This window comes from Eleutherodactylus coqui, chromosome 1, assembly GCF_035609145.1.
Source record: "Eleutherodactylus coqui strain aEleCoq1 chromosome 1, aEleCoq1.hap1, whole genome shotgun sequence".
Classification (NCBI taxonomy): Eukaryota; Metazoa; Chordata; class Amphibia; order Anura; family Eleutherodactylidae; genus Eleutherodactylus; species Eleutherodactylus coqui.
Genome location: NC_089837.1, coordinates 379,591,884 through 379,832,753, shown reverse-complemented (window position 1 = coordinate 379,832,753; position 240,870 = coordinate 379,591,884). Strand labels below are relative to the sequence as shown.

Below are 240,870 nucleotides of genomic sequence, written 5' to 3'. Positions count from 1 at the left end.
CAGGTAAACTGGAGGTCACTGCAAGGGCACAGGGTCGCATCCCGCTGCAAAGATCTCGCAGTTGGAATCTGACCTGTCCGTCTGCATTCAGCCTAAAGTGTGCAATTATATACAGTATATACAGAGAGATGTATAACTTATATGATAGAAATGAGCAATAGATATGAGCGATAGAGAGAGATATGAGATAGATAGGTGAGAGATAGATGAGAGAGCTAGATAGATAGATAGATAGATAGATATAAGAGATAGATCATAATCCTGGTTCCCTCCATAAATGTCATACATGTATGTCTTTTGTTTATGCACTGTGCAAAATCTGTCTTGTCATATCTGGTATGTGTGTTGCACAGCTGCAGTGCTTGAGAGGTTAATGTCTGCAAAAATCCAAAGCCTGCATGTAAATGTATCAAGTCTGTCATATCATGTGGTATGAGAGAAGGTTATAAAAGTAAGTGCTTGAGAGCAGGAAAGGGTTAATGTCTTCAGGAGTATTGCCGTTCAGGAGGTCCAGGTATATGGAGACACCTTTAGTCCTCATGTACTAAAGCATGGAAGAGGAGGAGAGATTTCCTGAGGAGTGAGAGAGTGCATTAGTAAGTAACAACTTTCTTTCAAGGCCAGTGCAGAGGTACTATCTAACCTTCTAATTTTCCTACGCAGCCATCTGAAGTCTGGATCACCACATAGAGATACTCCCTTTAATTGTCACACCCACGCATCTCCCAAGTCTGGGTGGAGGTACTGCAAGATAAGAATCTCTGTTCACACACATGCATCTTTGAGCTTATGAGAGCCGTGTGGAGGTACTACGTTCTGAAGTCTAGCTATCTGCCTGCACTGTGAAGTTTACAGTTGAACTGCCTTGTATTATCTGTTTCAAGTTTTCAAGTAAAATTTATGCCGGGCTCTAACCGTGTGATAGACATGATAATTAGTTAGTGTAAAATGTCTATCGATTTGTACTAAACTAGATGTATTACGCAGCTGTAGTGACTTTAACTCTTAGAGGCTAATGACTGCATAATTTCATTATAGTAATTGCTGGACAATGGCATGGGGAAAGAGGTGTGTGGTATAATGTTGATTTGGCACAGAGTTCCACAAGCAGCCTCTTAAAGAGTTAAGTCACATTCCAATACTGAAGAAGAGTATCCAGCCCCTCCTCCATTCTAAGTTTTGTAACAAAGAGATACTTTCAGTTCTGACCGCATGCTGATAGAACAAAGGACTGGCTTACACTGGACTTTGGAGAGGGGTGGGGGATTCTATATGATCCGACAAATGAGAATCCTATATGTTACTGATGTAATCTGTTGCACGCCCATAAAAGGGCAGGTATAATGTGTTTCAATAAATGAGGCTATCTGGGCGTTTCTGTTCAGAGAGCCATCTTGGACATGAGACTGGTATCTTGCGTCCAACTTGGGGCAGTGTGCGCATACTGTTTTCCTATACAATTTGGAAGCTACAGAATACCCCGAAACCTGCTGGAGGAAAATATGATCCAGCTCAACCGTTCCTAGTGACCCGTGGTACTCAAAAAATGTCTGTAGCTGAATTTCTTATCCGCTGAGGTTCATACCGGTGTGTTTAGGAATGGTGGTGTCAACTGTGACAAGTAACTCCTTGTTATCCTGTTTAATGGGTATTCCCTATCCTAGATGTGTCCCAGGTGGACTGTGGTGCTACTCTGGTCTTGGCTGCGTGTATCCCTATGGGAAGGATCCTGGTAAGTGCCACCATGACACATCAGCACTTTACCTTCCCAGCTCCCCACGTATGTCTGGTGTCCGAGGTCTCCCTATGGGACGCTGCAGAATTCTGGCATTAGTACGAACAGGATCAATACCTCTGTGCCACATTATAAGGGACTATGCATGGTTGTAATGCACATTTTTGTTGGGGCTACCCAAGATGGCGCCCAATTCACAATGCTCCTCTCTGGCTCACTCCCGCCAAAAAGACTCCCACCAATGTTTTGACAGCAAATGGACTACGCCTTGGCCAGGCGCAAAGTAGGGGGGAGGAACAACCCTACTGGACTGACTTGCAGAAACCCAAAGGGGGAGGAGTTATATGCGGCTGCAGACTTCTTAGGCCAGAAAACTATCAATTGTCCTAAAGCTAGGATGTTCCCTCCAACTAGCTTCAATGGCCCAATGGTTCAGGGAGTAGTTGCTGGCTATCTGCCAACTCGCTCGTAGTTCTACTGGGGTGACCTGGAGGATTTACGAGATCTGGGTTCAGCAAATACTGTCTATCTATCTATCTATCTATCTATCTATCTATCTATCTATCTATCTATCTATCGTTCTATCTATCTATTTAATAGCTATCCATTTGTCTCAGATCTATCTCATATCAATTTCATATCCTTCTATCTATCTATCTATCTATCTATCTATCTCATATCTGTATTTTAGGTTACCACGGGAAGTGGTGAATTCTCCTTCAATCGAAGTGTTCAAACAAAGGCTGGACAAATATCTGTCTGGGATGATTTAGTAAGTCCTGCACTGAGCAGGGGGTTGGACCCAATGACCCTGGAGGTCCCTTTCAACTCTATCTATCTATCTATCTATCTATCTATCTATCTCATATCTATCTATCTATCTCATATCTATCTATCTATCTCATATCTATCTATCTCATATCTATCTATCTATCTCATATCTATCTATCTATCTCATATCTATCTATCTATCTATCTATCTATCTATCTATCTATCTATCTATCTATCTATCTATCTATCTATCTATCTATCTATCTATCTATCTCATATCTATCTATCTATCTCATATCTATCTATCTATCTCATATCTATCTATCTATCTCATATCTATCTATCTATCTCATATCTATCTATCTATCTATCTCATATCTATCTATCTATCTATCTCATATCTATCTATCTATCTATCTCATATCTATCTATCTATCTCATATCTATCTATCCATCTTATATCTATCTCATATCTATCTATCTATCTCATATCTATCTATCTATCTCATATCTATCTATCTATCTCATATCTATCTATCTCATATCTATCTATCTCATATCTATCTATCTATCTCATATCTATCTATCCATCTTATATCTATCTCATATCTATCTATCTATCTCATATCTATCTATCTATCTCATATCTATCTATCTATCTCATATCTATCTATCTATCTCATATCTATCTATCTCATATCTATCTATCTCATATCTATCTATCTCATATCTATCTATCTCATATCTATCTATCTCATATCTATCTATCTCATATCTATCTATCTCATATCTATCTATCTATCTATCTATCTATCTATCTATCTATCTCATATCTATCTATCTATCTATCTATCTATCTATCTATCTCATATCTATCTATCTATCTATCTTATATCTATCTCATATCTATCTATCTATCTCATATCTATCTATCTATCTCATATCTATCTATCTATCTCATATCTATCTATCTATCTCATATCTATCTATCTATCTCATATCTATCTATCTATCTCATATCTATCTATCTCATATCTATCTATCTCATATCTATCTATCTCATATCTATCTATCTCATATCTATCTATCTCATATCTATCTATCTCATATCTATCTATCTATCTATCTATCTCATATCTATCTATCTATCTATCTATCTATCTATCTATCTATCTATCTATCTATCTATCTATCTATCTATCTATCTATCTCATATCTATCTATCTATCTTATATCTATCTCATATCTATCTATCTATCTCATATCTATCTATCTATCTCATATCTATCTATCTATCTCATATCTATCTATCTATCTCATATCTATCTATCTATCTCATATCTATCTATCTATCTCATATCTATCTATCTATCTCATATCTATCTATCTATCTCATATCTATCTATCTCATATCTATCTATCTCAGGTATAAGTTATATCTCCTTGGATATAACTTATACCAGCCATAGATAGATGGTTATATATAAGGTATATCTCCTTGGATTTACTGTATATAATTACACACTTAACACACAAAAACGCATCAAAAACTCATGCGGCTTTTATTAGTGTATGCAGTTTCTTTAAAACGTTTGTGGTCTTTGAATACCGCATGCAGTTTTTTAAATGTGTTTTTCTTATTTGTCGTTCAAAAGTGCGACAAAAAACATGCACACCCTATGGCCACTCCCATACATACGCTCTGCCTCTCTTCTCCCCTCCAGCTGTTTGCAATGGGAGGGGCTGGGACGGGGCGGAGCTGAGCTCCATCCCACTTCTCCGGATGCTGGCTGTGGAAAGGGATGGGAGCTTAGATCCGCCCCGCCCCCTCTCATTGCAAACAGCCGAAGCGAAGGAGAGAAGCGGAGAGCCAGTGAGGGGGAAGGAAGGGGGTAGACAGCTTAGATGTTAGCGTATGTCGGCGGGCCATGAAAACGGTGGCCAATATACACTCCTGTGAATAAACCCCAAGGGCGACAACCACTGGCGATGTTTTCTATCTTGCACTGCGAGAGCAAGTGAAAACACTTGCAGCGCAAGAAAGACGCCGTAATGAGACCGGGATATCACCAGTCTTTACAATGGGGCCAGCGGCAGCAGCACTAGCCCCATTGAAAAGATATGGAGAATACCGCGGACTTCTGCCACAGCTGTGACAGCTGTGGCAGAACTGCAGCATGTTATTCCATTGCTTTCAATGGGATCGGCACTGCTGCCGGTCCCATCGAAAGCAGTGGTTTTTGGCAAACCCTGCAGTATGATTTGTCGGGGAAGGGCTTGAAATATAAGCCCTTTCCTGAAAATCATCAATAAGTGGTTAAAAAAGTTTTAAAAAAGTACTCACCTATCCGCCGCTCACACGCATCCACCGGCTGGCTCCGACACTGCTATCCAGCACTTTCAGCAGTGCTGAAAAATCCCTGCCTCCTGAAAGGGCTGTGCTGATTGGCTGATTACAGATAGTGCTTAGCTATTCATTCATGAATAAATTCACAAATATCTCCCTATCACAAAAGAGTTAATACATAGGAATGCACTGGTTTGCTTTGTGTCAGTACAAACAGGTGAAGGCTGCATGCCGCTGTGTGTTCTGATTGATATTAATTAGCACCTCTCAGTGGAGATAGAACAGAGAACATGGATTTTCCATTCACCTTTGTGCAAAGGTATTCCAATGTTCCTTTCTTAGGGTTGCTTCCCACTGGAGTTTTCTTTTCCCTGCGAAATTCGCATTTTTTTTCTGAAGAGGTCTATGGGACTTGTAATGTTAAAATCGCGATCGCGCAAAATCGCAATTTACCTCTTCAGAAAAAAATGCTGCGAATTTCGTAGGGAAAAGAAAACTCCAGTGGGTAGGCACCCTAACGTGTGTCTCAATGTGGATACTAAGCTTTTGAACAAGTATTATAGTACGTTTAGATCTGCTTCTTGAGTAACAATACTCAATGATATAAGCTCAATAATGATGCAGTACTAAGCATGGAGTACCACTGAGTGTCCATAACGGTCAGGGTACATAATATAACAGTTTATAAATGACATCTCTCATATAGCATAATACTGAACTCTACAACAAATGTATTTTTTGTCATTACTATGAAAGAGTTAACACAATGGAATGCATTATTTTGTGTGAGTGTGTGCAGATGAAGGCACATTATGCTCAGTGGAGTAGGGAATTTAGCATTGATTTATACCTTACATGAGAAACAAATCATCATATTCTCTTAAAAAGTCAGTGGGAATGTTAGGTTCCAGTTGAGAAGGTGGAGAGCAAAGTGTTTAAATTAATTGAAAGTGATAAGCATCACCTGAGACTCCACCTTGTAGGAGGAGCTGTAGAATTTTAAAAGTGAGCCATTGTCATGTGTAATCAACTTTGAGAAAGTCGGCAAACCGGTGGAAACGCATTAGTTGCCATGGCTCAACGCTACACACAGATTTTAATTTGTCTCAAGCTTTTATGTGAAAACTTCAAATAAAGGAATAAGAATTGTTGCACGTTGAGCTGGCTACATCTACTTTATTGAAAATAATATGTTTAGACATGCGGATTTTACTCCCCCATATCCACACATTATGCTGATTGATATATCCTGAAAGATGACATGGCCTTTTCTGAGAACAAGATATTTCCAAGAAAGTGACTGTCAGTGTTGATATGATCAAGCATATTGGTAGCAAATTCCTGACTACGCACCTCGTCGTATGGCTTCAATTGTTGGACAATTGGCACTTTATAAGGACTACAAATGTGCTTATGCAGCACTCGATGCTCTGTCATCGGCAGTGCATTGAATTGTCTTCCACTTTCTCATTGGAAACACTTTGATGAGCTCCCCAGACTATTTTAGAACACTTCCAGTCATGAGAAACATTTTGGAACCACACCTTAGGCCTTAGTCAGACGGGCGTTTTTTCGTGCGATTTGCGGATCGCATGACGGATGCGCATCCGCAAATCGCGTAACCGGTGCGCGCAAGTCGCCCGCAAATCGCCCGAAAATTTGCTCCTAGCCGCGTTTCATTAGAAACGGGCCGGAGCTGTCCAGCGCATTGCATTCAATGGAGACGGCAATAGAGCCGGCTCCATTTAAAGCAATGCGCTGCGGGCGAGCCCGGGATGAATTGTCGGGAAGGGCTTAAATATATAAGCCCTTCCCTGCAATTCATCCTAAAATGTGTAAAAATAAAAAATATATATGTACTCACCTTCTCCCGGCAGCCGGAGCTCCGCGCGGCCGTCCTGCAGTGGGTGTGAAGGGGGTGTGAGTCAGACCTGCCCCCTGATTGGCTCAGCGCTGAGCCAATCAGAGGCATGTCTCACTCACACCCATTCATGAATTCATGAATGGATGTGAGTCAGACCTGCCCCTGATTGGCTCAGCGCTGAGAGGCAGCAGTCACTCACCCATTCATGAATTCATGAATGGGTGTGTGAGTGAAACCTGCCTCTGATTGGTCAGGGCTGTGACCAATCAGAGGCAGATCATTCAGCAGGCGGGGATTTTAAAGCCCCGCCGGCTGAATAGTGCCGAGAAGCAGTTCAGGAGAACTGACAGCGGCCGCGGCTGGACTACGGCTGCAGCGGAAAGGTGAGTATACAATTTTTTTTTATTTTAACACATTTTAGGATGAATTGCAGGGAAGGGCTTATATATTTAAGCCCTTCCCGACAATTCACCCTGCGCACGCCGGCAGCCCATTGCTTTCAATGGAGCAGCTGTATTGCCGGCTCCATTGAATTCAATGGGCAAACATCGTTCTTCTGTCACAGCTGTTACAGCTGTGGCAGAGAAGAATGATTTGTATTCTATATGTTCTCAAGGGGGTCGGCGCTGCTGCCGCCGGCCCCATTGAGCGCATATAGAGAAGAGAACAGGAATCGCAGATAGGTGCGATCTGCGATTTTTTTGTTCTATAATTTATCGGACGAGCGCATAAAAAGCGCTCATGTGTCCGATACCATTGCAAAGCAATGGTTTTATAAAATCGCCGGACGCATGCGCATGCGCAAATCGCGGCTAAAAACGCCCGTCTGACTAAGGCCTAAGAGGGAACCTATCACAAGGTTCATGCTGCCCAAACAATGGGCAGCATGAACCTAGGACAGGTATGTACAGGGCGCCTATGTATATGTTTCAGAATAAGGCCGGCTGTCCACAGGCGATATACTGCCGCGGATTTCTGCCGCTGGGGAGCAATAATGTCGCCCCGATTTTCCATGATGAACCTATCATTATGATAGGAAAATTGCGGCATGCCGCGATTTTTATATACGCGATTGAAAAACCATCGCAATTCTTCACTCGTGTACATCGGGCTACATTTTCCATAGTTATCCTATGAAAAGCGCTCACTGTGTTACTCGCGTGCGGATTACGCAGTGTAACGCAGTAATCCTTGGGTAACGCAGGGAAATATCGCCCATGGACAGGCGGCCTAAATTGACCTTTTCCTGATCATATCATCTAAAGCAGTGTTTCCCAACCTTTTCAGCCTTTGGACATCTCTGGGAAAAAATGTTTACTTTGGGGGCCCCCCTAACCAAAAAGGGTGTGTGGCAAAGTGCATAGCTTATCACGATGTATGAGTTTACCTCTGTTATTCTAGTGGCCCTGATAGTAATAGCGCTCCCTCTGTCAGTGGCTCCAGTAATAATAGTATACCCCTTAGTGGCCTCTGTAGTATTAGTGTTTCATATATGCCCCTGACAGACCTTGGCCTCTGATGCCTCATAGTGCCTGCCACAGACATACACATTTCCTTTCACATGCTCCAATAGCGCTTGGCTGCCTTAGATAACCCTAAAAAGCTCAACCTCAGATCTTCTCATAGTGCCAATGTCAGATGCCCCCATAATGTTCAGGGTCACTGCCCCTCCCTAAAAAGCAATGTGTGGCCTCACTGACCTCCCTAATAAGTAAAACGTGGTGTGAGGGTATATGTATATTGAGGGTATATGTATATATTGCCATATGTTTTTTATGCTTTTATACCTGTATGCAAGTTCTATGCAATGCTAAAATGAGAAAAACTTAATATGTAGCCTTAAAAATCATATCAGATGTGCCAAGGCTTTGCAAGGCTTAGAGAGATGTGTCCAGAAATTCAGAGATGATACAGAACCGGATACGAAGGCCGTGTGCTTGGCTGTTTTCCCAGAAGCACCGTATCAAGATAACGACTGTTTAACTACGTATATAACTATCACTGCCTCAGGTGGAACTGCGGACATCATATATATGGTTATGCGGTGGATTTGAGCCAATGAGACCATTACAAATTCCTAGTGATGTGACCAAAGGGTATAAGACCCCATGTAATCTGTAATAAAGTGCGCAGTTATTGGCACCTGATTGGTGCTGTACGCAGAATTTCCCTGACAGTGGGCGTCACTGAAACCCTCTCTGCAGAAACAGCAATGTGTGAGAATAACTCCCCCCCCCTTACCACCCTTTCTCCACCCAAACAGCAGTGCGTGGGTGAAAATCAGGGCAGGGATTATTATCGGGGTGGGTCTTATTTTTGGGGAAACACGGTACTATCGGGGGGGAAAAAATGTCTGTGGCAGCTGATTTTTCCCTCCCCCAACCTGAGTGTTGCGGCAACCCACGTGGGGATCACTGATCTAGAGTGACAACTCACTCCCTGTTTGTGTATGTAATATGACCAGGGAGTAGGAATATACAGTATTCACACATTCTGGTCTTGGAGACTGAATTATTACAGGTAAAATATCAGTGTAAACTCATATATACAAATAAGTATGTATAACCCCGCGCCAAAAGTATATGTCAAGTAGCTGCAACTGTGAGTAGGCCACTACCCCAGCCTACCAGGATATATGAAATACTCAAACAATAACGTAGAAACGGTGCACTAAACTTGAAAAATATGCCAAAAAGAACAACAATATGCCAATGTAAAAAGCACTCACAAGGCAATGGCAGGTGGAGGATGGGAGCAGAAGGCAGTGACCAGCAGTTAAGAAAAAAAGCACAGAGTACATGTGTGAGACACAGCCACTCCAGCCGGTAGTGGCTGCAGGTATTAGTGTAGTAAGTATGGGTTCACTGAGCTGACCAATAAGTAATGCCCAGGTCACGCCCAAAACTGACAAAATCGCTCCAGAGTGGAGACATACTACACTAATACCCCCCTTGTATATTACGGGTTTGTCATCTTTTTTTCTCCTTCTCAAGGCACAAACACGGCCAGCAGGGGGTGTTTGCCTGACATTCATCCAGTGTAAATGGGCCTTTACATGAAATGAACCAGGTATTAGTCTAGTACGTCTCCACTTAGGAGCAATTTTATCAGTTTTGGGCATGACCTGGGCGTTACTTGTAGGTCAGGCTGGCTAACCCATACTTCTGGTGGAGACATAGTACATTAATACCGTGGCTGCATACACAGATACTGCGGGCTGGTGGTGATGTCAGCTAGCCTCACTAAGGAAGCTGAAAAAGCCCCAAAAAACTGACGCATATCGAGACCTAAACACTGGTCTCTTCGTCAGGACATCCCAGGTGGGATTCACTGATCAAGAGTGACAACTTACTCCCTGTTTGTGTATGCAATATGACCAGGGAGAAGTAATATACAGTATTCACACATTCTGGTCTTGAGAACTGAATTATTACAGGTAAAATATCAGTGTAAACTTGTTTATATTAGTGAACCAATTTATCTATCTGGAGGAGATGAGTATCTTAATTACAAAAATATACAATAATATTAATACAAAATGTTTTGTTACGCAGAGGTACGGCCAGTAGGTGGCACTACTGTCATAGTTTTTTTTGTTGGTAACTATTGTCTACTTTTAAATCCTTAAATAAGCAACGTTTTTCAAAAAAATTTATAAATCATTTCTATAAGCGAATATAAGAAACTTTGTATTATATCTTATTACAGAAAAATGTGTCTTTCTCTACTTTTGAGCCACTTCTCCACCCTCTTCTTTCTGCACTGATCATTCACTTTGAAATAATGCTAAAATCTGTCTGGAGGCAGATCAGCTCATTGAACCATCAGGTTACATGCTGCCCATAGAAATCCATGAAGAAAGGTGGAAGAAGTAGCTGTAGAGACAGATCGCGTGTCAGAGATATGGTGCAGCTGAAGGCTCAAGTAAGTGTTTTTCACTGCTGTATAGCATCCTTCATGCTGCTGCTGCTTCTCAGGAAAAAGTGCAGCTGTCCCCCAGGAAGTCTTAGGCCTCATGTCCACGGGTGGATCAGATTCCGCATGCGGATTTCTGCAGCGGGAGACCTGCGGAAACCATTTGCAGGTGACTGCGGATGTAATGGTTTTTTTGTGCGGATGTATGCAGATGTACTGTGGATCATTTGCACAGAAAAAAATCTGCAACCCCACCTCCCAGCCTTTTCCCCACCTCCCTAATTGATTTTAACCTTCAAATCCGCAGTGCATTCGCAATTGTATTTGTGGATGTACTGCGGATCGTCCGCACCCATTGACTTCTATTCAGCCTTGAAATAGACATGGAGCATGCTGCTATTTTTGTTTTCTGCATCAAACAGTCTGCAAATCAAATTTGCATGCTTAAATTTAGTTGTGGAAGCCAATGCTTCCCTACGGGGAACTTTGAATTGCGGATCTTCTGTGCGGGAGACCTGTGTGGATTCCGCAAATGAAATCCACCCTAACTCATGTCAAAGCCATTACAGTGTCCTTTTTGTGAGCATCTTCCACTTACGATGGCGGTGTAAGTGAGAGAGCCGGAGAGAGACTGTAACTGGTGTGAATTTGATACAGTGGAGGGGCCAAATTATTGGGACTTTGACTAGGGCTGCAGGCAATGAATCTTAGACAAAGGGAAAAAAAAGTAGGTCACTGATCAGAAATGAGGAACTGCGTATATTGAAATAGAAAAGTATTTCTGGAGTACTGCAGTGTACAACCGCTACAGAAAGTAAAGAGCCTCTTCTGCTGGAAAATAACCTCATTTGATTACATTGAACTTTGTTCGTACTAAGTGACTGTTCCCGATGACTAGGTACTGGCATTTAGAAACTGTCCCCAAGTGGCCTGAAACTGGCCTTGGACTCTTGCCAGTGTTGTACTGTTTATGTTGTTCTTCTGAGTTCAATGAGTAAAGTTACACTGTATCACATGTGTCATCCTATCTGCAACTATGTCAGCGAGTGCGTGCCCTGTCCTCATTACACTTCCACTACCCCAGGGAAAACTGACAAACTGGTCAGAAATGTCAGATACATGCCCTATAATGGGCAGAAATAGTGCTGCTCCATACACTAAATCACCTATTTTAAAAGGCCACCTAAAGCAACAGATACGCTTTAAGATGAATGCTTTTAGCGTGATGCATTAGAGCTCACAGAAGCCCTGTCAGCTGTGCCGTGTTTGTAAAGTAGTATTATATATAGACTGGCACATACTGGGAGCGACGAAACATGTTCTGTGCTGGAAGCGATGGGGGATTTTACTACTGGAGCTGTCCGAGTTAGTGTTACTACTGGTGTGACCGCAGTATATTTGTCCCGACAGAAGCACAGAGCACTACTAGTCAGCTTGTTGTGCTTTTAGGGGGTGTATTGGTTTGCTCTATTTTCACAGGCTCAGGTGGGTCATATCTGATGATCAGTAATGATTGTAAACTCAGTGATTTTGTGGATATAATCCCCTGATTCATACTAATCATTACTGATTAATAATAATCTTTGTGTAACTATACGAGTGGGTGTGTAGTAATCATGGCCAATGTTGGCATAAAGTTCACTCTCCCTTCAGGCTGCTTTACTAGAAACTTTTTGCAAAGTCATGACTTGACACAGCAGCTTAATACACTCCCTGAGGGTGCGCTTCTTTGGATATTATGTCTGTGACATTGTTTTCTCACTCCTCACCCACAGGTTCAGTACCAGGTGTCATGATTATACTACTCTACAAGTAACATGGACAGACCAGCAAAGAAGAAATTCACTATCCGGTACCGGCAGAGTTTGCAAGCATTAAAGCCATTTCGCACCACACACAGGTAAAAGTGCTTTCTAAGTTTTAGGCTGAATTATGTGGACTACACGCTGTCTCATTGGTTTATAGTTTGTAGCAGCAGCTGAATGTTGCACAATATAGAAAGGGTACACAAAAAAGGAGGAAACCCCTTTATGACATACTTTAAAAGTAAAACAATCTCTGCAGAATTAACGCATAAGAAAAAGTTGGTTTTACAATCATTCCAGTCTTGTGATTATCTAAAATTAATACTAATTAATTAGTTCTTTGGGAACCAGAAAAACGGGCTGAATTACTTTCTGTATTTTATTCATGAAGCATTGGGGCAGAGTAATGTCTGTAGTGTCTATTGGGAAATATGGTACATACTAGTATACAAGCTTGTACCTGCAATGTTTACCAGCACTAGTTATAGTTAACTGAACTTATGGTTTACACCAGAAAAACATGGTATCATAACATGTACTGTAGTTACAGCTTCAAAAAAGTAAGTGAACCATTTGGAATTACCTATATTTCTGCATTGATTACTAATACAATGTGGTCTGATTGTTGGTTTAAGTCACAAGTGTAGACAAACACAATCTATGTAAACTAATAGTCCACAGCTGTACTGTTCATTCCTTTTATCAGAGGGGCAGTGTATATTGGCCAGGTGTGAAAACGTGGCCGATATACACTTGTGTGAATCCAGCCTAAGATTGACAGAGATATGCCTTCTTGTTATTCTATTTCAGTCCATCAATATTTCTGGAGTGCCTTGCGGGCACAGCCCTCTTCTAATCATGCTACAGCATCTCTCTCTCTCTCTCTCTCTCTCTCTCTCTCTCTCTATCTATCTATCTATCTATCTATCTATCTATCTATCTATAATTGATTTTTCATCTATATAACAAAATTGCATGAAAAAATTTAATTGAAACATAAGTATCCAGTACATCACATACAGTTAAGTCTTGGAGCAAGAAGGTAGTAATGATAAGCCAGGAAAATGATCATAAAGAACAATCTAAATACGGATAAAGTGTTTAAAAGGGAAGCGTTTTGGATATTAAACTTAAACACAAGATTCCCGAAAGGAATGAATTATAAAACAGACCTTTTATACATTTATTAGTTACAGTGGATACTGTTCATTAAAAAATAGTTATTAATCCCAACATAATCCTACTTGGCCAATAATATATAATGTACTGTTGTTAATTACAATATGTGGCTACTTGCATTACCTCATATTAACAATTTGTGTCTAATTTCTGTGTTGCTGCTGGAAAGTCCTTTTCATTTTTTCATCATTTCATTTTTTCATTTTTTTTTTTATTTTTTATTTTTATTCATTATTTTTTCTTGCTTCTGTAACGATGTCATATTGATTTCATATCTTATGTTATTAAGTGGAGCATATTATAGATAAATGTTCGTGTTTATGTATTGTTGGATATACTATGCATATATGTAGAAACCAAGACAAGTTCCTGCAGGAGGGACAGGTTTTGGTAATTGAAATAGTAGATTGCCATGGGTTAAGTGCACATGTGTTTTTAATTCACTTATTTTCACTAAACCTTTTTAAGGTTTGCATAATGGCTTTGTAAGTCAGAGGTGAACAAGGTTTCATAACCGAAACGCGTTCTCTGTATTATTCAAGCACCATAAAGAAAATAAAAAGCAAGTTTTTTCCACAATAAGCTGTATTCCTGCAATTGGATTGTTTTATGTTAAAAACATCCTTCAAGAGCCCCTGTAGTGGGATAAATAACCTCGCTGATGCAAATAAGTTTCTGTGCTGGGACACTTGTAAGGCAAAAGAGTGGAAACTGTGAAAGTAGGGCAATTTCTGGTAACAGGGGAGAGCAGCACCACAAACAAATGTTTGCACTTATGAAAGATTTCAGACCACCAAGGTTTGATTTTAACACCGAACCAACAGATGTGGTAGAAGGTACCTCTCGCCTTATCATACCTCCAACACATAACAGAATTGCAGAAGTAATATCTGGCGAGAGAACTTTGTAACTGTTCTGTATTCTCACACATTTGGAGATCGGGTGGTGGAGCTTTAGGAGAATCAGTAATTCTTTTAAAAAGGAGGTTTTCCTCATGTTCCTTTTCACATAATCTGAGATAGGGTGAAGTGCGTTAGGAAAGGGAGTAGGTACTTGTTTGTAGATTTATGAAATAGGCTTGACCAAATAAGTGTTTGCGAGATAGAGAGCAGGAGAAGGATGTTAACTTATCTATACCAGATAAAGTAGTTTGAATGCAAGATAGTAATGGGATATGTGTAGTTGGTACAGTACGTTTCTGGGCAATGTCAGATGTTGGAAGTAAACACTCTAGATTGCCAAAGAGTTTAAAACTTGAAGCCGTGAAGGACTTAGTGTCCTGGGTGTGCTGATTCGGAGATCTAAGGGTGCTCTACCAATAATGTCTCTGATCTGTGTTAAGGGAAAGGGAATCCTATGAAGTCATTTTTGCTGTGAACCAGCTCCAGGCTGCAAAGGTAGCTTTCATCAAGAGACTAGTGAAGTGCAGCCCTTGATGTAGTTTGGGTCTATTGAACAATAAGTCTTGCAAGGAGATGGAAGACAGCTCTTCTCCTCTGTCTACCCATATTTTGTCCCCATTAGATTTGTACTGATCTATATTTCTAGAGAAGTGAATGGCTGTAGCATATAATTTCTTATCAGATAATGTGATGCCACCAGCTGCTCTAGATCTGTTCAAGATATGTTTTACAGTTCTTGTTTTTTTTCCAAGGCAAATTCATTTATTTCTAGTTTCAGATATGGGAGCAAACAAGGACCTGGGGAAAGGGATAGGTAGGACCTGTAGCATGTAGGTATAGTGGGGAGTAATTTAGTATATGACTATGTTTTTTTTCTCCTGAATCAAAAGAGAAAGGAGATAATTTAGGTTATAAAGATCTTTCAACTTTTGTCCAGTTTTACTGCTTAAGTAGGTAATAGAGGTGTTGGATTAATCTAAAAAGCAGAATTTAGTTAGTAAAAATTTAGACTTGCTAGAATTGATTTTAAAGTTAGATAGGGAACCAAAAAGATTAAAAAATGTTAACATTTTTGGTAATGCTATTTCAGGGTTAGACGTCAGAATAAGTAAGTCATCTGCATATGCTGCATATTCAATGACATCATTGAATGGCTGTGATTAGTTAATGCATTCAAGCCCCACAACCAGAAAGCAATGCTCTGTCGGCGTGGAGGAGGGAGCAACAGCCTGCAGCAGCGCCGCAGGGGGTGAGTATTAATTTTTTTTCTACAGCGTATTATTGGTGTATAAGTCGACAGTTGGGGGTCATCTTATACGCCCAGTCATCTTATACGCCGGAAAATACGGTGTATATATATATATATATATATATATATATATATATATATACATTAATCTATCCATGAAGTAATGCACACACAGGTATATGGCAATGCTTTTGTAGCCTTATCCAGCTTCGTGCATTTTTATAACACATCTTCTGAATTTTTTGGAAAGTTGTTTGCATCAAGGCTTGATTCACACTATCTAATATTTCTTGAGAAGAAGAGATTATTCAATAACCATGCTTTTTGCTTATTTACTTAATAGAACACGTACGAAACAGACATTTCCTGTCTCATCTGAAACACCTTTTACCAATTTGTGGAGAAGTTATTAGCTGAGAGTATAACTTAACTTTTTCCCCTCACACTGTGGATGTTTACTCAATGTACTCAATAAAAGACACAAACAGTACAAGTGTTAGAGTGGTATTAATTTAATTAGATTGTGTTTAATTGTGATTTAGATAACAATCACACCACTTTTTATTAATCAGTGAAGATATTCGGGTAATTCCAAAGGTTCACTTACTTATTCTTGCAACTGTATTTTTTTTTTGGATGGCAAAGAAATTATTTCAAAATATTTTGCAGTCACCAACATCCGATTGATAATGCCGGCCTATTTTCCCTCATAACCTTGAATTGGATCACTCCACTTGCAAGAAAGGTCCACCGTCTCTCTAAACTTCATATGAATGATCTTTGGGGTCTGCCATCACAAGACTCATCAGAAGTAAACAGCTGGAGGTAAAACTTACCTGATGGACAGTTGGTTGTAAAGACATGTGTGAGACCTGTCAGACGTAGGGGTGTACTTAGATGGACAAAGATGCCTCCCTTCCTCCATTATAGTGCCATATTTTGTCACCAAGGACAGGAGGTGTTTGTTTCCTCTTCCATGTCCTTTTCATGACTCTTGGACCAAACCCCTCCCCATAGTTTACCAACAATGCAGTTTTATTGGAGAAGAGAAAGCTGTGCCGGTTGTTAAACCCAGCAGCAAAGGGAGTGGGACCAACCAGGATTTGCAGTCATAGTGCAGGCACAAAAATGTGCCCATATTACACTTGGGACTTGTTATTTTGTATAGCGCCAACTTATTTCGCAGCACTTTCAGGTAATTTATTTATTACCTTCCACTCATTTTACCGACCTCGGAAGGATGGAAGGCTGAGTCAACCTTGAGCCGGCTACCTGAATCACGCGGGATTGAACTCACAACCTTCAGGTCGTGAGCGACATTTCACTTATGTGAAATTGGCCGTACTGAATTTAAAGGATATTCTTTTTTTTAGTATTTTGCTTATGTAGCATGAAAACTGCATTACACCTACTGTGCTTCTCAGGGGATAAATATGTCCCATATATTGTTGCTGTATTCACTGTTCCTTATAATTGGAGACCAGATGGATTCCATTTGGCTTTGATCCTCCATTCTCTTCTCTCCTTTTAAATCAACACTTCTAAAACAGTTGTCTTTGTACTTGTCCTACAAAAACATTTAAAACAGTTTTAACTGAAAAACATGGAGGGAGCTCGCCCCTAGGGTCGCTGAGGGCCATGAACGACTAAACGGCCAACAGTAATAACTCTGATATGAAAGAAAGGCAACTTACTATGCTTGGTTGCATGAACTTCAATTCAAAACCAGTACATCTACCCTCTGATTTTAGACATAACCCCTTAGTGATGACCAATACGCCTTTTTACTAACCTCACTAATAAGCTTTAAACCTGTACCTGTAATGAGCTTTAAACCCAGAGTAGTGCCATTAAAAATATGACTCGTTCCCCACAAATAAAGCAAGCCCTCATATGGCTATGTCAACGAGTAGTTTTGGCTCTTGCAATTCGACAATGAAAATCACTTGGTCCTTGAAGCACAAAATAAGCTTTTCACTAAGAGGCTAACCTTAATTAACAGTACCACATTGTATAACCAAGCCAGCTTCATAAGTAAGTAAGTAAGTGGCAGGTGGTCAGCACTTGTAAGTGAACAAGATTGTCTTCCAAAAGCTTGGAAAAACTCCTGTTTGTGAGACTAAATCTGCCATGGATCAATGAGGATTTTTTAAAACCCCTGTGCCCAATGCCACTGATTACCCATGCCACCCTTGCTGTCGACTCACTATTATCACCAGTCCACCACAATAACCAAAAGGGTTGTTAATCCGGTTACCTTCCAACTGCCGGTTTTGGTGTCAGGTAGGAACGTTTCATTACTGTTGGTCCAGAGATTATTCTGACTGCCATTATAGAGCTAGGAAGGAATTTTTCCCCCCAAAAATGGGGTAAATTGGCCTCTGCCTCATTGAGGTTTTTTTGCCTTCCTCTGGATCAACGAAGAGGGTGGGGGGTGCGGGGGAGGGGGCTGAACTAGATAGACATTTGTCTTTTTTCAGCCTAACATACCATGTTACTTCATGTTCACTGGCTAATTCTATTTACAAAATACGCGCGGGTGTCCCGCATGCGTTTTACACGGCCATAGGGATGCATTGGACACACGCAGGTAAGTAAATACCTACGGATGTCATTTTTCCCTGCCACATGGATCGCACGTGCGGGAAATCACCCGCAGCATGCTCCATTTTCTGCGAGTTTTCCGCACGGACGGCTCCCACAGGCTTCCATTGAAGCCTATGGAAGCCATCCGGATCTGCGGCACACCTGCAGCTGAATTTCTACTCTGCCGCGGGAGAGCAGGGGTTCAGAAAAAAAGAGTGCACAGCGCATGCGCATGCTGAGCACATCCACCGGGCTGAAGAAAGAAGATCTGGCTGCGACGGAGAGAAGATCCGCAGCGTCCGGAGAGGTAAGTAAAATCTTATTTTCAGGCCTCATGTCTGCAGGAAAGGAGGGACCCGCTGCGGGATTCTGCATGGAGAATCCGTGCTGGTCCGAATTTCCTAGTGGACATGAGGCCTTTTACACGGGCCGATAATTCCTCAGATTACTGTGATCCAGCGAGCATCTGAATAATTATTGTTCAGTGTAAATGCATGCACCAACTGAACGACAAACGAGAAGTCGTTCATTTCTCTTTTGTCGCTCAGTTTGTGCATGCCGAAAACCAAAAGAAGAATCGGCCCATGTAAACAGGCACTTATGTACGACTACCTGCTTGCGGGCCGGAATGATCCCTGAAACGCTCTGCCTCCATTCACTGATAATAATCATTCCTGTGTAAAAGGAGGGGAATGATTATTGCTGGGACAACCTGTTGGTTATCTTGCGCTCGACAGGTCATCCCGTGTAAAAGCACTTTATACAACCACAGATCTTCTGTCCTGTCCATTGTTTAATACTGTGCTGCTGCTGATGGAGCTACTTCTACCACCACCTCTGTTACCGAAAGAGCGATATTTTTTTTCAGCTTTTCATTTGCAAAAAGCAGTTTCTGTTGCACTTTCCAGTATGCCAATTCTGTTGCTACTCCTGAAAATGGGATTATTTGTTGACAGCTTGGAAAAAGCCATCTCTTCATTTTCACTTTCCAGGCCCAAAACATGTTGCTGCCCTCAAAAATTGATAATTTTTGGGCTGCTTAGAATAAACAATTGCTGCTTCTGCTACCACCGTGTATGTACAGTTAGGGCCAGAAATATTTGGACAGTAACACAATTTTCGCGAGTTGGGCTCTGCATGCCACCGCATTGGATTTGAAATGAAGCCTCTACAACAGAATTCAAGTGCAGATTGTAACGTTTATTTTAAAGGGTTGAACAAAAATATCTGATAGAAAATGTAGGAATTGTACACATTTCTTTACAAACACTCCACATTTTAGGAGCTCAAAAGTAATTGGACAAATAAACATAACCCAAACAAAATATTTTTTTTTCAATATTTTGTTGCGAATCCTTTGGAGGCAATCACTGCCTTAAGTCTGGAACCCATGGACATCACCAAACGCTGGGTTTCCTCCTTCTTAATGCTTTGCCAGGCCTTTACAGCCGCAGCCTTCAGGTCTTGCTTGTTTGTGGGTCTTTCCGTCTGAAGTCTGGATTTGAGCAAGTGAAATGCATGCTCAATTGGGTTAAGATCTGGTGATTGACTTGGCCATTGCAGAATGTTCCACTTTTTTGCACTCATGAACTCCTGGGTAGCTTTGGTTTTTGCTTGGGGTCATTGTCCATCTGTACTGTGAAGCGCCGTCCGATCAACTTTGCAGCATTTGGCTGAATCTGGGCTGAAAGTATATCCCGGTACACTTCAGAATTCATCCGGCTACTCTTGTCTGCTGTTATGTCATCAATAAACACAAGTGACCCAGTGCCATTGAAAGCCATGCATGCCCATGCCATCACGTTGCCTCCACCATGTTTTACAGAGGATGTGGTGTGCCTTGGATCATGTGCTGTTCCCTTTCTTCTCCAAACTTTTTTCTTCCCATCATTCTGGTACAGGTTGATCTTTGTCTCATCTGTCCATAGAATACTTTTGCAGAACTGGACTGGCTTCTTGAGGTGTTTTTCGGCAAATTTAACTCTGGCCTGTCTATTTTTGGAATTGATGAATGGTTTTCATCTAGATGTGAACCCTTTGTATTTACTTTCATGGAGTCTTCTCTTTACTGTTGACTTAGAGACAGATACACCTACTTCCCTGAGAGTGTTCTGGACTTCAGTTGATGTTGTGAACGGGTTCTTCTTCACCAAAGAAAGTATGCGGCGATCATCCACCACCGTTGTCTTCCGTGGACGCCCAGGCCTTTTTGAGTTCCCAAGCTCACCAGTGAATTCCTTTTTTCTCAGAATGTACCCGACTGTTGATTTTGCTACTCCAAGCATGTCTGCTATCTCTCTGATGGATTTTTTCTTTTTTTTCAGCCTCAGGATGTTCTGCTTCACCTCAATTGAGAGTTCCTTTGACCGCATGTTGTCTGGTCACAGCAACAGCTTCCAAATCCAAAACCACACACCTGGAATCAACCCCAGACCTTTTAACTACTTAATTGATTACAGGTTAACGAGGGAGACGCCTTCGGAGTTAATTGCAGCCCTTAGAGTCCATTGTCCAATTACTTTTGGTCCCTTGAAAAAGAGGAGGCTATGCATTACAGAGCTATGATTCCTAAACCCTTTCTCCGATTTGGATGTGGAAACTCTCATATTGCAGCTGGGAGTGTGCACTTTCAGCCCATATTATATATATAATTGTATTTCTGAACATGTTTTTGTAAACAGCTAAAATAACAAAACTTGTGTCACTGTCCAAATATTTCTGGCCCTAACTGTATACACATTGGCATTTGCCAACAAAAAGGGTTACATTTTGGACTTTTTTTTTTCTTTTAAAAAGCATGAATCCGCTAGAGCAGTGTGTTTTTAAACAAGTTGTTAGTTACCACTGGGCACCATTCGTTTACCCATATATGTTGCCCTAACTTTGACATTAACTTCGCCTTAAGTACTTAGATACACTCCTAGGTCACCTAAGAGTGTAATACAGGGTTTTTATGGCTCCTAGGCAGTCCTATACAACAGTTTTAGGGGTCTTGGTGAAGTTCAGGTTCAGTTAGAACTTATTAAGACAGAACCAAACCTTTTGTACAAACTCGGTGTATGGGCTGAACCAAACTTTTGAAAAGTTCAATCTTCACAGTTTATGAGAAGACAATGTACCATCACAGAGGTACTATAGTTGTGTTCTTTTAACTCATTCAAAGTAAAATATAATTAAAATGCTATTTTAGCGTTCAACAAATCTAACACCATTGGGTTTAAATTGTACCTACAATATACTTTCCACCCAAAATTTTGTAAACACAGTTCACATTGCAAGTATGGAAAAATGGCATTTTCTTGTGCCCTTATTGTGCATCCTCAGTGTTTTTTGCTTCCCGTTCAAATATCCTTCAGGGGCATGACTCCATAGACATAACACATGCCTGTAAATGTAAACACGCTACTTTTAACAGCTTGTATTCCATCTGTTTGTCAAGAGCAGACATAACATGTGCAATTTTTTTCAGCCAGTTTTGCTAGAGGCAAAATTGCCTTTATTTGCAACAAATTTATCCAAAGGCACACAATGTATAATAAACTATCATCAGTTTGGGTTGTTCAAGAGGTTGCCTCACTTCTAACAGTTTTGCTGCAGGAAGCAGACAGCCCCGTACACTGCACAGTGATCCTGGTTGGTACTGCAGGCTGACTCCCATTCATTTCAATAGGACACAGCCTGCAGTACCAACACAGGCCACTAAGCAATGTACAATCTGGTTCCTGTAGCAAAACAGCTAGATGTGGGACAACCCCTTTAAGTAAAGTTGAGTAATTATCTTAAGCCACCCCTTCCCTGGAGTAAAATTGCAACAAATTTTGCAACTGTCTTTTTAAATGTCACAGCTGATAAATCTATCTGAACACCTCACTCTATTCAAGCCATGCCTCCTTTTTCTCAAAACTGTTGAAACATTGGGTGTCAGAAGCACAAAGCACCAAAAATGTGCACATTTTTGCAAAAAACACGATTATGTAAAATATATAACTTTTTGACACTAGAAAGTTATTGCATGATCCTTGACACATTCCTCTTTTGTGCTTGCTGCTGATTGTATGACCTGGAAGTCAGCAAGACTTCCCTGAAGAGTTAACAAATATACTTTTAGGAACTGTTAGATATGCAGTTCCTCAAATGGGTTTTCAGAGTTATTGATTTTATATAGTTTTGGGCTCCCTATGCCCAAAACTGTAAAAATCCATAAACTCACCGTGGCGTCGGACCCCCAGTTTGGAGAAGTGTCACCACAGCATCTAACAGGTGATGTTGCCTGGCCAGAAGGCCTGTTGACATCTCGAAAACCTGTCACTTGGGCTTCTAATGTAAAAGCCCAATAGGAGGCTGGACAGCAACATCGTCACTGAAGATGTCGCTGTCCAGCCTCCTCTTGGCTGCTGCAGTCAAGTGGTTAAACAACCCACATGACTGCAGCAGCATTTGTAAACAAAAGACCAGGGTGGAGCAGCAGTGTGTTGCGGGAGGTGAATATGTTGTTTTATTTCTTTATATACAATGTGTTCCCCCACTGACACCAATGTAGAGGACATCCCAAAAACACCTTTAAAATATATATAATGGCCCATTTTTATTAATAATGTCAGATTTGACATTAAGGAAATTTGAGAGAATAGTTATCGAGAATTGCATCTTATGCACTAAAAGGCACATGCCTCTTAACACATTTACAGCATCAGGGATTGTCTGCTTGAATTTCTTTGCACTACTGCTGAAGGCAGATGCTCATTTGCACCACCAATTTGAACTTTTTAACTCTTTGACTTTTGATAAATGGGGTTACATGCAAATTAACCATGCCAACTTAATTTGCCTCTCTCGTTGCTGCATGGTTTTAGCACAATTTAGCACAGCTTTTGATGCAACCTTTTAACTTATGCAATTTCTTCCCAAATCAGAAATAGATTAAATAACAATTGCCAACATTTTTAATAAAATTACATGTACAGATAATGGCTTTTAATCATCTGCAGGAGTTGTTTGCTGAGCTGGGCGTGTGGTTATGCGATGGTTACCTAGCCAGCAGGATTCCACTGTCTCCGCCCAGCAGAGTACATAATGAGTAAACAGTGTAGTGATTATGTATGCAAGGCGAACAAAACCCATTGTGCAGCCCCTCAAAAGCCTCTTAAAATTCCATTTAAATGGAACAAATTTTGAGCAATCAAACAATGGTTTTTATGCTGGCTAAAAACCAGCGCTAAACGGCAATTGAAGGAATAGTGCACGACTGCCTGCGTTTACACGTAACTATTATTGCTCACTTTCAGCCGTTTGAACGAATTTTGAGTGATAATCGTAGCGTTTAAAAGGGCGTTTAGGGTACTATTACACAGCACCACTACCACTAGTGATTTACAGCTAATTGTCGGGTTGCACTTAAATAATTAGCTTCGCAGTTATCGGTAAAATGTGAGCCCTAGTGACTTTGTCAAATAGCAGCCTTATTCTTTGGAACCAGTTGGAGATGTGGCTTAATGACAGTAATTATGGATTCGTAAGATAACTGTGGCTTAGTAACATTACGAGCAGGACATGTGTCCAGTATGTGAGTAACATGTAAATGGCGCATGTCTCCAATTTATAAGAAGGTGTACATTGTTCTTATTGATATTATTTGTTTTTTCTATATTGAGGTAAATTATTCCTTTGGCTTTGAAGGGAAGAGAGCCCATTCTATCACAGGGCCATGGAGTTTTTAGAAAACCTGCAACAGAAATCCACAGCTGAAACTCTGATTTCTGCCAGTGATTACATACGGAAACTGCATGTAATTGCAGTCAAGTTAAACTGTGGTTTTCCATGCAGAATTCGTGGCAATGATGAACAGTTGGAACCCATGTCTAAAAAGAAAAGAAATTTGGTACCATGTTATCCAGTAGAACAAAATGTTATTGTTCCCAATAAAAGTAATCTTGTAGATATATTACCTTTTAATGACTAATGAAAAGAAATTTTTAAAACTATGTTTCGAGGTTTCTTAGCCTCTTCGTCAGGCTTATAATAGGAGATATATTTGTCTGTGTGTATGTGTTTATACATTGACACCTCCAAGAGTCTGCATCTTATGGAGCATGGTTTAGGATGTTTTACAAGCTAATAAGACACAATCCATTCTACTGATAGGGGTGCCCAAATAATTTTCATAGAGCAGTGTATCTGAAGAAGTATATTTCCTGAGTCTTGTGCCAACAGTTAAATACGACGGAGGTACCATCATGGTCTTGGTCTATTTTACATGGCATTGTCTTGGGCTGTTGCTTGTAGTGGCAAGAACCATGAACATGAAGGGGTATCTTGACATTCTAGATAGTAATATGCTGCCAGCAATGTGGCAATATTCTGGGAATAATTTGCAATACTTCCAACAAGACAACCAGCCTTGCCCTAAATCCAACGCGGTTTCAGGTTGGTTTGAAGATATGGATGTGCATTCTGGACCCGAATGCCGCCAGATGGAACCCATTGACTATAATATGTTCTGTCTGCTGATGTTATGTAGTCTGATATATTCCCAGACACAATTGTGTTGCATGCAGCCGCTGATATGAACAATGCCTCATCAGATGCTACAGCAGTGCTGCTGTTATTAGAAGTGGAGTGCAATATGCTGATGCTTCTATACACTGTTGTAAAGGCATCACCACTCCTGCATGTAATCATAAGAACAATTGCTAATAAGGACATTCTCACATTTATTTAACAGTTATTATAGTCTTTATAAACAGAACTTTGATATCTCAGAAATGCTATAAAATAATAAATCACTAGCAATACAGTAGGGTGTAGCATATTTGGTTACCGTACTATGCAGGTGTAAATAATATTTTTTTCCATATGAACAGACTACAGAAGCTGTGGGAAGCAGAGCTCCAAAAGCGTGGGAAGAGGAAAGCATCTCTCACACTGGTGCTATGGCGTTTCTGTCGAACCAGATCTTTACTGGCTTTATTGTCACTGCTTATCACTATGGTGGCTAACTTCATTGGCCCTGTAAGTACAGATTGTGTTTGCCTAAAATGTAGTTATGGTATGCAATGCTTGCTGCATGACCTAGATTAAGGTAGACCTATTCTTCACCTCTAAATTAGAAATATGAGTGCACTCACATCTAGCCTTATACCCCGAAGCAAAAAAAGGACATGAAGCTTGTAAACAAAAAAACTGCTCAAACTAGAAAAAATATTCTTAAAGGGCCAAAATGAAAATACTCCTCTGTACTTACTGGAGTAGTTGGGAGTATGGCAACAGCTAAGAAGGCAGCCCCCTGCTGGTTCAGTAACTCCCCATTGATGAGAATGGGAGTTATGGAAACAGAGTTGCACAGTCAGCTACGCTATTTTCACAACTTGGGTGCTGTAGAAATGGCATGCTGCTTTCCTAACTCCCATTCACATCCAGTAGTAGGGATAGTGTCGGAGGAGAGAGCTGCAGGTCCGATATGTGGGGCCAATATTTATCAGACTTTTATGGCATATCCTGTGGAAACCGCTTAAGTGCAGTAAAAAACTCATGTGTAACCGACAAAGCAAGCCTATAAGAAATTCTTTACCAGAATTGATATGGCGTAATAGGGAGTAGCTTGAATTAGGAAGACATATTATTGTATGCTGATAATTTTTTCTCTCTCTGCCTATAGGCCATCTTCATCCGTGCCCTGCTAGAGTACTCAGAATCGACAGAATCTAATCTTCTGTATGGGCTATGTGTAGCATTTGGTATTTTTACAGCAGAGCTTGTAAGATCTTGGTCTTTTGCACTTAATTGGGCAATGAACTATAGAACAGGAATTCGACTGAAAGGAGCTGTTTTAGCCCTGGCTTTCAGAAAGATCATGAAACTTAAAGCATCTAAGGATATTACAACGGGAGAGGTAAGTTATGTTCTGAACAGAGAACATTCAGTGCACCATTATTGGTCAAGTGTTTTTGTTGGACAGATGTAAATTCAAATTTATTAGATTACAATAACAATATATTCAGATGTAAAGAGGTTGTCTAGTTTCGGGAAACCCATTTTAAATGCTCTGAGAGAATTCTCAGTTGATAGTGAGGGAGTTTCCCATTTGAAATCCCCTTTTTAGCTAAAATGAAGACAGGCTATAAAGCCCAACTCCCTCTCTCTATGTAGGACCTGGGCTGTCTGTTGATTGCATAGCTAGCCAATTGATTTTAACGGGCATTGTATAATGCTTCATTTCTACCATGGTGGTGCTGCAGTGATTACAGCTGATCTTTGAAGCTTCCAGCAAGAAGACACCCTATGATCAGATTTTCATTGAGGAACTGTGTGCTGCTGGGATCTGTTGTTCTCTATGGGTTTCCAGCAGCACAGCACCACAGGTGGGAGTTAATTGAGCTGGCTGGGTGTGGATTTCTCCAGGCAGCTAATCCCCCCTGGTGTTTATATATATGAGCCCCTCTGGCTAGAGGAGACTGGGTTTCCCCTCACCCTAGGGTTTTGCTTGCTTGCATGTTTGTTCTGTGTTGTGTGTGAACAGTCATGTGTTCATTGGGTCTGTGCAGGTGGGCAGACTAGGTGTATGAATAGTCCTGTTCTCTCTTCAGGGGCGTACCATCAGGGGTCACAGAGGTCACAATGACGACCAGGCTCCTGCACTGAGGGGGCCCAGAGGCCGCCCTCCGCCATATGCAAATGCACATACAGTGCATTACCAGCTGGTAGCACTGCCAGCTGCGTGATTGCAGCAGTGCTGCCAACATTGCAAGATGGAGAGGAAGCCTGCCGAAGCACAGGAGGAGGGTGGAGGAGGAGTAGGAGTGAGCCAGGCAGGCAGACACACTAGAGCAAGATGATGATGTCATCACTCTGCTGTTCCTGCTGACACAGTGTACAGTGTGTGCGTGCCCTGCTGCTCTCCTCACACAGAAAAGTGGTCCGGGGTATATGGTTATCTATCTATCTATCTATGGCTGGTATCAGTTATACATCTCCCTTTATATATTGTATATAATTGCACACTTTACACACAATTAAAAAATGCATCAAAAACACATTCAGTTTTTAATAGTGTATGCAGTTTCTTAAAAACATATGTGGTCTTTGAATAATGCATGCAGTTTAATTTATGCGTTTTTCTTAATTGTGGTTCAAAAGTGCAACAAAAAACGTGATCAGAAAACGCATCTCAAAAGCATGGCATTTTTACTGCAATTTCAAGCAGCGTCTTTGAACGCATGATACAGCGTTTAACAGTGCTTTTTTAATGATTTTTAATGCAGGCAACTCTCGAAAATTGCGGCGTTAAAAACACCACGTTTCAGCGCCGGGCTGAGTAACCCCAATAAAATCAATGGGATCATTGTACTGTGGTTAGCACGGCTCTCAGGATGCCGCAATAATAGCGGTAAAAAGCGGTGTGTGTGTGAGAGTGGCCTAAGAGGCTACAAACAAATTTTCATGTAGAGCAGGAAATGAGTCATGTTTGGAAAAATTATGCTGAAGGGCTAGTTCATGTATGTAAATTCATTTTGCAGTTGTATGCAGCATGATTTAGTTATGGGGATGGGGGGTGCCCGAGCTGAACTTTTGCAAATGAGTCCCTGAGCCCTTAGTTACACCCTGTCTTTGTTGTGTTGAGTTTGAACAGGGATATGATCGTTGGGTCTGTACAGGTGGCAAGACAAGGTGTATGAACCCTCCTGTTCTGTTTTGCATGCAAATTCCTGTCGTGTTGGTGTGAGCTGTATCCTGTCCTGCTGTGGATCGCTTGCCATCTAGGGTGAGACAGGTCCCTAGGTTCCAGCTTGGGGCCGATCCCGTTGAGATGATTGCCCCGCATGCAGGCAGGTTTCATGTGGTAGTTGTCTGGTGAGTGTAGGCACCCACGAAATAATGAGGACCCTTGTCGGTGGGCTCGTGGGCTTAAGTATCTTGGCAAAAATACAAACTAATACCTCGTACAGTATCTATTCCATCAGTTTATGCATGCAGGTATGCATGGTGCATGTATTAGTCATCAGTGCTTATGTTATGTCTGCTCGTGAGTCCAGTGTGCAGTTTTTCCCTTTGGTGTCATTTGTGTAGTATCTTAAGTCTCCAACCTGCTCCAGCACGTCCTGTTTGGTCGCAATACCATCATTGCCTCCGTGCTGAGGCGAGGTGTGCCCAGTGGATGTGACAGGAACCTTCTATCAAAGAGGCATTATCCAAGGCATTAAAGGGCCACTTCAGCAAAAACACATTTTTCCATCCCTGCCCCCCTCATCCGATTGCTTGTCACACTCTGGAGGTTTCCTCTGTGTATTGAAGCCACTTCCATGCTGTGCAGCTGCATGTCTGATGCTTATCAGCCACCATCTTGAGTGAGAAAGTTTTTATTTTCAGTTTCACATCACTCCCATGATGCATTAGCTGAAGCTATACTATTCTGCCTGCTGGGAGGACAGTTTAATTTTTATTACCTTCTATATTTACCTAGAAAAGGAGGGGGCTGAGGAACAAGCACTGGGGTACCCCAACAGCAAGGGGAAGAGGAGGGGAGGTAGAGCTATAAAAGGAGACACTGAATGAGCAGTCAGATAGGTAGAAGGAGAACCAGCAGAGAGCAGTGTCCTTTAGACCAATGGAGCGAAGCATATTGAGGAGGAGTTTGTGGTCAACAGTGTCAAATGCTGCGGAGAGGTCGAGGAGAATCAGTAGGGAGTAATCACCCCTCAATTTGGCTGTCAGTAGGTTATTTGACAGCTTTGTAAGGGCAGTTTCTGTCAAGTGTAGGGAGCGGAAGCCAGACTGTAGGGGGTCAAGAAGAGAGTTTTCTGATAGATAGCTTATAAGGCAGGAGTAAACCAGGCGTTCTAATAGTTTGGAGATAAAGGGGAGATGTGAGATTAATGTATTGCTGATGTGGCTGAATCCACTTGTTCCATCTTACAAGAGTATCATGGGAAACTTGTTAGATAACATTCCATTTCTATTCATAATGGGTTTATATCCATATAGGTTAGTGCAGGTCACAGTATGTTTTATTCTTCAGTATACTGTTCTTAGCTAACCTCATTAGCTGATACACTGTAATTGAGTATATGACTACAGTATATAATGGTGTGTTTTGTTTTCCAGCTAGTTAACATGTGTAGCAGCGATGGTCATCGGTTATATGATGCCGCCTCAGTAGGCTGTATGCTGGCTGCCGGCCCTTTCATCGCCCTCTTAGGATTGTTATATACTGTGCTCTTTCTGGGACCTACAGCACTAATAGGTTCTGCTGCATTTATCTTATTTTATCCATTAATGGTAAGATTACCTGTGTCCCTGTTTAGTTATTGCATGCCTGCCTATACACTTCCAATTCTTGAGAAAATACACTTTCCTACCAAAATTCATTGGACACCTGAGCAAGAATCAAAAGTAGTATTTATTTTCATATGTTAACACTTAGTGAGGCTCCTTTGGCCTTAATGACATTGGATTCTCTCCATGGCATGCTTTCTACTAACATCTAATATACCTAAAGCTGGTGGTTACTTCCATTCATCCTGCAAATGTTTGTTGAGTTCCTTCAAAGAGGATGAACACTGTTCATATTTCCTGACCCGATGTGCCAGTTCATCCCAAAGATGCTCAGCAGGGTTCAGGCTGGGACTCCACAGGTCAGTCTAATTGTGGAACATCCATATCATCAAACAAACATAAAACAGCATTGTCTTCTTGGAAGTATTGCTGACCATTTACAGAATAGTGCCATATTGTTGGCAATACAGTATTGTCTAGGACTAGAATGCCAAGGTACACCCCCATGTTCATGGTTCTTGCCATTACAACCAACACATTGACACCACCCCACATAAAACATCCCCAGATAATCTGAAGATGGTGTGACGTGATTCATTGCATTTTACTGCCAGACATTCTTCTTCCATAATAGAGTAATTCTTTTGATAACGGTAATCTTTCAGCTCAAATAGATTACAGGGTTTTCTTCCGCATTCGCATCCTAAACCTAAAGTCTACACCTAAAGCATCAGTCTGAACGATGAACTCCCTAGAGAAATCAGAGGCTACCAACATTGGCTGTCTACACAATACAACTTTAAGTTCTGAATCGGCCATCATAAAGTGTGAATAGACAAGCACTGAACTCGTTGATCAGGGTTTGTCTCTGGGAGCTAATGACTCCAAGTAAAAGTAAATTTATATGCATTGCAGCTATAACCTGACCTGTATATGTACATGTGTATGGATTTTATCAGTACATGTAGAGTGGGTGATTACTGCAGGGGAGGAGGGAAAGTGGCTTCTAAGTGGCAAAACAGGCATTCTTCTCTACTAAGATATCTTGCACAGTTTTTATATGCACTTATACTATTGATTTTTGAAAATGTTTAGTTACTCTTTAGATGTTAGTTTACCTGCTGGAGACTCATATTCATGACTAATTCTGTACTTTTTGTGAGCTCCATTAAAGGGGCTGCTCTCATGGTAAAATTAGGTACCAATTATTTTTAATAGCCCACTATCCCTAGGAAAGCTTCTAGTTGTTGTTTTTTTTTTGTAAGTAGTCATTACCAGTTTTGTATTGCCTCAATTTTGTGAATTTGGAGATTGCTTAAGCCTCTTCCTACTCCATAGCCCAGATTTTTACTATGTTCCATTCTAATGAAAACCTTTCTAGGTTTGATAGTGAAACCAGCCTTTCTAAGAGTCTAACCATATAAAATGTATCCAAATGATTCTCCCAATCACTGCCTAATAGCATACATTAATTGAAGCATATACCTGCATACTTCTTGTGAGTAATTAAAATTTAATCCATTGCCCTTTGATAAGAAGCAGAAACGCCTTGTTAAACAAAGAACATTCTCACATAACTGGTAACACCCATCATAGTTTCATAGTTATATAAGTTGAGAAAAATACATAGGTCCATCAAGTTCAACCTTTTTTCTTGATCAATTATGTACAATTATTTTATATGTGCCATTTATTATGAAATAGTGGAAGGAATCACAGCACTTCCTGAAGACCGATAGTTTAATGCGGGGTTCATTTACATACTTTAGTACAAGCTTTTATATATATATATATATATATATCCAAAACTTTGGCAGATTAAATAACTGCAACACTACAGTCAATCAAGATGTTTCTGTCTTCCTGGACCTTAAGGCCCATTTACACAGGACAAGTGCCAGACAAACTATGCCAGACACTTGTCCCTGTGTCCCCCGCTCCCGTGCACGGGAGCTAGCACAGCTGGCTCGCACATGGAGCGGCCAGCAGGGGGGCGGGGCAGTGCAGGAGATTTCTCTACTCTTGCTACCCACCCCCCTCCATTGAGATACACAGCGGATGTTCGCTATTGAATGGCGGCTGTTTGAACTGCACGATGATGCTGCATAAAAGATGAGTGATGAAGCTCATCGCTCATCGTGCAGTTTAAACAGCCGCCGTTCAGTAGCGAACGGCTGCTGTGTATCTCAATGGAGAGGGGCGGGTGAGTGAGAGGAGAGAAATCTCCTGCACTGTCCCGCCCCTCTGCTGGCCGCTCCGTGACCCAGCTAGCTGTTCGAGCTCCCGTGCAGGAGCGTGGAGACACAGGGACGAGTGTCGGGCATCGTTTGCCCAACACTCGTCCTGTGTAAATGGGCTTTTACTCTAGTTGTCACATTTGGTAATAGAGGGATCCATGTAACAGCACATATACTGAAGCACTCAGTGGGGGAAACAACTACCAACCAGCCTCAATATTTCTTGGATGCCTTTATGCACAGCCCTCTTTAGGTCATGCCACAGCATCTTGATATAGTTAAGGTCAGCCATTCCAAAACACAAATCTTCTTTTTTTCAACCATTCTTTAGTTATTTTACTTATGTTCTTTGGGTCATTGTCTTGTTGCATCAGCCAATGTCTCTTCATCTTGAAGCCATGGACTGCTGCCCTTATATTCTCCTGTTAAATGTTTTGATACAACTCGGAATCCATTGTTCCCTCAAAGATTACAAGGCATCTAGACTCTGAAGCATCAAAGCAACCACTAATCATGAAGCCCCTTCTACCATACTTCACAATCGAATTCATTAGTCTGATGTGCAATGTTCTTTTTCCTGCAAACATAGCAGTTCCACTTTTGTCACATCAGTTCCCAGAAGCATTGTAGGATATTTAGGTGGTCTTGAGCAAACTTGGGATGGAGATTTTTCAGATGAGCACTCGGCCTTTCTTATTTTATCCCATTTCCCTCCCTAAAACCCTTTAAGTTGGCAAAGATTCTTCAACCTGCTGTATATAAATGCATTTATAAATAAAATATATATATATATTTATATAAATTCGTCTTTCATCTGCTTTCAGATGCTGGCATCAAAACTAACTGCATATTTTAGGAAAAAGTGCATAGTGATTACAGATCAACGAGTACGAGTTATGAATGAAATCTTGACCAGTATCCGATTTATTAAGATGTATGCATGGGAGAGAACATTCATGCAGCATATCCAAGGTGGGCTGTGTTTCTCATGAATTCCAGAAATTGTACAAACCTTTATGTTATTGTTTAGAATATGTTATACGTTCTTCATCAGACTAAATGCTTTTGATCTGTCTTGGATGAGCCAGGAGTTCAGTATAAATTCTTTAGTTTGCTATTTAGAAGATCAAACAGATGCTTGATTATCAAATATTCCTATTTTACATGCAGACATATATTTCTACATTACGATATGCAAAGTATGTACTTGAAAATACAAATGCAAAGATGCAATAAAACTAGACATCAATGTCAAAACTACAAATGACCTGACCTAATCGAAGACCACATGTACTTATCACCATGTAACCCAAGTTTTGTCCCCACATAGCATTAATAATATTAATGATTTCCAGGCAAAAAAAAAATCACTTATGACATATTATTCAGATATTTGAGAATAGTGTGCTCTTTGAGGGTTTGGTAGCTCCCACCGATTGGAAGAAAGTGATCCCATTCCCCATTCTTAATTAGGAGCATAGCTATAGGGGCAGGAGGAGCATGTGCCCCGGGTGCAAAGAGGAAGGTAACGCCAGCCTAGCCTACAGTCAGAGGAGACAATCAGCTGCGAATGCTCTATGGAGAGCAGAGTAAGGCTGAAGGGCCTTCGATGTGTTAATCATGTGAGCAGTCACATGTATAGAAGGACTGCTGGAGAAGCAGAGGGAACTTTGATGAAGTGATGAGCATGTGATCAGTCACATAAGTAGGAAGAGTCAGATTCCAGGCTATGCTGTCTGGGGGGATTCTTGCAGTCTTTTCTACAGTACAGGTAATGATCCTCATGAGCAGATAAGAGAGATGTAATACTGTGTGGGGACACAGAGGAGGAGACTATCACTAAGGAGGGCACAGAAGAGGACACTATCACTATGGAGGGATGTTATTACTGTATGGGAGAAGGAGAGAAAATAGACAGTTTTATCTACACCAAGTCAGGGCTTATGATTTTTGAATGGTTAATATACAACCCTGAAATGGGCGATAATAATCCACGGCCCTGTGCAGGAAACCTAGGGTGATGTTAACATGAGCAAAATGTCATCTGCTTAAATAGCATCTATGCTCCACTTCACCCACTTTAATTACCAGCACATTAATATTATTACGTATTGGCTTTTGGGTTAAAATTTTGGTTAACTTATACAAATGTGCTGTCGAGTTTACATTTGATTGCATCCATTCAGTAAACAAGGGCTTTATAGACTGTTTTTAGTTTTCTGGTAATTTAAAGTGCCACTTTGTCTAGTTTTCGTTGTAGAAGGTCAGAAAAGGAGGCTATTAAAGTTTTATCATCTAAATACATCAGGGTTCAGGCTGGCCGAAGGCAATGCAGAACTTAGTGGAGCCTATGACATAGGGTTATGTGAGCCATAAAGTCATCTAGTTGGGACACTGGCTGTCTTTCCCAAACATGTCCAGTGATGGGCTTTCGTCCTGTTGAGGTGGAAAGATAGTATATGAGGTAGCCTGAATGGGAGTCATGTCCTCAAGGCTGAGGTAAGGGCTTCTCACATGGTGCCTGATGCCTTCTCCATATAGGTTTCACTATCTTGCTTTTGCCTTGCATCTTGTCCTCTTCAGTGTTTCTCTGATCCTCCCACCATTTATCTGTTGTTGGCAGGAAGGTTCACCCAAGGTAGCGCAGTGCTGGATGAAAATAAACAAACTTATGTTTGCTGTGTGGGACATTGAATAGAAGCAGAGCTCAAGATTTAAAGCGACTGTCATTGAGCTTGTGTGCTTATTCCTCTAAGGAAAAGTCATAATTTTAAATAGGAGAAGCTGCAGTAATATACAGCATATAATGCTTGTCACAGGTTATAATAGTGTAGCAGTTGTGTATGATTATTTTCAGGGCCGTAACTATAGGGGATGCAGGGGGCGCAGTTGCACCCTGGTCCAGGACCCTTAGGGGGCCAATAAGGCCTTTCTTCTTCATACAGGGAGCCCAATACTATGAATAAAGCATCATAGTTGGGAACCCTGTTACAGGTTTTGTATTGGGGCCTCAAATCTTAGTTACGCCTCTGATTTAAATGGAACCAATTTACCAAAGCATTGCAACTAGAGATGAGCGAGCACCAAAATGCTCGGGTGCTCGTTACTCTAGACGAATTTTTCGCGATGCTCGAGGGTTCGTTTCGAGTAACGAACCCCATTGAAGTCAATGGACAACTCGAGCATTTTTGTATATCGCCGATGCTCGCTAAGGTTTTCATTTGTGAAAATCGGGGCAATTCAAGAAAGTGATGGGAACGACACAGAAACGGATAGGGCAGGCGAGGGGCTACATGTTGGGCTGCATCTCAAGTTCACAGGTCCCACTATTAAGCCACAATAGCGGCAAGAGTGGGCCCCCCCCCCTCCCAACAGTTTTTACTTCTGAAAAGCCCTCATTAGCAATGCATACCTTAGCTAAGCACCACACTACCTCCAACAAAGCACAATCACTGCCTGCATGACACTCCGCTGCCACTTCTCCTGGGTTACATGCTGCCAATTCCCCCCCCCCCCCCACGACCCAGTGTCCACAGCGCACACCAAACTGTCCCTGCCCAGCCTTCAGCTGCCCTCATGCCACGCCACCCTCATGTCCATTTATAAGGGCGTCTGCCATAGGAAAAGCAGGCACACACTGCAGAGGGTTGGCATGGCTAGGCAGCGACTCTCTTTAAAAGGGGCGGGACGATAGCCCACAATGCTGTACAGAAGCAATGAGAAATCCAATCCTGTGCCACCTCCATCTGGAGCTGCACACGTGGGCATAGCAATGGGGAACCTATGTGCCACACACTATTCATTCTGTCAAGGTGTCTGCACGCCCCAGTCAGACCGCGGTTTTTTATAAATAGTCACAGGCAGGTACAACTCCGCAATGGGAATTCCGTGTGCACCCACAGCATGGGTGGCTCCCTGGAACCCACCCACTGTACATAAATGTATCCCATTGCAGTGCCCATCACAGCTGAGGTAGTAATGTCGTGTTTAATGCAGGTGGGCTTCGGCCCACACTGCATGCCCCAGTCAGACTGGGGTTCTTTAGAAGTGGAAACAGATGCATTTACAACTCCCTGTGGACCCACAGCATGGGTGGGTGCCAGGAAGCCACCGGCGGTACATAAAAAAATCCCATTGCATTGCCCAACACAGCTGATGTAACGTCAGCTGTAATGCAGGTGGGCTAAAAATTCATTTGATTACACTGTAGGCGAGGGCCCACAAAAATTGCTGTATCAACAGTACTAATGTACATCAGAAAAATTGGCCATGGCCAACCAAGAGGGCAGGTGAAACCCATTAATCGCTTTGGTTAATGTGGCTTAATTGGTAACTAGGCCTGGAGGCAGCCAAGTTAAAATAAAAATTGGTTCAGGTGCAAGTTTCAACGCTTTAATGAGCATTGAAACGTATAAAAATTGTTTACAAAAATTATATGACTGAGCCTTGTGGGCCTAAGAAAAATTGCCCGTTCGGCGTGATTATGTGAGGTTTCAGGAGGAGGAGCAGGAGGAGGAGGAGGAATATTATACACAGATTGATGAAGCGAAAAGGTCCCCGTTTTTGATGGGGATACAGAACGATGCTTCCATCCGCGGGTGCAGCCTACGTATTGTTTAGGTATCGCTGCTGTCCGCTGGTGGAGAAGAGAAGTCTGGGGAAATCCAGGCTTTGTTCATCTTGATGAGTGTAAGCCTGTCGGCACTGTCGGTTGACAGGCGGGTACGCTTATCTGTGATGATTCCCCCAGCCGCACTAAACACCCTCTCTGACAAGACGCTAGCCGCAGGACAAGCAAGCACCTCCAGGGCATACAGCGCGAGTTCAGGCCACGTGTCCAGCTTCGACACCCAGTAGTTGTAGGGGGCAGAGGCGTCATGGAGGACGGTCGTGCGATCGGCTACGTACTCCCTCACCATCCTTTTACAGTGCTCCCGCCGACTCAGCCGTGATTGGGGAGCGGTGACACAGTCTTGCTGGGGAGCCATAAAGCTGTCAAGGGCCTTAAAGAGTGTTGGCCTGCCTGTGCTGTACATCCTGCCTGATCTCCGCGGCTCCCCTGCTACCTGGCCCTCGGAACTGCGCCTTCGGCCACTAGCGCTGTCGTATGGGAATTTTACCATCAGTTTGTCCGCCAGGGTCCTGTGGTATAGCAACACTCTCGAACCCCTTTCCTCTTTGGGTATGAGAGTGGAAAGGTTCTCCTTATACCGTGGGTCGAGCAGTGTGTACACCCAGTAATCCGTAGTGGCCAGAATGCGTGTAACGCGAGGGTCATGAGAAAGGCATTCTAACATGAAGTCAGCCATGTGTGCCAGGGTACCTGTACGCAACACATGGCTGTCCTCACTAGGAAGATCACTTTCAGGATCCTCCTCCTCCTCCTCAGGCCATACACGCTGAAAGGATGACAGCCCAGCAGCATGTCTACCCTCACCAGTGGGCCAAGCTGTGTCTTCCCCCTCCTCCTCATCTTCCTCCTCCTCCTCACCGCGCTGAGATATAGACAGGAGGGTGCTCTGACTATCCAGCAACATACTGTCTTCCCCCGGCTCTGTTTCCGAGTGCAAAGCGTCTGCCTTTATGCTTTGCAGGGAACTTCTCAAGAGGCATAGCAGAGAAATGGTGACGCTAATGATTGCAGCATCGCCACTCACCATCTGGGTAGACTCCTCAAAGTTTCCAAGGACCTGGCAGATGTCTGCCAACCAGGCCCACTCTTCTGAAAATAATTGAGGAGGCTGACTCCCACTGCGCCGCCCATGTTGGAGTTGGTATTCCACTATAGCTCTACGCTGCTCATAGAGCCTGGCCAACATGTGGAGCGTAGAGTTCCACCGTGTGGGCACGTCGCACAGCAGTCGGTGCACTGGCAGATTAAACTGATGTTGCAGGGTACGCAGGGTGGCAGCGTCCGTGTGGGACTTGTGGAAATGTGCGCAGAGCCGGCGCACCTTTCCGAGCAGGTCTGACAAGCAAGGGTAGCTTTTCAGAAAGCGCTGAACCACCAAATTAAAGACGTGGGCCAGGCATGCCACGTGCGTGAGGCTGCCGAGCTGCAGAGCCGCCACCAGGTTACAGCCGTTGTCACACACGACCATGCCCGGTTGGAGGCTCAGCGGCGCAAGCCAGCGGTCGGTCTGCTCTGTCAGACCCTGCAGCAGTTCGTGGGCCGTGTGCCTCTTATCTCCTAAGCTGAGTAGTTTCAGCACGGCCTGCTGACGCTTGCCCACCGCTGTGCTGCCACGCCGCGCGACACCGACTGCTGGCAACGTGCTGCTGCTGACACATCTTGATTGCGAGACAGAGGTTGCGGAGGAGGAGGAGGAGGGTGGTTTAGTGGAGGAAGCATACACCGCCGCAGATACCACCACCGAGCTGTGGCCCGCAATTCTGGGGGTGGGTAGGACGTGAGCGGTCCCAGGCTCTGACTCTGTCCCAGCCTCCACTAAATTCACCCAATGTGCCGTCAGGGAGATATAGTGACCCTGCCCACCTGTGCTTGTCCACGTGTCCGTTGTTAAGTGGACCTTGGCAGTAACCGCGTTGGTGAGGGCGCGTACAATGTTGCGGGAGACGTGGTCGTGCAGGGCTGGGACGGCACATCAGGAAAAGTAGTGGCAACTGGGAACTGAGTAGCGCGGGGCCGCCGCCGCCATCATACTTTTGAAGGACTCCGTTTCCACAACCCTATACGGCAGCATCTCAAGGCTGATAAATTTTGCTATGTGCACGTTTAACGCTTGAGCGTGCAGGTGCGTGGCGGCGTACTTGCGCTTGCGCTCAAACACTTGCGCTAGCGACGGCTGGACGGTGCGCTGAGAGACATTGGTGGATGGGGCCGAGGACAGCGGAGGTGAGGGTGTGGGTGCAGGCCAGGAGACGGTAGTGCCTGTGTCCTCAGAGCGGGGTTGGATCTCAGTGGCAGGTTGGGGCACAGGGGGAGAGGCAGCGGTGCAAACCGGAGGCGGTGAACGGCCTTCGTCCCACCTTGTGGGGTGCTTGGCCATCATATGTCTGCGCATGCTGGTGGTGGTGAGGCTGCTGGTGGTGGCTCCCCGGCTGATCTTGGCGCGACAAAGGTTGCACACCACTGTTCGTCGGTCATCTGCACTCTCAGTGAAAAACTGCCAGACCTTTGAGCACCTCGGCCTCTGCAGGGTGGCATGGCGCGAGGGGGCGCTTTGGGAAACAGTTGGTGGATTATTCGGTCTGGCCCTGCCTCTACCCCTGGCCACCGCACTGCCTCTTGCAACCTGCCCTGCTGCTGCCCTTGCCTCCCCCTCTGAAGACCTGTCCTCAGTAGGCGTAGCAAACCAGGTGGGGTCAGTCACCTCATCGTCCTGCTGCTCTTCCTCAGAATCCTCGGTGCGCTCCTCCCTCGGACTTAATGCCCTTACTACTACCTCACTGATAGACAACTGTGTCTCATCGTCATCGGCCTCCTCACCCACTGAAAGGTCTTGAGACAGTTGCCGGAAGTCCCCAGCCTCATCCCCCGGACCCCGGGAACTTTGCAATGGTTGGGCATCAGTCACGATAAACTCCTCTGGTGGGAGAGGAACCATTGCTGCCCAATCTGAGCAGGGGCCCGAGAACAGTTCCTGGGAGTCTGCCCGCTCCTCAGAATGTCTCATTTTCTTGGAGTGAGGAGGCTGGGAGGAAGGAGGAGCAGCAGCCAGAGGATTCTGAGTTGCAGCAGTGGACGGCGCAGAACTCTGGGTGGACGATAGGTTGCTGGAAGCACTTTCTGCCATCCACGACAGGACCTGCTCACACTGCTCATTTTCTAATAAGGGTCTACCGCGTGGACCCATTAAATGTGCTATGAATGTGGGGACGCCAGAAACGTGCCTCTCTCCTAATCCCGCAGCAGTCGGCTGCGATACACCTGGATCAGGAGCTCGGCCTGTGCCCACACCCGGACTAGGGCCTCCGTGTCCTCGGCCGCGCCCACGTCCTCTAGGCCTACCCCTACCCCTCAGCATGCTGTATTACCAGGAATGCAGAAACACAACACTGTAATTTAATGTGCCGCTTATTGCCCTGTGGTTGTAGGCTGAGTTCGCTTACGGAACGCCAGGAAATAATTTTGCGCAAGCCTGCTGTAACACTTAGCTGGCTGCGTATTTATTTTGAGAACTACAACCCGCAGCAGACACAGACCCAGAACACTGAGCAGAGTGACAGGCAGGCCAAATAGTTTTTTTCAAATATTTTTTTCTAAAGGACCACTGCGTATATTCAATCTATATATGTCTTCTGGCCCTGCCTACACAATTCTGTCCCTGGACTGTGTGTGTCACGGAACTGCAGTGTTGCACTGTTATTAAGTGCAACAGAGCGGTGATTTCAGAGGCAGGAAATAATTTTGCGCAAGCCTGCTGTAACACTTAGCTGGCTGCGTATTTATTTGGAGAAATACTACCCCCAGCAGACACGGACCCAGAACACTGAGCAGAGTGACAGGCAGGCCAAATAGTTTTTTTTCAAATATTTTTTTCTAAAGGACCACTGCGTATATTCAATCGATAATATATGTCTTCTGGCCCTGCCTACACAATTCTATCCCTGTAGTATTACTGCAGGGCGCAATGCTCTGCACGGCCGATATAGCAAAAAAAAAAAGTGCAACCCTGCTAAAAGCAGCCTCCACACTACTGCACACTGTTAGATGTGGCCCTAAGAAGGACCGTTGGGGTTCTTGAAGCCTACACTAACTCCTAACACTCTCCCTGCCTAACCACCACTTCTGTCCCTGTAGTATTACTGCAGGGCGCAATGCTCTGCATGGCACTAACTCCTAACGCTCTCCCTACAGCAGCTCCAACACTATAGCACTGTCCCTCAGCTATCTCACAACGCATCTGAGGCGAGCCGCGGGAGGGGCCGACTTTTATACTCGGTTGACATCAGATCTCCCCAGCCACTCACAGCAGGGGGGTGGTATAGGGCTTGAACGTTGCAGGGGGAAGTTGTAATGCCTTCCCTGTCTTTCAATTGGCCAGAAAAGCGCGCTAACGTCTCAGAGATGAAACTGAAAGCAACTCGAACATCGCGTGGTACTCGTTACGAGTAACGAGCATCTCGAACACGCTAATACTCGAACGAGTATCAAGCTCGGACGAGTACGTTCGCTCATCTCTAATTGCAACATAAGTGTCATTTTCACGTACTTTTATATAGTATTGTTCATTATAGGATAATAATTGTTAATATTTTATCATTCTTTTGCAGCCATTAGAAAAGCCGAGAAAGCTTTCTTGGAAAAAGCAGGATATGTGCAGAGCGTCACATCAGGGGTAGCCCCTGTAGTGGTGGTGGTTGCTAGTGTATGCACGTTTACATTGCACATGGCTCTTGGATATGACCTGACCGCTCCACAGGTAGGTTCTGTTTTAACATTACATCAGTGAAGCCTTTTAAACCTGATCAGTAAAAATCAAGACTTGTATCTAACAAAAGTTAGTACATGTTGGAAGTTTATGTTACCCCTTTGGATTTTTGCATATTTATTAATAAGCCAAATGTAAAAACTAATAGGATTTTGATATGCAGGTGCATTGATTATATTGGCATTAAGTCTTAAGTCTAGTGGAATCAATAGTAGTTCAGAAATGAGAGGATTCCTAAGCTAAAATTCAAAGATACAATGCCTCATATGGTTTTAAGCGTTCTTAGGGCTAATCAATGGGGTCACATAATATCCACCGGCTGAAAGGCCCTACAGATTTCTCTACAGACTACTTTTTAGGCATTGCTCACTTCTACGCCATTGACTTCTGTTGTCCTGCTCCATTATAGAAGAACAAGAAAAATCATACTGTGCTTCAGTCTGGCATTTATGACTATTTAACTCAATTCCCACTGTATCTGAAAGCAGAATTCGGTTAGGAGGCGTTTTCTGCATGGTTTTCAAGGACATGAAAAAAATCTAGGGGCTTAAAATTGTGTAAAATGAACCAAAAAAATAAAACTCACCTTTCCCCATCCAGCGCTGCAGCCCTGGTGCCCACCACATGGAACTCAGAAGGAGCGGTTGGTGGTCATGTGCCGTTCATTGTGCACATGACAGCTGAGCCAGTTACAGGCCTCAGTGGCCGTGAGAGAATGCCTGCTGAAGCCTGTGACTGGCTGAGTGGTCACATGCACAATTAATGGCACGTGATTGCCTGCCATTTCTTCTGGGTTCCGTGCAGTAGGCACAGGGCTTCAGCCATGGATGAGGAGCCATCGGAAAAAGTGATTATTCATTTTTCTTCATTATACACGATGTTAAACCCCTAGAATTTTTTAAGTCCCAGAAAACCTCCTTAAGCACAGGTCATGAGTATAATATATAGTTGTTTTATTTTTTTTCCCAAATAATCTTAATTATATAAATATGAGTGTCTCACCGTATAATAGGTTATCGAATCAGCATTCCTTCTAATGATCTCAAATGTCTAGGATGTTGTTTCCAATCAAATGCTGTTGTAAAGCATTTTAATGGCATCGGACTAGAGATTGTTTATTCATGCCACTGGTTAAATGCATGCAGCTCTGTGACAAATATATTTTCCCTTTATAACACTTTATATGATTATTGCAGGCATTCACAGTTGTTACTGTGTTCAATTCAATGACATCGGCTCTCAAGATGATACCGCTTGCTGTTAGAGCAGCCTCAGAAGCTTCTGTGTCCATCTCTAGATTTCAGGTTGAATAATGCATTTCACTCTTTTGATGTTCTATTGTAATAGTTCTTATTGAAGAATTGCAATTTTAGAATATAATAAAAACATATGCTAAAACATGCATTTTAAAATAGGCATAATGATAAAAAAAGCAAACAGGTGAAGTGCAAAATGACACGTCATAATTGAATAGAGAGGAGACTAGAATTAGATATTAGAAAAAACTTTCTGACAGTGAGGGTGATCAATGAGTGGAACAGGTTAGCACAGGAGGTGGTGAGTTCTCCTTCAATGGAAGTGTTCAAACAAAGGCTGGACAGACATCTGTCTGGGATGATTTAGTGAATCCTGCACTGAGCAGGGGGTTGGACCCAATAACCCTGGAGGTCCCTTCCAACTCTACCATTCTATGATTCTATGAATATATTTCTGCTGCAATGCCCCCTGTAATAGGCTCATAAGTTCCTGATCTATACAAACTGTATGTATTAAGTTGGTTGCTATCAACAAAAACAATATCTTCTGTTTGTGTTGTAAAAGGGGGTACGGCATTCCAGCTGCCTGGTAGGATTGACCACATTTTTAGATAGAAAAGTGGCATTGACCAATGGTAGGTTCAACATGATTGCACTATAATTCCCAACAAAAGGTATTAGCCTGCATAACACTGGGCATGCTACGCTGCAGTGGCACCTCTTACCTCGTATGTGCTTTATGTAATTCATCTGTCCAGATTGTTTGGAGGGTACTAAAAAATTATGATAAATTTCTGTATTTCAATGGGAGTTTTGCTCCAACCCTTCATTACAGCAGAATAGATATAACAGCAGCATGTCCATCTCAAACTATTTTTGATGCTCTTGTACTCTTTCCCAGTTTACTAGGAGATTAATTGAGCCAGAAAAGACAAAATTAAGTGGATATTAGCTGGTAAAAGGCTAGCATTTTTTGTCAGTCATATGCTGTAATTTAGTTGCTTTTCATGTAGATACAAAATGCAACATTCACTTCTACATTAGAGCTTCAGTCATCATTTCGGCCCCCTGTTTTCTAAGCAGAGAAAAGGAAGTAAAACTTACATCAATGGTTTTTCAAACTATAGATAACAAATAACGCAGTCAGCAGTGCTGTTTGTTCAGTTTAAAAAATGGAAACCAAAGGGTATGCGTCAAATGGAAAGCTTTCTGTATTTTTTTTAAAACCCGTTAAATTCATTAGTAAAAAAAAATGGATCTATTTATTTTAGTATTAATTCTGTTTCTCTGCTCAAAAAATGGAACAGGGATATGGAATTATGACTGAAAGGCAAAATGCAGGTGTGAATGTAGCTTAAACAGTAAAGCTGAGTTTCCATAAAGCGATTTTCAATATTGAAAAGAACTGATAATTATATTAACCCTTTCCAATCCTCTGTCTGACGTCTAAAGACATTCTGATTGAAGGCTGTACAGCTCCGATGTTGGAAGACGTCCGGCAGGGTACTCTTACTGTAGATTACTGGCCGCTCTATGGTCAGAGGCCTCTCCAGCATGTCACATATCGCAGTACTGGCTCTAGCCAGCAGATGGCGCTATTGTATAATGGCAGAAAGAGAAAGCACCCTAGGAAACCCTGAATCCGAAATTGGATTGAAAAGGGTTAAGATATTGAAGCGCTGCATAATCCACATATAAAAAGTGTAGCTAAAAAGCTAAATTTTCTCAGAAGAGAGAAATATTGCAAAAAATGACTAATCTTATGATCACTTCACCTGTAATGTTCTGAGTGATCGTGAAAGTTTTAGTAATGTCCAGATTTTCAAGCAATATGCTATAGAAATGCTCTCCATTGCACACATAGGACCTTTTGTTGTAAATAAAGTTTATATCATTCTTCTTATATAATACATGATATATTATGTCATTATGCTGCTTCTGCTTGTTATGTTCTGCTTTATATTATTGTAACATTTTAATATATTTTAAATGGCAGAGATTGCTCTTGATGGAAGAAATTGATACCAAGACTAATGACAAAATAAAACCAGACTCTCTTGTTGAATTTCAAGCAGCATATTTGACATGGAAGCCAGGAACACTGATCAAATGTGAGGATAAGGAATACCATACATCAGAAGAGCCAACAGCTAAAAGGCAACCTACACAGCTTACTTCATCGCATCTGCAAGAGCAGCAATGTTTAACAAATGGAAATGCAGTTTTCCATACCTCTGATGCAAAGCAAACATCCCTCTCTACTAATGATTTGAATGTTCCTGTATTACTGGATTCTCCTGTGCTTCATAATATTACCTTTTCTCTGCGAAAGGTAGTTTATATTAAGTATATTGCTATATTTTCCCTGGAAAACTCCTTTAACATAAAAAATGGAGAGATATACGGAATCATGAAATCTCAGTTTGAAACTTGACAGCTTATACAACCAAATTTGCAATGTTTGGGGTTTAGGATATGTCGGTATTATTGTTAATGTGAATGGCATTGTAGCTGCTGGATATTTAAAGGGAACCTGTCATCAATTCTAAGCACCATAAACTAAGTTTTGGTGCTTATAGGTTAGGTCATGTGGAGTCTGGGGAATCTCTTTTCATACTCACTCAGGGGCTGGTTACTGCAGAGTTCCCTGGCAAAGTGAGCATGCAACAGCTAGTGTGTCTCTTTTCAGAAAGGAGTGTGTGTGCTTCTCCCATGCATCTCTATAGGAGTGCATGCATACAGCCTTCTGAAAAGGGTCACGCTGTCTGTGCGTGCGCCGACTTGGCCAAAGGAGACCATAAAATGAAGTCCCGATTGAGTATAAGACACAGCTCCCCGTACTGCACGTCACCTAAACTATAAGCACCATAACTTAGTCTATGGTGTGTACAGTTGATGACAGGTTCCCTTGAAGTGATTAAAAATTCCAGCACTTCAATGGGATTAACCCTTTCCAATCCAATTTGTATTCTGGTTTTCCTAGGGGGCTTACTCTTTTTCTGCTGCTATACAATGGCACTATATGCTGGCTAAAGCCAGTACTGCATGAGGTGACACGCTGGATAGGCTCCGACAGCAAAGAGGCTGGCAATATGCAGTAAGAGAACCCCTGACGGACATCTCCCAACATCCGAGCTGTACAGCCTTAAATCATAATGTCTTTAGATGTCAGACAGTGGATTGGAAAGGGTTAATTTATAAGGCAGTTGTTTAAAATGAGTTTAAAAGGCATCTGTACAGAGCTCCTATGCGTTTCGGAACAAAATCTATATTCGTACACATTTGTTCTTAAATGTGCAAGCAGCTTTGGTACAGTTTTTCCGGCTGCAGATTCACTCCAAATTTTCCACTGTGTAAGATCACAGCAGTATCGCCTCAAGTGGCCAAATCCTAATGCAAGGTTCACAGTCCATGCCTGCATGATGCATGCTGTTTGATGCATATGGCATATGGCTTGTTTTTAGTACAGTTTTATGTACTGAGGTTAATTCTGGAGCTGTATCTATGTACCAAGCTTTTTCTTCTGGGGCTGAATGTATGTAATGATCTTGGTTCTGGCACTGTAATTATGTTATGTGCTTGGTTCTGCTGCTATATTTATGTAATGAGTTTGTTTCTGGTGATCTACTAATACTTATGAGCTTGGTTCGGTTGCTGTTTTTAAATTACAAGCTTGTTTGTAATATTAATGATTAGAATTTCATTTGATTTTCTTAAAGAGGTTTTGTCATAAAAAAAAATCAATACTTACCTATTCCTCCGCAGGCAGTCTACTGACCACATCTTCTCCTCGACGATCTTCTCCTGGCTCCTCCAGTCTCCCGGGTCACGTCACCTTTAATCGTCCGGATCCTCTTTCCCCTGTGACGAAGCGTACATTGCCGGCAATCTCCTTCCTGCACAGCAACGTACGCTACGTCACCAGTGACTAGCAGGGAGTGCCGCATGCTATGCTAGGGTAATGCGGAGACTGCGCATGCACACTTGCTCGCTGCAAGTGTTTTTATACTAACGCCGCAAGATAGTGTTCATGCACAGTCTCGGCAATAGCCCGGTATAGGATTCAGCACTCCCTGCTAGGCAGTGAACGCTACATCACTAGTGACGTAGCCTACATTGACCTGCAGGAAGAAGAAAGCTGCTGCATAACAGGAAGAAGAGGATTCAGCCAGCTGAAGGTGACGTGACCCGGGGCACTGGAGGAGCGAAGTGAAGATCAGGCAGGAGGAGATTCGGTAAGTAGACTGTGTTAAGTGCACTGTTCAGACACAATCTTCTGCTTCTATGTCTGGAAGATATGGGTGTTGGCCCATTCTCTCTGTTCCCTGAGTTTATATTCACTCTCTTCCAGCACTGCTAGGGTTAATAGCCTCTGGTCTCCTGTTCAGCTGATGCTCCTTTTCTAATTACCGTCCCATATAGCTGCCATAGGCTTTCAGACCTTGCTGCAGTGTTGATGAGAGTTTGTTCCCTTCACTTTATGTCCAGCCGCTGCTTCGGCAGTTACCTTGCTACCTTGCGTTCTGCTTGTGCTCTGTGTTCTTTGTTCGTGTACTCTGTAGTCTGTTTTTCCCATTGTCCACTTCTCTGTTTATCCTTGTCTGCTTCTTCATCCTTTGTTTCCTTACTCTTGGGTGTTGTTCTATCTTTGTCTTATAGGTGTTCTGGCCCACCAGTGTAAGTCAGCTGTAGAGGAAGATCGTGGGGTTGTCCTTATCAGGACGAGTGCTCTGCTGGTAGGCAAGGGTCTCCCTCTCCTGGTTATCAGTTCAGGGCAAGATACCTTCCCTAGTTTCCATTTATACAGGGCTGTTCATCTGGTATCTTCCCTCCCATGCTGGGGTTGGCTCTCAGCTGTGCTGGATCAGATCTTCACCTACCTGGTAGGTTGAAACAGTGGTTCCACATCCACAGTCCTTACAGACTGCCTGGGGAGGAATAGGTAAGTATTGATTTTTTTAATGACAAAACCCCTTTAAGCATTCTATGTCTAAGTCCTCTTCTTCACCTCTGGCCGCCATAGCTGGTGATGTGCTCCTATGATACATTCGCAGCAGTTAGAACCATACCTTTCTTTAGTTTCCAACTGTATGCATCCCAGATAAACTGAGGAAGGGGTTTTCTGCCCCAAAACACATCTTTAATGCTGGTTGTTATATCATAAATAAAGGATAAGTTGGATATTAAATGTTTTAGTCATTGACTACCTTTTGGAGAGCTGCACCGTACTACCAGTTTTGTTGACTACTATTCCTATGGCTGTTCACGCCCACCTCTATGCAGTGGTTATTTGGTTGGGTGCACCTTCTATGTAACTCCCATTTAAATGGCCCTTATAATCCTTCTTTCTCCATTCTTCCCTTCTGTATCTAAATGGTTGAAGTAGGGGGCAAAATGCAAATATGTAAAGGAGGTGATAATGTTAATGGAGCTATGGTTGTGTTAGATCAGTAAAAGGTAGTTTTTTTAGGAATTCTGTTTAAATAGCTTGGGCCTAGACCTTGGTTTGTTTGAGTAGATTATACTTATGCTTGCTCTGACCATTATATATTGTGATGCAAGCTATATGAATTCATGTTTAATTCAGCATTTTCTTATTTATGGCTTTCATCCTCATATATAATGAAACCGTTTTGACTACAGTGCTGTTCGGACTCTTGTCTGTTAGATATGCCAACAGTAAAGACCGGCTCCATCATGGTTCCTTGAATAAATTGTATATGTTTTAATCAAATGATTGCAATTTTCAAAATTATCGCTTCACAGATTTACTTATCTCTGCATATCCTATTAAAAAAACTTAATGAACTTAATGTTTTTTCCACAGGGAAGGCTTGTAGGAATATGTGGAAGCGTTGGGTGTGGTAAAAGTTCTCTGATATTATCTATTCTAGGTCAGGTATGTTTAAGTTACTTATTTTTCATCTGAATATATGGTGGTTTAATGAATGATCTATTTCTTATTTTGTCATTTCAATAAAAATCATCAGCTATATACTTCTGCAGCAGGGAAAATGGCACATTGAACTTGCTGTCCTATCAGCTATAAAGCAGGAGGATCTGACCAGATAGATATATGGCTTTGTGGGGAAAGACTCAGAATAACTTGTTTTTACTAATTAAAATCACTGCAGTTCGGGTCTGCTCAGTGATTGCACACACATACAGGGACGACTGCTGATCCCTCAATACTGAATCTTTACAAAAATAAACTATACTATCCTTCTGCTCAGCTCCTCCTAGTTAGAGAGGGCCAGTCATATGCTTGTGGTAGCAGAGCCCGTTACATAGTTTTACAGCCACAGCCCCACCGACTCTATTGCAGCTTTTCCTGTGTTCATACTCCCCCATCCACTCCCATCCTAGTTCTCCCATACTCCTGGTGCTTGGAATGTGTCAAGTTGTCGGTACCGACCACACTGACGTCACCTATTAACAGTGAGCGGCGGGCGCATTTCAAGCATCAGCTGTGATAGAGTTAGTGGGGCCGTGGCGACGAAGCTATGCAGCCTGCCTGGCTAACATGAGGACATGATGGTCCTCCTTAAAGAAGTTGCCTCATAAAGACAATCTCTGCCCAAAGTATATGGATATAAAAGGTGGAGCTTTCCTTCTTGGCACCTGCCCCTGTGTGGCAGTTTAGAAAGTTGCTCTGTAAAAGTCACTTTAGCACTGACTGACCTTGCTCATTATTTGTTACATGGACAACTATTAATTTAATTGGCTGCCACATAATGCTAAATTTACCCCACAGTGTTTTTTTGGGGGAAAATGTCTGGCCAGCTGCAGTTTCCCCCACTAGTCGCTTAGAGTAGTTAGCTTCCAGGTAAAGACGGGTCCATGAGGAACCTCTTTAACTTAAAAGTTCCCATTAAGTTAGTAGATATATTGCATCCACTCATGCCGGGCACAATCGAGCCAGATATTGCACATTGCTGACCAGGGTCATCCGTAATCACATGCAATAATTAGATTTGACTGGGTGTATTTATCACATTCAATTATATCTGGAGTATTAGACTTATGTTTAAAAAAAACACATTTTGATTAAACGCCCACATAACATTTAGTAGGAAAAGACATACAAAAATTATAATTTTTAAATGATATATATGTAATATGGTAGCGACAAAATAATGTAAAATAACAGGCGATCCTTAGTGACCTTTAGTTTTGTTCAATATATTTTTATTGGTTTCACAAAATAAGCAAGACAGAGAAAAAATTGTTTATGATATCTCAGTTTGCTATTAGATCCATTTAACAATATGACTTAATAAATCTTAACTGGAAAAGTGCACTACTTGCTTGTGAAATTTTGTGCAATAAACAAACAGGGGAGGGGGTAAGTTGGGAGTGAGTAAAGGGGGGTTGGTGAGGAAGGGGGGGGGGGGTCGGTTGGGGACTCCAGGATGGTTGTTTCTGGCTATGGGTATAGTTTGGTCGGGCTACACACAAACCCCTGACTGTAGCCAATCAGCGAATAAGGGTGTGTTCCGGATGTCTATCCATGCTGCCCATGTATGGTAGAATTTATCGTGACCCGACGGGTCGTCCGAGAGCCTCAGTCTCTCCATGCGTTCTATTTCGTCCATCGCCCCCACCCAGGCGCTTCTAGGTATTTCTATTCCTTGCTTCCAAAATCTGGGAATCGATTGTCTCGTGGCCATAATGAAGAACTTCAGTAGACCTTTTTTGAGGGAAGGGGCGCCTTCCGGCGTGATGGACAACAGTGCCAACTCGGGTGTCAGGGACAGAGATTCCCTGCTCACCTTCTCGTATAGGCGCTTCACATCCTGCCATATGGGAGTGACCATGGGACATCCCCACCATATGTGGAGCATTGAGCCCACGTCCGCCCTGCAGCGCCAACAGGTGTTCGGGGTCGCTGGAAAGAGGGTGTGCAGCCTCTCCGGGGTCATATACCACCGTGAAAGAATTTTAAAGTTCAGTTCCTGTAGTTTGCTGGCTATGGACATCTTATGTGTGAATTGGAACGCCTTGTTCCAGAGCTCCCCGGGAAATGACCCACCCAAGGCTTCCTCCCATGCGCCCAGCCACCTGGGGAGATGACTGTCAAGCTTTTCCTTTAGTAGTTGGTCGTATAGCAGTGAGACCGTATGTCTGGGTATTTCCGAGGCACAGCATAGTCTCTCGAAGGGGGTAAGGCTCTCGCTCCAGCCCCCCTCTGGTTTAATTTTCTCCAGGTAGCTGCGTACCTGAAGGTATTGCATCCATGAGCCCGGGGGAAGCTCCCGTGTCCCCCCCAGATCCACCAGCCCCCGTATACCCCCCGAGTCCACCACGTTCCCCGCCCTGGGCTCTGTCCCCGGCGGCAGGAACCCCAAGTTATGGGAAGATATTGTTGCTATGAGCTGTGGGTTACCCACCAGTGGAGTCAGGGGTCCCGGGACCGACATCTTGCACCCCCCCCGCCACGCCCCCATGAGTGTGTTCATCAAGGCTGATGTCTCTATGTTCCCCCGGCTGACCTTACCCGGAATCCAAAACACTCCCCTCGTCTCAAAGGTGTTGTTTTCGTTTTCAATTTGTACCCAACATTTGTCTGATCTATGATGAAATAGGTCTAGTATGAGGGTTCCTATTGCGGCTTTGTGGTATAGGCGAAAGTCTGGAAGTCCCCCACCCCCCTTCTCCTTTCGTTTAGTTAGGCTCTTATAGCTGAGTCTCTTGGATCCTCCTTTCCATATAAACTGAAGTATTTGACTGCGTACTTTATTGAAGAAGTCTTTTGGGGGGTTGCATGGTGCAGTTTGGAAAACATACAGTAACCTGGGGAGGATGTCCATCTTAATCGCACCCATTCTGCCGAACCATGACAACGGTGCTCCTACCCAGCTTTCTAGGTCCCTTTTAAGGGTCAACAATAGTGGTTTGTAGTTTAATTCGTATAGTCTGGATGGATCAGCTGGAATCAGGATCCCCAGGTATTTAAAGGAGTCCTGTTTCCAGGAAAATGGGAAGGCTGAGGTCAGGTCCTCCACGTCTCGTTGCGGAATAGAGACGTTAAGGATAACAGACTTTTGGGCATTGACCTTGTAGTTGCTAAGTTTACCGAATGTCGTAAATTCTTGTATAATGTTGGGGAGGCCAATGCGAGGGTCAGTAATGTAGACCAGAAGGTCATCCGCGAATAGTGAGATCTTGTGTTCTACCCTTCCCACCTGCACGCCCCGTATGGAGGGGTTGTTTCTTATAGCGTTGGCTAAGGTTTCCATCACTAGGATGTACAAGGTGGGGGACAGGGGGCACCCCTGCCGTGTACCATTTTTAATCACGAAAGGGGGGGACAGCCCACCATTGACCCTGACTTGTGCCAAAGGATTATGATATAGGGCCATGATCCAGGAGAGCGCCCTAGGCCCCACTCCCAACTTTGCGAGGGTCGCCTCCATGAATCTCCAGCTTATCCTGTCAAACGCTTTTTCAGCGTCGACCGATAATAGACAGAGTGGGTGTCTTTTCCTCCTTGCCCGATCAATTAGAGACAGGGTCTTGGTGGAGTTGTCCCTTGCCTCCCTCCCCGGGACGAAGCCCACCTGGTCCCCGTGTATAAGTCGAGGTACTGAGGGGTTCAGTCTGTTCGCTATGATTTTGGCAAAGATTTTTAGGTCACAATTGATAAGGGAGATCGGACGGTAGCTACCGCATGCCAGGGGGTCCTTATCTGGCTTAGGTATTAAAACGATGTGTGCCCGAAGGGCCTGGGGGGGGAACGGGCACCCCCCGGCTACCGCATTGAAGGCCTGAAGTAGTATGTCCGAGAACAGGGCTCCGCAGGTTTTAAAAAACCTTGGGGAGAACCCGTCAGGGCCTGGGCTCTTCCCATTCTTGATTCCCTTCAGGACCTGTGTAAGTTCCTCTGTCTCAAAGTCTCTTTCTAGGTCTGTGGACTCTTCCGAGGAGAGGCGTCTCGGGGTGTAGCGGTCGAGGTATTCCGTAAGTGCGGCTGCGTGTTGGGACTCCGATGTGTCCCTAGCTACGGGGATGTTGTAAAGTTTAGAGTAGTATAGGCGGAATTCCTCTGTTATTTCCCTAGGGGAATGTACTCGCCTACCCTCGGAAGAGTTGACAGCATGGATATGAGGGTGGGACGCCCTGGGGTGCAGTGCTCTGGCTAGCCATCGCCCACTTTTATCTCCATATTCATAATAGCCTGCTTTGAGTTTATCTCTCCTACACAGGGCTTTTTGATCTAAGATGTCCAGAATTTTGTGCCGGAGGTCCGATATCTCGGTTTGGAGAATGGCTGTCGGTTGGGCCTTGTTTGAGGTTTCTTTTGTATTGAGCTCCTTTATTAGTTGGGTGAGACGGGCTGCTTGTTCTCTTTTGATTCTTGCACCGTGCGATATGAATACGCCTCTTACGACGCATTTCAACGCTTCCCATTTTATCGGCGCGGCCGTGGGGTCTGAATTGTGATCTCGTTTAAAGTTTTCTATTGTTCTTTTAATGTCGTTCATACATGCAGTATCTTTAAGTAAATTGTCATTGAGACGCCATGTGGGGGCCCCCCTCCTCTCTTCCCCCGGGCCCAGGGACGCAAAAATTGGGGAGTGGTCAGACCATAGGAATACGTCTAGAGAGCATTGGGGTGCCCCATCTAGCAACCCATGTGAAATGAAGATATAGTCTATCCTGCTATACGAGTTGTGTACCATGGAATGAAAGCTGTAATCTCGCTTACCCGGGTGGAGGATGCGCCACAGGTCGATCAGGTTCAAACTCACGAGCAAGCGCTGGACTCTACGGATGGCCGCCCTCGTGAGAGCCGAACGTCCCGATGAGGAGTCCAGACGGGGGTCCATACACATATTAAAGTCTCCGCCTAAGACGATCGGGGTCCCACCCGCGAAGTCCGAGAGTTCCCGGAGAGCTCTGGAAGCAAACCCCACCTGGCCTTGGTTAGGAAAGTACATGTTAGCCAATGTGAGTATCTTATTAGAGATGGATATTTTTAGAAAGATGTATCTCCCATCCTCATCTACTTCTTGCGCCAAGATCACTGGGGCCAGTGATTTATGGAAGGCTATAGAGACTCCACAGGATTTACTCTCCGGGTGAGTGGAGTGATACCAAACGTGGTAGAATTTGTTTTTGCCGCAGTCCGGGGGACTGTTGCGGGGAAAATGTGTCTCTTGGAGCATTGCTACCATGACCTTTTTCCTGTGGAGCCTGTACAGCACCTGGTTGCGCTTGTTAGGGCCGTTAAGCCCTTTAGCGTTAAAGGAGCAAAACGTCAGACGGGTCATCGGGTCACGTAGGAAGGAGGTAGTGACAGCCAGCAAGTCTCCTGGGGTGATCCCCTTCTCTGGGGGGTGTTCTGGGTCGGGAGGGCACACAAGAGGGTAAACGGGGGAGGGGAAATGGGGATAACATATATTTGCATATACATCTTAAACTATTCAACGACTAATCAACGACTAACGTCTCTGCGGCAGTAACCTGCTGCGGTCCCTAGTGGGGAGGCGGCCGAGTCGGGTCGAGTCCTCTAGGCGCAGCTCCTCCTCCCCACGGCGACCAAAATTGGTAAACAACTATATGATGGGCATCCAAACCTTGGCACTGTATTCAGTAAGAGGAAAAGGAAGGCGGAAGGGGGCGAGAGCAGATGGGGAGAGGACAACAAAGGGGGAGAGAAGAGGAAAAGGAAGGAAAGAGAGAGAGAGAGAGAGAAAGAGAGAGAGAGGAGAGAGAAAAAAAAAAAAAAAAAAAAGGGGGGGGGGGATCTGATGTCCCCCTTGGGTACACCGGGAGGATCAGCAGTTTAAAGTCCCACTAGGAGGAGAGGGTCCGATATCTCGGGTTCAGAGTAAAGTGTTCACTTGGATAGAGTTCCGTTCTTGTAATTGTGGCGTGCCGGCTCCCAGGGGTTTAGCGTTCTGGTATGGGGTCTTAAGGTCGGGGTCTCCATGGGTGTTTCCTGTTTGTCTTACGTGAGGGGTGGCAAAGAATTGTGTTTTCTTTTGTGGTTTAAGTGGTTTCCAGGATAGGAAAGGACTCACTCATATCCGTCAGTCCTTCCGATTTTCAGGGGGCGGAGTCTCGTGGTGGTGGAGCTCTGCCGTTGTTATTTTGCCTCCTCCGTCCCGGTTGCACTGTTTGCCATTGGCTTCTGGGTGGGTTCAGTGTCGGGGCACTTGTTTTCTGCCATTCCGGAAGCGAGACCATTGGAAGTCTAAGAGTTGTGAGAAAACTGGAGAGGTCTCCTAGGGATCTGAAGATGGCTGTCCCGTTGCCCGCCCCGGCCACAAGTTGGAACGGATAGCCCCAGCGATACGGGATTCCCTTTTCCTTCAAGACTGCTAAGAGGGGCCGGAGTGCACGGCGTTGTTGTAGTGTTCTCCTTGAAAGGTCGGGCAGGACCAGCAGGTCTTTGTCTCTGACTCTTATCGGGCCTTTGGTTCTTATCTGGCGCAGGATCTCCTCCTTCTCCTTGTAGAAGTGGATCCTGCAAACCACATCTCGCGGCCTTTCCGGGTCTGTTGATCTGGGACCCAGGGCTCTGTGTATTCTGTCTATCTCGATTAGGGTGCCTGGGGGTCTGTTTAGTAGGTCTCCGAAGCACTTTTGTGCCCAGGTCTCGAGGTGTCTATTGTCTATCTCTTCACTTAAGCCTCTAATCCTCAGATTGTTACGTCTGTGGCGATTCTCGATGTCGTCCAGGTGGGTTGCGAGCTCTGAGATCTGGCTAGCATGTTCGCTCAAGATAGCATGGTGTTCATTCACGTGTTGAAGTAGCTGTTCTTGTGTTTCCTCTGTTTCTCTGACTCGGTTTCCCATCTGTTGGATTTCTCTTTGTATTGACTCGAGCGCCGATTTTTGTGACGAAGCAAATTGGGTGAAGAGACGGTCAAGGTCTCCCTTGGTTGGGATCGATCTAAGGTGTTCCTTCCAGTCCCAGTTATCAGAGGAAGGTTCTGAAAGATGTATCAGAGGCTCGCTTTCTGGCTGCCCGCTGGTCATTATGTTAGATCTCCTGTCTGCCTTGTGCGCACCCTTCAAGGGGTTTGTTATGTCGGCATATGTTGGGTGCTTTTCTCTATGGTCCCCGTTATGAGGTGTCCCTTCCTGTGGCGCTTCCCTGCGCTGTGGGGGTGTTCTGGAGGGCAGGGGGGTGAGGTGGGCAATATGGGCAGTGTGTGGCTGTTCCCTTCCGTTGCTGGGTCGAGTGCCTGTGTTTACTACATTGCTATTGCCTCCCCGGGTTACAGGTGCAGGCCCGGGGGAAGCTGCCCATTCTTCGTCTCCCTCTGGGGGGAGCTCATGAGCTGTATACTGGGCCTGGGTCTGAGACTGTTTCTGTCTCTCCCCCCCTCCCCCTAGGTGCCACTCCGAGGTCCCGGGGCCCGGGCTGGACTCCGTGGGAGAGGAAGGGTCCTTCCGGCCTCCCCCCCTTGCGCCTGGTGACTCACCGGGTGTTTCCTGGCTGCCGGTGTCACTCGCTGCAGCTCTCCGCAGTGTCACGCCCCCTCCGCCCTCCACTTCCGGTTCGGCGTGTTCACAAGATGGCCGCCGGGCCCGCACTTCCGGCAAGATCCTCCGGCGTCGCGGCATAGGCGATGGCGTCCTGCTGGTCCCTGTGAGTGGTAAGTCGGGTGTCTGCCGTGACGGAGAGCCGGTATGTCCCGTTGCGCTGTCGGGAGGGTTCTCGGCTGCTGCGGGTGTCTGTGGTCGCGGCGCCGCTCCGTCCGGCGCCCTCTTGTCGCTGCTCGGGTCTTCCATTCTGCCAGGCTGGGGCTTTACGGGCGTGGGGAGCTTCGGTCCGCTGGCTCTGTCTGGGGGTCCGTCCTCGCGGTCCGGCTCTGCATCTTCTGCTCGGCGTCGGCTCTCACCCCTCTCCACCGTCCGTTCTGCAGGGGGCCGTTTCCCGCCTTCACCTTCCCGCTCGCGGCGGTCACCGCTGGCGGACATGTACCGGTCCAGGGGCCCGGAATCCTCTTCTTTACTTCTCCCGAAGCTCGCACCCCTCCTTCTCCTCGCCATGGTGTGCTTCTGGGTGCTTTTTAGGTGGGTTGGATGCCTTTTTTAGGGTATTTTCAGCCGTGGGGAAGACGGAGCTAAGGTGCAGCACGACTTAACTCTCCATCGGCTAGGCCACGCCCCCGTGACCTTTAGTTTTCTTATCTGTCAAAAACGTAACAGTGTGAAACACACGAGTACAGGCAAATACATTAGTGCAAAGTCATTCTGTCCATGAGCGCTAATCTGCTCAACCAAACATGAGACTTTTAAGCATTTAACAGATAACAGAATATAGGCAGACCATTTCAAGTAAATTTATATACAAAAGTATGTCGCTTCTTAGGATAGATGCCCTGGAGTACCTGTTGCATGGGTAATATAAGTGTTAAAGGGGTTGTCTGAAATATTGCAACATTTCTGAGGGCAGGAAATGTGTTAAAATAATAAAAGAAGTTATAGTCACTGTTTCAATCTCTCGCCATTCCACTGCCACCCTCTAGTCCTCCCCGCCAGGCTTTGCTGCAGCGGTGACATGCCTGTATACATGCGTGACCACTGCAGCCTATCACTGGCCTTAGGTGTCTTGTGCTCTACACTACTGTGGCTGATGATTGGCTGCAGCGGTCACATTCGTATATGCCTGATGGGGAGGAACGGAGCTTCGGCACTGGAGCAGCAGGAGTACGGGTGAGTATACCGTCTTTTATTTTAACTCATTTCTTGTCCTCGTAATAATTTAGCAATATCTTGGAAATCCCTTTTAAGCTAAACATGTCAGAAGAGATAATTGATCTACTTTAAAAGCCAAATGATCATAAATGAATTGTTGCACAATAGACCCACAACAAAGTGCTTTTGTTACATCTAGCTGACCTTACTGGAAGGTACCATGTCAGTAACTGGCAGTATTGCCTATGCAGCCCAGCAGGCTTGGATTTTCAATGCATCCATGAGAGAAAACATCTTGTTTGAGGAAGAATATGATGAAGAAAAGTAAGTTATACTGTTTTATAATGTATTTCCTATATTCTTATTTCTTAAATTAAATTTATTTTTTGATTTAATGGTCAAGGCAAACATTGGCAATAATTATCAAAGGTCAATAAATAGTTTTCGTATTTGGATCAGCAGCACTTTTTGGACATTACATATGGCCAAGCATCATATTTTGTGCAAATTAGACAAAGTTAAGGGACAGCGCTATGGTATAAAAGCAAAAAAAGTAAGGATAGTTGTATTTAAGGCTGGCTGCAACACTTAAAAACGTCCCAGTAGCCCAAATGACATACTCAATCCTTGTGTACAGCATACACCCACATGGAGAGCAGCAGGCATAACACCAGATATCATGTGTGGAGATCCAGGAAAAAAATGGAGAGAGAGAACAAATTTTGTCCTGCACTCATAAGGAAAGGTATCAAAGGAGACAAGGAAAAAGGAGCTGGCCTGGTTTGCAGAAAAACTAGACGTGACTGGAGGAAATCAATGTGATTTTTTGATTCTGCACAATTCATAGCAATATAAGAGAAGTATTGAACGGTGGAGATATGGATGCTGAGACACCCTCTGATCAGTTAACGAAGGGGCAGAAGTGCTGAGCCGAAGTCTGTGCTTCTTCAACTCTGATTGGCTCTCCACAGTAGATGAGGACGGCCCCATAAAAGTCTTCACATGCAACAATGATGGGGCATAACGTTCAGCTGAGTACTATTAAATTGCCCCTTTGTTTTAGCAATTGGTGATGGTCTCAGCACCTGAACTCCCCCTGAAAAAGACAACTGATAAGGAAATCTGATAAGGACTTCTAACAATGTCTGTTGTCTCACATTGAAGAATTAAAACAGTAAAGTTTATTTAGAATAAGGTCAGTTTCAGATCTACATCAGAACCTCCGGCTGGAGATTTTGTCACAGATGCAGTTGAAAATACTGGTATAAAAAGTGCTGCATGTAAAATGCCGGCCAGCTGGCCAGAAAGCTGGTGGACCCCATTATAGTCAACGGGATCCACCCAGCGCTGTCCGGTTCCATCTACAGGCAGAACTGTTCAGTCGCAAGGATTCCCCATTCCTGCACTCTGAATAGAGCAGGAAAGCAGAATCCAAGCGCAGATGGGAAAGCACCCTAAGTGTTATAAGTAAAAAGTATTAAGGGAAAAGGATAAGAAATAACAAATATGGGGCTGGTAACTTCTTGCCAAGAGGTAGCAAAATAATCTGCCTCTTACCCCACAAAGGGGTTATAAAGCAAAATTATGGCTGGGACAAAACAAGAAGACAGCTGACTGGGTGAATTTCTCAAATTCCTTTTCATGTGTCTGGTAAATTTCTGTGACAATCTGATTTACATGGGATAAATTGCATGGGACTGTCACTCAAAAGAAATGCTGCTTATTTTGAGGGGCAAATTTATAATGGAGGTGTCTGTATTCTTGCAAGTAAAACTACCTTGCCGTCCAAGCCCACCACATGCACATGTGTGTCTGTTCTAAACTACAGTGGTCAGATATCACATAGGCAGTCTGCAGCGTATCACCACACTGCAGGCTGTACAAATTAATGGAACCCTAATCAGACCCATCCAGACTATTCTACCAAGCTAGCCCTGCTCCCTTCCTCTTGATGGAGAAGGCATTCTATATAATATGGGAAACGTCGGGCTGTCTCAGATGACTGTTCTCTAGATAACTTTGGAGTCTACTTGTGAAGGTGCATGGGCTCATAAGATAAAGATAGGGAATTAGAAGTGATTCATTTTTTATCCCTTGCTGGCCAGTAAAATATGTTTGCGGGACGAGATGGTGATGATAGGTTCCATTTAAAATACAGGGCTGCAGCCTTCAGCTGGCTTACATGATCTCTGAATATCGGACAATGATCAGTATGCATGAACCAGAGCACATACTGTAGGTGCTGTGTAATCTAGTAGCCATGTTTGTTATATGATTAGACAAGTTTATTACAATTCCATTAAAAGTCTATTCAGAAATTCATAACCCTTCCCAATCCAGTGTCAGATCTCATCCGACATTGAGATTTCCTTGTATAGCTCTCATGTCAGGCGAGGTCCAACACATTTTTCTAACACTATGCAGAAAAGAGGTCCATCATTGGGAGCTCCTTTTGGTACTGGTGTATCTTATCTCCACCGGAACTAGGGGTGGAGACATGGGTTGGCCTGAATCACTGACAGGGAAGGTTCTGTTGACGCCCCCATAAATGGATTGGCTGCTTCCCTCAGCATGTCTTGTGCTGGCTCCGGCTGTGTAACCCGTTAGTGGGGAATATCATTCCCCCAGCTATCAGCAGATCATTTCCCTGGTAGTTTTGCGTTGTCGCTTGTCTTGCTTCCCACCCCAACAGTGTGTTAGCACAGTTTGCCTTCTGTTCCCCCCGCAGGCAGCGGATGACTGGTCTTGCGGGGTGTTAGTCACCTCATGTTGTAGTTGATGCGCTCCACGACAACGTAGTTTGTAGCAGACATTGAGAAAGCGTGAGGGTGAGACCACCACTGTGTTAAGTGGCGCTGCAGGAGGAGCAGAGCAGCAGCAGCGGGGAGCCTGAACACACAGGAGCTGCAACGGCACAACAGACAGGGGTAAGTGACAGGAACTGGGAGGGGAAATGATGGGTGTCCATCTGGGAAAGTTAATGCAGGCGCCAGGAGGAAACTTACAGGAGAGTAGCAGGAGAGATAACATTACACTGTGGGGAAGATTGCCAGCGGGATCGGCATTGCAGAATGACGGGTAGCCTGTCAATGCAGTGCTGGGGGCCATTCCAGCATCAGCAAATCCACTGCTGGGGGCGTCACCAGCACCTTACCTGTGACTGAATCAGGCCAACCCATGTCTCCACCCCTAGTTCTGGTGGAGACAAGATACACCAGTACCCCTATCTCCTGCATAGTGTAATATATATATATATATATATATATATATATATATATATATATATATATATATATATGCATATTCACTGGGAGCAATTTTTTTTTTAAATTACCAATAAAATCATCACGATTGTTCATTTTTATGTGTTTCTGTTGAGTAATTCCAAGGAATCCAGAACACGCTTCACCACCCAAAATAAATAAGAGCTGGGGAATGTGCAGGTGGCAGGAAAATTGGATTGGAAAGGGTTATTGCACTTGCTGGTTGAGTTGAAACCTACCAAGCATGAGAACAACAAAATGATGTACAGAAGATTTATACTGATCATAAATAGATTTTTTTTAGAGCATTACAAAACAGCTAAGTTTTTGTGGACTCATTCACTAGACTTCACTATTTACTGTATTGCATTGCATTGTATGGTATTGTAGCTTCTTCATCTCTTTCACACAGATACAGGAGCACATTGGAAGCTTGCTGCTTATATCCCGATATTCAGTCTCTGCCTGATGGAGACTTAACTGAGGTAAATGGACTTAGATGTTTTGAATACTCATATACATACAAATGAAATAGTTGCATAGGTAGAAATAAAACCTTTTTTTATCCATAATACATCATTATTTACAAGATGAATCATAACCACTAGCTATTAAATGCTGTCATTGACCCTGCCATTACCACCTCTTGGGTAGGACACTCCATAGTTTGACTACCCTAAGGGCCTCTTTACATGGGATGAATGTCAGGTGCTGAAGTGTCTGACAGCTGTGCTTTCACACAGGAGTGATGGCCGCTCACTGAATGGAGGCCGGCAGGTCGGAACGATCTCTGGTTTAGCCACCTCCATTAACAGTAAACAGGCTGATTGTTGTTTGATTTTTAGGCCTGTACAAACTGAACGACAAATGAATTATTATTTGCTGTTCAGTCGCTGTGGACATTTAATGGCTGATCATCATTCAGCGAGAATCTGAACAATGATTGGGCCGTGTAAAAGGGCCCTAACTGTAAAGAACCCTTTACTATATGAATGCCTAAATTGCCTTTCCTTTACACATATAGAATGTCCCCTAACCCTTTGTACAGTCCTTGAGAAGAATAAATCCTGTGCCAGTTCTTTGTGGTGCCCAGACATATATTTATACATGTATATGAGATCACCAAGATGTCTCTCTTCCAAGCTGAGCATACACAAGGTGTAGTCTTACAAGGGACCTTGATGCTGCTTGACACTGAGTACTACTGCTTAGTTTATTTGTAACCAGAATACCCAAGTCCTTCTCTTGTTCGGTTGCCTCTGCCCCCATTATATGTAGTATTACGATTACTCATGTCAAAGTTCATCAATATACAACCATCAACATTAAAATTCATCTACCATGTTCTTGTCCATGCTGACAGCTTATCCAGGTCCTTCAAATGTATAACTTGGTCATGGAGCTAAATGTTGTCAAAGAATCTGCGGCTTCGATAGTTCTTTGCACAGCTGGGCTTTAACATACAGTATCATGCTTCAATAAATACTGTCACTATAGTTGGTACATGAGCTGAACTGGACTATTGGGGATTATAAATAGACAGTTATAACTCATTGCATCACCATGGTTCATTATTTGTATTACAAGAGACTGCAGATACCATGATGCTTAGGAAGAGGGAAGGGGTAGGCGATTCTAAAGACAAAATGTATTCAATCTATTACTAGTAAAAGGGGTTGTATCACTTCTAGCTGTTTTGCTACAGGAAGAAGAGAGCTCTGTACATTGCTCAGTGCCCTAGGTTGGTACTGCAGGCTGGATCCCATTCACTTCTATAGCACTCAGCCTGCAGTACCAACCTGGGCCACTGCACAATGTAGGAAACTGTCTGCTTCCTGCTGTGAAAGAGCCAGAAGTGGGACAACCCCTTTAAGTGTACTTAATAAATGGCCAGCTAAGTGCATAAGCAAAATTTATTTTAAATTGAGCCTAATACTGTCATGCATAGCTGGGTCTCTTAAGTGCCCCATTTATGCAGCACTAGCATCCAGAGACATTGCTGGATTCTTAAAACAGTAGGGGCACGATATCGATAACACATGCATTATCTCCCCCCCCCCCCCAAAAAAAAATAAAAATAATAAATAATTTCATAGACAGCACATTTATAAAAATAACTTCTATAACATGGCAGGTGTATAAATACAGCAGTTCAGTTCTAGTATACCTCCATACAATGCTGTCACCAAATAATAGATAACATTTCCACAAAGTGATAGTGATTACAGTGCAGTTACCTCCAGTGATCACAGGTGATAACTTCTCTAATTTGAGTCAATGGAATCCATGAAAACTTCTTTTAACTACAACGCATCTTTTTACACTCTCCCAATTCTTCTGCTATCCCCTTCTCTCAGTGTTCCCTACACAAAGTAGTAATATCCATATGTGATCTCCACAAGGTAACTGTAGGCCCTCTGCAGCCTCACACACTCATAGTTGCCCATCTGTGTCCCCAGACACAGTAATTCCTCTGCATAATCATAGTGGCCCCTCTGTGCCCCTACACACTAATAGTGACCACTCTGTGCCCTCACATACTAATAGTGGTCTCTCTGGGCCCCCACACACTTAGAATGGACTCTCTGTGTTGTATCTGGACCTCCCTGGCTCAGGGGTCCAGTCACAACTGCCACCTCACTGTGACCCCCATAGTAATGCCACTAGCTTCAGATGTTGGGGTTTCCTGTTCTGGTTTAGACACATGCTGCTTGAACAAAGTGAGTTAACTACTGGTGAAATAAATATAACACGTTCATTTTCCATGCACCTTCCATGCAGAGGTATTTTATTTTCAATTTTTACAACCACTTTAAGACACAAAATCAACCTCGCACGACCTTTAAGATCTCCAAATAGAGATGAGCGATCCTACTCGGACACACCCCTTTTTCGCCTGAGTGCCGCGATTTTCGAGTACTTCCGTACTTGGGTGAAAAGATTCGGGGGGCGCCGTGGGTGAGTGGGGGGTTGCAGCGGGGAGTGGGGGGGAGAGAGGGCTCCCCCCTGTTCCCCGCTGCTACCCCCGCTCCGCCACGCCTCCCCCCCGCCCCCTGAATCTTTTCAGCCGAGTACGGAAGTACTCGAAAATCGCGGTGCTCGATCGAGTAAATACTCGAAACGAGTACGTTCGCTCATCTCTATCTCCAAACTGTATTAAAAAGATGGTCTTATTTTTATCTAACTTTTTCCATAGATAGGAGAAAGAGGTATCAATCTAAGTGGGGGCCAAAGACAACGGATCAGCTTGGCTCGTGCACTCTATAGTTCAAGTAGCATGGTTCTTTTGGATGATCCACTCAGTGCTGTAGATGTTTATGTGGGAGCGGAGTTGTTCAGCAAGGCAATTAAAACTGGAATGCAGAACAGGAGTGTCTTATTTGTCACGCATCAATTGCAGGTACTGTACAGACAATGTGCTTTCATTACAGTGTGGTGCTTTCATTTTTCAACATTTTCAGGGTGGAGTCTAACACAGAGTCTGTCCCATGGCTGCGACGCGTCTGAGAGATAGTTGTAAGCCCCAGCTTGGTGTTGCACACTAATGATTTTACTAACTGTTCTGACTTATCTTTAACGACTGTGCAGTTTTATGGTACGCTCCCACATAGAGGTTGCCAAACAGCAGGGTTGCAGTTGGGTTGTGGGAGAGACTCTGTCAAAAGCCCCGCCACGATTCAAATCCACGCAGCTTAATAATAAATTAATTTTCCACTGACTATAGGATGTTGATGGCTGTGCAGCTTACCAGCTCAATTATCCTTTCTGTGTGGCTTGGCAGTGCCCTTCGGGTTACAAGATCAGGACTCCCCGTGTGACATCATTTCCTATTCCTGTCCCTGGGATTTAATCGCACCTGTAGCATGCATATAATACACATCTAAATTGCATGATTTTTCAGATTCATATAACAGATGCCATTATTTTTGGTCTTCTTTGACTATTTTTGGCGATTCTCTGCTGCAAATTGTCATCTGCTGATGCATAATGTCAATTTATTTTTAACGATGCCCATCTTCGTATAGAAAATCATTCAAGTGCATGAAATCATTGATTATTATATAAACAAGGAAAAAGTGTGAAAATAACTATTTCAGGTGCTGCAACGTATTTCTTTATGGTGTTTAAACAGCAGCTTTCTGTGTCCATGCACTCAGTGGGAGAAGATCAATGAGGCTGAGTGAGCTGGCGTTCTTTCCTAGTTCTTGCATATTATATAGTTAGTATTCAGTCTGTATTGGGTACTGGTGTATCTTGTCGACACCGGAAGCTAGGTGCCGAGTGCGCATGTGTGTGGGAGAATAGTTGGCTGAATGAGTCTTCAACTGATAGCTATCTGATGTGTATGGGCAGTTAGTTTGCATGTACAGGACTGAACTATACAAATTGATGGGTACAAATTACTGGTGAATTGAAGTTATTTGTTTAAATCTTTTGTTTTTATTGTGAAACTTCATTATTGCGCCGGATCAGTGTGGATTTTCACCAGGAATCAGCTGCATATCCACACCTGATTTTAGCAGCTACAGCGATCCCTCTTACCTCGCAATACATAACACCCCGTCACATGTCTCCCAGCAGCCTCTATTGAGCACCAAGCAGCTGGTCAAGTGATTTGGAAGTGTCAGCGACTTCGTGCTCACTAGAGACTGCCAGGTGATGTGTGATGGAGAGCGCTGTATACACAGCTGATTTCCGGTCAAAATCTGTACCAATAGTACTGATCTTTACGTGTTTTTTTATTGCGGAAATGCTTCAGAATTTGCACCGGAAGTAGGTTGATGGTTGAACAACTAGTGAATGATCATTACACCGGAGGATGAACGTTCTTTCTGGGGATGTTCTGGAATGTTCATTAAAAAAAAGAATGTTCATAGACTAGTAACTATCCCACAAAAATTCTAAACATGACCAATTTTATTTGCAGATGATGATTATCTGTTATTGGTCAGCTAAAACAATGGATAATTGTCAAAAGTCACCCAGCGAACAATCATTTTGGTTAAAATTATCAGTTTGGATAAACTTTTGACTAATATATATGGCCACCTTACTGGGGTATTCGGAGCTTTTGAACTGATGACCTATCCTCCTAGATAGGTCATCAGTAGAGTTGAGCGAACATACTCTGCCGAGCTTGATGCTCGTTCAAGTATTAGCATACTCGATGGTGCTTGTTTGACCCTGCCCCAGATTTTGGCTCCTCCCCGCTGTGACGTGCCTGTTTTGGCCCCTCCCTGCCGTGACGCAGCGCGCGTCATTGGCAAATTTTGTTCTCTGGCAGGCAGGAGAGAGGGGGAGAGGGAGAGAGGGGGAGAGGGAGAGGGGGAGAGAGAGACGAACCTGGGGAAAAAAAAAAAGCTCGGCACCTGGCATCCACATAAAAAAATGCTCAAGTCTCCCATTGTAGTCAATGGGGTTCGTTACTCAAGTAGAGCTCTCGAATTTTACAAAACGCTTGACTCGAATAACGTGGACTCGAGCATTTGGGTGCTCGCTCATCTCTAGTCATCAGTAGTTGATAGACGGGGGCCTGCTGTTCAGGACTCCCATCCTTCAGCTGATTGTTCAGCCTGCTGTCAGTTCAGTGGGCCAGCGTCATCATCAATCGTTACTATAGGAAGTGGGATTGCCTCACTACTTTTACACTACTGCCTTCCCTATGGTTAGGACAAGATGTGACGTCCTGATGGATCGGCGTCCCGAGTGGTTTACCCCTGTCAATCAATTACTGATGACCTATTTAGAGGATAGTCGATCCAAATAGTAGCACAACCAGATTACCATAAATGGGAAAGCCCAACGTGTGCACAATCCAAGTAATAGGTCCTGACTTAAAGACCCTCCAATCATCAGTAGAAATGAGATGCAGATCAGCACTCAGGAACTCAGTTTATATTTATGGATATAAAATCATATTCTTTATTGTCTTTAGAAGTAAAAACATGCTGCGACATTTCGACCTGCTATAGGTCATACTTGATAAGGACTAGAGATGAGCGAACGTGCTCGTTTAGAGCAATTACTCAAGCGAGTATCGCTATTTTCGAGTAACTGCCTATTTGGGCGAAAAGATTTGGGGGGCACCAGGGGTTAGTGGGGTGTTGTGGGGGGGAGCGGAGGGGAGAGAGCTCCTCCCTGTTCCCCCCTGCTACCCCCAACTCCACCCCGCCACCCCCCAAATCTTTTCGCCCGATTAGGCAGTTACCCGAAAATAGCGATACTCGCTTGAGAAATAGCTCTAAACGAGCACGTTCGCTCATCTCTAATAAGGACTTATATCAGGTCGAAACGTTCCAGCGTGTTTTTACTTCTTGAGTTCCTGAGTGCTGATCTACATCTCATTTCTACTATTCAGACGATAGATCATCATTTCAAAAAGCCTGGAACACCTGTTTAAGTTGACCTTATACTCTATTTGTACAGAGACCCTGGATTTTCTATGTCTGCCGCTGCTCATGACCTATTCATAGGGATATACTATACAGAAACAGAGTTTCCATATATTTCTACATTTTCTTTCCTGATTACTTGTTTTGTGGAGTTACTGTTTATGTGTAATATATAGGTTGGCTAATATATAATGTTTAGAGATGAGCGAGCACCAAAATGCTCGGGTGCTCGTTACTCGGGACGAAATTTTTGCGATGCTCGAGGGTTCGTTTCGAGTAACAAACCCTATTGAAGTCAATGGGGTTCGTTTCGAGTAACGAACCCTATTGAAGTCAATGGGCGACCCGAGCATTTTTGTATATCGCCGATGCTCGCTAAGGTTTCCATTTGTGAAAATCTGGGCAATTCAAGAAAGTGATGGGAACGACACAGAAACGGATAGGGCAGGCGAGGGGCTACATGTTGGGCTGCATCTCAAGTTCCCAGGTCCCACTATTAAGCCACAATAGCGCAAAGAGTGGCCCCCCCCCTCCCAAAAACTTTTACTTCTGAAAAGCCCTCATTAGCAATGCATACCTTAGCTAAGCACCACACTACCTCCAACAAAGCACAATCACTGCCTGCATGACACTCCGCTGCCACTTCTCCTGGGTTACATGCTGCCCAACCCCCCCCCCCTGCACGACCCAGTGTCCACAGCGCACACCAAACTGTCCCTACGCAGCCTTCAGCTGCCCTCATGCCACACCACCCTCATGTCTATTTATAAATGCGTCTGCCATGAGGAGGAACCACAGGCACACACTGCAGAGGGTTGGCACGGCTAGGCAACGACCCTCTTTAAAAGGGGCGGGGCGATAGCCCACAATGCTGTACAGAAGCAATGAGAAATCCAATCCTGTGCGACCTCCATCTGGAGCTGCACATGTGGGCATAGCAATGGGGAACCTATGTGCCACACACTATTCATTCTGTCAAGGTGTTTTCATGCCCCAGTCAGACCGCGGTTTCTTATAAATAGTCACAGGCAGGTACAACTCCGCAATGGGAATTCCGTGTGCACCCACAGCATGGGTGGCTCCCTGGAACCCACCGGCTGTACATAAATGTATCCCATTGCATTGCCCTGGACAGCAGAGCTAACGTCAGATTAAATGCAGGTGGGCTTCGGCCCACACTGCATGCCCCAGTCAGACTGGGGTTCTTTATAAGTAGACACATGCAGTTACAACTCCGTGTGGACCGACAGCATGGGTGGGTGCCAGGAAGCCACCGGCGGCACATAAATATATCCCATTTAGAGATGAGCGAGCGTACTCGGAAAAGCACTACTCGCTCGAGTAATTTGCTTTATCCAAGTATCGCTGTGCTCGTTCCTGAAGATTCGGGTGCCGGCACGGAGCGGGGAGCTGCAAGGGAGAGCGGGGAGGAACGGAGGGGAGATCTTTCTCTCCCTCTCTCCCGCCCGCTCTCCCCTGCTCCCCGCTGCGACTCACCTGTCAGCCGCAGCGGCACCCGAATCTTCAGGGACGAGCACAGCGATACTCGGATAAAGCAAATTACTCGAGCGAGTAGTGCTTTTCCGAGTACGCTCGCTCATCTCTAATCCCATTGCATTGCCCATCACAGCTGAGGTAATGTCATGTTAAATGCAGGTGGGCTTCGGCCCACACTGCATGCCCCAGTCAGACTGGGGTTCTTTAGAAGTGGACACATGCAGTTACAACTCCGTGTGGACCGACAGCATGCGTGGGTGCCAGGAAGCCACCGGCGGTACATAAATGTATCCCATTGCAGTGCCCAGCACAGCTGAGGTAATGTCATGATTAATGCAGGTGGGCTTTGGCCCACACTGCATGCCCCAGTCAGACTGGGGTTCTTTAGAAGTGGACACATGCAGTTACAACTCCGTGTTGACCGACAGCATGAGTGGCTCCCTGGAACCCACCGGTGGTACATAAATATATCCCATTCCAGTGCCCAGCACAGCTGATGTAACGTCAGCTTTAATGCAGGTTGGCAAAAAATTAATTGGATTAGGCCTTAGTCAGACGGGCGTTTTCTTGCGCGATTTGCGCATGCGCATGCGTCCGGCGATTTTTTAAAACCATTGCTTTGCAATGGTATCGGACACATGAGCGCTTTTTATGCGCTCGTCCGATAAATTATAGAACAGAAATCGCAGATCGCACCTATCTGCGATCTGCAATTCCTGTTCTCTTCACTATATGCGCTCAATGGGGCCGGCGGCAGCAGCGCCGACCCCATTGAGAACATATAGAAGACAAATCATTCTTCTCTGCCACAGCTGTAACAGCTGTGGCAGAGAAGAACGATGTTTGCCCATTGAATTCAATGGAGCCGGCAATACAGCCGACTCCATTGAAAGCAATGGGCTGCCGGCGTGCGCGGGATGAATTGTCGGGAAGGGCTGAGCCAATCAGGGGGCAGGTCTGACTCACACCCCCTTCACACCCACTGCAGGCCGGCTGCGCGGAACTCCGGCTGCCGGGAGCAGGTGAGTGTGTATATATTTTTTATTTTAACACTTTTCTGGATGAATTGCAGGGAAGGGCTTATATATTTAAGCCCTTCCCGACAATTCATCCCACACTCGCCCGCAGCGCATTGCTTTCAATGGAGTCGGCTGTATTGCCGGCTCCATTGAATGCAATGCGCTGGACAGCTCCAGCCCGTTTCTAATGAAACGCGGCTAGGAGCAGATTTTCGGGGCGATTTTCGGGCATCGGTCACGCGATTTGCGGATGCGCATCCGTCATGCGATCCGCAAATCGCGCGAAAAAACGCCCGTCTGACTAAGGCCTTACACTGTAGGCGAGGGCCCCAAAAAATTGGTGTACCAACAGTACTAATGTACCTCAGAAAAATTGCCCATGCCCAACCAAGAGGGCAGGTGAAACCCATTAATCGCTTTGGTTAATGGGGCTTAATTTCTAACTAGGCCTGGAGGCAGCCCAGTTAAAATAAAAGTTGGTTCAGGCGCAAGTTTCAACGCTTTAATGAGCATTGAAACGTATAAAAATTGTTTACAAAAATTATATGACTGAGCCTTGTGGGCCTAAGAAAAATTGCCCGTTCGGCGTGATTACGTGAGGTTTCAGGAGGAGGAGCAGGAGGAGGATGAATATAATACACAGATTGATGAAGCTAAAAGGTCCTCGTTTTTGATGGTGATAGAGAACGATGCTTCCATCCGCGGGTGCAGCCTACGTATTGTTTAGGTATCGCTGCTGTCTGCTGGTGGAGAAGAAAAGTCTGGGGAAATCCAGGCTTTGTTCATCTTTATGAGTGTAAGCCTGTCGGCACTGTCGGTTGACAGGTCGGTACACTTATCCGTGATGATTCCCCCAGCCGCACTAAACACCCTCTCTGACAAGACGCTAGCCGCAGGACAAGCAAGCACCTCCAGGGCATAGAGTGCGAGTTCAGGCCACGTGTCCAGCTTCGACACCCAGTAGTTGTAGGGGGCAGAGGCGTCACGGAGGACGGTCGTGCGATCGGCTACGTACTCCCTCACCATCCTTTTACAGTGCTCCCGCCGACTCAGCCTTGACTGGGGAGCGGTGACACAGTCTTGCTGGGGAGCCAGAAAGCTGTCAAAGGCCTTAGAGAGTGTTCCCCTGCCTGTGCTGTACATGCTGCCTGATCTCCGCGCCTCCCCTGCTACCTGGCCCTCGGAACTGCGCCTTCTGCCACTAGCGCTGTCGGATGGAAATTTTACCATCAGCTTGTCCGCAAGGGTCCTGTGGTATAGCATCACTCTCGAACCCCTTTCCTCTTCGGGTAAGAGAGTGGAAAGGTTCTCCTTATACCGTGGGTCGAGCAGTGTGTACACCCAGTAATCCGTAGTGTCCAGAATGCGTGTAACGCGAGGGTCATGAGAAAGGCATCCTAACATGAAGTCAGCCATGTGTGCCAGGGTACCTGTACGCAACACATGGCTGTCCTCACTAGGAAGATCACTTTCAGGATCCTCCTCCTCCTCCTCCTCCTCAGGCCATACACGCTGAAAGGATGACAGGCAAGCAGCATGGGTACCCTCAGCAGTGGGCTAAGCTGTCTCTTCCCCCTCCTCCTCATGCTCCTCCACCTCCTCCTCCTCCTCTTCAACACACTGAGATATAGATAGGAGGGTGTTCTGACTATCCAGCGACATACTGTCTTCCCCCGCCTCCGTTTCCGAGCGCAAAGCGTCTGCCTTTATGCTTTGCAGGGAACTTCTCAAGAGGCATAGCAGAGGAATGGTGACGCTAATGATTGCAGCATCGCCGCTCACCATCTGGGTAGACTCCTGAAAGTTTCCAAGGACATGGCAGATGTCTGCCAACCAGGCCCACTCTTCTGTAAAGAATTGAGGAGGCTGACTCCCACTGCGCCGCCCATGTTGGAGTTGGTATTCCACTATAGCTCTACGCTGCTCATAGAGCCTGGCCAACATGTGGAGCGTAGAGTTCCACCGTGTGGGCACGTCGCACAGCAGTCGGTGCACTGGCAGATTAAACCGATGTTGCAGGGTGCGCAGGGTGGCAGCGTCCGTGTGGGACTTGCGGAAATGTGCGCAGAGCTGGTGCACCTTTCCGAGCAGGTCTGACAAGCGTGGGTAGCTTTTCAGAAAGCGCTGAACCACCAAATTAAAGACGTGGGCCAGGCATGGCACGTGCGTGAGGCTGCCGAGCTGCAGAGCCGCCACCAGGGTACGGCCGTTGTCACACACAACCATGCCCGGTTGGAGGCTCAGCGGCGCAAGCCAGCGGTCGGTCTGCTCTGTCAGACCCTACAGCAGTTCGTGGGCCGTGTGCGTCTTCTCTTCTAAACTGAGTAGTTTCAGCACGGCCTGCTGACGCTTGTCCACCGCTGTGCTGCCACGCCGCGTGACACCGACTGCTGGTGACGTGCTGCTGCTGACACATCTTGATTGCGAGACAGAGGTTGCGTAGGAGGAGGAGGGTGGTTTAGTGGAGGAAGCATACACCGCCGCAGATACCACCACCGAGCTGGGGCCCGCAATTCTGGGGGTGGGTAGGACGTGAGCGGTCCCAGGCTCTGACTCTGTCCCAGCCTCCACTAAATTCACCCCATGTGCCGTCAGGGAGATATAGTGGCCCTGCCCGCCTGTGCTTGTCCACGTGTCCGTTGTTAAGTGGACCTTGGCAGTAACCACGTTGGTGAGGGCGTGTACAATTTTGCGGGAGACGTGGTCGTGCAGGGCTGGCACGGCACATCGGGAAAAGTAGTGGCGACTGGGAACCGAGTAGCGCGGGGCCGCCGCCGCCATCATGCTTTTGAAAGCCTCCGTTTCCACAAGCCTATACGGCAGCATCTCCAGGCTGATCAATTTGGCTATGTGCACGTTTAACGCTTCAGCGTGCGGGTGCGTGGCGGCGTACTTGCGCTTGCGCTCAAACACTTGCGCTAGCGACGGCTGGATGCTGTGCTGAGAGACATTGGTGGATGGGGCCGAGGACAGCGGAGGTGAGGGTGTGGGTGCAGGCCAGGAGACGGTAGTGCCTGTGTCCTGAGAGGGGGGTTGGATCTCAGTGGCAGGTTGGGGCACAGGGGGAGAGGCAGTGGTGCAAACCGGAGGCGGTGAACGGCCTTCGTCCCACCTTGTGGGGTGCTTGGCCATCATATGTCTGCTCATGCTGGTGGTGGTGAGGCTGGTGGTGGTGGCTCCCCGGCTGATCTTGGTGCGACAAAGGTTGCACATCACTGTTCGTCGGTCGTCTGCACACTCAGTGAAAAACTGCCAGACCTTTGAGCACCTCGGCCTCTGCAGGGTGGCATGGAGCGAGCAGGCGCTTTGGGAAACAGTTGGTGGATTATTCGGTCTGGCCCTGCCTCTACCCCTGGCCACCGCACTGCCTCTTCCAACCTGCCCTGCTGCTGCACTTGCCTCCCCCTCTGAAGACCTGTCCTCAGTAGGCTTAGCAAACCAGGTGGGGTCAGTCACCTCATCGTCCTGCTGCTCTTCCTCCGAATTCTCTGTGCGCTCCTCCCTCAGACTTACTCCAATTACTACTACCTGAGTGATAGACAACTGTGTCTCATCGTCATCGTCCTCCTCACCCACTGAAAGCTCTTGAGACAGTTGCCGGAAGTCCCCAGCCTCATCCCCCGGACCCCGGGAACTTTCCAAAGGTTGGGCATCGGTCACGACAAACTCCTCCAGTGGGAGAGGATTCGAAACCATTGCTGCCCATTCTGGGCAGGGGCCCGAGAACAGTTCCTGGGAGTCTGCCTGCTCCTCAGAATGTGTCATTGTAATGGAGTGAGGAGGCTGGGAGGAAGGAGGAGCAGCAGCCAGAGGATTCAGAGTTGCAGCAGTGGACGGCGCAGAACTCTGGGTGGTCGATAGATTGCTGGATGCACTTTCTGCCATCCACGACAGGACCTGCTCACACTGCTCATTTTCTAATAAAGGTCTACCGCGTAGATCCATTAATTGTGAGATTAATCTGGGGACGCCAGAAACGTGCCTCTCTCCTAATCCCGCAGCAGTCGGCTGCGATACACCTGGATCCGGAGCTCGGCCTGTTCCCACACCCTGACTTGGGCCTCCGCGTCCTCGCCCGCGTCCACGTCCACGTCCTCTAGGCCTACCCCTACCCCTCAGCATGGTGTATTACCAGTAGTGCAGAAACAGAACGCTGTAATTAAATGTGCCGCTTATTGGCCTGTGGTTGGAGGCTGACTTCGCTTACGGAACGCACAGCAGAGCCAGGAAAGAATTTTGCGCAAGCCTGCTGTAACACTTAGCTGGCTGCATATTAATTAGGACTACTACCCCCAGCAGAGATGCAGTACAGTCAGGACGGTCACAGGCAGCCCAAATAGAATGTTTTTTCCCAAATTTTTTGGGAAAAGCCCACTGCCTATATAGACAGTATACGTCTTTCACCTTTTTCACTGTCCCTGCCTCAGCACTACTGGCCCTATACTATGTAAAATTACTACAGACTGTTTCCCTCTGGACAGGATGACAGCGGTGATGTAACGGCCAACGCAGAGCCAGGAAAGAATTTTGCGCAAGCCTGCTGTAACAGTTAGCTGGCTGCGTATTAATTAGGACTACTACCCCCAGCAGAGACGCAGTACAGTCAGGACGGTCACAGGCAGCCCAAATATATTTTTTTGTCCCAAATTTGTTTGGAAAAGCCCACTGCCTATATAGACAATATATGTCTTTCACCTTTTTCACTGTCCCTGCCTCAGCACTACTGGCCCTGGACTATGTAAAATTACTGCAGACTGTTTCCCTCTGGACAGGATGACAGCGGTGATGTAACGGCCAACGCAGAGCCAGGAAAGAATTTTGCGCAAGCCTGCTGTAACAGTTAGCTGGCTGCGTATTAATTAGGACTACTACCCCCAGCAGAGACGCAGTACACTCAGGACGGTCACAGGCAGCCCAAATAGAATGTTTTTTCCCAAAGTTTTTTTGGAAAAGCCCACTGCCTATATAGACAGTATACGTCTTTCACCTTTTTCACTGTCCCTGCCTCAGCACTACTGGCCCTGGACTATGTAAAATTACTGCAGACTGTTTCCCTCTGGACAGGATGACAGCGGTGATGTAACGGCCAACGCAGAGCCAGGAAAGAATTTTGCGCAAGCCTGCTGTAACACTTAGCTGGCTGCGTATTAATTAGGACTACTACCCCCAGCAGAGACGCAGTACACTCAGGACGGTCACTGGCAGCCCAAATAGAATGTTTTTTCCCAAATTTTTTTGGAAAAGCCCACTGCCCATATAGACAATATACGTCTTTCACCTTTTTCACTGTCCCTGCCTCAGCACTACTGGCCCTATACTATGTAAAATTACTGCAGACTGAGGAAGCAATGCTCTGCACGGCCGATATACAAAAAAAAAAAAAAAAAAGTGCAACACTGCAAAAAGCAGCCTCAACAGTACTGCACATGGTCAGATGTGGCCCTAAGAAGGACCGTTGGGGTTCTTGAAGCCAAAAATAACTCCTAACACCCTCCCTATAGCAACTCCAGCAAGGCAGCACTTTCCCTGAACTGTGTCAGAATGCATCTGTGGCGAGCCGCGGGAGGGGCCGATTTATATACTCGGGTGACACCTGATCTGGCCAGCCACTCACTGCAGGGGGGTGGTATAGGGCTTGAACGTCGCAGGGGGAAGTTGTAATGCCTTCCCTGTCTTTCTATTGGCCAGAAAAGCGCGCTAACGTCTCAGAGATGAAAGTGAAAGTAACTCGAACATCGCGTGGTACTCGTCTCGAGTAACGAGCATTTCGAACACGCTAATACTCGAACGAGTATCAAGCTCGGACGAGTACGTTCGCTCATCTCTAATAATGTTCTCTATCACAATTTTACTAAAACCAAACTGAAGTTTATTTGTCAGTAGTTTTCCAAAACTAAAAATTTACAGATTTTTCATGTACATAACATTATTTGTTCTAGTACCTTGTGGAGTGTGATGAAATTTTATATATGAAAGATGGCTACATTTCTGAACAAGGAACACACGAAGACCTAATCAATTTAAAGGGTGATTATGCTCTTTTATTTGAGAGTATGCTGCAAACAGTGAGTATTTTTCACCAAAGTGACTCATTCTTATTTCTACAACCAAGTTTACTCAGTAGCTTGCATGCATACTGTCTGAAGCCACATTTACACATAACAATTGGTAAAACCATCTGACAGCCAATCAGTACAATCATAGCCATATGCCACCTTTTCACTAATGCAAGTTTAATTAAAGCTGTATATGTAATTATTGAATACTGATGACAATGGTGATGATTTTATGTACATACAAGTTATTCTGATAAATGTTATGTTTTACCCCATTGTTGACCTTTTCATGCTTTTAGACTAAGTAATAATCGTTATGTTTGCTAAGAAACGCCTATAATAATTATTGCTACGTGTAATCCAGCCTTTAAACATTGAGAAATATGTACTTTTATTTTAATATAAAGCAACTAACTATGTGTTACATACTCACTATGTGAAAATATATATTCTAATATGTTCCCCTGCATATAATAGAGTTTTGTTGTTTTTGTATAGAGATTTTTACTTTACTGTCTTTATAAAATATAATTACATCTTGTTTTCAAATTTGTGTAGTTAGAGATGAGCGAGCATGCTTGGTCAAGGCAGATACTCGAGCGAGCATCGCTTTTCTCGAGTAACTGCATACTCATCCGAGCAAATGCAGGAGAGGGAGTGGGGGGGAGAGTGAGAGATCTCTTCCTCTCACCCCCGCCGCCCCCCCGCATTTGCTCGGACGAGTATGCAGTTACTCGAGAAGAGCGATGCTTGCTCAAGTATCTGCCTTAACCGAGCGTGCTCGCTCATCTCTAAGTGGTTATATTGCAATTAAAAAAAAACATGCCATTGTGTACACTGGCTGTAAGTAGCCCCTTGAACAACTCAAGGAAGCGAGAATATATCTATGCTGTGCTATTGAATTCAATGGGAGCTGTACCAGCACTGCTAGGCTGGGCCGCTGCAAACTGCTGCCTGCGCTGTCCGTACTGCCAGCAGTGTCTGGATTCAGTTGTTCTGCAGGGATTCCGAGCAGCGGACCCCTGCCGATCCTCAGGATAGCTCAATAGAAAAAAATTCCCCAAAGTCCTAGACAACTCCTTTTTAAAGATGATTTGTTAAAAATCCGCAATCAAATACCCTACTAGAGAATTCTAAGTTATTAAAGAAAGTGGCTACAATGAGTATTTCTTGCTCTGGAGGACTCCACTCTTTCATGCATTACATGGACGACCCATTGATTTCAATGAGCACGGCACCATATAATGTTTTTTCTCCTGTGATGACACTATAAGAGAATTGAAGGCTTGCCAGATCCTCTTGAAGGTTACAGCTGATCATTGGGGTCTAAGTAGCAGGACATCCAGTGGTCCTTATTTTTTGGAGATAGGTATTTTTTTGAAAAAGGTATTGTCTGAAGCAGCCAACTCCTTTAAGTGTCACATATCGCACTGCATTTTCTAGAACATATCTAATGCAGTAGACATCAATAAACCATCATATATATTGACTTTGCTCTTTCACCTCTAAACAGTTTGAAATTGAATTTTGCTTTACCAATGTAATGTTTTTTTTACAGAATGTCATTAAAGGAAATATACAATGTTCTACAGCAGGGATTAATGACACTCAGCAAAATAAAAATCAAGGTAACACGAAAACAAGTAATTTAAGTAGATTGTAGTAAAACTGGTAATTTGATGGGTTCACTACTGTAGCAGCTCAATGCTATTTTACAGTAAGTATATGGATAGTTTTAAGACTGTCTGCACTTAAAACATTTTTATTTTCCAAAGCATCTAAGAAAAAAATTAAAGGGGATGTGACCTATTTATTAAATCACATTTTTGTAATAAACACATTTTTAAAATATTTTTGGTGATTTTTAAAAAAAATCTTCCGTTGCAACCTATATTTAAAACAAAAATCCTAACATTCTGCATTTTTCACACTGACCACAGAGCATAATAATAAGCTGATACTTACTGGTCTGTAGAGGAAACTTTGCAGTAGTCATGTCACTTAAGGTACCTTTACAGAGGACCATTATTGCCCAAATTAACACTGAAAACAGCAAATTTGGGCTATAATTATCCCATGTACATGGAGCTTACTACAGGGCACTGAGTGAGAAATCACTCACTTGTCTGAGTTGCTTGGGTTTCAGCAGAACTAAAAGGCAAGTGACTTTTGGGCCGTTTAAACAGGAGCCACTCAATGTTTGAGTGACTCCTGTTTACTGTGAGTGGAGGTGGGCCGCCAGAACAATCCTGGCCCACGGCGTCTCCATTCACTTAAACAAATATTGCTCCTGTGTAAAGCACAGGAGCGATACTCAGGCAGCAGCCCATGGGATGGTTGTTGGATGCTTATGCACCCAACAGTCATCCTGTGGAAAGGTATCTTAACATCACAGGCAGGATTACACTGAAGGTAGCACCTATATGTAGATTACACAGAATTCACAATATTTATCAGCTGTGACCCCTCCCTGTTAAATAACCTCTGCACGGGTCATAGAACATACCTATAACAGTCTCTCATAAAAGTCAATGGGTCCTCTTTGTCCTTTTTTAAAAATGGCCCATGAGGCTGCTATAAGGCATATCTTCTAAATGGTCTAATTCATGTTAAATGTAGCTCAGGAAAGATGGCAGCCCCCATAGTCATGTACAGACAACATAATAAAAAATTCTACAATCAGAAAATAAAAACATTATTAAAATGTTTCTCTTTCTGGTTTTAATTAATAAATTTTTTTTGTGTGATATAGTCCCTTTAAGAGGTTGTCTTTTCTTATCCTATTAGAGTATATGGTGTCGGGACCTGCTGTGTGAATCACAAAGGGGAGCTGCTGACATAGAGCTGCAATCGATCTGGCAGACCCAGCCAGTTATTTGTAAGGCTAGCTTTTAATGTTACATTCACCCTGGCTGACCCTTTCTGTTCTGTAGAGATCACTTTTCAGTAGTCCTCTTATTGTCACATCATAGGCTTCAACTAAAATCTAACACCTATATATAGATACCACAGAATCCACCATTCACAAGCAATGGTGGTCACAGTTCACCTCTTCTTCCTCCCTGCACAATGACCTCTGCACATGTCACATAGCATGTCTAGAACACTCTCCCATAGAAGGCCATAAATAACTACTGTTTATTGTCTCCTTTGGCCCATAATGGTGCTGTAAATCATATCTCTGAATGATGTTAACATCCTTAATGCCCCATTTACATGAAACAACTGTCATTAAACGGTTGAGTAGCGTTACCCGAATGTTTAGAAAGTCAGATCATCGCTGACAATTGCTAACTCCTTGCTTCCTTTTATGTTAAACACTGAGCGGGAAGCGTTTGGACGTAGTGAGAAGGGAGCGAACCAGCATTTTATGCAGGCTGAAACTGAGAGGCAAATGAATAATGCATGATGGCTTCGTATTTAGATGTAACGATTATCACACATATTCATTTGTTTGAAGGAGTTTTTGTGACAATCGTTACGTGTAAATGAGCCATTAAGTGGTTAAACATTTAAAAGGTTAAAAATAGGAGTAAATTGTTTTGATGAGCTTTTTTAAACTATTGTATGACTACTGTATTCCATTTAGGGATTTTATAATTTCAGTAATTAAAGGTTATTGTAAAAGAATGCAATTTTCCAGTTTATTGTTTATATTCACTTTTAGGCCTCGGTCACACGGGCGGTTTTCCCCGCGATTTGCGGATCGCATGACAGATGCGCATCCGCAATTCGCGTGACCGGGGCCGAAAAATCGCCCAAAAAATCTGCTCCTAGCCGCGTTTCATTAGAAACGGGCCGGAGCAGTGCAGAGCTGTCCAGCGCATTGAATTCAATGGAGCCGGCAATACAGCCGGCTCCATTGAAAGCAATGGGCTGCGGGCGATCTTAGGATGAATTTTGGGGAAGGGCTTAAAAATATAAGCCCTTCCCTGAAAATCATCCAGAAATGTGTAAAAAGTAAAAAAAAAAAAATATACTCACCTTGTCCCGGCAGACGGAGTTCAGCCGCGGCCAGCCGGCAGTTCTCGTGAACTGCTGTGAGTAGTATTCAGCAGCCGGGGATTTAAAATCCCCGCCTGCTGAATGAGCTGCCTCTGATTGGTCACAGCCCTCACCAATCAGAGGCAGCTCTCACTCACCCATTCATGAATTCATGAATGGGTGAGTGAGTGCTGCTCTGACTGGCTCAGCGCAGGGACCAATCAGGGGCAGCTCTCAGCTGTCAACAGGAATTTCTGTTCTATAATAAATCGGACGAGCGCATAAAAAGCGCTCATGTGTCCAATACCATTGCAAAGCAATGGTTCTATAAAAACGGCGATCTCATGCACATGCGCAGATCGCACCAAAAATCGCCCGTCTGACTGAGGCCTTAGGGGATAAAAGTCTGTCGTGGTCATGTGATAGACACGTGCTCAACCACAGTGCAATTATCAGTGCTTTATCTTATCACGAACCAAGCACCTCTGTGCCCAACACATGCCCAAGACAGATTGAATAATCGTAAGAGGAGATCTTGAAAAACTGTGAGGAAATGATACAAGAAGTAAAGTATAGAGGAAAAATGTATCACTTTCATTACACTCAATAAAAAATAGCTTTATTTGCTGAAACTGTAGTACCCCTTTTAATCTTACTGAATGTATCCTTTAAAATGACTAAAGTGTTTTTTCTGAACATAATAAAAGATAAGCATTTAATTTTTCTTAAAATAAAGAACATTGAATGCTCACCTATCCTGGTAGCTCTCCATCCAGCGCTGCAGCCCTGGTGACCGTCGCACGGAACCTGGAAGAAGCGGTGGGCGGACACGTGCCCACTCAGCCACTCACAGGCTTCAGCACTGATTCTTCCATGGCTGCTGAAGCCTTAACAGCCTGAGCTGTCATTTGTACAATGAACAGCATGTGACCGCCTACTGATTCTCCCGGCGGTTACCAGGGCTGCAGCACTAGTTGGGCAGGCCCCGGGACAGGTAACTATTAATTTTTTTCTTTATTTTAAGCCCGTATAACTTTTTTTTTCATGTCCCGGAAAACCCCTTAAAATCAACAATTTATCTAAGAAGACTATGGGAAGGTTCATGGTGGTATATAAGATGAGAAAACCATTGATTTATCTGAGAAATCTCTTTAAGGATGTTATTTCTTTCAGTATATATTAATATTGCAAACTTTATTATTGATGTTATTAAAAAAAAAAAATTAATATTTCAGACATCACCATAAACAGCATGAATCCTAAAGAAACGAATCTAATCAATGCAATAAGCATGGATATCTCCAATGAGATTGTTGGATTAAAAGTAAGAAAAAATGATTAAGTGAAAAATACAGATTTTACAGTTGATAGGTTTCACGTACAAATTTCATCTCTTATACAGGCAAATCAGGCAGATGGAGATAGCAATATGAATGGACATGTAAAAGAATCAGTAACAGATGTAATAGCCCACAGTTATGGTGAAGAGGAGGCCAGGGGTACGTATGGATTGAGCTTGATATCCAGTTACATTTCATATGCACAAAAAGTTATATCATTAATGGTACGTTTACACGTAGTGGAAATGGGGCGGATTTTCCAGGGACCCCGAGTGGCAAACCATGTTGATCTGCTATTGATGACCTGTTTGAGATGGCTGGAAGCAAATATGTAACTGATATAACAGCACACTAAGGTCTCTCCCACACGAGAGTATTTTACCAATCTTTACATTGACTTTCAATTGTGCCTCTCACAAACAGTGCGAAATGCATGTACGAAAAAGAACATGGCATGCACTATCTTGGCGCCTATTACACGTGCATACATGCCAAAATAATGTATGCGGATTGTCGGCACGCAAGAAGTACGCAATTCATTGCATACTTACTGCATGCTCCTGTGAGGGAGATGCGCTGCAAAAAATGCTCATTAGGCTTCATGTCCGCAGGCACGCACAGATTCTAAGTGTGGAATCCCGCAGCGGATTTCGCCCGTGCCCGCAGACATGAGGCAAAAAATTACATTTTACTCACCTGTCTGGACGCTGCAGGCTCTCCTCCGTCATGTGCTGTGCTTCCCTTTTTTCTTTTGGATCTCCTGCTTTTCCGCGGATCCGCGGCACAGTTACAGTGACAGCTATGGGTGTGCCGCGGCATAGATGGCTTCCATTGATCCCTGTGGGATCCGCAGAAAAATGGAGCATGATGCGATTTCTTCCTGCGCGTGTGCTCCCCACTCTGTGAAAAAAATCACATCCACATGCTCTAAATTGCCCTGTGGATGCTAATGCATCCCTATGGGCTTCAAGATCTGTGGATCTCCCACGCGGGAGACACTCACGTATTTTATAATTAAAATCCGCCCATGGACATTAGGCCTTAAAGTGTCAAGAAATATGGCAACACTAAATACAGGAGGATAGATCATCAATAGCTAGAAGTGGGAGAACTCTTTGATTTTTACACATTTATATTATATTACGTTCCTTCTCAATGGGGGCTCACAACGTAAATTCACCTTTTAGTATGTTTTTGGAGTGTAGGAGGAAAGCTATGTAAACAGTGAGAAAATACAAACTTCATACAAATGTTACCTGTATTTGGATTTGAACCTAGAGCTGCAAGGCAACAATGCTAACCACTGAGCTATCATGCTGCTAATTTAGCAAAAGTGATCAAATATTTCTCTACTTGGAAATACTGTGTGTGTATGTATGTATATATATATATATATATATATATATATATATATATATATATATAAATATATAATCCCAGTGGTTTTAATCAATCATTGTAGAAAGAACTTATGATTTTTTTTGTAGAATCATTTCCTGTCCTTTTTTGTTGGCATCTGTTGGGAAGTACTTTGTGTTGAGCCATGGTGGCCTTGACACAGGCCAAGACCTGTCACCTTGCTATGCAGGACAAGGGTTAATGCACCATGTGCAGAGACTGCTGCATGCTGTTTCTCTCTGCTGCATGGGTTAATGCTGGATTAGTCATGCCTGGGAGAAGGTTGGAGGTGTTGTTCTCTAATTGCTCTGCCAGTCCTCAGGTGTGGAGTAGCTTTATATTCTCACCCCTCTCTTTGCTCAGTGCTGCTTATTCAGTTCCCCAGAGGAAAGGCTGGAGTCTGGTGTTCCTCTAGGCTGGGTGAATTGCTAGGTATTCAGACAAGTGCTATTGTTTGCTATCAGTTGTATTTTGGTTTCCCCCTATTGTTGTTGCTTGGTGGTGTCAGTTCATCTCTCCAGGGGCTCCTATAGGGACAATCAGGGCCCAGGAAGAATACAGTGGGGCTGCCTCTATCAAGGCAATGACTCCGCTTTAGGTAGGGACCTGTCACCTCCCTACTTAGTTAAGGCCAGGCTTCCTTACCCCTGGTGTGGTGTTACTGATCTGCTTAGTGTGGTGTTTTCTTATTTTCCCACAGTGTGTACATTATCCTGCGTGGAGCTTTTGTGCCGCACGGGCTTTACACACTGACTTTCAAATTTCTGGTGCGGCACGCACTGTTTTACAGTGCATAGTGTTACAACTGCAGTAGTGTGAACGTCACCCTGTGTCCGTGCTGAGCGTGGTGGTGCACGGACCTGACTTTTTTTTGTGTGTAGGACAAATATTGAAGGCAAAACAGGAAGCAGGCTGATAGGTGATGGGGAAGATATTGGTTGGAAGGAGGAGATGGCTACATGGAAGCAGAAATACAGAATTGCCTACATTATTACACAATAAAACTATGTTTGTGTCACATTATCTGTTCTTTTAATGAACAAAACTGTTTTAATAATGGATATCATACTTGTTGCTTAAGGAGGTTGTCTCTAGAATAAATAATACACAAAAAACACATTTTTCTATTGGAATAATATTTTAAAAAATGCTTCTCTGTCTAGATCAGGGTTGTACAACCTGTTCTAGTCGAAAGACCACATTGTTTCATTATACCAAGCCCAAGGGTAACGTAAGGGTGTAGTCTCATCTGAGACATGGAATAGAGACATACAGTTGCCAGTAAAAATAACTGAACCCTTTGGAATTACGGTACCTGGATTTCCGCATCGATTACTAATAAATTTGGTCTGATCGTTATCTAGGTCATAAGAATGACTGCCTGTTTACTGTGAATGGAGGCGGACAGACCAGAACGGAAAAAAGCTCCGTAAAAACAGGAGCGATTATTGTGTGGACATCTTGTCATCCTGTGTAAAAGGGCCCTACCATACTTTAACTTAACTACTAATACTTAATTATACAAAAACAGGGAGATGAGCTGTCAGTCAACATGCTGCAGGTGGGAAGGGGACGCCACAGCCTGCCTCTTTGACTCGATAGCACTGTTTCCAATTCAGTCAAACTTTAAACCGTGTTTATTCTGATACATAGCTGCACATATCTGACAGGTTCATGCTGTTCATGCTTCGGGCAGTATGAATCCAGGGAAAGCTTCCCTTTAACTATAATCAGTGTCACCCATTTTTTGTAACATTCTTAACAGGTCTCATGCAAGCAGAAGAGAAGGGTGATGGTATTGTGCCATGGAGGATTTATGGAGCATATATTAAAGCGGCTGGAGGTGTGCTAATAATCACCATAAATGCCGTTCTGTTTGTGCTAACCACAGGAAGTGCAGCCTTCAGTACTTGGTGGCTAAGTTACTGGATTACCCAAGGCAGCGGGGTAAGAAAAATGTTGCTGGTTGACATTTAAGTGTACACCCTTATTTCATCTTGGGAAATAAACAAATTGTTATTGAGGTCATTCTAATTGAATGAAGATTTGGTTTTGGTGCTAGTTTTTTTCCCCAGTATATTTACTAATTACTATGTCTTTTTCCATATTATATTAGAGAAATGCAAATAGAGTGCTTTAAGTTCCTGACTCACAGCTATAGCACTTCCTTTTTTATTGTCTGTGTAGTTTAGTGATTTTACAAGGGTAGTAAGCGCATCTAAATTAACACTCATCTGGGACTGGTGTATCTTGTCTCCACCACAAGTATGGGTGAAGACATAGGGAAGGCTGTATCCGCCCAGTGTACGCCCACAAGATGCTGAATGGCTGGCTGGAGCAAGGTCCTAGCAGCGTGGGGATTTACTTATGGCTGGGATGGAAGGTTAGGGTTAGTTTCTGTGTTAGGCTTACATTATTAACTGTAAATCCTTCCATGTGAGAGTGGTGGGGCTGCATTAACATGGAAGCATTTACAGCTAATAATGTAAGCCTAACACTGAAACTAACCCTTCCCTTTAATCCCAGTCATAACTAAATCCCCACGCTGTTAGAACATTGCCGGCCGTGTAACAACTCCCCTCCAGACTCCCCCTCACTCTGCCCCTGGGCAAGGCATGTGTTCCCCGGAGTAGCGCTCCCAGCGTCTCCTCCTACCTGGCATCTGGCTGCATCCTTGGTACCCCTTCTGCCCCCTGTCACAGAATGTGACCCAGCGCTGTAGCGGTTTACCGCTCCCGCTCCTCTCACTCACCCCATCCCGCCTCTTGTCACAGACCATGCTGGTGCTGTAGTGGTTAACCGCTGCCGGCTCCTCTCACTCACCCTGGGCAGGCGCTCTTCTTTGTTCCATAGTGGCTCTGGCGGTGTCACTGTGGGGACACTGGAGTGGCGAGTGGCAGCCCGAGGACGGGAGTGAGTGAGCTGTGCAACCAAGGGAGACTGGAGTGGTGAGTTGCAAAACCTGAGGGAATGAGCCTTGCAGCCAATCAGGGACCAGGGGGCGTCACCTGGCTGTCAAACTGCCTTACCTTTGTGGACACCCATCACGTCCGGTGTTGACAAGGTACAATAGTATCAACTCATCTTATATGTAGTTAATTTTCTTGGGAAGGGGAGATCTATTATGTGTCACCTTCCTCTATGGCTGTACCACCATGCATCTGCTAGTTTCTGGTGCCCCTCTGTGGTGTTCCAAGATGTCCATGCCATTCCTGTCACTACCTGTAGTCAGATGTTATATGCTGCTTTCGGAGGATGACATGAGCAGTTCTGGCCAATCAGAGCAGTGTGTAATGCTCAAGGTTACCGATTCACTACCAGCACTCAATGTGTATTGGGTAGTCTAAGAAGTGGAACTGCCATCTTGGAACAACACAGATGGGCCCAAGGAATCAGCAGAGCAGTGGCTGTATGGCCATAGATGAAAGCAATCAGTAATATTAACCCCTTTGGTTCCTCAACAAATTTAGGACCAGTAATGTACAATACAGCAAAGGGGTTGCTTCAACTTTTTGAAATCGGTAGTGTTGACAAATACTGCAGGGGTATAGTATTGTGCTACAGTTACATCTTTTAACATAAGAGAATATCCTTGTATTTGTTCAGTTGAGCCTTTTTCCTTCCTCTACGGTTTACTTTTCTTTTTCTATTGGATGATTTAGAATGATTATATATAACAAATACTATTGGGTTCATGCTGTGTTATCTTTAGAACATGTCTGTTGCTACAGCTAACTGGACTCGATCAAGCGGAAGTATGAAGGACAACCCTGACCTGCACTTCTATATTACTATCTATACCATGTCTATGGTGGCTGTTCTTTTGCTAAGATTTGCACGAGGCTATGTCTTTGTTAAGGTAAAGTTCCAGTATATTAAAGGTTTTATTTCATATTAAAATATTAGTTCTCTGATTCAGAAGATTGTTGATTTATGTGAAGCCACAAAAAAATTGTTATTGGCAACAAATTTTATGTGGCTCCCGACATAAACAATTCGGTACATCACCTTTCATGTAAATAGTGGTTGATCAATTTTCTCTAATAGCTAACATTAAAATTTTAAGGTCTAGCTACAAATATGAAAACACACAAAAACATGGAGGGTTTACTAATAAAGTGTCCAGGCATATTCAGCATAGTAACTAAATGCCCCACATAGTAGTGATAATCAATATAAGGCTAATCTAGCACTCAATGCTAACACAAGAAAAAAGGAGCATGAAACCAAACTATTAATTTATTAGAAAACATATAACATACATATAACAGACAATACAAGAAGACTAAAATAAAATCAAGGTATGTGGTACAAATGAAAAACAGCTGGAGGATCAATTTTCACTTGACTGTCTATAAGAAAAGAGCATGTTAGAGAGGCAGAATCTCTCAAAGCAAAGATGGTCAGAGGTTCACCAATCTGTTAAAAACGGCATCTAAAAATTGTGGAACAATTTCAGAAAAAATGTTCCTCAATGTAAAATTGTGAAGAATTTGAATATCCAACAATCTACAGTACATAATATCATCAAAAGATTCAGAGAATCTGAGAGAATTCATGTACACGAGGGATAAGGTCGACAGTCAATATTGGATGCTTTAGCTCTACGGGCCTTCAGGCTGCACTGCATTAAAGACAGGCATGATTCTGTAATGGAAATCACTGCATGAGCTCAGGAATACTTCTAGAAATCACTGTCTGTGAACAGAATTCACCTTGCAATCCACAAGTTAAAGCTGTATCATGCAAAGAACAAGCCATATATCAACACAATCCAGAAATGCTCGCGTCTTCTCTGGGCCAAAGCGCATTTAGAATTGACTGAGGCAAAATCGAAAACTGTTCTGTGGTCAGATGAATCAAAATGTGAAAATCTTTTTGGATTCAAACTCTAGAGGAGAGGGATCATCCAAATTGTTAGCACACAGTTCAAAAACCTGCATCTCTGATGGTATTGGGTTACATTAGTGCCTATGGCATGGGCAGCTTACACATCCTGAAAGGCAATATCAATGCTGAGCATTAAAAGGAAGTTTTAGAACTACACATGCTCCCATCCAGACAACGTCTCTTTCAGGGAAGGTCTTATATATTTCAGCAAGATAATGCTAAACCATATTCTGAATCCATCACAATGTCATAGCTTCACAGAAGAACCTGGGTGCTGAACTGGCCACCTGCAGTCCAGACTTTTCACCATTAGAAAACATTTGGCGTATTATGAAATGAAAAATTTGGCAATAAAGACCAAGGACTGTTGAGTAGCAAAAATCCTGCATCAGACATGAATGGGATAACATTGCTTTCCCAAAACTCCAGAAATTTAGAAACATTTACAGAACATTGTAAATAAAGAAGAGGGTATGCTACGTAATACTAGACATGGCGCTATCCGAACTTTTGTGAGATGTGTTGCTGCCATCAATTTCTAAATGAGTTCATTTTTTTAATGAAATGGAAAAATGTCTCACTTTCACCTTTGATGTGTGTTTTATGTTCTATTGTGAATAACATATGGTTATATGAGATTTCCAAATCATTGCATTCTTTGTTTGCTTTACATCTGTTTACATTTTACACAGCATCCCAACTTTTTTGGAATTGAAGTTGTAATAATTAATAATTAATGCTGCTTTTAGAATAATGAACGTATACAGGATATTGATCTAAGGGTAATCTATTGTTTATTTTCTTTAATATAGAGTACTCTGAGAGCCTCAACAAAACTACATGATCTTCTGTTCCAAAAAGTCCTTTGTAGTCCTATAAAATTGTTTGACACAACTCCTCTTGGCCGTATTCTGAACCGTTTCACCAAGGATGTTGATGAAGGTTTGTGGGATATGTGTAATGCACTTCTAGATTTCATTTTTGTCTATACACAATAAACTTCATTCAGTCAGAAAACAAGCATCTGTTTCTGACAAAGAGCTGCAAAATAATCTGTAATCTCATTCTTATAAATAGAGGACTATGCACTTGTATATATGTAAAATAATGAGAGTATCATGATTAAATAATAAACTGGTAGGACTATACCTAACTACTGTGTTTATTTCGTGATGCTTATAGATGTATCCTCATTTGACTTTTCCCATAATGCGACATATCCTTAGATGTGTGGCACGAGATGCAAAAAAGAAAACCTGTCCAAAGGAGGCCCCCGATAATGCAATCTATTGGCCATCCTATAGTCATAATTTCACGTGTCAAAAACTATATACACTACCGTTCAAAAGTTTGGGGTCACATTGAAATGTCCTTATTTTTGAAGGAAAAGCACTGTACTTTTCAATGAAGATAACTTTAAACTAGTCCTAACTTTAAACAAATGCACTCTATACATTGCTAATGTGGTAAATGACTATTCTAGCTGCAAATGCCTGTTTTTTTGTGCAAAATCCACAAAGGTGAATAGAGGCCCATTTCCAGCAACTATCACTCCAGTGTTCTAATGGTACAATGTGTTTGCTCATTGGCTCAGAAGGCAAATTGATGATTAGAAAACCCTTGTGCAATCATGTTCACACATCTGAAAACAGTCTAGCTCGTTACAGAAGCTACAAAACTGACCTTCCTGTGAGCAGATTGAGTTTCTGGAGCCTCACATTTGTGGGGTCAATTAAACGCTCAAAATGGCCAGAAAAAGAGAACTTTCATCTGAAACTCGACAGTCTATTCTTGTTCTTAGAAATGAAGGCTATTCCATGCGAGAAATTGCTAAGAAATTGAAGATTTCCTACAACGGTGTGTACTACTCCCTTCAGAGGACAGCACAAACAGGCTCTAACCAGAGTAGAAAAAGAAGTGGGAGGCCGCGTTGCACAACTAAGCAAGAAGATAAGCACATTAGAGTCTCTAGTTTGAGAAACAGACGCCTCACAGGTACCCAACTGGCATCTTCATTAAATAGTACCCGCAAAACACCAGTGTCAACATCTACAGTGAAGAGGCGGCTGCGGGATTTTGGGCTTCAGGGCAGAGTGGCAAAGAAAAAGCCATATCTGAGACTGGCCAATAAAAGAAAAAGATTAAGATGGGCAAAAGAACACAGACATTGGACAGAGGAAGACTGGAAAAAAGTGTTGTGGACGGATGAATCCAAGTTTGAGGTGTTTGGATCACAAAGAAGAACGTTTGTGAGACGCAGAACAAATGAAAAGATGCTGGAAGAATGCCTGACGCCATCTGTTAAGCATGGTGGAGGTAATGTGATGGTCTGGGGTTGCTTTGGTGCTGGTAAGGTGGGAGATTTGTACAGGGTAAAAGGGATTCTGAATAAGGAAGGCTATCACTCCATTTTGCAACGCCATGCCATACCCAGTGGACAGCGCTTGATTGGAACCAATTTCATCCTACAACAGGACAATGACCCTAAACACACCTCCAAATTGTGCAAGAACTATTTACAGCAGAAGCAGGCAGCTGGTATTCTATCGGTAATGGAGTGGCCAGCGCAGTCACCAGATCTGAACCCCATTGAGCTGTTGTGGGAGCAGCTTGACCATATGGTACACCAGAAGTGCCCATCCAACCAATCCAACTTGTGGGAGATGCTTCTAGAAGCGTGGGGTGCAATTTCACAAGCTTACCTCAAAAAATTAACAGCTAGAATGTCAAAGGTGTGCAATGCTGTAATTGCTGCAAAAGGAGGATTCTTTGACGAAAGCAAAGTTTGATGTAAAAACAATGTTATTTCAAATACAAATCATTATTTCTAACCTTGTCAATGTCTTGACTCTATTTTCTATTCATTTCACAACGCATGGTGGTGAATAAGTGTGACTTTTCATGGAAAACACAAAATTGTTTGGGTGACCCCAAACTTTTGAACGGTAGTGTACGTTTAACCTATACATTTTTTACTGGATTACTGTAATAAATGTCATCTGTTGAGCATCCATTGCCCATATGTTTCTACATTTAAAATTTTTTTTTTTAGCCTAAATTCTCAATGAAATTCAAGAAAAGTTAAGGATGTACACATTTGTCAGTACTGAAGCGCTGACATATTCCACATTGCTGTACACATATTGCATAGATATCTCACCATCTTTGTTTGATGGGACACAACAAACTTTTTATTCATACGCCATAATATACAAATGTATAGTCTGAAAATACACTGAAGTAAATCTTAATCAGTTGGAACAACATTTCATATTGTAAGCAACACTGAAAGGTTCTCTTTAGGTATCTAGTTGAGCCGCATCAAAATTTATCAAATTAAATGTATTTATACTAACATAGTTTGTAAGGCTGCAAAAAACACCATGAGGAAGAAGTCAGTTTTCCTCATTTTAGGCTAAAGAATTCCTTCCTGATTCCAATCCTGCAATCAGAATAATCCCCGGATTAACAACCTTGCTGTAGTAATTAGTGATTATAACAAAAAAGCACTTTTAGTGTTCAGTGATGCTATAGCATTACGTCATACTTCAGGAGTGATCAAAGCATCGCTGGTTGTGATCCTTTAGGAGGACTAAAAGAAAGTGTAAAAATAAGATCAATAAAGTTTTAGTAATTATTAAAAAAAAAGTAATAAAAAAAAACCTTTTGCCATATTTGCAATAAAAAAATCAAAATAATAAACCAAAAATAGGTGTTTGGTATCGCTGCGCATGTAAAAGTCCAAACTATTAAAGTAATTATTATTTACCCTGCACGGTGAACATGGTCCAAAAATAAAGAACCACCGAAATGCACTTTTTTGGTCACCCTATCTCAGAGCAAAAATGTAATAATAAGCGATCAAAAAGTCAATGGTATGCAAAAATGGTACCATCAGAAACGACAGGACATCCCACACAAAATGAGCCCTCACATAACTATGTCGACAAAAAAATAAAAAAGTTATTGTGCGCAGAAAATAGATACAGAAAATAATTTTAAAAAATTAAATATCTTAAAAAAAAAATACAAGTAGTGCAACAAAAAAAACTATATAAGTTTGGTATCGTAGTAATCGTACTGACCCATAGAATAAAGTTATCGGGTCATTTTTGTTGCAGTTTGTGCGCAGTAGAAACAGAATGCACCGAAAGATGGTGGAATGTCGTTTTTTTTTTCCATTTCTCTCCGCTTAGAATTTTTAAAAAGTTTTTTAGTACATTATATGGTACAATAAATGGCACCATTGAAAAATAAAACTCATCCCACAAAAAACAAGCCCTCATACAGCGACGTCGATGGATAAATAAAGGAGCTACGATATTTTTAAAAGGGAGAAGTAAAAAAAAAAATGGAAAAGACAAAAAAGCTCCGTCATGCCATGAATAAGGTTATGTTTGTCTGACACACGTAAGCACCTCAGTTTTTATGGTGGAATTTCTTGAACTTCAATAAAACTGCAAGATTTTGGGAAACATTTTGTGTGCTGGACACTTCCTCTTTGCATCATTTAATGGGTTTTCCATGATTTCCTAAAACTGGCTGTAGAACAGATAAGAGGAAAAAACAATTATCTTTTAAGTGTTCCACTTCTGCAGTCCTGAAGCGGTCACGCATGATTCATAATTTACTTGACCACTGCAGCCATTTGTTTGCCTCAGCAGTCATGCATGAACAGAACATGACCACTGAGGACAGTTATTACCTGCAGCAGATAGGTGAATTATCAATAATAATAATCTTTATTTGTATAGCGCCAACTTATTCCACAGCGCTTTCAGGCATGGATAAATGCAAAACAATACAACAATTGCAACAATTACAATGTGAGATACATTGGGTTAGACACAAATGGGTTGGGGGTGGTACAGGAGGTGCAGGGGTTGGGGAACACAGGCAATAGGAAATTTCATGTACAGATCATTTATTAGAAGGCAAACAGGGTGGAGCACCATAGGGAGGGGCGAGGGACTAGGTCAATGGCACATGACCGCTACAGGGGCTTCTGGCACTTGAGCAGTGGTGCTGGAGCAGCGGGACACTTAAAAGGGGAGTTACGCCTCTTTTTCTTTCTTTTATATACTTGTCTGCTCTCTAGATAATCTTGATAAATCTTGGAAAACCCATTTTAATCTATTTTGTAATGTAAACTAATGACTTGTTATCTATTTCAGTTGATATACGTCTTCCAAACCAAATGGAGCAACTCATGCAGAATGTGATCCTTGTCCTCTTATGTCTCAGCATCATTAGCTCAGTGTTTCCTTGGTTTCTTCTATGTGTGCTCCCTCTGAGCGTGCTCTTTTACATAGTGAATAGAGCTTCCAGGTAGGTAACAAAGTTCTGTTTTGTTCCAGAAATTGAACCTGCTTATGATAATGCTACTCACATACCGTATATTCAGTATTAAATGATACTTTATGGAGCCTTGTTAAAGCTAAATTACAATTTATTACCAGCTCATCATGGGGAGTCTTGCAATTTGTCACTGGTGGTTGAATTGCAGTATAAATGCAAAACAATAAAACTGCATTTTCTAGACTTTAGGCCATTTTCACACAACAGCATTTTGGCCAGTATTTGTATCATTATTTGTAAGCCAAAGTTAGGAGTGGAACACACAGAAAAAAATATAAAGGAAACATTTGTACCTCCTGAGTTTGGCTTACAACCACTGATGCAAAATATTGACCAAAATGCCATGTGAAAGAGTCCTCCGGGCTCAGTTGCAGTTACGTTGAATGCTCCATCGCAGATTTAGGCCCAATGTCCACATGCGGATTGGATTTGCGGAATCCGCAAATCAAGCCGCTCATAGGGAATAATGAATTAAAGTATGCAGATTTCTTTTGCGGACCTTTTAGCCTGGAAAACAAATTGCAGCATGCTCCATTTCAGTGCGGATCCTGCAGGCACGGCTTCCTTTGAAGTCAATGGAAGCCGTCCGATTTGCAGCCTGTCCGCAATCGAAAGTAAGAGTTAAAAAAGAAATCTCTACTGCACATGTGCAGAGGCGTGCCGGCCTGCGCTTCCGCACACATCAGCAATGAAGAAAGTAGAAGACCTGGACAGGCATGCAGAAGACCCAGTCGGGTAAGCAGTGTCCTCAGCCGCGGGCAGGGTCGAATTCCGCTGCAGGCTCCCGCATGCAGGATCCGATAAGCCGGTGGACTTGGGCCTTAGTTAGAATCTCTGATAAAATAGTGAAGTGTTCTATGCTGTTTTGTCTCAGAAAATGCCAGACAGCACAAAGGAAGCTAGAAGGACCCCTTTATAAATGAGTGTAGCAATCAGAGAGTGAGCTGATCAACACAATGCTTTATATGGTATACCCAGCTGTGTAGTTTCCAACTGTTGGTGGCAACCCTAGTACAGGTAGAAAACGGAGAGCTCCAGCACATTCCTAAATAAAATATAATCTTTTTTATTCAATAATTAAAATGCTACACAATAATGTCCCAGATACAGAGACCTATTCCTACACGTTTCAAGCCAGTTTCACTCTTTTTTACTACATGCTGTTAACAAGTGACAGACAGACTTCAAATGTGTAAGTGTATGTTACTGTATCTGGGACCTCACTATGTAATATTTAAATTATTAAATAAAGAAGACTATATTTTACTTTTGTATGAGCTGGACTTTTCTGTTTTATACAGAACTAGAGATGAGCGAACACCAAAATGTTCGGGTGTTCGTTATTCGTAACGAACTTCCCGTGATGCTCGAGGGTTCGTTTCGAACAACGAACCCCATTGAAGTCAATGGGCGACCAGAACATTTTTGTATTTCGCCGATGCTCGCTAAGGTTTTCATGTGTGAAAATCTGGGCAATTCAGGAAAGTGATGGGAATGACACAGTGACGGATAGGGCAGGCGAGGGGCTACATGTTGGGCTGCATCTCAAGTTCACAGGTCCCACTATTAAGCCACAATACCGGCAAGAGTGGGCCCCCCCCCCTCCCAACAACTTTTACTTCTGAAAAGCCCTCATTAGCATGGCATACCTTTGCTAAGCACCACACTACCTCCAACAAAGCACAATCACTGCCTGCATGACACTCCACTGACACTTCTCCTGGGTTACATGCTGACCAACCGCCCCCCCTCCCCCCCACAGCGCACACCAAAGTGTCCCTGGGCAGCCTTCAGCTGCCCTCATGCCACACCACGCTCATGTCTATTTAGAAGTGCGTCTGCCATGACGAGGGACCGCAGGCACACACTGCAGAGGTTGGCACGGCTAGGCAGCGACCCTCTTTAAAAGTGGCGGAGCGATAGCCCACAATGCTGTACAGAAGCAATGAGAAATAGAATCCTGTGCCACCGCCATCAGGAGCTGCACACGTGGGCATAGCAATGGGGAACCTATGTGCCACACACTATTCATTCTGTCAAGGTGTCTGCATGCCCCAGTCAGACCGGGCTTTTTAATTCATAGACACAGGCAGGTACAACTCCCTATTGTGAAGTCCCTGTCGACCCACAGCATGGGTGGCTCCCTGGAACCCACCGGCGGTACACAGAAATATCCCATTGCATTGCCCAACACAGCTGAGGTAGTAATGTCGTGCTTAATGCAGGTGGGCTTCGGCCCACACTGCATGCCCCAGTCAGACTGGGGTTCTTTAGAAGTGTACAGATGTAGTAAAAACTCCGTGTGCACCTACAGCATGGGTGGGTGCCAGGAAGCCACCGGCGGTACATAGAAATATCCCATTGCATTGCCCAACACAGCTGAGGTAGTAATGTTGTGCTTAACCCTTTCCAATCCAATTTGTATATGGTTTTCCTAGGGGGCTTACTCTTTTTCTGCCGTTATACAACGGCGCTATATGCTGGCTAAAGCCAGTACTGCATGAGCTGACACGTAGGATAGGCTCCGACAGCAGAGAGGCTGGCAATATACAGTAAGAGAACCCCGACGGACGTCTACCAACAACGGAGCTGTACAGCCTTAAAACCCTAATGTCTTCACAGGTCACACAGTGGACTGGAAAGGGTTAATGCAGGTGGGTTTCGGCCCACACTGCATGCCCCAGTCAGACTGGGTTTCTTTATAAGTGGAAACAGATGCATTTATAATTCCCTGTGGACCCACTGCCTGGGTGGGTGCCAGGAAGCCAGCGGCGGTACACAGAAATATCCCATTGCATTGCCCAACACAGCTGAGGTAGTAATGTCGTGCGTAATACAGGTGGGCTTCGGCCCACACTGCATGCCCCAGTCAGACTGGGGTTCTTTAGAAGTGTACAGATGTATTAAAAACTCCGTGTGCACCTACAGCATGGGTGGCTCCCTGGAACCCACCGGCGGTACATAAAAATATCCCATTGCATTGCCCAACACAGCTGAGGTAGTAATGTCGTGCTTAATGCAGGTGGGCTTCGGCCCACACTGCATGCCCCAGTCAGAGTGGGGTTCTTTACAAGTGGACACATGTAGGTTAAACTCCCTGTGGACCCACTGCCTGGGTGGGTGCCAGGAAGCCAGCGGCGGTACACAGAAATATCCCATTGCATTGCCCAACACAGCTGAGGTAGTAATGTCGTGCGTAATACAGGTGGGCTTCGGCCCACACTGCATGCCCCAGTCAGACTGGGGTTCTTTAGAAGTGTACAGATGTATTAAAAACTCCGTGTGCACCTACAGCATGGGTGGCTCCCTGGAACCCACCGGCGGTACATAAAAATATCCCATTGCATTGCCCAACACAGCTGAGGTAACGTCAGCTGTAATGCAGGTGGGCTAAAAATTAATTTGATTACACTGTAGGCGAGGGCCCACAAAAATTGCTGTATCAACAGTACTAATGTACATCCAAAAAATTGGCCATGGCCAGCCAAGAGGGCAGGTGAAACCCATTAATCGCTTTGGTTAATGTGGCTTAAGTGGTAACTAGGCCTGGAGGCAGCCCAGTGTAACGAAAAATTGGTTCAAGTTAAAGTTCCAATGCTTTTAAGCGCATTGAAACTTATAAAAATTGTTCAGAAAAATTATTTGACTGAGCCTTGTGGCCCTAAGAAAAATTGCCCGTTCAGCGTGATTACGTGAGGTTTCAGGAGGAGGAGCAGGAGGAGGAGGAGGAATATTAGACACAGATTGATGAAGCAGAAATGTCCCCGTTTTGGATGGTGAGAGAGAACGTAGCTTCCATCCGCGGGTGCAGCCTACGTATTGCTTACGTATCGCTGCTGTCCGCTGGTGGAGAACAGAAGTCTGGGGAAATCCAGCCTTTGTTCATCTTGATGAGTGTTAGCCTGTCGGCACTGTCGGTTGACAAGCGGCTACGCTTATCTGTGATGATTCCCCCAGCCGCACTAAACACCCTTTCCGACAAGACGCTAGCCGCAGGACAAGCAAGCACCTCCAGGGCATACAGGGCTAGTTCAGGCCACGTGTCCAGCTTCGACACCCAGTAGTTGTAGGGGGCAGAGGCGTCACCAAGGATGGTCGTGCGATCCGCTACGTACTCCCTCACCATCCTTTTACAGTGCTCCCGCCGACTCAGCCGTGACTGGGGAGCGGTGACAGTCTTGGTGGGGAGCCATAAAGCTGGCCAGGCCCTTAAAGACTGTTGCACTGCCTGGGATGTACATGCTGCTCGATCTACGCACATCCCCTGCTACCTTGCCCTCGGTACTGCGCCTTCTGCCACTAGCGCTGTCGGCTGGGAATTTTACCATCAGCTTGTCCGCAAGGGTCCTGTGGTATAGCAACACTCTCGAACCCCTTTCCTCTTCGGGAATCAGAGTGGGCAGGTTCTCCTTATACCGTGGATCGAGCAGTGTGTACACCCAGTAATCCGTCGTGGCCAGAATGCGTGCAACGCGAGGGTCACGAGAAAGGCATCCTAACATGAAGTCAGCCATGTGTGCCAGGGTACCTGTACGCAACACATGGCTGTCCTCACTAGGAAGATCACTTTCAGGATCCTCCTCCTCCTCCTCCTCCTCCTCCTCCTCAGGCCATACACGCTGAAAGGATGACAGGCAATCAGCCGGTGTACCGTCAGCAGCGGCCCAAGCTGTCTCTTCCCCCTCCTCCTCATCCTCCTCATGCTCCTCCTCCTCCTCCTGTACGCGCTGAGAAATAGACAGGAGGGTGCCCTGACTATCCAGCGGCATACTGTCTTCCCCCGCCCCCGTTTCCGAGCGCAAAGCAGCTGCCTTTATGGTTTGCAGGGAATTTCTCAAGATGCATAGCAGAGGAATGGTGACGCTAATGATTGTAGCATCGCCGCTCACCACCTGGGTAGACTCCTCAAAATTACCAAGGACATGGCAGATGTCTGCCAACCAGGCCCACTCTTCTGAAAGGAATTGAGGAGGCTGACTCCCACTGCGCCGCCCATGTTGGAGTTGGTATTCGACTATAGCTCTCCGTTGTTCATAGAGCCTGGCCAACATGTGGAGCGTAGAGTTCCACCGTGTGGGCACGTCGCACAGCAGTCGGTGCACTGGCAGCTTAAAGTGATGTTGCAGGGTGCGCAGGGTGGCAGCGTCCGTGTGGGACTTGCGGAAATGTGCGCAGAGCCGGCGCGCCTTTACGAGCAGGTCTGACAAGCGTGGGTAGCTTTTCAGAAAGCGCTGAACCACCAAATTAAAGACGTGGGCCAGGCATGGCACGTGCGTGAGGCTGCCGAGCTGCAGAGCCGCCACCAGGTTACGGCCGTTGTCACACACGACCATGCCCGGTTGGAGGCTCAGCGGCGCAAGCCAGCGGTCGGTCTGCTCTGTCAGACCCTGCAGCAGTTCGTGGGCCGTGTGCCTCTTATCGCCTAAGCTGAGTAGTTTCAGCACGGCCTGCTGACGCTTGCCCACCGCTGTGCTGCCACACCGCGCGACACCGACTGCTGGCGACATGCTGCTGCTAACACATCTTGATTGCGAGACAGAGGAGGAGGAGGAGGAGGAGGGTGCTTTAGTGGAGGAAGCATACACCTCCGCAGATACCAGCACCGAGCTGGGGCCCGCAATTCTGGGGGTGGGTAGGACGTGAGCGGTCCCAGGCTCTGACTCTGTCCCAGCCTCCACTAAATTCACCCAATGTGCCGTCAGGGAGATGTAGTGGCCCTGCCCGCCTGTGCTTGTCCACGTGTCCGTAGTTAAGTGGACCGTGGCAGTAACCGCGTTGGTGAGGGCGCGTACAATGTTGCGGGAGACGTGGTCGTGCAGGGCTGGGACGGCACATCGGGAAAAGTAGTGGCGACTGGGAACTGAGTAGCGCGGGGCCGCCGCCTCCATGATACTTTTGAAGGACTCCGTTTCCACAACCCTATACGGCAGCATCTCAAGGCTGATGAATTTTGCGATGCGGACGGTTAACGTTTGAGCGTGCGGGTGCGTGGCGGCGTACTTGCGCTTGCGCTCCAACAGTTGCGCTAGCGACGGCTGGACTGTGCGGTGCGAGACATTGGTGGATGGGGCCGAGGACAGCGGAGGTGAGGGTGTGGGTGCAGGCCATGAGACGGTCGTGCCTGTGTCCTGAGAGGGGGGTTGCATCTCAGTGGCAGGTTGGGGCACAGGGGGAGAGGCAGGGGTGCAAACCGGAGGCGGTGAACGGCCTTCGTCCCACCTTGTGGGGTGCTTGGCCATCATATGCCTGCGCATGGTGGTGGTGGTGAGGCTGTTGGTGTTGGCTCCCCGGCTGAGCTTTGCGCAACAAAGGTTGCACACCACTGTTCGTCGGTCGTCAGGCGTCTCTGTGAAAAACTGCCAGACCTTAGAGCACCTTGGCCTCTGCAGGGTGGCATGGCGCGAGGGGGCGCTTTGGGAAACACTTGGTGGATTATTCGGTCTGGCCCTGCCTCTACCCCTGGCCCTGGCCACCGCACTGCCTCTTGCAACCTGCCCTGCTGATGCCCTTGACTCCCCCTCTGAAGACCTGTCCTCCTGAGTAAGCGTTGCACACCAGGTGGGGTCAGAAACCTCATCGTCCTGCTGCTCTTCCTCCGAATCCTCTGTGCGCTGCTCCCTCGGACTTACTGCCCTTACTACTACCTCACTGCAAGACAACTGTGTATGATCGTCATCGTCCTCCTCACCCACAGAAAGTTGTTGAGACAGTTGGCGGAAGTCCCCAGCCTCATCCCCCGGACCCCGGGAACTTTCGAATGGTTGGGCATCAGTGACTATAAACTCCTCTGGTGGGAGAGGAACCGCTGCTGCCCAATCTGAGCAGGGGCCCGAGAACAGTTCCTGGGAGTGTTCCCGCTCCTGAGCAGGTGTCATTGTAGTGGAGTGAGGAGGCTGGGAGGAAGGAGGAGCAGCAGACAGAGGATTCGGATTTGCAGCAGTGGACGGCGCAGAACTGCGTGTTGACGATAGGTTGCTCGAAGCACTTTCTGCCATCCAGGACAGGACCTGCTCACACTGCTCATTTTCTAATAACCGTCTCCCGCGTGGACCCATTAATTGGGCGATGAATGTGGGGACGCCAGAAACGTGCCTCTCTCCTAATCGCGCAGCAGTCGGCTGCGACACACCGGGATCAGGAGCTCGGCCTGTGCCCACACCCTGACTTGGCCCTCCGCGTCCTCGGCCGCGTCCACGTCCTCTAGGCCTACCCCTACCCCTCAGCATGCTGTATTACCAGTGATTTGATTTCACAGGCAGGAAATAAATTGGCGCAAGACTGCAGGCCAAATATAATTTTTTCCCTTTTTGGAAAACGAAAGGCCCCACTGCCTCTAGTGAATGAATAATCTAAGTTTAATAACTGTGCTGTGTCCCTGCTAATGTGTCACAGAACGTGAGGGTAGCAGAGTTATTATAACTCTGGCAGAGCAGGTATTTTTTTTCCCAATTAAGGAAAGCAAATGGCGAAGCCAGCAGTAAAGCGTAGCTGGGTGCGTCTGATTTAGCAATGTTTTTCACGCAGCTCACACGTGTCCACAGGCGTTAGGATGGACAGAGGCTGGACAAATAGATTTGTTTTCAGTTTTTTTCCACCAAAAGGCAGCACTGCGTATATTCAATGAACATGAGAAGTTTAATAACTGTGCTGTGTCCCTGCTTATGTGTCACAGAACGTGAGGGTAGCAGAGTTATTATAACTCTGGCAGAGCAGGTATTTTTTTCCCAATTAAGGAAAGCAAATGGCGAAGCCAGCAGTAAAGCGTAGCTGGGTGCGTATGATTTAGCAATGTTTTTCCCGCAGCTCACACGTGTCCACAGGCGTTAGGACGGACAGAGGCTGGACAAATAGATTTGTTTTCAGTTTTTTTCCACCAAAAGGCAGCACTGCGTATATTCAATGAACATGAGAAGTTTAATAACTGTGCTGTGTCCCTGCTTATGTGTCACAGAACGTGAGGGTAGCAGAGTTATTATAACTCTGGCAGAGCAGGTATTTTTTTCCCAATTAAGGAAAGCAAATGGCGAAGCCAGCAGTAAAGCGTAGCTGGGTGCGTATGATTTAGCAATGTTTTTCACGCAGCTCACACGTGTCCACAGGCGTTAGGACGGACAGAGGCTGGACAAATAGATTTGTTTTCAGTTTTTTTCCACCAAAAGGCAGCACTGCGCATATTCAATGAACATGAGAAGTTTAATAACTGTGCTGTGTCCCTGCTTATGTGTCACAGAACGTGAGGGTAGCAGAGTTATTATAACTCTGGCAGAGCAGGTATTTTTTTCCCAATTAAGGAAAGCAAATGGCGAAGCCAGCAGTAAAGCGTAGCTGGGTGCGTATGATTTAGCAATGTTTTTCACGCAGCTCACACGTGTCCACCGCCCGTAAGGACGGACAGAGGCTGGACAAATAGATTTGTTTCCACTTGTTTTTCCACCAAAAGGCAGCACTGCGTATATTCTATGAATAATAACTGTGTTGTGGCCCTGCCTATACAATTCTTTCCCTGCAGTATCAATGGAGGGTGGAATGCTCTGCAGAGGCGATTTTGAGAAGCCCAAAAAAAATGCAGCACAGCTAACAGCAGCCTGAACAGTACTGCACACGGATAAATATGGCCCTAGAAAGGACCGTTGAGGTTCTTGAAGGCTACACTCACTCCTAACACTCTCCCTGCCTATGCAGCACTTCTGTCCCTAATGCCAGGTGCAACGCTCTGCAGAGCCGATTTTGAGAAAAAAAAATGCCACTGCTAACAGCAGCCAACACACAGCTATCAGTGGCCCTAATAAGGACCTTTGGGGGGTCTTGAAGCCTACACTAACTACCAATTCTTTCCCTACAGCAGCTCCGGTATAAACAGCACTGTCCCTCATCTAACTCACACCGCATCTGAGGCGAGCCGCGGGAGGGGCCGACTTTTATATTAGGCGAACACCTGATCTCGCCAGCCACTCACAGCAGGGGGGTGGTATAGGGCTTAAACGTTGCAGGGGGAAGTTGTAATGCCTTCCCTGTCTTTCAATTGGCCAGAAAAGCGCGCTAACGTCTCAGGGAAGGAAGTGAAAGTAACCAGAACACCGCATGGTGTTCGTTACGAATAACGAACATCCCGAACACCCTAATATTCGCACGAATATCAAGCTCGGACGAACGCGTTCGCTCATCTCTATACAGAACCCATTATGGTCAATGGACCCCATTCAGCACTGTTCATTTCTGTCATAAGATGGATCCATTCTGGCCGGAGAGTCCCATTTTCCTGATCTCATGCCTGAACAGGAAAATGGAATGCCTTCTTAGGTTTCTTTTATACTGAGCGATTTATCATGCACACAAATGAACAAGCGAAAAAAGACAGAGTTCACTTGTTTGCTTGTGCAGCCTGTTTATATGGGCAGATAAATTGTTTGCTCGTTCGCCTGCAAATCGTTTAGTCATTCACATTAACTATACCAGTGAATGTGAATGAATAAACAATCGCTACTTACACGCAACAATGTGGAAATGGGCGAACAATGATTTTTATGCCTGCATAAAATGAACAATGACTGAAAAGTGAACAAATTCTCGTTCGGCATTGAATCCTTCGCTGCGTTTACACGTAACGATTATCATTCAAATTTGCACGATCAAAAGATTTTTTAAATGATATTGTTTCATGTGAGAAGGCCCTTAGTTCACTCACATTGTAATCTTGTGTGTCAATTGTGCTTTTTTTTTTTCATTTACAGAGTTCTAATTCGTGAATTAAAGCGCTTGGATAACATTAGTCAGTCGCCATTCATATCTCATATCACATCGACTTTACAAGGAATAACAACAATACAAGCCTATAATAAGACCAAAGAGTGTCTTAATAAGTAAGTTCTTTATGTTTCTAAATTATAGTACAGATTTCTTTACCCTGCTCTTTAAGCTGGTCTAGTTTGAAATAATAATACTCAAAAAAATCACAGCGTTATTAAGTACCGAACGCTATAACTTTTTTATTTTTCAGTTGACCTAGCCATATAAGGACTTGGTTTTTTGGGAAGAGTTGTATGTTTCAATGCCCAAATGGAGTGAAAAAACACAGCAATGCAGCCATTGGTTTTTGAGTTTTCTTTTTACGGTGTTCACTGTACACTGTTCAATAGCTGTGAATGTGCGACTGCCACTCCATTCATTTCAATGAAGCTGATGGAAGGAGTCAAGTACAAGCATTCAGCAGGGTTGTAGTGGGAGGAGACTATTGGGGCAGGTGCCCTGAGGACAGCTAGAGAAGGGGCACCATCAGACCTGACATAATTATAGCTATGCTAATTTGTACACTACACAGGAGCCACGGATACTAAGCAGTATATTCACTGCCAATGAGCCAGCCAATGAGCAACTGCAGATATATTAGGAATCCCCCAAGCAGGCTGCTTATTGGCTGAGCCAGCTAAAGCTGCCGAGTGGCTGTGGTACCTGTGTGGCGTACAGAGCTGCACAGCGGGGAAGGTGCAGAGAAGCAGCCAGACAGCATAAACCCAGTGGTGGAAGCAGGTGGACAACTGGATGGGAGGTCTGCAGAAGAGTAAGATAAACCTCCCTACCAGTGCTGTTCAGGCTGATGGCAGTCGGGGCAATGGTCAGTAGTTAGAAAATTTTATTTTATTTTTTTGCATTTACATAACTCTTAGCAATAATGGACGTCTCCAGTAACAGTGTCCTTAGAGCAGGGTCATATCTCATATACAGGGCCCTTATCGATGGGATCTGACTCTGCACTAAAAGGTTAGCTTGATCTTTCTTAAGGCCTCATGTCCACTGTGTAATTATATTTAACAAGTCCGCGTGTGAAAAAAAACACAAATCCGCATCCCATAGGAAAGCATTGACCACCTGCAGGTGATTTAATAGCCGTGGATGGTATTTTAAGTGATTTGCGGATTTCACGCGCGTGAAAAAAACAAGACATGCTCCATTTTAGTGCAGATCACACGTGCGGGAGCTCATAGAGCGCATATCTCAATTGATCTCCCGCATGAAAAAAAAGACAATTACAGTGCATCCGCAGCACAAATTTGCAGCAGAAATCCGCGCGAGCCTGATTTTCCCTGTGGATACGAGGTCTAACTCAGTGTGTGCATGTTAACGCCTCCCTGCCTGCCATAAACTGGACCAGCACTGCAACAAGTCCACAGTGAGGAGGATGGAAAATGGGGGTCTCCTTCTCAAGACTGGAAAGGGTCTCAGCAGTGAGCACCCACCCATCAAACTTTTATCAACTATCCTATGGATAAGGTTCATTCTGGTACAGCCCCTTTAATTGTATTTTACAGTGTGGGATAAATAATATTTTTATTGTGCGTGTTATAGATATGGTGATAGCATGTGTCTTTTTCCCCTATTTTTTTCTACAAAAAAGGAATGTCTGCATAAAAGTTTTGTTTTTCACTTAGATCATTTTTATTTCCATGCTTTTCAGTTTTTTTTGTCTGTGTCTCAGTAGGGGAGTTGAACATACGATCTTATGGTCATATAATACACTGCAACGCTACTGTATTGCAGTGTATTATCCCCATTCTATTACACTGACATCCATGGCTGGCCTAGAGGCTGCTTTTAGGCCTCTGACTTCCCTGGCAACCCATCAGTCCTCTGTGATAGCATAGTGGTGGTGGGCAGATTCAGTGACAAAAGGAGCCTCCTCTATCTTAACCACTTAAATTCTGCAGTCAGAATTGACCACAGCACCCAAGAAGTTATACAGGCTGTATCAGAGTCATCTCTGACATTGGCTGATAGTGCTGGTGCCAGCTGTATCATACAACTGGCACCCACAAATCATGGTGCAGGCAGGGCTCCTGAGCCCCCCCACCATAATAATATGACTACTTACATTTAGTATATATAAGTGGGATTAAGGAGGATGTGTCATCAGAAAATGACCAAATGTTATAAATTAAGTTTTTATGTTAAACATGTTATTTTATAATTTTTTTAAAGTAATTTCCCATGCCACTATGTTTATTTAAAAAATGCTTAAGTCTTTCAGTTTTCAATCTGACCACTAAACTTATTAGGCTGAAACTTCATGTTATGTAGAGAAAAAAAATCAAGTCATCTCACTATCAACACAGGCAGGATTACAATGAAAGGTAACACATATATAACACTGGAACCATAATTCACAACAGGAAATGGTCACAGCTCACTTCCTACTCCCTTCCCTAAAGAATAACCTCTGCACAGGTCACAGAGCATCTCTAGAAAATTCACCCATAGAAGTCAATGAATATACTTTATTGTTTCCTATGGTCTATGTGAGTGCTGTACAGCACAAAAAGTCTCAGGCTATTATTAGGCTTAGTGTCAAGAGTGAAAACTGCAAGGTATTAGAATTTTTGTTTCTTAATATACATAATGACATGGAAAATTAAAACAAACATAAAAATATGTTTACTATAAAAACTTTATGTAATCAATTGGAAATTTTTCTGATTGCACACTCCCTTTAAATGGTTTTCCCCACTTCTGGCTGATTTGCTACAGGCTTATAGGATCAAACTGCAGTACCAACATGGGCCACGGCGCAATGTACAGAGCTGTCTGCTTTCTGCAGTAAAATTAGAGCCCTTTAGAGCTTATCAACAAAATCTTGCTTGTTTGTTTGTTTTTTTTGTTTGTTTCTTAACAAGATTGAACAAATTATAAACTGTTTTGTTTAGATCCCAATTTAACTTATCGGAGTCCCTTTGATGTCCATTGTGAGTTCAACCAAACTTTCTCAAATGTGATAAAACATTTCGGAGTAAAAGAGCGGTAACATGTTCACCTCTCCTCTGCCCTGGTGATCCAGTTCTTGCTCTACCACGGTGCCCCACTGGTTTCTTGCTTGCATGTGGTCAGCAGTGACATTTCGTACTGTTGGCAACTGCTGTAGTTACGTGTATACTCCTGGTATCAGCGCTACCATTGCTGAGCCTTGATGCCTTTATGGGCACGTGACCACTATGGCCACTGGTTGATTGCAGATGTCACATGGTGACAGCTTGTATACAAAGACTGGATGATCATGGGAAGTGCAGTGCTGGATCGCTAGGGCAGAGAACAGCTGAATGTTGCTTTATTATATTTTATCACATTTGCAGCTCTTTTAAATTTTTTTTAAACTGGATATCCCCTTTAAGATGTCTTTCAACCTGAGTGGCTAAAATGGTGCCAGTACTGGTGCATCTTGTCTCCACTGGAACTATTGGCAGAGTCATGGGTTTGTCCTGGTGAAGTTAAACGGAACGCCCCTGGCTGCCGATTGGCTACCTTCACTGTGGCTGTGCCGGCCTCCCATCTCTGCTCCTGGCCCTGCTGTCATTCTCCCCCATCAATCATTCTTCTCCGCATCAGAGCCCGATGTCACTTTCCATACCGCTCTACCGTGATCTCCCCTCCCGACTCCTGTCACTCTCCCCGGTGCTCTCCCTTCAACCCTTCCGGGGTCAAGTGCTGTCATTCCCCCCTCCCCACCCCTTCTCCACTGGAATCAGTGCTCCAGTACTCCTCCGCTGCTGAAGCCAGCACCCCTGTCACATGGGTGGATGGATGGAAGCTCCGGCACTGAAGCCCGCACCAAAATAACCTGCATGTAGGTAAGCAGCAGATCACCTCCGCTCCAGTCCCCCGCTGGACTTCTATCAGCGCTGCAATCTCTCCTCCTGTCCCCCTGCCGCCATCTCTGCTGAAGCCAGACCACTCTCTGTATCCCCATCCCCTGCTGGTGTCAGCTGCTGTCTTCAGCTGGCGTCAAGGTAGCCAATCGCCACTGAAGCTGGCCTCGCTCTGTGTGTCCCCATTCCCCGCCAGGTGTCAGGCACTGTTTTCAGCCGCCATGAAGGTAGCCAATCGACAGCTGTGGGCGTTTCGTATAATTCCACCAAGACAAACCCATTACTCCACCCATACTTACGGTGGAGACAAGATGCACCAGAACCATTGCTGCCATCTGGCTGAGTACATGGCACTTTCATTTGGTGCACTGTTCATTGGTTAAAATAACTTTTAAAAGCACGTCTAAAAAATGACCTGTTAGTTTACTGTCACTTTTCTGTATCATTTTGAAACTTTCAATCTTGTGGCATTCTATATGTTCAAGACTTACAGTATCAACCATTTCGTCATTGTTACTTTCAGAAAACCACACAATTCACTCACAGCTGTTTTCTTTCTTTAAATAGCATTGCAGACACATATGACTCTGGGGTTAAATGAGCCATGGAGTGGGCGTACTACTTACAGCTTTTTATTGAGGATCTTTATATAGTGTATCTGTTTCAGTAAATACTGTTACATTTTTTATTCAGACCACGCATAAACAGAATTTGCCTTTGTATCTTCCAAGATATCAGAAACTTCTAGATGTCAACCAAGAGCCATGTTTCCTCTTCAGCTGTGCAACACGTTGGTTGGCAGTACGTCTGGATCTGATTAGTCTTGCCATCATCACGTTGACTGCCATGTGTGTGGTGTTCATGCATGGATATATACACCCGGCCTATGCAGGCCTTGCCATGTCTTATGCAGTCCAGGTACAACACATACTATAATGTTCTACTTAAGAGATCATGTTTATAAAAGAATTACAGTAATGAAAACAAAAAATTTACTCAATTATTGCAGCTTACAGGTCTGTTTCAATTCACCATGCGCTTGGCCACTGAGACGGAAGCCAGATTTACTTCAGTGGAAAGAATTGATTACTATATTGAGGTAAGTTTGTTCTTTTTATTTTGAGGTTTTTGCCTAATCTTTTTATCTGGATTCTTAACAAATAATACACAAAAGATATATAATCCAAAATTTGGTTACAGTCATACAGTAAATAGTAGACAGGAAGGAGGAGAAAAGCTACATGCAACGAGAGGAGAGCAGGAGGAAAGGTGGTATCATGTCTGACTCATAATGATGTACATAGCACTGTGGAATGTGTGGTTATAATGGATCTCCACCCCTTATATTGACACCAGACTATTGCTCCTCTGCTCTACACGAGCCATTAGTCATTCTGTGAATGGAGCTGGAGTGGGACAAGTTTTTTCCAGCCCACCTCCATTCACAGTAAATAGGAATCGCTCAGACGTTGAGCGGTTGTTGCTTAGATGGGCCAACAGTTGCTTAGTTCTTAATTTTGCTACAAATCAACAGGCCAGCAACTTTTCGCTCAGTGCTTTGTTGGTGGCCCCATGTACACGGAATGATTATAGTCCAAATTCACTCTTTCCTACAAATCCGTGTAAAGGTACCTTAAAGGCAAACATCACACCAAGAGGAATGTGCCCACTTAGAAATCATGCAAGTGAAGTTATAAATTTACAAGAGCCATGATGAGGATGTAAAAAGACCTACTGTAAAATATACAGGTTAGATACCAGATACAGTAATTCGGTATTATTGTATCTTGTAACCACCAGGAAGCTAGAGGTTTGACAGGGCTTGGAAGCAGGAACGGCCCTGTCATACCCCTAGCTCCTGATTGGTGACTTCTTAAAAGTCCTAGCAGCACAGTATGTAGTGATGTTTGCCTTGGCTGGACGGTTAGGGATTAGTGTAGGTGTTAGGCTTACATTATTACCTGAAAAGGCTTCCATGTAGGAGACTAATTAATGTAAGCCTAACCCTAAAACACCCCTAACCCTCCTGGCAAGGCTAAAATCAAGGTACTGCTTGCGCGGAGAACAGGCTGCTTCTACATGTGGGTGGACTTACAGTGCTGCTCACAAAGGTAGATGAGTCATCCCCACTGGGGCTCTGAACCGCTTGGATGTGCGGACCAACGCCTCTCCGCTGCCTTCTTACCGGCCACTAGAAGGGAGAGGACCCGCGGACGTTCACACTGCTGGCAGGCGGTTACACTTCAGGTGAGAATACTGACAGTGGCCCCGGAAAGGGGAGGGCGCACTGAGCGCAGCACTGCGGCCGGCAGGCCACTGCCGCCGCTGGTGAGAGTGCCGCCGGGGACAGTGACAGCGGCCACGGTAAGGGGAGGCCACAGGCACAGCAGCGCTGATGGGAGGAGGCCGCCGCAGGGGACACTGCAAGCGCCGACAATGACAGTGGCTCCAGTAAGGGCAGCCCACAGCCAGTGTAGCACTGCCTTGGGGAGGGTGCCGCCGCCTGCAGTCACAGTAAGTCCAGCAGCACACACGCGGTATACTCACATGAGGATACCGCTGTGCTGAGTGGCAGGACCTGCTGTAAAGCAGAGAAATTACAGCCTATCAGGAACAGGGGGCGTCACCCCCCTGTCATTCACCAACTATCTTGTCACCACCCACACTTCTGGTGGTGACAAGATACAAGAATACCCAGTAATTCTTGCCTAAGAAGTAATTTTCTTTTGTAAAATATGTATACTTCAACTTCACGATAATATAGAATACTAACAATTTAGTCCTTCCTGACATATATGCATACACAGTGCTGTTGGGAAGGGCTTCTCAGCCTGCACCATCTACTTTGGAAGCTGACTCTAATGTATGTTTATCCTACCTCCCAAAAAATTGAACAAAAAGTGATCCAAATGTCTTATGTGTATGAAGATAGTACCAACAAAAACTACTGCACTTTATCCAAAAAAACAAGCCCTCACACGGCTCCATTGACTTAAAAAATGTTAAGGGTCTTTGAATGCAATGACACAAAAACTTAAATAAAAGTAGTAAAACATAAAAAAACCTATATACATTTGGTATCTCCAAAAATTGTACTGACCTGCAGAATAAAGTTAACAGACTTGATTTTTTTTACTCTCTTAGGGCGCCCACCCACTGGCGATTTTTTTCCCTGCGAAATTCGCTGCATTTTTTTTCTCTGCAGGGGTCTATGGGACTTGTAATGTTAAAATCGCGATCGCGCAAAATCGCAATTTACCGCGAAATCGCGATTTTGCGCGATCGCGATTTTAACATTACAAGTCCCATAGACCCCTGCAGAGAAAAAAATGCTGCGAATTTCGCAGGGAAAAAAATCGCCAGTGGGTGGGCGCCCTAAAAAGGTAAAACAATGTATCCCACAATTGTGGCTGTAGAAAAATATATTATCTCGCAAAAAACAAGCCCTTATATGTCAGTGCCAAAAGCTATGGCTCTCAGAAGGTAAGGCTGAAACCACAAAAGAAATTGCTGTGTTGTAAAAGCCAAATCTGCTGTGGAAGTAAGGGTTTAGACTTTGGCATCATTAGCAGCAAATACAAACACTTCTTCTTTGGAAGGGCTTCTATTTTCTGAAAGGGTGTTGGCTCTAAATCAAACTGTCATAAAGTTCCATCATGGATTATAGCAGAGTTAAAATTCCATTAACCTGGTGACGAAGCGCATAACTATGTTATTGGTGTTTTGTGTCCTAGGGAATAATCAGAAACATACCGTAGAACTCTTAGTAACCTCCCTGGTGATACTATAATGTGACAATAGTTCAATTACTTCTGCATTCTACATTTGGTCTTCTGGGAATTTTTTTTCTCTTGTGAAATTTTTTATTTTATTTTAAAAGATTATGCATCATTTTAGAATTGTATGGTGTAAAAAGCTGTTATTTTTGTAGATGACACCACCTGCAGGTTCTATGGTGATAAGACAGTTGTGGTTAGGGGAAGATCTAATTGATGAGACCCAGGGGCGTAACTATAGGGGATGCAGAAGATGCGGTTGCACCCGGGCCCAGGATCCTTAGGGGGCCCATAAGGCCTCTCTTCTCCATATAGAGAGCCAGTACTATGAATAAACCATTATAGTTGGGGGCCCTGTTACAGGTTTTGCATTGGGGCCCAGAAGCTTCAAGTTATGCCTCTGATAAGACCCACCAAGCTGTCCAACACAGGGATCACTGCTTGTTGAGTATATGCTCACAGTCTTGGGCATCATAGAAATATTTTGTTGTGCAAAAGTCATAGTAAAATTAGGGAATTCACAGTTTTCCTATGGAAAAGAGGGCAAGGGCAATTTTCAACCTGACATGTCAGATATTTTGCAAAGGTCACAAGACTGTGTAGTTGAGGCTGTAATTTTAAGGTGAATTAAATCCGACTACATGTCATGTAGCCTCATCTTTAAACTTATCTTACAAAAGCAGCCAGAGACCTGGATAGAATATATTAATATTATAATTAGGGATGAGCGAGTATACTCGTTAAGGCACTACTCGCTCGAGTAATGTGCCTTAGCCAAGTATCTCCCCGCTCGTCCCGAAAGATTCGGGGGCCGGCGCGGGGCGGGGAGCTGCAGGGGAGAGCAGGGAGGAACGGAGGGGAGATCTCTCTCTCCCTCTCTCCCGCTCGCTCTCCCCTGCTCCCCGCCGCAACTCACTTGTCAGCTGCGGCGGCCCCCGAATCTTTAGGGACGAGCAGAGAGATACTCGGCTAAGGCACATTACTCGAGCGAGTAGTGCCTTAGCGAGTATACTCGCTCATCCCTAATTATAATCATTAGACATAAGACATTAAAAAAATCATACTCCCCTTGTTTTATCTACTTTTTTGTAGTAATTGTGTTGCATATCTTCACCTCCATACAAAGTTTCTGTAGCCAAAGTGGTTTGATTGGAGAATTGCCAGTACTTTTCAGTGCATGTTTCTTAGGGTGCTTTCACATGGGCGGTTTCCACACGAGATTTCTGTGCATTGCAAGATGCACGGACATTGCACATGAAAAGAACCCAGTATTTTACATTCAGTATTTACATTTAAATGCGAGTTTCATGTGAGCGCAATGCAACTTTCTATTTTTTTTTACTATTGTAACAACATGTGATTTTTATGGGAAAATTGCAAGTGCACTGATCCGATACGTTTTTTTCGTAAAATCTATTGCACTTACATAGAAATTTGTGAGTCAACACTCAAGATATCACACTGCCAGTGTGAATGCACCCTAAGATGTTTAAAGCAACCCTGTGATTTTGGATCAAAATTTGGTCTAGAGACTGGAGAGTGGAAGAGGCATATTACCTGGACTTGATCTTTTTAGCTGCATTTTCTTTCTGCCAGTTTCAGTTCCCATTTTCAGGCAGCCAGAATGGCCGCAGTCATCTTTAGATTACCTGAGTAGGGATTATTAGGACATTATAGTACCAGTGTTTCTAGTGGCACATCACACACACAGTAGCTTGATTACCACACAAGACAAACACAGCTTGGCTCCTCCCACAGCAATGACATCATCACAGGTCCTTCAGCCCACCGGATCTCTGTGGTGATGGTGGTAGGTCAGTGTGTTCTGTCAGGACTGCTGAGTTGTGTAGGAAATTATAGTACCAGTGTTTCTGGTGGCGCAATGCGCCACACAACTTTGCTACATGGTCTATGCATTATGATCCCCACACATCACACACACAGCTTTGCTCCTCCCACAGCAGTGACATCACCACAAGTCCTTCAGCCCACCAGATCTCTGCGGTGGAGGTAGGTCAGTGTGTTCTGTCAGGACTGCTGAGTTGTGTCTGACATAATAGCGGCTTAGTTGTATTTACATTTTGTTATTTTTGTCATCCCCTTTTCAAGAGCCCTAACTGTAGTGTTCTTCTGTCGGTCAGACTCTGTGTTTTATATATGTTGCAGGACCTTCAATGATGTCACCAGGGGGCGGAGCGATGACATCAACAGGGGTGGAGCATAAGAATCACACACACATACATACATACATACTCACAGACAAGTGGTCGTTAGTAGTTTGATCACCTGTACTGCATTAGTAGTGTTAGGACTACCATTGCACGATACTTGCTTTGAGAATGTCCAGAGCTGTTCATGGGATCAACATTGGTCAATCCCAGTGCAATGCATAGTATGGCCATTTGGGTCACCCAAAAAAAGGGACCTGGAAAACGAAAGGATGGCTGAGAAGATCAATTAGAGGTAATATACCTCCTCTACCCTCTGGACCTGGGACAGAATTTTGTGCCAAAACTGGAGGGTCGCTTAAAACTAAGCAATGACAAAAATACTTTACCAGAAATCGATTTGCCTTCAATAAGTTAATAACATTAGCTGCAATATTCTGAGCCATATGGAGCTCACTGGTGCAGAGCAAAGTAAAATTATGAAATCATTTTTCTACTGGCTGTGAATCTACCCACATGCTGTGTTCACACTATGGAGTTAAACATTTCCGTTTTTTCCCCATTGGTTTCAATGGGTTTTCCAGCAAACAGAAAGCTTTCAGTTTGCTTCTATTCTATTAAGTTTCCATTTTTTATTAAACAAATAGCACACTCCAAAGTGATGTTTGTTTTTGTTAAATAATGAAAACCTAGGGGAATGAAAACAAACTGAATGCTTTCCATTTACTTTCCATTTTTTGGGAAACCTATTGAAATCAATTGGGGAAAAAAGGGAAACAGTTAATTCAATTTTATTTCTGTTTCTCTGCTTCAAAGTGGAGACAGAAAGCCCTAATGCCAGTATGAACACAGCCTTTGTTTTTTTTGTTAGCTGAGAATTTGATACATTGTGTCCAGTCCAGGCAGCACTCCATGTGCCAAATTCAGTAGCAGTAAGTGCATAAATGTGTCTGCTAGTCTGTAACAAAATACGAGCCTAGAACAACTAGACTGGATACAGGCAGACTAGCTATGTATAGATCTGCATTCTATGTAAACAAGAACGTTCTCAATCCCTCACAGCAAAGTCATATCTTGACTGGCATAGAATTGAAAAATAAAGTATATTACAGAGTTTTTGAACTTTTCATTTATACAAGGATTATACTCTAGTAATATAAAGCTTTATATCTGTGTCTCCATGTCCTTTTATACAAAATGAAGAACTCTGCATTCCACAAAGCGATTCAAGCAGCGTCGGTTTTATTGAGTTGACAATCCAAACAATGTGACATTTTGGCCCGTATGGATTTTTACCAAACATGATTGTTGCTGATGGAAAAAGCTTTCAGCAACAATTATGTTTGATAAAAGTCCATACGGACCAAAATGTCACATTGTTTGGATCGCTAATTCAATAAAACCAACGCTGCTTGAATCGCATTGTGAAGTACAGAGTTCTTCATTTTGTATAAATTTGGATTGGGACTCCTATTTTAGCACGCAGTATTGTTATACAAGTGCAGTCAAGTATTTGATTCCATTTTCTATTATATCATAGGAATTTTATTTAACCAGGTTACATTTAAATGTAAAGGAAATCTGTCACCATATTTTTGCAGCTCTCATTGGGAGCATCATAGGGTAGTGCCTGTCGCACTGATTACAGTGATATGTCTCCTTAATATATCTGTGCAATAGTTTTGGAGAAACTTAAACTTTACTAGTAGCACCCAGACACAGGACTATACCTGCATATTCATGAGTTGCAGGTTAGCCACATCCACACCATCCGCCAACTAATGATTGGCTACTCTCTTTCTATGCACAACAATAGGCAGACAGAGGACAATCAGTGGCTGGAGAGCAAGGTGGGTGTCGCTAGCCTGCAATTCATGAATGTCCAGGACGGTATTATTGTATCTTGTCACCACTTGAAGTAGTGGTGGAAACAAGATTGAAAGGGGGGGGGGGTGATACTCCCTGTACCTTATTGGCTGAAGAGCTGCCTGCCCTGCAGATCCTGGCAGGCCACTAAGTTTCTCCGCCGCGGTGGCACGAGATGCAGAGGATCCACAGCCAGCATTGGCAGGGGACGACAGCGGCAAGTGTGCGAGCGGTGGCATCCCCAGATGCTGAGGATTCAGAGGCAGGGGACAACAGAAACTTTCAGACAGCAGCAAGCGTGCCAGCGGCGCCGGCAGCGGCGGCAGGAGAGGCACAGCCCTGTTGAATCCCGCAATGGCAAGGGACAGAGCGCCAGCGGCAGGACACACAGAGCAATGAGGGACCGAAGGCACAGACTGACAGCGGACAGATGCCTCCAGCCTGGCAGGATCACACATTCAGCGGAGGTGCCAACTAACGCTTGGACCAGGGACTGCTGCTCCAGGGAAAGTAAGCTCCTAGCAGCAGTGTCTGTATGGGCTTTTGCGCTGCTCTGGACGGTTGGGGATTAATTTTTCTGTTAGGCTTAGATTTTTAACTGTAAATGCTTCCATGTTACACCTGTTACCTGTTCCTCCATCCAAGCCCTGTGAAATCCCTAGCTTCCGGTGGTGACAAGATAAAATATTACCGTCCAGGAGTACTTTAAGTAGTCCTCTATGCATGTGATGTTATTGATGAAAGGTAAGTTTCTCCAAAACTACTGCACAGATCCACCCAGCAGACATATCACTGTAATCAGTGTGAATGTCACTACCTTGTGCTGGCCTCAGAGAAGGGTGGAAAAAGATAGTGATAGAGTCTTAACTTTATAACTGCAAGACAAAATGCTTTTCATATAGTCTAATAGCCATATTAGAAGCTCTTGGCAAAAGTTTCTATTTGTGCATACCATTACTATGTAATATACTATGAGATTTCTGCTTAAAGTTCTATTTTTTAATCCCTCAGAATCTGGAATCAGAAACACCTCTTCATTTTCCAACAAATTCTCCACCAAAAGAATGGCCCCAAAATGGAGGGATTACGTTTGAAAATGTTGAAATGCGTTACCGTGACAGCCTACCTTTGGTTCTGAAGAAAATTTCATTTACCATTGAACCACGAGAAAAGATTGGGATAGTGGGAAGAACTGGGTCAGGTGTGTGTTCATTATGCTTAGAAGTATTTGTCACCATGTGTATTTCTGCTCTTTCTACTATTTTGTACTGGAAATTTGGTGACTAGGGTAACACTCAAATGGTAGCAGCACAGGCAGGTGTAAAAAAGGGTGATTATACCTACCCGATAATCGGGTTTCCAGGAGTCTCCACGACAGCACCACCTGAGACCGCCTCCTCCTGATAGGACAGGAACACACCGAGAGGTTAAAATCTCCCCCCCCTCCTCCCCTCCTCAGTGTATTATAACGAAACTGCCGGGGTAGGAGCTAACTAAAAATTTTTTTACCTATCTGGTATTTATTTATTCCTTTTTTTTTTCATACACCTATAACCTTTTTCTTCGGGAGGTAATGTACGGGTGCTGTCGTGGAGACTCCTGGAAACCCGATTATCGGGTAGGTATAATCACCCTTTTCCCAGGTCGTCTCCATAATAGCACCACCTGAGACGTATCAACTACAGTTATTTTAGGGTGGGATTGCCGCCGAGAGGACCTTACGACTGAAGGTCATGTCCTCGTCCGTCTAGCTGCACTTTTACACTGTAATGTTTGACAAAGGTATGTGGTTTTTTTCCACACTGCTGCCTTGCATATCTGCTCTACGGATGCCAAGCTATGCTCGGCCCATGAAGTTGCTACTGCCCTCGTGGAATGGGCTTTAAGAGCCGAGGGGGGCTCTCTCCCCAAGGTCCTATATGATTAGCTAATGGCCAGTCGGATCCACCTGGCTATAGAGCTTTTAGTCGCTTTTTTCCCTTTGTTAGGGCCTGAGAATTGGACCAACAGGTTGTCGTCCTGCCTCCATGGCCCTGTGCATCGATGTACCTCAGGACCGCTCTCCTGACATCTAAGCAGTTTAGGGCTCTCTCATCTTTTGGGTGATTATAGAATGAGGGGATTACTATGTTCTGGGCCCTGTGGAATGGAGACACTACTTTAGGTAAGAAGGTCGGGTCCGTCTTAAAGACTAATTTGGTGTCTGTTATCTTGAGGAGCGGGTGGCGGATGGATAGGGCTTGTAGCTCGCTGACCCGTCTGGCTGAGGAAATGGCCACTAGAAAGATTGTTTTAATTGTGAGCATTTTTATTGGGAGACCCTCAATTGGTTCGAAGGATTCCGCTGACATAGCCCCCAAGACCAGATTTAGATTCCAGTCTGGGCATATGTTGGTAGATCTAGGTCGCAACCTATCTGCCGCTGTCAGGAATCTACTGATCCACTTGTCTCCTGCTAGCTTAGTGTCGAACAGGGAGCTAAGGGCTGCCGTCTGGACCCTTAGGGTGCTCGGGGAGAGGCCCATATCCAGGCCCTCCTGCAGGAACTCCAGGATTAATGGGATGTCAGCGCCGCTGCTCGAGGAGTCCTTCCCCTGTCTCCAAGAGGTAAACCTCTTCCAGATTTTTTGGTAGATGCGGTTGGTTGTCTCTTTTCTACTTGCCATTAGTGTCCTGACTACCTTGTCCGAGAACCCCCTGCCCCTCAGTATGGATTCTTCAGTAACCAGGCTGTTAAATGGAGTCTGCTTATATCGGGGTAGTTCAAAGGCCCCTGTGTTAGTAGATTCGCTTGCGCCGGAAGGGTGATTGGATCCTGGATGCTTAGGTTTTTTAGGAGGCTGAACCAGCTCCTCCTTGGCCAAAAGGGAGCCACTAGGATCAGGGTGCATGCCTGTGACCTGAAGTGCTGCACCACCCTTGGGATTAACGGAATTGAGGGAAAGGTGTACACCAGTTCTCCTCCCCAATCTTGGCTCAGGGCGTCCACCGCTGTTGGCCGGTCCTCTGGTCTGAGAGAGAAGAAGTTCTCCATCTTGGCGTTTTGTCTGGATGCGAACAGGTCCAGCTGTGGGAGACCCCACCTGTCCGTTACGATCCGGAATGCCTCCTGGGAAAGAGACCATTCCCCTGGGTCTATACACCTTCGGCTGAGGAAGTCTGCCCTCTGATTCAGGGATCCCTTCAAGTGTACTGCTGATAATGAAAGGATGCGGCCCTCTGCCTAGGGAAAGATTCTTTGCGTAATGCCCTGTAGAGCTGGCGACCTCGTGCCCCCCTGGTGCCGAATGTGGGCTACTGCCGTGGTATTGTCCGATAGCACTTTTATGTGCTGGTTTTTTACTGCGTCCCCCAGGTGCTGGAGGGCCTTCCAGATTGCCTGTAGTTCTCTGTAGTTTGAGGACTGGTGTTTCATCCCCAGCAGCCATGGGCCCTGTAGGAGCTTGTCTCCGACGTGCGCTCCCCACCCCCAGGAGCTTGCATCTGTCGTGACCTGCACGGCCGGACTCAGTATCCAGTGGACCCCCCTTCGCAGATTTCCTGGGGACGTCCACCAGCGCAAGGATATTTTCACTGAATTCCTTATCTGCATTCTTCTTTCTAGTAAGGTTTGCTTGCCATCCCATGCTGAGAGAACCGCTGCTTGCAGAGGTCTGGTATTCGCCTGAGCCCGTGCTACCCCCGGGATGCATGATGTCAGGCTTCCCAGGAGGGACATAGCCTCCCGGATTGAGCATGACCGTCTCCAAAGGAAGGATTCTACTATCCTTTGGATCTTCTGCGCTTTTGACTCGGGGAGGAAGGAGCATTGAGCTTCTGAATCGAGTGTTATGCCTAAAAACACCTTCTCCCTGCTGGGGTCTAGGCTGGACTTCTCCAAATTTACTATCCATCCTAAAAACTGTAGCAAGTTGAGCCCCGTTGCCAGGTTTTCTGTTAGGAGCTCTCTGGACTCGGCTATAATTAAGATGTCGTCCAGATAGGGAACTATCAGAATCGATCTCTGCCTCAGATAGGCTGCGACCTCCCCCATGATCTTCGTGAAGATGCGGGGTGCCGAGGAGATTCCAAAGGGCAGGCATCTGAATTGGAGATGTCTTGTCCTCTTGCCCATCTCTAGCACGAACCTTAGGTACTTTTGTGAGTCCCTGTGGATTGGTACATGAAAGTAGGCGTCCTTCAGGTCGATTGATGCCATGTAGGCTCCCTTGGGGATCAACCTTACTGCTGAAGCGATCGATTCCATCCTGAACTTCCGATATTTGATGAAGGCGTTCAGGGGTTTTAGATTTATTATCATGCGTGAGCCTCCGCCCGGTTTCTTTATTAGGAAGAGTCTGGAGTAATGCTCCCAGATCTCTTCTCTTTGTGGCACGAAGGACACTGCCTTTAGACGTTGTAGGTCCCGAACTGCCTGCTGGAGCAGGTGCAGTTGTTGTGCTGGACCTCTGGTAGTAATGTATCTTCTCCTGGGGAGGGACACCAGTTCGATTCGGTATCCCTGCTGCAGGATCTCCAGGATCCACGGGCTCCTGCAAACCGAGGCCCATCGATCCGCAAAGCTCTGCAGCCTCGCCCCCACTGGGATGGCGTCAGGGCTTCTGTTTGGTTGGATCCCCCTTATGAGGATTGAAGAGGAAGTTCCTCCCTCTGCCCCCCTTGGGGTAACTCCAGCGGCCTGTCTTGCCCTTGCCCTTATACGGTTCCGGCTGTTGTACTGGGGCCCGGAAGAAGGTCTTCCCTTTACGCTGTTTCTCTTCTGGGAATCCTCTCTTTTTATCTGATGCCTTCTCTAGGATCTTGTCCAGATCCGGACCAAAGAGGAACTGGCCATGAAAAGGGAGCGAACATAATTTATTTTTTGATGCCAGGTCGCCTGACCATGACTTTAGCCACAGGACTCTTCTGGCAGAGTTGGTTAGAGCCGTTGCTTTGGCGGAGAGCTTCACCGACTCCGCCACTGCATCCGCCAAAACATTGGTGGCCATCTTTAGTATCGGGAGGGAATCTATAATTTGTTCCCTCAGTGTTTTATTTGAGATATGCAGCTCCAGCTGCTCTAGCCATACCCCCAGGGTTCTAGCGACACACATGGCTGTGACCCCTGGTCTGAGTGTACTGGCGGATGCCTCCCAGGATCTCCTTAATAGGCCCTCCGCCTTCCGATCCATTGGATCTCTCAGCTGCGTGGCGTCTTCAAAGGTCAAGGTTGTCCTCTTCGCCACCTTAGCCACTGGGACGTCCACTCTAGGTATTTCTTCCCAATTCGCGCATACCTCCTCCTCGAACGGATAGCGTCTCTTAACCCCCTTGGAGGAGAAGGATCCCGCGTCGGGTTTTTTCCACTCTTTGTGTATCATCTTGCAAATATTGTTGTGGCCCGGGAAGGTATGCTTCTATCTCTCCCCTAATCCCCCAAAGACCTCGTCTTGTATGTGCGGGGCTCTTTGGGTTCTTCCATCTTTAGCGTGGCTCTAACGGATTTGATGAGTTCCGCTAGGTCTTCTCTATGGAAGAGGTACTTTTTGTAGTCCTCTTCTTCTGAGGACTCCTTGAGCACCAGCTCTTCTGGTTCTGATCTCGAACTCTCTTCAAAGTCTGAGTGCTCCTCTGGGCTATACGCCATTTTCCAGTGTTTTGCCCCTGATGCCTCCGTTGGTGGTGTTTTTGGGGTCGTCAGGGCTGACCGTACTTCTTCTCAGATTAGCTTCCTGACGTCCTCGAGGAATCCCCCCCGGTTCCTCCTTGACTAGCTTGGCTATGCATGTTTTGCATAAAGACTTCACATGCGAAGCCGGTAGTCTTGCGCTGCATTCTGCGCATTTTTTCACTTTGGTTCTGGGAGGGGCATCCCTTTTATCCCCCGGCAGATAAACAAAATTTTTGCGTATAAGGATGCAACATTTACAATAACGTTTACGAATATGCATGACCTTGTTTGCCCCACTGGCTACTTACGGTTCCCGCTGCGGCTGAACATTCCGCAGCCTCTGGTGCTGGAGCACTCATATTTTGTTACTGGTGCTGCAGACACTCCTGGGGCAGTAAGCCAAACAGTCACTGAATTGTCCTTACCTGATCTGCGCCATCTTCTCTCAGGTTCCTGTTTTTTATTTTGAATTTGGCGCCTTTAAATTTAAGCCCTGCCCCCTCCGAGCGCCGGCCGAGCCTGTCGCGATGACGTCATTGCACTAGTCACATGGCACGGCACCCCGCCCCCCTCCACACTCGTTAAGGGGATCCAGAAAGCGCCGCGCTCGGTTCTATGCTGGCGTCTGAGGAGAGCTGGAGCCTTGCTTTGAACCCCCCATGGGCCGCCGCGGGAGGAACCTGGTCCGGGGGAACTACCCCATGTGGCGTCCCGGGAGTCGCTCTGCAGGAAGGGAGGACAGGCTGACCCATTGCCCTCCGATCTGCTGGTAAGCTCTTCAGGCTGGCGTCTCCACCAGCCCCTCTCGGTGATCCTGCCTCCTGGCAGGACAGGAAAAACACTGAGAAGGGGAGGACGGGGGGGGGGGGAGATTTTAACCTCTCCGTGTGTTCCTGTCTTATCAGGAGGAGGCGGTCTCAGGTGGTGCTGTTGTGGAGACGACCTGGGAAAAATTGCTTTTTTGTTTTGCCTAAATGTAAGACCATCAGCCCCAACACACAAGGATCTGTAGTGTGTGGCAAGGCACACATTGTCCAAATGTTGGCCAATGTCAGGATGTGTGTGTGGCGACACACAGAATGTCCTGATGCTGGCTAGCTTTTCCCTTCACTGCCTTCTGTGCTGTACCAGTCTGGGCAATGCCAGCAGTGAGATGACCTAGACCTTCAGCCATGCCAAGATAAACCAGCAGCACCCGCCTGCAGGGCAAAGGGAGTATATAGTATATAGGAGGGTAAACACAGGGGGCTCATAATATATAAAGGAGGGGGACACAAAGGTTATAATATATCAGAGTCGGGGAATGGAGGTCCATAGTATACAGTTGTGGGGGCACATAGGGTGTCATAGGAAAAAAAGAGGGAGGACAAAGGAGGTCTTAGCATATAGGAGATCCCTCTGTGTCACAGAGTGGGGTATACTGAAGGTTCATAGTATATGGGTGAGGGGCACAGGAGGGATTCATATTATATAGGGAGAGACACATTGGGGGTGTTATATAAGGGGGCAGGATTATAGTTTCAGTATATGGGTACTAGTCACGTATAGTATGATGGTAAATTCAGAATTCCGCATCGTTTTTATGTAGGAACAGTATGGCGGTACTATTTAGGTATAATATGATTATAGTATCCAGTGATGGCAGGGGGATGTTATCCAGTCACATTATATTAATTGGGAGTACAGTCCTCACCACTGAATACTGGAACCTCGCAGTGTGCTAGGCAGCAATGCTCTGTGTAAATGTCACTATTGGCAGCATTTACATTTATCAATCATGTCACTAATAATTATGTTTAATACATTGCAATTTACGAAAGATTAGATTTATCATTGATTTTCTCCTCAATTACTAACTAACTGTCATTACAGTTGCTCAGAAACAAGCAAATTGTGATGAGAATAAGTGGACCTTTAATGGGGGTGTAAATTTTCAGACTCAGTGCCCAGGGTAGTATGAGCTCTAAATACAACCCTTGTACAAGCTTCTATAGCAAAAATCTTTACTGAGCACTAAATTTCTATGTAATGTATATAATAGTATTATGATATTCTTTATTAGTGACGTTATTATTGCTTTATGCCCATTACCAGCCACTGTGCATTCCTTTTTGTGATGTAATGAAAACAAAGATCTGGTACGGTTTTAGCCAGCAGAGTCAAATGTGATTATTCTCAGCAAGAGAAACCACGTAATATTGTAGATATGATACCTTTTAGCGGACTCTCCGCTTCTGAGTTGCAGGCAACCTCCTAATTTGAGGAACCCTATAATCAGGAGTGCATTACCCTCTGACACACAAAAAGGAACTTATCCCTGTAATGTAAGGTGCTGTAAGACCTGCTCACATGTACTGACCACAGACTGGATACAAATCCCCAACACACAGCAGGACTACAAGATCCAGGGGACATTCACATGTTCCACGTCTGATGTCGTGTACCTGATCATGTGTAGTAAATGTCCTGTTGGGCGTCTTCATGTTGGAGAAACAGGGCAAAAACTGAAAGCGAGGATGAGATCTCATCGCCATACAATTAAACAGAGGAAGACAGAATTACCTGTGGTTGAGCACTTTTCTAACCATGGACATGACATAGGAGAAATAAGAGTTTTGATACTAAAGGGTGGTTTCAAGTCACAAAGCCATGGAAGAATTTGGGAATATAAATTTCTAACAACTTTTGACATGTTCAATGAAGGATTGAATTATTGCCAAGGTTTTATGGGTGAATGGCACGTATAAGACATCTATAACACAGATAAGACTGCTGGCCTGGTGAACTCCCTCTAACAGTAATTCAGGGACCATAAACTTTCACTCCCTTATCAGTGTCTAGTTAAAAATGTTTGTGTACCCATTGCAGCATTCCTGGCCTGACGACCCCCCCAACAGCAATTCAGGGACCATAAAACTTTCACTCCCTTATCAGTGTCTAGTTAAAAATCTTTATGTCTGTTTCTGTATTCCTTTTAAGTGCAAACCAATCACATCCATGTCTGTGCCTTGTCATAAGTGTGTATAAATATTCATGCCTCTTCGGATCTATTCCATTTTAGCCTGAAGAAGAACCCGAAAGGTTCGCAAGCTCGCTATAACATCATGTATTCTTGTTAGCCATTAAAAGGTATCATATCTACAAGATTACATGGTTTGTCTTGCTGGGAACAATCTTTTTGTGATGTTTTATTGTTCAGCGTTATTATTCATCTGTCAGTATTACATGTATCCAGTTTGATCTCACCCAACATATCATGATACAGATATATTAACCAATGCTGTATCATGTCTTTTGTGAACAGGTAAATCGTCCTTGGCAATGACGCTTTTTAGACTGGTCGAACTATCTGGAGGTACAATCAGCATTGATAATGTCCAAATTGACAAAATTGGACTTCTGGATCTAAGGAAAAAACTTTCCATCATCCCTCAAGAACCAGTTCTTTTTGTTGGAAGTGTCAGGTAGGCCATAGTAAATATATATTTTCTAGTTTACTGTGCATTCAAATTATCACATTGAGTGTTTATATGTGCTATTGAAAGAATAGTTCTAGTGGGCATAGCCTTATATATAGAAAAAGAAAAAGTTTGCTATGTTTGAGCTCAAACAACACTCATGCACACAAAAAAGCAGTACATGAAAAAATTGCTCCCCCAAACAAGGTAAAACATAATAACTGAATGTATTTTATTATGTCCAAAAAAAGAACAACATAAAAGAGCAAGAAAATTAAAAACAGTATGAGTAGTATATATATCACAAAATTGAATTGTGACACCTTAAGCCTCCAAAAATCAAAATATGACAGTGTATATATGCAGATGTGATAAACTTTTCACTGAAGTAATAAAGTGCAATAAATTCATGCAAATGGCAAGATGGAACAAGACCTCTGCAGCGCCACCTATTGGAAGGCAGCATTCCTGCAAATCAATGCCAAGCCTTTTAACACACCTTGTAACAATGACAGGATATATGAGCCAAAGCCATAGTGCTCTCCTGAAAGAAAAGATAAACTATGAACAGACAGACTGTTTTGGGGGTTTTGCCCCTCATCAGTGAGCAGTAGGTTGCTGGTCTGGCTAGGCAAGAGGCCTATGATGTAGGTCGGAAGGGGTATGGTTTCTCCTTAGGGAGAGCACCTAGTGAGACAAATTATAAGGCTAATGTATGCAAATGGGAAGGTGGAAAAATTCCTCTAACATGCCACTTATTGGAACATAATAGTTTTGCAAGTCAATGTCAAACACTTGAACAATCCTTATCAACTCACAAAAGGAAGCAGAGTCATATACTACTTTGACAAATATATATTCCAGTCTTTATTTAAAAAAAAAAAAACACTCATAAAAGCCTCACATATTGTCAAATTTTGGAGATGGAAAAAGATTCTTATGTCCAAAAAATACAAACATTAGGAACACTGGAAAGAGACATTAATGAGGGATATTACTGCTCATCATTCCAAAATGGATAACCACATATAATACATCAAATATAGGTAAGAAAAGGGGGAAAGAAAAGGAGAATGAATATTGCACCATGCTCTGTCATCCCCCCCACATCATACGCAAAGTGTCAGTGCACACTACAAAGGGAGAACCTGCAGTACTGTATCCCACAGTAAACTATCCAACTATGGTAAAGTCAACAAAGGATTAAACAGGCAGTACACAGGGTGATAATCACTACCTACTATACAAACCCCACCTCAATATTTGCCACATATAGAATAATAGTAGCTAAAAAATTAAATAATCATAAATATACAGCACATCTCACCCATGTGGTGTCACTCCAGTATGTCCCGCTCCCATAGGTGAGGGCCTTATGATGTAGGTCAGGAAGGGTATGGTTTCTCTATAGTAGAAACACCTAGTGAGCAGACCTATAAGGCCACCTTTGGGAAATTAATACAAACGGATGAGGGGCAAAATCTTCACAAAATTTGTTGCAACCTCACAACAGGGGCTGGGTGGCATATAAAGTTACTGCACATGTTTAGACGTATTTATAGATGCAACAAATTTACTGATAGTGTGACTTTTGGTAAATTTGTAACATTTTACACTGGAGAAGGGGGGAAAAAGCATGCCGGAAAACAGACATCAAAAGTTCACCTGATGATTAATCCCCACCAGAATGCTTGACTGTACAACTGCTATGCAGACTTTGGCCATGAATGTGTAGGGCTGCGTTGATTTCTTATATCAGCGCAGTGAGATACAGATTAAGGGTACGTTCACACGTAGCGGAATTGGTGTGGATTTTATGCAGCAGAAAATCCGCACCAAAATCCATGTCATATTCTACATCCAAAACTGCTTCAGAATCCACAGCATTGGTGCATATTTTGCTGTGGATACACAGTAGACTTCACTCCTTCAATTGAAAGGGTGGAATCTCTTACGGGTCTGTTTCAAAATCCACACCAAATAGTACAGATTTTGATGCACATTTTAGTGAGGATCTGGACCAAAAGCCACAGCTTAAAATATGTTGCAAATTTTTTTGGACATCCACACAAAAATCCACTATGTGTGAACACACATACCCTAACGATGCAACCATATATACTATACCAGTGCATATAGAAAAGGGGGACAAGGCCACTCTCATATGAGCGTTTCTAAAAACACTGCGTTTTTTTGTGCAGCAAGAACAGAGGCAAGCAAGCTGATGATGTCACACCTTTTTTGCACGTGTTCAATACACTGCATAAAAACGCTAGAGTGAGAGGCCCCATTGAAATGCATGGAGCGTTAGTGCAAAAATCACAGAGATCATACAACAGAGTACAATTTTGGACATCATAAAATATATTTTGTTATTATACATAAACTTTTCGGGAGTGCGCATTTTTTCATGTTCTGCCTTTTTGTGTGCATAAGAGTGTTGATAGATATTACCAAAAGCTGGTCAGTGAGGATATAACTATGCAAAGAATAGCTAATGATGTTGGTGTGATTATAACATAAGTTAATTACTAAGGACAGGTTCAGTCTGTTAAGCTCTATGTTGAGCTTTCCATTCTAGGATTCCATTTAAATACTTGAAAATTGCATTTAAATGGAACTCCTAGCAGAACCATTGACTTTATTGAAGCAAACAGAGACCAAAGCTGCAAACCTTGGCCTCCATTTGACCTAGTTTCCGTTCTTTCCCCCTTTTTTGGAGGACACAATAGCACAGTCAACTATTGACTATTGTGACCTCTAAAAAAAGATACAAACTAACAGAAACCAAGGCACACAGACACCAAAGTTTGTTCCTTTGGTCTCCGTTTTTCTCATTAAAGTCCATGGTTCTACGTTTGGTACCCTATGAATACTGTTGTTTGTGTAAGTAAATAGATTCCCGGGATGGAAAGCTCAATGTAGAACTTAAATACAGACTGAACCTACCCTAACACTATGTGGTATGTTGAATATATACCAAAATAAGTAATACTTTTTAGGTGGAATTTGGACCCATTGAATCAATACACAGATGAAGAAGTGTGGAATGCATTAGAGAAGACACATATGAAACAACGCGTATGTATAAATTACACACTGCCACCTTGAGGAAGCTTTCACCATCACAAGCGTCTTCCTAACACATGACCATTCTTCAACCAAGTTTGCAATTGTATCATTCTATATTTATCATTTCGTAATGAGCTATAACCACGTCCTTCACAATATAGAAGATGTTAAGAATGTTGTAGTATGTAATATGTAATTTCGTTTATCAAGAACTTACAACATGGCCAGTAAGTAATGTGTACATTAATATACTTGTAGGAACAAGTAATATTCATATATTCTTTTTATTTCTACATTATCGGAAGCTGTATAATTATATAAGGGAATTATACTGCCTTTATTTCTGATGTCTTACATATCACACTGTCATTATATGGCATGCATATATGCAGCAATGTACTTTCCATATCATGCAGGTAGATACCCCAAAACAGCCCAGGCAACAAGCAATGGAGTAAAAGTTAAATTATGGTAGTTTAAGCCTCTTGGGTTTGGTGTACCAAATCAGCCATAGCATTAAAATACTTACCCTATAATGTGTCCCCTACATGTTCTGACCCATTGAGACAAGTCAACATCTTGAACTCTTTGTCATATTCCTTACACCATTCCTAAAACAACTTTTGCAGTGTGGCAGGTTGCTTATTATTCTGCTAAGAGAACATTAGTGAATATTGTTGCCGGCAAGGAGTGTACTTGGTATGTAACCATATTTAGGTAGGTTTTGCAAAGATATAACAGCACTGGATAAGAAATAGGATGGTGCAGGCCCAATAACACTTTATACAAGGCGCTTGTAATAATTATAGAAGACGACGCATGGGTAACACTCCAAATCAAAGATCCTTTTATTGACACTAGTGCAATATTTCAGTTCATACTGAGCTCTTCTTCAATAGAAAATTTTAGGTAGGTGGCACATGTTAAAGTAACACTCACATAAATTCCAGAACAAAAGGTTTTCCTGCAGAACATTGTCCAGAGTATCACATTGCTTCCACTGGCTGTCTCCATGATGTAAAAGAAAATGTGATTAATCAAGCTAGGTTACTTTGTCTATTGTAGTAGGTGCTTTTGGTGATGTAGGATCATCAACACAAGTACTCTGCCTGATCTGCATCTACAAAGCGTCACACACAGTAAGCTGTGACACACTAGGTGTTGTCATAACTGTCTATTATTACCAACGTTAAAGGTGTTTTCCAAGATTAAAATATAAAAAAAAATTACAGGGCAGATAACAGTGTAGACCAAAGAAAAAGCCATACTCTTCCAAAGCTTCCCCATTCCAGCACTGCCTCTCCGATCCCAGAAGTGGCTGCTAAATGAATGGCATGTTGACCGCATGTGCGCAAAGTGCTTGTGACCGCAGAGGCCAGTGATTGATGAGTGATGGAAATGAATGCAGCAGTCATGTGCTGTTCAAGATTAGTCCAATGGAGACTGGAGAGCCAACGTGAGAGCAGGAAGGTCACTGGAAAGGTGTGTACGGCTTTTTAAAAATTTTCCCCAGTTATCTTCCCCATCATTTTTTTAATTGTGAAAAAACCCTTTAACTTGCTCAGCAATGTTTGCTGCTGTAGGTCTTCCTTGGGATTGGACCGAATGGGCTAGCATTTGTTCCCTACGTGCATCAGTGAGCTTTGGTTGTCCTTCCTTAAACCACTTTTGGTAGCTACTAATTGTTCCATACTGGGAACAGCCCACAAGACCTGCTGTTTTTGAGATGCCATCACAATTTGGCCCTTGTTAGAATTGCTCAGATCCTTACACTTGCCCTTTTTTCTGCTTCCAACTCATCAACTTCAAGAAGTGACCCCTAACTTGCTGTTTAATATATCCCACCCCTTGACAGAGGTACCATTGTCTCAAGGTAATCCGGGTAATTCATGTCATCTGTCAGTTGTCTTAACGTTACAGCCGATCAGTGTTTACAATGTAGCCCAGAATCAGCATAACATTTCTTTGGTCCTATATGTATTATATATATATATATATACATACATACATACATACATACATACATACATACATACATACATACATACATACATACACACACACGCACAAAATGGTAAAAATAACAAATATCTATTTAAAATACTAACAAATATACCTTTTCTACATTTTAGGTTGAACAGCTTCATGGAAAGCTATATGCTGTTGTGACTGAAAATGGTGGCAATTTCTCAGTTGGAGAACGTCAACTTCTGTGCATGGCACGGGCTTTACTTAGAAATAGTCAGGTATGTGGACAAAGTACAGGAGTACAGTGGGTGTGCTGTTTATTATTCATGGCAGACCTGGAAACATTGGAATTGATTAACAATAGAGAAGTTGTATCGTTTCACCATGATTTTTGAAGTGTGTTTTAGGATCTGCTGGAATATCTGAAATATATTTAAAATAGAATCTAATATTAAATAACGCACAAGCAAACTCTGCATTTGTACACTTCTTCAAGGCCTATTCACATCACTTTTGGCTATCCAGTTATAACACCCATATCATTCTTGCTGTCTTTTTTAAACAGATCTGATAATGGATCTATAGGTTTTAAATGGGCTTCATAAAATGTAAACGTCTTTGGCTCCAGTAGTTTCTGTCCGTATTACATGCATATTTTTTACAGACGTAGTACAGACAGCATACAACACTATTGATTTGTATTAGTTATTCAGATATGTGTTTTTATGTGCGTAAAAAAAATTGCAGCTTGTCCTATCTTGCTCTGTATCATGGACCGAAATCGCCCATTAAAGTCTATGGGATCATATATCAAGTTTTGTTTTCTCTATGTTCCCAGGAGACAGTGGAGGAAGAGGGAAGGGGGGGGGGGGGGATAAAGTGGAATCAATTGGGACATTGTGAGTTGTTTGTTTTGGGGTTTTTTTGCACCAAAAACGCACATACAGAAGTAGTGAAAACAGTGCATTTTTCACAGCCCAAATGGCATATGCTCACGTGAATGAGGCCAAAGTGAAATGGAGCTCCCACTTTCATTAGAGATTTATGGCGTAATATGTGTATATGCCATAAATGTCTAAGATGGGGACACCCTTCCATATGTTTTTACATTTTACGTGATTGTCTGATAACTTTTTCTAAGACAATTCTTTTTTTAATCAGATATTACTGCTGGATGAAGCAACTGCAGCAATTGACAATGACACCGATGTACTCATTCAAGAAACTATTAAAGATGCATTCAGTGAATGCACTGTGCTCATTATAGCTCATCGTCTTAATACTGTGTTCCATTGCGACAGAATAATGGTTATGGACCATGGAAAAGTAAGTAGCAATATTTATGTCGGATTATTAGTTATATTTGTTATAAGTAAAAAAAAAAACAATGGCAGAATTTGTGTTTTTTCACAAAGTCCCTACCCCCCACCTAATAAAAAAAAAATAAAAGTTATACAATATACCTTAGTATAGTTATATACCTCAAAATAGTACCAATAAAAACAACAGCTCATCATGGAACGAACAAGTCCTCATATGGCTATGTCAATGTAAAACCATGGTTTTTGAAAAGTGGAGATGATAAAATAAATAAATAATCACTGTCCTTAAAGGCCTTTTCTGGGACTAAATTATTGATGACCTATCCTCAGGATAGGTCATCAATAGTTGATTGATGGGGGGCTACCACTTGGATCGTAGTAGACCCCGATCCAAGGCTGCAGACTCTTCTCAGGTCACGTTCATTGCTCACATGGCCTAAGAGTAGATCAGTCTTATTCACGTGAATATGACTGAGCTGCTATACCAGGCATGACCACTATACAGTGTACAGTGCTGTGCTTTGTACAGACTGAAGAAGCCTTGGCGCTCACCCGAGCTGCAGTATTCACTGATTAACTATTGATGATCTAGCAGTATCCCGAGGATATGTCATCAATAGTTTAGTCTCAGAAAACCTCCTTAAGTATCAAACTAGGCCATGTTCTTAAGGTGTTGAAGTACAATTACCAGCAAAATCACTTGCTGTATAGAAAGTTCCTTTGTCCCTTTTTATCATATAACTCTACCTGTAGTAAATTGATAAGTCATTGCCAAAAAATTGTGAGAAATCCTGACTAGGCAGAACTTCAACTGAAGCGGTGATTATATACAGAGATTACAAACTCTTTTTTCTTTATACATACCACAGCTGCAGGTAATTAATTAGCGTCCTTGTACTTAAGATGGACTAAGGTTTTGGGAGCTCACTCTACTCTTCCCCAGTTAGGGGCCTTTTACATGGGCCAAAAGCAGCCATTTGAGGAGCGTCAATCAACGAGATTGGGTCTCGTTAAAATGGCCTTTACACAGACTGATGCAATCTGCATTGCGACGGTGACTGTTCATTCCCAATATAGTATCGGCTTTGTTGGCAGCACATACCCTGTTTACATACCTTTGTTCATTCATCGGCTGATCAGGTGGAACACTGCATGGCCCGATAATTGCTCAAATGAACATTCATACCAATGCTCATGCCTGATCGGGCCATGTAAAAGGGCCTTTGGACTCCAGGCCCTTTTCGGACTTGTAAAAAAAAACAAAAAACTTTTTAGCCAAACACTTCCCATAGCCTAAGACACATATGATAGAATTTTGAGGGGAAATCTTCCTTCAATGGCTTCCCCATCATTGTCACACAACACATAAAGTACTTAGACATATTATGTAATATTCATTTTCTGAAAACCAAGTGACAATTTTGTTATAGTGATGTATAGAACAATCTATTCTTAGTTATTTTTTTTCATTTATCTCTTTTTAAAGATCACGGAGTTTGACCGGCCGTCAGTACTGTTGTCGAAGGAAAACTCTACATTCCATGCCATGGCTGCTGCAGCTGAAAGAAGATCGTTTTTGACCAACAGTAAACAGAACCTAATTTAAGGAATCATATCTGTGGCATCATAGGACAAATGAAAGGAATTAAACTCACAATACACAGACATTACATGGCCAATTAATTTACAGGTCTAGATATAGAAAAACACTAAAGGTGTCCATATACCTTCAATACCGGTCAGCCGAGACACCTGTTTCTGTCAGATCCCCCATACACATGAATACTCAGTTCATGTATTTTTAATAGGCGGAGAGGAGTAAGCCTCAACTAAACTGCTCTTGTGAGGCTTATCTCCTGGGAGAGCGAAAGTATTAGGTGTTGAAATTCAGCATGCCCGATTCTTCTTTCGCCTGACATCTCTCAGGTGAGCGTACAGAAACCCCATACACATATGATAGTCCTATGAAAATCGTTGGGTTCGGACATCTTTTCTATAATGGGTGGGGGCCTTTAGACTTGAAAAAACAAAGCAAGTGTTACCAGGCTTATATCTGTTTGAACATTTTGTTTGAACCCTACATATACTCAGGGGTGGTAAGACTGTACTGTCTTCCAGTTGTTGTTGTCATTTCTGTCTATACACATGATTATGTAAGTTACTACAGGCACAGATACATGGGTTTGTCCTAGAAACACACCGGTATGGCTCATTACACCCACATTAAATAATGTGCAACAAGGGAGCCTTTTGGTGGGTTTCATATCTGCACCCGGGGTTCCACTTTCCTGCTCTGTTCAGGGAGTAGGAAATAGGAATCCCCGAAGTTCAACGGCTCCATCTCTGGACAAAACCAAACAGTGCCGAACAGACCCCATTGACTATAATGGGGTCCATCTGCTTTCCATCCAGCTACCTGGCTTTTGGATGGAAGAAAATGCTGCACATAGCCCTTTTAGGCTATAAGTGTATTTAATGTGTGCAAGATATGAAATGGTACTGCACACTAGACTATAGACAGTGAAACATTTATTATAGTTAATGCATTGAATAAAGTGTCATATTTTGGACATAAATGACGTTGGAAATACAGTATATTTGAAGGTAGATTCTTTGTAAAAGCTGAATCTGTATGTACAAAAAAATGTACATCACTACTACATTACAATGGAATGACAATTGCTATTTTCTTGACTTCAGTTAAAAAAAAACAAAAAAAACCCTTGTTCATTGATCACATTGATGAAACTACCAGCATAAATCAAAAATAATTTGCTGGCCAATAAGTTGATATTTGATTCAGCATAAAACTAAAGTGCGAACATGATAATGCTGCCAGAAGTGAGCGCTAAATTCTATTTCTCTTTTAAGCAATCATGCATTAGCCATGTGCCATCAGACAGGGATCACTACCTGCAGACACTTTGTATTATAAGCGAGAAATTGTATTTTGTATTTCATGATACTGCATAGATTTGCTGTTCGTATTGTTTGGAGACCTTGTTAAATTTTGTATTTTAGGTTGACAGATATTTATTAAATGTAATTTATTTCATGAAAAGCTTGTTTCATTTGTTAATATGGTTTATAGGGGGTCTAGACAAAATACAGCACTAGCAATGTATCCATGTAAGATCTGCTGGAGAAAGTAGGCAACGTTTCTTCTAGCCGGTCTACAGTATACCAACCAGTCCTACTAACCATAGGTAACTAGCACACGGGACGACTGTTAGACAATCGCTGGGATGGCTGTCGGGCTATCGATCCTGTGCTTCTACACCGGGAGCAATGATCACTTACTGAATGGAGGCAGAGCATGCCAGAGATCTCTTCCAGCTACCCGCCTGGAACAGAACCTGTTCGGAAGTAGGGGACTATCTGTATAAACTAAATGCTGTTTCAAGTCAGGATGTAGCTTTTGGCCGAAAAAAAATAAATCAACCGTTGTTACCGTTCTAGTCCTCCTGGTAGTGCTGTTGTTGATGGGGTTAGGAAAAGCGGATTACACTTACAGTAATCCAGTTTTCCGTTAACCTTTACAAGAACATGGTATTATTTCCTGACTAGAGATGAGCGAGTATACTCGCTAAGGCACATTACTCGAGCGAGTAGTGCCTTAGCCGAGTATCTCCCCACTCGTCTCTAAAGATTCGGGGGCCGGCGCCGGTGACAGGTGAGTTGCGGCGGGGAGCAGGGGGGGGGGGGGGGGGGCAGAAGGAGATCTCCCCTCCGTTCCTTCCCGCTCTCCCCGCCCCCCGAATCTTTAGAGACGAGCGGGGAGATACTCGGCTAAGGCACTACTCGCTCGAGTAATGTGCTTTAGCGAGTATACTCGCTCATCTCTATTCCTGACCCAAAGATAGGATTTTGTCTTTTTTTCTTGTGGTTTCAATATCTTTTCAGGTTCTTTTAGTACTAAGAGAATTACTGGAGAGGATACCTGAGGAGGCCAATTTAAAAGGCTTCCACGTGGTTTATTTATCCTCCTGGTAAGTGCTGTTGTGGAGGTTAACGGAAAATCTGATTTACCAGTATGAATAATCTGCCTGTGTAAAGGGTACTTTTAGTTTGCAGAGGAAGGAGTACATCTAACAGGCTCTATATGTGTTGTCCCCCCACCCTTCCTGATATTGATAGGCGTGAGTGCCCCTGGTCTAGCACACATACCTATCAATATCAGCAGACTAGTCCCCAATGACGCATAGTGTCTCTTCAGAATCTCTTCACCTCCTACTGGTGGTTCTTGTGCCCTGTGTGTATATATGTATTTTAATTCATTTTCAATAACGATTTGAGTCTTTTATTCTAAATCTATTCTTTGTAGGATGGATTGCACTTTTCATTGGCAACATTTTGCTGCTCATACAACGTTTTGATTACTTATTAATTCTATTTTGAAGGTCAGAAAAAAATGCTATTCTGGCATGTTTTTTTTGTTTTTGTTTCATGACTCTCACCATGTGCGTGATGCTTTTATATCAAACATAATCACTGAAAATATTCAAAATACAGACACTATACAAAAATGCTTTATTTCCAAATAATAATAATGGCATACACTAGGATTCAATTGATTTTGTGTCAACTGGCTTTAGCTTTTTACGAATCACCAGCTTGCCTAAGCTGTTCAGGTACGTGTCTGACATGTCCTCCTCTGTTGGAAGCCCATAAGGTAGTTTCAGCGGCTGGACTCTGAAGAAAAGTATTTAGCATTAATTTTGTATATTCTTAAATATCATATAAAAGAGCATCAGTTACCAAACTGCAGTTTTTCTATGTCTCTGGAACAATTATTCTAGAATCATATGATACATACACGGATCGGCAGGAGATTACAACCAGCTATTAAGTAGAGATTTCATGATGCTGTAACCCCTTTGTTTTAACAGGATACAAGTCATCCTGCAAACTTCTTTTAAAGGGAATGTGTCATCGGAAAATAACCTATTGTTTTAATCAACGTTCAACTAGACGGCTGGGACTAAATTAAGTACAGAAAATTTTAAAAAAAAGAATCAGTAATCTAGAAAATTTCCATAATAAATTTCATTTAAAATGAATCTGTCACCATGCTCAAGCTGCCAGAACAGATATGCCCATTCGGCTCATGTCTATTTTATTCTGAAACATGTTTAGAAGTTTAACTCTAAGTTCAGCTGGAATGGATCTCAGAGTCGAAGAGGTGGGCCGCCCCAGGATCTCCTCACCCACAGCATCAAGAGTGCCAGCTGTCTCCCTGTACACAAGCAAGGAGAGGAGCAGTCACTCTTGAGGCTGCGGATGGCAAGACCCCAGTGTGCCCTGCCCCTTTGACTCGAGAGCTCAGCTTCTAAGTATGTTTTTTCTGAAGCGCAGAAGTATTTCAAAATAAAGCATACATAGCCCGAATGGGAATTTCTATCCCTAGTTCATGCTGCCTAAGGCCGTATTCACACTAGCGTGGCTAATTTAATTTAAAAAAAGTAAAAATCGCAACCAACTAAATCATTGGATTCCAATGTATTCATTCAGATGACCAATTTTTAGCCACGTAAAAAAGGCACGCCGGGAAAGATAGGACACCGGCGACCGAATTTATACGCAGCCGGAAAAGATAGGTCTTGCCCTATCTTTCGGCCAATATACACTGGCGGCTCCCATAGACTCCTATGGGAGCTGCTAAAAAAGGGAGGAGGGAGCTTAGCAGCATCCAACGCTCTATTGAGCCATTGGGAGTCATCTCGAGGATTTATGCCGACTGAGGGAGTTCCAGGTTGCAGAGTATTTTTGTGCTAATACGGTGCAGCCGCGCGTGTGAATGGGTAAGAAAATTTGGTGTAAAAGCGCATCTCCCGTGTGAAAGAGGCCTAAGCTTCAGGCAGCAAGAACCTGGTGACAGGTTCCCTTTAGGGGGTACCTGTTATTTTGAAGTGGTTAACAGAAAATAGATCATTCTATAGTGGTAAAATCTGGGAAGATTTAGGGAGAGGGAAATAAGATTACAAGTCAGTGCTGTAGAAATGCAGATTATCATACGGACTACATTTGTTAAAATAATGGACTGGGATTAAAAGTAATCCTGCTACATGGTTTACAAAAGTAGTATCAAAAAGGCACCAAAACAATCCTATAAAAGCAGTCCAATGCTACTAATAATGATGTACAAACCTTACTAAGTGCTTAACGACCTTAAGCTGATTGTTGACTCCTGGGATGTTCTTATGCACAACTGGCTTGTGAGCCTGAAATTCAAAGTTTAGGAGGAAAAAACAAAACAAAATTAGACAAGACATACAATACATGACAGCTGGATATGTAGCTGTGAAGGAAAATACTAATTTGTCAGACATGTGTTAGGAGTAACAACCAACCGAGAGATTGAAAGGGCTTCGTATTCAGAATTGTTCCCAAATGCCTTTCACACTTTTCACAGACCATGATAATAACTTATTGTTGTACTTATTCTATGGAAACAGTCACTTTTGCAGTGAAATGCAGTTCTTGTGGTTTGCGTTAGGCCGGCTGCACACAGGTGGATTTTTGTTGTGGAATCCGGAGTGGGCGTCCGCCTTCGGATTCCGCAGCAAATGCTGCCCATAGCATGCAATGGCAAAACGCGATTTCCTGCCCAAAAGTGTAAATCACATACATAATCCAGAGAAATATACAACTAGCATTTTATAGTAAATCCTATCAGTACACAAGCAATTCTTTAATGTTGGACACTCTAGAATCCTAACAGCACCGGAGAGCTAAACAGGGCTTGCCAAATTAGAGGTCTTATGAGATATATCTTTTCACTCTTTTGGACGGCGCATCATGAAGTTTTGCCATTTTAACTTTCCTACCATATAAACGGTATACCTTTTGAAGTCCTAGTCTGTCAATCACTTCCTTCTCCCAGTATGGCCTTCCAACACAAGATCGCACTCTGGTAATAAGATGTAATTTATGTGGTTGCTGTGGGTCTCCTCCATATTTTTCATGATCTTCTGGTTTTGGTTGAAAAGTCTGCACATTAAATAAATACAAATACAACACTTGTATTAATATAATACTGCTTATGTAGAGAAGAGAAACACACAAGGAGTAGTCCAAGGGCAATTTTCCATTCCCACGTCTATAGGACAGTTAGCTTTACACTGGGCCCCCATCAGTCATGCTGACCATGGAGGCGCTTTCTAGTCGCTTGTAGGATTCTAACTCCAAGTAAAGATAAACGGCTCAGTTTAAGACATCTGCTTAAACAAGTCTTCAGAGTTTTTTCACATTTTTTGTTCATGATCAATTTTGTTAAAAGATATGTTTAGCCCCTTAAAAACCAGAGATTTTTCTTTTTTATACTTGCATTTCTAAAGTTTTAATTTTTCCATTGATATGGCTGTATGAGCGCTTGCTTTTTTGCAGGACGAGTTGTATTTTTTTTTTTTTTTTAAAGGGTGTCATTGAATGTACGGAAAAAAACTTTTAAAAATTGCTCACCAGCCTTGATTGTTAGCTGAAATGAAATCCCATCCTCATTTCGCCTTTTACGTTTGCTGTATTAACCCCTTAACGACTGCCCCATCGGGAAACTACGTCCTCAGAAAATGGGCTTTAATCCTAGAGGACGTAGTTTTATGCATCCTCTTTGGATTGATGCCCACTTGCCTGTGGACGTGACAGCTCCATGCTGTCCGTGCCCGCAGTTAGCCGACAGCATGGAGCTGTCATCCCAGGATGCGGGCAGTCACCCCCGGCATTGCGATCGGCGCTAGCCAATGAATAGCGCCGATCGCAAAAAAAGTAAAGAAAACTGTCAAAAAAGTTAGTTATTCAGCTGCCCTGCTGGATCGGCTCCACCAGCGCAGCTGAAATTACTTACCCGGCTTGTCGGCGGTGTCCCACGGAGATCTCGTCCTCCCGGACCGGCCGGCGGCCTTCTGCGCATGCGCGCCACACGATGACGTCACGCGCATGCGCAGAAGCCCGGGAGCCCCCGGCAAATTTAAAATCTCCTGGCTCCCGGCTCCTGAAGGTAGCCGGGAGCCAGGAGGTGTTACCGGGGAAGCGGTCCCCGGGCCCGCGATCGCTGCTATCCATTAGATAGCTGCGATCGCGAAAAAGTTGAAAAAGTAAAAAAAAAGTAAAGTTTCACCTCCCCTCATGGATCGGATCCATGAGGGGAGGTGAAAATACTCACACCCGGTCCTCTGCGATGTCCCGGGACCCGAAATCCCCGTCTGCGCATGCGCGCCCGATGATTGACATCGGGCGCGTGCACAGAGGGGCTTGAGCCCCGGGAAATTCAAAATCCCTCTGCTCTTGGCTGCCAAGAGCAGAGGGATGTCACCAGGGACATGATCACTGTCATCCAATGGATGACAGTGATCATGTAAAGTAAAAAAAAAAGTGCAAAAAGTAAAAAAATTAAAAAAGGGGTAAAAAGTTTTTTAAAAAAGTGCAAAAAGTAAAAGAAAAGTTTAAAAAAAGTTTAAAAATCTTGCGTTTCATCTCCCCCCACGGATCATATCCGTGAGGGAGGATGAAATGATGTACCTAAGGCCCGCGGACCTTACCCCAGCTTCTGCGCACGCGCCCGTCGCCAATATGGCAGGTGCATGCGCAAAAGCTGTGGTAATTTAAAATCTCCCTGCTCCTGGCTACAAAACTTAGCCGAGAGCCTGGGGATTTCACGGGGGGGGGGGGGGGGGGGGGGCGCGGTGAGTGGTTCCTGATCACGTGTTCGCCGTTATCCAATGGATAATGGCGATCACGTAAAAGTAAAAAAAAGGTGAAGGTTCATCTCCCCTCACCGATGCGATCGGTGAGAGGAGATGAAACTTTTTACCGGAGACCTCCGTATTTGCACCCCGACGCAATCTTCTTCCGTGAACGTTCCCGGATTCTGCGCATGCGACCGCCGGCAAAACACCAGACACATGCGCAGGAGTCGGGGAGCCCAGGAAATTTAAAATCTCCTTGCTCCCAGCGACCAACGGTCGCCGAGAGCCTGGAGCAGTGACGGGTGGCCTTGTTGGGCGGTCCCCGGTCACGTGAAAAAAAGGTAGCGATCTAACATAGGTCGGTCTCACATGACCAGATAGGAATTACGGATTCCGCATGCTTCTGATCCGCGGTAATACGCAGATCAATCGCATTGGATTACACAATTCCGCTCACATTAGTGGGTCGGAATTGTGTAATCCACTCGCAGAAAAGAGAACGCAGCAGGTTCTATTTTACCACGGATATCCGCAACATAGAGCCCATTGTGCTCCATGGTCGCGGATATACCCGCAGCCCATACGCAACTACCTTGTGTACGGGCTGCGGGTACCAGCGTCATCGCTAAGCGACGGTGCGGAAAATACAAACAAAAGAAATATATATACTGCGCATGACCGCCTGCGTGAGTAGGCAGTTATGCGCAGTACATTACGTGGCCGTACGCAGAGTCACAGCCGGGCTCACAGCTGGGATCCGCTGCGGGCCTCGGCAAGCAGATTCCACCTACAGCCATGTGAGCCCGGCGTTATTCAGACCGCTACCTGTAATACGCAATTTACAAGAAGCCCCGGGAACGCTCGCCTTCCTGGAGTTCCAGGAGCAGCTTGTTGAGCGCCTTCTGTGTGAGACCGCCGCACCTCATTAAGCTTACGGAGACTCACAGTGCGCCACTTTTTACACCCCATACCTGCCGGTGAGGTCACAAAATGACCCCCAAAAAGCATGAGAGGAGGGGGGGATACACGGTTTTATAGCCCCATGTACCCATCCCAACCAGCCTCCGTAATTACCCCTGTCTTTGGAAATATTACACAGTTCACATTATTACTTTTGTCTAAGATTTGGGGAACGCTGAAAAGGGCGCGGAGGGGGGGGATATTTTTTTAAGGTGTCAATTTTTATTCCGTACAAGTGGGCAATGGGGCCTGGAATGTATTCAGTTGTGCCCTGCAATCCAACGGGTGTTCCCTCCATTATAGGCCTTGCCATGTTTCCTGTAAGTAGATTAGAGCCACAATGGGTATGTTTCTGAACACGGGACAAACGGGGGTATCCATTTTGGGGTGAATGTCTTCATTCCTATGTACACTGTACAAAAAAAACAGTTTTTAAATTGACAATATTGCCAAAAAAATGAAAATCGTAATTTTTTTCTTCTGCTTTGCTTAGATTTATTCAAATACTGTGGGGTCAAAATACGCAATACACCCCTAGATGAATTCGTTAAGGGGTCTAGTTTTTAAAATGGGGTCATTTGTGGGTTATTTTTTTATCGTTTTGGACGCTCAATGGCTCTATAAGTGGGCAATGGGGCCTGGAATTTATTCCGTTGTACCCTGAAATCCAACGGGTGCTCCATCCATTATAGGCCTAGCCATGTGTCCTTTAAGTAGATTAGGGCTACAAGGGTTATGGTTCTGAACACGAGACAAACGGGGGTATCCATTTTGGGGTGAAAGTCTTCATTCCTATGTGTGCTGTACAAAAAAACTGTTTTTAAATTGATACAACTGCCAAAAAAATGAAAATTTTAATTTTTTTCCTACTGCTTTGCTTAGATTTATTCAAAAATGGTAGTGTAAAAATACACAGTACACCCCTAGATAAATTCGTTAGGGGGTCTAGTTTTCAAAATGGGGTCATTTATGGGGGTTCTCTGTCGTTTTGGCCACTCAAGGGCTCTACAAGTAGGCAATGGGGCCTAAATCACCTTCATGCTAAATTTCTGTTCTGAAAGCCACCGACTACTCCTTTCATTTTGGGCCCCATTGTGCATCCAGACAAAAGATTAGGGCCACAATGGGTATGTCTCTGAGCACGGGACAAACAGGGGTATCTATTTTGGGGTGCAAGTCTTCATTCATGTGTGTGCTGTACAAAAAAAGCTGTTTTTAAAATGACAGAATTGACAAAAAAACGAAAATTACAATTTTTTCCTTTTGCTTTGCTTGAATTCATTCAAAAACTGTGGGGTCAAAATGGGCAGTACACCCCTAGATAAATTCGTTAAGGGGTCTAGTTTTCAAAATGGGGTCACTTGTGGGGGTTCTCTTTGATTTGGGCTGCTTAAGAGCTCTACAAATGTGCTATGGGGCCTAAAACGCCTTCAAGGAAAATTTATGTTCTGAAAACCACCAACTACTTCTTTCGTTTTGGGCCCCGTTGTGCATCCAGACATAAGATTAGGGCCACAATGGGTATGTCTCTGAACACGGGAGAAACAGGGGTATCCATTTTGGGGTGCAAGGCTTCATTCATGTGTGTGCTGTACAAAAAAAAGCTGTTTTTAAAATGACAGAATTGACAAAAAAACGAAAATCACAATTTCTTCCTTTTGCTTGGCTTGAATTCATTCAAAACTGTGGGGTCAAAATGGGCAGTACACCCCTATATAAATTCGTTAAGGGGTCTAGTTTTCAAAATGGGGTAATCTGTGGGGGCTCTCTTTGGTTTTGGCCGCTCAAGAGCTCTACAAGTGTGCTATGGGGCCTAAAACGCCTTCAAGCAAAATTTATGTTCTGAAAGACACCGACTACTCCTTTCATTTTGGGTCCCGTTGTGCATCCAGACATAAGATTAGGGCCACAATGGTATGTTTCTGAACACGGGAGAAACGGGGGTATCCATTTTGGTGTGTAAATCCTCATTTTCATGGGCTCTATAGGAAAAAAATATGTCTTTAAAATGACATATTTGCAAAAATATGAAAGTTTATTTTTTCTCTTCTAAATTGAATTAATTCCTGAAAAAAACTGGTGGGGTCAAAATACTCATGACACCCCTCAGTGAATACATTAAGAGGTGTAGTTTTAAAAATGGGGTCATTTGGGGGGGGGGTATCTATTATTCTGACACCTATGAGCCTTTGCAAACTTGGTTTGGTGCAGGAAAACAAAGTGTTCCTCAAAATGCTGAAAAGTAATGTTAAATTTGTACGTCCTCTAAATGGTTAAAAAAAAAACACAAAAGTTTTTCAAGTGTGCATTCAGAATAAAGTAAACAGATAGAAATATGTATCTTATCAAAAATTTGTACAGTATGTTTGGACATATTTGAGCTATTACGGTTGAAAATGTGAAAAAAATGACAATTTTTTCAAAATGTTTCCAATATTGGTACTTTTAATAAATATACACAAATTATATCGGTCTCTTTTTACAACCTAAATGAAGTACAACATGTGGCGAAAAAACAATGTCAGAATCACTTGGATATATAAAGCCTTTACGGAGTTATGCTACGTTGAACGACGCATGTCCGATTTCCAAAATTTGGCTCCGTCACTAAGGCGCAAACAGGCTTCGTCACTAAGGGGTTAATCATTGCGGCCTTTTTGGTTTAAGTTGGGCTAAAGTCATTCCTTTGATGGAATGGACCCTTCTGTAAGTTTATAGTAGTCTTAGCCTATGGTCAGACTGTTTAATCCCTTAACGCTCCAGGATGTACATGTATGTCATGGAGGTTTAGGGTTTGTATGGAGGGGGATTGGGAGCCGTGCCTGCTCCATGCAACGCGCCTGCAACAGTTGAGATCAGCACCACTGTTGATCGCAGCTGTTACCCCTTTCCAATTCAATGTCTGACCTCGTCCGACAATCAGATTTCCCTGCACAGCTCCCATATCGGGCAAGGTCCAACACATGTTTCTAACACTATAGAGAAGATGGCTCTAAAGTCGGAGTGCTCTTCTGCATACTGTTAGAAACATATGCTAGCTATACACATTGTAGGAAGAGACAGACAGAGAGAACTGTAGTAATCGTACTGACTCATAGAATAAATTTATGTTATTTTTGCTGTTGTGTTTACACCATATAAGACCCCCCCCCCCCACCACCACCAAAGATAGCGGAACTTCTTCTTTTTCCATTTCACTCCATCTAGAATTATTTCAATGTTTTCCAGTCCACTACATGGTACCATTGAAAAATACAATTCAGCCCACAAAAACAAGTCCTCAGATAGCTACGCTGCTGGATAAATAAGTTATGATTTTTTTTTCAAAGTGAGGCAGAAAAACTGAAAATGAAAAAAAAAGAAAAGCCCGCGACCGTAAGGGGTAATTAGGGTTAAAAAGTTTAGTCATTTAGTCGGTAATATTCAAATTGGTGTTCAAACTTAATAAAGAAGGCTCTGGCCACTTAGGCCTCCCTTACACAGGCACTTTTTACAGCGATTAGCGCGGTGTTTTGAACGCCGTGCTAATCACGGTATAACCCCTTCAAAGCCGAAGTTTAACTTTGCACAATGTTTCACTTTCAGGAAAAAAACAAAACAAAAAAAAAACACTTGAATAAATTACTATACTAACTGAGTTAAAACTTGTATTACTACCAAGAGCTGCATTCACAATTCTGCAGGCGTCAGGGCAGAGATGCCCCAGCATTTCTCCATAGCTTGATGTCTGCACAGGAAATGCTTCAGCGTTTTGCATCCTGAGAAGTGTCCCACCACATTATAGAAGCCCCACTAAAGATGACGCAGTATATGGAAACCAAGAGATATCATTTTTACATGTAAATTGTGTTAATATGCAAAACTGTAAAATCACGTCCAAAGACATTTTATAGGAAAATAGAAATAAATGATTATTGGCAACTCAATGTAACACAGGAAAGTCTTACTTTTTCAGGGAGGCGAGACTTTGTAAACTTATGGCGGATGCAATCAGTCCACACCACAGACATGGAAGGGTGCTCTGTCAAAACCTGAATACCAAAGAGTCCAGTTAAAAGAACAGTCTCAGCAAAATAATACATCACTTGTAATGGTTTTCACACTATTCCAATTGATAGCATATAGCCAGGATATGTCATCAGTTTCTGAGTGGTGGGGTCCGACTGCTGGAACCCCCCATGCTCCTTAGAACAGCGCTTCCCTGCACTGCACAACAAGCTCAGAAAGAAACACATAATAGGAATGATGATAGTCCTCAATAGGGACTTAAAAAGGGATAATTACCTTCAATCCCGGGATTCTTCTATGCAATACACTGCAGCATACTACAGCCATTTTCTTCAGTCAGTCTTCAGACCTACAAAAACAGATGTAAAACATTTAAAGGGGGTTTCCAATAGTGTAACACGTATAGACCACAGTTGTATTGTGGCGTAAGACAAGATCATCAAATATAAATGTTCATCTGAAGTAAACACAACCCTCACATCTCATCAGTAGGGGTCAGGGTGGTTTCACATCTGTGGATTCCGCTTTTCTACTCCATTCGGGGAGCAGGAGAGGGAATCTCCACAGCTCTGTCTCATGACGGCACTGAACAGCGCCGGACGGACCCCGTTGACTATAATGGTGTTTGTCCGCTTTCCGACCTCATTCCCATCCATTAGGATTCGATGCAGCAGGGCTATACTGCGATCTTTAGCTGGCAGACACATGTCGCCATAACTCAAACATCCTTTGTCTACAATGCACGAAGGGCAAGAATAATAAACTGAACAGGCTGAAGAGGTGAGAAACTGCAGGACACTAAAGGCTAATTTACACACAACAATTATTGCTCAAAATTTATTCCAAACAACGGCTTTGAGCAATAGCCATTGCGTGTAAATGTGTGCCCATCATGCACATACTGTGCACTCCTCGTCCATCGCTGATTTCAGCTCAGCATAAAAGCAGTCGTCCCTGATAAGAGTTACGGCATGCTGTGTTCTCCACAGCCAGCGCATAGTAAGCAGTCGGCAGCCCGCGGGAGAACAAATGTTATGTGTTTAGAGAACAGACCACCCGCTGTTCTCTAAATACATGCAAATGAAGCTAGTTAGCTACTAAAGGGCTGATTAGCCCATGAGTACCTAATGCAAAATGATCGCTCAAAACTGTCAGCTTCTGGCTAATTTTGAGCGATCGGTTTTGTGTAAATGGACCTTAAGAAGCAACAATGACCTTCACTGCAGACAGTTTAAGGCCTCCTTCTCACGGATGGATTTCCGCCGCGTAATTTGCAGCGGAAATCCGTTGCGTTGCCCGCAGCTATTAGGTTCTATTGAACCTAATAGCTCAGTGCTCACGGTGCGGAATTCCGCACCGTGAATTCACCCGTCCTCACCCGCAGCATGCTCTATTTGCCGCGGGTGTACGCGCAGACGGCTTCCATTGCAGTCAATGGAAGCCGTCCGTTCACGCTATCTTTCGCTGTAGCACAGCGGAAGATAGCGTGAAAACGCTTCCCCGCCCACCGCGTCATGTGACACGGCTGGCCGCGTCATGTGACGCGGTGGGCGTGTCACATAACGCGGCAGAGGTGGGCGGGAAGCGTCATGCGGGAGCGAGGACGCCGGATCCGCAGGTTAGTATGGGGTCTCCTGGGGGGCGCCATGACGTGCTCCGCCGCGGAATTTCGCGGCGGGGGGCGCCGTGACGGGCTAATTTAAGGGGTTTTCTAGGAATTTATCATTGGTGAGCTTTTCTCAGCCTAAGTCATCAATAACTGACAGGTGGGGTTGGGATCCCCGCTGATCAGCTGATCCTCTGGCCACTGTCAGTGCAGACAAGCCTCAGGTTGGCATCAGTGGTCAGAGCTGCATGTGTAATAGAAGGCATCACTCTCATTCAAATGAATGGAAGCGATGCCTCCTACACTTTCAGCTCCTCATTGTGGTCGGTGCCGGACATCTAGTAGAAGGCATCGCTCCCGTTGATTTCAATCACACTCCCACTGATGTGATCATCCAACTCACAGCGGGCCAGGACTCAGATGATTAGTGGGCTCTCTAGCAGCGGACCCCCACCAATCAGCTACTGATGACAGGTCATCAATAGTAATAGGCTCAGAAAACCCTATCTGCTGCTCCCCAATGCACAGCACTAGATCTAACACCTAAAACTCCATATAGCGTAATGCAGCGCCGGTAGAAAGTTATCACATGGAGCAGAATAAATAGTTCGGCTCTAAGATCTATCCGCTGAGCACTGATCTACATATCCACCTTCCATAGAGCAGCAGCTCACCTGCTGTCGGGTGTGAAAATAGCAGGGGGGCTAACGGGACAATCCCACAATGCACCAGGACGGAAGGTCACCGCACAGCTTTGCGGATATGACGTCATCATAAACGGCCCGTGGGAACACACTATACATTCCCAGTATGAAAACGTCTTCCTACAACCTTGGGTTCAGTGCGCCTATCCGATGCTATACAGGGATAGCTACAGCAGAAACACAGTGGAAGCAAAGCAGTGCTCGTAGCTTCAGTAACGCTGCTCTGCATCTGCGCCGTGTGTTGTACTCTAAATAAAGCTTGTTGAAATCGCACCTTGGGAAGTGCGAGTTTCCGGTCTGTGGAACGCGGAAGTTAACTAAATGAAACGCAGAGTGCAGTTGAGAGTGTGAACAACTCGCTTCCCTGTTATGTCGCTCCTGGCTGGTATGGAGAGCTCGGCGGGCGCCGTGCTCAGGAGGGCGGTGGAGCTGGACGGGATCGGCCGCTACCAGGACAGTCTGGTCTGTTACCAGGAAGGCATAGAGCTGCTGCTACAGGTTCTCAAGGGTCAGTAGGTGGGACTGTGCTCGGGAGTCACGTGATGACGATGGCAGGGCAGTGACTGGGGAGAGACCAACCACTTATTATCGCCCTCATATAGGAGGACAGAGCAGAGCCGCCTTCATCTCCCCGGCGGTGGGTTGCTGATTGGAGCGGGCGGCTCCGTGTAGGGCCGGTTAGACATTAAAAAAAAAATACTTTTCGGATGCAAATAAGTATTAGAATAATCCTCCACAGCGCCACCTATTGGAAGGTAGCCGCCCTGTGCGGCGATATCCGACCTCTTAAAGGGCCACAGTAAAAAAAGAAAACAAAAAACTATTTAATGAGGTAACTAGCTGCCAGTATATATATGTCAGCCAGTAGGCATCAGACTATGAGGTATTCCTTTTATATCTTAAAGATTCTCTTTAGCTGGGTCATGTGATCTCATGGTGACCCCTCCTCCTTGGCAATTACTGTGTTTTTTAATTTTTTTTTTAATTCTCCCCAACCACTTGTCCGGTCACGTGACTAAGATTGAAGAGCAGTCTGTAGGAAGATGGCTGCCCTCATATTTTGGCAGCTGTGGAAGGTCTTGAGATGTTTTTTGGCTTTACTAAATTTTAAGTTATTTTACCCCTTAGTGACTGCCCTATAGTGTTTTTATGTCCTGCAGATGCAGGACGTGTATGAAGGGGGATCGCGAGGTGACCTCCATTCATACATCCCGGCTGTTGGCTGCTTCTTACAGCCGACACCCGGCGGCAACAGCTGCAAAGATCCGCGTGGGGTGGCTTGATAGACTACCAGCCAGATCGCAGTATCATGTAATGCTATAGCATTACATCATACTGCAGGGGCGATCAAAGCATCGCATGTTGTGGTGCCCCAGGGGGACTAAAAAGAAGAAAGTAAAAACAAGATCAATAAAGTTTTACTAATTGCAAAAGATAGTAATAAAAGCCTAAACCCCCCCCCCCATCTTGCCATATTTATAATAAAAGATTCTAAATCATAAAACAAAAATACATATTTGGTATTGCCGCATCTGTAAAAGTCTGATCTATCAAAAAATAAACATTTTTAAATGTTTTTCAGTACATTACGTGGTACATTAAATAGCACCATTGAAAAATACAACTTGCCCTGCAAAAAACAAGCCATCATACAGCGACGTTCGTGGATAAATGAAGGCGTTACGTTGTGCATACGTCCTGGACATACTAAAACGGTGGACAATGAGTGGAGCGGAAGTGTGTGGACTGTACTACACCTGCTCTTCACAGTGGGCACAGAAACTCCTACAGCAGTTACTGCTGTCACTTAGGCCTTCAGCTCAGGGCTCGTTCACAACAGCACTACATGTTCCATTCTCATGCTGTGTTATGGAACCCATCGGCTGAACAGAACCGGCTTATGGTGCAACAAAATTGCTTAGAACAGGCCTCATTGATTAGGTTGGTGTCCATGCTGGTCCCATTCCGTGTTTTCCTTTCTTTAATGCTTTTTTTGGGATAGTTTTTTTGGGACTTGTAAAAAAAAAAAGACACCAAGAAATACACGTAATTTTAGAAGCATTTTTTTTGTGGAGTTTTGGTCGCACGTTTTGGACATGTTTTTTCTGGGATTTTTTTTCCCCCTATAATAGAGAATGTAGTAAACATTTGACATAACTGCAGCATGGGTCACTGCCATGACCCATAAACTCGCCAAAAGTAAGGGCAACTGCACAAAAAAAAGCACACAGTTGCCTTTAGTAACTCCCTATTGACCTCCTGCTAAATCTATGTTCACATTGGCTTCCTGCATTTTTGATATTCAGCTCCGTCAAAAGTGATGATCGCCAAAAACAACAGCAATGCCGTACTCAGCACGTATAACTTGTGCGTGGTCAACGCAATTAACTCTAATGGGATCCGTCTGGTTTCTGTTATGGCACCTGGTATTTTACAAGGCAAAAAAAGTTGACTTACAAGGAGAAAATCACAGTGGTGTTCTGTGCGTTTTCTTGCGGGACTTTGTAGTGCGCCTTTGCCGGGATTTTCTTTTTTTGGGGGGGAGGTGGAATTGAAATATAAGCTCTACCCTGAAAATAAGCCCTAGTTGCCTGAAAAAAACAAACAAACATCAGCCAAGAGGCGCTATCCGGCACCGCCATAAGTCTCCTCAGGTCCACAGCAGACTTGCTTGTAGTTTTTCCTCAACATTTCCTGGTCAAGCGCTGTGGCCCGAGAACCAATGAAAGGCTGTGATTGGTTCTCGAGCGCCGGAGTCAGCCAATCAGAGCCAGCATTCTATAAACCAATCGTAGGCAGCGCATGCTGGAGGCAGGGTCTTTCAATCTGCTGCCTAGGAAGTACTGAGGAAAAACTACAAGCGAGTCTGCCGGGGACCTAAGGAGACGCGCAGTGGAGCCGGACAGCGCCTTTTAGGTGATGTTCTTATTTTTTTAGGCAACTAGGGCTTATTTTACGGCTTTTTTTCTCGCAATCTAGCAGGCTGCAAAACATCATTGATGTGAAGGAACCCATAGGAAAGCATGGACTTCACATACATGTGATTTGTAGCGCCGCCGCATCACGAGAAAATTGTGTGATTTTTGTCACCTGTGTGAAACTGGCCTAAAGGGAGCCCGTCATGTCCCTGCACCATAAACTAAATCTGACGTTTCAGAGTGCCGTGCATGCGCTCTCCCACACAAGTCTATAGGAGAGCGCCTACATGGGACTCTGAAAAGAGTCAGATTTTTGTGCAGCACAGACTTTACCGAATGAGAGCGCTGGAATGCAGGCATGGGTGAGCATATAAATTAAATACAAGACACAGCTCCCTGTCACCTCCTTTAAGGCACCACAACATAGTTTATGGTGCTGTGAGGACGTGACAGGTTCCCTTTAAATCTGACTGCAGCAATGGTGTTTTTCCTAAGAGCCCTGCATACCTTAACCATCCTTAATCCCGTCGCACCCAAGGACATAAGTGTACGTTCTGACTAATTAGCAATTTCAGCAATGGAAATACATTTATGTCCTGTGGAGGCTGCAGGCCGTAGTGAAATGCAGCTGTAACTGACAGCTGGCCTCTCGCTGCAACAGCGGGGATCATTGAGAACACCGATCCCTGCTATTAACCTCTTACTTGTCACAGTCAATGTTGATTGTGGCATGTAAAGTGTTCAGAGGGAGGGTGCTCTCTCTGTGCCGTCATTCGCCCAATGCCATGTGATGGGTTGCTATGGTAACCAGATGCCAGAAAGCTGCATCCGGGTTTGCCACAGCTTGTGATTGCTGTAAGAAGCAATAATGCATTCCAAACCATGCACATTTGGCAGTGTTGCATCTGTAATGACCTGTACAATAAACGGAGCACACTTTTAACCTCCACGGCAAACTCTATTAAAAAATAAAAGCAAAAAAACCCAGCCAAAATGGTACCAAGAAAAACTACAGCTCAGCGAGTTCTGTCAATGGAAAAATAAGGTTACGGGACTTAAAATGCAGCGGTGCAAAAAAAAAATATAGAATTTTTTTTTCCCCAAAAAGGGTCTTTATTCCACAAGTGTTAACCCCTCCCCCCCCCCCCCCATCCCCTCCACCCAAAATTCTTTATTAATGCAGAAAAAAGTTATGTCACCTATGCTACATGATTGACACTGGCAGAATTGATTTTTTTTTTAATCTCTGTACTCCAAAAAAAAAAAAAAGAAATTTACAATTTATGCCATGTTATGTGTACCCAAAAAATTTGTACCAATAAAACCTACAGCTCGCCATGCAAAAACAAGCCCTCATATGACCATATCGATGGAAAGTTTAAAAAGTTATGACTTTTCAAAAGTTGAGGTAAAAATCCCCATCCCCACCCCCATAAAATCGTTGCATCTGAAGTTCTAAAATAGGCCATGTCACTAAGGGGTAAATGAATAATCTCATCATTCCCTCCTTTTGAATTAATTAGTATAAGGGCGCCCACCCACTGGCGTTTGCGATTTCCATGCGTGAAAAACGCAGCGTTTTCCGCGCGTTTTTGGTGCGTTTTTTGCGGCTTTTTCGCGCGTTTTCCGTTAATTTCCATTGACATTCATGGGTGCATTAAGAGAAAAATAAGGACACATATGCAACCGACAGTTCCTATGTTAAAAATTGCAACGGACTGAAAAAAAAAACGCAAGTGGACAGGAACACATTCAATTCTAATTGCTCTTGAGAAAAAACGCGAAGGAAAAAAAATCGCCAGTGGGTGGGCGCCCTAACACATATTTTAATTTCCACTGATCTTTCACTTCAGTCTCCGACACAACGCCTGAGCCTGGTATTGCAGTTTATGATGGGACTGAGCTGCTCTCAGCCCTGAGATGAGGCCGCGGCCTCTTTAATCAGCTGATACATATTACAGTGCTGAGTGGACTAACCTAAAAATAATCACCTAAAATGTATCCACCGTGCATGAATGCAGGCCTGAATGCTGCCCGCTCCGTATTCGTGTATTTATCCCTTCTCTATATATACTGCATCCAGTGATTTCCCTTATATCTATACAGCATTTGTATGATCTTGTACTTTGACTGTTGGGGTTAAACCTAAATTTATATAAATATGGGTGCTGTGTTATTATAATTATCAATTTATTACCAGCCTTCCTGATTTTAATCACGATTGTGCCTCTGCCAGTTTATGCTATTATTTTTTTTTTGTCTTTTTAGGGCTATTTCAGACGACCGTATATCGGCTTGGTTTTCACGCCGAGCCGATATACGGTGTCCTTGTCTGCAGGGGGGGGGGGGATGGAAGAGCCAGGAGCAGGAACTGAGCTCCCGCGCCCTCTCCGCCCCTCTCCACTATTTGCAATAGGAGGGGGTGAGATGGCGGTGGTGCTAAGTATCGGCGCTTAGCTCTGCCTCCGTCCCGCCCCTCTCATTGCAAATAGTGGCAAGGGGCGGGGAAGGGGTGGGAGCTCAGTTCCTGCGCCTGGCTTTTCCATTCTCACTCCCCCCCCCCAACACCCCCCACCCGCAGACAAGGACACCGTATATCGGCTCGGCTTGAAAACCGAGCCGATATATGGTCGTCTGAAATGGCCCTTAATGAAAAAGTTGTTTCTTTTCTATTTTTCAATTTTGTTTTGTGGATCCTTTTTAGGTGTTTATTTCTTCAATATAAGCCAATTTTAAATTGTCGGTAACTTTTCAAACTTGAGTATATGTGATAGCTAGAGATGAGCGAACGTACTCGTCCGAGCTTGATACTCGTTCGAGTATTAGCGTGTTCGAGATGCTCGTTACTAGAGACGAGTACCACGCGATGTTCGAGTTACTTTCACTTTCATCTCTGAGACGTTAGCGCGCTTTTCTGGCCAATAGAAAGACAGGGAAGGCATTACAACTTCCCCCTGCGACGTTCAAGCCCTATACCACCCCCCTGCAGTGAGTGGCTGGCGAGATCAGGTGTCACCCGAGTATATAAATCGTCCCCTCCCGCGGCTCGCCACAGATGCATTCTGACAGAGATCAGGGACAGTGCTGCTGGTGCCGGAGCTGCTATAGGGAGAGTGTTAGGAGTGATTTTAGGCTTCAAGAACCCCAACGGTCCTTCTTAGGGCCACATCTGACCGTGTGCAGTACTGTTGAGGCTGCTTTTTGCAGTGTTGCACATTTTTATTTATTTTTTTGTATATCGGCCGTGCAGAGCATTGCGTCCAGAGCATTGCGTCCTGGAGTAATTTTACATAGTCCACGGCCAGTAGTGGTGGTGAGGCAGGGACAGTGAAAGACATATACTGTCTATATATGCAGTGGGCTTTTCCAAAAAAATTTGGGAAAAAAAATCTATTTGGGCTGCCTGTGACCGTCCTGACTGTACTGCGTCTCTGCTGAGGGTAGTTGTCCTAATTCATACGCAGCCAGCTAAGTGTTACAGCAGGCTTGCGCAAAATTCTTTCCTGCCTCTCCTGTGCGTTCCGTAAGCGAAGTCAGCCTCCAACCACAAGCCAATAAGCGGCACATTTAATTAGAGCGTTCTGTTTCTGCACTACTGGTAATACAGCATGCTGAGGGGTAGGGGTAGGCCTAGAGGACGTGGACGCGGGTGAGGACGCGGAGGCCCAAGTCAGGGTGTGGGCACAGGCCGAGCTCCTGATCCAGGTGTATCGCAGCCGACTGCTGCGGGATTAGGAGAGAAGCACGTTTCTGGCGTCCCCACATTTATCTCACAATTAATGGGTCCACGCGGTAGACCTTTATTAGAAAATGAGCAGTGTGAGCAGGTCCTGTCGTGGATGGCAGAAAGTGCATCCAGCAATCTATCGACCACCCAGAATTCTGCGCCGTCCACTGCTGCAACTCTGAATCCTCTGGCTGCTGCTCCTCCTTCCTCCCAGCCTCCTCACTCCATTACAATGACACATTCTGAGGAGCAGGCAGACTCCCAGGAACTGTTCCCGGGCCCCTGCCCAGAATGGCCAGCAATGGTTCCTCTCCCACCGGAGGAGTTTGTCGTGACCGATGCCCAACCTTTGGAAAGTTCCCGGGTCCGGGGGATGAGGCTGGGGACTTCCGGCAACTGTCTCAAGAACTTTCAGTGGGTGAGGAGGACGATGACGATGAGACACAGTTGTCTATCACTCAGGTAGTAGTAATTGGAGTAAGTCCGAGGGAGGAGCGCACAGAGGATTCGGAGGAAGAGCAGCAGGACGATGAGGTGACTGACCCCACCTGGTTTGCTGCGCCTACTGAGGACAGGTCTTCAGAGGGGGGGGCAAGTGCAGCAGCAGGGCAGGTTGGAAGAGGCAGTGCGGTAGCCAGGGGTAGAGGCAGGGCCAGACCGAATAATCCACCAACTGTTTCTCAAAGCGCCCCCTTGCGCCATGCCACCCTACAGAGGCCGAGGTGCTTAAAGGTCTGGCAGTCTTTCACTGAGAGTGCAGACGCCCGACGAACAGTGGTGTGCAACCTTTGTCGCGCCAAGATCAGCCGGGGAGCCACCACAACCAGCCTCACCACCACCAGTATGCGCAGACATATAATGGCCAAGCACCCCACAAGGTGGGACGAAGGCCGTTCACCGCCTCCGGTTTGCACCGCTGCCTCTCCCCCTGTGCCCCAACCTGCCACTGAGATCCACCCCCCCTCTCAGGACACAGGCACTACCGTCTCCTGGCCTGCACCCACACCCTCACCTCCGCTGTCCTCGGCCCCATCCACCAATGTCTCTCAGCGCACCGTCCAGCCGTCGCTAGCGCAAGTGTTGGAGCGCAAGCGCAAGTACGCCGCCACGCACCCGCACGCTCAAGCGTTAAACGTGCACATAGCCAAATTTATCAGCCTGGAGATGCTGCCGTATAGGGTTGTGGAAACGGAAGCTTTCAAAGGTATGATGGCGGCCGCGGCCCCGCGCTACGCAGTTCCCAGTCGCCACTATTTTTCCCGATGTGCCGTCCCAGCCCTGCACGACCACGTCTCCCGCAACATTGTATGCGCCCTCACCAACGCGGTTACTGCCAAGGTCCACTTAACAACGGACACGTGGACAAGCACAGGCGGGCAGGGCCACTATATCTCCCTGACGGCACATTGGGTGAATTTAGTGGAGGCTGGGACAGAGTCAGAGCCTGGGACCGCTCACGTCCTACCCACCCCCAGAATTGCGGGCCCCAGCTAGGTGGTGGTATCTGAGGCGGTGTATGCTTCCTCCACTATACCACTCTCCTCCTCCTACGCAACTTCTGTCTCGCAATCAAGATGTGTCAGCAGCAGCACGTCGCCAGCAGTCGGTGTCGTGCGTCGTGGCAGCACAGCGGTGGGCAAGCGTCAGCAGGCCGTGCTGAAACTACTCAGCTTAGGAGAGAAGAGGCACACGGCCCACGAACTTATGCAGGGTCTGACAGAGCAGACCGACCGCTGGCTTGCGCCGCTGAGCCTCCAACCGGGCATGGTCGTGTGTGACAACGGCCGTAACCTGGTGGCGGCTCTGCAGCTCGGCAGCCTCACGCACGTGCCATGCCTGGCCACGTTTTTAATTTGGTGGTTCAGCGCTTGCTGAAAAGCTACCCACGCTTGTCAGACCTTCTCGGAAAGGTGCGCCGACTCTGCGCACATTTCCGCAAGTCCCACACGGACGCTGCCACCCTGCGCACCCTGAAACATCGGTTTCATCTGCCAGTGCACCGACTGCTGTGCGACGTGCCCACACGGTGGAACTCTACGCTCCACATGTTGGGCAGGCTCTATGAGCAGCAGAGAGCTATAGTGGAATACCAACTCCAACATGGGCGGCGCAGTGGGAGTCAGCCTCCTCAATTCTTTAAAGAAGAGTGGGCCTGGTTGGCAGACATCTGCCAGGTCCTTGGAAACTTTGAGGAGTCTACCCAGATGGTGAGCGGGGATGCTGCAATCATTAGCGTCACCATTCCTCTGCTATGCCTCTTGAGAAGTTCCCTGCAAAGCATAAAGGCAGACACTTTGCGCTCGGAAACGGAGGCGGGGGAAGACAGTATGTCGCTGGATAGTCAGAGCACCCTCCTGTCTATATCTCAGCGCCTTGAGGAGGGGGAGGAGGAGGAGAGGGGGAAGAGACAGCTTGGCCCACTGCTTAGGGTACCCATGCTGCTTGCCTGTCATCCTTTCAGCGTGTATGGCCTGAGGAGGAGGAGGAGGATCCTGAAAGTAATCTTCCTAGTGAGGACAGCCATGTGTTGCGTACAGGTACCCTGGCACACATGGCTGACTTCATGTTAGGATGCCTTTCTCGTGACCCTCGCGTTACACGCATTCTGGCCACTACGGATTACTGGGTGTACACACTGCTCGACCCACGGTATAAGGAGAACCTTTCCACTCATACCCGAAGAGGAAAGGGGTTCGAGAGTGATGCTATACCACAGGACCCTGGCGGACAAACTGATGGTAAAATTCCCATCCGACAGCGCTAGTGGCCGAAGGCGCAGTTCCGAGGGCCAGGTAGCAGGGGAGGCGCGGAAATCAGGCAGCATGTACAGCACAGGCAGGGGAACACTCTCTAAGGCCTTTGACAGCTTTCTGGCTCCCCAGCAAGACTGTGTCACAGCTCCCCAGTCAAGGCTGAGTCGGCGGGAGCACTGTAAAAGGATGGTGAGGGAGTACGTAGCCGATCGCACGACCGTCCTCCGTGACGCCTCTGCCCCCTACAACTACTGGGTGTCGAAGCTGGACACGTGGCCTGAACTCGCGCTGTATGCCCTAGAGGTGCTTGCTTGTCCTGCGGCTAGCGTCTTGTCAGAGAGGGTGTTTAGTGCGGATGGGGGAATCATCACGGATAAGCGTACCCGCCTGTCAACCGACAGTGCCGACAGGCTTACACTCATCAAGATGAACAAAGCCTGGATTTCCCCAGACTTCTCTTCTCCACCAGCGGACAGCAGCGATACCTAAACAATACGTAGGCTGCACCCGCGGATGGAAGCATCATTCTCCATCACCATCAAAAACGTGGACCTTTTAGCTTCATCAATCTGTGTATAATATTCATCCTCCTCCTCCTGAAACCTGACGTAATCACGCCGAAAGGGCAATTTTTCTTAGGCCCACAAGGCTCAGTCATATAATTTTTGTAAACAATTTTTATACGTTTCAATGCTCATTAAAGCGTTGAAAATTGCATCTGAACCAATTTTTATTTTAACTGGGCTGGCTCCAGGTCTAGTTACAAATTAAGCCACATTAACCAAAGCGATTAATGGGTTTCACCTGCCCTCTTGGTTGGGCATGGGCAATTTTTCTGACGTACATTAGTACTGTTGGTACACCAATTTTTTGGGGCCCTCGCCTACAGTGTAATCCAATTAATTTTTGCCCACCTGCATTAAAGCTGACGTTACCTCAGCTGTGCTGGGCACTGCAATGGGATATATTTATGTACCGTTGGTGAGTTCCTGGCACCCACCCATGCTGTCGGTCCACACGGAGTTGTAACTGCATGTGTCCACTTCTAAAGAACCCCAGTCTGACTGAGGCATGCAGTGTGGGCCGAAGCCCACCTGCATTAAACATGACGTTACCTCAGCTGTGATGGGCAATGCAATGGGATATATTTATGTACCGCTGGTGGGTTCCAGGGAGCCACCCATGCTGTGGGTCAACAGGGACTTCACAATAGGGAGTTGTACCTGCCTGTGTCTATGAATTAAAAACCCCGGTCAGGTTGGGGCATGCAGTGTGGGCCGAAGCCCACCTGCATTTAATCTGACGTTAGCTCTGCTGTCCAGGGCACTGCAATGGGATACATTTATGTACAGCCGGTGGGTTCCAGGGAGCCACCCATGCTGTGGGTGCACACGGAATTCCCATTGCGGAGTTGTACCTGCCTGTGACTATTTATAAAAAACCGCGGTCTGACTGGGGCATGCAGACACCTTGACAGAATGAATAGTGTGTAGCACATAGGTTCCCCATTGCTATGCCCACGTGTGCAGCTCCTGATGGCGGTGGCACAGGATTATATTTCTCATTGCTTCTGTACAGCATTGTGGGCTATCGCCCCGCCCCTTTTAAAGAGGGTCGCTGCCTAGCCGTGCCAACCCTCTGCAGTGTGTGCCTGCGGTTCCTCCTCATGGCAGACGCACTTCTAAATAGGCATGAGGGTGGTGTGGCATGAGGGCAGCTGAAGGCGGCGCAGGGACACTTTGGTGTGCGCTGTAGACACTGGGTCGTGCGGGGGGGGGGGGGGGGGTTGGGCAGCATGTAACCCAGGAGAAGTGGCAGCGGAGTGTCATGCAGGCAGTGGTTGTGCTTTGTTGGAGGTAGTGTGGTGCTTAGCTAAGGTATGCATTGCTAATGAGGGCTTTTCAGAAGTAAAAATTGTTGGGGGGGGGGGCCCACTCTTGCCGCTATTGTGGCTTAATAGTGGGACCTGGGAACTTGAGATGCAGCCCAACATGTAGCCCCTCGCCTGCCCTATCCGTTGCTGTGTCGTTCCCATCACTTTCTTGAATTGCCCAGATTTTCACAAATGGAAACCTTAGCGAGCATCGGCGATATACAAAAATGCTCGGGTCGCCCATTGACTTCAATGGGGTTCGTTAATCGAAACGAACCCTCGAGCATCGCGAAAATTTCGTCCCGAGTAACGAGCACCCGAGCATTTTGGTGCTCGCTCATCTCTAGTGATAGCCAATATAACTAGTGAAAGTGCAAATCACTTTATTCACCTAAAGTGATGCTAGAAAAGTCCATCTAAAGTGCTGGACACTATAGGTTTCACCTCCTCCTAATTTGCTATCTACTATCTGTTCTCAAGTGATGCCCATCTCCTAGTAATACGGAATAACAAGAACTAGAGTAGGGAGAAACAGATTCATACAGATGTGCTGGGTATTATTGTATCTTGATGCCACCAGAAGCTAGGGTTTTGACGGGAGGAATGCCGCTGTCACACCCCTAGCTCCCGATTGGTTCAAGAGGTAAAGGCCCTGGAAGGAGGTAAACTGCCTCTGTGTCTGTTAGCCGGCGCTTTTTTCAGTAGCTAACCGCCTGACCCCCGGCCTCCCAGCTGTCCTGCTGCTTCTGCTGTCCGTGGCCTGCTGCCTATAACTGTGAGTCCCCAGGTGCAGTAGGCTCCCTGGTCTCCTAATGTTAGAAACTGTAGGGCGCCACTGCCAGATCCCTCCAGTTGTGCTGCTGTGGGAGGACGGTGTATGTGACTTCGTGAACCCCTTGCCGCTGTGTTCTCCCTGGTGCTGACCGCAAACACACCTGGGGGTGGCGCCTTCAGCGGCGCCGCCGGCAAACCCGCTTCTCTGGCCTCCCTCATGGCGACCCCGGTATGCGCTTCTACACAGAGCGGGGTGCTGGCTTGTGGGCGGCTGTCGGGGAAGGGGTTTTGAGTGGGCCAATGGGCGGCTGCAGCAGGGGGCCGGGAAGCAATGCAGGTGAAGGATGCCCTGGATTGCAGCTGCACCACAGAGAGGGGTGCCGGCTTCTGGATGGCCGCTGGGGAAGGGGTGGCCCAATACACGGCTGGATCGGGGTCCGGGAAGCAACGGAGGTACTGGGCGGCCTGGATTGCTGCTGCACTATCACCTTACTGGGCTGGCAGGACCTGCAGCCAAGGTAGATGTCTAGCTAATCAGGTACACGGGGCGTCACCCCCCCCCCCCCCCGGTCAAGCTTCAAAAAGATCAACTACTGGTCGAAACGTTGCAGCTATTTTATGGAGGAATAAATTCTGTGTTTTAAAAGAGAAAGTCCTGGAGTGCTGGTTTCATCCTAATACTAAGGGATTGGTAACCCCTGGTCAAGCTTGACTCCACCAGTTGTTCCTGGTGACATTAAGATACTATAATACTGATGTGCTGCTGCTAATTGTTTACTGTGTTACAGCTACAGGAATCACACCTACACTGCTCAGTACTTCTCGAATGCCCTCCCTGATGATATATGTTACAGAGAGTAGAATCTTTAGTCTTCTCTATGCACCGTGTATATGATACAGCATAACAGCTGGCTCTTCCCACAAGCTCAGAGACAGCTGATAATTAGAGATGGAGCCTATGGAGGGTAAAACTGGTGAAAAAGCAGGATAGAAGTCATATAACGGTGATATATAGTGTTACTCCTCTTTTTCACACACAAAAGCTTATTTTGAAAAGTTAGGTACACTTTAAATTCTTTTTTTTATATATTCATTCTTGCTGTCCATGACACCTCCATGCAAAATTATTTACATTTGCTGTTGCTTTTAGTATTTTATATCCGTTTGGCCAGTGGCCTAACTGTGGGGCAGCAGCCCTAGTGGATGACCCTGTAATACATGGTTGCTTTAAACTGCAAGGACTAGAACCTCTCTCTCTAGCAGTTCACTACTCTGGTTAACCCCTTAACGACCAGCCCATAGTGTTTTTACGTCCTCCCGAAGTGGGCTCTATTCTCTGAGGACGTAAAAACATGCTTCCTGCAGAGAATAGTGCCCCTCGGGCTATGGACGTGACAGCTCCATGCTGTCGGTGTCCGCAGGTAGCTGACAGCATGGAGCTGTCATCCCGGGCTGTTCGGAGCCCCCCCCGGCATTGCGATCGGCGCTATGCAATGGATAGCGCCGATCGCAAAAAAAGTAAATAAAAGTACATAAAAGTTAAAGATTCAGCTGCTCTGATGGATCGGATCCATCGGAGCAGCTGAAATTACTCACCGAGGTCTGGCACGCTGCTCCCCGCTCTCCTGCCGCTCCGGGGCCCGAAGCCGGTCTTCTGCGCATGCGCGCCAGGCGGCATTACGTCAGCCGCATGCGCAGAAGGCCCGGCGGCGCGGGAGATTTAAAATCTCCCGGCTCCTGTAGGTAGCCGGGAGGCAGGAGATGTCAGCGGGGACTGCGGTGAGCGGTCCCCGTACCGCGATCGCCGTTATCCAATGGTTAGCGGCGATCGCAAAAAAGTTAAAAAAAAGTTTTAAAAAAGTCAGTTTCACCTCCCCTCATGGATCCGATCCATGAGGGGAGGTGAAAATACTCACCCCCAGTCCTCAGCGGTGTCCCGATGTCCGGGGACCCGAATCCCCGTCTGCGCATGCGCGCCCGATGATTGACATCGGGCGCGTGAACAGACGGGCTCGAGCCCCGGGAAATTTAAAATCCCTCTGCTTCTGGCTGCCATGTGTAGCTAGGAGCAGAGAGATTATACCGGGGACATGATCACTGTCAGCCAATGGATGACAGTGATCATGTAAAGTGAGAAAAAAGTGTAAAAAAGTAAAAAAAAAAAAAAAAGTTAAAAAAAGTTTTTAAAAGTTTCAAAAGCGTACGTTTCATCTCCCCTCATGGATCATATCCGTGAGGGAGGATGAAAGTACGTACCTAAGGCCCCCAGATTTATCCGCGGACCTTACCACAGCTTCTGCACACGCGCCCGTCGCCAAAATGGCGGGCGCATGCACAAAAGCTGTGGATTGCCAGGATAATTTAAATTCTCCCTGCTCCTGGCTACAAAACGTAGCCAAGAGCATGGAGATTTAATGGGGGTCCGCGGTGAGCGGTTCCTGGTCACGTGTTCGCCATTATCCAATAATGGCGATCACGTAAAAGTAAAAAAAAAAATTTGAAGTTTCATCTCCCCTCACTGATGCGATCGGTGAGAGGAGATGAAACTTTTTACCAGAGGCCTGCATATTTGAACCCCGACGCGATCTTCCTCCGTGGACCTTCCAGGATTCTGCACATGCGATTGCCGGCAAAAAGCCGGACACATGCGCAGGAGTCAGGGAGCCCAGGAAATTTAAAATCTCCTTGCTCCCAGCGACCAACGGTCACAGAGAGCCTGGAGCAGTGACCAGGGGCCTCGTTGAGCCGTCCCCGGTCACGTGATAAAAAGGTAGCGATCTACCTTAGGCCGGTCTCACATGACCGGATAGGAATGACGGATTCCGCATGCGTCTGATCCGTGGTAATACGCAGATCAATCGCCTTGGATTTCACAATTCCGCTCACATTAGCGGGTCAGAATTGCGTAATCCACTCGCAGAAAAGAGAACGCAGCAGGTTCTATTTTACTGCGGATATCGGCAACATAGAGCCCATTGTGCTCCATGGTCGCGGATATACCCGCAGTCCATACGCAACTACATTGTATACGGGCTGCGGGTACCCGCGTCATCGCTAAGCGATGGTGCGGGAAATACAAACAAAGGTGTACTGTGCATGACCGCCTGTGTGAGTACGCAGTTATGCGCAGTACATTACGCAGCCGTACGCAGGGTCACAGCCGGGCTCACAGATGGGATCCGCTGTGGGCCTCCGCAAGCGGATTCCGCCTGCACCCGCGTGAGCCCGGCGTTATTCAGACCGCTACCTGTGATACGTATTTTACAAGAAGCCCCGGGAACGCTCGCTTTCCTGCAGTTCCAGGAGCACCTTGTTGAGCGCCTTCTGTGTGAGACCGCCGCACCTCATCAAGCTTACGGAGACTCACGGAACGCCACTTTTTACACCCCATACCCGCCACTGAGGTCATGAAATACCCCCAAAAAGCATGAGAGGAGGGGGGGGGGATACCCGGTTTTATTGCCCCATGGGCCCATTCCAACCAGCCTCCGTAATTACCCCTGTCTTCGGAAATACTACACAGTTCACATTTTTACTTTTATCTAAGATTTGCGAACGCCAAAAAGGGCGCGGAGGGGGAGGGGGGGAATTTTTAGGGAGTAAATCTTTATTCTGTACAAATAAGCAATGGGGCCTGGAATTTATTCAGTTGTGCCCTAAAATCCAACAGGTGTTCCGTCCTTTATAGGCCTTGCCATGCGTCCTGTAAGTAGATTAGGGCCACAATGGGTATGTTTCTGAACTCGGGACAAACGGGGGTATCCATTTTGGGGTGAACGTCTTCATTCCTATGTGCACTGTACAAAAAAACTGTTTTTAAATTGAAAAAATTGCCAAAAAAATTGAAAATCGTAACTTTTTCCTTCTGCTTTGCTTAGATTCATTCAAATACTGTGGGGTCAAAATACGCAGTACACCCCTAGATGAATTCGTTAAGGGGTCTAGTTTTCAAAATGGGGTCATTTGAGGGGGTTCTTTATAGTTTTGGCCGCTCAATGGCTCTATAAGTGGGCAATGGGGCCTGAAATTTATTCAGTGGTATCCTGAAATCCAACGGGTATTCCTTTCATTGTAGGCCTAGCCATGGGTCCTGTAAGTCTATTAGGGCCACAATGGGTATGTTTCTGAACACGGGACAAACAGGGGTATCCATTTTGGGGTGAAAGCCTTCATTTATATGTGTGCTGTACAAAAAAAACTGTTTTTAAATTGACACAATAGCCCAAAAAATGAAAATCCTATTTTTTTCCTTTTGCTTTGCTTAAATTTATTCAAAAACTGTGGGGTCAAAATATGCAGTACATCCCTAGATAAATTCGTTAAGGGGTCTAGTTTTCAAAATGGGGTCATTTGTGGGGGTTCTATATGGTTTTGGGCGCTCAAGAACTCTACAAGTGGGCAATGGGGCCTAAAAGGACTTCAAGCAAAATCTATGTTCTGAAAGCCACCGATTACTCCTTTTATTTTGGGCCCCGTTGTGCATGCGGACATAAGATTAGGGCCACAATGGGTATATTTCTGAAAACAGCACAAACAGGGGTATCCATTTTGGGGTGTAAGTCTTCCTTCATATGTGTGCTGTACAAAAAAAGCTGTTTTTAAAATGACAGAATTGCCAAAAAAACAAAAATCCAACTTTTTTCCTTTTGTTTTGCTTGAATTTATTTAAAAACTGTGGGGTCAAAATGCGCAGTACACCCCTAGATAAATTCGTTAAGGAGTCTAGTTTTCAAAATGGGGTCATTTGTGGGGGTTCTCTATGGTTTTGGCGCTCAAGAACTCTACAAGTGGGCAATGGGGCCTAAAAGGACTTCAAGCAAAATTTGTGTTCCGAAAGCCACCGGTCGCTCCTTTCATTTTGGGCTCCGTTGTGTATCCAGTCATAAGATTAGGGCCACAATGGATATGTCTCTGAACACGGGACAAACAGGGGTATCCATTTTTGGGTGCAAGTCTTCCTTCATATGTGTGCTGTACAAAAAAAGCTGTTTTTAAAATGACAGAATTGCCGAAAAAACGAAAATCACAATTTTTTCCTTTTGCTTGGTTTGAATTCATTCAAAAACTGTGGGGTCAAAATATGCAGTACACCCCTAGATAAATTCCTTAAGGGGTCTAGTTTTCAAAATGGGGTCATTTGTGGGGGTTTTCTATGGTTTTGGGCGCTCAAGAACTCTACATGTGTGCTATGGGGCCTAAAAGGACTTCAAGCAAAATTTCTGTTTTGAAAGACACTGACTACTCCTTTCATTTTGGGCCCCGTTGTGGACTCAGATATAACAATAGGGCCACAATGGGTATATTTCTGAACACGGGAGAAATAGGGGTATCCATTTTGGGGTGTATATCCTGATTTTCATGTAAACTATAGGAAAAAAATATGTCTTTAAAATGACAGATTTGCAAAAATATGAAATTTTACTTTTTCTCCTCTAAATTGAATTAATTCCTGAAAAAAAACTGTGGGGTCAAAATACTCATGACACCCCTCAGTGAATACATTAAGGGGTGTAGTTTTTAAAATGAGGTCATTTGGGGGGGGTATCTATTATTCTGACACTCATGAGCCTTTCCAATCTCGGCTTGGTATAGGAAAACAAAGTGTTCCTCAAAATGCTAAAAAGTAATGTTAAATTTGTACGTCTCCTAAATAGTTAAAAAAAAACGAAAGTTTTTCCAATGTGCGCCCAAAATAAAGTAAACGGGTGGAAATATAAATCTTAGCAAAAATTTCTATATTATGTTTGCACATATTTAAGATATTGCAGTTGGAAATGTGAAAAAATGACGATTTTTTCAAAATTTTCCCAATTTTGGCGCTTTTAATAAATAAACACAATTTCTATCGGTCTATTTTTTCCGCCTAAATGAAGCACAACATGTGGCGAAAAAACAATGTCAGAATCGCTTGGATATGCAAAACCTTTCTGGTGTTTTTCCATGTTAAATTGACACGTGTCAGATTTGCAAAATTTGGCCTGGTCATTAAGGCGCAAACAGGCTTGGTCACTAAGGGGTTAAAAAAGCTTATGGGGGTCTCAAGATCTATGATGTCCATATACTGGAAAGGTGTTAGTGGGGCAACCCCTTATAGGTGTTAGTGGGGCAACCCCTTATAGGTGTTAGTGGGGCAACCCCTTATAGATGTTAGTGGGGCAACCCCTTATAGGTGTTAGTGGGGCAACCCCTTATAGGTGTTAGTGGGGCAACCCCTTATAGGTGTTAGTGGGGCAGCCCCTTATAGGTGTTAGTGGGGCAGCCCCTTATAGGTGTTAGTGGGGCAGCCCCTTATAGGTGTTAGTGGGGCAGCCCCTTATAGGTGTTAGTGGGGCAGCCCCTTATAGGTGTTGTCCAAGTTTAAATAACCTCTGTCACCAGGTCTCCTTTGCGTTAAAATAACATATCAGTGGTTACTCACCGTTCCCCGCTGCCATCTCTGGTTTGTGCTGTCCTTGTTTACAGGCTGCTGTGACAGCGCTGAACTGTGATTACTGAGAGCTGTCATTGGCTGCTGCAGCTTGTTTGTAGACAGACTCAGGGCTGACTGCAGTCTGTAAGGTGACGTCACAGGATAACTGAAGCTGCCAGCAGGGGACAAGTGGGGGAATCGGTGAGTAACTGCTAATTTGTTATTTTAGTGCATGGGAACCTGGTGACAATGATTTCCTTAATTTGGACAACCCCTTTAAATGTTTGGTCAAAAGCACATCTGAAATAATGAATATCCATGAGTAATTGTACATTCTGTGTCCTTGGTTTGCACAGTCCTCTGCTCTTCCCACTGTAACCATTTTGGTGGCTATGGATCACCCAGCCTGCAGACATTTATACAAAGACTCTTCAAACTGGGTGCCTTCTTGGATTAGTTCACAAAGGAATATCTCTCGCCAATATTATAGTCTTGCAGTGTATTATAGGTAATATGTATTTCGCTGCAGTAATTTACCTTGGCAAGTGGACCTGTGTTTTATATGAAGCATCATACTAACAACCTCTTCATCTGATTTTCACAGGTACAAAGGATGAAACGAAGAAAAGCCATTACCGACAGAAGCTGAGAAGCTACATGGACAGAGCTGAGCAGATTAAACATCATGTAGTTAAAGAAAAGGAAGGTAAAGGCTCAAAACATACAGTGCCTGCAAAAAGTATCCCCCCCCCCCCTTTTCCTGTCTACTGCTTTTGTTTTGTGTAACAATAGATTTGTTTGCCTCAATATTTATTATAGGGGGTTGTCCCTTCAATCTAAGAGTCACCATTGGCTGGTCATGCTCTTCAGACCACAGAATGATTTTGCCAGGGGGTGATGCGACCACTGCAGAGGAAGCATAGTATTTTATGGCGGCTTTTCAGATGAATGAGTATTTGAGTCTGCAAAAGTGGTAGCCATTGCTATTAGTGCCTCTCTGCTCTTACCAATAGAGTCCTCAGTGGTGGAACTCCCCTCCATGACGTGTATATGGCATAAGGACAGGGGTGGTCTTCATAGAAAAACCCGTTTTAAAAGGATTTCTGGTTTACATTATATACAAATGAATGGGTCACTGTATCAATGAAAAGTTCTACAACTTTTAATATATTTTATATTCCTAATCCTCTTTACTACTTGTGCTGAAAATGGTGAAAACTGCCTAAAAGTCACAGCAGTTCAGCAGCATAACAGGCATGATAGAAAATCCTTATTTCGTAAATTATGCTACATGTTGTATGTTTTTATATGTTGAAGTGCTCCTTTAAATTGATCTTTATCTGGATCTGAGTTCTCTCATGTGTCCAAATTAATTAACAATCACTGGAGAAAGAACGAGACATCAGCTGTGTGAAGTCACCACTGTACTCTTTCTGCCAAACCAGCCCAGTTAACTTTATTTATATGTCAAAGCAGTGCAAACAAAAGTATAGTATCCAGTCATGATAGACAATGCCTCAGGAGGTAGCAAATCATACCAAGTCTTTAAAACTGATGAATGTATGGGTTATGTGACATGCTGCTTGCTTTAGAAGAGTAAAGGAACACAATGACTAAATATGGTCTCTAGGAAACACTGCTTCTGTCATCTTCAAGCTTAGTAGTATATTAACCTTTGAATAAGAAATGTTACATCAGCCTACTTTTAACAATTGAAGTCCATTTGCGGTCTCTGAAATGGGCAAATGGTCATAGCGTGTATATCAGACCTGTGCTTTATCATTAAAAAAAAAAAAATTGCGGGAATGTCCCCCAGAGGTCTAATATGTCATGGGGGGCATAGATGTTTATAAAATTTTATATATATTATAAACTTTTTATTTTTCTCTTTGTAAGCATTATTCCTAATAAAATAAAAAAAAAAAAAATTTCAGTGAAAAAAAGTATTAAATAGTCCAGTATGTGACTAAAAAAACGCAGCAAAAATAATTTTGGCAGGTCGAGTAAAGAACATAAGGCTATAAAATCACCATGTGGTTAAAATCAATACAAAAGTCTCCTCCGGTCTTTTCGGACCGAAACACTCTGGTCTTTATTGGGTTAAAGGGATCTTGTCATCAGTTTTACATCTCCAACTGCCAACGCACTGCTTATAATAAAGCTTTCCACATCGCAGACATGTTTGGTGCCCTTTATGCAAATGCTGATGTTAGCGGCCAGGAAGAGGTGGACATTTGACAGGAAGTGTATAAAGAGACATGGCACAGGGCTCCAGAGGCCTAACTCCATCACCTCAAAACAAGGCATTTACATTGAGGGCACCAAGTTATAAAAGTACATTTTAGCCTCACGATTCAGTTTCTATTTTATACAGACATGTCTGTGATGTGTAGAACCTGATTTATAAGCAGTATATTAGCAATTTGAGATGTAAAATCTTGATGATAGATTCGCTTACAACATTTTGTTGTGGTGACTTTTTTTTTTTTTTTTTTAAAGAACATTTCAAATTTGGGATTACTGCTGGGTAATTTTAACTTTTTTTTTTTTTTGTAGAAGGAAAATATCACAAGCAAATTAAGATAGTAGAAAATGCAACTGGTTATAGCTATGAAAATCTTTTTAAACCCTATGTGGATGAGACACTCACCGAAGTTTGGGTGGAAGATCCTTACATTCGACACACACATCAGGTAAGTCAATATATGCTGTTAGGGCATCTTGAAACTTCCAAATTTGTGTCATTTAAAAAATCACTATTAAAGGGGTTGTCCCGCGCCGAAACGGGTTTTTTTTTTTTTCAACCCCCGCCCCTGTTCGGCGCGAGACAACCCCGATGCAGGGACATACAGAAAGCTTACCGGAGCGCTTACCTTAATCCCCGCGCTCCGGTGACTTCTATACTTACCTGTGAAGATGGCCGCCGGAATCCTCTTCTTCCGTGGACCGCAGCTCTTCTGTGCGGTCCATTGCCGATTCCAGCCTCCTGATTGGCTGGAATCGGCACGTGACGGGGCGGAGCTACACGGAGCCGGCATCCTGCACGAAAGGCTCCATAGAAGAAAGCAGAAGACCCGGACTGCGCAAGCGCGGCTAATTTGGCCATCGGAGGGCGAAAATTAGTCGGCACCATGGAGACGAGGACGCCAGCAACGGAGCAGGTAAGTAAAAAACTTTTTATAACTTCTGTATGGCTCATAATTAATGCACAATGTATATTACAAAGTGCATTAATATGGCCATACAGAAGTGTATAGACCCACTTGCTGCCGCGGGACAACCCCTTTAATAGTGTGTTTCTACACAGAGTAGCAGTGTCAGCAATATCTTGACAGTGTGAGAGTGTGGGCATGTATAGTTGTCTATGATTTAACTTATGGAGAAATCCTTTCTTCCTGTTTCCTATTAACACACAAATTAACAGCTTTTATGTATGATTTTTTATTTTTTTTTTCCATACCTGAAAGGCTGTCCATCGTTCTGCGTGGATGGGGAAGCAGGACTCAATGGGGCAGTTTTTGGAGCAAATTGTACGAGAAAACTGTGGAACATGCTTTTAGGGACATTGACTATGTGTTTTAGACACTTTTAGATGTGTCTGAGTAGATAAACTATTACCCACAAAGACCTGGTGATCGCTCTGGGATCTTTCTTCTTACAGCCATCAGTCATATGGGGAGACACAAATTGTTTCACACAGAGGCATAGTGTGAACAAAAGCACTCTAGATTTTATTGTTACAAGCACAAAATATATAGCCTTTCTCTCCGGTAAACAAACTACTCAGTTTCTACAAGTTTTTAATTAGCGCCGTAGTGAAAAGCTCAGGAATAAACAGTAAATAATTAACTAGAAATTTCAAAGACAGAAGTTTGATGTACAGAGTATACGTGGTAGAAAAATCCCCGCGCTCCGGAACCCCAAGGGATCAATAGACTCTTTGGTCCGTAATAATACTTTTATTCATGCAATGCATTTCGGCAATACATAATCTTTGCTCTTCTCAAGCATACAATACAACCTAAATCCCTGTACATTTATATAGACAATAAAAATCAGAATCCACTTACTTTCCCCACGATGCACGCCAGTGCCGGGGCCATCTTGTCGTTGGTTCCTCACCATGTGACCTCAAACGTCATTTTCTTTCTCAATGAACACATTATTTTAACATTTTCCTCTTTTTATAACTTTATAAATGCTTTTTCGCTTTAGACACAATCTCTGATAATCTTAGGCTGCTTGTTGAGACAAATTTTGTATTTAGCTGTGTCTTTGCTGGCGATGCGTCATTTTTATAAGGCCTTATTCACACGAGCGTTCTATCGCGGCTATTTAGTCGCAATATAACGTCAGCTGAAAATCTTGACCACCTGAAGCATTAGCTTTGAATGCATTCATTCAGATGGGTGATGTTTATCCGCGTATAAATGGCCGGTCGGAAAAGATAGCACATGCGCTACCGATTCCGGCGGACGAATTTTGACATGATTGGCAAAGATAGGTCTTTCTCTGTCTTTTGGATTTGATCAGCTGGTAGATTCCATAGAAGCCTATGGGAGCTGCCGGTGAAGGAAGGGGGAGGGAGTTTAGCAGCAGCTAGTACTGTTAAACTCCTTCCCTTTGCCAGCAGCTCCCATAAGCTTCTATGGGAGCTTCTATTGCCGGGAGCTGCAGGCAAAGGGAGGGAAGGGAGTTTGGCAGCGCTAGAGCTGCTAAGCTGTCAACTGGCTCTATCGAGCCAATTGAAGAATTTCTCCCCGGCCGCAAGAATTCTGGGCAGCGACATATATATATACGCTGCACCCAGCTGTGTGAATTGGAGGGAAAGCGTAAGATTTAGCCGCAACTTGGTCAGGGCTTACTCTCATCTATGCGTTTTTCTTTTCAACTAGCTTACATACTACAGATAATGGGGTGATGCAGAAGGTAAGGGGGCTGGAGATGTGCAATATTTGGCGAGGTGGAGAGTGTGGGATGCTGTACACACAAACTTTGGTCAGACCTAAGCCGTGTGGTAGCTGAATCTGTTTGACTGCAGGGGGCGGTTGATTACGGCTAGCAGTCATTGCAGTCAGTAGGACAGGGAGCATGTTATCAGGTGGAGTACAGAGTTGACTTATGGGATATGGTATGCCTCCCTGAAGAGGTGCATTTTTAAAGCATGCTTGAAGTTTTGCGTGTCGGGGATTTGGGTAGTGTGTTCCAGAGGACTGGTGCCCCTCTTGAGAAGTGTTGGAGGCGGGAATGAGAAGTTTGAATTAAAGGAGCACTCAGTCTAATTTCGTTAGCAGAGCGGAGGGCGCAGACTGGGTGGTGGATTGAGATGAAGGGGGCAATGTAGGGCAGTGCGGTGCTATTGAGAGCTTTATGGATGAAGGTGGTGAATTTGAATTTAATTATGTATTTGACGGACAGCCAGTGCAGTGACATATATTCAACATAAAGATGTAACTAATCATGTGTTTCTTCGTACATCTTCATGTGTTACTCAAAATAAAAATGTAACACACTTAAATCCTAATTAATCGCATACCATTTGATAATTCTGTTTGTAATGTACTTCTCAGGCTTTCAAATACACAAATGCTCATTACTCTTTTAACATGATAGTTTAATGACATTATTCAAAATAAGCAAAACCCTTGTGTGGAGTGTACCATGCATGTAAACGCACATTGGGAGTATACAGTATATTCACATATAGTCACTCAAAGAGAGACAAGATACTTTCTGTTTTTTTCAATTAATTGGAATGTGTTGTTACTGTTTTGCCTCGAAAAGAAGGAAACTGTCACGTCAGAGATCCACCTACATCTCCACCCTCCCTCTTATGTCACTTAGTGCCACCCCCTGGCTGTAATGCACTCTAAGGAAGGTTCTCTTAAGTCTCATTTTACCCCTACAGTGGGGTTCACATGTGGCAGAATTTTATCACCGTCTCCGCTGTGGAATTTAGCTTTCTCAATGGAGGAGGTCAATTCCGCACCGGAATTCGCAATAAAATCCGCTTCAAAACCCGCATCAAATGGTGCGAGTTAGAAAACAGGCTTTCCGGAGCTGATCTGCAGTGGAATGCCCGCTGTGGACATTCCACTGATAATCAGTCCCATGTGGACCCAGCTTAACCTTTTCCAATCCAATTTGTATCCTGCTTTTCCTAGGGGGCTTACTCTTTTTCTGCCGTTATACAACGGCGCTATATGCTGGCTAAAGCCAGTACTGCATGAGGTGACACGTTGCGTAGGCTGCAACAGCAGAGGGGCTGGCAATATACAGTAACAGAACCCCGACGGACGTCTTCCAACATCTGAGCTGTACAGCTTTAAATCATAATGTCTTCAGGCGTCAGACAGTGGATTGGAAAGGGTTAAGGCTGTGTTCACACTGCCGTGAATATTGCGAGACGCACAAATATGAACCCTATTCTTTTGAATGGGTTCATTCACATCAGCATCAGCCTCTGCCCCATTGGAAGCAATGAGACAACTCCGCGATTCTCGGCTGTGGCTGTGATAGCCGCGGCAGGGAATTACCTTCATCCCCGTAGTGATGCCAGGCTGTTTTCACATGAAAACGCCTCACATCCACGGGGCTATCACATGGTGGCAAGTGCGATATCTAGCTGTGATTCACAAAACAAAAATGTGGGGAAAATGATTGTCAGCGTTGTCAGCGTTGACACACAAATTCCACCTTGTTCTTTCTTAATTTATCTTCTAGTTGACAGAATCTTCTTTTCTCCTACAAGTCAGCACAAAGTTAGTAATCCCCTCTCCCAAACAATTAGTCTTTTTTTGATGTTCATAGACATAGTTGAGTAAGAAGAAAACTTTTTCCTGCACTTAAATAGCTTCTCCAATCCACACATCCTATTCTAAGTTCTCAAATTAGTACTATTAATATCTGGCGTGCACATATGTCACTCCTACAGCCTGCTGCTGCTTTCTTCTTCTTTTTTTTCCTATTTCTATTTATACAGGCTACAAAAGCCGCAATAACCTGCAATCTTTAAATACCAAGTAACATTTTCCCTACTCGCATTCACTGCAACATAGTAAATGTTTATCTGTCAGCTGTAATTGGTCAACACACATCTACACAACCATGCCTTCACTCTATTTTCTTGGAATGCCCCAAGTCTCACATACAGTTCTAGCTATTGCAGTGTTTACTAGGCAATTATAATCGCCTCCTCAATTAGAAGACTAACAAGTACCTGAGGGCCAGACATCTAATGTTGGGGATGAGGTGAATACTGGATTGCCAGGTGCCCAACTGCCCTCGGGCTGCACCACGCTAATTGTGGTGCAGCGTCCATGGACAATCTTCCCTGGTGTGCCCTGGTCTCCCACACTGGAAACAAGTGTTTTCTCCAGGCCCCCTGTTTGTTGTGTTTCCTTCCTTTTGCGCTAAATTTTTTTTTTTACCAGGTTTCCTTAGTTCCTCTGTCCTTTGAACCAAGTTTATGTCCATCATCTTTGTTTTCTGGGACTTCGTTTTTGTTTTCTTCCCTCTTCTAGATCTCGTAATATAAGAAATATAGTTCCTAAAGTTGGTTAACCTGCTTCTGGTCCGGTCTTACACAGTTTGTCCTTTTAGGATAGAGTCTAGTCCACTCAAGAAAGTCCCTCTGAAAACTCTTGTCTCTGTCATCTGTCAGATTACACCCCTGATCGAAGTGCTGTCTGATGCTGTCATAGTAAGCTTGAATTGTTTCATCAGGCTCCAGCTTTTTCCTTATTTGCTGAAGAGTTGGCTACTAACTTTTGACAATAAACTTTGTTTGCATTGTCCTTTCCACTGTTCACCTGAAGCCTGTGTCTTATGGTTCAATGTTGTCTCCTGCATTATCTTGGATAGTTGTATTTCTGATGGTCCCTTTACCACTGCCCATCAGATCGTCCCAGTGTTGCTCACACCTGTGCTGTTACACAGGAGCAAGTATCGCTGGCATCGCCCACAGCACTGCCAGAATGGAGGTGGAGCAAGCCAGGGAGTGTCACATAGTATGAAATCGGCTGTGGGTATGCAGCTGATTGCTAGTCAAAATCTGCACGAATGGTGTGGCTTTTGACAGTTTTTTTTAGATGCAGAAATGCTGCTGAATTTGCAGCATAAATTTCCACTGTGGACATTCTGCAGCATTTCCATCACGTGTAAACCTCTAAGTCAGCTTGAGGCATGCTACCACGTGCATAGTGGCCTCAGTGGTAATAGTGTCCCACACAGGGGCCTCAGTGATAATAGTGTCCCACACAGGGGCCTCAGTGGTAATAGTGTCCCACACAGGGGCCTCAGTGGTAATAGTGTCCCACACAGGGGCCTCAGTGGTAATAGTGTCCCACACAGGGGCCTCAGTGGTAATAGTGTCCCACACAGGGGCCTCAGTGGTAATAGTGTCCCACACAGGGGCCTCAGTGGTAATAGTGTCCCACACAGGGGCCTCAGTGGTAATAGTGTCCCACACAGGGGCCTCAGTGGTAATAGTGTCCCACACAGGGGCCTCAGTGGTAATAGTGTCCCACACAGGGGCCTCAGTGGTAATAGTGTCCCACACAGGAGCCTCAGTGGTAATAGTGTCCCACACAGGGGCCTCAGTGGTAATAGTGTCCCACACAGGGGCCTCAGTGGTAATAGTGTCCCACACAGGGGCCTCAGTGGTAATAGTGTCCCACACAGTGGCCTCAGCACTTAGTGTCCCCTATATCAGCCTCAGTAGTAATATTATTACTACTGGGGCTGATAAAGAGGACACTATTGTTAAGTGCCCCCTATATCGGTCCTAGTAGTACTAGTGAACGCCACAGTAGCCCCAGTAGTAATAGCTCCCCTTCAGACCAATATAATTACCTCCTCCTTATCTTCAAAGCGCCAGTGATCCTCTGCTGCAGCGGAGGTTTGTGCGCTTGGACGCCCCCCTTCTCCTCTTCTCCTGCGGAACCAAGGAGGAAGGCTCAGGGGAGGAGTATCCCGGGTGAACACACTGCTGTCAGTTTGTGCAACCGTAAAAGAGATATACGATCCAGGCAGCATCAGATGTATAAAAAAAAACAACTTCGTTATTCCTCCATAAACTGGCGACGTTTCGACCCACCAAAAAGGTCTTTATCAAGCTCAGTTAAAATAGACAATATGACACACATAACAACAAGCTTAAAATTACAAAACACATTACAACTGTGTGAAAGCAAATTGTTGTTGGTCGTCTGCTCAATGATTGGTTAATCAATTAACTCGCCCATAGCCGAATTACTCACATATTCAGCAGTCTGCATCCTGTTGGAGTAGGAGGCCGTCCCCGCTGGATCCCAAACAGGTTAATCATAGTTCCGCAGCAGCTGCTCGTCAGCAATTCTTCAGACTCACTATTACATGGCTATATTAAATCTATGCCGCACCTGCCGAGCGATATGCGCATGAGCGGGATTTAAAGAAATCCTGCAACATCCTGTGAAACAACCGTCACATCAGATGCGTCACAAGAGCCTAGGGGCGCATGCACCAAAGGTACCTATCCACATGACCTGTCACAACACAGATCACATGTAAAGTGTATGTCACAGTGATACCACACGTATGCGTAGGAACACATTCCTTACGTGACACATATATCTAATACCACATCATCGGATGATCTAATGTGCCTGCGCAGGTATTAAGCAGTATTACAGTAGTTGTATTAAAGTTTTCACCATCTCCATCAAGACAAAATGGGGGCGTAGTCATGGGAACCAACAAACTTTGACTCTCTTTTCTGGACTCTCAGTGGGGTCGTGATCCGGGCCCGAGATCGGGCTGTGCATTTCCCTCCTTGCCTTGGAATAAGGTTGAAGAACAGGGGATCTTCTGATCTACGTATGCTGCTGTGTGCCCAATAGCTACAGTTTGTGCAACCGTAGCAGTGCCACTGAATGACTACCAGCTGGGGAGTCGCGACAACCCGGCTGGTAATCCATTTCATGGTGGACAGACGTCCTGAAAGTGGGACAAAAGGCTGTCCTACTTGTATTGCCAACTCGAAAGGCAACAAGTTCGGATACGGCTTTAAAGAAGGACCAGAGGGTTGATGCAACACAATTTATTTATTTAAGATAAATGAACAAAATCACATAAAAAGGCTGATAGTTAAACTAATTTACATAAAATAGGTGATATTGCATACTTTTACACTATTTCTTAGGCAAAGGTTAAATACATATATCACCAAGCAAAATACATGAACACATTAACATTACACATGAATATACTTACAACACATAAACGACATCTGTTCAGCTGGATGAATACCCACCACTGGACAGAGTCCATCACCTAGGAGTCTTTTTCCATCATCTGTCCATTTTACCATCAGCTGGGAGAGCACCAACGAAAAGGATCAGCGTTTCTCCTGGGGATTCCACACTGCATAAGGCATGCCTAGTGCAGGTCCAGTTTGCTCTGACCATTTTGGTTCTACCCCAGCTTATATACACAGAAAAATGTGTATGTGCAGCTATTGACAACTTTGAGTCCTACACACCTGTGGGTGACCAATCCCTCAGGCATCTAAGAGTCAAAGGTCACAAGACCATTCAGTAATTGATGGCTCATTGTCAGTTAATTACAAAGCTTCATTTGTTTACAGGATACACATTTGCTCCATTTGGTTATAGGATCTACACAATAGCCATACCTAAAGGAGTTTTACAGGCTCTGGTCCATTACTTAGTTTTATCCTGAACAAATTAAGGATATAAGAAATCACTTTATACAACTATCTATACACCTACTAAATGGGCCTTTAGTCATTTCATACAGTGTCAAACAATGTGTAACAACCCCCTGACTGCTGAGATAAACAATGGAACCGCAGAGAACCCAGATCGGACTCATGGGCTATAAATTGTTCCTTCTCTTATTCCCCTGGGGTGAGACTATATGCAATTTCCTCGGACCTCAGAATGACTCAGGGTGTCAATCTCAGTTCATTCTATAAGGACATCCGGCTTCACACGGATAGCCTCTATTATCCAAGTAGAAATTTATCACTTGGCCTGCCCCGAGGACTCCAGTCAGATATTAGGATTGAGAACTAGGGACGCCCGCACGACCATCGGCAGTGGAGCCACCAGAAAGCCACGGTTTATTCTTTGCTCTCAGCCTTCAATGATCAGCCTAGTTAAGTTAATTTTTTTCCTCAATCACGCTTGCAATTATACGCTTAGGACATAAATGGCACACAAAGCATTAAATAGCAGCACAAAGGAGATAAGAAATGTAGGACCTTATGTTCCCACAAGGAGACCCCTTGTTTTTCTCTAGATTCCCACCTCTGTTCAAATTTCCAGCGATCTCCAAAAAGTAAGTAAGGAAATAGATAAAAATAGCAGTAATTCTCACCGCATGGTCTATTGCTCTTAATTCCTGACGGATCCTCAAGGATTCATCTAAAGATCTCCGTACGGGGGCTCCACATACTGTCAAAGTAGATAAATGAAACCCACAAAGACTTGGTCATCCCTCTGAGATCATTCTACATGCAACCATATGGGAGACACTAATTATCTCACACAGAGACATGGTGTGATCTAAAGCACTCCAGATTGTTTCTCTTTCAGATTGCTGTGTGTACGCTCTCCCATAGATTTGTATGGGAGCATGTGCATTGCAATCTAAAAATGGTTAGATTTTCGTGTGTTGAGTGATGTCCTCCGGCTCTCCCTCACCTCCCCTAACAGAATCATAACTTTAAGTTCTCTTTTAAGACTGTCTAGTCTAAGTTTGCCCTGTCTGCCTATTAGACAGTATTAATAATTTTGGCCCATCTGTTTTCTCCATAAGTACTGGCGCAATTAAAGCAGCTTAATATGTAAAAATGGCCATAATAAAAAAAAATGTAAAAACTCAAATGATAGAAAACTCTATTTCTGCACCTATGCTCCTTTTACACTGGGCGTTTCTGAACAATACGATTCAGTCTAAACGCAGCATGGATAAGGTCACATAGGAGACCAACTTAACATTTGGAAGGTTGGTGTAAGAACTGCCGGTCTAATAAAACTATTCTTCATGCTTTTTACTCAAGTGTATTCTTTTACCCTTTTTCTCTGCAGTTGTATAACTTCTTACGATTCTGTGAAATGCTTATCAAAGGTCCTTCCAAAGTCAAGAAAATCAATTTGTTGACATCGAGAGATGAAGTGAGTTTTTTTTCTATTGTATTAAAATGCAGACATCAGTTTAAAATATTTAACTCCCTACCGAAATGATCATAATAAGAATATACATTCATTGTAAAAAAAAAAAAGCACCTAAAAGGCCTAAACGTGTTGCATTCCGCCGTGTGAACAAACCCCACAGAACGGCTCTTATCTTCTGGCCAAAAAAGGGGCATCTATCATGGGAGCCCTCTGACAATTATACACCCGACTTAGGAATGTGATCAGGGGTAAAGCAAAGGGATTTTCCAAGAATTGACTGTTGACGATCACCTCCAATCAGCGTTTTGCTGGGCCCGATCTCTGTGTAGATGAAACTGGAAACAGACAGCTCTGTCAATATTGCAGCGGCGCAGGTTGATGTTGTATTAAATTTAATCAGAGCTGTGCCTGCAGTTTCAAAATGGGTCACTGCAATATTGACAGCAATAACTGCTTCCCACTCCGTCAGCACTGACCACAGGCCGAGCGAATTGGTGTGGAACCCCCATTATTCAACTGTTGATGACCTATCCTGAGGGTAGCTAATCGGTAGTAAAGACGAGACTTCATGCTTCTCTGAAGCAGCAAAGAAACAGCAGAGTGCAGCAGTAACTGGTGGCTGGGCTGGGAGCTATCTAACCCAGCAGACCATTATGCAGTGAGTAGTCGATTCCCCTTGCAGCAATTAGTAAACAACTTTAAAGACTATAGCTTTTTTAAAAACTGGCCATTTTTGCAAAAGATATAGTATTGATCAGTGCTCTAATTTCTTGGAATGAGGTTCCTGAGATGGAAATACCCTTTAACTCCTTAGTACCAAAGCATGTTTGCACCTTAATAACCAACAATTTTAAAGTTTTTTTGTTATTTTTCTTTGTCTCATTCCAAGAACCATAACTGCTTTATTTTTCCATTGATGCAGGGCTTGTTTTTGTGAGACAAGTTATATTTTTTTAATGGTGTCATTTTGAGGTGTATATACTTATAATAAAAAAAAAAACCAAGCAACTAGACTAGAGAGTTTCAGTCCATTCTGACAACTCCTATGTGTGATTTTTAACATTGGTATAAGTCAGTGATTACAATATCTGAGCAATAGGATAATTTATTAGGGGAAAACTGAACACTTGAAGGGAGGCTCTAGTACCCTGTTGTACCGCCTGGCTGCCCTATGTGCATGCCCTCATGCATCAACAGGTGGCAACACGTCCTAACACTGAGGTCAGAATAGCCCAGGTGATGGGTAATTCCTTGTTACGGCCTTCCAGCTTCTCATATTCCAATATAATACGCCCCTCTCAAACTCTGTTAACTGAGCGAAATCTCTTTAATTACATCATAGAGGCGTCTAGTGGTCAACAAGCTCAATACAAGCGGAAAAAGAGGTCACTACACACAAGGAGCCTCTGAGAGCCTTCTCGGAGGCCAAGGGTGGAACCACTTTTAGGGCTTCATTGGCAAGACTGTTCATCTAATTGTGCCACAACTCTAATCATTTGCATATCTGCCTGAAATATAACTGCATGCTGAGTTTTGCAATAAAGACATTCTAGGCGCTTGATTTTTTTTATTTATTTATTTTTTTACAAAGCATGCGCTAGTTTCTAATAAGTTGCATTTGTATTTTAATTCCTACTCACTATGAGTTACCGTCTGGTCATTGCATTAATTTATCACAGTGACAATAATACAAGCTAAATGGCACATGTGACTACGCTGATAGCTCGTGATTACTTTGTGTGTGGAGCCTTGTTCTCTTTAGTATCATTCTTGACAGTATCTGACCATTTTATGCCAGTATTCACTGATCTTTGCTATTGCCTTGCCGTTATGCCTTGCATGTATCTGCAATATAGATTTGACAATGTTGGTTACCACTTTAATAATTGCACTAGGACAATATCAAAGATCAACAAATGAGCAGCTTGCAAGAGATCAAGAACTCACTGCAGGACTTTGGTGTAACACTAGAGGTCACATTTTCCTCCTCCATTCATGACCGGGAAATAAGGTAGGAAATCATGTGTCATACTGTATATCCAGTGGCCCTCTCATAGGTGTGACATGAGTGAAGTCACTGCCAGGGTAACTTACTTGAATAAATGAAACAAGTCTACCTAGTAAAGCCAGACAGAAGTATTGCATATTCTACAAAAGCAACACTTGGACTTTGATGTGTATCAGAATGTGCTGCCAACATGTTTCAATGTGCTCAGAGACTACAGTTTCTTTTTGTTTTGATAACTGTATCGAAAAGTGTAGTCGACTATGCTGTCCAATGCAACTGGCTCCTGTACGAAAGGAAGTCAATGGCATACACATGTTGCAAGTGTCTAGGGCATATGTCCCACAGCACACTTCAAGTATCTACACCAGGGGTATACAACCATTTCCGGTCTGAGGGGCCACATTGTCATATTGAACCAATCCCTGTACCCACAATAAGGTTTGTTTTTAAAAAAAAACTTAAAGGGATATTAATTTTTGAGAAAATGATGGCCGATCAATAGTAAAATCCATAAATGTCTGAGAGGTGGGTTTCCTCCTTCAGGACTTCCACCTATTGGGAGAATGGGGGTCTAATTTAATTTCTGTTCATATTCCAGAGAAAGGGACTATTGCATGTGTGTCTCTTCATTGTAGTATTTGAATCGCTAAAATGGCAAAGTGTTTTACTACTGCTATAAAACAATAGGGCAGATATCCACAGTCATGCATGCCCACCGCTTCACCACATCTCCTTTCTTCAATACTACGCACGGGGCAGGTGACCCCCATTCTTCCAATATAGGGGGTGGCAGAGTTGACCACATAGTGCCGCTGGGGCATAGCTTGTGCACTCTTGATCTACACCAAATGTGTGTTCCAAATACATTTGTCAGTGTGGTCCAAAGTTTTATTTTACACCTGTTTAGTGTATTTTGATGCCTTTTATTGAACATAATTTTGGTTATAGTTTGTGTTTTCTAATTAATGTCAGATTTGACAATGGCTGGATGATTAAGATTGGAAGAGGCCTGGATTATTTTAAGAAGCCTCAGGTGAGTAAATATTTAATTTCCTTAAAAGGTATTTGTTGTGGTGTTTGTAGAAAAGAGAAGTCCATGTAGAATACTCTTCCAGAAACTCTTCATTGGGACACCGGCTATTCCTAAGGTAGCCATCACTCATGTACACAACACGGCTTTTGCTTATTTACACCAGAGCATTTCTCATGCAAATGTCAAATAGAACTGTACAAAGGTCACTTTGCCCCTGGCAGGACCATCTGACCTGTGTTCCTGTATTGTGTTTCTGCATAGACACTGATGTGGTAGGATTTCTGCAAGGCTAGGAATTGTACTCCACTTGGAAATTACCACTGTTGGATATATCACTGCTGTGCATTGCAGCAGCTTATAGAACAGCTGATTAAACCTATTTTTTGTTATAGTATCTGTTAGGCTGCATTCACATCTCTATCAGGAGCCTCTAACGCAGATTCTGACATGCAGCAAACCTCATAAGGCAGTGGGATCTGTTGGGTGCTGCTGGTGCCCGTCGTGTGAAGGATCCAGCATGCTGTCCCTGTTCTGTTTTCTAATGGAAACCAAAATGCTTGTGTGATCAGAACCCTACAGAAGCAATGATGTAACACAGTACACATAAAGATAAGGTCTACATTTGAAATTTAAATTCTGCTGACCTAAGTATTTTTGCTGATTTTACCCAAATGAAAGGCGCTGATTCCACATATGAAGTCCAAAAATATGCAATATGTCACAGAAATAGGACATGCCGAGGTTCGTTTGCCGCGCGAGATTTCGCGCGGCCAAACCGCGGCTGTCTGCATAGGATTGCGTTTGTTAAACCAACCCTTTGCAGGCTTTGAGCGGCGGAAATCCCCCGGCGGGATTTCCGCCCGTGTGCAGGCGCCCTTAGGCTCAATGTCCACGGGTGGATGTGATTTGCAAATTCCACACAGATCATCCGCAGTTTAAGCCGCCCAAAGAGAAGCACGGGGCAGCCGCACTTCATCTAACACCTGTGGATTTGATTTTAAATGATTTGCGGATGCCACGTGCGGATAATAAATTGCAGCATGCTCCATTTTATTGCGGATCACGTGCAAATGGGGCTCCATTCATCTGTATGGGAGCTTAGGATCCGTAGTGCATCTGCAAATACATTTAAATACATTTGCAGATTTAAAAGGTGAAATCAATTAGGGAGGTGGGGTTGTGAATTTCATCCACGCGGGAGAAATCCTTTTGCAAATCTGTAGCGTTTCTGCACTGAAATCCATAAGGTTAGGTTCACACGGGGCGGAATTGCCACAGAATTTCTGTGCGGGCTCTCTGCATGAAAATTCTGCTGGCAATTTCTATCCCGGGATAAAGCAGCAAAGTGGACGAGATTTGCAAAAATGTCGTCCAAATACGTCCGATCCGCTGCTGCCAAGCTGTGCTGAAATTGACATGCCGCATGGAATTCAAAGCCGCGGCGTGTTAATTTCATCGCTGTTTCCTCTCTATGGAATGAGCCGTTTGAAAACCCACTACAAAACACGCGGACTTCAAGCTGCGGATATCTCGTGGAACGTCCATGCAGACATTCTGCAAGATTTCCACGGGATTTCTGCCGCGTGTGACCGCAGCCTAACAGAAACCACCATTTGATTTTGTTTTTGTTGCTGTGGATCAATCCTATGGGAATATAAATGAATACTGTAGGTTTGTACCTGACATTTGTCTACTGACTGCCCTTTATCCCCTTAAGATAGTAAATATATGGCAAAGGATTAAAGCTCCTGCTCCTATAACGTAGCAGGAGCAGGTTCGATCCTTGGCTGTTAGTCACAACCAAGGGCCTGGAGAAGGAAGAAGCGATTTATTTATTTTTTAAACTGCTGCCTTCTCTCTTGCCGGCTATGTAGCACTCAATGAGCGCTATGTGGTGAAGAGAGAAAGTGGAAGTGTTATTTCCGCTATTTCACCCGGCGATCACACGAACGCCAAGTGCCACTTGCAGCTGCAGAGTCCTGGCAGACCCAGATCAGCTCTGTTAGGGACTATATATCAAAATAAAGAACCCGTTCCTGTACATTTATTTTAGCATAAATATACTAATTTTAAAAATAAACAACTATAAATATATTTTAAAAATTGTTTTACCCTTAATAAAACTAAAAAAAAAAAAGTTAGTGAAAAAAAGACAGCCCCACATGTCATGGGACAAAAAGCGCAGCCAAATTAATTTTGGTAGTTGAACAAAAAAAAATAGGGCAGTAAAACCACCACATGGGTAAAATCCCTAAAACAGTGTCCGGTCCTTAAGGTACAAAATACCCTGGTCTTTAAGAGGTTAATGACATTACTTAGTGCAGCGGGTTTGTTTTATTCCGTGCATGATGAAAGAAAGAACTACAACAGCTCAGCTATATTATACAGGTCTGAGACGTGTCGAGCATGAATGCTCCCCCTGAATTGTCTGTTACACAAGGCCTTCCTGTTAGCTCTACCATAGATTACAGGCGCTTATAAGAGGGTAGTAGCGCTATGGCCTTCTGTCATCTTGCAGGATCATGTTGTTGACTACATCGTGGTGTGTGTGTGTGTGTGTGTGTGTGTGTTTGTGTATATGCATGCATGTATGTATGTCTATCTCTAAATATTGATATTTATTATATATTTTTTTTCTTTCTTAGTCTGTGATTAATGATAAACCGATGGGATATTTGTAATAATCCTCTTACTTACCAGGAGAGCGCGTGTTAGATGCACAGCTGGGTACATTGATGAAAACTAGTTTTTGAAGTAGGTATAGAACTGAAAATGCCCAAGTATGTGCGGCATATCTATGAAGCAGCTGGCTTCCATTAAAGGCTGAATTGCTGAAGAGTTACATTTATATATGGCGATACGCTAATTTTGTGACATGTGCGCATGTGTCTAAAAATGTTCCTCTTTTTGCTCATACTAATATTCATGTTCTGTTAACATGTTAAACTGGCTGTGGTTTGTTGCAGCATGAGATTGCCAATATAATAGTTTAACAACTTCTACCACATACATTTTCACTTGTGTTCTTGCCAATCATTGCTATTATACTTTTGTTTCCTTTTTTTCTAGAGCCGGTTTTCCATTGGCTACTGTGACTACGACCTGCGGCCCTGCTACGAAACATCAGTTGATATTTTCCATAACAATCACACGCGGAAAACATGACTAAAGTCTGTCCGATGGAGCGATCTGCAGGGGTTTTAAACAAGTCAGGGGTGTGAAAACATGGTCTGGATGTCTTGTTCAGACCTGGAAATGTAGCAGGCAATATTGCAGGGACAACATTAACATGTAAACGGGGTAACGATGACTTGTCTATTGGGCAGCTCATGCCGTCACTCTGGATGTTTGTCTGGAAGCAGGAAAGAAATGTATGACTTCATTCATTTGTAGTTGATGTGTTTGCGGGTGTGCCACGGTGTAGAAGCATGCAAGCACAACGGCTATTCTGGCGACTGTTCTTCTGCTGCTTTACTTATTCATGTGATATGTTTGCTATATTTAAAAGTAAAGGCAAAATAGTTTGTTTTTCTAGTTATAATCAAGAAATGGGCAAGATCTAAGACCATAATAATCTGATGGAGCTTTATACGTGCCGTTTTATATTGTGATGAAGTCTGGTTTCTAACTTTGAGCTCCAGCTTGTAATAATATTTCTACAATTGTGCAAATGTTCATTCACCATATTTGTCATTAGCGCAGCTTTACACAAGCATATGTGCAACTGGTGCGTCTCAGCCTAATGTATCTGCACCGCGAACAAGGTTTTTTTTTGTTCGCATGTCGGCATATTTTAGTGTTTTATGATTTTTTTTTTTGTGTACACGGGACACAACCACTCCCCAATTTAAATGGCTAATTTTTCTAAAGAGGTCCAGATATGTTCTTCCAGTGGCATTGCACAGTGTCTCATGAATTCCCTTGCATATTGCGTGTGTATTTTTACACCCCCCATAGACTTCTATGGGAAATTTAGCAGAGCATGCTGCATTTTCTTTTGCGCACACAAAATACAGAAATGTGTCTGAACCCATTAACCTCAATGGATTGTATTCTCTGCGCATTACATGTGCAAATGTTGCACATACGCCTGTGTGAAGCTGCCCTGACTGCTATTTTTCTAAATGTACTGATTCTTTTTGCTTTTGTAATCATTCTGATGCTACTGAGGTTATACTTTTTCCACTTTTATGTTGTTTTTTGATACTCGTACAAAGTATTTAGTTTGTTACTGGATGTCACATTTTACTAATATCACATTTTACTTCAGTAACCATAAATGAAGTCATGAGTGTTGTGTGTTTACAATATCTGCATGGCAAAGCTTTTCCAAAAAGGATTATTATATGTGCCTCCTTTTCTTTCTGTTCTCATATTGAGAATTGTATTTTAACACTATATTTTATATGTATTTATCACTTTTAATAAAAAAATACAAATCTATAATCTTTGAGAATTGGTCTGTGTTTTTCTTTGTTTAGGGCCACTTCTGCGAAAATACTTTTTTTTTGCAGAACTACACCTGATTGCCCCTTCACACTCTGGAGTACACTGTGTATTCCAGCCACTTTGATGCTTTGGACCACCATCTTGAGGCTGAAATTTTTTATTTTGTTTCATATCAATCCCATCATGCATCAGCATAGCCTTAGCTAAGGCTATGCCATTCTGCCTGTGGAAGGGACAGTTTAATTTTATCATTACCTTCTATATCCACCTAAACAAGGTACAGGCCATAAGTATCAGTTTGAAGAATGAGCTGTTATCGCCTTTATTATTACTGTGTGACAGGAGCTGGGTGATCATCATTAGTAGCTGTGACAGGAGTGTCTGTGTCCCACTCAACAGTTTATGTGGTAGGGATCATGTAACAGCATCACACAGATTGAGAATTTGACTAGAAAATGAATTCATCATCCCAAGCAGATCTGAGTTTGTCAGAACTGAGATCACATGACCATCTTGGCAAAAAGAAGATGGGAGTTTCAGACAGAAATTACTAACCGAGGTAATACTAACTTATTCGTATATACTAGGGGAATAGCTGCAATTAATTGTTTTCTGTGAACAGTTCGAATATATTTTTTCCTTGAGTTGCTATCTATGAATATACAGATTTTTTTGCAGCATTAGGGTGGCTTCACTCGAAGCCATGAATTCATGAATGGGTGAGTGCTGCCTCTGACTGGCTGAGCGCAGGGACCAATCAGAGGCAGCTCTCAACTATCATTCAATAGCTGAGAGCTGCCTCTGATTGGTAACATTACTCAGCCAATCAGAGGCAGCCCATTCAGCAGGCGGGGTTTTTAAATCCCCGCCTGCTGAATACTCCTCAGAGCAGTGCAGGAGAAGAGACGTCTGGACACGGCTGAGCCTCGGCAGCTAAAGAAAGGTGAGTATTAATTTTTTTAAAATTCTTATCACTATTTTTTCTTGTTTTTCAGGGAAGGGCTTATATTTAAAGCCCTTTCCTGAAAACAATTACTGGGTGCCGGCAGCTGGATCCCCTACCGCAGCTGTCATCTGTGACAGCTGTGGTAGGGAATTCTTAATTCCCCGCAGTGATGAAGAATTCCTTTGCTGCATCAGTCACAGATGTGGCAGGTGCAGCAGGGAATTCTTTGTCCTCGCGGGGATGAAAAACGTCTGCCGCATGCGGCAGATGTGTTCCTCATTCCTGTGGGGACAAGGCAGTGGGTAAGTATTTTTTTTTTACACTAAAATTCTTGTTTTTCAGGGAAGGGCTTATATGTAAAGCCCTTCCCTGTAAAACAATTCAGGGGTGCTGGCAGACCCATGCCTGAATGGAGCCGCCAGCAGCAGCCACGGCTCCACTGAAGACTATGCACGGACCTTCAAACACGCATGTTTTTGCACATACATAGGTGCGCACCTATGTACGCACAAAAACATGCTCGTGTGAAGCCACCCTTACTGATTAATAGTTTTAAACGACTTGGCTACAGCTGCAATGGCATACAAAAAAGTTTTTTCCCATCACAGAAACTGCAGCACAGTTTTATTAAAGGGAATGGGAGGGGGAGTTTCAGGAGTCAGCTGTCTACTAATTAAAAAGTGATGACTTATCTTCACATTATGCCATCATTTTCCGTGATGCTAAAAAACGCTTTTAGGGGCATTATCACATGTGGTGAGAAATCCACAGCATATTATAGTAGCAGAAAAGAGAATGGAATTTTGAGAAATCCTCTTCACGTGTTGCTAAAAAAATCAGCATTAATTGAGCTGTGATGCGGATTTTAAATCTGTTGCAATTAAATCTTATACTGCAGATTTTCATAGCGGATTTCATCACTTCTACTCAGCCATCTATGGTGGCCTATTAGGCCCTACCAGAGGCAGGGTCTAATGGGGTTGTAGAATATACAGCAATGCCAAAGTATTGCTGTGTATTCTATCAGCTATCTCCCATTCCAAATAGGAGAAAAGAAAAAAAAAGTGTAAAAGAGTTTTTAATTAACATGTAAAAAAAACACCTCAAACCACTCCCTTTCCAATCTTTATTTTGAAAAAAAAATCTACAATTGGATAAAGGATCCAGGTGCAGCCAAAGACTGCTACCAATCTTAGGCTGGGTTCACACGGAGCGGATTTGCCGTGAAAATTCTGTGCGGAATTTCGCTGCGGCAAATCCGCATGCGGCCGCCAATCCCGGGATTAGCCAGCCATGTGGACGAGATTTCTCAGAAATCTCGTCCACAAGGGACGGCAAATTCACTGCGGCTAAGCCAGCAGAAGCCGCAGCACGGATTTGCCGAACGCAGCATGTCCATTCTTTTTTTCTTTCTGCTGCGGCCGCGCTCTCCTCTATGGGAGCAGCGGAAGAGCAAGCGGCCGGGCCACTTCAAAGCCGCCGCGGGTTTTTCTGCGGCGGTTCTCCCGGCGGAAATCTCGCGGTTTTTGCTGCGGCAAAAGTGCGGGATTTGCGGCGGGAATCCGCCCCGTGGGAACCCAGCCTTAAAGAGTCAGTCACCTCCCTCTGCCTGGCACTTCTACTGCAAATACATTTTGGAGCTACTTACACCCAGAAATCCTGTAGTTACCAAAGATGTTATTTTGCTTCTGAATTACCCAGAGACAGGGATCCATTGCTGAATATTGCACACAACCTTAGTACACTGCCCAGAATACCTCCCTCAGTGCGTCTGTATGCAGATCTTTCTCCCTCCACTTTAGAGAGCAGAAGAATACTATGTCCCAACAGTTCTGCAGAGAGAACGCTTTAAAAGCCTCACTTTACATTTAAGTCATCAGAATCTGCTCATAACAGTGGTGCCAGATGACTGTCTAATGGCTCTCCATTTCCCAGGTGCCTTCCGACCTGTACCTTTTGTTATTCTATCCGATCTGTTGGTTAATATAAGTCCAAAATGGCCATTTAGCTCATTTTTATGCTGTGAATTACAACCCCAATTCCAAAAAGATTGGGATGCTGTGTAAAATATAAATGAATGTAAAGAAAAAAATAATGCAATGATTTAGAAATCTCATCTTGCCTTATTATAGTCACAGTAGAACATGGAACACATCAGAAAGTGAAAGGCAGACATTTTTTTTCAATTTAATTTAAAAAAATGAACTTGTTTAAAAATTGATGGCAGCAACACATTCTACAAAAGTTGGAACAGGGCCATGTCTGCCATTGTGTAGCCTCCCCCCTTCTCTTTACAACAGTCTGTAAACATCTGGGAAGTGAGGAGACCAATTGCTGATGCAGGATTCTTGCTCCTCCACTGTCATGGGTTATCTTTGTCGGATTTATATTTCATAATGTGCCAAATATTTTTAACAGGTCTGGACTCCAGGCGGTCGGTTCAGCCGCCGGACTCTTCTTCTGTGAAGCCATGATATTGTGATGGATGCATTATGTAGTTTAGTATTGTCCTGCTAAAATATGCAAGGTCTTCCCTAAGAGAGACATTGGCCCATGCAGTGATCTGCATTATAGAACCATGCCTGTTGTTAATCCAGTGATGCCTGAAGGCCCACAGATTTTGAGCATCCAATATTGACTATCAGCCTTGTACACATAAATTGGGATATCCAAAGCCTTCACAATGTTATGTTACGGAACATTTTTCTGAAGTTACTCCACAATTTTGTGAGCCCAGTTTTTCACAGGTTGGTGAACCTCTGACCATCTTTGCCTCTGAAAAACTCAAACTCTCTAACATGCTTTTTTTTTTTTTTTTTTTTACAGTCATGTGACTTAGAAAATTGACCCTCCAGCTATTTTTCATTAGTACCACTTACTTTTTTTAAAATCAAATCTCATTTTATTAGAGACTAACAAAGATATACGTAACAGAAAAGTACATCACGTGACTTTTCAATATAGTTGTACAGTCATCACAATACTATCACAACCTGCAATAAACCTACGTCACAGATGTTTACTGGAAAAAAAGAACTTTCAACAATTGTACGACTTACTTTTCCCGCCTTTTGTTAACCCTGTCCCAAGTTTTTTGGAGATGCCATCAATTTCTAAATGACTTGATTTTAAAAAAAATGAAATGGATAAATGTCTCACTTTTAACTTCTCATATGTGTTCTATTGTGAATAAAGTGTTTTTGAGATTTCTAAATCTTTGCTCTCTTTTCACTTAAATACAATTTACTCAGCGCCCCAACTTTTTTGGAATTGGGATTGTATATAACCATGGTAAAAAAATGAAGCAATTTTGCCATGACACCATAAATCATGGCAAAACCTCAACACTTTAGCTGTGATTTACAAGAATTGTAGCCAAGGTGGCCCCTTTGGAGGTGAGCCAGTTTGACATCACCTATTGCGGATTCTGGACAAGACATATTTACTGTTTGATAACTAATGGGATGGTTTTACTGTCTTTGTTAAAATAAACACAAGAAAACACAAAAGTAAACCAGTTCTGCCTTTAAAAGTGATACATTTATTTGTAGAATATTTTGTTGCATTCAAATTATAAGTGTAATTATTTTGTAGTCAAGTTGATTTATCTTAATTCTTATGCTTTACTTTTAATCATTATAAGCTATGCATTGTATCGAGTATTAAAGATTAAAACCAAATACAAGAAGCCAGTAAATAAGAAAGGCATTATTCAATATCCATGACTTTTGAAGTACTGAGCACGGGCAACAACATCATTGGCATAGTCTCCTCCAGTTGTCCTTTGGTCAACTTTGTTCAAGTCAGTAACGCTATTTTGACCTGCGTTGTATGCAGCAATAGACCCTGTAAAAAAAAAAAAAAAAAAGAAAATATAAACAACTTTTCATACTGCTGTACATTTTATAGTCTTTCTGAAGATATAGCTTTGCATTATTAATAGAAATGAGTGAGCACGGTTGTTTAAGGCAGATACTCGAGTGAGCATCTCTCTTCTCGAGTAACTGCTTACTTGTCCGAGCAAATGCACTTTCCCACTATAGCTGGGGCATCCATAGGAGCCCCAGTTACAGGGGAAAGCAACCCATGTAGTGACATTAGTCACCAGCAGAGCTGCCAGGGTCTAGTCTGACCCTCCAGCTCTGCAGTAATAGGGAATCCCGGGAGGTCACATGACACCCCCCCCCTCCCCCCCCCCCCCCGACTCCTGTAGTGAAAGTGCATTTTACTTTCACTTTCCCCACACAGTGCTCATTGAGCACTGTGTATTAGGGAAGCAGAAAGGGTTAAACACCCCTCCTGCCTTCTGCTCCGGCTTATTAGCTGTCACTAACAGCTGATAAGCGGTTCCTTCCTCTGATTGATTGCAGAGCAGGAGACTTAAAGCGCCGCCGTAATTTTACTATTGGCGGTGCTTTAAGCCCTGGACGAGCCACCATAAATTTACTGTGGCTAGTCCTAAACGGGTTAATCAAAGGGCTCCTTCACACTGGCGAGGGCAATATCAGGCAGTGAATATCACTCCCACCATGTAAAAGCCCTATGGATGCGTGGCGGTTTCATGTAAAAACACCCATACAACAATGCGGTGTTAAAGGGAATCCCCCGCTGTTGCTATAACAGCCACAGCAGAGGTTCTATGAGTTTTCCTATTACTTTCAATTGGGCCAGTGCTCCTGCGGCATGCCCCATTGAAAACAATAGGGCTGTGATGCAAGATCTCACAACTAGATAGAATATGCTGCATAGCATCTCATCGCAGTGCCATACAGGAAAACATTGCTAATGTGTATAAACCCATTCAAAAGAATGGGGTTCATATTTGTGCGTCTCACAACGCAGAAATTTTGCATGATATTCAAGCCAGTGTGAAGGCAGCCTAAGGCCTCAGTCACACGGGCGCATTGGCACCCATGTGACTGACACCAGCAGACGGACGTACCTGCAGACGGCCGTCTCTCTGCAGCGCCGGAGGATAGAACATGTGACCGGCTTCATTGCCGGTCATGTGTTCTTTCCTCCGGCGCTGCAGAGAGACGGCCGTCTTTAGGTACGTCCGTCTCCTTCCTGCAGTCACACGGGCGCGTCGGCACCGGTGTACGGGTGCCGATGCGCCCGTGTGACTGAGGCCTAACAGTCAGGCCGTGCCGTGACTCTTTCTTTTCTTGGCAAGAAGTGTTTTTAATGGCAATCAGGGAAATGGAGATAACTGCAAAAAAATACTTAAAGGGATAAGACTGTTGTATGCAAAATAAAATTCCCTCAATACAATTGAAAACCATGAGCATTTAGGCTTCTTCACATCATCGGCTGATCACATCAGGTTTTGTACCTAAAATCTATATTGATCAGCAAAGCTGTGAGTGGCTGTTGCAAGAGAAATATGGCATTTTGTACGTGGTGCTCATTTAGATGAATGGGCCACCATATATTACATGGTCTTCCTGACAAATGATGTCTTACTATGTCTGTGGTATTTCCTAGAAATAGCCTGCAGTATTTTGGGTATGCCAGGACATATTACGGTATGAAAGGTAAGACTCAGGCTTCATTCACACGAGCGTATGTGTTTTTACGGTCGCCCGCACACGCCGTAAAGTCGTGTGAATGAAGAAAAGACATGATCAAGTCCCGAACCTAATTAGAGCTTTCTTGTCCGTTCACACAGCTGGGCAAAAAAAATATGCTCTAGCCTGGAAATCCCTCACTTGGCAGAAATCCTCGGAATGACTTTGAATGCCTAAATAGCAGCACCTGTAAGTTTTTCCCTGTGTTGGACACTACTAAACTGCCTCCCCTCTCCCTTTTTTTGCAGCTCCCATAGGAGTCGGTCAAAAGATAGGGCTTATATCTTAGAACTATATTTTCCGGCAGCATATAAATTCGGTTGTGCATGTGCTATTTTTTTCCGGCGCTACGTTTTTACGCGGCTAAGAATTGGTCATCTGAACGAATACATTGGTAGCCGATGCTTCAGATGGTTACGATTTTTGACCAATGTAAAAACGCAGCTAAATAGCCGCGTAAAAACGCTCGTGTGAATAAAGGCAAATGGTGAATTCACGCCTGCGTTAGGGCTCAGTGCAGGGTTTCAGTTTCTCTGTTCTGTTTTTGGAGTAAAGATGTGGGGGAAAAAAAAACTAAATTAAAAGTTTTAGTTTTTCCCTCAATTGATTTCAAAGGGATTTTAAGAAAAGGAAATCAAACTGAAAGATTTCTGTTTACATCTGTTTTGTAAGGTTTTTTTTTTTTTTGGATGGAAAAATAGCTCTGCACTCTTTTAATTCTTTATTTGCTTTTTTAAAAACAATATTTTATTTGCATCTTCAGGAAAACCTACAAAGCTTACAAAAGCATAAAAATAAAGAAGCTTCAGTAGTATGTATGCATATCGTAATAGTGTGCAACACCACAATGTTGTAATAAAAAGCTTTTCTTTGACAGTGGTTCTTGGGTCAAGATTAGAGATGAGCGAACACCCAAATGCTCGGGTCCGCGTTATTCGAGTCGATCTTTTCGTAAAATTCGAGAGCTCTACTCGAGTAACGAACCCCATTGACTACAATGGGAGACTGGAGCATTTTTGTATGTGGAACGCATGGTCCCGAGTTTTTTTTTCTTTCTTGGTTCCTCTCCCTCTACCCTCTTCCGTCTTTCCCCTTCCCTGCCAGACCAAAAATTTTCAAATGACGGGCGTTGCGTAGTGGCAGGGAGGGGCCAAAACAGGCACGTCACAGCAGGGAGCGGGGTCGAACGCGATTTGATGCTTGTTCGAGTAACAAGCACCATCGAGTACGCTAATACTCGAACTAGTATCAAGCTCGCCAGAGTACGTTCGCTCAACTCTAGTCAAGATGTATCTAGTGATTGTTCTCAGCAAGAGAAACCAAGTAATCTCATCGATATGATACCTTTTAATGGCAACAAAAATACATAATGTTATAGCGAGCTTTTGAACCTATCTACAAGATTACTTGGTTTCTCCTGCTGAGAACAATCACATTTTGCTCTTCTGGCTAACACCGTACCAAACTTTTTTTTATATATATATCTTGTAAAGCAAAGGAACAAACAATCCCCCATCTCTGTACCTGTGTTATAAAAACTCGAATGTTAGACATCCGTACAGCGGCTAGAATACACCCACCACACAAGACCGCCTCAAAATCACGGACCCTCAAGGAAATTCAGTGGAATATTAGTTGGGAAGTATCTACCGCACTACAATTGTGTCCTCAAATTTTCCAGTTTTTTTTAAACCATATTGAAATAAATGGGGAGAAATTGAACCTTTTAATTCTGTTTTATTTCCATTTCTCTACAGAACAGAGAACTGAACTGAAAACCTAAAATGACCCATGCAATTTAATTGTTCTGTACAGAAATAATTACAACTCATATAACTACCTTCACTCACACATCCAGTTGCAGAATGCATTCTATGGAATTACAACCTCCTCATTTTAGGGAATTATTTAACTACTCTGGCACCTCAGCACGCTGAGCAATCTTGTACAAATTGTTGAAGGAATTGAAGAATTTAGTATACATTGATTACCTTTCAGTACCGCCTCATTGGAAGCTTTAGGAAATTTCTTCTTGATTGCATTCCACATATAAATAAGAATTTGTGTTCCCTGGGTAATATGTTGTTCACTGTCCCAGGCCCCAACAGGTTTGTGGTACCTTTTGTCAACCTGTCGAAACAGGAATGTCATTGCATTACAGAAATCCAGATGCTAGTTTGGAAGCAGAACTCAAAAAAGATTGTAGAAGTGAATTAAGGGTGGTTTCTCATCAGCGTTGGAACCTTCGGCCAGAGGTTCCTACACAGATCTGGCTCAAAGTACCAGAAGAAAAATCGCTTTTTCTTCAGTCTAGAAGCCGGGCAGCTGAACAGAATCTGTGCAGATCTCAGAGTCAATTGGATCTATTTGGCGCTGTTCAGTTCCGTCCAGATCATTCGGCTGCGGGGGTTTCCCTTTACTGCTCCCGAAATGGAGCAGGAAAGCGGAACCCCGACGCAGATGTGAAACCACCCTAATTCAAACTCGCACCTCTGTACGTTTAACTAAGACAGTTTTTTTTCCCTATAGATGTTGCAACATGTTGTAGAAGATTATCAAGTTTGCATTTATTTAAAGAGGAATTGCTATGAAAAGCTGGGTAAAAATGCTGGTTTTCACACCTGGCCGATATACACTTCCATCTAAGCAGTCCCCCCCACCTTTCCTTCCACTCACCAGCTCTCTGCCTCTCTCCTCCATTCTGATGTTTGCAATGGGAGTGGATGGTACGGGGCAGAGCTAAGCTCCACTCTGTCCCGCCCACTTCCATTGCTGGCTATGGGCAAGGTTAGGAGGTGGGAGCTTATCTCCGCCCCTATCGGGCCCATTCCCATTGCAAACAGCCGGAGTGGAGGAGAGAGGCAGAGAGCCGGTGAGGGGGAGACAGCTCAGATGGAAGTGTGTATCAGTTGGGCGGTGAAATCGCCGGCCGATAGATGCTCATGTAAATAAGCCCTTAGTTTGTTATTTTCCTTCCATTATTGCAAGTAACCACAAGAAGTTCAGCCATGTTATTTGTCACTTTTAAATTATCTCTACAGCAGATGGTAACATTTTCACTTTATTGAAACAGCATACCAAGAAAAATGATAGTTAAATGTTAGTTGCTGAGAAGATCATTCAAATCTGACAAGCAATATGGCTGCACTGTACAATTTACACCTATTGATTACACTGTGCAACAAATTTTTAAAACCCTTTCATAACAGAAAGTAATTGATATTTTTCTGTAAAACTAAAACCTGCTGATTCCACTGGTAACATTGAATAATAGCAGCATGTCTCATTTTCAAGTTACAAACCATTTCCTTTATTTAAGAGGATTACAGTTTGGACATGCTGTAATATTACTAGTCAACCTGCTTTGGTGGAAAATGACACTTGAAGCTTGACTTCCTCCTGTAAGAACCAGCAAAAGTCGACCATCATATTCAGATTGTACTTCCCTTTTTAACAGTCTTCAATGACTGAGATATGTTGTGTGCGTAATGTACAATCACGTGAAAAAATATGCAGCATGACCTAGTTGGGGCGTATTACACACTGCAATAAGTCATAGAAGTGAATGGTCGGGCACAAGTACGCAGTGAGTACGTACGCAGGAAATCTGCTTATTTGCGCACCATTTCAATGAGCCTGTCTACGTTCTTTTTTGCATGCGCAAATATGCAGTGTATTTGTGCACTTAAAAACATGCCAGAGAAGGTGAAAAACATGGGCATAAGCGATTTTTGGTCATGTGAATACATATTGCATTTGCATGACTGAAATGCGCTTATGTCCAGTGGGCATGAGCCACAATAGTGACCCCTATAGTAGCCCCAGTACTAAACGTGTCTCTCACAGTGGTCTCAGTAGTAATAGTGACCCCCATAGTTGCTCCAGTAGTAACAGTGTCCCCTATTGTGGCCCCAGGAGTAAAAGTGACCACCATATTAGTCCCAGGGATGCTTCCCAGGCAGAGGCCAATAGTAACTTCCCCTTGGATCAGGAAAGGTCATCTGGCATTGTGAGGCACAGGTTTTATTGCAGAACGTATGTCTGGATACAGAATGTTATCTTTTTGTTTACTGGAGAAACCTTACTTCTGCATGACAAATACCAGTGAGTATGGTGGTCTCTTTGTTCTCGCCATACCATTGGAATGGTGTTCTACTCTTGCCTTTCAGCCACTGTGTGAGATGAGTGTTACATGACACACAGATTATGTGCGGTGCCACTTCTTATCTTGGTCACCAAGCTCTATTCTGAAATACTTGTGATAGGCCCACTTCACCAAAGATGTTATTCTCCTCCGCTATATCTTTGTTGTGAACTGTCCACAGACCTATCAGAAATTGTCTGGATTGTTCACACATCCGCGCCGCTCAGCCATATTGTTATTACATTGTGAAAAATAGTCCCAATCTAACCAATGACCTGTAAAAACACAGTTCATTAATTACAGCTTACTGGTGGATGGTCCGCAGTGTTTCCGCCACGTGGAAAAATACCCTATATGTTACATAAACCTACCCTTATAGTGTTCAGTCAGCGTGCAGTGTGTAACTGTGATTGCGAAATAGTTGCGCAATCACTTTTGTTCTTTTTGCGATTACTTCCTACTGATCCTCCTCGACCTATCCGCAGCATTTGACACTGTCAACCACAAACTCCTCCTCAGTATGCTCCGCTCCATCGGCCTGAAGGACACTGCTCTCTTCTGGTTCTCCTCCTACCTATCTGACCGCTCTTTCAGCGTCTCCTTTGCTGCCTCTACCTCCCCTCCTCTTCCCCTTGCTGTTGGGGTCCCCCAGGACTCGGTCCTTGGCCCCCTCCTTTTCTCTATCCACACAGCCCCTATTGCACAAACCATCAGGAGATTTGGCCTCCAATACCGCCTGTATGCTGACGACACCCAGCTTTACACCTCTTCCGATGACATCTCTGCACCTTTCCTCCAAAACATCACCGACTGTCTGCCTGCTGTCTCTAACACTATGTCCTCTCTCTACCTAAAACTAAACCTCTCTAAAACTGATTTATTGGTATTTCCACCCTCCACTAACCGACCTCTTCCTGACATCTCCATCTCAGTGTGTGGCACCACCATAACTCCTAGACAACATGCCCACTGCCATGGGGTCATATTTGACTCTGATCTATCATTTACTCCCTACATTCAATCTCTCTCCCGAACATGTCAGCTGCACCTCAAGAGCATCCCAAGAATCCGGTCTTTTCTAACTGTGGGCACGCTAAAAACGCTTACTGTGGCCCTCATCCACTCTCGGCTCAATTACTGCAACTCGTTGCTGATCGGCCTCCCCTGCACCAGACTCTACCCTCTCCAATCCATCCTGAATGCGGCAGCCAGGCTCATCTTCCAGTCCAGCCGCTACTCAGACGCCTCTGCCCTGTGCCGGTCACTGCACTGGCTGGCCCATAAATACAGAATTCAATTTAAACTCGCTACCTTCATCCACAAAGCCCTCCATAGCGCAGCGCCACCCTATATTGCCTCCCCTCATCTCAATCCATCCAAGAGCCCGGGCTCTCCGCTCTGCTAAGGAAACCAGACTGAGCGCCCCTTTAATTCACACTTCTCATTCCCGCCTCCAAGACTTCTCCAGAGCTGCAGCGGTCCTCTGGAATGCACTACCAAAGGCTACCCGAGCAATCCAGGACTCGCAGAACTTCAGGCGTGCCCTAAAAACGCACCTCTTCAGGGAGGCATACCGCATACCCTAAACAAACCCCTCTGTAGTCCCCCTGAAAACATGCTCCCTGACCTATTGACTGCAATCCCTGGCAGCCATCATAAACCGCTCCTGCAGTTATACTGTTTCTGCCGTCACACGGCCAAATGTCTGCCCATTGTCTGTGTATAGAATCCCTCACTCTCCACCCCGCCATACCGCGCACATCTCCAGCCCCTTTGTCTTCTGTATCCCCCCATTACTTGTAGTATGTAAGCTCGTTGGAGCAGGACCCTCACCAATATTGTTTCCATCAACTGATTACTATGTAACCGTGGTTCTGTAACTTTTGTATTTTTTTAATTTCTGTATTCCCCCTGTCTATGTAAGCGCTGCGGAATATGTTGGCGCTATACAAATGAACATTATTATTATTTTTATTAAGCAAGGTTAATGGCGAGTCGACTTGATTAATGGTATAGGCATTTTTACAAAAAATACAATACAATGACAATTGGATTACATTATTCCCCATAACTGGAAAACCTTACGTGGCAGAAAAAAGCAGATATAATATTTGAATATAATTCAATAAAGTTACTATGAGCCACCCACCTGCTTATCTGTTACGAAAATTGTGTTGCACAGTGTTATTTATTAGGCTTCATTAATAAGGAGTATGTTTAGGTCAGATTCTGACAGAATCCGTGTCATTTACTGCAATGGAAATTGCCGGTGTTGGTTTTTACTCATGCAGATTTGAAATCTGCATCAATAGAGCTGATCTGCACTTGCGAACTTGTGGCAGCTTTAAATTCAATTTCGTAAGGCAGCCTAACGAGATTTTTCTAACTGACTGATTTCAATCCATATAAACAAGGTAAATATATATATTATATTGTAGCAGGGTGAGAGGAGAAGTCAGGGATGGAAGGTATGTGTCGCAGAGGTTGCTCAACTCGGTGATGTAGGCCTCGCATCCTCTTTCCAGTACAGGTTTTCACCTGAGCCAGGAAACCAGGTGGAGCTCAGGCACCTGCTAGATTAAAAGGAGTCAGTCTGCAGAGCAGGAGCTGGTGTCTGAGTGTCTGAGAGCTTCAGACATGTGCACTGGAGAAGATTAAAACAGGAATTTGTTTTCCCAGGAGACTGATGAGATCTGTTCCTGCTACTACTGACTAGAGGAAGCTACTCACAAGTCTACTAAGGCCTCATGTCCACGGGGAAAATCAGGCCTGCTACGGATTCTCCATTGGAGAATCCGTAGCGGGTCCCTCCTGCCCCGCGGACATGAGGCATAAAAATAAGAATTAACTCACCTCTCGCCCGTTCCGGATCTTCCCTTCGCCGCGGTTTCATCTTCTCTCCGTCGCGGCCGGATCTTCTTTCTTCAGCCCGGCAGATGCGCAGGGCACGTCGGTTGCGTGCCCCGCGCATGCACCGGCCCGAAGAAAAAAGATCCGGCCGCGACGGAGAGAAGATGAAGCCATGGCGAAGGGAAGATCCGGAGCAGGTGAGTAAATTCTGAATTTGGTCTCCCGCGCTCTTCTCAAGTAACTGCCTTCTCGTCCCAGCATGCTCAGGGTGGCAGCGGGGGGTGGCGGGAGAGAGCGGGGTGCAGAGTGAGACTACCCCCTGCCGCCCCCCGAGTGTGCTCGCTCATCTCTAGCTTCTTTATAGAACTTCAAAAACTATTGTTTTGCAGGGTATTAAAAGTGTTCTCTTTTGATTTCTTTGTATAGAAAATTTTTCTTTAATAAAAATACAATTAGAGGAGGCGTGGCTTGCAGATGGCGGGATAGGTAGCTTCTTCGGCGAGCTCCCGCGTCCCCTACCTTAAACTGCACTCAGAGGCACCACAGTGCAGTGAAAGGCGATCGCCCGATATTCCATGGGCAGGAAGAGGCTCCCGCGATCACAGTCCCGCACCCCGACAAGCCGTGGAGGCACCCTGGAGTGGTTCCTAGGCAGCGGGGGTGAGACCGCCGGCGGAGGCAAGATGGCGCCGGCTCCCACGAGGCTCCGATCACAGGAGCACCATGACAACGCTGAACCGGCTCGACACTCCGGAGGGCAGGAGGAGAAGCAGGGAAGCCGGAACACGCACAGGACAAGCTCACCGGCAAGGGAAGAAAGCCCCCAGCCCCGCAGAGAGAGAAGGCTGGAGCAGCAGGAGGGAGACAGCGAGCCTGAAAGCACAGTGAGTAACCCTGGCAGCAGCTCCTGCATGCAGCAGAGCTCAACACTGCACACACCACGGTCGCCCATAGCTGATGGGGGTAGTAGTCCCCGCTGGTCTCCCTCCCAAACATCTAGTACAGCCAGCAGCCCAGTACAAAAGGAGAGAAGAGGCTCCCCAGAAAAAATAAATGAGGAGGCTTGGAAGAGCCGTATCATGGACATTCCCAAAAAAAAAGATCTTGACCAATTTTTCCAGAGGCTAGAATCATCCAACAAGAAAGCCCTAGAAAGCATTCATCAAGATATGCAACACTTAGGCCATCGTATACTACAAGTTGAGGAGACGCAGGAGGGCACGGCAGCCATCCTGGAAACACATAGACAGGCAATAAAGGCACAGGCTGACCAAATATCTGGCATTATTATGCATTTAGATGATTTGGAAAACAGAAATAGGAGGAACAACCTGAGAATTCGGGGTCTGCCGGAGGAAGTAGAGGGGCAACAACTTGACTCATGGGCTCAGTCCTTCTTCCAGCAGCTGCTTAATCGCAGATTATTGAGATCGATCGAATACATAGGGCGCTTGGCCCCAGAGCCACTGATCCCAACAGGCCAAGGGACATTATATGCAGAGTCCACTTTTATAGAGACAAGGACGCGATCTTACGTAAGGCCAGAGAGAAAGGGGACTTACAACATGAAGGAAGGCCAATAATCCTCCTGCAGGATCTTGCACGCCACACATTGAGAATGAGAGGAGCCCTCAGACCCCTGCTGACAACCCTGAAAGCTAAAGGAATCCCGTACAGATGGGGATTTCCCTTTTCATTAACAGCAAACAAAGACGGGAAGACGGCAGTGTTTAGGTCCGCCGGCGACCTACCCAACTTTCTGGGTACCTTCCAACTACTTATGGTGGCAATACCCGACTGGCCGACAGTACCTACAGTCCTGGCCCCTACAGCACAAGAACAATGGCAGACTGTACAGGCCAGAGCTCGGCGAGAGAAACCTTCACCCAAAAATACCTGAACCTCCCTCAGCCGTTCGCAAAAGAATAACGTTTTCTTAAGACCAAGTACATGCCGTCCTGACGATATAAATGGAACTTCCTGGACTCAGCCTCACAACCGCACATAATCTTAACTGAGTGCCAATACAAGGGACTGACCAATGATTAACTCTTGTTGACAGCCGGGAAGTCGCGGGAGTCCAACCTGCCTAATATAGAGTGGTCACTTGGCCACATGTGCGGGCAGGAGACCGCCTTAATCTCTTCAAGGAAAGAAACTAGTTTACTTGTTCATCATTATCAATGTTTTGTTCTATTTGTTGGTGCCTCTGGTGTCTTAACCCAAGGCCCCGAAAAGGGCTGGTAGCAAACCGATAACGGTCGAGTTGTGGGGGGGACGGGGGGGGTTCCACGCCTGTCCTGACCGGTGCCTCCGCGTTCCTCGCACAGGGCGACCAATCGCATTGTGAGCGAATACTGGTACCTGCTGACCAGTAGTTCTCCCTGACTGCAGACGCAGCAGCTATACTCTGCGCAAGGACCCATCCTTAGGGCCCTTACCTCTTAACTTTTCCCCCCTTAGTTTTCTTTAACTCTCCTTCTCTAATAAGACAATGCCGTATCTTTACGTACACCTCACGTTATCTTTCCCTTCCCCAACCCTGACCTGCCTGCCTCGTTTCCACCTACCGCAAGAATATACCGCTCACCTAATACCAGATGATGGCTAATCTCACTTTTTGTACCTTTAATGCAAGGGGATTGAATGGACCTGCCAAGAGGGGACAGATCGTGGATTACCTCCATCGCAAGGGAGCCATGGTGGTCTTCTTCCAGGAGACCCATTTTCAGGAAACAAAAATCCCTAAATGTAAATACCGCCACTATACGACATGGTACCACAGCCCGCACCCAAACAAAAAAGCAGGTGGTACATCTATAGCGATCCACAAAAGATTACCCCACAAAGTGTTAACCGTGGAAACTGACAAAAATGGGAGATACATCTTCATTAAAATTCAAATAGACAATGAAATCATAACGTTAGCAAATGCTTATTTCCCGAACCAGGACCAGAAACGCTTTGGGATCCGAGTACTGGGGGCCCTGGCGACTTTTGCAGGTGGATCTTCTATCATCCTTGGCGGGGACTTTACTCTAACCATGGACCCAGCTGGCGACACCTCCGGGGGTAAGTCGGGGATCTCCCCACCAGCACGACACAGAATTCGATCAGAATTAACAAATCTCAAGCTAGTGGATCTGTGGAGGATATTACACCCAGGAGAGAAGGACTTTAGTTTCCACTCTCTGGCCCATAATAGCTACCACAGATTGGACTACCTGTTCATTTCACACAAATTGTTGGATAGAAGGCCCACATCAAATATAGGCCCATTTATTTGGTCGGACCATGCTCCGGTCTGGGGATCACTAACACGGGGACACACACAAGACACGTACTCCTCCTGGCGACTAAACGAAAACTTGTTAGAAGACGAGGTCTGTCTGCAGGACATACAACAGTCAATAGATACATTCCTAGAAGTCCATAACACAGATGACACGTCGGCACCCGTGAAATGGGAGGCCCTCAAATGCGTCCTCAGGGGAATCTTTATCCCCCATGGGGCGCGTCTCAAAAAACTGAGGACCGCCAAACTAGAAGGACTCCTGTCCCAACTAGATAAGTTAGAATCCACCAACAAAAACACACCTACAGATAGTGTGGCGGCAGAAATTTCGGCAACCAGAATAAAAATAGTGCGCATCTTGGATCAGGCCCCGCTGTGCCAAAGAGAGAAGTCACAAGGGTGGCACTATGAGTTCGGAGATAAGAGCGGTAAAGGCCTGGCCAGAGCACTCAACCCTAGAGCACCCCAGACGTATGTGTTTGAGGTACACAAACCTGGGAAGGGGAAGGTCCACAGTAGCACAGAGATTTTAGAGAGTTTCCATAAGTACTATCAAGAATTATATAATATTAGGAAAGCACCCGGGGACACTGAAGAAAGACTAGGGGCGGATATGAATACATACGTGGTTGAAAACACATACACCCGCATCACGAGCGATGAGGCACAGGCACTAGATGAGGACTTTACCCTCCAGGAGATGAAAGAAGCCATAATATCACTAAAAATTGGTAAGAGCCCTGGCCCCGACGGCTTCACGCCACGATTTTATAAGATATGTATGGAGCGTCTGGCCCCTCTGATGTTGGAAGCCTTTAATAAGATCTCCAGGACATGTCCCTTCCCGGCACAGGCACTGCAGGCGATCATCACAGTTCTCCCCAAACCTGGCAAAGACCCAACGTGCTGTGGAAATTACAGACCGATCTCGTTACTAAACATTGACGTCAAACTATTTGCTAAGTTGATAGCTGGGCGCCTGCAATCCCATATCCCAGCACTGATACATGGGGACCAGGTGGGTTTCGTGCCGGGAAGGGAAGCAGGAGACAACACCATAAGAACGATAGCTCTGGTCTCGAGGGCGGCTAAGTTGAAAGATCCTCTGTGCTTGCTGTCGGTGGATGCCGAAAAAGCGTTTGACAGAGTAGAGTGGAGATTTATGGAAGCGGTGTTAAAACAGATCGGCTTAGGCTCAAGATTCTTGGGATGGATTATGGCTTTATATAACAACCCGTCGGCGAGAATCCGAGTAAACGGCAGGCTATCACAGCGGGTACAGATAAGGAACGGCACGAGACAGGGCTGCCCATTGTCCCCCTCGCTATATATTTTAGTGATGGAGACACTGGCGAATGCCCTGAGGGCAAATGCGAGCATCAGAGGGGTACAGATAGCACAAAACGAACAGAAAATTGCATTATATGCAGATGACCTGCTAGTATACATGTCGAGTCCTAGCGTGGCCCTCCCATGTGTACTAGAAGAGTTCCGGAAATTTGGTCGACTCTCAAATTTCAAGGTAAATCTAAACAAATCAGAAATATTAAACGTGACTATCCCCGAAGCTGAGGAGAGAGTCCTGCGGGCATCCTTTCCATTTAAATGGGAAAAAGAAGGGATCAAATACTTAGGTATAAATATCACACAGAAAGTAGAGGAAATATTCCTAAGAAACTATCAACCACTAATAACAAAACTAGAAAAAGACTTGGACAAATGGAAAGCAGCGCCTCTCACATGGTTTGGTAGGATCAGTTCAGTAAAGATGAATGTGCTCCCCAGGATACTGTATGTCCTGCAGACATTACCAATACCCCTCCCTGGGAACTTCTTAAACAAAGTAAGAAGAATGGTTATGCGCTTCATATGGGGCTCAGGGAGGCCCAGGCGAAATTGGAGGGCCCTCACAGGACCTAAAGAGAGAGGAGGAATGGGGATACCGAATATTGCATTATATTACAGAGCTACGCTAACCCGACGGATATTGGAGCTGACTAGAGGCAGGAACCAAAAAAGGTGGGTGATTATGGAACAAGACGCGGTCCCACATAACATATCCGGCCTAATATGGATCCCTGGAAACGGGAAATATAGGGGTATTGGACTATCCCCATTCATAGAGGGGATCTTCACGGCGTGAATGGGGTGGGCCACCGGGCTAGGATTGGTCGGGAGGCCTGGCCCACTGACGCCACTAGTGGGTAACCAGGACATTCCGACATTCCTCAGAGGATCAACATTGGTCAATAGGCTGATAGAGGGTCAGAGTGCAGACATCCCCAGGGTGGGAGACATGCTTAATGAAGACGGTCTTAAAGCACTCAGGGAAATACAGGGGGGAGGGGAACCCGTGACCGCAGCATGGTACCAATACCTCCAACTATGTCACTACGTAAGAACATTAAGAGGAGACCAAGCGTGGAGGGCGAACCTCACCCCCTTTGAGTGTCAATTCACCCAGAACTCAGCAGCAAAGGGTAACACGTCCAACCTTTACCATTTCTTGGTTGAGTTGGACACACAGAGGTGCGGGATAGCCCTAGAGAGGGAATGGGAGGCGGATTTAGGCCGTTCACCCTCGGAGGAGGACTGGAGGAAGGCATACACCCTCACACATAAACTAAGCATATCCAGCAGGTTCCAGAAATTGAATTATAAGATACTAACCAGATGGTACAGGACGCCGGAGAGATTGGCCAGGATATACCCCCAGTACTCGGATTCATGCTGGAGGTGCCAATCAGAGAGGGGCACATACATTCATATGTGGTGGACGTGTCCAATGATCTGTCCCCTTTGGCAGGAGATAGGAGCCTTATATGCCTGGATCAGTGGGGTACCTACCCAAATGACACCGGAGATGGCCCTACTGTCGATGTTTCCCGGGGCCCTGTCGAGGTCCAAAAAATCGCTACTAAAATTCTTTATACTAGCGACACGGCAGGTGATCCCGAGGAGATGGAAAATGCAGTCAACCCCCTCGAGATTAATGTGGCTAGAAACGATAGACCGGATAGGTTACCTGGAGGAACTATGCGCCAGAGACAAAATGCGACATAACAAACACATAGCGGTATGGACCGCCTGGACATCACAGCGAGAGACGGCGGAAGTAACCAAATGGGTGCAGACAGGTTCAGCCCCCCCCCCCCGCGGAGTTTCGCCACTCTAACATAGTAAAATATGAACAGGGCACGCGAGATATATAGGACCAGGCAGGCAGGTCGTTCCCCCGTCCCCCTCCATTTCCCCCTAACTCAAGTTTCACTAATTTTCTACCTTTCGTCACTTTTCTTTCCTTTGTTCTACAGTTTATGTCCCTACTGAAGGGAAACAGCAACTTACATGTAACGCGTCATTTTACGTTGACTGTTAGAAAAGGTTCATAAGATACGAGTAAGAGTTCGACACTGGATACAATTTAAGAACCAAATGCAGAGAAGCGTTAAATAGTTTATTGACTGCAATTTAAGAATACCCTGTTGTTACTATACATGCTTTATATAAATGTTAAAAAAAAAACGAATAAACACATTTTGAACCATAAAAATACAATTATTAAAAAAAGTGTTCTTTTTTTATGTCACTGCATTTCTGATCTCAGCAGAAAAATAACTTGAAAGCATACTAAACAGAAATATTACCTGCATCAGACCCCAAGCATTGTTATGGTCCCCCCATCCATTAACCAGAGTATTTCCAGCACGTGTTTCACGGGATATCATTCCAGTAATGATAGCGGGATCAATGTTTTCTTTTTTAGCCACTGCTAGAATTTTTGCCTTATAGCGACTCATACGACCAAGGTCAGTTGCAGCCAACTTCTGTGAAGCTTTTACACCTGCAGAAAACAATGCACTCATAAGGCTTTCCATAGGGGTATGAGTCACGGTAACACCAGTGTCCTAATCTGTTACAAATGTTTTAATTAAATGCTGTCAAATATTGTATTTTAATAAATAGGCTAACCTCAATACGCAGTGCACACTGCAATGTATCACAGAATGTTCAGATAAATCATAATATGATATGCCCTTTGTGTCTTGGGTTCTTTTTTGATGGACAAAAAGTTCTTTACATAGTGAGGGCTCCTGCACACTTGCACTTTTCTTGCGTGTTTTTTCACGTGATATCGCTGCGTTTTTTCACACGATTGTCAATGGGACTTTCTAATGTTAAAAATGCATCACATAAAAACGGCAAAGCCCCGTTTTTAACATTAGAAAGTCCCATTGACAATCGTGTGAAAAAACGCAGCGATATCACGTGAAAAAAAGGGCAAGAAAAACGCAAGTGTGCAGGAGCCCTGACAGTGATATTATTTAGTTGTTTTTCTTTTCTTTTTGCCCTCCATTTTATTGTGCAATACAGAGTAATAATTAAAATGAATTCCCACAAGGAAATCAACATGTAATAACCAATTATACATGTTTGGACTGTAGGATCACTATCTAATTTCATTTTTATTTTTTTTTCATTTTAGAATGGTTTCACATATAATGATTTTGGGGGGAAAGCTACTTTTTCCTAGCATTTTTCCTAATATTTTTGTGGTGAGATAGTAGCTGTAGAAAACAGGGAATTATGGAACACAATATAGACAATGCATTTTTCTGGGCTGTTTTTTTCTGATTAAGGGCGCCTACCCACTGGCGATTTTTTTTCCTGCGATGCTAAATTGCATTTTGCGTTTTTTCTGAAGAGCAATTAGCATAGAATGTGTTCTTGTCCATTTGGGGTTTTTTTTCGTTGCGTTGCAATTTTTCACATAGGAACTGTCAGTTGCATATGTTTCCTTATTTTTCTCTTAATGCACCCATGATTGTCAATGGAAATTAACGAAAAACGCCGCGAAAAAGGCGCGGAAAACGCGTGAAAAACGCTGCGTTTTTCACGCACGGAAATCGGCAACGCCAGTGGGTAGGCGCCCTTATGGAGCATTTTTTTGGGCATGGCTTTTTTTTCCCCAAAAGGCAGCATGCTAAAGGTTTGCTGTTTCTTCAGGCACTTTCTTGTAGACTTCTCTAGGTTGCTTTAAAATGACTGGAATATTTTTGCAAAATGCTGAAAATTCCCTACAAAATCTACATGCAGACATGCTGGTAATATATTCTATATCAAGTGGAATAATTTAGAAAGGAGGAGGCTCTTTTTCTTCAGTATGTTGGACCAAATTAGTGAAAGAAAGTCAGTTGAGCCACTCTTGATGGATCAAACTTATGGCCTCAGAGTCAGAATCTTGTACCCTGGTCAATGTCTTCACACTCAACCTGCTCCACAGCAACCGCATGGACAGAAGCAATCAATGTTCCTCTAGAACAAATATACAAAGCAGCTAATTGCTTCTCGGATCTCTTTATGTACCGCCTGAAGGATATCCATGAAGAGTAAAATTTACTTGCTTAAAATTTTGTTTGTTGCCTTTGGACCATAGGAAAAGAAGTTTTCAGGTAAGTAAATTTTACTCATATTAGATAGCAGAATCTGCCACTGCAAATAGAAATGAGTCAATGAGTCACTTCCAGTCTGTTGTTTCGAGGATTCAAAAGGCTGCTGTGCAGAACAGCAGGTTGCAAATTAGGCTTAAAGGGGTTGTCTCGCGAAAGCAAGTGGGGTTAAGTACTTCTGTATGGCCATATTAATGCACTTTGTAATATACATCGTGCATTAAATATGAGCCATACAGAAGTTATTCACTTACCTGCTCCGTTGCTAGCGTCCACGTCTCCATGGCTCCGTCTAATTTCGGTGTCTTCTTGCTTTTTTAGACGCGCTTGCGCAGATGGGTCTTCTCCCTTCGGCTCCGCTCGGCAGCAGCGGCGTCTTGGCTCCGCCCCTTGTACGCGTCATCGCGTAGCTCCGCCCCCGTCACATGTGCCGATTCCAGCCAATCAGGAGGCTGGAATCGGCCAAAACGCCGGTGCTGCCGAGCCAAGCCGAAGGGAGAAGACCCATCTGCGCAAGCGCGTCTAAAAAAGCAAGAAGACACTGAAATTAGACGGAGCCATGGAGACGGGGACGCCAGCAACGGAGCAGGTAAGTGAATAACTTCTGTATGGCTCATATTTAATGCACGATGTATATTACAAAGTGCATTAATATGGCCATACAGAAGTACTTAACCCCACTTGCTTTCGCGAGACAACCCCTTTAAGGGCCATTTACACTGTAAGATACATTAAAATGAGTGGTGAAGTATCTGCAAGAATCTAACGACTGATCACTGATCGTTCAGTCGCTGAACATGTTCGCACCTAACAATTATTGAGCAAAAACACTTCACTTAATTATTCGCACAATAATTGTACCATGTAAAAAGCCCCTTAATGAACAGAATTAAAACTATGATACATTAGGATTATATATTTTTTAAATATACATAATGACCTGGAAAATAAAAAAATATGTTTAATATTAACATTTTTTTATTTAAGCAGTAGGTCATTTTCTGATGACAATTCCCTTTTAAATCCTCAAGGATCAGTCAGTTTTAGGATTATTGGTTTTTCATTCCTGCTTTTCAAGAATTGTAACTTTTGTATTTTTCTGTCGACACAGTGCTTCCTATCTCCATATTCTGAGATCCAAAAAAGCCTTTCTTTTTCACTGGGAGTTTGTATTCATACAAATATGGGGTATATACACCTTTTCTGATCAATTTTATGAAACTTTTTGGGGGAGATGGGGGGACTAAAAACCCCATACATTTCTGACATTCTGTATTTTTTTACAGCATTCACCATTCAGGATAAATAATGTGATATTTTAATACTTCAGACTGCATCAATATTTTATATGTTTATTCTTTTATTGTCTAGATTTTTTATACATAGTTCTTTTTTACTCTTAATTCTTTTTGTACTTTTAATTTTAAATTTTAAAACTTTATTAAGCTTTTATGATATTTTTAATCACACTAGAACTTGAACATGTAATTGCTTGATCTCTCAGACAATACAAGACAACACTTCTGCATTGCAGTGCACTGTAATGTCTGTGCCTACAATGCAGAAAGAAGCAGACATTATGTGTACATGATGAGCACTGTCACATAAGGGGAAGCTGGAGGGGAAGTTATATGATCAGCAGATAGGACATACATTCCAGTCAAGTGACTGTGAGAACAACAGGAGTCTGAGATACAGTTAAAAATAAAGTGTCATTGTTAAGTTAACTGTAGAATACCAGAAAAACATTGCACTATATTTTTCACGGACTGAACAACCCATTTAACTAATGGAAGTGCACTTTGAAATGTATTTATATATTGGGTTCAGATAAGTTTAACCATTTTCTGGTTAAATATAAAACTGAAAGTTATATCGGGTTAGATTTTTCAGTAAGGCCACTTTGCACAAATCTCACATGAATATGAACCCCAGTCTTTGGATTGGAGCCATAGACATGAGCAATTTTTCAAAAATCGCTGCATGTCCTATATTTTCGTGTTTCTCAGAACGAATCGCCATTGTTTTCAATGGAACAGGAAAACACATAGCTGGCGTGCGATGCAAAGTTTCCCATTGAAAGCAATGTCTCAGACAAACTACAGACGCGCTCCCCCATGTGTAGGTAGCCTTAATCTGATTGAGCTTAATGTGAATGTTTTAGATTTTGGATCAGTTGGGCTAATTTTTTTTTTTTCTGAGGGTTCAGCCTTTTGTTAACTATGATGGTTGGCGGGAGGATATCAGTAAAGAGTTAAATTAAGTTTCAACTAATGCTTCTGATAGAATCAACCAATACTTCATAGTATACAGGGTGCATAGATACTTTTAGGAACCAATAGCTGTATAAAAAAGGCAAAAGCCTTTTAACTGTGAATGCAGTTCTGAGATCCAGTAGAAGATGATTCAGGAACAGTATTACAATCTATTTACACATTTTTTTAATTATATCTCTATTATAAACTGTATAGTACTGCTCAAGGGTAAATGTATTCTTTAAGCACTCACCGCCGTATGTTAATTTGTCCTGTTTAGCTGTTTGAAGGCTTGCACCAGTAGTGGGAACCTTAGTAATGTCACCATACTTTCCAGATGTAGCCACAAAGCCTGAGATTTAAAACAAGAGAAACTTCAGTTTGTGCTGCCAACCAATTGTTCTTTAATCCCAGGTACATCTATTGTTCCTGTTATGTACATCTATAAATTAGAGACACATAGAATTCCCTTGTCATTGACTTTATGTACTGCTACGGCTTCCTTTGTAGTTCATTAAAACACTTTATATACGCAATAATAAACAATTGGCTGACCCCTTTATTAGCTTCTACAGATTATGCTGACATCCCCCAGTAGATTCGCTCTTCCTTTTTCAGTGCAGCCACAATTAGTGACACTGTTTTTGTTTCTTATAATATTTCTTTCATAAAGTTACATTTTGTATAGTAAAACGTTAGAAAGGTGATGACTTACTTATAAAATTAACATGTATTGGCAAGAAATGTAGGAGTAGATTTACAAACCGCAAAGCTTTTGCATAATTTTCTGTGGCTATTCCACAGATTTTAATAGAGCTTGTAGAAATCCATGCACATTCTGCAGGAAAAAACGCCTATTTTATTTACACATTCGTTAAAGATTTTCCATTGCAAAAATCCCTGCAACAGATCTGCCGTGTGTCAGGATATCATAGAACCTCCAATTTGTTGATCATTTTCTAAAAATATTAATATTATACAAGATTAACAATACAAAAATGCTAATTTAGTTTAGTTTGGCGCACTTACCAGCAAAGACAGAAAGGACTATGACGATGTAAAAGTTCATGTTTCTTTTGATAGTATTCCTAACGAAAGAAAATAATAGTCATCAATGTCAAGTGTTTACACGATTACAGCCTTCCCTCTATCAGAGCCACTAGCTGTACAATACAACCTGTTTGTGATGTGTGTTTTATAGCAGGGCTTGCAAAGGAGGGGCAACCGCAGGAGTTACATCAGTGCTGGACAATTAGTAACATGAAAAGGAAAATTATTTCAACACTTTGGAAAGTTCATTACTAGAGATGAGCGAACACCAGGGCAGGCGAGGGGCTACATGTTGGGCTGCATCCTAAGTTCACAGGTCCCACTATTAAGCCACAATAGCGGCAAGAGTGGGCCCCCCCCCCCTCCCAACAACTTTTACTTCTGAAAAGCGCTCATTAGCATGGCATACCTTTGCTAAGCACCACACTACCTCCAACAAAGCACAATCACTGCCTGCATGACACTCCACTGCCACTTCTCCTGAGTTACATGCTGCCCAACCGCACCCCCTCCCCCCCACAGCGCACACCAAACTGTCCCTGCGCAGCCTTCAGCTGCCCTCATGCCACACCACCCTCATGTCTATTTAGAAGTGCGTCTGCCACGACGAGGGACCGCAGGCACACACTGCACAGGGTTGGCACGGCTAGGTAGCGACCCTCTTTAATAGGGGCGGGGCGATAGCCCACAATGCTGTACAGAAGCAATGAGAAATACAATCCTGTGCCACCGCCATCAGGAGCTGCACACGTGGGCATAGCAATGGGGAACCTATGTGCCACACACTATTCATTCTGTCAAGGTGTCTGCATGCCCCAGTCAGACTGGTTATATGCACCTTAACAGTAACCGCGTTGGTGGTAATGTGGTGGTGACTGCGGACCTAGTACCACGGTTGTATTTTGTTGGTTTTCGGAATGTGGCCAGGATTAAGTGGGCCGTGGCGGGGGGATGGTGGGGGGGCTCTCTTGTAGTGTCGGTAAAGGTGAAATTCTTGGACTGCCGCCAGACGAACCAATGCAAAGGCATTTGCCAACAATGTTTTCCCTGTTGGAGGAGGAGGGGGATGTTTTTGAGGCACTACGTGTCCTCTCCACGTGTCCGTGGTTATATGCACCTTAACAGTAACCGCGTTGGTGGTAATGTGGTGGTGACTGCGGACCTAGTACCACGGTTGTATTTTGTTGGTTTTCGGAATGTGGCCAGGATTAAGTGGGCCGTGGCGGGGGGATGGTGGGGGGGCTCTCTTGTAGTGTCGGTAAAGGTGAAATTCTTGGACTGCCGCCAGACGAACCAATGCAAAGGCATTTGCCAACAATGTTTTCCCTGTTGGAGGAGGAGGGGGATGTTTTTGAGGCACTACGTGTCCTCTCCACGTGTCCGTGGTTATATGCACCTTAACAGTAACCGCGTTGGTGGTAATGTGGTGGTGACTGCGGACCTAGTACCACGGTTGTATTTTGTTGGTTTTCGGAATGTGGCCAGGATTAAGTGGGCCGTGGCGGGGGGATGGTGGGGGGGCTCTCTTGTAGTGTCGGTAAAGGTGAAATTCTTGGACTGCCGCCAGACGAACCAATGCAAAGGCATTTGCCAACAATGTTTTCCCTGTTGGAGGAGGAGGGGGATGTTTTTGAGGCACTACGTGTCCTCTCCACGTGTCCGTGGTTATATGCACCTTAACAGTAACCGCGTTGGTGGTAATGTGGTGGTGACTGCGGACCTAGTACCACGGTTGTATTTTGTTGGTTTTCGGAATGTGGCCAGGATTAAGTGGGCCGTGGCGGGGGGATGGTGGGGGGGCTCTCTTGTAGTGTCGGTAAAGGTGAAATTCTTGGACTGCCGCCAGACGAACCAATGCAAAGGCATTTGCCAACAATGTTTTCCCTGTTGGAGGAGGAGGGGGATGTTTTTGAGGCGCTACGTGTCCTCTCCACGTGTCCGTGGTTATATGCACCTTAACAGTAATCGCGTTGGTGGTAATGTGGTGGTGACTGCGGACCTAGTACCACGGTTGTATTTTGTTGGTTTTCGGAATGTGGCCAGGATTAAGTGGGCCGTGGCGGGGGGAGGGTGGGGGGTTCTCTCTTGTAGTGTCGGTAAAGGTGAAATTCTTGGACTGCCACCAGACGAACCAATGCAAAGGCATTTGCCAACAATGTTTTCCCTGTTGGAGGAGGAGGGGGATGTTTTTGAGGCACTACGTGTCCTCTCCACGTGTCCGTTCCATGTAAGCAATAGTAGCACTCAAGACAGGCCCCAGTAACAATTCTGAAGCAGCAGTATAGCGGGAGCGCAGTCTTCGTTCCATGTAAGCAATAGTAGCACTCAAGACAGGCCCCAGTAACAATTCTGAAGCAGCAGTATAGCGGGAGCGCAGTCTTCGTTCCATGTAAGCAATAGTAGCACTCAAGACAGGCCCCAGTAACAATTCTGAAGCAGCAGTATAGCGGGAGCGCAGTCTTCGTTCCATGTAAGCAATAGTAGCACTCAAGACAGGCCCCAGTAACAATTCTGAAGCAGCAGTATAGCGGGAGCGCAGTCTTCGTTCCATGTAAGCAATAGTAGCACTCAAGACAGGCCCCAGTAACAATTCTGAAGCAGCAGTATAGCGGGAGCGCAGTCTTCGTTCCATGTAAGCAATAGTAGCACTCAAGACAGGCCCCAGTAACAATTCTGAAGCAGCAGTATAGCGGGAGCGCAGTCTTCGTTCCATGTAAGCAATAGTAGCACTCAAGACAGGCCCCAGTAACAATTCTGAAGCAGCAGTATAGCGGGAGCGCAGTCTTCGTTCCATTTCAGTAGCCTTAGTATAGCCAAGGCACAAGTGACATTTATGTAGCTAAACTGTAGGCCAACCCCACACACCTTTCTGTACCATGAGTGCAGGCGAAGAACATAGAAATTACTATGATTACACTGTAGGTGAGGGCCCCAAAAAATTGGTGTACCAACAGTACTAATGTACCTCAGTAAAAATTGGCCATGCCCAACCAAGATGGCAGGTGAATCGCTTTGGTTAATGTGGCTTAAGTGGTAACTAGGCCTGGAGGCAGCCCAGTGTAACGAAAAATTGGTTCAAGTTAAAGTTCCAACGCTTTTAAGCTAATTGAAACTTATAAAAATTGTTCTGAAAAATTATTTGAGTGAGCCTTGTGGCCCTAAGAAAAATTGCCCGTTCAGCGTGATTACGTGAGGTTTCAGGAGGAGGAGCAGGAGGAGGAGGAGGAGGAATATTAGACACAGATTGATGAAGCACAAATGTCCCCGTTTTGGATGGTGAGAGAGAACGTAGCTTCCATCCGCGGGTGCAGCCTACGTATTGCTTACGTATCGCTGCTGTCCGCTGGTGGAGAACAGAAGTCTGGCGAAATCCAGCCTTTGTTCATCTTGATGAGTGTTAGCCTGTCGGCACTGTCGGTTGACAAGCGGCTACGCTTATCGGTGATGATTCCCCCAGCCGCACTAAACACCCTCTCCGACAAGACGCTAGCCGCAGGACAAGCAAGCACCTCAAGGGCATACAGGGCTAGTTCAGGCCACGTGTCCAGCTTCGACACCCAGTAGTTGTAGGGGGCAGAGGCGTCACCAAGGATGGTCGTGCGATCCGCTACGTACTCCCTCACCATCCTTTTACAGTGCTCCCGCCGACTCAGCCGTGACTGGGGAGCGGTGACACAGTCTTGGTGGGGAGCCATAAAGCTGGCCAGGCCCTTAAAGACTGTTGCACTGCCTGGGATGTACATGCTGCTCGATCTACGCACATCCCCTGCTACCTTGCCCTCGGTACTGCGCCTTCTGCCACTAGCGCTGTCGGCTGGGAATTTTACCATCAGCTTGTCCGCAAGGGTCCTGTGGTATAGCAACACTCTCGAACCCCTTTCCTCTTCGGGAATCAGAGTGGGCAGGTTCTCCTTATACCGTGGATCAAGCAGTGTGTACACCCAGTAATCCGTCGTGGCCAGAATGCGTGCAACGCGAGGGTCACGAGAAAGGCATCCTAACATGAAGTCAGCCATGTGTGCCAGGGTACCTGTACGCAACACATGGCTGTCTTCACTAGGAAGATCACTATCAGGATCCTCCTCCTCCTCCTCCTCCTCAGGCCATACACGCTGAAAGGATGACAGGCAATCAGCCGGTGTACCGTCAGCAGCGGGCCAAGCTGTCTCTTCCCCCTCCTCCTCATCCTCCTCATGCTCCTCCTCCTCCTCCTGTACGCGCTGAGAAATAGACAGGAGGGTGCCCTGACTATCCAGCGGCATACTGTCTTCCCCCGCCCCCGTTTCCGAGCGCAAAGCAGCTGCCTTTATGGTTTGCAGGGAATTTCTCAAGATGCATAGCAGAGGAATGGTGACGCTAATGATTGTAGCATCGCCGCTCACCACCTGGGTAGACTCCTCAAAATTACCAAGGACATGGCAGATGTCTGCCAACCAGGCCCACTCTTCTGAAAGGAATTGAGGAGGCTGACTCCCACTGCGCCGCCCATGTTGGAGTTGGTATTCGACTATAGCTCTACGCTGTTCATAGAGCCTGGCCAACATGTGGAGCGTAGAGTTCCACCGTGTGGGCATGTCGCACAGCAGTCGGTGCACTGGCAGCTTAAAGTGATGTTGCAGGGTGCGCAGGGTGGCAGCGTCCGTGTGGGACTTGCGGAAATGTGCGCAGAGCCGGCGCGCCTTTACGAGCAGGTCTGACAAGCGTGGGTAGCTTTTCAGAAACCGCTGAACCACCAAATTAAAGACGTGGGCCAGGCATGGCACGTGCGTGAGGCTGCCGAGCTGCAGAGCCGCCACCAGGTTACGGCCGTTGTCACACACGACCATGCCCGGTTGGAGGCTCAGCGGCGCAAGCCAGCGGTCGGTCTGCTGTGTCAGACCCTGCAGCAGTTCGTGGGCCGTGTGCCTCTTATCGCCTAAGCTGAGTAGTTTCAGCACGGCCTGCTGACGCTTGCCCACCGCTGTGCTGCCACACCGCGCGACACCGACTGCTGGCGACATGCTGCTGCTAACACATCTTGATTGTGAGACAGAGGAGGAGGAGGAGGAGGAGGGTGCTTTAGTGGAGGAAGCATACACCTCCGCAGATACCAGCACCGAGCTGGGGCCCGCAATTCTGGGGGTGGGTAGGACGTGAGTGGTCCCAGGCTCTGACTCTGTCCCAGCTTCCACTAAATTCACCCAATGTGCCGTCAGGGAGATGTAGTGGCCCTGCCCGCCTGTGCTTGTCCACGTGTCCGTAGTTAAGTGGACCGTGGCAGTAACCGCGTTGGTGAGGGCGCGCACAATGTTGCGGGAGACGTGGTCGTGCAGGGCTGGGACGGCACATCGGGAAAAGTAGTGGCGACTGGGAACTGAGTAGCGCGGGGCCGCCGCCTCCATGATACTTTTGAAGGACTCCGTTTCCACAACCCTATACGGCAGCATCTCAAGGCTGATGAATTTTGCGATGCGGACGGTTAACGTTTGAGCGTGCGGGTGCGTGGCGGCGTACTTGCGCTTGCGCTCGAACACTTGCGCAAGCGACGGCTGAACGGTGCGCTGAACTACACTGCTGGATGGGGCCGAGGACAGCGGAGATGAGGGTGTGGGTGCAGGCCATGAGGCGGTAGTGCCTGTGTCCTGAGAGGGGGGTTGCATCTCAGTGGCAGGTTGGGGCACAGGGGGAGAGGCAGGGGTGCAAACCGGAGGCGGTGAACGGCCTTTGTCCCACCTTGCGGGGTGCTTGGCCATCATATGTCTGCGCATGGTGGTGGTGGTGAGGCTGTTGGTGTTGGCTCCCCGGCTGAGCTTTGCGCGACAAAGGTTGCACACCACTGTTCGTCGGTCGTCAGGCGTCTCTGTGAAAAACTGCCAGACCTTAGAGCACCTCGGCCTCCGCAGGGTGGCATGGCGCGAGGGGGCGCTTTGGGAAACACTTGGTGGATTATTCGGTCTGGCCCTGCCTCTACCCCTGGCCACTGCACTGCCTCTTGCAACCTGCCCTGCTGATGCCCTTGACTCCCCCTCTGAAGACCTGTCCTCCTGAGTAAGCGTTGCACACCAGGTGGGGTCAGTCACCTCATCGTCCTGCTGCTCTTCCTCCGAATCCTCTGTGCGCTGCTCCCTGGGACTTACTGCCCTTACTACTACCTCACTGCAAGACAACTGTGTCTGATCGTCATCGTCCTCCTCACCCACAGAAAGTTGTTGAGACAGTTGGCGGAAGTCCCCAGCCTCTTCCCCCGGACCCCGGGAACTTTCGAATGGTTGGGCATCAGTGACGATAAACTCCTCTGGTGGGAGAGGAACCGCTGCTGCCCAATCTAAGCAGGGGCACGAGAACAGTTCCTGGGAGTGTTCCCGCTCCTGAGCAGGTGTCATTGTAGTGGAGTGAGGAGGCTGGGAGGAAGGAGGAGCAGCAGACAGAGGATTCGGATTGGCAGCAGTGGACGGCGCAGAACTGCGGGTAGACGATAGGTTGCTCGAAGCACTTTCTGCCATCCAGGACAGGACCTGCTCACACTGCTCATTTTCTAATAACCGTCTCCCGCGTGGACCCATTAATTGGGCGATGAATGTGGGGACGCCAGAAACGTGCCTCTCTCCTAATCGCGCAGCAGTCGGCTGCGACACACCTGGATCAGGAGCTTGGCCTGTGCCCACACCCTGACTTGGCCCTCCGCGTCCTCGGCCGCGTCCACGTCCTCTAGGCCTACCCCTACCCCTCAGCATGCTGTATTACCAGTGATTTGATTTCACAGGCAGGAAATAAATTGGCGCAAGACTGCAGGCCAAATATAATTTTTGCCCTTTTTGGAAAACGAAAGGCCCCACTGCCTCTAGTGAATGAATTATCTAAGTTTAATAACTGTGCTGTGTCCCTGCTTATGTGTCACAGAACGTGAGGGTAGCAGAGTTATTATAACTCTTGGAGAGCAGGTATTTTTTTTCCCAATTAAGGAAAGCAAATGGCGAACCCAGCAGTAAAGCGTAGCTGGGTGCGTATGATTTAGCAATGTTTTTCACGCAGCTCACACGTCTCCACAGGCGTAAGGACGGACAGAGGCTGGACAAATAGATTTGTTTTCAGTTTTTTCCCACCAACAGGCAGCACTGCGTATATTCAATGAACCTGAGAAGTTTAATAACTGTGCTGTGTCCCTGCTTATGTGTCACAGAACGTGAGGGTAGCAGAGTTATTATAACTCTTGGAGAGCAGGTATTTTTTTTCCCAATTAAGGAAAGCAAATGGCGAACCCAGCAGTAAAGCGTAGCTGGCTGCGTATGATTTAGCAATGTTTTTCACGCAGCTCACACGTCTCCACAGGCGTAAGGACGGACAGAGGCTGGACAAATAGATTTGTTTTCAGTTTTTTCCCACCAACAGGCAGCACTGCGTATATTCAATGAACCTGAGAAGTTTAATAACTGTGCTGTGTCCCTGCTTATGTGTCACAGAACGTGAGGGTAGCAGAGTTATTATAACTCTTGGAGAGCAGGTATTTTTTTTCCCAATTAAGGAAAGCAAATGGCGAACCCAGCAGTAAAGCGTAGCTGGCTGCGTATGATTTAGCAATGTTTTTCACGCAGCTCACACGTCTCCACAGGCGTAAGGACGGACAGAGGCTGGACAAATAGATTTGTTTTCAGTTTTTTCCCACCAACAGGCAGCACTGCGTATATTCAATGAACCTGAGAAGTTTAATAACTGTGCTGTGTCCCTGCTTATGTGTCACAGAACGTGAGGGTAGCAGAGTTATTATAACTCTTGGAGAGCAGGTATTTTTTTTCCCAATTAAGGAAAGCAAATGGCGAACCCAGCAGTAAAGCGTAGCTGGCTGCGTATGATTTAGCAATGTTTTTCACGCAGCTCACACGTCTCCACAGGCGTAAGGACGGACAGAGGCTGGACAAATAGATTTGTTTTCAGTTTTTTCCCACCAACAGGCAGCACTGCGTATATTCAATGAACCTGAGAAGTTTAATAACTGTGCTGTGTCCCTGCTTATGTGTCACAGAACGTGAGGGTAGCAGAGTTATTATAACTCTTGGAGAGCAGGTATTTTTTTTCCCAATTAAGGAAAGCAAATGGCGAACCCAGCAGTAAAGCGTAGCTGGCTGCGTATGATTTAGCAATGTTTTTCACGCAGCTCACACGTCTCCACAGGCGTAAGGACGGACAGAGGCTGGACAAATAGATTTGTTTTCAGTTTTTTCCCACCAACAGGCAGCACTGCGTATATTCAATGAACCTGAGAAGTTTAATAACTGTGCTGTGTCCCTGCTTATGTGTCACAGAACGTGAGGGTAGCAGAGTTATTATAACTCTTGGAGAGCAGGTATTTTTTTTCCCAATTAAGGAAAGCAAATGGCGAACCCAGCAGTAAAGCGTAGCTGGCTGCGTATGATTTAGCAATGTTTTTCACGCAGCTCACACGTGTCCACCGCCCGTAAGGACGGACACAGGCTGGACAAATAGATTTGTTTTCAGTTTTTTCCCACCAACAGGCAGCACTGCGTATATTCTATGAATAATAACTGTGTTGTGGCCCTGCCTATACAATTCTTTCCCTGCAGTATCAATGGAGGGTGGAATGCTCTGCAGAGGCGATTTTGAGAAGCCCAAAAAAAATGCAGCACAGCTAACAGCAGCCTGGACAGTACTGCACACGGATAAATATGGCCCTAGAAAGGACCGTTGAGGTTCTTGAAGGCTACACTCACTCCTAACACTCTCCCTGCCTATGCAGCACTTCTGTCCCTAATGCCAGGTGCAACGCTCTGCAGAGCCGATTTTGAGAAGAAAAAAAAATCCCACTGCTAACAGCAGCCAACACACAGCTATCAGTGGCCCTAATAAGGACCTTTGGGGGTCTTGAAGCCTACACTAACTACCAATTCTTTCCCTACAGCAGCTCCGGTACAAACAGCACTGTCCCTCATCTAACTCACACCGCATCTGAGGCGAGCCGCGGGAGGGGCCGACTTTTATATTAGGCGAACACCTGATCTCGCCAGCCACTCACAGCAGGGGGGTGGTATAGAGCTTAAACGTTGCAGGGGGAAGTTGTAATGCCTTCCCTGTCTTTCAATTGGCCAGAAAAGCGCGCTAACGTCTCAGGGAAGGAAGTGAAAGTAACCAGAACACCGCATGGTGTTCGTCACGAATAACGAACATCCCGAACACCCTAATATTCGCACGAATATCAAGCTCGGACGAACGCGTTCGCTCATCTCTATTCATTACATAATCCTTGGCAAATAGGTTTAAATTATTTTGAACTATTGGACATGATCCAACAGTCAGATTAAAATTTCATGGTCACTGGAGAATATTTAATCTATATATATATAAATGCAAAAGCCCTCACTGATTGACTCGCCACTAATCTTCTAATTTCTTGGTGTTGTACAGACTAGACATTTGCCACAAGCATTCTTTAGGTCCTAAATAGTAAAAGTAAAGGGTCACAGTTTGATTATTGAATTCAAAGTGGAAAATCCATGAAAAGCTAAGATATTTCTTTTCTCAGAAATCATAAAGCCTAGGGAAATGATTTTTGCACACACACTACCTTCAGGTCGTGGAGGCGTTTTAAGAAATTCATTGTCCAACTGTGATAATTAGCAATCAAAATGTGAATCTTGGAAATTTGGTATGTAAATAGGGAAAGCAAAGGGGTCATAATTTGATTATCTACCTCACCTCTATGTGTGGAGAATCCAGCTCACATCTCTTTTTATATATCTACCTCACCTCTGTGTGTATACTGAGAATATAACTGACCTCTATGTGTATATACTGAGGATAATCTAATTGACTTCTGTGTAATATACTGAGGACAACCTAACTTACTTTCTGAATATACAGAGTAGAATCTACCTCACCCTTATGTGCATATACTAAGGAGAATCTACCTCACCTCTGTGTATATACTGAGGAGAATCTACCTCACCTCTGTGTATATACTGAGGAGAATCTACCTCACCTCTCTGTGTATATACTTAGGAGAATCTACCTCCTCACCTCTATGTCTATATACTGAGAACAATCTACCTCACCTCTGTGTATATACTGAGGAGAATCGACCTCACCTCTGTGTATATACTGAGGAGAATCTACCTCACCTCTATGTGCATATACAGAGTAGAATCTACCTCACCCTTATGTGCATATACTAAGGAGAATCTACCTCACCTCTGTGTATATACTGAGGAGAATCTAACTTACTTTCTGTATATACTGAGAAGAATCTACCTCACCTCTTTTTGCATATACTGAGGGGAATCTGCCTCACCTCTATTTGCATATACTGAGAGTTACGTTGTGCTGCTGGGATCTGTAATACTAAGGTTGCTAGCAGCACAGTTCCTCAGGTGGTGAGTAATTGAGCTGGCTGGGTGTGGTATTCCCCAGCAGCCAATCTCATTTAGTCTGCAGCACATATAAACCCAGCTCCTGTCAGTAGTTGAAGCTGGTGTTTGTACTGTTTAGATATCTCTGTTTTGTTCCCACTCAGAACTGTTTGCATGTAGGTCTGTTGTGTCTCTCTGCTTCCCAAAGACAGTTTGGACACCTGTAGTCCTTGTCTGTAGCACATGCAGAATCCCTTTTCCCTTCCCCTGGCAGGTGCGGCCTCCAGACATCTTATGTCTCGTCTGTGTGTCAGTTGGTGGATCCCTGACATAGTTTCCTATGTCAGCTCTGTGACTGACTGTCTATCCCCCCTGGTATAAGGACACTTTTAGACTTGCTGTGAGTTTCATCTGTGTGCATGTGAGCTCTGGGTGGAGTCCTTATGGTTTGCACTATATGTTGTAGTCTGCTGTAAGCCAGTGCCTGTAGAGTCAGTGCCCTGCTGTCTGTCCTGTACAGCTTAATGTGTGACTTGTGTTCTGTTATCTGTGCTGTTGCAGCTTGCGGTATGAACTGTGTCGGGTGCCGCTGGACTCCTGGTTAGTTCTAGCGGTAGTTAGATACTAGCGGTATAGCCAGGACCCGTGAAGTGGCCCTCTAGCTTCCATGTTTTGATCAAAATGTCAACTAATACCTGGCATTTATATTAAGCTTTACTATCTGCTATTAGTGGTTGCATCATTTTGGCTGCTGTATGCTGTATTTTCTGGCTCTGTGTGTCTTCTTGTTCTGTCCACTTGTCCCTGTCATGTGGCATGCTTGTGTGTCCTGTTCTGGTGGCGTGGTTCCTAGGATCAGCTAGGGCCCAGATCTGGAGACCACTGGGCCGCCCCTTTATTGGGGCGATGTCCCTGCCTAGGTAGGGCCATGTCATCCTCCTTGTAGTTCAGAGCCAGTTGTCTGAAACCCATGTGTACCCTTTGGTCACGATCGTGTGGGCCCTGTGCTTAGTTGCCCACACGATCGTAACACTGAGGAGAATTTACCTCACTTCTATTTTCATATACTGAGGAGAATCCACCTCATCTATAGGGCAAAAAACACAGGGGTGTATGCACATGGAATGTAGGTTTGATAAAAACAGCAGAAATATAGGTCCTGCCTTATCTTTCCCGCATGTAGATGATACAGTGTGTGAGAAAGATAGGGCAGGTCCCATCTTTTTTCACCCATACTATTAATGGCTGACAATACCGCTAATGAAAGCAAAACCATTGAAATCAATGGGTTCGTTTAGTCCCGCTATGTGGCCATGATTATCATGGCTGCACAATGAGACTAAAACACGTCCGTGTGAAGAAACCCTTATGTGTATATACTGATGAGAACAACAACATATGGTCACCTCCATGTGGTCTTTCCTGGGTAACACGAAGAACCATACAAAATGTGAACATATTTTATTCCTCGGTTCTTCTGAAGTTACCACGACTTCATAAAATCTTCTGTGCGAACAAAAGGAAAACACCTGTAGCAAATGAACTTAGGTGAAGCCGGATATATCAGCTAGTATGTCCATACAGATCAAATTGATCATAAAACCAATTTGTTAAAATAAAAAAGAAAGAAAGATTACAGGTGTGCCCTTTTTAGGATTACTTTTTTTTTGGTTGTTTTAAAGGGAATGTGATAGTGGGAAGTACTAACACAGATATGTTACTGGATTCTTTTAAATCAAAGCAACTTTAGTGGCCTGAAGTTGTAGCGTTAATGTATTTGAATGACTGTTGTGAGTGAATCTGGTATGTGTGTGTGCTCCTTTAACTGCCTGAGTGACATGGTTGTACATCTGGGGTAGTTGGAGAGTCGAGTTTAGAAGTGTAGAGAGAGAGTGAAGAGAATGTAGTCAGAGGAGGAGGACAGTAACGGTTCTCCTGCTATCCTAAGGAGCAGAAAGAGTGATGTAGTGAGTCTAAGGAAAGAGAGACTTGCATGAATGTCTTCACCGTGTCAGGAGTGTAAACCCCATGGACGATCTGTCAGATAACTGGGACTGAGGACGTCTGAAGTTCAGAGGGAAGAGTGCCACTTAGTAAGCGTGTGAATCTGAGTGTCTGAAAAAGGAAAAATCCTATCAAGGAAAAGCGTTATTTCTGAAAAGCTGTCAACGCAAGTTATTGTTAAAGAAACAGAGCTGAAAAGTGTCAGTAAAGTACAGCCGTGCACCTCCAGTTGTTTTCTTGAAACGTTACTGTTGGACTGTGGAGTCTTTATTTTTGCACCCTGGTGCTGGAATCACATGACATTTGTGCTTCATTAACCCTCATGCTCCGTTCATGTTCACTGCGTTCGCAACTGAGCTAGGGCCGCCGCATAAGCCTTGGTGTCATGAATAGGATGAAACCTCCACGCCTCTGGTGGTGGAGTGGATGAGATGGGGCTTTTTCGTTGCCTACAAGTTTATATTACACTGGTGACTTCACTGGAATAATGACTGCTAAAATGCCCTATGAGATGGAAAAGGACTGTAAGGTGTTGCTGGAGAAAGTAGCTATTTTGAATATTCATGTTATGCCTGAAAATGCAAGTACCGTAATGGACATGCAAGATGGCGCCCAGTCAACGCCCTATTCTGCTACTAGAAAAAAGCCTGCCAAGTTTTCCTACCACCAGAGCCCTGGGAGTGGTGAGGAAAAAGTATGGGGGAGGGAAACCCCCACTGTGTAGCTGGCAGAGGAGTCAGAGACGAGCACAGCGAGTGCAGTGCAAGGTGTGTGAAAGTTGGAGGCAAGTCTGGGGACAGAGGAGATGGCAGCCAGGAGAGAAATGATATGCGTGCCAGCTGGTTACCTTCCTGTAAGACCTCACTAGTACTTTTGGGGCGAAAAGGAAAATCAAGAACTTTTACCACAGATTCACCCGTTGCCTGCGGGACCCCCTGATGACTTAAATCAGACTACTGCAGAGCCTGCTCTCCATGCTATTGTTGTGCGCAGCTGCGATCAGGAAGTGCAGCAGAGGGTTATCTTCACTACTGTGAAGATCTCATTCCTCCAGTGATCTGGTAACTTGTACTTCACAGAAGCTCTCAAGTTTCGAAGTAACATTCAATCTCCTGGATTCAGTGTCTGATACTTGACTCGAAGATCAAATCTCTGCTTATTTTCCTCATTCAATTTGGTGACATTCTCTTCCGCGAATCACACTCCATAGTGACACTCTTGCTGTCACAAATATTATTACATAACTGCAATTGAACTATGCATAATAAAGCACACCTATATAGTAATAAAACATTTTTTCACAAAAAATAAATTTTAGCTTTTGAGTCCCACATAATCACATGGAAAACTTGAGATACGTTTCAAAAAAAGGCAAAAGAAAGTGCCAGAGTACCTGGTAAATCAGCAGTCCAATTCTGAAATAACAACACAAAACATAAAGTCCAAATGTCCTTCTCTGTACTTCTTAGATCCAATCGACCCTTTGAGTCCTCCTCAACAGAAGCATGGGCCTCTCTACATCAAACTCTGTTGAAAAACCGGTGGGTGTAGGACCACTCTCCCAGTCCTTACATTGCGGAACACAAATGTGAAATTTTTGTCGCCATATTCCTTAATGAAGGAGTGTAAGCGCGCGGGAATAGCCAGACATGCTTCACGATTGTCTCTGTGCTCCTTCCAAGGAAACAAAAGTGTGTAATTTCTGAGCCAGGGTGACGGGTTGATTTTTCTCTATTTCTTCCCATGCAGGCTCCATCAACTCTCCCTTCCCCTTTACCTTGTCCATAGCAGTCGGGCAGACCCTTTTTCACTAAAGGTCTCTTGCATCTTTTCAGCCAAGGTTGGAGCTCCCCTCTGTTGCACTTCACTGACATGGGAAAAAAAACATTTTCATACCTGTCCAGCTCCAACGCTGCTCTCTTCTGTGCCGTCCGGATCTTCTTTTTTCAGCACGGCGGATGCGTCCGGACATGCCAGACGCATGAGCAGTGCAATTTATATATTTTGTTTTTAATCACCTGTAGAGATGATTGAGTACCCAAATGCTCGGGTCCTCGTTATTTGGGTCGAGCTTTTCGTAAAATTCAAGAGCTCTATTCGAGTAACGAACCCCATTGACTTCAATGGGAGACTCAAGCATTTTTGTATGGGACCCGCCGGTTGCCGAGCTTTTTTTTTTCTCTCTCTCTCAGCGGGGAGGGGCCAAAACTGGGGCGGGGTCGAACGAGCATCAAGCTCGGAAGAGTACGTTCGCTCAACTCTAATCACCTGCTTTCCTGTGGATCCGCGGTACATTCACAGTGACAGCTGCGGGTGTGCCGCGGATCGGAAGGCTTCCATTGACTTCAATGGAGGCCACCCCTTCAGAATCACATCATGCCGTAATTTTTTTTCCTCTCTTTTCCCGACCATGTAATCCACACGCCAGAATTTTTTTTTTTTTTAAACCCATGTTTTTAGCCACTATGCGGACGCTAATGCATCCCTATAGGCGGCCTGATTTGTGGATCTCCCATGCGGGTACTCCATAAATCAAATCTGCCCGTGGACATTGGGCCTAACCCCAAAATAGTTGTGATAAGTTTAACGCACAAAGTCAGGTATATTTGTCCTTTTGTTTTGGTATTGCAAAACAGCCACAAATTATTCCTGCACCGTCCACGAACTGTTCAAGTGTTGGATGGCATATTCAACAAAATTATACATAATTTTACTGATAGTGCTAAAGATAGCCTTTAAATACATATATTCTGTTGACCACATTATTTGAATAATGAGTGAACCGCTTTAGTTTATGAAACACACAACGGCATGTGCAGTTGCAAAAAGAGCATTAATATCAATTTAGGCCATTAGTATGTTGAACACAAGGGGTTAGAACATTTTGCAAATTTTAATTTCATTGGTTACTGAACTTTTGTGGGCAGGAACCTCTTTCTATCCAACACATTTTAGTCACTGTGTAACATGTTCCGTTGATGGACATCCGATATACATACCAACACAATAATAAATGTATAATTCTGCTCACGTTACGTTTTTACTGTAACAGCTAGTAAACAACATATTGTGGAAAAGACAGACGTGACTGGAGAAAATGGATGTGATTTTTGGATTTAGCACATCAAAATACATAAAGATCACATGCTATCTTGTATTTAGCAAAATTGATGTTGACCAATCAATCTGGTTATAGCTATTCATTTTACATCTATGACCACCTTAGGTGTTCCTTTTCAATTTGCAATGTTGTAGTTTTTGATAATATTTTGCAGTTGGGATCATTCTCGCATACTTTTCTTTTTTAAACTTGAGATTGCATGATAGAGATGTATGTACTAACGTTGAAGTTGCCAGAGTGTCACGACCCATTCTGCATAAAGAAATTCTTCCTCTAAAACATAATAATTGTCCCATCAGACAAATGGATTTTTTTTCTTGATACAACCCTAAGTAAGTAGCATCCAAGCAGTTCGGGGTTAACCCTAACAATTATATCGCCTTAAGTTTTACTTTAACACTATATAGATTTCAACCTCTAGAGCTGAGATTCCCAACCTGTGGCTTGTGACTCCTTGCTGCTTAGCTTGCCATAGGATTTCTGAGTTATGGCCATATGCACTGGCGACCAACATTATAAGACGTTATTACAGTATTTTCTGACCATAAAAAAGTGCCTATCTGAATAGTATATTACCAGTGTCCGAGTGTACACTCCAATATGTATTGGCAAATGTTTGCAAATTTGTGATTTCTTATTTCTCCATGTGTAATATGTCTCCCCTTCACTTTTGACTTCAGTGCGGCTCCCAACCATTGCTCACAATTGATTTTTGCTCACAAGATACAAAAGATTGCTTTAGGGTATATTCCTATGTGGTGTAAATGCTGCAAAATATCTATCACAATCTCTGCATGGAAGGTTCGCAGCGCTAACAGTAAAAGTCATCTTAAGCTGCTCACATACAGCAGTGCACCAAAGTGCCGCGATTTAAACCGCGGCACTTTTCAGCGATTTTATTTTAGTTTTCAGCCACAGCTCCCTAAGCCTAGGTTCACACACGGCGGATTTGCTGCGTAAGTACTGCGTATTTTCCGTTGCGTATTTGCCGCAACCCAGACGCATCAGCGGCAAAACCGCATATACTGACTTAAATTTGTTGCGGTTTTATACGCGTATTTCATTGCAGTTTAACCGCATCAAAATCCGTCTTGAAGAAGCTGCAGAAAATACCGCTGCGGTATTTGCTATGTAGTCGCGTATTTTCTTGCAGATTTTGCTGCAGATTTCGACTGCTTCCTGTGATGTCATGATCCCTCTCCACAACTGGGAAGGAAGTGGGAACACCCTGTTCACTGACCCCTTGTTCAGGGAAAGCACAGCTAGGAAAGATGGAAAGTGGACAGAGAATGCGTCTTCGAAAATATTAGAGGAGAAAGTATCTGATCTATGTCCTGCTGATGCACGCCGCAAAAACCAACAAGGTCAGCTATATACGTGAAATGCAAATGTGTGTTTAACTTGCTAAACTTGCGAATAGTGGGCTAATGTATTGCTGAAAATATGTTTCAGACCGGATGGTGATCCAGGCGGTATTGGGTTCATCCCCTGTTGCTGGAGCGGGGGACGAAGGGGCACTTTGTAAGCCTGTACCAAGATCTGAAAAAGTACGTATATTATTGCCCGAAATTTGCTTCGCTGCTACTGAAGCAGTAATGTTATTTCATCACTGTTTCGCTCTCTCTCTCTCTCTCTCTCTCTCTCTACCTCTGTTTGTGTCTCTGTATCTCTCTCCCTTCTTTTTCCCACTCTCTCTCTCTTTCCCTCCCTCTATCTCTCTCCTCTCTCTCTTTCCCTTGGTGTGTCCCTCTTTCTCTCCCTCTTTTTTCACTGTTTTGTATATTTCTCTCCCTTCTTTTTCTCTCTTTCCCTCTCTACACCTTTCTGTATATCTCTCTCTCCCTATGTTTCCCTCTCTGTGTGTTTCTCTCTCTCACTCTCTCTTTCTGTGCCCACCGCACACACAGTCTCACACTGTCTCTTATGTATGTCTCTCTGTAGCCATCCTGAGAACTTTGTCATGTTCTGCCGCAGGAGGCTTTCGAGCGTCTTCTGGAGCTGGTGCGCCGGGATCTCACATTTCAGGACACCCAAATGCGAAAGGCGATCACTGCAGAGGAAAGGCTGCTCATCACCCTTCGGTAAGTAACCAAAATATGTCTTTTGTAAGAATTACTTACTGATTGAGTTTGACTGGAGACTGGTTAAAATGGGATTGTACGCTGACATAGTATTGGCACGCACATATCCGTCTGTGAGCGTGTTGAAACTTAGATCCCTTGCACAGTCCTCCATAACTCATTGCCATGTCTTGTTGATGTGCGTATGTGTGAGTCCTCGGCGTACTTTACCGGTGCATCAGTCAGCTTATGGAGTTGGTGGTTGTCATAGCAAACTGTAACATTTCATATAAATCCCTTGCTTGCTAGCTAGTGCACCTGTACCCAATAATCTGACAACACAAGTACAAACCCCTGTGGCAACACGATCTCTGAGCTGAGTTACCGTAGGTGACAACAAACCCCCCCTCCCCCCCAAAAAAGCCGCTTTGCATCTGTCCCACTAAGCAACATTGAGTATTTGTATGGCGACGAAATATTAATTTTCATCAATTTTACTGGGCCCATGTAGTGCAACGGTACGATGCAGATAAATGAAGAAAAAAGGGACAAATACTCTATGTTTCATTCAACATTGTTGTAATGGAATGCAGATAGCAAGGAAGTTCCAGGCACTTTGGCCAAATATTTCCATTATGAAAATGCTGAAAATGTAATCTGTTGATCTGTATGTGACATGCTACTTTAGTTCTTTTGATTTCACTAATCCTTTTCCCCTTTTTCTCTGCTTCCTTTTCAGCTTCTTGGCCACAGGAGAGAGCTATGCATCCCTGCATCTCCAATTTCGTGTTGGTAAATCGACCATCACTGAAATTGTGAGGTGCACATGCAGCGTCATCTGGCAGAAGTTGCAGCCCATCGTGATGCCTTCACCATCCGAGGAGACTTGGCAACATGTTGCAGCAGGCTTTCAAACTGTTGCCAAATTTCCTAACTGCATAGGCGCGGTTGATGGCAAACATGTCCGTGTGCTTCAGCCACCGCACTCCGGCTCTAAGTTTTATAACTACAAGAAATTTTTCTCTGTAGTCCTGATGGCGGTGGCTGATGCACATTCTAAATTTGTTTGCATCGATGTCGGCGCCTATGGTAGTACTGGGGATTCTCGGGTGCTGCGAACATCACAGATTGGGATGCAAATTCTCCGAGATGGCGTGTCGCTCCCAGACCCACAACCTTTGCCGGGAACCACACATCCAGTCCCCTTCGTGATGGTATCGGATGAGGCGTTCCCGTTGATGCCGAACCTGTTGCGCCCATACCTGCGAAGAGGACTGAATGCCCGGAAAAGGATTTTTAATTATAGGCTGAGCCGGGCACGTCGAGTGGTTGAATGTGCCTTCGGGATGATGGTTAGTCAGTGGAGGGTTCTAGGGACTACCCTAATGGTAGACCCTACCACAGTTGATGACCTTGTCAAGGCATGTTGTGTTCTTCACAACTACCTCCGGACGGCCCCCTTCACACAAACATATGCATATTTGCGCGTGTCCGAGTTCTGCATATTTGTGGGATCAGCGCATCAGTATATTTTACTGTAATTTTTCCACCTGCCAGACATGTTCATTTGCATGCAGCAAACTGATTGAAATGGCCAAATAGTCTAATGAGTTCCAGATTTGTTCCTTTCGCTGCGCAACTATGCAGTGTTTCACGCATCCCCTAGCTGTTGTTCTCGCATTTGTGCATCCCTATTGACTTCTATGGGGACCTTTGGTGAACAAATGCACCAGAAAATAGAGCAAGCTGCATTTTTTTTGCACGCCACTGAAATGTAGAGGAAAAATGCGTGCAGGAAAATATGCCATTCTCTATGTACCGCATATGCAAATTTTGTGCGTGCAAATACACCCATGTGAAAGGGACTAAATATATAATATGAGTCTTTGGCTTTGTGTTCTATTTTTGTTTCTATGGTAACGAATGTTACATCACATGAAAGCCTTATGTGTCTAATATATGTTTTCAAAATTTTGCGTTTGTAGTTCATGGCAACAGTGATCTAGGCACGCAGGAAAACAGAATGGCGGAGTCTCAGGCGATATTCACGGCAAATGAGAGCAGAGGAGTGATACAATTCTTGTTTCTACAAAGAAAGTCTACGCAGGATATTCATGGTGATATGTTGCAGACATTGGGGGATCAATGCCCTTCATATTCTACAGTTAAGAACTGGGTTGTCAAATTTAAAACGGGCCACTTCAGCACCAATGAGGAGGAACGTCCTGGATGACCGAGAGAGCTTGTTGTTCCAGAGATCGTTGATGCTGTGCACAACCTCATACTGGAGAATCGGCCAATTTCAGCTAAAGGAATAGCAGACATCATGGGGGTTTCTCGTGAACGTGTTTGTGTCATTATCCTTGAACATTTGAACATGAAGAAGCTATCTGCAAAGCGGGTCCCCAAGTGTTTGACAACAGATCATAAAAGCATGTGAGTGAAAACTTCCTGGTCCATTTGTCAGTGTTTCCGGACTGATAGGAACTTCCTGGATCGACTGGTCACTATGGATGAGACCTGGATTTATTTGTATGACCTTGAAACCAAGAAGCAGTCAAAAGAGTGGAGGCACAGTTGTTCTCCTCGCCCAAAGAAGTTGATGGCGTCTGTGTTCTGGGATAAGGAGGGCGTGCTGCTAGTGAACTACCTTCAAAATGGTTCCACCATCAATGCAAGGTATTACATTGAACTTTTGGACCAATTGAAGGCAGCTCTGAAGGCCAAAAGGCGTGGCAAGCTGTCCAAAGGAATCTTGTTCCTGCAAGACAACACCTCCGCTCACACTACACAAGCGACCACGGCAAAACTGGTGGAGCTAGGCTTCCAGCTGGTGGACCACCCACCCTATTCACCAGATCTAGCTCCCTCCGACTATCATCTGTTTCCAAACCTGAAGAAACACCTCAAGGGCACCAAATTTCACACCATTTCTGATGCCATGGCTGCTACGGATGACTGGTTTGAGGCACAACCGAAATCCTTCTTTTTGCAAGACTTACAGAAATTGGAATACCGATGTAAGAAGTGTGTTGACATTAGTGGAGAGTATGTGGAATAAATGTAAAGTTTCATCTTCCTATCTCGTTTCTTTCTGGGTAAAGCCAAAGACTTATCAGCAGCCCCTCGTATTTAACTAAAAAGGGTAGGCAGACAGAAATAAAAAGCTAAGAAACTATCCCACTATCACTTTGCCTTATTACCGGTCATCTCTGCACAGTCTTGTAACAAACGTGCACCAGAAGCAGGGCCTGAATAGGGGATACCAGAACTCCACTGCGTACCTGAGAAGCAGGGATGTCAGCCACCCACTTTATGCAGAATTTATAATAATGTGCTGAGGACAAATCTGCTAGAAGACCCAATGATCGGTTGGGGAATCAGTGAGCAGATTACAGCGGCATCTCTCAGGGAGCTGCAGCTACATAACGAGATTGGCCCAAATCATCATCACTCATTAGAATTACTGCCCAAGTAACAGCTCTCGCTTCCTTGCATAGATCGGATGGCGTTCTCACTTGTAGTGCATCATGTGACGGCTCGCACATCTCAGTGTTACCAGGGTGGACAATTATTAAAGGGCCACTCCGCAGAAACTTTTTATCACTCCCCGGGTCGCTGCAGCTACACAGCGCCTACAGGGTGATATACGTTCAAGGATACTAATCAGTTTCTCTGGGCACTTTTGAGTACATTTACCAGTTGATCGTGATGCTAGATTGATTTTTGGCTGGTCTTGTAGCCAGTAGTGCTTTGTTAGCGCAAGCAAAAGGGCTCTCTGCGTTCTTTTTGCACTCAAGTATTACGCAATTCTTATACGATCGAAACAGGGTAAGGCAATGTATTTGATTGCCTGCGAGTTATCGCGTATCGCACGTGTAATACATGGTAATCTTACGCTCGCGTGAGCCCTTAGTGTTAGGTTTCTGTTACGGGGGCTCAAATCTTAATTCCTACCTACTCTGGCGTTGTGAAAGAGACATCACTGCATAACTCAGAGAACTGGCCATTCAGGAGTCTGGGAAAGCTGTGGCCCACCCCATTGTGGCAGAGACTTCACTACAAACTTTACAGACGAGATCAGCTGATGAACTTGTATTCTTATTTTATGTAACTGTGAAAGGGACTAATTTTTGGGCTTTTCCCTGAAACGTTCAAGAACAGCAGCTAATAGTTGGCTATATAGAGACCATTCTGGGTCCAGACAGCGACAACGGTGAGGACCCCCTGCCCACCGTCACCATGACACGCTGTAGCCACAGATGGGTCATCTACTCAGCACTACTCATTAGGGGGTGTCTCACACCAGTGTGTTACAGCGGGCAGAATATGCTCTACCAATCTCCCATAGGCGGCCATGGTGCCGCTCACACAAATTGCGTGAAATATGCACGCTAGAAAAATTGCAGCATGTTCTATCTTGGCCCGTATTACACGCATATACTCTGCAAGACAGTAAATGGTGATGGGCAGGACGCAGCAAGTACACAATGTCACTGCATACTTCCTACGTGCCGCTTGTCTCTGGCAGGTGGGACGCTGAGAGATACGCTTGTGCGAGCCCGGCCAGATGCTATAGGAAAATGGCCACAAAAAGAACAATATTTATTTAGGGCAACATGAGAGACGTCTGTACAAGAGGAGATGAAACTCACAGTAGCAAAATATCATACAAAAAATTGGCAACAATGTTCTTCAGGGCTTGTTCACACGTAAGCGCACTTCAGGCATACAGATAGTCCCCGACTTGTGTACAGGTTCTGTTCCAGGAACCTGTTCGCAAGTTGATTAGTTCGCAAGTCGAACAAATGCTTGTATGCAGCACACGTAAGCGCACTTCGGGCATACAAGTGACATGTTGGTGTGACCGACATGTACTTACGCCGTGTATTTCGCCTGCTTCAGACTGTAATTGTGTGTGCAAATGTAACGCATGTTTGTGGACACAAGAAATACACATGATCGCGTTGTTTTTTTTACGTATGTGGCGCAGTGAATACGCAGGTTTTCTGTGCATGTCATGTGCGTTTACGTATGCCCATCAACTTCAATAGGCTCTAGCGGTTGTGCACCAAGATAGGTCAAGCTACGCATTTTTTCAAGCGATTGCACATCATGTAAAAAAACATTCATGTGAACAAACTCAGTGACATCGTATTACCCGCACAAATACGCTTGTGTGAAGGAGGCCGATTAGGCTGCTTTCACATCTGCTTCAGAGATTCCGTGCGGATATGGCAGAAAAAAAATACCAGCCAGCTGAGCAGAAACTGAACAGACTCCATTATGGTCAATGGGATCCGTTGGGCCAGGGGATTGCCCTTTCCTACTACCGTAATGGAGCAGGAGAACGGATCACCCGACGCAGACGTGAAAGGGCCCTTAGACAGATGGACACATGGACCATCCTAATCCCAGAAATTACTCATCCCTGTATTATGCTACATTGTATCATCACACACAGAGCAGCAGTGACTGAAGGGTTAAAGAGACAACATGCGCTCCTAATGTTTATAAGAATTGCTTAATTTGCTATTAAAAGTGAGAAGTAGGCGCCTCTGATCTCCAGTACTGATAAGCAGTCATACTGCCAGCCGTTTAATTGAAAGAAAGCTGCTCTGCGATGGTTTGCTAAACCTGCAGTCGGTCCGCTAAACCGTCTCCTGATCTGTTGGGGCTTCTCACTTGTATTGTAATTAGTGCAGTGCAAGAGCTTGCGGCGAGGCTCCCTCTACTACCCTGTTTTCCTGAAAATTAGACCTACCCCAAAAATTAGCCCTGATTTTTATTAGTGTCCAGGCAGTTATACATGTAAAAAAGAAATATTTTGGAGGAAAAAATATAAGACCCCACCTTATTTTCGTATAAACATGGTAGTAGTAGTCAGTACTGGTTAGAGTAATATTACTGTTAGCTGTTCTGGTGGTCTGTAGTCATAAATAAGAGTGTTTTTTTAACCAGTTTTGGTTTTTTTTGCTGTCAGCCAGGAAGGAAGAAGCCTCCTGGGCTAATGTACTATTACTACACACTGCAGCTAACATGGCACGGCTCAGGGTATTTGTACGGCCTGTGACTGACATGCCAGAAGCTCAGGGTATTCCTACATACTGCAACAGACTTCTTATAATTCAGGGTCTTCCTACCGACTATGACTGGGGTGCCACGGCTGGGCGTCTTCCAACTGACTATGACTGGTGTGCCATGGATCAGGGGTCTTCCTACAGACTATGACTAGCGCGCCACGGCTTAGCGTCTTCCTACAGACTATGACTGGAGTGCCACGGCTCGGGGATCTTCCAACTGACTATAACTGGGGTGCCACGGCTCGGGGGCTTCCTACGGACTATGACTGGGGTGTCACAGTTCCAGGCTATAGTAGAAAAAATAGCTGTAAACAGCAGCAGCTGGGACTGGGGGCACACTAATCTTAACTGTATGCTCACTTACTGTACCTATAACAAACATATACTTACAACTTCTTGCTTGAAAACGTGGGTTGGCCACAGCTTTATTAGCATATTTAAAACATATTTTAATCTTCCGTTTCACTTAATTTAACGTAATTTAACTATCTTCTGTCTAACACCTTCCCATGCCGTAAACTGCTGAAATTCTTAAAACCGTAACGGCCACAGGACGTTTGTAAGCCCCTGTATCTCCCTTGGGCTTGAAAACCTTCCTCTACGCCGTAGCCCGCATGGGAAGCTTCCGGCCTACCTTCACCAGCTGTGACAACTTCCATGAACAGTCCTTTACTCCCGCAACAAGTCCTTATTGCCCTCAATCTGCCAGGGCGGGAGGGTGGGCGTCTGCTCTTCTGCGTCCTTCTTCTTCACTGTCCAAGCCGTTTGTGCTCTTTCCCGCTCTCTGGCCGTCTCCTTCCTGTCTTAGCTCCACCCCCTTTACCTAAGCTCGCTCTTTAACCCTTTCCTTCCCTGCCCCCAGTCCCACGCCGCATCGTTATTCACTTTGCGGCATACAAGACTGGGGGCACACTAATCTTAACTGTATGCTCACTTACTGTACCTATAACAAACATATACTTACAACTTCTTGCTTGAAAACGTGGGTTGGCCACAGCTTTATTAGCATATTTAAAACATATTTTAATCTTCCGTTTCACTTAATTTAACGTAATTTAACTATCTTCTGTCTAACACCTTCCCATGCCGTAAACTGCTGAAATTCTTAAAACCGTAACGGCCACAGGACGTTTGTAAGCCCCTGTATCTCCCTTGGGCTTGAAAACCTTCCTCTACGCCGTAGCCCGCATGGGAAGCTTCCGGCCACGCGGTATGCGCCGTACACCTACGGCGCATCCCGCCCCCACAACGCCAACCCGAGCCAACGCCATCTCCACTCCGTCTTATAGTCCTGACAAAACGGTATCCAGTCCCACCTCGTTGAGGTGCACACCATCATCCCTTAATGCTCCTCTCTCCTTGTCCTCCAGCTCCCAGGGGCGGACTGCCACTCCGCCCAACGATTGCACGAACCTGGACATCCTTAGATTTATCATCTTTGTTTTTTCCTAAGTCGTTCCCCCCGGCGTGAACGACCAGTGTGACTCTCCGGGGGGTCCATCTGCATATCCTCCGAACAAATTGCAACATCCTGGGCCTTTGCAGCCCACGTACGCCGATCCAGTTTTTTGAGAGCGCCGCTCAGACCTAGATTCCATTCCATAGGTTGAGTAGCCGCTCTTCTCTCCACCCAATAAATAATAGAATGTCTGACAATCCCAAACGTGCCCCGATTCCAGGGCTGAAAGAAATAGACATAGCAAATACCACCGTAATTGCCAACAACCCGTCCCAACAAAACACCCCGAAAAACCCGCCTATAATGAAAAACTAAGGTATGACGAAAACTACCAGTTAATCCGTGACCAAGGATCCTTCCACAGTACGGTCCGGTCTTACGTACGATTTATACGCCTGCGATTTTCACCACCCCAACCGCTTCAAACCCTCTTCCGTCATGCCTAGAGCATCCACTGTCGTCGCGGCCCCAATTCTAAATGAGTGGGTTCCAAGCTCCCCCGGATCCAAACCACCCTTCTTTAACGCCGACCGCAAAAACCGCCGAAAATTGGAAACAGGTGAGGGGGGACCTGGCCTCTTGTACTAAGAACTGTTCACTATGGGGTGCTTTTTTATATACTGGTCCATCGGCTCCACTGGACACCATTGCGTCCCCCATCGATTAATAGTGATCCACTCACCTCTACCATACACATCTGTTTTCGACTTCCTGATGCCTATCCGGATCGATGCTCCCGTAGTAATAACATCATTTACCCGTAACCCCCCGGCTTTACTTTGCTTGCCGGGACCATCTCACCGATACGCAAAGCCGCGAAAACGCCAACAAAAGGGGCCTGCACAAAACGTATCGTACTCATCTGAACATACCCGTCAATAACTTAATTAACAATGAAAATGTAATAGGTCGGCGCGTATCCGTTTGTACCTTTCTTTTTTCCAACCACGAACTATTTGTTGGAACGCAAATTCCTTAGTCACATCTTGCATTCCGTGTAATTTTAGCAAATGGCCACTCCTGCCAAGTGTTTTCCTGCCGCTCCAACCGACAACCAACTACCACGCAACTCCGTCAACATATCCAACGTCGGCCGACCTTGCTCTCGCTCCTCATACCACCCTTTCACCAACAAATTTCAACCATACAGCCCAAACTGTATTATAATTTTTCCACGTTGTAAACCACCACCAATGCCTCCACCAGCTTCAGCAACTCTCCTCTGCCAGACTCCATAAGTAAGGCGGGCAGCGTACCCCTTCAGCATCCGCCCGTGGGTGCCGCTCCCTGAACATCTCCATCTGCGAACGAGAGAGTGCGTCAGCTGCTCCTTTGTCACAACCAGGGACATGTTTTGCCTGTAAATACATATCACCTTGCAACCATCTTAATACCACCTGCCTTCACAAAGCCAGAACCGGCGGGAACGCCGACAATTGTTTACTTATCGTTTTGCACAACCACTGTGTTATCTGACCACAAACCAAAAATTTTTTTTTTTTTTTCTTTGTGATCCCGTAACTCTGCTTCCCATAACTCAATCGCCACCACTACCGGGAAGAACTCCAGCAACGTGATATTTTTCGGTCCACCGCTTCTCTCTCCATGACCTTGGCCAGGACTCCCTGCACCAATGGTTGTTAAAGAACACTCCGACATCGCCCGAACTGGCTGCGTCGGCGCGCAAGCTGATTTCGGTGCCTTCCACATCTTCCCTCGGGCATACCACCTGTCCGTTGAAAGAATGAAGGAACACCCTCCATATATGCAAATCTGCTTTTATTCCCGTCGTAACCCGTACGAAAAGGTGTGGTTTGCGCACCCCACGGTCGCCAGCGATAATCGTCTAGTAAACGGCCGCCCCATGGGGGCCACTTTGTCAACGAAATTGAATAAACCCAACAAAACCTGGATTTGTCGAAACGTTCCTTTTTTTTTTTTATTTTTTATAACAACGAGCCAAATCACCGCCCGCTTGCCGCAGCCTCGACACTTTGTCTGAACACCATTTCCCCCGAGTCGGTCTCTATCCCTAGGAACGTCAAACACGTGACCGGGCCCATCGTCTTCTCTTCAGACAATGGGACCCCCGCTAGTCGCATTAGCCTCTGAAAATTTCTCATTAGAAAACCCACAAACGCCCGACGTGTTGGACCGACGGACAAAAAATTATCCAAATAATGTACTACCGATGTGATGCCCATCTCATGCTTTAACATCCCTTTCAAGGAAAGAACTGAATAACTCGAAAAATACCATGAAATAGAGCGTCCCGTCGGCAAGCCCATGTCGAAGAAAAATTGGTCCTCGATTCTGCATCCTAAAAGTTGAAAACAATCTGGGTGAACTGGAAGCAGTCGGAATGCCGATTCTATGTCTGTTTTTGCCAGCTGGGCAAACCTGCCCGCTGCCTTCACTAGCCGTATTGCGCGGTCAAAAGAAGTATAGGCTACCGCTGCTTCTTCTTTTGAAATGTCAACTCAATATCGTCTCTTGCCGATCTTAAGTTAGGGCATGAAGTGGTGCTGTTGGTAAGTGTACGGAAATAAAATCGGCAGTGGCCCTCGTAGTAGAAACCAACAAGAGCCGTTTGGTCTAGGAGAGGGCGCGGGTGGCTGAGATGCGCCCCCCGCGGCTCCCCCGGGAAAGGAAGTCTTAGCGGGACGCTGCGCTAGAATCAGCTGTATCCACTCAACAGTGGCCTTAGAGGCCCAACTCATGTGACGATGCCTAAACTCCTCATCATAGCGCCACCTAGTACGCGCTGTAAATGGTGTTTAAATATACCATCATTTCTGGAGCTTTGAGCGGCTGATGCTGGCATGTCACATGCACCAGAACCAAATACGCTTGTAACTAGTTTCCAAAAATTTAAATTTTAGGTTGTTTTTTTTTTTTTTTTCCAGCATCACGCTCCATCGTCCGCTCTTTATCCACCATCACGTGGTCCACTGATAGCAAGGACCATATATCAATGTAAACACCGTTCTTAATTTTCTCAACCGTATCATCAGGCAGACCTGCCCCCAGAGGGGCCACACACCACAGAACAGAGAATTCGCATATTGCAAACCATCGGTTGGATCACCTTCTGTACCCGCTGTTGAGCCAACTCCAGTATTAACCACAGGCAGGCCTGCACCCCCTGGAGCCACACAGGACACTGAAAGCCCCTTTTTGTATCAATCTTGCTCAACAGCGACCTTAGAACAGTTTTACACCAAATCACCTTTCTCCGCAACCGTTGCGGGATCTGCAACATTTTTTCACCTTCTGTACCCGCTGTTGAGCCAGCTCCAGTATTAACCACAGGCGGGCCTGCGCCCCCTGGAGCCACACAGGACACTAAAAGCCCCTTTTTTGTATCAATCTTGCTCAACAACGACCTCAGTACAGACACCAAATCACCTTTCTCCGCAACCGATGCGGGATCCGAAACATTTTTTCAAACATTGCATAGGGTGGACTCACCAACTGGACGGACCTCCGGCGTTGCCAAGGGTGATGCCCTCGCTGTACCGCTCCCTCGGTTCCGTCCCATATCATACGCGGGCTGCCGACCACTCGACTGCAGAGCCCTCCTTGCGTTATCCGACTGAGACGTGCCAGGCTGGTCCGGCCCTGACCGATCCTGCGCGTGCTCCTGCCACCTGCGGCGTTCCCGGACCTTCTGATAAAGGGATGACTGCGGGTCCGACCTCCGTGGCTGATCCTTTTGCATGTAATATTCATCCTGGTCGCTGCTGCCTTCTTCCTCGCTTGACTCGCGCGCCCTGCTGCTAGTACTGCGCCCTACGCTTGACTGCTCTAGCTGTGCTTGAAACTCTCAGTCCTGCCTCTCCTGCCTGGCTCGCTCTTTCTGCCTTTGCCTGGCCCCCTGGCCCTGTTTTTTAGAGCCCGTGCGTGGAGCCTGGCTATGTGGGGGAAGGTAAACTACAGGCTCTGCTGACGGGGGGATGTAGTGGGGGTTAATATAGCAGTGCCTGTACTTGCTGGTCTTGGCTGGTGGGCGCTGATACAAGGTGGAGGGAGGCTAACGACCCTGTAATGTGGCCATGTGCTGAGTGGGGGGGGATGGGGTCATATGCCATGTGTCTGAGTGTCCCCTCCCCGCTCCCCCCTGAGGGCTATGTGTGATCCTAAGTGGCCTCTTTCCCTCTGTGCGGCGTGCTGTCCCTGTATTCCGGGCTACCAATGGAGGGTAACGTGAGCTGCCTCCCCCCTCCCTGCTGCTGTCGGACCCGCTGGTGCTACCCGGGCTGTGTGAGGGGGGGGGGGGGGTGCGTGGGCCCCTGTTAACTATTCTCCCCCTCGCGCTTCCTGTCCTCCCTCCCCCCTGCAAAATGGGCTCCCTCTTCGTCGCACCCCCGGCGCTGCTTGTGCCGCCACGTGTGCTGCGCCGCCATCTTGAGAGGACGTGCAGCCTGACCGCGCGCTCCCCTGCTCCTCTCCACTGCTCCCTCCGCGCTCACCTCGCACATGCCTTGGAGTCCTGCGCCCGGCTGCGCGATGCTGCAGCTGTTCGGAGCCCGATATGACTGCCGAATGCCGTCCCCCTTGCTCCGGACCCTCGGTGGTTAGTGTCCTCTGTGCCTCCGCTGCCGGTCCTCCCGCCGTACCTCTCGGTTCCGGCGCCAGTTTCCGGCTCGCTCCTCTGTCCCTCCTCGAGCCTGCGCTGCCCAGGCTGACTCTTCCTCCTCCCCTCTTCGGCGCTGGGCTCGGACTTAGTCTCGCGGGGGGGCTGCTTTCGTCGGCGCGGTCTCCCTCGCGGCGCCTCTTCCGTGTTTGCTGGCTCCTCTCCTGACCTCCGCTGCTGTTCTTCCTGCCCGACTGGCTCCCTGGCTTCGGCGATCGTCCTGCAGCTTGCCAGCACCTCTTCCAGCCATCCGGTGCCGTCCTGCATCACCGCTTCTTGAATCCTGGACCGTAAGTCGTCCATCTTCTCCTTTCTTTCTCCCGCTGCTTCTATCTTCCACCCGACTCTTCTGACCTTCTTTCTCTTCCGACGGCTTCTTTCTTTCAAGACTCCTGTCGTCCGTGCTCTGGGTCTCGCTGTGTTTTTTTCTTTTCTGCTGCTGCTCTTATTTTCTTCGTCTGCTCTTCTGCGTCCTTCTTCTTCACTGTCCAAGCTGTTTGTGCTCTTTCCCGCTCTCTGGCCGTCTCCTTCCTGTCTTAGCTCAACCCCCTTTACCTAAGCTCGCTCTTTAACCCTTTCCTTCCCTGCCCCCAGTCCCACGCCGCATCGTTATTCACTTTGCGGCATACAAAGACCACTATAGTCCTCTGGTGTTATACAAGCCTGACTTCCAAGGCAAGGAGAGTATGATGCAAAGCCCAGTTATGAGGTCCAGATCCAGACCACAAACTCTGACTAATCAGCATAGCTTTCATTTCAAAAGGCGTATTTATCATTGCAGGCAGAGCATGCTCAGAGTGCAGAAAGCATGCCTAGCCTGTTCATCATTGCTAAGAGCATCTCTGGAGCATGCTCAACCAGCACTCCATTCAGAGGGAGGTCACTGCTGGGGAAGAAGTAACAGCAGAGCGGGACATGGGAGTCCTGTTCTTGAGACCCCCACCGATCAGCAAGTTATTCCCTGTCTCCTGCTTTTCCCGCATCGTTGCTAAGCCATGACGTGGAATCCACAACCTTTCCATAATGTCAGTTGCAGAAGGGCTGCGGATCGGATGGCGCCCATTGACTTCTATGGAAGCCATCCGCATGGAATCCGCATAAAAATGGAGCATGCTTCCCCAGCGGCTCTACCCCACCCCTTATATGATTTGACCCCCATGTCCTTTTGTGTTCCCTGGTCTTGTCTAGTGTCTTTGTATACTTTTTATCTAAGTTTTTTTTTTATTTGCGTACAGTTTGTTTCCGTTTCTAATTAGACTAGGTTCTTTTTTCGGTAAGCCGGTAGAGGCCATAACGAGCTCATGATATTTAAGTTATGAATCTTGCAATATAATTGAGTTCATGCATATTCTTGTAATGTGTTGGAAAATTTTGAATAAAATATTTTGAACCAAAAATGGAGCACGCTGCAATTGTTTAATCGTGAGCAGAAACCACAATTGGTTTCTGCTTGTGTGCATGAAGAATTATCCTGTCATAGCATGCCATTGGCGGTATTTGCTGTGGAATCCAAAGGCAGACACCAGCTCCGCAATTCAAATCCATCCATGTGCATTCACCCTTATTCAGAGGTCCTTATTTTGGGTGGTTGTGGCTTACCTCCAGCTATCGTTTCAGTCTCTATACATGTAGTGCTCTAAGCCCATCATCACAAGGGAAGCAGATTCAGTCTTTATTCCATTTGCCCTTTGTGGGGACTACTACCCAAGAGTGTTCTCTGCCTTTTGTTTTTAGGTTCTCTATAGATGATATATAAGTACAGTAAGGCTGGGTTCACACAGGGCGGATTTGCCATGGAATTTCCGCGCAGCAAATTCGCCTGCGGCTGCTAATCTCGGGATTAGCCACCCATGTGGATGAGATTTCTCAGAAATCTCGTCCACACGGGGAGGCCAATCCGCTGCGGTTGATCCGGCCGAAACCGCGGCTGCGGCGACAGCAGCCGCGTCCTTGCCGAATGTAGCATGTCCATTTATTTTTTCTTTCCGCTGCGGCCGCGCTCTCCTCTATGGGAGCGCCGGCCGCAGCAGAAGAGCGAGCGGCTGGGCCGCTTCAAAGCCGCCGCAGGTTTTTCCGCGGCGCTTCTCCCGGCGGAAATCTCACGGTTCCTGCTGCGGCAAACCACGAGATTTCCGTTGGGAATCCGCCCCGTGTGACCCCAGCCTAAAGCCGCCAGCATGCATATACCTATATATATCTGATGGAGCCAGCAGTGTGCTATTAGTCTTACGGCTCATTCATACAACCATATG

At 44.7% G+C, this 240,870-nt stretch overlaps 4 protein-coding genes across 11 annotated transcripts; 2 read left to right on the top strand and 2 right to left on the bottom strand.

The window, feature by feature from the left end:
• The first annotated feature begins 11,973 nt into the window (after positions 1-11,973).
• Positions 11,974-132,334, top strand: LOC136578747 (ATP-binding cassette sub-family C member 5-like). Of its 6 annotated transcripts, none has more exons than XM_066578920.1 (31): positions 11,974-11,998; positions 12,409-12,533; positions 16,438-16,593; positions 25,215-25,362; positions 26,009-26,242; positions 29,452-29,625; positions 32,684-32,831; positions 41,097-41,245; positions 42,451-42,558; positions 44,507-44,842; positions 48,338-48,409; positions 57,365-57,489; positions 60,841-60,913; positions 63,625-63,828; positions 75,276-75,401; positions 76,951-77,020; positions 80,612-80,700; positions 80,779-80,875; positions 83,880-84,061; positions 85,827-85,973; positions 87,817-87,946; positions 92,179-92,332; positions 102,094-102,222; positions 106,725-106,911; positions 107,003-107,092; positions 114,815-115,004; positions 122,758-122,917; positions 125,914-125,992; positions 128,116-128,229; positions 129,113-129,277; positions 130,760-132,334. In XM_066578920.1, the coding sequence occupies exons 2-31, from the start codon at positions 12,451-12,453 to the stop codon at positions 130,877-130,879; spliced, it is 4,239 nt and encodes a 1,412-aa protein (XP_066435017.1). In that variant the 5' UTR covers positions 11,974-11,998; positions 12,409-12,450; the 3' UTR covers positions 130,880-132,334. The 6 variants fall into 6 exon arrangements, 5 of the variants coding, with proteins under 5 accessions (XP_066435017.1, XP_066435012.1, XP_066435021.1 ...); XM_066578915.1 differs by lacking the exon at positions 11,974-11,998 and adding an exon at positions 12,042-12,118; XM_066578924.1 differs by lacking the exons at positions 11,974-11,998; positions 63,625-63,828 and adding an exon at positions 12,042-12,118.
• A 1,452-nt stretch (positions 132,335-133,786) lies between these two features.
• On the bottom strand, positions 133,787-145,761 carry MRPL30 (mitochondrial ribosomal protein L30). Of its 2 annotated transcripts, none has more exons than XM_066578911.1 (6): positions 145,510-145,761; positions 143,202-143,274; positions 142,865-142,948; positions 136,117-136,263; positions 135,421-135,494; positions 133,787-133,965 (listed from the first exon to the last, which is right to left on the bottom strand). In XM_066578911.1, the coding sequence occupies exons 2-6, from the start codon at positions 143,250-143,252 to the stop codon at positions 133,833-133,835; spliced, it is 489 nt and encodes a 162-aa protein (XP_066435008.1). In that variant the 5' UTR covers positions 143,253-143,274; positions 145,510-145,761; the 3' UTR covers positions 133,787-133,832. The 2 variants fall into 2 exon arrangements, with proteins under 2 accessions (XP_066435008.1, XP_066435003.1); XM_066578906.1 differs by lacking the exon at positions 145,510-145,761 and adding an exon at positions 145,206-145,473.
• Positions 145,526-183,351, top strand: MITD1 (microtubule interacting and trafficking domain containing 1). Of its 2 annotated transcripts, none has more exons than XM_066578895.1 (7): positions 145,526-145,743; positions 164,294-164,395; positions 166,246-166,382; positions 175,785-175,871; positions 177,767-177,882; positions 178,852-178,912; positions 181,982-183,351. In XM_066578895.1, the coding sequence occupies exons 1-7, from the start codon at positions 145,605-145,607 to the stop codon at positions 182,075-182,077; spliced, it is 738 nt and encodes a 245-aa protein (XP_066434992.1). In that variant the 5' UTR covers positions 145,526-145,604; the 3' UTR covers positions 182,078-183,351. The 2 variants fall into 2 exon arrangements, with proteins under 2 accessions (XP_066434992.1, XP_066434998.1); XM_066578901.1 differs by lacking the exon at positions 145,526-145,743 and adding an exon at positions 145,782-145,872.
• Positions 183,352-187,860: 4,509 nt separating this feature from the next.
• LOC136612449 (lysozyme g-like) lies at positions 187,861-209,024 on the bottom strand. The gene is made up of 5 exons (XM_066592812.1): positions 208,898-209,024; positions 208,122-208,220; positions 203,811-204,007; positions 191,866-192,004; positions 187,861-188,153 (listed from the first exon to the last, which is right to left on the bottom strand). Exons 1-5 carry the CDS (start codon positions 208,935-208,937, stop codon positions 188,020-188,022), a joined length of 609 nt encoding a protein of 202 aa, XP_066448909.1. The 5' UTR covers positions 208,938-209,024; the 3' UTR covers positions 187,861-188,019.
• Positions 209,025-240,870: the final 31,846 nt, after the last annotated feature.

Excerpts from the sequence above, each read along its gene's own strand:
- LOC136578747 (XM_066578920.1), top strand. The coding sequence starts at position 12,451 with ATGGACAGACCAGCAAAGAAGAAATTCACTATCCGGTACCGGCAGAGT. Across the intron at positions 84,062-85,826 it reads GGATTACCCAAGGCAGCGGG|AACATGTCTGTTGCTACAGC; the intron begins GTAAGAAAAATG and ends TGTTATCTTTAG. Across the intron at positions 125,993-128,115 it reads AGACACATATGAAACAACGC|GTTGAACAGCTTCATGGAAA; the intron begins GTATGTATAAAT and ends TCTACATTTTAG.
- MRPL30 (XM_066578911.1), bottom strand. The coding sequence starts at position 143,252 with ATGGCTGTAGTATGCTGCAGTGTATTGCATAGAAGAATCCCGGGATTG. Across the intron at positions 136,264-142,864 it reads AGTCTCGCCTCCCTGAAAAA|ACTTTTCAACCAAAACCAGA; the intron begins GTAAGACTTTCC and ends TTTAATGTGCAG. Across the intron at positions 133,966-135,420 it reads GTCGTTAAGCACTTAGTAAG|AGTCCAGCCGCTGAAACTAC; the intron begins GTTTGTACATCA and ends ACTTTTCTTCAG.
- MITD1 (XM_066578895.1), top strand. The coding sequence starts at position 145,605 with ATGTCGCTCCTGGCTGGTATGGAGAGCTCGGCGGGCGCCGTGCTCAGG. Across the intron at positions 145,744-164,293 it reads GCTGCTACAGGTTCTCAAGG|GTACAAAGGATGAAACGAAG; the intron begins GTCAGTAGGTGG and ends TGATTTTCACAG. Across the intron at positions 175,872-177,766 it reads TGTTGACATCGAGAGATGAA|GACAATATCAAAGATCAACA; the intron begins GTGAGTTTTTTT and ends TAATTGCACTAG.
- LOC136612449 (XM_066592812.1), bottom strand. The coding sequence starts at position 208,937 with ATGAACTTTTACATCGTCATAGTCCTTTCTGTCTTTGCTG. Across the intron at positions 208,221-208,897 it reads AGTCCTTTCTGTCTTTGCTG|GCTTTGTGGCTACATCTGGA; the intron begins GTAAGTGCGCCA and ends TTTAAATCTCAG. Across the intron at positions 192,005-203,810 it reads ATGCTTGGGGTCTGATGCAG|GTTGACAAAAGGTACCACAA; the intron begins GTAATATTTCTG and ends CTGTTTCGACAG.